General features: G+C 35.2%; 12 protein-coding genes and 2 long non-coding RNA genes across 32 annotated transcripts; 7 read left to right on the forward strand and 7 right to left on the reverse strand.

Annotated features, from left to right (window-relative positions):
* The first annotated feature begins 3,047 nt into the window (after positions 1–3,047).
* Positions 3,048–7,089, forward strand: LOC147408457 (S-adenosyl-L-methionine-dependent methyltransferases superfamily protein). The gene is made up of 6 exons (XM_086437480.1): positions 3,048–3,310; positions 3,877–4,574; positions 5,093–5,303; positions 5,405–5,702; positions 5,803–6,270; positions 6,372–7,089. Exons 2-6 carry the CDS (start codon positions 3,882–3,884, stop codon positions 6,598–6,600), a joined length of 1,899 nt encoding a protein of 632 aa, XP_086293606.1. The 5' UTR covers positions 3,048–3,310; positions 3,877–3,881; the 3' UTR covers positions 6,601–7,089.
* A 2,843-nt stretch (positions 7,090–9,932) lies between these two features.
* On the forward strand, positions 9,933–20,729 carry LCBK1 (long-chain base (LCB) kinase 1). 2 transcript variants are annotated; one of them, XM_086437481.1, is made up of 9 exons: positions 9,933–10,257; positions 13,252–13,785; positions 13,901–14,266; positions 14,982–15,075; positions 15,176–15,213; positions 16,296–16,442; positions 18,257–18,356; positions 18,637–19,589; positions 20,263–20,729. In XM_086437481.1, exons 2-9 carry the CDS (start codon positions 13,360–13,362, stop codon positions 20,398–20,400), a joined length of 2,262 nt encoding a protein of 753 aa, XP_086293607.1. In that variant the 5' UTR covers positions 9,933–10,257; positions 13,252–13,359; the 3' UTR covers positions 20,401–20,729. The 2 variants fall into 2 exon arrangements, with proteins under 2 accessions (XP_086293607.1, XP_086293608.1); XM_086437482.1 differs by lacking the exon at positions 16,296–16,442.
* Positions 20,730–40,788: 20,059 nt separating this feature from the next.
* Positions 40,789–45,324, reverse strand: GTL1 (GT-2-like 1). 3 transcript variants are annotated; one of them, XM_086437483.1, is made up of 3 exons: positions 44,207–45,323; positions 41,731–43,279; positions 40,789–41,622 (listed from the first exon to the last, which is right to left on the reverse strand). In XM_086437483.1, the coding sequence occupies exons 1-3, from the start codon at positions 44,623–44,625 to the stop codon at positions 41,353–41,355; spliced, it is 2,238 nt and encodes a 745-aa protein (XP_086293609.1). In that variant the 5' UTR covers positions 44,626–45,323; the 3' UTR covers positions 40,789–41,352. The 3 variants fall into 3 exon arrangements, with proteins under 3 accessions (XP_086293609.1, XP_086293610.1, XP_086293611.1); XM_086437484.1 differs by having other exon boundaries at positions 41,449–41,618; positions 44,207–45,324; XM_086437485.1 differs by having other exon boundaries at positions 41,449–41,651; positions 44,207–45,324.
* Positions 45,325–63,873: 18,549 nt separating this feature from the next.
* Positions 63,874–76,244, reverse strand: LOC147408460 (beta-1,3-n-acetylglucosaminyltransferase radical fringe protein, putative (DUF604)). 4 transcript variants are annotated; one of them, XR_015177105.1, is made up of 5 exons: positions 74,949–76,244; positions 74,301–74,852; positions 74,047–74,180; positions 73,832–73,904; positions 63,874–64,200 (listed from the first exon to the last, which is right to left on the reverse strand). XR_015177105.1 is itself a non-coding variant. In XM_086437487.1 (4 exons), the coding sequence occupies exons 1-3, from the start codon at positions 75,879–75,881 to the stop codon at positions 74,070–74,072; spliced, it is 1,596 nt and encodes a 531-aa protein (XP_086293613.1). In that variant the 5' UTR covers positions 75,882–76,244; the 3' UTR covers positions 73,720–73,904; positions 74,047–74,069. The 4 variants fall into 4 exon arrangements, 2 of the variants coding, with proteins under 2 accessions (XP_086293613.1, XP_086293612.1); XR_015177104.1 differs by having other exon boundaries at positions 63,877–64,200; positions 73,832–74,180; positions 74,949–76,243; XM_086437487.1 differs by lacking the exon at positions 63,874–64,200 and having other exon boundaries at positions 73,720–73,904.
* An 8,040-nt stretch (positions 76,245–84,284) lies between these two features.
* SAR1 (SUPPRESSOR OF AUXIN RESISTANCE1) lies at positions 84,285–110,700 on the reverse strand. Of its 3 annotated transcripts, none has more exons than XM_086437488.1 (27): positions 110,294–110,698; positions 110,033–110,165; positions 109,669–109,933; positions 109,403–109,463; positions 107,968–108,125; positions 107,650–107,732; positions 105,722–105,826; positions 105,258–105,355; positions 104,235–104,355; positions 103,252–103,434; positions 102,892–103,084; positions 102,225–102,799; positions 98,210–98,372; positions 97,548–97,837; positions 97,275–97,462; positions 96,857–96,930; positions 96,436–96,785; positions 95,980–96,045; positions 95,555–95,867; positions 95,244–95,375; positions 94,218–94,326; positions 94,044–94,115; positions 93,796–93,931; positions 89,696–89,803; positions 89,199–89,339; positions 84,937–85,110; positions 84,285–84,841 (listed from the first exon to the last, which is right to left on the reverse strand). In XM_086437488.1, the coding sequence occupies exons 1-27, from the start codon at positions 110,479–110,481 to the stop codon at positions 84,746–84,748; spliced, it is 4,575 nt and encodes a 1,524-aa protein (XP_086293614.1). In that variant the 5' UTR covers positions 110,482–110,698; the 3' UTR covers positions 84,285–84,745. The 3 variants fall into 3 exon arrangements, with proteins under 3 accessions (XP_086293614.1, XP_086293615.1, XP_086293616.1); XM_086437489.1 differs by having other exon boundaries at positions 97,548–97,825; positions 110,294–110,697; XM_086437490.1 differs by lacking the exons at positions 84,285–84,841; positions 84,937–85,110; positions 89,199–89,339 and adding an exon at positions 91,121–91,216 and having other exon boundaries at positions 110,294–110,700.
* Positions 110,701–118,221: 7,521 nt separating this feature from the next.
* Positions 118,222–138,415, reverse strand: LOC147408462 (uncharacterized). 3 transcript variants are annotated; one of them, XR_015177108.1, is made up of 3 exons: positions 137,670–138,116; positions 135,129–137,574; positions 118,222–119,434 (listed from the first exon to the last, which is right to left on the reverse strand). It is a non-coding gene; the product is annotated as an uncharacterized LOC147408462 (long non-coding RNA). The 3 variants fall into 3 exon arrangements; XR_015177109.1 differs by lacking the exon at positions 118,222–119,434 and adding an exon at positions 125,188–131,626 and having other exon boundaries at positions 137,670–138,117; XR_015177107.1 differs by lacking the exon at positions 118,222–119,434 and having other exon boundaries at positions 134,070–137,574; positions 137,670–138,415.
* LOC147408463 (salt tolerance receptor-like cytoplasmic kinase 1) lies at positions 119,451–121,413 on the forward strand. Its single transcript, XM_086437491.1, has 2 exons — positions 119,451–120,464; positions 120,579–121,413. The coding sequence occupies exons 1-2, from the start codon at positions 119,711–119,713 to the stop codon at positions 121,265–121,267; spliced, it is 1,443 nt and encodes a 480-aa protein (XP_086293617.1). The 5' UTR covers positions 119,451–119,710; the 3' UTR covers positions 121,268–121,413.
* A 5,291-nt stretch (positions 138,416–143,706) lies between the features above and the next one.
* On the reverse strand, positions 143,707–144,985 carry LOC147408464 (uncharacterized). Its single transcript, XM_086432908.1, has one exon. It carries the CDS (start codon positions 144,746–144,748, stop codon positions 143,864–143,866), a length of 885 nt encoding a protein of 294 aa, XP_086289034.1. The 5' UTR covers positions 144,749–144,985; the 3' UTR covers positions 143,707–143,863.
* Positions 144,986–158,482: 13,497 nt separating this feature from the next.
* On the forward strand, positions 158,483–176,732 carry LOC147408465 (TatD related DNase). 4 transcript variants are annotated; one of them, XR_015177111.1, is made up of 8 exons: positions 158,483–158,750; positions 158,823–158,899; positions 159,029–159,110; positions 160,306–160,356; positions 160,699–160,799; positions 163,130–163,283; positions 163,427–163,626; positions 175,591–176,440. XR_015177111.1 is itself a non-coding variant. In XM_086437496.1 (8 exons), the coding sequence occupies exons 1-8, from the start codon at positions 158,607–158,609 to the stop codon at positions 175,654–175,656; spliced, it is 906 nt and encodes a 301-aa protein (XP_086293622.1). In that variant the 5' UTR covers positions 158,486–158,606; the 3' UTR covers positions 175,657–176,440. The 4 variants fall into 4 exon arrangements, 2 of the variants coding, with proteins under 2 accessions (XP_086293622.1, XP_086293621.1); XR_015177110.1 differs by lacking the exon at positions 175,591–176,440 and adding an exon at positions 176,442–176,732 and having other exon boundaries at positions 158,485–158,750; XM_086437496.1 differs by having other exon boundaries at positions 158,486–158,750; positions 163,396–163,626.
* A 2,877-nt stretch (positions 176,733–179,609) lies between these two features.
* On the reverse strand, positions 179,610–196,033 carry DET1 (light-mediated development protein 1 / deetiolated1 (DET1)). 3 transcript variants are annotated; one of them, XM_086437492.1, is made up of 11 exons: positions 195,434–196,031; positions 186,793–187,220; positions 186,422–186,650; positions 185,088–185,261; positions 183,847–183,915; positions 183,606–183,662; positions 183,391–183,471; positions 183,134–183,298; positions 182,841–182,936; positions 180,232–180,331; positions 179,610–179,993 (listed from the first exon to the last, which is right to left on the reverse strand). In XM_086437492.1, the coding sequence occupies exons 1-11, from the start codon at positions 195,551–195,553 to the stop codon at positions 179,857–179,859; spliced, it is 1,656 nt and encodes a 551-aa protein (XP_086293618.1). In that variant the 5' UTR covers positions 195,554–196,031; the 3' UTR covers positions 179,610–179,856. The 3 variants fall into 3 exon arrangements, with proteins under 3 accessions (XP_086293618.1, XP_086293619.1, XP_086293620.1); XM_086437493.1 differs by lacking the exon at positions 183,606–183,662 and having other exon boundaries at positions 195,434–196,033; XM_086437494.1 differs by lacking the exons at positions 183,606–183,662; positions 183,847–183,915 and having other exon boundaries at positions 195,434–196,032.
* Positions 196,034–200,787: 4,754 nt separating this feature from the next.
* Positions 200,788–214,047, forward strand: LOC147408467 (uncharacterized). Of its 3 annotated transcripts, XM_086437498.1 has the most exons (9): positions 200,812–201,183; positions 201,352–201,404; positions 202,582–202,641; positions 202,765–202,842; positions 204,798–204,927; positions 205,105–205,157; positions 209,486–209,674; positions 213,291–213,455; positions 213,650–214,047. In XM_086437498.1, the coding sequence occupies exons 1-8, from the start codon at positions 200,892–200,894 to the stop codon at positions 213,453–213,455; spliced, it is 1,020 nt and encodes a 339-aa protein (XP_086293624.1). In that variant the 5' UTR covers positions 200,812–200,891; the 3' UTR covers positions 213,650–214,047. The 3 variants fall into 3 exon arrangements, with proteins under 3 accessions (XP_086293625.1, XP_086293624.1, XP_086293623.1); XM_086437497.1 differs by having other exon boundaries at positions 200,821–201,183; positions 213,291–214,047; XM_086437499.1 differs by lacking the exon at positions 209,486–209,674 and having other exon boundaries at positions 200,788–201,183; positions 213,291–214,047.
* A 3,755-nt stretch (positions 214,048–217,802) lies between these two features.
* LOC147408468 (pentatricopeptide repeat-containing protein CRR2, chloroplastic-like) lies at positions 217,803–221,320 on the reverse strand. Its single transcript, XM_086437500.1, has 2 exons — positions 219,683–221,320; positions 217,803–219,589 (listed from the first exon to the last, which is right to left on the reverse strand). The coding sequence occupies exons 1-2, from the start codon at positions 221,058–221,060 to the stop codon at positions 219,081–219,083; spliced, it is 1,887 nt and encodes a 628-aa protein (XP_086293626.1). The 5' UTR covers positions 221,061–221,320; the 3' UTR covers positions 217,803–219,080.
* Positions 221,321–225,031: 3,711 nt separating this feature from the next.
* Positions 225,032–242,706, forward strand: LOC147408469 (peroxisomal nicotinamide adenine dinucleotide carrier-like). 2 transcript variants are annotated; one of them, XM_086437501.1, is made up of 11 exons: positions 225,036–225,225; positions 225,314–225,406; positions 225,500–225,574; positions 229,031–229,161; positions 231,783–231,837; positions 235,665–235,820; positions 236,882–236,950; positions 237,122–237,229; positions 237,336–237,404; positions 241,473–241,527; positions 242,308–242,706. In XM_086437501.1, exons 1-11 carry the CDS (start codon positions 225,145–225,147, stop codon positions 242,496–242,498), a joined length of 1,083 nt encoding a protein of 360 aa, XP_086293627.1. In that variant the 5' UTR covers positions 225,036–225,144; the 3' UTR covers positions 242,499–242,706. The 2 variants fall into 2 exon arrangements, with proteins under 2 accessions (XP_086293628.1, XP_086293627.1); XM_086437502.1 differs by lacking the exon at positions 236,882–236,950 and having other exon boundaries at positions 225,032–225,225.
* Positions 242,707–249,064: 6,358 nt separating this feature from the next.
* LOC147408470 (uncharacterized) lies at positions 249,065–252,606 on the forward strand. The gene is made up of 3 exons (XR_015175834.1): positions 249,065–251,127; positions 251,226–251,317; positions 251,882–252,606. It is a non-coding gene; the product is annotated as an uncharacterized LOC147408470 (long non-coding RNA).
* The last annotated feature ends 935 nt before the right edge of the window (positions 252,607–253,541 follow it).

Below are 253,541 nucleotides of genomic sequence, written 5' to 3' on the forward strand. Positions count from 1 at the left end.
ACCACTATAACTAACAATTTGAAATTAAAAACCTCTAAACTTTTGCTTGTGCCATTGGAGAAGATGAAAATAAATCCTTTTAGTTCTTCTATTTTCTATTGATTTTAGGGTTCAAAAGTTTCTAAAAACTATTATTTTGATGGATTACAATAATAAAAGTTGGTTACTATTAAAATCTCATTCTATTTTTAGGTTTCTCATTGATTTATTTCATTTATTTGTACACATATGAATGATTCTCAAGAACTTGATTTAAGATGACCACAATTGTAATAAATATGATAATTCAAAAGTTGTAGATAAAACTCGTATATTTTCATGTATTTATCGATTTTCATTTTTGTCATTTTATGTAGTACAAAAAACCTCCGTGTTAACACGACTTGTCTAACGTGGCTTAAGCCATGTCAAATGTATCTTATCAACACGACTTAACACATGTTGGCCAGTCAAGATCTGACATAAGAAAAAATTGATTTTTTGTTTGTTTGTAGATTAATACACTATCAACAAGTTTTTGTTATCACTTATAATTTTAACCATAATCTAAATCAATTCCTACTATTTTCTATTAATTTAAGATGATAAATAAGTAGAAAAAGAAAAAGTAGAAAGAAGAATGAAGAGATGAAAGATAAAAGAAGAAGAAAAACGAATGAGAGAGAGAGAGAGAGAGAGAGGATGAAGAAGAAGAAGGATTTTTTTGTTTAGTAGGTGGGTATTTTGACTAAAACGTTATAATTTCGGAGGGTGCAGCTAAGTCTACACTCCAAATATTCTTTCCCATTCCCAAATGCGCAATAGAAACACGAACATTTTCATGTTGGATTCCGAATCCATAGGAATTAGGAAAAGGAGCATTTATATTCCCCAACTTGAGCAAACCCATTAAAACAGCACCTACTGCCAACTCTTAATAGAGTATAAACACTTGGGCCCACCATAACTTTCAATAGTTACATCTCGAGGAGATCCAATTGTAAGGGTTGATGTTCCAGCCCCAGCTGACAGACATTTAACTTTCCGGACGTGAAAGAGAAAATTAATTCTACAATAATACTAAAGTAACCACATGATTGGACCACACATCACACACCCCAACTTGAAAGTGTATGTAAACCATAGATGCTTTTCTTCGAGATACGAGGGAAAAAGCATCTATCGTTCTTATCGACTTTCACGTCAAGTAATTATATTTCACCACTACCACCTTCCCTACTCTCTTCCAACAACGGGAAAGAATATTTATCACCTATCTATATATAGGGTAGCGTTCAAGGGCAAACTTTTTGGCAAAACATTTTTCAAAACATGAGTTAGAGGTTTTGGAATGGGCTGATTTTGGTGAGGATGATCTCTGCGGTGAGTAGATCATCCTCACCAAAAATCAGCCCATTCCAAAACTTCTAACCCATGTTTACCAGTTGAAAAATCGTGGACCGTCCATTTTTTGTAAATTGTTTTTGATGGGGTTAGAAGTTTTGGAATGGGCTGATTTTTGGTGATGATGATCTCTTCACCATAGAGATCATCCTCACCAAAAATCAGCCCATTCCAAAACTTCTAACTCATGTTTTGAAAAATGTTTTGCCAAAAAATTTGCTAAAAGTTGGCCATTGAACGCCCCCCCCTATCTATATATCTATCCACAAAAGCAAAGGTTTTCGTCTTTAGCAAAAATCAATAAAAGTGTTGGTGTCGCTTTCCGCCCCATGACAACGTCCCTCTTAGCGTTGGATATTTATCGTGATTGGCCTCGCAAAAACCGTGATATATACCCAAAAATAAATAAAAAATAAAAAATAAAAAATAAAATTATATGTTATGGAACAAATGAGAGAGCTGCTATTGGCACCACAATTTTTATTTATTACATCTCAATTTCTTAAATTATCTACCACCTCCTCCCAATCAAAAGATTAAAACACTCTTCAAAGATTACAAGAGTCTGAGCGTTACTAAGTTAATAAGGATTTCACCCTTACTAATGGTCTTTAGGCTCAACTTGTGACATCCAAAAACATGATCCAATGTTTCAAGTTGTAGAGGATAAAATTTTATGAATATTAAAAAAATAAATCTCAAAATATAATTTTTTCACTGTTGAATTTCAATTTTAAGTTTGATTTTTTTTTTTTAGAAGTTCTCTAATCGTCCATATTCAAAACCTTGTCTAAGTTTAAAAAAATTATTTTTCAATATATATCTTGCATTTGAATTTTTTAAAGCAACTTAAACGATTGTGGTGTTGGATTGCTGAGGTGGTAATCCATTTGAGCAAAACAACTAACTCAAATCTTTACAAAATTATTTCAAAAAATATAGTTGAGATTACAAAGATTTGGTTCAAATTATAATCTCAGCACTACAAAACATTAAATACTCCATTAGACAATTTTTATACTTGTTTACAATTATAATTGCCCTCAGTAAGGATCTTAAACCTAAAAAGAGAAATTTAACAACAAAAATGAGAGAGTTTCTATTGACGCCCCAACTTTTACTTAGTCTCAACTTTTCATTTATTTTCTTGGGTGAATCTCCATTTTGTGCTTCGAAGACAACAAAACTCCCAATTTGAAATATTGTTCATTTTAATTCTCAAAACATGCATTCATCATTTTTATAACCTCCGAACTCCTGCATTCGTCACTATTTATATTTGAAATGCCTGTTTTAGGAATTAAAATGAACAATGTACCAAAACGAGAGTTTAGACAAAAATTGCGCACATTTAGGGAAAATTCCCTGTTTTCTTTATTTTCCTTAATTGAGGTGTAATGAGTAAAAGTTGGGATGCCAATAGCAGCTCTATAATAAAGCTGTCTAATAATAATAAGAAGAATGCAATTGCCCTAAGATAACCGGGTTCCTCTAATGCGATTATCGATGAACATCTAATGGTGTTAAGAGTTAGGAACGATGGCTTACAATGTGCTAACTCGTTGATGCTACCAAATGAATTGGTGTGCAACCAATAGTAAAAGTTGGTGTAGCAATGGAATCTCTGCTAATTAATTAAGGAAAAAAAAAAAAAAACTAATTCATAAAGCAGTGAGCTATTCAAGGCTAGTCCGTCTCCTGTAAAAACTCATCTATCGCCCTCTGTAAATTCTTACGGCCATGTTTTTTTAAGTCCGAAACAATCAGCAACCCAAGAATCATATGATGAAGAACAATTACTACTTTGTCTACATCTCTTCATTCCTTTTCTTGGAAGGTTAATGGGTTCTAAATGATATTAGGAAGCTGAGGACTTGCTTCATAATATTATTTTTAAGTGAGACAGAGAGTTTGGATTCAACTTCAGGTATGATTTTCTTACTTCTATTAAATTTATGATTTTATTTATTAGTTCGTTACTTTCTTGAGGTGTTTTTTGGTTTTTTAATCTTTTTTTGGGGTATTTTTTTTAATGGGCTTTTTAAGTGCTTATTGGAAGATGGGTACAGTGGGTTCTTTAGTTACTGGCTGTAAAGGAGGGACTTGATGGTGGTTTTGATTTTCTGATTTTTGGTTTCTTTGATCTACACTACTTATGGAGTTCTGAAGATTATTTTCCTTTTTTTTTTTTTTTTTTTTCCAAACTCATATCATATGCTTGATGCTTCCATATGTGTTTGATAAAAACATACTGTTGGAATATTTCTCTTCTTCTTCCTCTTCCATATGTTTTTAATTTTTCTTGTCTTTATCAGCGACTTGTGCCACAATGTGTGTACATTCAATTAATTCTTTGCATACCTTTTAGTTTACTCTGTTTTCTTGAATCTAACACTCTTTTCAAACTTCTTTATTCAACTTTATAATCAAAGCCTACACATTTTTTATTTTGTTAAGTTTTATATACATATCTCTTAAGGAAGTATCTTTCAGGTTTAATGGCCAAAGAGAATAGTGGATCTCCTAAGCATCATCAGCTGGAAGCAAAGAGAAAGCGTCTCACATGGATCTTAGGTGTTAGTGGACTCTGTATTCTATTCTATATTTTGGGAGCTTGGCAGAACACAAGCTCCACTCCCAACAATGGCTCAGAGGTTTACACTAAAGTTGGATGCCAAGTCGCCTCTCCAGCAGCAGAGAAAACCCATTCTACCGTTCTCCCATCACCTTTGTCGTCCCTCGACTTTGAAGCTCATCATATTGTGGGGATCAATGAGACTGGTGGGTCCCAGAAATTCCTCCCATGTGATATGTCCTACTTTGAGTATACTCCTTGTCAGCATCCGGCAAGGTCGAGGAAATTCGATAGGAAGATGTTGAAATACAGAGAGCGGCATTGTCCCACCAAGGATGAGCTCCTCCTTTGCCTTATACCTCCTCCACCAAAGTACAAGAACCCTTTCAAATGGCCTCAGAGTAGAGACTATGCCTGGTATGATAACATCCCTCATAAAGAGCTTAGCATCGAGAAGGCCATTCAGAATTGGATTCAAGTTGAGGGAGATCGATTCAGGTTTCCAGGAGGGGGTACCATGTTTCCTCGTGGAGCCGATGCTTATATAGATGATATAAACAATCTCATCTCTCTAACTAGTGGAACAATCAGGACTGCAATTGATACTGGCTGCGGAGTAAGAACACATTTTCTGTATTGTTTCTCCTATCTTATCTTTTTGTGTTTCAACCTAATAAGAAATTAGGAGCTGTAGAAAATAATTTTATTAACGACAATCCCCATTTCAAACCATGTTATTAATAACGGTAAAAGAAAATGACCATAGTAGAATTTACATGGTTCCGAGTGTGGACATGGCTACACCCACTAATGAGATGAGAGCAATTCCCTATCTTTTTTACTGCCTTGGATTTCTTCTTATACTTCTCTCAGACCTCTGGAACCCTTATGTTTATTTATTCCATTTCATTCATGTAACTCTGAAACGGGTTACAATTATATGTAGGTTACCCAAAACCTTGAGTTCCCTTGTTTGGGTATAAGTGTAAATTATATCCCTAATGGTCGATTACCACAGATTCAACACATCTATCACATTTTTTTTAATACCTTCTCAAATTTGGTTTAATTTTGGTCATAGTATGTTTGGCAGTGCTGAGATCTCTCTCTTGTTTTTTGATTGGGTTGTTGGAGGTTGCAAGTTGGGGTGCATTTTTGTTAAAGAGAGACATCCTAACAATGTCATTTGCACCAAGAGATACACACGAAGCACAAGTTCAATTTGCATTGGAGCGGGGTGTTCCAGCTATGATTGGTATTATGGCATCACAACGGATTCCCTACCCAGCAAGAGCTTTTGACATGGCCCATTGTTCACGTTGTTTGATTCCTTGGCAGAAATATGGTATGTGCATTTTATTCATTTATTCAAATTAAAGCCGGCTTTTGACCTTAATCAAGTGGGCTACATTTTGAATTGGTTTGAATGTTATTATTCTGAAACAGATGGAATGTATCTGATCGAAGTAGACAGAGTTCTAAGGCCTGGTGGTTATTGGATTCTTTCTGGCCCGCCGATCCATTGGAAGAAGTACTGGAGAGGTTGGGAAAGAACCCAAGAAGATCTGAAACAAGAGCAAGATGCAATTGAAGATGTTGCCAGGCACCTTTGCTGGAAGAAAGTGATTGAAAAGGATGATCTTGCAGTTTGGCAAAAGCCCATCAACCACATTGAGTGTGTAAAGAGCCGGAAGCTTTATCACGCACCACATATCTGCAAAGCCGACGATTCAGATGCTGCCTGGTATTCCATCAATAAATTTAAAGCTTAAATAAGTTGTTTTTACACACAAAGTAGACATTAATCCTTTGTGTATATGTTTGCGTGTGTGTGTTCCGAAAAGGTACAAAGAAATGGAAACTTGCATAACCCCACTACCAGAGGTAAGCAGCTTGGACGAAGTTGCAGGAGGGGCGTTGGAGAAGTGGCCGGAGCGTGCATTCGCAATTCCTCCTAGAATAAGTAGCGGATCAATCCCGGGCGTCACTGCTGAGAAATTCCAAGAAGATAATGACCTGTGGAAGGACAGGGTTACGCACTACAAAAGGATTATCAGCCCCCTCCCACGAGGACGATATCGGAACATAATGGACATGAACGCTTACTTGGGGGGATTTGCCGCTGCTTTGTTGAAATATCCTGTGTGGGTCATGAATGTGATCCCTGCCAATTCAGATCAAAATACGCTTGGTGTGATCTATGAGCGAGGATTCATTGGCACATATCAGGATTGGTGTGAGGCTTTCTCAACGTACCCAAGAACCTATGATCTTATCCATGCTAGCGGCATATTCAGTATTTATCAAGACAGGTAAATTATAGTTAAAAGAGAGCAGCATTTAAAATTAATGCTTCGCGAATTTGATTATGCTCCGATATCTGATGTTCTTATTTGTTTTCCCCACAAGGTAGGTGTGATATTACATACATTCTCCTGGAGATGGATAGGATACTGAGACCAGAAGGAACAGTGATATTTAGGGACACAGTGGAAGTGCTTGTTAAGATACAGAGTATAACAGAGAGAATGAGATGGAAGAGTCAGATTATGGACCATGAGAGTGGACCCTTTAACCCAGAGAAAATTCTTGTTGCTGTTAAGAGTTATTGGACAGGCGAAGCTTCTGAACAACAGCACTGAAGTTGCATTGCAATCCTAATTATTTTCTATAAGGATTTCATTTGAATGTTCTCTGTGTTATTTCTTTGTAGTTTTAAACTTATGGATCAATTTTTAAGTGCTTTTAATTCTTTAAGATGATGTAATAGTAAATGATGATCCGGGAGAGATTTCTTCCGTCTTTCCTCTCTCACTGCAATTTTGTGAATTGAGATCTGTCCAATCTTGTAATCAATGTATCATGTATTTTGAGATGATGGAGCAAAGGTTCCTTCTTTAAGTGAAGAAACAAAGTTGAGTGTTACCATTTGTTATTGTTCGGCATCCAGGCTGGAAATGAACTTTTGACATCGAAAAGAGGAGATTATCAGTCATGGATAGGTGGGTACCGGGTAGGGGTCCATCTCTCCAGCCATCTAAGACAATGTAAGGTATGTTTTTTCATATTTCTCTTACTATCTTCATCCAAATTACTTCTCAATAGTATTGTCATTGGTCATTGTTGCTATACGTTTATTTGAGAGCAATGAAATTTTACTTTCGCAAATGAGTACCGAACCGAAAGATTTAGAATCATCACCCAAATGTCAAGTTGGGAATTCAATGGCCGTAATTGCCTTCTTTTTCCCTGAAACTATATAATTTGAAAAGGTAACTAAAATCTATATATATATTTTTTCTGAAAAGGTACCAAATTTTAAAAAGTTAGCTAATATTTATTTGAAAAGTGACAATCTCGCTAAAAAGTAGTAAACTTGTGAGATTGTCATTTTTATAACCAATTAGATTGTCACTTTTCAAATAAATATCAGCAATTTCGCTACCTTTTTGCAACGAGATCTTCACTTTGACATACCTGTTTTGGAGAGTTGATCACATTTTTGGAAGTTTCTCCTCTTCTCTTATGTATTTTTGTATTGGGGGCAACCTGTGAATTGCATTCAGCAGTTAAATTGTAATGCTGTATTTCTGGTTCAAAGATAATCAGTAGCTGGAGCTATTAATTGCTTTTTGGTCTGTATTTCTGCCATGAATGAATCAAAAGTAGAGCTCTTGATTGCATTCAAGGGTTATCCGCTATAGTGTCTTGTAATCCTCGTAAGGATTCGTTGTCTTATACATAAGCGTGTCATTCTTTTAGAGCTCATTCTGTTAATGAAATTTCAACTGTGCTATTCCTTTGTTTATCATTTTATAATGACTAATGATAACCTAACTCGAGAAAAGCCACTTAAAATTCACTCGCTGATGTGGATGTGTGTATGGAATCATAGATCTTTTTTGTGTAATGATTTTGTAACTCAACCTAACAGGGTGACTCGAAAACTCAACTGACATGTACTTTTCAAGAACGGTAGATTTTTCTCTCGGGATACACAACTCCACATCCCCATAAACCATGTGATATGAGGGAAATTTTTTTATTATTCTTGCACCAGCCATGTCAGCGAGTTTTTTCAGTTACCCTGTCAGGTTGAGTTACAGAATTAGCCCTCATCTTTTTTCCTTGTGTATCGCCAATAAAAAAATCTAAGATTCTGTGCACATGCCACATCAGCAAGTGAATTTCATATGTATGTTTATAATGAATAGATTATTCTAGTATCTTGAATTCTAATATGAAATTATGAGAATTAGTGTTTTTTATCATTGGATTTGCTGGGTCTTGATCATGAAATCATTGATCCTTCTTGGATATGATAGTGAATTTTCTCTACTTTCACAATTGTCCTTAACCATGTTGCCAAGGTTGCTAAGATAGTAGCGATCTAGTACAAATTGAACTAGTTCGAAGTTTGGTTCGTCGGTTCCTACTTGGTTGGCTGGGTTTGTCAAAATAGCAAACCTAATGAATTCTCTTATTTTGGTGGATTTTAGATATGCCCCTTTGTCTCTAAGTTGATGATATGCTCCCTTGACCTGAGTCTTCTTCCACGAGATTAACATAAATGACTTAAATATCCACCATGAACTACCTCTACAAACCGGTTTGTTTAAGAGTGGCTATATATGAACCACGAACCCTAATTCGAACCGAATGAACCGGGTAAATAGGTCCTAAACAATTAAATTAAAGAACCAAAAGGAGGATTGGGGCTCACATAGGTTTGTGCACAAATTTTATGGTGTAGGAAAGAAAACTCTCCTATCATTGGCAAAATTTAAACTCTCACATAAAATCGATGAAGACAGGGGAACTCAATTCATTAGGATGTTTTCATATACGCGACTTTCTCTACAACTTCTTGGATCACAAAAGATATTTTTTCAAATAGAAAAAAAATGAAAGGAGGGAATGAACTTAGACATTATTTTTTTTAAGGTTTTGTAGATGCATTTTTTTGTTTCATTTCGAAATCTTCCCTTGAAAGCTCTTAGCTTGGTGGGCAGCTTGTTACAAGACCACTTCGACGAACAAGTTAGAATTAGTGTCGAGTTATTAAAGAGTTCTCAGAGAAGATTTTTTCTAATCTTTTACATGAGTTGCAATCTGGTATTTATAGGAGTCCTGATTGATGGATTTCTTAAAATATTTTAAGTGATTTATCTCAGAGTTGTTGCACCTACTCTCTGATCTAATAACTTGCTACAATTACCTTGACAGGTCTTGGGTAGTTATAATCTATCTGTCAGGCTGTGAGTTGTCACATTTATCCTATCAGTGATAGCACTGTCAAGCCTGTCATGTAAGCCTTAAGTGATCCGACCTATATTTTAAGCTAGGTACATTTTTCACATTACTTGGTGGGTCGGTAATTATTTTTGTTGGTTGCCACGTGTCAATAACTCCGAGAATTACCCTCCACAGGTTTATAATTAAAAATTTAAATCAGCATGGTCAAGTCCCACTAATTTTATATCACCATGTTTGATTTCTTAAAAACTATATCATCCCTTGTCTTCTTAAGAGCAACTAACACACTCTTCATCCCCTTGTAATTATTATTTTGGAGAGTTAAATCCAAAAAAATATGTCCCAAGCACATTTTTCAATTCACTCTCTATTTTGGAGAGAAATATTCATCATCCATATTAGAGAGAGTTTGGACTCTCTATCTCCCAATTACAATTTTAGAGAATTATTTTGGATTTTATGAATCTTCAATGCACTCTCCATCTTCATTTCATTTGAGATTGAATTAAAAAAATATTAAAATTAATTGATAGTTATTTTGGCTAACATAATTGGATTGCATTGTCCTCAAATATCCAAAAATGACTACTCATCATGGATTTTATCCTTTAGGAGCTACAAGAATAAGTTTAGATAAGATTGAAAGTGCTCTGTAGACATGCATGCGTACGTATAATCCACGTACGCACACAGCAATTTCCTTTTTTTTTTTTTTTTTTTCCCGGTTCGAAGTGATTGCCGATGTTTATGGCGCCAGCCACCCTAAGGCCTAAATTTGCCTTTGTCCCACTAACAGAAAATGAAAATAAAGGATAAAAATGAATTAAATGAGAAGAAAATAAAAATCAGAGAAAAGTGAAAAAGCTCGATCTCGACGATTCAAAGTCGAAATCTTCCGGTCTTATTCCTATTATAGGATAACTCTCTCTCTCTCTCTCATGGTGTTACTGCGAAGGAGTTCTTAGGGCTTTTCATGTAATTTCGAGGCGATCTGCAGTTTTGCTGTTGCTTTGGATTAGGCAGATCGAATTTTACGTTTTGAGGTTCGTGTTCTTTCTCATCGATTTAATTTGTCTGCTCCAGAAATTACTGATTTTGTTGTTTTTAGATAGAATTTGGTTTTATAGTGATTGGTTGGGGAATGGGGATTCCTCGACTGGTTTTCTCCTCAGGTGGTTGGCTCGATCGCCTCTGTATTTTCTGAATTAAATGATATTATCTATAAAAAAAAAAAAAAAACTTGGGATTTACCTGAATTTCACCCTCATTTATGATTGGTATGAGTCGTTGATCCGATCTCTGATCCCTCCCCCATCTCTCACCCTCTTCATGATGATGTTGCTTTCATCCAGCTTCGGCTGAGAAAGAGATCTGGATTGTATGCTTCAGAGAAATAGACCAATTACTTGAAATTGATTTCTTTGGTTACTTTTCAATTTTATTGTAAATTCGCACTCTCTCTCTCTCTCTCTGGGTACCTTGTTGTTGATGTGTTTCGTCCATTTTTATGTTCCTGAAGCGGTTTAAAATTATTGAAATTTAATCATGTTAAATATTTACCTAAACAGGGTATAGAACTAACCGCCTCTGAGGTTTAAACAACCAAACTGCATATCATTGAGCTTCTTGATTTAACTTTTTTTTTTTTTTAATAGATATATTATAGTTTATCAAAAAAAAAAAAAAAAAAAAAAAAGGAAAAAGACTACCAGCAAAATCCTGATGGCCTATCTAAATACAAGATCTTCAATGAACCAATAAAGCTTTTATGCTTAGAATGATGTTTCAAGGGCCCTCTTATTTTCCTTCAAAAGCCTTATCATTTATTTCCCTCTAAATAAATATTCCAATTAATAAAAAAATTCAAAAGGATATCTAAAGACTTTCTTAACTTAAAGTTAGCATAATGGACTCCTAAATATTAAGGCCTACTTCATACTCAAACAGAAGACAATTTTTTGAACTTTTTACCATACAAGGATGGAGAGGAAGAAAAGAGGAGAAGGCCTTCACTAACTACTAAAATGACTAAGAAGTACAAGGCCCAAAAGACTAGTTGATGTTACAATCTCTACCTTGAAAAAGATAAAATTACCCTGAGCTCATCAAGGATTGACAGCCAATGATACATCATGGAGTTAATCTTCAAGACAATTGATTCTAACATCCTGAACTTGTCCTCAAAGATTTGAAGATTCCTCTCAAACAATAAAGGAGATTTATGTTATAGAATGCGAACACGGGGGTGAATGCATCTCACATCCTTTGTGTTAAGGAGTTCATGTCTACACCCTTTTTGGCAAGATTCTCACTATATCAGTAACACCTCTCAAGATATGGAGAAAATAGTAGACCTTCCCTTGTGAGCTATTGAAGTTCTTGAAAGTGTATCTTCATCCTCACTAAGGCTATATACCTATTAGTTGAGAAGTCATTGAGACTTGTTCATGCTCCATCAGAACTGATGCTGATTGGGCAAGAACAACCAATGATCTTCATTCTACTTCTAGATAGTATGCATTTTTCGGAGGCAACTTAGTTTCATGGAAAATTAAGAAACAACCTGTTGTTTCTCACACTAGTGCTGAAGCTGAGTATGTGTATCGAACCACTATTCATAGCACGTGTGAGATTTCATGGCTTCGCTCCGTTTAGCTCTGTCATTTCTGAATTAGGATTTCCGAACAGCGGTTCTATACCTTTATATTGTGATAATGAGGCAGCATAGAAGATTGCATTTGATTCAGTTCTACATGAGAGGACCAAACATATTGAAGTCGATATCTACGTTGTTAGAGTGAAAGTTTGTGATGGATTTCTAGTTCTTCAACATGTTTCTTCTACTCAACAACTTATTGGTGTCTTCACCAAAGGTGTTGGGCCTACCATTTTGTATGATGTTTATGTCAAGCTGGGCGTATTGGATGCATATGCTCTAGCTTGAGGGGGAGTGTTGGTGTGTGTATGGTAAATATGGTGTTGTATGGTGAATGTAATAAGTATGTGCTAATTTGTAATCTCCTTCATGCATAAATATAAGATTAGTTTAGAGCCTTCCTCTGACTGATTCATTCCAGAAAATTCAAGTGACGTGACATGAGCGTGAAAGAGATTCAAGAATTTATATTCTTTTCTAAGGCTTAAATTGCTTATTTTGACTTTTTGACCTCCATATTACTTTCATCGAATACATCCACACAATTTTATGTATCTATGAGATTGAGTATGGGATTCTAAATTCTGATTAGTCACTTAAAATTGAGTATTTATTGGCCTCCTTGTCCCACTAGGATTGGAGATCTGTTTTAGAAATCTAGTTGGGGTTGGTTACTTTTCCTAATTTTACTTGGTATTATAAAGTTGTAAGTTAGTTGGTTTATTTTGATAAAACAAATTCTAGTTTTCGTTGTAGTTAGTTCCAGTGTTGGTCTCTCGGTTGCGTTGTAAACCACCACAGTTGGTGCCTAGTGTTCCAATATTTTCTTAATGTTCCACTAATCTATAAATAGTAGAAGTTTATAAGCCATCACAGTAGGTGCCTAGTGTACCTCCCTTGGCAGGGTTTCCTCAAGGAGGTACTCCTTTGTGTGCCCATTTTTTATTGTATAAGCAATGGAGTAGTTCTACATTTAAATTCTAGAAATGTGGTTTCATTTTCTATGTTAAGAGCACAATGTTTGTGGTTGTTTTGAATGATAAGTTACATTGTTATTGTATTATTTAGTCCATTTGTGTGTAGTGTGGTTAAGATATTCAACTTAATGAGCAGTTTTTCTGCTTATCCCTCTAAATCACTAATCTGTGGTTGTCAAAGCAGTTTCTTTTATGAGTTTATATTTAGTGGAACTTTCTTAATGATTTGAAGTTACTATTTTAATTTTTTTTTTCAAATCATGAAGTTATTTTATATAAGGATTTCATTGAAAATGTATGAAGTTTATGCTTTGCCCATACTTCCATTCCGTGTGGGTGTACATTTCCATTCTGTTTCTGTACACATTGATTATAATTATATTTTAAAAATTTTCATTTTGCAGGCTGAAGTATTATGCCAGATTTTAGTGGGCTCTGCTGGGCCGTCTACTCTCTAGCTTGTACGGGAATTATACTGTCATCTATTACCATGGTCTGTACTTTCTGTTGATATGCTGAAGAGTTGGAATCTTCCTCAGAATATTAGTTCCTTGAGGGTGATGCCGCAGCAGTCTCTTCGCCGTGTTGGAAGTAGGCGCTCTCAAATAGCAATTGGTCAACACACCTCCCCAACTGTCTTCCCAGAAAAACGTGGCAAAGTGAAATCTTTGAAGCAAAATGAAGTTCATGTTGGCAGTGATGATCCAGAAAGAGTAAAGTCCCAAGAGCTCAGGATTGACATAGGAGACGAACATTCTGATTTATTGGGATATGAAGTGTTTTCTGGGAAGCTGATTTTGAATAAACGATCAACCAGTACAGGTCTTGATGTGCAAGCATCAACGGAAACTTCCAACCAAGATGGAGTTGATGCCAAACTTACAAGCAAGGCATTAGTTTGGGGTTCTCATATGTTATGCCTGGAGGATGTGATTTCTGTAAGTTTTTGGTTGACAAACGGGTTCTCCAACCCTTTGTGCCTGACGATTTATGGTGTCTTCTGTCTTTGAACCATTCTTTCCCCATACTATTTTGTGCTATTGATTTTGGCAGGTATCATATAATGTGGGTCTCAGACATTTTACTGTACATTCGTACCCCATAACAAAGGGATCATGCCTTTCTTGCTTTGTCAAGCCTCGAAGAAGTCGAAAGGACTACCGCTTCTTGGCATCTAGTACAGATGAAGCTCTGCAATGGGTTAATGGTTTTGCAGAACTGCAATGTTTTGTGAACTGTTTACCGCATCCCTTGGTTTCTTCCAAGAAGCATTCTTCTAATATAGTTGCAACTGATTTTCCACCTGAACAACATGTCAAATGTAAAAGTCCACCAAAAATGCTTGTGATACTAAATCCACGTTCTGGACGTGGTCGTTCAAGTAAAGTTTTCCATGGCATGGTGGAACCAATTTTTAAGGTTTGTATATATTTCGTGATGTGTTTCAATCATCTCCATTTATTAACAATAGATCATGCCTTCTCTGAATCAGGATGTTTTTGCATTGGAATTGCAAATTCAATATTGCTAGGTACACAATCTGTTGAAATAAAAAACTTATGGATGAAGAAAATTTATTTATAAATTCAAGTGTGGATACATATTCTGATGAACTGTCGTTAGGATAGGCACTTCAATCTGGAAGAAAACATGCCATGCAAGATTTGGGATGAGTCCTGTACACCTGGTTTTTGCTGATTTGCTATCTACTAGCGTAAAAATAAAATAAATAAATAAGTAGAGGATAAGTTAATACCTGAAAGCTTTGGTCTTGGGCCCCCTTTGCTATTTGTTGGGGACTTGGGGCTTGTGGAAGAAGCGTGATAGCCACTTTTTCAAGCAAGGAGCTCAATCGTTATGAGATTATAATTAGAGTTGTTGGTCTGATGTTCTTCTGGTCAAACAATTTGAGGAGTTAAAGGGTGTATTTTTTGTAGCTTGTAAGTTCGGAAAGGGGATAATGTTGGGATAATGGCATGATTCATTTTCCCCAGATTATCCTCGGTGTTGTTTTCTTGACCTTAATAGGAAATTAGTTTATTTAACAGCATCACAGTTAGCAAAACAAGTTTTGTACAGAGTTTCTATTTGTAATCATACTTCGTAACCTATCAGTATTGCAAAATGGTTGCAGCTTGCAGGGTTTGAGATGGAAGTAGTCAAAACAACATCTGCTGGTCATGCTAGAAAGCTTGCTTCCAGGGTTGACTTTAGTACATGTCCAAATGGTAGGACTAATTCGTGGTTCTTCTGAGTGTATGTGTGTTATCTATTTATTCCTTTTTTCTGCTGCATTTGTCATTTCTGTGTTTCCTTGTTTTCATACAGGAATTATATGTGTTGGAGGTGATGGAATTGTTAACGAGGTTAGAAACTTGCCATTTTGGTGCACATTATTTTCACTCATTATTTGAATTTTACCGGTGTAATATGTTGCTGTGTTATTTATGTTTATAATATTGTTTTGCCTGCGCCTTTATTTGCAACTACAAACATGATAGCAACTCGTTATTTTCCATATTTAAAGTACTAAAGTATTACACTCTTTATCTTGTGTGTCGTTATGATGAAAAACATTGATTGACAACTAAAAGGAATTTAGGATGTGGATACAATAAAAAAAATAGTGCCAATTACCAGGGAATGTGCTTGTTCATTTTTAAATTGATCAAAATTTCCACTTTTGGATAAATTTTGGGCTCCAAATATGCTGTGACCATGCTTAGTTGTATTATAAAATTCTGTTGTTTAATGCTTTGAAGTGTACAGATCAGATTGAACCATTTTTTTTTAATAATAGGTGAAGGGTTAGTGGTTACAAGTTTGGAAGGTGAAGTTGGGTTCAAGGGAGTTTGAACCTAGGATGTGGGAATAACACTCCACGCATCTTACCAACTTAGTTAAGTTGCACTTCGGGTCAGATCAAACTGCATGGTTAGTCATATGATTCACTGGCTTGACTCACTAAGGAAGCAATGTTTGAGCTGTAAGCTTCTAAAGCGAATTAGGCAATTCACAATCTGAGTGATAAACATCGATTGCATTGTGGTACCACTTGTAGGTTCTGCTGCCTACAAGGAAGTCCTCTTTCTGTTCAAGAATTGTGATGAATGTGGGCATTGTCTATCCAAAGTTTTCACGAACTAGTTTCATTGTAATTTGTTGCGTGAAGCACAAAAGGCATATGAGACTAATGTTATGTTAATTTAAGCATATGGTTGACATGGCTGCATTAGTTGCAGTTAGTTTCAAAAGCTCCAGTGAGATGAAGATACATCATTGTAAAGTTTTTTTATTATTTGGTTAATGCCAAATAATTTTGTAGTATTTTATAGTCAGTGATGTGAATTATATAGTAGATTATCTGACTTAATTTATTTTTCCAATTTATTTATTTTTGTGTAAAATAGTGTGGATGTTCTATGTGGTCGTCTCCTTGATTATGTAGGTTTTGAATGGTCTACTTGGTCGAAACGACCAGAAAGAAGCAATTTCAATTCCAATTGGTATTATTCCTGCTGGTTCTGATAATTCACTGGTTTGGACTGTCCTTGGAGTTAGAGATCCTATTTCTGCTGCAATAGCTATTGTGAAGGTAACCTAAATTTATATGTGGACATGTATTTCATTCCATACCTGCTTGGTTAACTCCTATTCTATGATGAAGAAGTGGGGGTTTGCTGTGTGAGAACAATGAAATGAATTACATTTATTTGAACTTGCATAGTTAACTTGAGTATACTGGCTGTTAGTAAGTATAAAATTTTCATTGTTAATTTTACGTCACCTTGGATACAATCATTCCCCCTTTTTGTCCATTTAGAAATGAATTTCCAGTGGTAGAGAACACATGGTCTGTGAAGCTAATTAGGTGAGATCTAACTTTGTGTTGCAGCATTTGATCTAATTTTGGCCTTGTTTGATATGCTGTAGAAACTCGTATTTGTAGGTGCCTAGTGCCGCATTGCATGTCGTCTGGCTTTCTACATATATTCATGTGGCCGACTAAATACATACTCATGCGGGACGCAAATCAAGCCAACAGTCACGAGTTCCAATGGCAATTTTGTAATTTTTTAGGTTATTGCTTGTTTGGGTTTAGAATTATTTTTTATTAGTTTTATTTTGTTAGGATTGGTTTTAGATTAGTTATTCTTAGTTTTGAGTTGTCTTTTGGTTATTTTAGGAGTTTGATTTAAGTTAAAGTACTATTCATGTCATTTTCTTTAAGCCTTAATTTGAGGGGTGAAAACTGTAATTTTTTTGTCATTTTAAAGGTTATTCAGTTACCTATCCAACAAGCCTAAGATTTTCCGATTCTGATGAGTTTTGAAAACTCATCCACCAAGTTCTTATTCCATATGCAATGAGATCCCCCCAGACACCCCAGTAGAAGGAAGGGAACTCCATCTGACATTTCTGAAGGCCCATCAAGATCACCAGCTGAGGATTATTTTGACGAACCATTGGCTTCAGCACCATCTTTTAGATTTATCATTTAAATCTCGAACATTCTAGGAAAATACAATAATTGACGTTGGCAACCAATGCTCTTCTCCCTACCCTCCTTAGAGTTGACGATTAACAGAAACTCAATTACTGCCCTTGCTAAGTCCTGAACTTCCTTCTCTAGCCTGACTTTCTGCTTCTTAATCTTACTTTACTCAACATCCTTCAGAGGATCTCTTAGAGGTCTCATAATACGCAGCTTGGAAGCCTCACTGCTATCCCCACCCTGAGGAGGCCATCGCCTCACCACTTTCTGAATACAAAAGAGATATCATTCTGAAATCGTATGGCCACCTTGATAACCGACCTTTCTTCATTCCCTGCCTTCTCAACCGACATCACTACAATAAGCCCCACTTCGAGAATATGGTCTTGGATCCAGTCTGCCATTTCACGATAAGTTCCTTTCTCATCTCCTCTAATTCCTTACCCTTACCAAGAATTGTCAACCCACATTCCTTGTCATCCACTATCGCGCCTCCAGACTTCCCGTTTTAGGTTCTTCCACACTTCAAAATAATCTGAATAAGCTTTCAGCCTCAACCCTTGAAGGCGACAACCAGTAGCGATGGCATCAGCAGAAACTTTATGATGTGTCTTTTGAAGCCTAAATGTGAAAGGTGTGCAGGCTTATTGACCTGCTGCTCCACCACAAGCTTGCCTCACATCCCAAATTTGAAATTGTATAATATCCGTATCTAAAACTGAAGTTGTCTTCTTTATGAACTTTCCGAGTGCATATTACCTGTCTACATTTTTTCTTCAAAAAGTACAATTCAATTTAATAATTAATATTTGATTCAATTATAATCTTTATTTTCTGTTTTGTGAAGTTGGTTATCTGCATTTGCTTCCTGTTTGTTTCTTGTTACTAACAACTATTACTTTTGTTGGTTACAGGGTGGTCTTACAGCCACAGATGTTTTTGCTGTCGAGTGGATACAGACTGGTGTCATTCACTTTGGGATGACTGTTTCATACTTTGGTTTTGTTAGTGATGGTAATTTTTTATGCTAGGGATTAAATTATACATAATTACCGTTTTCATTCAATCATGTCTGGGATATTCTAACACTGGAAGCCTAAGGTTCCTTTGTTATAATATATATTTTTTTGATTAGTCCTTGGTGAACATAATTACTCGAGTTTGTTGAATGTTATGATAGTTTTGAGTTCAGATCTTCAACTTCGGTGCATTACAATTGATATGAACATCCATGTGATTAAGTCAAAGTTAACGATGTAAAATGTTAATCCCGAATGTTGTGTTCATGTTGCAGTATTGGAGCTCTCTGAGAAATATCAAAAGCGCTTTGGTCCGCTGCGTTATTTTGTGGCTGGTTTCCTAAAGTTCTTGTGCTTGCCCAAGTACAGCTACGAGGTGGAATACTGTCCAGCAGAAAAAGTGGCATCTGATCCCAAAGGAAAGGTCTCAACAGATTGTGAAACAGTTGATATTTCAGAACTGTACACAGACGTTATGAGGAGATCAAACAAAGATGGTATTCCCAGAGCTTCCAGTTTATCGAGTATCGATTCAATTATGACTCCTAGCCAAATGTCTGGAGACTTGGATACAACAAGCCGTACACATGCGAGCTCCGAGCCATCTGAGTATGTCCGTGGTCTTGATCCGAAATCAAAACGTCTGTCCTCTGGAAGAAACAATGTAACAGAAGAACCAGAAGTTCTTCATCCTCAGCTACCACTGTCAGCAACTCCAAGGACTAGGTCGAAGTTGAGGACGACATATAAAGGATGGACAGGATTGACGGTTATGCATGACCCCACTCGATGCTCTTGGGGAAATGCAGCGACAAATGACAAAGAAGATATTTCATCGACAATGTCTGATCCAGGTCCAGGTCCAATATGGGATGTGGAACCAAAGTGGGATACTGAGCCTAACTGGGACGTGGAAAAACCGATTGAGCTCCCAAGGCCAGTTGATGATGATGTTGAAGTTGGTGGGGTAAACAAGGAAGTTGTCCCCAAGTACGAAGAGAAATGGGTTCTTACAAAGGGAAAATTTCTTGGCATCTTAGTATGCAACCATGCATGCAAAACCGTTCAGAGTTTGAGTTCTCAGGTGGTTGCACCGAAAGCTGAGCATGATGACAACACATTAGACTTGCTGTTGGTTCATGGGAGTGGGCGATTGAGGTTATTGAGATTTTTCTTGCTTCTGCAGTTAGGTCGGCACCTTTCACTGCCTTATGTAGAATATGTCAAGGTATAAACTTGAACCATTTACCTTTTTTCTTCTCCTTTCCTTAATCCCCCTTTTCATACCTGCATGTTTGGTGGATTGTGGTTGCAAGATATCAATCATAATTATCAATAAGTTTCATGAACAGTGAAGAGAGATCTGAAAGATAAATTTAGAGAGATTCTAATTGCCATGCCAACTTTTGCTAACCACCTTCAATTCAATATGTAAATCACCAAGAATTAGGACACATCTTGGGGTGACATTAGCAAAAATTGGGGTGGCAATAAAATCTCTCTAAATTTATGTTATAAATATCTAGGGAAGGAGTTTTTGACCTAAAACCACCCTCCTCCCTACCCCCAAATCCAACTGCTGCAAATACATTCCACCCAAGCATGAAAAGCGCATGAGAAAAAAAAGAAAAATACTTGAATGGACTCCTTCTGATCCATATACACCAACTTACAAAACATTATCTCCAACTCAACACATGTAACACAAAAAACTTGAGGAAGTGCTACCAAAATAGTGTTATTAGTAATGATTGCAGTCATGAGTGTACTTAGAACAACTCTTGGACATCTTTAAAAGTATACACAAATGTTTGTGTTGACTTCCTTTCAGTCAATTGTAATATAATGGGAATTCTCCATTTTGCGGCGATAATTATATGAATCAGATTTGCGTTGTGCAGGTAAAGTCAGTGAAGATAAAGCCCGGAAAAAATACACGTAATGGGTGTGGCATCGACGGTGAACTACTTCCAGTCAATGGGCAAGTCATCTCTTCAATGCTTCCTGCTCAGTGCAGACTTATTGGTCGTCCCCACTAGCTGTCATATATAAGATTCCCACCCATTTTTTTCATTATTTTTTCAGGTTTCTGTGTTTTTAATGCTCTGTTTTCCTTCTAATAACTTTTAACAAGATGTGGTAGTGGAGCATTCACGCACTGAGACCCCATCTGTTTTTCAGGCCCATTTTGTGTTCTTATCCTTTGACACTCCTCTTACTGGTGTATCTGAGGTCCCTGTAAATTTATGAGCGATCCTGCAGTGTCATTATGAGTTATCTCTAATCTTTTCTGTACTCCTTGTTCTACTGTTTTCCAAATTTGTATCAAGATATCCTGGGAATCTTCCTTGGATCATCTTTGCCTCTATGATTTATTTCTTGGGATCTGTATTGTTAGTGTTTGATCTCTCAGTGTACGCCCTTCACGCTACTGCTAGGGCTTAAAGTGGGTTGGATTCAGGTCAGAACTGGGTATATCCATGTTCAAGTCAAGATTTAAAATATAAAAAAATCTAGATACAAAACCGTATGTAAATCCAACTCAGATCCTATTAGATAAAACCATATCCATATCATTTTGGTTTCACTTGAACCAGATCCAACCTGACCAGAAATGCTTGATTCCAGTCAGGTAATTTTGGATAAATTAACTTTTTTTCTAATTGCTATACTATTCTATTTTACCATTACAATTTTTTATCTTATAAGAATTCATGCTGTATTAAAGTAGTAGAAAAAAATATTTTGAAAAACTTAAAAAATATAATATATTATAATTCGGACTGGGCGAGATGGATTTGTATCCGGCCTCGATTTGACTTGGATCAAGCGGCATCAAACCACATTTGATCCATTTTTTTATTTGGACTACTCTACAAGGATCCAAACCTCCTAAATTTGGATTTTGGATAAGATCTAATCCATTTTATGTCCTAGCTACGTCCATGGTTTTTTCTGTTCCTTGCACATTTTTGTTCATCTTTACTCTAAAGAAAGTGCAACAAATAAATAAATAAACGGAGTGCACACCAGTCTGCTGAGACTGCCAATATGGTTGGGCCCTTGAAATTGGCTTTTAAGTATGGGAGCACTTCAGCGGCCTTAAAGTTTGCAAAAATATTCTGCCAAACATTTTTCAAAACATGGGTTAGAAGATTTGGAATGGGCTGATTTTTTGTGAGGATGATGTCTACGGTGAAGAGATCATCCTCACCAAAAATCAGCTCATTTTGAAATTTCGAACCTTAATTTACAAATTAAAGAATATTGGACCGTCCAATTTTTATAAATCACTTTTGATAGGATTAGAAATTTTGGAATATACTCCCTTTAAGCATTTGTTATCTTTATGGTAAGTCTCAATTTTGGTAACAATCATCAAGGTTTTACTGTTCCAGTTTTCTCACTGAGGGAAGAAATACTTCTGGGGAGTAATTGGATGTAAGATTTTGGAAAGCATGTAATAAAGTTGCAACATAACTTGGCAGACATTTCAGGGTCAAAAGGAAGATGAATATTATATTATTAGCTAGGGAAAAGGTGCGGGTTGTTGCTTTTTTTTTTTTGGGTCTAAAATAAGTTAAAAGAGATTTAAAAATGATAAGAGACTTTTGGGTTGAAAAATAACAATTTATTAAGAATTAGATCGTCACATAAAATAATTTTTTGAGTCATGATAATCTGACTTAAGGCCGTGGCATACTCAATCGACTTACTTGATGTGATAGGCTCGGAAAGCTAACTTACTTTGGGTTACAAAACTGCACCTTTTTATGGGAAAGGAACTATAGTTCTGTATCTCGATTCCAAACCCTTCATGTCAAGTAAGTCAATTGAGTTGCTACTTGCCTAAGTCAGATTATCAGCACTCTAATTTTTATTACTTTAAAAAAGTTATGTCAACCATGAAGTCAAGTTTTTATAGATGTTATAAGAACAATATAAATAATATTTTATTTTACTTAAAAATACCTAATGAATAGACAACACTACAAAATGTTGGTAAGAGCTTTCCAATGGGAGTATTATTTTTTTAATCCCCAATTAACTTATAGATTAAAAGTTATGACATTTAAAAAATCTGAATAAATTACATGTTAAGTCCCTGTGATTTGGCATAATTTCTCTTTGAACCCCTAACATTTTGACAATTGCACTTTTCAAATATTATTTTTACTATTTTACTCTTTTTAAAATAAATTAATTTTAAAATTATAAAAATGTACCTATGTAAGCATTCAGAAGTAAATCCATTTTTTCACAAGGATATTTTTATTTATAGAAAGGAATAACATTTTATACATGATAAAATAATCTTTATATAAAGTAAAATTCATTCTTTTTTACTATCAACAAGTAGATGAAAGTGGGTGAGTGAACCCATTAGATGACTATAGGGGAGGTAAGTTCAAATGTCGAAAAGTTAGGGGATTGACATGCCAAACCATAAGGGGGGTGAAAGTGTAATTTATCCCAAATTCTTTTATATGAATTATCTTAGAAAGTTAATGTAGGATCTTGTACATTTAGACGAGTTTTAAGGGATTGTTTGTGTTTTATTTTCAAAATAATAATCGAAGTAATATTATAAAATTGGTCACCATAAATTTGCAAAGCTAAATTCGAAGCAACTGAGCAAGAAAGACCCTTTGAATCACCCATTACATTGATTTATTCTATTTGCCAAATGACTTAATTTTTGAAAACTTGACTAAACTTATAGAATCTTGCCCCAAGTCAATTGGGTTGATGATTTTTTATGTTAAAATAATTAAATTTCATGATCTATAGATATATATATATAAGATAAGATTTTGTGATTGGCCTCTATAAGTCCACCTCATAATTAAATAATTTATATTAAGTTACATGGATCAAAAGATCATGTACAATCTCAGGTTCTCATTTAATTCACGTGGGCTAAGCAGTTGGCACAAATGGCATGTCAACCTTGTAATGTAGGGTTAATGATCTTGATTAGGTTTAGAACTTTTTTTATATATATTTTTTTTGTTATCGGAGCATCTTGCCACTTGTCATGCATGGACATTAGACAGTGATGGGCTTGATTTTAATCAATGTATCTTTGAATTTCATGAATCAATATGTGGTATTGTTGGAGAAGCAAGTCATATCTAGTGGACCCCTCCCATCCCAGCCCAGCCCAGCCCATCAAGGGTCGTAGTCGTAATGGATAAAACCAGTTCGCTACAAAATATTTATCCCTATAACTTAACTAAGATTGAACTGTTAACATCGTCCTTAATTATGTGGAGACCACCGATGGACCTTAGGACTGCATCATTTCTCTGTCTTTGTCCCGTCAAAACTCAAAAAGTTTGTTTCTTCAGCTATCTTACCTAAAACCATCATTCAATCATTCAACTATTTCCTTTTATTTTTGTTAATAATCATTTTCTCCTTCATTAATTTTTCATATTCTTCTCTAATAATCCTATTTTCTTAACCGACAACAACTTTATATCTAACCCATCGTTTCAACTTTAATTTCGTACCAAATGTCAATGTAAATAAAGTGTAAATTTTGATCTAGACTTTTGTTTGACATTATTTATTATATATGTTTATTGTGTCATTCATTAAGATCTATCTATATGCATTAACGAATCACTTTGTCCCAAATCTTAACTTAAAAATACACTATATTTCTGATTCAAAGATTCATTAGTGTGTATCTTTATCACGATTCTTCAAGTTTATAAATTAGTAGGGAGAGCATAGATCCATGTGCAAGAGATATGCTAAGCCATGAAAGCTAGAGAGAGTAGAGGGTATAAGGCTGAAAAAGAGGAGACATGGCTTAATTGGATTCGCCAACCAAACAAAGGTTTAAAAGTAGGCTTAGGAAATGTTAATTAAGGAAAAAAATTTGCCTAGCGGATCGAGGATCCACTAATCACACGAGCTTGCGTGTATTGAATGTCATCTCCAATTTACAAAACTGCCCTCGAGGCACACATTGAGAGTATTTGTGAAAAAAAATCTCTCTTAATTAAGCGTCTCTTTTTTTTAAAAAAAAATTGCTCATAGAATCCAGGATCCACCCGTGTGCATTGAATGTCATTCCCAATTACAGAATTACCCTAATTAGGCTTGTCAAGCACTAGAGACTCTGTGAGAAGAGCGACGAGAAATTCTGTGAGCAAAAAATCAATCCCCTCTCATACATACATACACACACACTCTCTCTCTCTCTCATATATTGTACATTCTTCTTTACTTAAAAACCAGAAAAGGTTAAATGTACAAGCACATGCATTATTAATAATATGTGAAGTCTTTAACCAACAAGTGTGCAATGCCCTCTTACCTGTAACTACTACTCCATGTGCTGCCACTATTATTTTGTGTCTTTTATAAAAGACCTACCTACATAAATGTACAAAGCTGACTCTTAGGATTATAAATGGGTCCGGATTGGGACGGTCCACCGACAACTCTATTATCTGGGATTTTCCCCTTCAAAATGTTGGGTAGCCAGAGCCTAACCATGGTGAAACTAAGGACAAGAGTTGTCACGGGTTGGACTGCAAATGGGCCACCCAAAGCGACTAGCTACCTTTTAAATTATCTACGGTTTAGTGGCTCAAGCACATGAAAATATTCTAAATTATCCTCACAATGTAACAACGTTTTTCTTTTGTTTTTTTTTTTCCCCCTAACCATATGAAAATGAAAAGTGAAAATGATTACAGTCAAATGACATGGATATTAACATATAAAAAAAAAAAAAAAAAAGAGAAGCACTTTCCTTACTAACTTAGTAAGATTGAATGGATTACCAAATGAGTTCGACGATTAGCCTTACTTAGTAAGATTTCAATTCTTACTAAGGATCGTAGAGCTCACCTAGTGGCATCCAAAAGCATGATCCGATGCCATAGGGTTGTAGAGGAAAAAATTCTATGAACTTTGAAAAAAAAAAAAAAAAAAATTAAATGTTGTTTTTTACCATTAAATTTTAATTTTAAATTTGAAAGTTCTGTGGAAGCCGTCCATTTTTAAAACCTTGGATCAAGCCTAATTTTTTTTTTTTTTTTTGTCAGAGTTTTTCCATGAAATCTAGAGTGTTGTGTAGGATTGCCAAATGTGGTAATCCGTTTGATGAAATGACCTTTGGTAAGAGTTAAAATCTTACGGTACTCATTTATTAGTGTGTCATACCATCAATCCTTTGTATACACCCTGGTAATGCATCATCATTTCATCTTTCAAACAATTTTTTTTTAAATCTTTTTTGCTATAAGCAAGCAAGAGGATGTGTAAGATACAGTTAAAATACAAAAACATGAAAAAATTATAGTCAAGTTACATAATCGTAGTAAATTTAGAGAGATTCTATTACCACAACTTCAAAAGTGATCTCTAAAACCTCCAAAATTTTGATTCTAACCAATTCAATATTTGGACTTTAAGAGGAGTGATTCTATTGGCACACCGACATTAACTTACAACTCACCTATCATTATGAAATAAAATCGTTATCGACTTATAGATTGTTGTATTATAAGTAAATGTTGATATATTAATATAAATTCTTTTTTAAAAATTCATCAAGTCAATGATATAATTAGAAAGTCACTCCCACCTTGGATTTAAAAATATCAAAGTTAGACCATGAAGAAAAAACCCTAAGTCATTTTCTTAGAAGAAAACTAATCTCCATCTTCTTAAAGGAAAAACCTAGCAACCCTCTTCAAGAAAAGAAACCAAGTTCTCCAATAATAATAATAGTTGGACTCAAGGCTTTAGAGAAAATAAGGTCTATAAAGTCTTTTTTCTAAAGCACAGCAAAACATTTTTCTTAGCCCATGAAGCACTATAGTTCGCAAAGAAGAAATCACCCGTAGTATACATTGCATAGATAAATGGATTCGTTACCTTAGTATTTATCTTTCTTGAATAACCACCCATATTATCTTTACAATGACAAAAGGATTTATTAACTTTCAACCCTCTTATTTTCTTGGTTAATCAACTATATTATCATTGTTGTGGTAAAGGGATCCATTAAATTGGCTCTTGACTTTACTTAGATAAACATGTATAAACTGTTATTTCGATTGACATAATAGATTTGTTAAATTGACCCTCAAGTTCTTACATAAATTTTGGATTGTTAATGAGGAGAGAATGCTCTTTTGAGTGAGTGTAACTGAGATTTGAATCACCATTATTTTTTTTATGAATCAAATCATGTATCATCCAAATTTTACACATGTCGGTACGAGAATTTGGTGTCAACAATGAGTTTCTTATAGTAGGGTTGAAACCTTGGTGGGTGGGTTGGTAGACCCAAACTTATTTTATTACATTACTCGGCTCAAGCTCGCCCATCCATTGGTTGAGCTCGGGTTAGCCCAACCATGTTGCAACCCTACCCCTTAGAGAAATAGGAAATAACCTTTCCCAAAAAAGTGCCTTCTTTGATGGGAAATGGGTTTCCAGGCAACAGTGCAATAACTCATTGCCTTTCATTTTGAATAATTTACTAAAACGGTACACTATTCAAAATATTTCTGAAAACGGTAATTTTACCGTTTTCGAAATTAATTTTTTTTACCAAAACGGTAAAAACAGTAAAATGTATTTTTTTATACCGAAAATACCCTTTTTTTGTTTTACATATTTATTTATAATTTTAACCTTAAAAAAATGAAAATCCAACTTAAAAGATTCACTCTCTTTTGGTAATCCAACAATCATATGTATTTACAATTTTTTTTTTTTACCAAAATCAATTTTATTTTTGTAATTTAAGTCAAAAAATAAAAAAGGGTATTTTCGGTAAAAAAAATTACATTTTACTGTTTTTACCGTTTTGGTAAAAAAATTAATTCCGAAAACGGTAAAATTACTGTTTTCAGAAATATTTTGAATAGTGTACCGTTTTGGTAAATAAACGAAAAGTTGTGCATGTTTTGGTAAATCTGCCATTGATTTTCATCAAACTGTGGTTAAATCCACCAAAAGTTCCCAAATTCCTCAGAGTTTTTCCAAAAATAAAGAACGTAAGAAAGAAAGAAAAAGAAAAGAGAAAGGAATTCCCCGTAGGAAGGAAGATTTCTTGTTGGATCATATAAATGAGGAGGAATATATGAAAGGATTAAGGGGCTATCTCATTCTCATTCTCATGTTCAATTAACAGGAAAAAATAAATAAAAATAAAAATAAAAAGAGAGAGTGGGGTGAGGCCCCATGGTGTAGTAAATTTAAGAAACATTTGAGTAGAGGAAGTGGGATAGTGGTGAGGAATCTTGTGGAGAGGAACACAGAAGTGCTGTAAAGGTCTTAGATGATCTTGCTTGCTGATGGTTTATACATTAGAATAGAGAACAAACCCACATCCCTTCCCTTTCCTTAATGAACAGAGCATGCTTTTAATCTATCTGTCTGGCATTTCACATTTGGACCACACCATAAAGAATCTTCAACTTCATTCCTATACACACACACACACCTCCTTTCCACTCTCTGAAATATAGAGAGCTTCTAGTGGTAGGTAATGAAGAGTAATCATTCCTGATCATCATCATTATAATGCCCTTTCTAAACACTGGATTTGGCATTATAATCGTATTTCCCAATTCAACTCTACTTACAATTATATCTTCCATCTCTTCAATCTTTTATTATTGGCTAAATTTCCAGTCTTTTATTATTATTATTATTATTTATAGAAGAATAATAATTACACCACACCCTAACAATGTCAAAATGTAAACACTAAGTAATGAAATGATCAATGTTGCCTTGACTAAACACATAAAATGGAATTAGGGTGGGACCGTCTAACCAAACTGTAATTATGAGACAAGGACTTGATCCAAGGACTTCATTTGCTTAACCAATCTCCATTTTTGACAATGTTATTGCTGCTCTTGTGTCTTTTAGTTGAACAACTTTTCCCCTATACCATAGTTGGAATGAAGAATGCAAATATTGTTGAGGATAAAAGTTGTAGTAGATCTAGATTGTACACGTGTCCAGATCTAGGCTAAGGTAAAATGCAAGGGAAAGAAGCAAGACTCTATGACGGTGGTACTTAGATTGGTCAAACTGTCCAATCCTGCTCCATTGCTCGACATAGTAAGGCCTGACTCTTACTCTAATGTCAGAGCAGATAAAACTAATAGGTCGAATCAGATCCCTGATCTACACCTTGACTCTGAAGCATAAGAGAAAATCCCAAGAATCCAATAACGTGAAGAAGAATAATTCTAATTCGATTGAGTTTCCTTTGATCATGGGATTCTCCATGATGAAATCTTGTATTGGAAGGAGTAGAAGGGAAAATTCCTATTCTAGGGGAAACCTTATAAAAAGGAGGGAGATCGAGAGCACATGGGCCTCTCCTCCTCCCCTCGAGTAAGTTAAGAGAGATCTATCAATCTTTTCTTCTGTAAATCTAACTTGATCATCAGAGGGTTTTTGGCAATTGTCACACCAGTGCCATCAGACAATGGGAGGAGGAAATAGCTGTTGTAGATCATTGAATGAGCTATCCAATGCATTAAACATCTTCACATTGGATCATTTGAATTAGAATTTAAACTTCTTAGTGGTTAAAATTTTTAATCCCTATCGGATTTGATAACTTGCACTTCTTTTTCTAGGGCCTATTATTTGTGCCTTCAAATAACTAATCTGGTCGTTGATGTTTGGCCATATAATTTAGCTAGAAGATTTAACTTTGGTATGCATCATCATTGATTATGGACTTTCTAGTTTTCATTTTTATTCCCTCCTATCTTTGAGCCATGTGGACATTCCAGATGGGCCAATGTAGTTAACGTTCTGACTTCGGATCATGCAGTATTTATATTGATCTTGATTAAACTATGAGGACCTTTTATTTTTCAAGTCTTCTCATAACTCTTGAATATAAAATAATAAAAAAAAAACACATATTTTTAGGCCTCAGACCTTAATTAAAGGTCATTTATTGCACCCACATCCACACATCTCACCCAAATTCAATCATATTGACTTATTGAAGGTCACAATTATGTTTACATGATAAGCAGTTGGGTGACAGATATATGTACCAACCTCTGAAATATTGCTTGTGCATAATATTTTTTTAGAAATAAAAATAGGAAGCTTTATGAGATACTGTTTATGCTCCTGAATAGAGTCCATAATTTCTAAGGAGAGTCCTGGTATGTATAAATAAATAAATATATATTTTTTCTCAATTCCGAAAAGCTTTATTGTTTTATAAAGTAAAGTCAGTAAAGTTTGAAAAACACTACTAAATTTGGAAACTTTTTGGCCAAGTTGAAAAGATTGGAGTAGTTAAAGACAGAAGGCCCATTGGTTATTGAAGTGTTGAAGGCACCTAAGGTGGATTGCCATCATTTTCTCATCCAATAGCCAAGTTATTGTATTATGGTCAAAGGTGTTGGTGTGTTGGAAAGGTGTGATTATAACGAGAGGACTAAGAAGTTGGTCATATAACTTTAAGCGTGCAATCCTAACCATAAGACTTTATCAAGAAGAAATTATTGGGCAACAGATTTAACAAGGGATTTGACTCACACCACTCATTCCTTCCCTCTCTCCCTCATAGGGTACAATAACTAAGCTCTTCGATTAGAGGAATCATGTCACTTTCACTTTCGTGATGTCACTTCTTATATCTCCAGCAGGTAAGGCGTCGTTTGGGACTGCACGCACAGAATTACTTTTGTCGGATGCACTTCTAATGGAATGAATGGAATGATTAACAATAATGTACTGTAGAGGCAATTTTTTCACTCTATCCCCAAGACGCCCTGCACCACAACCTCTTTGATGCCTAAATTAGAAATAATCGAATGAATGTAGGGAGAAGAATATATGCAGAGTGACTCATAGGAGTTTCTTGCTTCTTGGACTTAAATATATATACACTAGGGAGAGAAGTGGTTTCCTCAAAAGTGAGTAGCCAAAAGTGACTCATAGGAGTTTCTTGCTTCTTGGACTTATATATATATACATTAGGGAGAGAAGTGGTTTCCTCAAAAGTGACTCATAGGAGTTTTCTTGCTTCCATGGAAAGAGATTCCAAAGCTAGTAAGAAAATGATAAATTAATCAGTGCGAAAAGTACTTCTAAGCACAAGAAATGATATCCAAACACTACCTATATACGTGACCTACATGTAGAGTAAAAATATTATGCTTTGCTTTCTTATTTCCCTGCTCTCTATCATGAGGCCAAATTATTCAAAGGTGAGAAACCCTACAAGAAGAAGAAGAAGAAGAGCTTCAAATAAATTTAGCACTGAAAGAGTCTGGTGCCAGCCTGATTTGCATAGTGACAAAGTCGAGATTCAGGAAAATTCGACAAGGGAAAATTTTGAAAAAAAAAAAATCGGCAACATTGAGAAAAAATCAGGGAAAAAATCAGGAAAAAGTAAAAAATATATTTAACAACATTTCTTATAAAAATATCATATAAAATTGTATTTTTCAAAGTTTTGTGAATTAGTTGGGATTAATTCACGGACTGAAAGAAAGAATTGTAAATTAATAGCAACTTTTTCAAAAAAATTAGAAAATTTTTCCACTTGGTATCTAGTGGGGGCGATCCAAAATGTGTCTCATTTAAAAATTGTCCAGTGAGTGCAACACGGGGAGGGGTGATGTGAATAAAATTCTTGATGGGCTTTAAGTTCATTCAGACGGTAGAGCCCACTAAGGGAATGCCCTGTGTCAGGGAATAGGATTTGATGATAAGGGAATACTTTGGAAAGTGAAGTGGGTTCACTTGTGACCATTGGTTCAACCAACTCATTGAAATTGGACCCCATGAAAAATTCATTAGGGTAGATAAGGGTGGGACTTGGGTGTAATAAATTATAACAGAAAACTTAACATCCCCACCAATAAAATTAAATACATTTGAATTATGTGGAAGTAATTTTTTTTTTTTTCATCATAACGTACGGCCTATTTTCCCTCTCCAAGTATATAGGAGAAAAAGAAGTCACCATCCCCCCTAGGGATTTTCTTTAAAAGAGACACCCAAAGATTAAAGAAAGATATTGCAAAAATGAGAAAAAGTTGGTGTGGAAAAAGTTCTCTAGATAGACTATAAATATGGGACCTTGACCAGCGATACTTATTGGTATTTGATATGAAATTCAAAGAAGAAATATTCAGAAAAATTGGGTGGAATATTGCTATTTATTTATTTATTTATTTTGTGAGCTGAAAATTGTATAAAAGATCCAGATAAATTGGATTGGGAAAATCTCTATCAGGTAATCAACATTAAAACTCTAAACTAGCTTTGCCCTTTCCATCAACTTTAGTTAAGTTTCAATATCCCCAAGCTAGGGAAGTCTCTCATTGGGAATTCTGGAAAAAACTTCTTAATGGCTTCCCGCTTCAAAATTTCAGTAGAACCCTTTCTTTTGAATTACACGTGGCATTTTCAAAGATATATATATATATTCCAAATATTATTAAAAATGTAGGGATATGAAATAAATACAAAATCCACCTTCAAAATTTAATTACCTACCAAAAATGCCATCAAAAAGAAAATTTTCCTACCCAAAATATCCATAAATGTTTATTTTCAAGGCGTATTTAATGCATCTTAATCACCTGAAAATATAAGTTTTTAAAGGCATTTTTTCCAATAACTATATATCTTCAATACTTTTAATGACGGTCAAGGTGGAAGTCAATGTTTAAAAGTCAGACTAGTCAAATGACTTGGTTGATTGGTCGGGTTTGTCCAAAGCGCCTTGGCTACTGGGAATTTTGGATGGAAATGTAGTTTAAGAGAAGATTAAGGTGGTTTTGAGAAGAAAAAAGCAAGGCTTACAGATTGTAGATGAGAGAGAACATTTAAGTCATTTAGTCTATATATAATAGAAATCCTTTGGTCAAGGAGAATGTGATCAGTTTCAAAAAACACAAGGTTAGCTCGAATATCAACCAAAACAAATCGTCTTAAAATTAATTGAAGTTTAACAAGTTGGATTTAGCTAGGACTGACCTTCTCATTGACTAGACTATTGATCCAACCGCCAAAAGGTCAATTTTATTTTTAATATATTGAATTTGCGAGTCTAGTCCAACGTGGTCTAACTGGCTAGGTTTAGAACACTGATGAACGTCACCCAAACTACTGTCGATTATGTAAATATTTACCAGCAGTAAGGTTGAGTGAATTTTAACATTTTATCCACCAAGTTAATGTTTGCATGTCTGATTTCATGAAATTAAAGATGAGCGAAACAACACAAATAAATAAATAAATAATGCAGAATCTTTAAGGGAAATAATGAACATATATATATATATATATATATATATATATATATATATATATATATATATATATATATATATATTTGCATTGCAAAGAAAGATGTATTTATTTATTTTTACCTGTAAGTGTGGATGTAATTTCTTAGATCTTGAGATTGACTGGGATTCCCTTGAGATCTACTACTTCTCGACCGTTCCTGCACCACAGACCATCTGAATCTCAAGTCTCTGTACCAGAATAATATTTTGATGGGTTTTAGGGTTAGAAAACTCATACATTTTTTTTGGTGTTGATTTCCCTATTTACAGAGAACAAGGAGAATTGCCTCTCTATTGATCCAGTTTCCTGATTCGTTTTTTTTTTTTTATAATATACAAATTAGTAGGTTTCTTGATTTGGACTTTGGAGTTATCCATATATCCTGGGAATTGAATCTCATTTTCCTAATCGTATTCCCCAAATACTGTATGGGTGTGGGGATAGAAATTAAGAAATGAGTGTTATCAGAGTTTCCTCGTTCGCTCAGATTGTATGTATTGTCCTTATCCAAATCCCTAGATGCATGATATGTGTGGCTGTGGCGTCATTCTATGGGTTAGTCTCTAAGTTTCAATGCAATTATGTCAACCAACTTACCTATGGATCTAAGCCCCTTAAAGAAATGTTTAAAATATCAATTAGTGCTCTTAACAAAAATAATGAAACTCGAAAGCTTCAGATTACTTTTTAAGGGTCATTCCTGTCAAGTGACTTGAATCCAAAAGAGAGAGACAGACAGACAGACAGACAGACAAAGAGAAGTAATCTTTTGATTCTATAATCATTTACAATTATCCATAGTTGAGACTTTGAAATCTCATCTTCTAATTTGAATCAATATATGGTTCGTATTAGCAGATATACAGAAGTGGATATTCATTCTACTGCATTCAGAGTTTTAAGAGGTGGAATTTGATTCAATTTTATGAGGGAGAGATGGTCATGATTATGTAATAGAAGAGGAAGGTGTTGTGATAAATCTTTTTTTTTTTATGTGGGACAAGTTGCAGAAGATTTTATGAAATGCTTAGATCGGCAAAAGTTCTAAATGCACTACTAGAAATTATAGTCCAAAAATGGGGTTAGTTATTTTCTTGTTTGATTCGCGCCACACAAACTCAAATTTGATATCATCTTCATTTTGGACTAAATTCTGAATGTCTCGGATAATACCCAGATGCTTCCATTCACTGCGATCAAGGAATCAGAATTGATAATAATTTTGGACCACCCTCGTTGCTTAAGAGATTTCAGACCATGGTCTCAATAGAGGTGACATCCATTTGGGACTTCAAATGATAATATCTGTCACAATATGAATATATATACAGAGGTTGATAAAAGAATCTATCACTAAAGAATATTACACGGAGGAAAATTTAATTATCTAATGCTAAAATCTGACGTTGTAGTGTCTCATGCATTCAGGTTATAATTTGGCTGCTAATATTCATTTTCCAAGCACTAAACTTTCTAGTATGCTTTCCATTAGTTTGTGCATGGTATACAACATTTGCTTGGGCAATAAGAGAGTCTTCCAAGACTAATTCCAAGAAGAAAATAACCCTAGATTGGATCTCGGATGCATTGGCAATATATTTGGTGGGATAGTTTTTGAATAAGATCCAACCAGAAGAAGCAAAGGGTGTCAATGGCTTGGTTATGGGTCGGTTCCATGTATACCCATAACCAAAACTTAAATAGATTCTCAGTTCCAATTCTTATCGGTTTCGAATATAAGATCATTGGAACCAGAACTAACCTTATAAATAACCAATACCCAGCCCCTGGGGTACCCGTCAAGTACCCATAAGATAAATAATATTTTTTCAATGAGAAAAAAAAGACGTTTATCTAATAAAGTATACAATTATTTATATATGTAACAATTTAACTTGTAATCAATCAATTGAAAGTTACAATCAACACTAAATTGTTCAAGCAACTCAAACTCTTGAGAATATATTTGTGAGATATTATGGTTGGATTATTTATTGGTTGTCGAAATTATATAAAAATATGTAAAATGAATGGACATTCATGTAGAGAAAAGATAATTTTTTTTTTTAAAGAATTCACATTTTCTTTATATTTTAATTTAGTTCAAGTACATTTACTTCAAGATATCTCTTTATTACTATATATTTATAATACTAATTTTGTTACAAATTTTATAAATAAAACAAAAATTAGGTTGTTTAGTATCTATGGAATATCTATTGACTAGAGGCGGAGCTAGTAAAGAGCCTATGGGGGCAATTATACCGTCACAAAACTTTTTTTATGGTTAGATATCCTTTAATTTGATACATCCATGTATTTTCAACTAATTACATGCCCCATTTGCCCCACTCCCTCACCTCCCTCCAATTTTTGGAACCCCCCCCCCCCCCCCTTCTCTCTCTCTCTTTCAATGTTTTGAAGATAACATTGCCTCTTGACTTGAGCCTTTTCTCATAGACCAAATGGAAATGGCCTGAATATCATTTTCTTCAACTTTTAACTAAAATCCTCTAAATTTCTCCCCAAAACTAGTTATCTTCAAATTCTTCAATTGTATCATTAACCATAGTTTGCCCCCATTATAAGAAAATCCTGGCTCTGCCCCTACTGTAGATGTCGAGTACTTGAATGAAACCTGATTCTTACTGGGACCTTAAGATTTCTACCCATAATCAGATTGAAAATGATCTGTTCACAATAGTAGGCCCAAAATCGATTAATTGATTTTGGGTACATCAAATAATTGGGTACCTATTGGCACCCTTAGAAGTAGCATCCCATTATAGAATAATTGGGATTGCTCATGTTCTATTTCCATTTCGAAGTGGAAGTTCAAGCAGGTTTTCTAGAATTGCGCAAATGTGTGAATGACTAAGATGCACACTGTATATATGTGAGCTTCAAAACCTTTAGGGGTTTGAACTCATTTACATAGGTTTAGGAATCGCCACAATTCAATCAAGTTGTGAATGGGCACTATAAAAAGAAGTTTTAAAATCTATTTTTCTTTGGCCTGTAGTGACTCACATATCCGAAAGATAAACAAAGAAAGGTCTACCTAGAGAATCTAAGATAAGGAGGTTTGGTAAAGGGGCAAGGAAGGTGTTAGGCACCGTGTCCCTCCCATCCTAATATGATTACCATTGATTGCTTAAAGGTGAACTAAGAAATTCATTTTTTGGGTTTTTGAAAATAAAGAAAATTTAGGTAAAATCAACTATAATCTAGTTTTAGGAAATTGAGAAATCAAGTTAATATGCAAGCTAAACATGAAAGTAAGTATTGTTGAAAAAAATTTATGAGCCTAGGATTTTGGTGGAAATTCATTTAAATTCTACCATTTTGAATCCCAAAGCTTTTTTAAAAGCTTATATGCTCACTTAAAAACTTTTTTTTTGTTGGTTTAGCCCTTATGAGACATCCATGAATTGGACATCACTATTAGAGAACTAGGGACCTTTATGCATAAATTGTGTCTATTTTGAAATTATTTTTGTTGGCTAAAAGAGCCTATATATGGATTCAAAAGGATTTACACTTTAACTCATAGTTTTATTATTATTATTATTATTATTATTTTTATAGATAGTGGTGTGTGCAAATGTGTATGAATGTGATGGACTTATCAAGAGAAGATTACATTTTAAGAGGGTTTACTCTCTAGTTTTATTGCTATCAAAAAATAAGAAATAAAGTATTTACTCTATAAATTAAATTGCAAATAGTCTGGGAATTTAAATTGCATAAAAATAAATGAAATCAAATGCAATTTACTCTAATGCTCTTTAGGAGTTTATCGAGGGCTTATAGAGGTAGATTATTTCTAAGAGGTTTTACTCTCTACCCCAAATCCCAAACTAGCAAGTTTACAAATCTACATTTTATGAAAGTAGAAGAACATAAGGTAAAAGTTCTTGCAAGTAAAAAAAAAAGGATTAGATAGAAGTAGGAGAATGAGATGGGGATTACATTAAGCAAAATTGAAAAATAAGTCTTCTCCCTACCATGGTTTCTTATTCTTTCATCTTCTTCTTCTTGGGCGTTTGAGAAATGATTTGGATAGAGTTTAAGTAGGTTAGAGGATTTTGAGGAGAGAAAAAGATAAAATTTTAGATCACTTAAGCTTCTCTCTTTTGTTTTGAATGAGATCCTATTTATAGGATTTTGGGAGACCTTTGAGGGTAAATTTGTCCTAAAACCTTGATTACCCAAATATTCTAAGAAAAATCTTTATGAAAAATATTAATTTCACATTCTAAACTTAGCTTTAATGGCTTTTCACTCACCTATAGGTCTTACTAATCATGATAATAAATGTATAGATTAATAAAAGTCAATGATTTCTAGATAATTCCTTGAAGAGGGTAGAATGGTCTTAGACTTAAGACTTTGGGTCAATTGTGAAATAACCAAGCTAAATGACATGTAAATAAATGAAGGCTTTTTAGTCTCTTTGGTCATTTTTTTATATTATAGAATCTCCAACAAGTTAAGGGTGTAAGAGTTAATTGACACAAATTCTAAAGAATTCTCTAAGGATGACAAAGTAATTATAGACTTTGGAAGATAGTCAATTTACATTGAATGACATAGGAGCCATGTGAATTTTGAAGAAGATTAAAATGGTAGAAATGAGAATCCATTCTAATGAGTCTTAACAAACTTGTGTTAAGGAGGTAATTATCCTTGAGTGGAGATCAAACAAGATTAACAAATTTTGTTAGAAGATTTGAGAAATTATGAAAAGATCAAAGTGGTGAAATTTATTGAAGACATAAAGAAGGGAAAAAAAAGTAAAAAAAGAGGGATTTCTTGAGAAAAAAACTACTAAGAAGGGGATTAGGAGTTCATTTTTCCTAAAAAATTCGAGTACACATGGGTCTTAATTTTGCAACAAAATTAGTTGAACCTAAAGTTCGATCAAGCAAAAATTCACCAAAAATTTAAACTTAACTAAACTTGAAATTTGACAAAGTAAAATTTCAACATATATTAAGTCTAGAAGAACTTTAGGTTTGACCAAGCAAAATTTAGTAAAAAATTAAACCTATCTGAATCTAAGGTTTGGTCATAACAAAAATTGTTTTTGGAATAGGTGAGGTTATTCCAGGATTAAATATGGTCTGGTCGAAGGTAAGGTTCGACTAGACTTAAAATTCCCTCTGAAATGACCTTCGAGTCATGCTGCTACTTGACTGATGGGCTTTTAAAACTTTTGTGAAAAATACCTTAGGTCAAACCCATTTTCAAAAGGTTCTTGATATTCACGAACTTGGTCTAGGCAAAAATGGGGTGTCTATACACATTATTTTCAGAAGGTGCAGGCTTCGACAATCCTTCTCCATTAAATGCATTGAATGCTTGATCAGCCCCTCCTGGATATATAGTTTCTTATGAAAGATACGTCCAACATGTGTCTTCTTCGAGTTTTAATGGTGTGAAACCACCAAATCAAGGGATTACTACATTCAATTAGATTTCTCATGCAATGATTTCTTTACAATTGATAATGTTAAGTGTTAACCAACCAACTATTCCAAAAGACCTGCCTATTAGTGATAAGGTCCCATAAAGTCATTTTTGGGATCGTAATTACACAAGGTTTATCGATACTTAATTGTTATTTATCCCAAATAAATATGAATTGTATTAATTTGCCAAATTATCAAAACTATTGGATTTTCTTATTATTTACAAGTAAAAATGACAAAATTCGAAGGCAAATATTTTTGTAACAATTTTTGTTACAATATACGAGTTAAGAGGGAGCATCCAACCAAATCTCGGAGCAATTCGTCGCCACGTCACCATGCCACGACATCACCCTACTACTCCACGGTAATCTCGAGGAATTATGCCTCAAGATTCGAGCTGAACATTTTAGTTGCTTTGATTGTTGTAACAGAAGGCTTTTCTTAAAACAAATCAAGCAAAAAAAATTCGACCCAACAACCCGATTAAGAAAGCTATAAATTGAGGGGTTATCCCTAAGAGAAGGTGTCCCTTTTGGGCCCTCTTGGTCCCTTTTCTTCTTCTTCTAATTTCTCTGTATTTTCTCTTTTCTTCTTGTAATCCTAGTTTAGTTTTTAGTTTAATTGAAAATTTTGTAATGAAGGATGATCTAGTTAATGTTCATGCTCAAGATCAATAAAGAAAACCTTTCATCTTTCTCATCTTTATTTTATTTTCTTATTTGTTACTCCTTGCGATGACCGGTTAGATTCTCCTTAGAGAGATCAAAGATGCCGGAACAAGTTCATCTTAATATTGTTATTTTAATTTTATTACATCTACTTTAAATTGAGTTCTTGTGGAACCTCTTAAGATGAGATCATCCAACTTATATCTCTAATTCAAGCTTTAATGATTATTGTTTAGATAAGTTCAAGAATAATCATGCTCTGTGATGAATTGAGAAATAAGTTGGGTAATCTCATTTAAGTTAAGGATTTACATGAATATTCTTTGGTTACAATCAATTTTTAATCGATTTATCTTTCGATTCACAAGCAATGACTTGTTATGTGAATCGCGTTAAAATTAAAATTAAAATTATTCATCATTACGGATGATTAGCAATGGTTAAATTGAGTTTTTAAGCACATTTTACATAGTTTTCAATCTCTAATTTCTTACTTCAATTTCAGTTTATTTTTAGCTGCAATTTTCCGTGTTGTATTAAAAAATATATTTTCAAATTCTGTTTGATTATCAATTCAAAGTTTAAGTGAATCACGATTGTCCCTGTGGAACGAATCCTACTTACCCAAGTTTTATTCTAATATTTGTTGAATCTACATTTTGCAATCTCTACATCAGTTGCATACAATCAATTAGTATCAGAGAGAGGAGATAATTATGAATATAAGAGTGTGATGGGGCTTAACTTGGGTATGACACACCAGGGAGTGGAGGAAAATATACACTCAACAGCTAATGAATGCAAGGGATGTCCCTTTGAATCTACTTTTTCAAATAATATGCTTGATGATTTAGTTGTAACTATGTTCATTTGTAGTTCTTCATATTTAGAATTTAAGGCGAGTTTCCTACAATCCTAGAGACGTACATGATCTATCTAATCCCTTTGCACCTATAATGAAGCTAATTTCATGATATGTAAGAAAAAGACTTGTAGATGGTCAATTTGGTAAGGCATCTAGACCTTACATGTGTCCAGATATTATATTAGTAGGAGATCAAAACTAATTGATTTTCTCCTAAGTGGTACCTAGGACGCCCAGCTTGAATGTTAGCTTTGCCCAGTATATAAATCAAGCAGGATAGACTTCTGAAATGACTCCTGAATCAACTTAGATCCCTTGTTTTCAGGAAAGATCCCATGAATTAAGATAGTGGATAATGGAGTCCAAGTGAATCTTCCCCTTCTCAGTATCCTCTCATAAAGGTAAGAAATCTCTGCTGGATATCCTTAAAGATAAGGGACCTCGAGGAGATTCCTTATTCAAAGAGATTGCTCAGAAAGAGCTATAACTAGAGGAGGAGACTCATAAGGGGGGGGGGGGGGTCGAAAGATTAAAAAATTCATTACTGATTAATTAAGAAGTCGACTTTATCATTGGAGAGTTTTTAGCAAATACCATACTAGTATCACCATCGTTGATTGGAGGGAGCAAGGGACACAAGATGATCAGAGGGAGCTAAGTTGTAAGAGGTAACACGAAATCACCTCTGCAAAACTTATGAATAATAGTTTATCTATTGTGATCGGCTCTCTATCAAACATGGGGTTAGTATATATCTTCCATTAATTTGAGCAATTAGGCAGAAGATGGGATTTTTTTTCAATTATTGAAATAAAAATATAAAATACCCTTTAAAAAAGAAAGATAGTGAGAGGTTGCAAAGACAGACTAGTAGATTCTCAGCAAGAGACAGGAAGCACTAAAGCAACCCCAATGTATAAAGATTCCAAACTATCCAACCAAATTTGTAGAGAGTGAGAGAGCCCAATTTTCCTCTCTTTTCAATTTTTAGAAGGAAATTAAGATCAAGCCAGATAAGATCGAGGTAGTTGATTACTACTACTACTATCAAGTACCACCAAGTCTAGAACGATATTAACAGGGAAATTGGAAAAAAGAACAGTAAAACTAATTAAATAAAATTAATAGTTTAATACAACAGATTAAGGATAAATAAATAGAATCCCTTGTTTGTTTGTTTTTTTTTTTTTTTTCGTTGAGTTTAATTTCATTCATTCATGCAAACCACCAGCCAAATGACAGAAAATCCAAACCCAGAGCTTGTAAAGATCACCACCGCTGCTGCTGCTGATGAAATTGCTTTTGATGGTTGAGAGCATGCATGCAACCTCTTGGGTTTCTTTGTCCATTTTCTGCTACTGCTTTGCATTCTTATTTGGTCTCTCTCTCTCTCTCTCTCTCTCTCTCTCTCTCTCTCTCTCTCTCACTGTATCTCAAATTCTTCTCTCAATTCAGTCTGATCCATTTTAGCCTGAAATTGATCCTTATTCAACAACAACAACAACAAATTCAATAAATAAAGTAACAAAAGGGATCGAAGAGTCTCAACATTCTTAGATGTTGTTCATCTTCTTCTTTAGCTAGCTTCCGGTCTGAACACATAGGTACAATATGGTACATCGATGAGAGGAAGAGTCCAAGGAACTACTATTACTGAACCATGGCCAAGAAGGAGCCTCCTCCTGTGTTTCCTCCCCCATTAGAGGACCCAGCTGTATTCTGCCTCTGAAATTGTATCTTGTAATCCATCTTTCCATTTTCTTCTTCTTCTTCTTCTTCTTCTTCATCGTCTTCATCATCCTCATCTTGATCCAGATTAATATCGCTGCTTTGGGGTTCCTCCAATTTATCATAAGCATCCATCACAGACAGTTGTGGGTGATGGTGCTCCATCATCAGCTCCTTCATGATGTCTTCTGGCTTCAATACAAAAACAAGAATCAATCCACCTGCAATCATCCAATTAACCGAAGCATGAAAAAGGATATGCAATTTTTTGTCCATTAAAGGGTGAGAAAAAATGCTTACTTTCTTCATTAATCCTGTTGTTCCTCCCTCTTCAAACAAACCCTCATTACTACTGTTTTTCATTTCCATATTTCCACCGTTGTTGTTTTCAGCTTCACCAGTCTGTATCTGAGGAGGTGGTTGTGGCGTTATCACGATGGCTTGCAATTTTTCTGTTGAATTTGGATCTATCGTTGAAGAAGAATCCATTAATTGTTGTTCTTGTTGGCTCTGGTTTCCAATTAAATTGGTGCTGCTGCTGCTACTTGACATCTTCTTCCGATATAATGCGTCTAATTGGTGGAAATAAGGGCAAGTTTTGGCATCCTCAGGGCGCTTCTTGTTGCTTTCTTTTACTTTCTTGAAGTATTTGTTGATGTTTTCCCATTTCTCCTTGCATCTCTTTGCACTTCTGTTGTAACCCATCCGTTGCATCCCAGCAGAGATCTCTTCCCAGAGAGGACCCTTTGGTCCGGCCTCTTGGTACCTCGAATCAAGTCCACTTCTCAGCTTTATAAGAGCCAAAACTTCAACTTTTGGCCATCTAGAGGAGGTTGGATCGAAGCCACCACTTCCTCCTCCCATCTCTTGTGGTGGGTATTGCTGTTCTGGTACGGCAGCTACGACTACTTCTGAAGACGTCGGTTGGTGCCTGATAATTTCTGTATTTTGAGGTTGTTGATGATGTTGTTGCTGCTGCAGCTGATGTATTTGTGGTTGTGGAGGAGGTGGAGGTGGAGGTGGTGTAGATTTAGGGGGTGGAGCGGCAGGTATCACTATGGGTGGAGGCAATTGGATGGTTTGGCCAGTGATCTTCTGAAGGAAAGCGATAATGGCGGCATCCCTAGAAGCGGAGATGGCTCTCTCTTGAGCTATGATCTCATGTTCGTGAGTGAGCCTAGCCATCTCTTGACGCTTCCAAGCCTCTTCTCTAATCAACCTGTCTTGCTCTCTCTTATCTATGGTGTCCAAGAATCTCTGTTGCATGGCCTCCTGTTTCTCCATCACCTGTTTCATTAATCCCTCAAAGAAAGCCATCATCTTATTCTTACCACTGCTACTGCTTCCACCTCCTGATGATCCTCTTTTTCTCTTTCGGGTATTTGTGTTGGATGGGCCTTGTTCCAATTCGTCTTCAGAATCTGAAGAGGTATCCGAAGAGAAGCTGATCCCAGCAGTATTGGCTGTGGCAGTTGTGGCTGCGATGGGAGTAGTATGTGCTCCACCTCCACCTCCACCTCCACCGCTTAAATCAGGAGGAGGGCTGATTCGGGGAACTCCAACAACATGGGTGGTAGTGGTATTATTCGGATTTGATGAATCCGAATTAAGGGGTTGAATTCTTGCAGAGGATCCTACCATCCCCATAGTCATCGAGACAGAAGCGGTGGCAGACGATGGTAGGTTGGTGCCGCTGTGAAGTGCCTCAAGCTGAGAGAAAAACCTATAGGTCTTGCCGTCTTGACGCCCAGCTCGGCCTTCCTTAGTACGCTTGTAGTATTTGTGGACGTTTTCAAACTTCTCCTTGCATTTCCTTCCGCTCCTACTGTACCCCAGCTCCGCTAGCTTCCTGCCAATCAAAATTTTGTATTAGTCAAACAAAAATGATACTCCTCAACCTATAAATTCTATTCTTCTAAAAACACATATGTATCATCCTCCTATATCCCTACCCACCTCTTTAGCCCTAAGCCCCAAAGCTTACCTCTGATGATTACATCTATATCTATTTTTATTATATATAAATAACTAAAGTGAAAGGGGTTTGTAAAAAAGGGAAAGGGGGGTGGAAATCATTTTGTTTTTTTGATTTTTGTAAACCTAAAATTAATGTTGTTCTCTTTGATGCTGCTGTGGATCTGAGGCCGACTGTTCCCAAATTCAATAGAAAAAGAAAGATGCCACACTCGTGAATCGTGAGTCATGAAAGGAGAGAGAGAGAGAGAGAGATCAGATGGAAGAAGCCATAACTAAGCAACAACCACTAGTAGAACAACAACAATAACAGTGTCTGAGAATCCGTGGTACGAAGCTCAGATCGATAGCGAGAGGAGAGTGGACTCCTTTATTTTCCTTTTTCTTTGTTTGTTTTTATAATATAAGTGGAGCTGAAACCCAAGATATGTATCTCTACCCAACCACTACCCACTGAAATTCAGTTGCCTTGGATTCCGTTAATCTAATTGTACTACTGCCATCACCAACACCTCCTCCTCCTCCTCATCATCATCATAGATCTGTAAACTTCATTCTTTTTATAATAATAAAAAAAAAAATCAGAAGAAAGATGGTGACCCAACCCAACAAATTAAAACCCCCTTCCACCACATTTACAAAAAATTAGTCTCCTCTTATTTGAGAGCAAAAAAAAAAAACGAATGGTAGTGGCAAATGCAATTTGGAATTGAACAGAAGTGAAATTGAGTAACAAAGTTAAATTATTATTTTTGGGTGAATTATTATAGACATGCACCATTTTGATGAGGAATATTTTTACCTGGAGACATCCTCCCAAAGAGGGCCTTTGAGTGTGGCATCACGGAAAGCTGCATCCATATCAGACCTAATCTTCAAGAGAGCAATGGTTTCCTGACGTGGCCATCTATTCCCTCCACTAACACCTCCTCTATCTGCTTCTTCTCCACCAAGTCCATCATCATCTGGGTATCCACCTGATACTGATACTGATACTGGCACTAATTCATCAAAATTTCCAGATGAACGAGCAGCTGGTGGTCGACTACTAATTGGAGATGCTGCTTCAGCTACCACAGCTGTTGAATCCCCACCTGATTTCTGCTGCTGTAAGTGATCTGAGCTCGAAACACCTAGCATGTGGCTTCTAGTACTGGTTCCAGTTGCAGCAAAAGACGGCATCTCCGGTGATATCCCATATTGGGACCCTCTTTGCTGCATACTCTTCTTTTTTTTTTTTTTTTTTTTTTTTTTACTGGTAGTAGTAGTAGTAGTGGTAGAACTTTGTCTAATTAAACAGGCTCTTCTTGTTGTAATAATTCCTCTTTCATTTGATACACCTCTCTCTCCCTTACTATTGAGAAAGGGAGAGAGAAAGAGAAAGAGAAGGGGAGGAGGGAGGTTAGTGGATGTGTGGGGGAGGGAATTTGAAAGAGAAATCAGTACAAGTTGGGGGTGAAAAAGATGGTAGAGACAACTGGAAAGAAAGTCCTGTCCTCTGAGTGAGTGCTGGATGAAATTAATTTTATAGATGTTTAAATTAAGGATAAAAAAACAGTAAAGAAGAAGAGATAGAAAGATCGGAAGCACAGCTCCATCACCACCACCATAACTTAACAAGAGTTGGGAAAAGAAAGAAAAAAAATAATATAAAAAAAAAAAAAAAGAGATGGGGGCGGGGGGATGATGATGATGAGATGATGTTGATGATGAAGAGAGAGAGAGAGAGAGAGAGAGAGAAAGAAAGAGATAGTGTGACAGAGAGATAAAGAATGGGGGAAATGATAAAACAAAGTAGATGCTGCGTTGTCAGCGGCTTACTTTGCAGCTAATAATAGTTAAAACCGAAGGGAGGAGCGGCACCCAACTCAACTTCACGCATTCACGCCTCTCTCTCTCTCTCTCTTTGAATATCCACGGTTAACAAGACTTAAACCCCAGGTTTCTTAACCCAACCACACATTCCCTTTCGTAATTCTATTATTTCTTTAATCTATAGATTTTAATTTTAATTTTAATAAAATATGATTAAATAATAATTAATAATGGTGTGTGTGAACTGTGAAGTCTAAATAAATAATAAAAAGTTATTTTATCAAATTTAATTAGAGTAAAAATAAAGAGTAATTTAGATTTACGCTCCACTTTTGGGTGAATATTTGAGATACCCTCAAATTGATCACTTAGCCCCTTGACTGTGGTCTTTGATGATAGACTAACATTGAAGTACCCTTACCTTCACTTACTTCCTACCCCCATGATTCATGATTTTTTTTTTATTTTCCTTTTCCCATAAAAACCTTTCACCTTTAAACTAGGACTTTTATGATAAAACCATTAACTTGTTCGCTACATGATTTGATTAATCTACTTCCTTTATCCTTTTAATTTAAGAATGGAAAATAAAATGAAATTTTATGTTAGATACTTTTGCCAAATAAATCAAAGAGTGAAGAAGAAGGAATTTTTGGTTGAAAATTCAATATATATATATATATAAAGAATAAGGATTTATCAAAAAGAAATTGAAGAGAAAGATGACGAGATATTTTTGCTTTGGGAGGGAAAAATGAAGTGATTTGCCAAGAGGTTAAAAAGTCATTATAAATTAGTCTGTCATATAAGACTAGATTCAAGTGGTATACTGTGACTTTGAAAAGAGATAAGGTTATCTAAAATAATCACCAAATTTAGAAAGGGTATATCTAAATTACCAAAAATAAAAAGAAGAAGAAACGGTACCAGCAGACAAGAACACATTGCAACAGCTGTAATGTGGGGCCCGCGTATGAGAGGGGTGGAACGTGCGGGGCGATTATCGCGGATCCCACACAACCCCTCTCCCCATCGTCATTCACCCATGCCGGAATCACTAACACGTGGCAATTGATTCTCAACCCCCCCCCCCCCCCCATCTTTCTCTTTCTCTCTCTTAAATTGTATCAAAACCAAAACTAAACAAACCAAACCAAAATAATAATGTCCGAACCGAACAGTTTAATAATTAATCCAAATATTATTTACTCACCCAACTCAATTGTCCATCTGTTATTCTTCTTTTTTACGTTTCCTCTTATATATTATACGTAAGGGAAGGGGTGTATGTACATCTGTAATCTCAGTATTCGTTTCTTGATAGTTATGTAATCTTAGTATTATTGTAGACAGAAGACATGATCACCTACAAAGAAGAATATAAGTAACATGGTGCGCACATGGGTGGGTGGGTGCGCTCCCATGTCCTCCCGCAATAATCATTCAAAATTATCTTTAATTTATATACTTTAGACGTGATCAAATATAAATCTAAACTGGTTCTACTGACACACCAATTTTTTACTATAACACATATAAGATTAGTCCACATCCAAAACCCAAGCCCATATATATTACATGGAGGGATCTAAAGCCTCTATGTATAGTGCAAACTAGCTTAATCTACTTAACTCAATCCCAACGACTTGGCATCCAAAACAATGTACAAGTTAGAACATTTGCAAGAAGTAGCAAATTAGCCACGAAATGCCAATCAGATTTCACTTGCACTTGTCAAGAAAGTGGTCCCCTTTCTTGCATAAAAGCAATCACAATTCGAACACGTTGCATTTTATAAGGAAGGATTGAACCACGGGAATAATTATACAGCACTATCACCTTCTTTGGCTAGATCTTTCAATCTTTTCATAATTATAGTTCAAAATGCGTGTAGGCTTCGTTGCTATACAAAAATGCATGCATAATAGATTCATGATCAAAAGCAGACATGTACCATGGCATACAAAGAAGAAATCCCATGATCTAGCATAATACTTCACCCAAAGAGTGCCAAAGAGCTTTTAGGTAGTGCGCGATGACCAATGGATTGTTACATGGCTTGTCCCTAATGGACATACCAAAAAAAGTAATCAATTTTACAATTGTGGAACAAATAAAACACAACATGTGGCATGACTTTTCAGAGAAACAATAACTGTCTAGAAATTACGTCATCGTACATGATAATGATATCACCATGAACCATGCGTTTAGTTTAGGGCTTCTCGAAAATCCATAAATAGAATACCTTGGCATGTATAAAATCTTCGTCTCTTCTATCTTAGACTATGTCAAATTCAAAATTGACTTGATCATTAGAATATTTTTAAGGGATACCATCAAAGAATTTCAAGAGACGAAGCAATCCAAATCTAGATATTTGTGATTCTATATTTTTAGTTGCACAACATATAAATTTTAGAAATAAACGATTATCAATGGAATAGAGAATATCATTTTTCATCTCACTCCATTTACTACCAAGTATAACAATTTAGAGAGAAAGAGAGAATGAGAATCGGAGAAAGAGAAATAGAAAGGACTTTGCTTAAATGAAACCAAGGGTAGAGCTACATAGGGATGAGTGGGGCTATAGCCCCCACTCAAATTCTTGAAGAAAAAAAAAAAAACAGTATTTAACCCTTACATTTTGGTCGATATTAAAGATGCCTATTATATTTTAAAATTGACGACAAGTAGTTCCTAATAAACTTTGAAGTGTGAAAAAAAAATATTCACCTTGCATATCTATGAGAGATACTAGCCTTACCAACTTAGTAACATTTTAAAGCTTATTAAGTGTCGCGGAACTCACGTTGTAGCATAAAAAACAATGATAAGATGTTGTAGAGGAAAGATTTATATGAACTTTGAAAAAAAATTCAATTTTTATTTTTCATCATTTAATTTTAATTTTAAATTTGGGAGTTCCATGGAAGTTTGGAAGTCATCCATTTTCAAAAGCGTGGATCAAGTCTAGAAAAAATATTTTTTGAATTTTTTGGATCTTAGTTTTTTCATGAAATCTAGAGGGCTATGTTGTTGAATTGCTAATGTAGTATGCATTTGAGTTAAATGAGCTTTAGTAAGATTTAAAATCTTACTAATTAGTAAGGAAAATGTTTTCTATATCTATATATTGTAATTTTATATTACAAAACTCCCTTGGAATTTTGACAACTCCAAGGGAACCTTACATTATCAAGTTTGTAACTCTAAAAATCCTAGAGTGAGACCCACATTATTTCAAAAGATTAAATACATGTATTAGCAACTTTGATTTTTAATCAATACTTGTTATGTCTTCTTTCCTCCAAACATTTATTCTCTACAAAACATGTTGTAAGCAAAACAAACAAAAAAAAAAGTATATATATTTTTTTTAATTTTAAATCTAAGTTTCACCATGACAACTAGAGGGTTGTGGTGCCGCATTGCCAATGTGGCGATGTGGGCACAATGATGATTTTGTGAGAGAGAAACAATGTTGAGATGAGAAAGGATACACTGGATATTGACTTAAAGAATTGAGAGCATTACATGTAATTAATCTTTTGGAATAATGTGATTCCATTCCAAAGTTTGTAAAGTAACGAACTTGATAAAGTAAGGATCGCTTGGAGTTGTTAGAAGTCCATAGGAGTATTGCAATCAAACTACAATAGATGCAACTAAATCGTTCTTAAAAAAATAAAAACAGTGATATGCTATAATCTAACAAGATCTTAAGGGTCCTCACCTTCAACCTGTATTCAATTTTTTTGAAGAAAATGGTGATTCTTCCCCCCCCCCCCCCCCCTATCGATATTGGAGATACCCATATGTTTTTCAATCTAAAGTTTCACAAAAATGTTGAAAAATATAAAAATAATATTTTTTGAGTTTCTTGCATAAATCCGTCATCTTCAACTACAAAATATTTTCATATTGTTAGGATTTTAATGTTAAAGAAAATAAAATTTTGATAGAAAATGTAAAAATGTTACCATTACTACTACTACTACAAAAAAAAAAAAAAAAAAAAAAGACTTTAGACATCACTTTTTAAAAAATAAAGATTAAATTTTTAATCCAAAATGCATTTTTCGTGGATGGAGGGATCGCGCATAAAGGTGAGAAACTTTCGACATCATTTTATGTTTGATCATTAAACATCATTTTTTTTTTTAAATCAGTGTCTAAAAATCACCTTTTACACGCACTTTTTTCACTCAAAGAATAGACATCATTAAAAAGTGTTGTTTAAAGTCTTTTTTTAATAGTGCATATTTAGTGATTAAGTTGTCGTATACGGATTTAATCAACTAATCCCTTTATTTGGAGAGTTTTATATATATATATAATTTTGGAGAATTTTGTGATTAACTTTGTGATTAAGTCCGTAACTCCTATTTTTATCCCTCAAACCAGTCATTTCCAGCAATTGGGTAAGTATTTGCAAAATCAAGGATTTCTACTATACATTTAAGAGTATGGGTTTCACCTAACCTCATTTTTAACCTCTAGTCAAAAGCCCTTCATTATATCCTCAAAATCAATCATCTTCAACTTTATGGTAAGATTTTATACATTTATTTTTACCTTTGAATATCTTTCCTCTTTAACCTTAAAATAGAGAACTTGATGATTTTTTTTAGGTAGAGAGCTTTGAATGTCTTTACACTTGATTATACCCTCAAAATCAATTATCTTCAACTTTGGGGTAAGGTTTGGCACCATTGTTTTCAGTTTTGAATGTCTTTCCTCTTGAACCTTCAAACATCAAGAACAAAATTGAATTTTTAGAACTATACAAGTATTTTTTTGGGTCCAACCCTCGATGAAACAGTCATTTGTCTTTGCCATCAGCAATGAATCAAAATTCTATTTATTTAATTTATTTTAAATATTTCTTTTATGTATATATAAACTAAAATTTTCAATCATCATATGTGAAATAGTGATATAGTCATGGAATTGGCTATGGTTAGAGAAACCTAAAAGGTTGATATTAAGCTATGGAGGTATGTTGTAAGGAATCTGCAGAAGAGTTAAGGAAAAGAAAGAAAGATATAATTAAGTTGAGTGGTGTGATAATAAAAATTTGGTTTAACCATGTGATTGGCGTACGTGTTAGAAGAGGATGTTGAGATGGCAATAGAAGTTGTAACAAGCCACACCATTTACAGTATCCAGCGTACGTAGACAATAGATGATTAGAAGAGGCCTCGAACCATGGTAATCACGCGATCCCAGTAGGAATTTAATTTAATTTAATAAATAAATTAAAGGTTCATGTAATAATGTGTTGCCAGGTGGCGGTGAGCTGCATTATACTTGACGCAATATATATAGTATAACATTTTCTCGTACGATATATTCGGTATCGAAACGGAGACAACATTATTGGGGTGGTGATTTTGTGGGTGGCTATATCTATCTATCATTATCATGTATTGTTTCGTTTCGTTTCGTATCCACCGACTCCAACGGTAAACGGTAACAGATTACTGAGTTATTATGGTGGGGCCTACCTTTTAAGTCAATAATAGAGCCCCCCTGTCCATTCCCTGAGTAAATTTTACATGTCTAAACGATGGTTGAGATTCAATGAACGTCAGCCATCTCCATCCTTATAATATTATCCTAATAAATCACTTAGGCCCACTCTCGTCATTTTTAGTTATAGCTTGCTCATAACCCAACATAATTCACACACACACAATACTGTATTTTGTTTTTTCATTTTTAATCATATAAATGTACAATGAGATCATTATTTTGATGGAATTGGGGTTAGCTGATATAATTATAGTTAGAATAGTTATGCCACCATATGTACACATTTATTTTCTTCTTTCACCAGAGACTAAGAGCATCTGAGTCATTCATTTTATAAATAAGAATGACAAAAATTCTTCACTCCAGCATTCTCGACCCCAATAAACTCCATCTATTGTGGTGGATGGATTATTATTGTGTTGAAATTTTTTGGTGCAAAATAAAAAAATTAAAGATATTTACTGGTGGATAAAGGCATATATCCAATTAAGTTTCTTAATGTATTCCATTTCTTGTGATACAAATAGGTAAGTATCAGTTTTATTGTTTATTTATTTATTTATTTACATTTCAACCATCATTGAATAATAGTGTGAAGTTTGATCATATGGGGATACTAATAATTGCTAAGTGTTCAAATTATTAGGATTATTTCAATTTCATACATGATTTCATTTCTATGAAATTTTTCACACCAAAAAATACTCCGATGATCAAGTAAATTTTGAATTGATAAAATTTAGATTTTTTTTCGGCAAGACTCTGTACCCTACTCAGTATAGGTGCCTTATTTATTAGATTTTTGAGATTCTTAGTTCTATCTCTTACTTTCTTGGTTGTCTTGATTTTCTCAATCGCATGAAGTGCTCTGAAGTCATGACTAGCATTTGCTGCTCACATACATGTCATGACATGATGGTTATGAAGGTTAGTCCCCCTGAACCCATGTGTAAGTATCTGCTCTTCTCATTAACATTGGATAACTGTTTGTTGTACCTAAAACGTAGTTGTTACTTGCTACCCACCCTGGATTTGATTCTTGACTCTTAATACGTAGTCCAAGTCAGTTTTAAGGTCGAATCCATAAACAAATAGTCATAACAATTGGTAATGACTAATGAGGACCTCGATCGAGTTCATTCTCGATTCTAGTTAAAGGTGTTTCATAGCAATGACATAAGGTTTATCCAAACTGGGGATCATTTGGAACTCAATCAACAAATAAACAGTAGACCATCATGTAATATGATTCACTTGAATCAGAAACTAAATTTAAATATTGAAACTATATATTGTGGGAGTAACATACTTAATATTTTTCATCACAATCATACACCTTTTGTGCCAATTACAAGAAGTATATATGAGTAAAGCATGGGAAAGATGCCTAGATTTTTGTCGCTTCTACATAGTCAAAACTAATGTCAAAATCATCTAGATAGCATTCCCCCCGCTTGCAATTGATCGGTTTAACCAGTCCCTAAGCATTTTCCATCCTATATATATCATCGCCTGTAATTTGCAACGAGCTAGAACCATTTTCGTTGGTACCCAAACCCTGATTCTCCGTGTTGTTTCTCATCGAAATCATCTTGGAACTCTTTCCGCACTTTAGGCACTAAACACTCCAAGTGGAAGAAAATCTCGATAGCTGTTGTGCCCACAAAATTTAAATTATTGGCAAGGAAAATCTTCCATAATGTTGTCCCTGTCGGTTCCTTGAGAAAGAAGTGTGTGTGTGTGTGTGGGGTGGGGGGGTGGTTTGCATCAAAAGATGTATATGCTGCGAGGAACAAGAAGAATCGTTCTTTCAGATTTAAGATGGCAAGGGAGGTTTGGACGTTCTACATGTGTTTTTGGGATGGTGCTTCAAGCCTTTTTGCATTGGAATCGGAGTTTGAAATCTCAATTCAGTCAGATATATGAGCTTTGATTCCTTGGGTAGTTCTATGGTGCGTGCATCTGGATTGAAAGGAATAAAGCAATCTTTGATGAATCCAAACCTTGGGGAAGAGAGGTTATTAGCCATTCCTTAAAATGGCTTTTGGAGCTGGACAACATATCAATGCTGCGAGGAAGCTCTTCTCCTATGGAAATTCGATGCATTAAAGAGTTGGGATTTTCTTTGAAGACTTGTTTGCACCTTATCGGTAGGCTTACTCTCTGTTGGATTGGGTTAAATTGAATGTGGATACTTCGTTCCTTGGGAATCCCGGTTTGGTTGGCAGGGGGTGGTGGCATTGTGAGAGATGATTGAAGATAGTAGCTTCATTTCAGTTGCAAATTGGTTCTTTGGTCCGGCCACCAACAACATTGCTGAGTGTAGAGCCCTCTTCTATGCACTTGAGGACTTCAATATTCAAAACAAGAGAGTCATATATAATAGAGTCTGATTCTATTTTGATAGTAAAGGGGCTGCAAGGTCACACTACTTAGTCCTTGATCTATTCAAGAAAAACTTTCTACCATGATTTTGATTTGGAGAGTTTAGCATGTTTGGATTTGGAGGGAGAAGAATTCCTTATTAGCTAGGTTTGTTGTTGCCAATAGTAGTTCTGATTCATATGCGATAGTTAATATGTTTCCTTTAATTACGAAAAAGTGTGTGTCGCTGGTGACATGGCTTGCTCTTTCTCAATTTCGATTTGTAAATTAACTCATTTAGAAAAAAAAAAAAAAAGAGAATGTTTAAAGAAAGCTTGTTATTGGTGGATTATCACCTTAAACCTATTTATTAGTCAACCAAATCCTTGCACCCCTTATTTTAAATGGAAATTAAGGAAGAGAATGTTTAAAACCCATGTAAATATTTTGAAAAAGGGATGAATGGACGATTTTATCTTTCAAAAGCAAAAATAAAAAAATGATAGTTTATGTAATTAATCTTTTTGTCATATGTCACACAAAAAATATCAAGTGGGAAATGCTTAGATGAGACTTGATATATTTTATAAAATGCATATCCCTTCCCTAAATTACATCAACACCCCTTCTCCAAACCTTCTTCTCTACCATGTACTCCTAGTCTCCTACAACTCATTAAACCTTAACCCTTAAGATTGTTTAATCGAACGGTTGAGAGTCATACCTCGCAGAAAATTGTATTGGAAGAAGACGGTGGATGAAGGTTTATAGAAGATAAGGGTTTTGACAAAATAGGCCTTTGCCATTAATGGACAGCTTCGAATGCCTACACACATATTAAGGAGGAAGAAGAGAATGAGAAAGATAGATTAAGGAGAGAGAAAAGAATGAGAGAGAGATTAATTTGTACAGTTGGAGGAAATAATTTTAATATAAAATATAATCTCTTTAAACCATAGTTTTAAAACTCAGACGAATCGAGTCAAAACTCGGCCAAGTAAAAGGCATCGGGTTATTAAAAAATTGCATTTCCCCAAATTGTTATTTTTCTCCCAAAATTTCATCTAAAAATCCTTAATTTCCTCTCATATTCACCATCTTCAAGGTCTCTAATCCATTCAACTTCATTTTCAAATCATTGGTTTAATCTCTTCAAAAAAATCATTGATTCTTCTATTAAAAAATTCATCATCTTCAAGTTCTTTAACCTTGTTCAATAATCCATCACGCTCAACCTCTAGAATATAACCCTTGATTACACCAAGGAAAATATTCATCATCTTGAAGTTCTTCAATTCATTCAACTTCATTTTCAATCCATGGATTTAAACCTCCCGTAGAAAACCCTTTTGTACACCAAAAATCCAAATTCTTTTAGATCCCCTAAAATCCTATTTTGTTTGTGAGCTAATTTTAAGGGTTGCAATAATAGATCTTAAGGTTGAAAAGGAGAAATAGATCTTTGGATTGAGGAGTAAATTTTACAATGATAGTTTTTAGTGATAAAATGCAATGACATTTAACCAGAGGGTATTTTTTAGTCATTAAATATTTTAATTTGACTCAATTGAGTTGATTGTCGAGTTTTCAACTTGACTCGATCATATGGACATTCAAGTCGAGTTTTCAAGTTTTAAAACTATGCTTTAAACTATTCCCACTGCTAGATCTTCAAAAATCTAGTGGTTGTGCCCAATCAATTTGAATTTTTTGTTCGGATGGGTATTTATGATAGAGAATGTTTTTGTAATTGAGGATTTTTGTTTTATTCCTCGAGCTAGAAAAAATTATGCTTGATGATTTAACTTGTAATTATATTCGATACATAATTAATAAAAGGGTCGGGTCCCTTAAACCCTAGCTCACCGATCTAAAATGATATTGGTCTATCTTAACTTTTTTTTTTCGCAAATAACATTCTTATTCTTAGACAAGTCCCTCATTTATCCCTCTTTTTTCTTTCGGTATTTTTTTGTCCCATAGTTTCAGGGCATATTAGTTGATTAACAATTCTTTCAAAGGTTATTCCTAGGTCTAGGCCATCCGAGGTTTGTGTCAATTATCCACCTCACACCTATAAAAAAAAAAAAGTAAGTGCCTCCTCTTGACACCAATGATACATATTCATACTCAACTTATCATCATAAGTGGACCTTTTGTTTTTTTTAGATTATTTGGTGTCCCTTGATCTTAGGGTTGGAAATGGATCAATTTGGTATCGGATCAATATCACTTCAATACCGATCATAAAAATTTTAATCATGTCCCCAACTCAATCTGATCAAATTAATGAATATGCGATGCAATCCAATCTGCTTCATTTTATCCTTAATCCAAATCGATCCAATTCGAACATATGCCTTATTTTTAAATTGTCAATGTTCAAAATATTTAAAATATATAAAATGATATTAGTTTTTTTTTTTTTTTAAACTCCATTTTTCAACTATAAATTTAGGGGAAAACCTAAAAGACTAAAACATATCATATATATATATATGAGCCAGTTCTTGAGACATATGTAAAAACAATAGTTTTTCAAAATATAGGTTAGAGGCATATATATATATGGGGCAGTTCTTGAGACATGTAAAAATAATAATTTTTCAAAATATGGGTTATAGCTTTTTGATTAAGGTGAATTTTTGCGAGGATGGTCACTATGATGAAAAGATCATCCTCACAAAAAATCAGCTCAATCTGAAATTTCTAAATCCATCAAAAGTGATTTATAAATTATTGGCAAAAAATGACAAAATTTAACAGTCCACAATCTAAATCATTTTTAATGGGGTTAGAAGTTTCAAATTGGACTGATTTTTTTTTTTTTTTCAGATGATCTTCCCATCATAGAGATCATCCTCACAAAAAATCAGCTCAATCCTAAACTTTTAACCCATATTTTGAAAATTTATTAATATTACATTGTTTTTATATATATATGAAATTAAGAATAAAAAAAATATTAAATCAGATTTTTTTGAAGCGGATTAGGGTATATTTAAATCAGACCAATCCAAAATTTGATTTTTCATACTTTTTTTCGAATTGATTGAGACATTGGGTATACTTTGGATTATTGCCGTCCCTAGTTGATATGACTAGCAAATTGATTAAACAGATATGTGAGGGGGAGCACCTAAAGAGGGTAGGCAGTTGAGCCGTTGATTGGACTGCCAAGAGATAGACTTGAGATGCAATATGCGTGTGGTAGCGCATTAGGCAGATTGATTAAATACATGTACAGGCCTCTTAATATTAATATTAAGACATAAATACACATTAATCCTAACTCTCAATGACAAAGACATTATTCCTATTTTCAGCAAATATTGAATTGGGGGGTGGGGTTGACCACCCATCCACCCAACATCCATCTGAGATTTTGGTTTGGTTGTGTGATGGCTTATCTGGCGTCAGATATAAAGAGCCAGAACGTGTGCACGCATATGGGTTTGTTCTTGGACCACATCCACATGAACCTGCCCCATTAGCCCCCACTGGGACCTGGGAACTGGGAACAGTTAGTTTAAAGGTATTTAATTTAATTAATGGGCTGATCTTCGCCAAATTTGGCTTTGGGGCTTTTTTACTTTTTCAGTTTTAAAGAGCACCAAAATATATGGGATTTGGTTGTAATCCAGCCCAAATCAAATGAATACATGGTTTCTAATCTACAATATCGAGATATCTTGGAGCCTTGGGGGAGTCATCTCGATGCGTGAATCGATCATCATCACACAGTCTCATTTGACAATCAAAATGACTTGAGTGATATTTTAAAACTAATGGCCAAGGCAATAAAACTCATTCAATTACATGTTTGATTAAAATGATTATTTCTTTACATTTTAAATATTTATTAAATTCAATATTTTTCATAAAGATGTGTGATCCACTCTTAAAAGAAGAAATAGTAGCGATCCTAAAAGGTAGTCCCGTGATACCCATTGAAAAATCCTTGGGGAGAAAAGAACCAGAGAGAAGTTGGTACAGAAAATCAGCAAGCAACCGTCAGACCATCATTAGGAGCATGACCTGCGACAACGACACAAAATTGTATGATGATTAATAGTGTAGTATCTATGTTAGGGACATCAATCCCCTTAACTCATTTTGACACGTTTAGTTATTATATGATTAACATGTTGTTTTAAATCATAAAACTATGAGATATCTCAAATATCAATAATTATTTAAGAATTTTTAAAATTATCATTTTTTTTTATTTTTTTGCTAGAATTTCATAGAACTTTTTCAATATATACATTTTTTTTTCAAATTTTATAAAATATAGAGAGTTTTAATATATGTTTCTAATGATTTAAGATTAAGCTTTTAATTTGGGGAAGAAATATACTTTCCTTACAAAGTTAATGAGGAAAGTCGTTTCTTTATCATATTGCCTTGTGGCACTTAAAAATATGATCCTTTGGCAACAAGGAAGTAGAGGACAAAATTCTAAGAACTTTGTAAAAAAAAAATTCAAAAATAATTATTTTTCACCGTTGAATTTTAATTATAAATTTGAAGGTTTGATAGTTATTCATTTTCAATACCTTGATCAAGCTCAAAAAAGACTTTATTTATATTGGTAAATATTGGTTTATGGTTGTGTGACTTTTTTTAGTAATGATATTTATGTTTTGGTGGTGGAAATGAAACTTATTTTTTCCACTTAAGACTAGAATTTTATTAAAGAGGTTACATGGGTCGAATCAAGTTACCTATCTAATAAATGTGTCAAGTTCGGGTTTAAGTTTTTGATAATATTATGAAATGAGTCAGGTTTGGATTGGATAAATTTTCAAAATACTAGTACCTCAACATGACATGAACCCAACATGACTTGGCCATTACCACCCCTTACTAGGGACTCCTGAGGTAAAAAAAATGTCTTCCCTATAAAAGGTGAGGTTAGGATCCATAGTAAAACTTTACAATAAGACCTAAATCCCTAGAAAATGAAAGAAATCAAGAGATTGGTACTCATCTTATTAAAATAGAAGGAGATCGAATTAGAAACCAATAGGAAAATAGAAAAAGGTAAAACTAAAAAGAGATTAAATCAAAAGGAAAACTCTACAAACGTAAATATAAGGTAAAGTTATTTATTTTAGACTAATTGATTATGATTCAATTTTTGTTGTAAACATAACTTATGCATCAAAGTCTCTTTGACAGATATCACACATATACTTAAGTAGATTTTTCTTTCAGGTTAGATATGGCAATGCTGTTAATATTGAGGAGGTAGTGGAAAAAAAAAATCATAGTGCTTACCATCTCCTAATCCACCTTATTTTATAAAAAAGAAGTGTGAGGTTGATATATCACTAGGTGTACATAGTACATACATTATACTCATATACATATAACATATATATGCATACACATATATATAAATATGATATTTAATTTTTCTAAGCAAAAGGAAATGTGAGGTTGATGTGTTACAATGGTAGTACATTAAACTTATGGACATACATATATATAGATAAGGGTTGGGATCCATTGACTCCTAAAATTGACTCACGAAAAAAACACATGATCCCAATCTTTTAAACACAAAATTCAATGATTGAAATTTATGAATATCTTGATAACACAAATCTCGGAGATATTTATCTATGTATAAATCTCAACCATTGGATTTAGCATTGATCATGTATTTTATTCATGAGTCATTCAAAGGAGTCGAGGGATCCTGACCCTATAGATAAGTACATACATATGCTAAATCACTAATTGAGCTTGATAAGCTTTAATTAACTCTGTTTGATTGAGTGATAAGCTTTAATTGACCTTGATCATGTGTGATTGTGATTTGGAGGACCACCTGCTGATATTTTTGTGCCTAAAGTCCCAATATTTATTACCCCCTTTTTGTTTTCTCTTGATGTGTCCTTCCCAACTTCCTTTCAACTAATAATAATAATATATAGATTGGAGCTGCGCTTATATAAAATAAAATAAAAATATGGGTTCAGGACTTGAGGTTTTAGGTAATTCCCAAACTACTCATTTTATTCGATTGCATCGTCTACGTGGGAGAAAGTTGACCTTTGAATTTTGATAGAGACAACCTGGTCTCAAATGGAAATCACACGTGTGACCTTGTGTCAACGCCCCATCCGAGCAAGTTCATTATGATTTGATCCTTTGACGCTAGTGAACTTTTATAAGCGAGTGAGAGAGAGATGAAACTTGAGCGTCCGATTGCGCATCCAATTTTATTTTTTTTTCTTCTTCTGAAAATTGTGATTTTCATTAATATAATCGTGAATTTGCCGTACCATAGATTTCATTTTCCTGGAAAAAATAATTTTCACCCCAGGGTACGAAAATGTTTTCGTACCATACTCCAATTAAAATGATTTTACCACCACCTAATATTTTCTCCTACATTACCCCACCTGATAATTTAAAAAAGTAAAATAAAAATTATAGCTCCTATAAATGCAAACAAACAAGTGAATTGATTTTTCAACCATCATTTTTCTGAAGAATCTATATTCTCTTAAAAACCAATTTCTTGAAATCATTAGAATATATATTTGGTACATCCATACCTTGAATTTATATTCCCTTGAAAATGAATCCCTTACAATCATCATGTTTCAATAAAAGAATACTATGTGCATCTTGAGGTGATGTGTATCAGACACCATTTCCTAATTCCTACAATTATAATTAGGATGATATATCGAATGAAAATATATATATATATATATATATATATATATATATATATATATATATAGGGTAGCGATCAAGGGCAAACTTTTTAGCAAACTTTTTGGCAAAACATTTTTCAAAACATAGGTTAGAGGTTTTGGAATGGGTTGATTTTTGGTGAGGATGATCTCTACGGTGAGGAGATCATCCTCACAAAAAATCAGCCCATTCTAAAACTTCTAATCCCATCAAAAACAGTTTACAAAAAATGGACGGTCCACGATTTTTCAGCTTGTAAACATGGGTTAGAAGTTTTGGAATGGGCTGATTTTTGGTGAGGATGATCTCCCCTCCGTAGAGATCATCCTCACCAAAAATCAGCCCATTCCAAAACCTCTAACTCATGTTTTGAAAAATGTTTTGCCAAAAAGTTGGCCATTGAACGCCCCCCATATATATATATATAAAGCTAGGGAACCTTTCTATCAATAGTTATAAAACTCCCATAAAAGCTTTATATAGTAAATGAATCCTTATAAATATAATAAAAGTTTTATGGTATAAATGAATATATAAAATAACATAGTTCCTGAATAGGGATTTCCCAAGTAACTATTTGAATAGGAAAATGTTTGCATATATTAGATATATTGTTTATGTGTGCCATAAAGACATATATGAGTAATTCTATTTATTTTCTAATTTTATATATATACCATGGTTCATAGTAAAAGTCGAGTTCGACTCCCACTTTCTCCATTTTTTTTTTCTGTAAATCCTAATCTAACCTTTTATAGTTTTTAAGGTATCAAGGTATGGTGCACTCATCCCATCCCATCATGAAAGGAGTATAAAGGATGCATGTGTGATTAAGAGTAATTCCACATTTAACCCTATACAGTGATGATCATAACGAAAATAACTCCATAAGAATTTTCTAACTAAAAGTACATGTTTGAATTTTTATATAGGTAAAGGTCATCCATCTCCTGATTGATTTATTGGATCCCAACTAATATTACATTGTGATAGATGTAAGAAAATATCAAAGATGAACTATTTATGTCATAGATCTCCTGGTGTGTAGATTTTTAAAGTTCCCTCTCTATTATATATCTTGGGCAGTGTTCGAAGGCCCTAAAAAGAGTCAAACATTTTTCAAAATAGATGTTAGAAGTTTCGGAATTAACTGATTTTTGGTTAGAATGATCTTTACAGTAAAACTAAGGATAATCTCCTCATCATAAAAATCATCATCACAAAAAATCAGTCCATTCTGAAACTTCTAATTCATACATTGAAAAAATATGACTAGCAAAGTCATTAACTATTAGATGGTAGTGTCACCCTATAATTTGAAATATGGATTAAAGACTTTTTACTTTAATATTACATAGCAAAATTAAAAGGGACGTTGTGCAATTTTGGAAACTAAGTTATGTAATTATATGGACATAGGTTGTAATTTTCTTGATTTTTATTTAAATGACCCTGATTTTATTAAATTTAAATATAAAATTAGGAGTACTTCTGGCCAGTCAAATTTTGGTAGTGAACCATTTTTGCTTAGCCATCTCTCATTACATTATAGTAGAAACAATAATGCTGAAGTGACCTCAGCTTGAAATCTCATATTGCACTTTCTTGAAGTGAAAGTGTATGGATTCATAGATGCTTTTCTTCAAGATATAAATGAAAACGCATCTATGGTTCCTATTTGCTTTCATGTCAAAAAAGTGTGATATGAAGTTTCAAATTGAGGCCACTCTCACACGACTCTAATAGTAATAGTAATAGTAGTAGTAAAGATACAATATGATGCCTAGTGTAAAGGCGGGCCTAAAACACAGCATTTTAGGTTGTTTGGCACAAGAACGACCCATTCCCAAACCTCCCCTCCAATCAAATGAAACCACGACAACATTCCCAACTAAAGAAAACTCTTGCTATTAAAATTAAAAATAATCAAATAAGTTAGAATTCTAGCTATGATGGCAACATATAATATCCATCTATCTATCTATTTATCTATGAATCTCCGGCTTTTGAGCTCAGTGAAAAAAAAAAAAAAAAATCAAAGAAAAGAAAAGAATTAATACCCATTCAGGGTGGGATGGAGAATTTATTGCACAAGTGGTTGTAACTTGTAAACGTGGCTGGCCTCAATCCCACACATCATCAGCTATGACGTTAATTACCCGCCAATTACTACTACTATCATTAATTAACCTTTGGTTACCAACAAGACATTGACATTTTCATCCTCATATCATCCCTCCCTCGTTAAATATGTTTCCTTCATATTTTATCCTGACCTTAGTTTGGTTTTCCAAGATATTAACGGTTTACTTCATCTAATAAAATTAATAACTATTTTTCTTGTTTCTTTGTCATAAATTGCCTGGAAGAGTGGAGTCATGTAATGTAATGGAGTTATATTAACACCAGCACAGTTCCCACAGGCGTTATCTACCCTGATAACGATTAGGATGATACATTCATCGGTCATTCTTGAAAACCATCCTGATAATGCCAAGATATTCATCATTTTAAACCATTCATTCATCCTTTTGTTCCCATGTAGGTAAATCAAGCATCATATATTTTATTTACACTACACAGCTCAAAGTGTTACAGATCCAACCTATACCACACATCCCACACCTTATGGAATTAAGCATTAGAAATGAAAAAAATAAACGAGAGATCGTTTGGGGATCCAGTTTAGTAAACTTGACATCCTTTGATATATACACACACACATAGGAGAGATGGGGTTATATGGACCAAAAGACCTTCTATCTCTATGGACCAAATGTCACAACATGGCGTCCTAATACACCGTCGGGTGGCACATGTATGTAGATCATAAAATTTCACAAACACTCAAATAAATAGAAATGAAAAAAGAGATTTTTTCACTATTGGATTTAAATTTTAAATCTACCATCCATTTTTAAACTCAAGATCTAAAGCCAAAAAATGCTGCTTCTTTTATTTTTGTTTGGGGGCAAAAGGATAGTCCGCATGGCCCAAATGTGAGACCTCAGTCCATGCTTTACATGGTCCTTTGGTCCATGCAACCTTTTCCCTATGTATATAAAAGCATTCCTGCTGGCTTTTCCCGGTAATACTCTTCAAATGGGTGCATCAAACAAGTTGTTGGGTATTAAAGTTTCAACCATGATAAGGCCTTGTGATAAATGAGATGACTTCCATGAAACATTATACATTCCCTTGGTCCTAAAATGTCCTGAATCCCAACATTGCGCTTCTGTGATACAAAAAGCATCCTCGCTTGATCTGCAACTTTATACACGCAAAGTATAATCATATTCTCTAATATCAAGAACTTTGGAGGTAAGCCTTCTAATTTATTCACTTGTAAATTATCTCGATGAGGGAAGGAATGCCATTTAAATGGTTTATAATCTGGTTATCAAGGTGTACCTATCATTCAGTTAACCAAAACATCTTGCTTGAGTCATTGCAAGATGAAACGAAACTTTGAACCGTGGTCAATCCATTTTTTGCTTGAATCATAACCTGTTTTGTCCTCTCTCTCAAACCCTACTTTTCTGTATACATGCTCTGAGAAAACTGATCTAGTAATACATTTTATATTATGAAAGGGGGATTATGCCATTATCCTGAAATGCTAGGCCAGTAATAGATATGCCAATCCATTTGTTAATAATACAGAAAATTAGGGTATATGATTGAAGTTGGTTATTGTGGATAACATCATTCTCAAGCTTTGCAGGCCACCTTTCCACATATTTCTTGTGGAATAGTGCAGCACCCTATTTTCAAGTATCTAGTTTTATGTAAGCAAACTAATTAAATATATATCAAAGGAGAAGGATAAGTGAATTAAAACACACCGGGAGCTTCTACGCCGCAAACAATAAAATTACATCTCTACCTGAATTATCTTCGTACTTAAGAAAAAGATCAACCAAAGAGGTGCCGTAAAATTCCTTAGCCTCGACAGAGACCTATTTATCATAATGTTTCTTCTAACCTGCCAACCCAAAAACAAAACCAATGCGTGGCAATGCATGAGCAAGTGAACAGACAAGCTATATGTACTTACACTACTCTTATGCCTCCTACTAATTCAATGGTCAACAGTGAAGATTTTATCCAAGAAGGAAGTGTAACCAAGGAAGGATAAAAAGGAATTGGGGTCCAGACCACTTCAAATCTTTAAAGAATGACTTGACCGAGAATACTCCTTTTGCATCCCATTCCAACTTTTGTCAGCCACCTACCTGCCCACCTCCAAGTGGATCACCACTCCACCAAGTCATTCTGAGATGAAAGTTTGAACTTCCTCAAAGATTTCACCTTGGTGAGGTGGTAAAGTCTGTGTGGTAATACCGTAACACCACAGACCTGCAATCAAAACACCACCTTCAAACTTAAACCTTAAAACAAATAAATATCGACTTCAAAATCATTGAAAATCCTTCTAAAGCTTGGGACCCAAACAACATACCCATAGATCTCTGAAAACAATCTATAACCTTGGTGTTTTTACCTACTGACTTCATTATTGTCACATCTTAAATTTCTATAATCAAATCTCCTAGAAACCATTGACCTCCACAAACTGGTTGTTTTGTTTCTTCACCAAATCTCAAAAGCTGCTTGCCAAAAAAGCTTTTATTGACTTCATGAAAGGTTTTATGTGAAAGCCTCCAACCTCCACAGGCTTAACACAAGGATTTCCAGTCAATCATCATCTTGAAGGTGCCAACTTAGCTAAGTTGGTAAGGATTGTGGTGAGTTGATCCCAAAACTTGGGCATTAGGCTTCAGATTGTAGAACCCGATTTTCGATTCTGATTCTGAATTGTCAGAATCAGATTATAGAAACTGTTTTGCAAAATCTGAAATCTCATTTAGCCAAACAGATTCTGAAAACTGATTTTACAATCCATAATCAAAATCTCATTTGGTTTACACTCTCTAAAAAGTGATTGAAAAAAATTTGTCAAATTATACATTTTTTTCAAAACAATGGGAACAAGATATAAAAATTTCCTTATGCATCTATTTTGCCTACTTTGAGGTCCAAATGGTCTACAAATGTTCGTTTTCTTTTCCGACAGCTACCATATTTCATGGTTTTCTTTCTTCTCCTAATGTAATCAAGGGCTAGGAAATTAGGGCTGCTATAACCCTGGTATGAATATGTGTTATTATGGCCCGTTGTAGTAAGTTTTTCAGTGTTTTATCCAGAAATCATATTGCAAAGTCTTTTTTAGTTCTCTTTTGCACTTGAAACTCGTATATTATTGCTCCAACTTTGATCCTATTACTTTCTCTTAGCACTATTTTATGTCATTTTACTGCTGAAAATTCATTAAGTGAAACATTTGGCTGAAAACAGCAACTAACAACAATTTTTAACTTTTATGTTACATCAACGTGATTGAACTGCAGAACCACTCTTCCCTGCGTTCTTCCATGGAGGTCTTTGTTGTGTACAAAGTAAAGAAATTGAAGGTCAGATTAGCTAAGGAAATCCAAGATTTACAGAAGGCAGGGTGCAAGGTTCTGATGTATTTTTCTCTAGTGCTGAGGAGTGGGAGAAAGATTCATGTGCCAGATGACGATTAAGATCCTATCCTGGAATGTGCATGGTTTGAACAACAGATCCTGGAGAACGATTGTAAAATCTATAATTCAGTTGTATAAGCCTCATATTGTTACTCTTCAAGAAACAAAAGTGGACTGGGTGAACACTTTTCTCCTGAGAGACATTTGAGGAGCCAAGAACAAGGGTTGGTGTTACTTGGCTACCAATGGGACAACAGGAGGAGTGGGAGAGTAAGCAGTTTTGAGAGGAGCTAGATGATGTGGGGTGCTATTTGAGTCATCCTTGGTGCTTGGGTGGGGACTTCAACATCATCAGATTCTCCTTTGAGAAGCAAGGGGGCTCTAAGAATACATCCAGGATGAGAAGATTTGGGGAGTTTATAGGCAAGATCAATCTAGTGGACATCCCTCTACATGGAGGAAGCTTTACTTGGTCAAACCATCAAGAGGTGTTGGTCCTCAATCGTCTGGATAGATTCCTTGTTTCTTCGGATTTTGAAAGGATGTTTGGCCTTATCTCGCAGGTAGCAATTCCAAATTCGATATTCGATCACTGCCCTACTCTGTTAGAGGCGGGGTCCTTCAAGAGGGGGCCTATTCCATTCAGGTTCAAAGTTATGTGGCTAAAGCACCATAATTGCAAAGATCTGATGGCCAGGTGGCGGTTTGAGGGGAATGCAGGTAGTATGTTCCAGAGGAAGCTTAAGGAGCTAAAAGAAATGCTAATAAGGTGAAATAAGGAATTGTTTGAGAGAGTAGAGGTGGCATCGAGGAGCTGGACAGATTGAAAGAGGATGATCCTCTATCCCTGGATAATGGGGCCTTAAGGATTAACCTGAAGGCAAGGTATCAGAGTTTGGCAGTCTCCTCGCATGACTAATGAGCATAGCGGGATTAACCACATTTCCAAGATAAGGGTGAACAAAGATTGGCTAGAGGAGAGGAGGAGGTCACCAAGGGCATTGTAGCTTTCTATTCTTTATGCTGAGCAACATCATAGCAGACCAAGGCCAGATCTTTTGCATTTTGACATGATTCATGATGATCTGTGTGGGTGGTTAGAAAGACCATTCAAGGCGGACGAGATTTGGAACATTATTGCAGCAATGGGTAATGACAAAGCACCCAACCCAGATGGATTTCCAAATGAGTTCTTCAACGTGTGCTTGGAGATCATTAAGGACGACCTAATGTTGGTGTTTGAGGAGTTTCATAGAGAGTCTTTCTTGGACTATGGGTCCAACCATTCTTTTATTGCTTTTCTTAAGATTTTGGGGACAGAGGGATGTCAAGGATTTAAGGCCCATTAGCTTGGTGAACACAACATACAAGATTAACAGATTGAAAGATGTAATACATGGGTTGGTTAGGCCGAATCAAGAGGCATCAAATTTTGGATGAGGTACTTATAGCAAATGAATGTATTGATTCCAAAATGAAAGGTGGGAAGGCGAGTGTGATGTGTAAAGTGGATTTAGAGAAGGCATATGATCATGTTAGCGAAGACTTTCTAGAACACATGCTTGGGAAGATGGGCTTTGGCAAGAAATGGACCTCTTGCATCATGAATTGTATTTTCTCACATTTTTCTTCGGTTCTAGTTAATGAGTCACCACATGTTTTTTCAAGAGCTTTAGGGGGCTAAGATAGGGGAACCTTCTCTCCCCTTTCTTGTTCGTCATTCTAAAATACTAAAAAGTAACTTTCCTAATCTATCTATAATATATTACTAACTTTCTAAACCTATTATAACTCAATTTAGATACCAAAAAGCACTTCTAATTATAGCTTAAAAAATGAAAAAGAATTTAAAAAAAAAAATAGAAACCTAAAAACAAATTAAAGACCACACAAATTAGAAACTAGACAAAATAGAAACTTCCCAAAGTTGCAATAGAAATCCTATTATAATTAAAAAATTAAAATCCTATTAGAACTGGGAAATGGAAATAAATCTTATTAGAATTAGGAAACTACTTAAGATTGACTCCCTAACTAAAATTGTAGATATCCTACATTAGTGGCTTCCTTTGTTGCTTTGAAGCATTATTTGGCATCCTAGTGAACATGAGAAAGAGCAAGGTGTTTGTGATCGGTAAGGTCCCAATTGTGGCCTTACTAGCAGTTTCTTTGGGTTGCCAGGTGAGCAACCTCCACACTTCTTATTTAGGGCTTCCTTTGGGCGCTCCTAACAGGAAATTGACAATTTGGGATCTTCTTATCAAAAGTTGGAAGGAACTTAGTTTTTTGGCAGGTGAACTACGTATCAAAAGGGGGCAAGCTGGCTTTGATCAAAAGTGTGTTATCTAGTAGTTTCGTGTATTTTCTATCCAGGTTCTCAATACCAAGAAATGTGGAGTTGAGGCTAGACAAGTTGTTTCGGGACTTTCTTTGGCACGATAGAGTGGGGTTCCGGAAGCATCATCTTATTAGCTAGATTCCGAGAGTACCAAGTTTTTTACTCCAATTCATCAAAGAAGGGCTTACCGATTTCTAGTTTCAAAAGGATTTCGGGAGGAGTGTTCTTGGGACTATGGCTTCCATCATGCATTTAATGAATGGGAGTTGGAGGCAGTTGGGAAGCTGATCTCTGCACATACTCATTTGTCTCTGACCTAGAGAAGAAGGATGAACGGGTTTGGAGGGTGAGCAAGGATGGGTTGTTCTTTGTGAGATCCTTTTATCGCTCTCTAGGTAATGTTGTGGGTCATGCCTTTCTTGATGTTGTTATTTGGGGTCCGAGAGTTCCTTCTAAGGTCATGTTTTTCACTTGGATTGCAACGCTAGGGAGAATCCAGACGTTGGACTTCTTGATGCAAAAGGATTTTTCCTTGTTGTGCCTAAGAAATGGAGAATCGGCTGACCACATTCTATTACATTGTAGTTTTACTTTTGAGAATTGGTCGCTCTTCTTCAATTTGTTTGGTTTGTCGGGTTGCATGCCTACATCAATCTGGGATTTATTTGAATCGTGGTTCTTCCTTAGGCACTCCTTCTCAGGGGCAAAGAGCTTCACATCGCTTGCAATCTGTTGGGGAGTTTGGAAAGAGCATAACAGACTTACTTTCAAAGGCAAAGGACAGGACTGTAAAGATATGAGCCTTTCCATTTTAGGTATTCTATTTTTTTGGTCAAAAGTCTTTAGAGAATTTAAGGGTGTTTTCTATGAAGATTTTGTAGGTAATTGGGGGAGGGTTTGTTGTATTAAAAGTAAATAGTCCCTTTGCCCTTGTTTTCACCTTGACGGACACCTCGACCGACCTCGCTATTAAGTAATGAATCTTCACACCAAAAAACAAAAAAATAGGGGTGACAATTGAGTGTGGGTCGGATGAAGCATATATCCGTATCCTTATCCAATTCTATATCCGGATATCCATATCCAATTTGTTATCCACTTTTGCTAAGGATTTCCATATTGGATTATTTATCAAATTTTTTAAAGGATACATGTATCCGACTTGTACCCAAATTTCAAATGGATATCCCAGTTGAATATATATATATATATATCATTCAAAAGATGATTTAAGAACCTTAATTTTGGATTATACATATATCTTATTGAATTGACCATATTAAACTTGGATAAAAGGATATTTGAATTAGATAGAATGAATATCCACATCCGACCCTAAAAAAATCAGATAAAATAATTACAAACAATTTTATGTGAATTCTTAATTAGATTAAAAAATGGGTAAATTATACTTTGACCTCTGTAGTTTGGCATAATTCCATGTTGACCCCCTAACGTTTTGATAATTGCACTGACCTCCCTTATAGTTATCTAAGGGGCTGATTTACCCCCCCCCCCTTTCCATCTACTTACCGTCAACCAAGTATTTAAAATATGATTTTTATAAAGACCATTTTACCCTTTTTAAAATATTATTTTTCTTGATAAACAAAATATCCCTGTGAAAAATGGGTTCATATGTAGGAATGCGAATGTTTAGACGAGGGCATTTTTAATCATAGATTTAAAAAATAAAATAAAAGGGTAAAATAGTAAAATAACATCTGAATTTTAACAATGTTAATGAAAGGGGAGGTAAGTGCAATTATCAAAACATTAGCAGGTCAACATGAAATTATGCCAAACTACACAGGGTCAAAGTGTAATTTACCCACACAAAAATTGTACCCATACCCGAATAACTTGGGTCAGATGAGTTGATTTGACCCAATGCTAACCCTAGTGGTTGATGGAATGATTCTTAAAATTTGAATTTATCAAATTTGTACTACTTTGAAAATTAGCATGGGCATTGATTTCTTTAGGGCTTTTTTTCCATCAACCACTTTTGACAGTCGCCCACCTCAGTCGTCGACAACAATAAACATAACTCCAAACACTTTTTACCTTCTTATCAGAACAGGGAGTGCACCGAAAAGCTCATTGATTATCGTAGGTTGATCCACTTTGGCACACATCTCCACCCTTTACCCTCACCCCCCCCCCCCTTAATTATCACCTTGGAAACCATGTCTTCCATACCTAAGACTTGTATCCCTATTATATAGCAAGACAAACATGTCAACAACAAATTTCACGATCATGCAAAATGAGAAAATAAATTATTTTATTGATTTTGATGAAGAATAGTGATACAATCTCAGTACACTTGTTCAATAGAGTGTTTTCCTCTAACTAATAGTCAAATACCAACAAAAAAGAAAGATGACATGTAGCTTTCTTCTCTCCGAGCTTCGCACTTGATCAGTGGAGAAGGGTTTCTTAATTTCTTGATAATGACTTGTGATGCTTGATTTTTTATAGTATCTTTGTGTGGATTTTTTTCTCTCCAAGCTTCGCATTTGATCGGCAAGGAAAAGTTTCTTGGCTTCTAAAGGACTTTTAGTCTTGATCTTCTGTGGCACAATGCATACCAAGGCATAAAATAGATTCACTTATCAAGAACCTTAATACCTCGAATAGACTGAAAACATTCAAAGTTGATTCTCCTCTTCATAATGGAGATCCTTCTGTTAGGCCCTACCGAAACAAAAATAAGAATTGGGGGAAGTAGCCAACATGTTGATGGCCACAGAGATGTCTTCCCATATCACTTCTAAATTTGCACCCTTGCATAGAATTGTTAATTGCCATTTTTCATAATCCTCCTTCGAGATCATATTTTTCGCCTTTTTCTATAATTTGGAACCTTGCAACTCTTGAGTGGAACACTCCGATCAACGTGATCACCTTCAATTTGTGGAGAAACCTCGTTACTTATATAGAACTATTGTATTGTTTTTGCTAGATATTTCCATCCACATCTTTTGTTTCTAAAATCAACATAAGAAAAATCTAATCATTGGTAATAACTATGAGATCTGAGTTCTTAAAAAATACAATACTAAATTTCCTCGACTACCTTTCTCGAGAATATTGGTGCCATGACAATTTTTTACCTAGGACCTTTTGAGTTCTAGATCAACCTAGACCAACATTACTTCAACCTTCATATTCTGTTCCAACTCAAGTACTACTTCCACAATATCTTTCTACTCGGAGCAAATCCCACACCATTTTTTGAACAAATCTCTATCATCTCCTTTTTCGAAAAATAATGTTTCTACTTCATTTTACTAATTCCTCAATTTTATGTGGTAAATGTTTTTTTTCTTCCACCACATACTAGTAAACTTCCTTATGCTATACCAAAAAGCTAAACCCTAATAACCCTTCAACATTACAAGACTTCCACCACTCTTCAATCTTCTTCTAACACTCCGCTCCTTAAACCACATACCCTTGACTTAAAGTAGAAAACCATTTAGTGAAGGATGAGCACATGATTTAAAGCCATTATGGAAAAGGATGTACATATAATCCAAATCCAATCTAGGAAGAGATTTTGGACCATGTTAGGAAAACATCATAAGAAGCCCAACCAAATGGGGGAAAAAATGGATTTTCCTGATTATTGGTCTAGGTCAAACCCACCTCCATAGAGGAAGATCCACTAATGCAAACTATCAGAGCAGGTTCAACCCGAGTAATGAAGATTTAACAAATAAATATAAATGAAAATAACGACATAAAGGGAACTGAAAAAACAAGGCAAGATTCGTACAAGGTTCATCCCAAATTCACAAACTACGTTTTCAGGTTCATTGAGCCATTTGACTTTCTCTTTCCCTTACATCCCCAAGCCCCCATTACACATGGTTTGAAGTCCCCCTAGATACATGAGATGAACTCCCTTCTTCTAATACAATGAGTAGGTGGGGAAAGTAAAAAAAAATCATATAAAAATCCCTTTATATCAAATCACACATACTATTCCACGAACTCCAAATAAATTCCTCATGCATGAATTTTTTCTACACCTCTACAACCCATTTCTCAAACAAGAATTGAATCACCTCTACAATGCATCTAATCTTTATTGAGAAAAATAAAAAATATACCCCTCCTCTCCTCTCTCCTCTCTCCTCTCCTTTTTTCTCACTTCAAATTATAAAGCTTCAAAAGTCTCAAATGAACCATAAAACCTTCCAAGAGAAGCATTAAAGTTCCTTGAAATGATTGGAGTCCAAACACTTTTCACCCAAAATATGAATGCAATCTACTTTACATGCCCATTTTATGATCACCACTTTATAAAGAAAGGAAAACTCTAAACAAATAAGTCATGATTTCATCCAGAAAACTACCTCAGAGCCTTGCCCATCCATTTATGCATGTATCTACAAAAGTCATTAGAAGCCTTGTAAACGCCTTTACACACGCCCACACCATATAAGATGTTTGAAATCCCAATCATGATTATTGAGCCAAACATGCTAACAATCACTATGCCCGTAAGTTTTTTTTAATCAGTGAAGTTTGTTTTTTTCAATGAAATCAGTAACTTGGTGCTGGCAAGAATTGAAACCAGGTTTATGGGTACCCATAGATTTTACCAAACTAAGATAGTAACAAACCCCCATAAGTTGCATATCTATTTGCCAAACCACCAGAGCCAGTAACCAAAAAAGGGCCTCTTTATCATGCTTAAAGGACTAGACTCATCAGACCTTTGTTCTGCATACTAAATCCCAGGTAAAATGTATTACTTCTAAGAATCATTCATCATATTCAATAGGAAAATCCATCCATTCCACATGGTTAAACATCCCACCACCTTATTCCACATCAATTACTATCTACAAAATGCACTGAGCCCTCATTTTGATACCATTTTACTCTAATTCAAAATCATGGAGTCATGTGTACCCCTCCCCCCAATTCCAGTCATGGAGTAGATGAAATAAACCAAAAATTGGATTTTGGTTTGAGATTGAAATCTTATTAAAACTGTACATATCCAATTCATTCTTTGATACCATAGAAAATTCACAAGCTCTATTTGGTATAGAAATGAGCCAACCACAATTGATTGTCAACGAATCATGTCCTAAGAAGGATCAGTTTGAATTTAAAAATTGCAGATTTGGTTAAAAAATGGGTTGGCTAATCGCAAATTAGATTGTTCTTTGGGGAAAAAAAACTTGCACAAGAAAGAGAGGAAAGAGAATCGTTAAAGGATGGAGGAGAGAGAGAAATAGAGACAGATAGCATGAATCACTGAATCGGAGAGAGAAACAGATAGATAGAATGGGGAGGTGAACCTGTTGTTGCGCGTGTTTGGAAGAATGAGAAAGAAGAAAATGAGCGAAAATCTTAAGCCAGAAGTTGGAAGAGGACCTAAGACATGGCCTCAAACGCTTCCTCATTTTATTAAAGATCAAAGACCAATTATTCCAAATTTTTAAAAACAGGTGAATTGCTTCAAATCAAAAACTACCAGCAATGTACAAGGCTTAACATGGATTTTGACCTAATTATTCTCATGTTTGGGGCTCAATGAAGTCATTTCTTTGACACATTAAAGCCAATTGTTGATGATAGCAGTTTAGCACACGCATCTTGAGTCTATTTTGCACGGGAAGGATGAAGTTGAAATGACAATGAACACAAACAAAGAACGACAATTACACTCACAACATCGACTCCTACAAACAAAGAAGGGCGATTACACTCACTACATTGACTCCTCGCCTGCTACTTACACGATGAAGTTTAGAGTTGTTTAATATGCTAAACTACTAAATGAGCCTTGTTGAATATAGAGATCCCCAAATTCCCAATAAACCCAATCCTACGCCAAGCAGCATGCTGCTTGATATCACAGTAATAATTTCCTAATACTTGAACAGGAACTTTATGCTGATCTAGTTTATCATAGGTACTGTATAAAGGAAACCCAAGAGATTGATATTGTATGGAACTTGGAAACTACTAAAAAGAACACATAGGTACAAGAAAAACAGAACTAATTCTATCATCATCAATAATCAGTATTTACTACAACTGTAATTGAGTCCATTAGGAATTTCTGAATATCAGATCATAGATTATGATTAGATACCTTCTGAACAAAAAGTGAAGGCAAAAAGAATAATTCCCGAGCTTTGAAGCCTGCATGCCCGATGTCTTCAACTCTACAGTGTACAGTGAATCTCCCTCAGATACCCACAATCAATAAGCACGGCCTTTGAATTGTGAAGTTCAAACTTAAATTGAAGATTAAAGAGAAGGCCCATCTACAGAAAGAACTTCATAGCCATAGAAAAGTGGATAAACCTTGACAGCATCCCATCTGATGTTCACACAGAATCAGCAACAGAACCAAAAGCTCCTCTTTCACACTGCCTAACCGTCAATCTTAGAAATTCATCGTTTGTTTGGTTTACTTTGCAACATAGCCGTCGCGGCACCTGTTCGAGAGCATCCAAGATGAATTTTAAAATCATTTAGAGCTACAAATGTTGTCTAAATTAAAGGGAAGCCATAGCATAATAATATTAGAGGAAAAGAAATGTGAATGAGAAACACACCACATGCCAATTCTTGCTGAGTGGATACCCTGCCACCCGAATATTCTTCACATAACGCAACGGAATCGACCGTGGAAAGCAAAAGACTTTCCTTTTAAGATCATCTTTCCCTTTGGCTCGTCCATATGAACCCATAGTAGCATTTCTATCCTTCCACACGTCTTTCAAAAAGAAGAGAATTGGCTTTTTACACACCGACCTGTGAGTATCTCTTGTGTCAAAATCAAACTCGTTTCTGTGACTAATTTTGTTCCACGCTGAATATGTTTGCTCAGACCGCTCCAACTCCCGTGGGAGCACAATGTTTGGAAATACTTGAACAACATAACCCAGTGAGATAGAGAATGTTAACTTATGCATGCGATCATAACAAATTGACCGTTGTAAAAAACTTCTGGGATCAGTTTTCATTGCCCTCGTAAAAAGTTTCAGACCCTCAAGAGAGCTCAAGCCAGGATAAAAAGGATCAACAGACTCGACATGATGAATCGACACAAAAGGAGCTATCGGGTGAGCGGATAAAAGGCCATGAGCATTGCCCCTAATGTCCCACTGAAAAAAGAAGAACAAAAAAACTCTTGAATTTAATGTTTAAATCAATAACAACAGATTATATAGAGATGATAAGAATAAATAATAAAAAATTACCTGATGGAAGCCATGTTCTCTGGTTAAAGGTATGCCGAGTTCAGAAATGCAAGCATGGAGACGATCATCGCTGCCATAGAGCTTGGGATAGCGCTCTAGGCAGTCATCCTGAATCTTGGAAAGGGCCTCTGCAAGAGGATAGCTAATGGCGATGCCACCACCACCAAAAGCCATAGAATGACTGAAATAGGTATTGGCAGAGTGACTTTCAGAGGGACTACCAATGTAAACCATTTCGGATGAATCATACTTGTTTAGAATATCAACCAGATTATCAGGATTAAAGATAGTATCATCATCACCAAGAACAAACCATCGAACATCTGGTAGACGAAGGCGGAAGCATTCGGAAACGATACGAGAGATCCTAAGGCCAGAAGGGTGGCCTGTAGGGTTAGTGTAGCGGAATCTAGAGATGTCCTCGGAAACCATGATGGAAGGTAAGGAGTTATCATGTTGTTCTTCTTCTTCTTCATCAAAGGGAACTCTCTCTTCTAACCAGACGTGGCCTCGCATGTCGTTAGGACGCCACCAGAGCCTAACGAACTCCTTGCGGCGTTTCCAGAGTTGTGAGGAACCAGCGATGCCAAAGACAATGTGCTTCAGAGAGAGTTCATTGGTGGTGGTGGTAGTGGTGAGATTGATAGTTATGGGGGAAGGAGGAGGAGAGATGGAAAAAGAGAGATGATGATGAGGATGATGTTTGTGTTGCCAAGGGAAGGATTGAGGGCTTCCCTCCCAATCCTTGAAACGGTGCCAACATCGAGTTGTAGTGCCAGAGAAAACGAGAGACAGCCAAGCAGTGGTGGAGATGAGGAGAGCCAGAACCGCCACAACAGCGGTTCCTGTGCGGCTCTGACGCCATCTGATGCGGGCTCGGGAGCGGGTGATGGAGGATCGGTTGTTGTTATTGTTATGGTTAAGAAGCATCATCTTCTTCTTCTTCTTCACCACATCTAAGGTTCATTTCTATTCTACCGCTCGCCTCGCCTCGCCTCTTAATAATAAAACTTAAAAAGAGTTAGTGGGAGAGAGACGATACAGGACCAAAACAAATGAGAGAGAGTAAAGTTAGTTTTGCATAATATAAATATAAATTTATTCTTATTTATGGCGTGGTGCGTGAGAATTGAGATTGCAAAAGATAGATTAGGAAAGGTTATGCGTTGGATTTGGTTTTAACCTATTTTTGAATTTTGAACCGATTTTGCCGCAATCTCTCTCTTTCTGTCTCTCCACCAACGCACTTGCCCAGAGGAAGAATAACTGTGGGTGCGGGTGAGAGAGAGAGAGAGAGAGAGTGAAACGTCAAGGCTTCCTTTGTTTCGTTTCGGAAATACGACTACAATTTTTTAATTTTTATGCGACTTCCTTGCATAAAAGGCTACTCAAACCTCTTATATATTGACACGTGTATTTAAGAATACAAATTTGTTGTATTCATAAACATTATAAACTTGATACCCACCCCCCCACCCCTGAAATTCTTGAGTTGTATAAACTAACGTTCTTTGTAGGGTTGCAACTTGGACGGGTTGGAGGCTCAACCCAAGTTGTAGAATCCTCAACCCAACGATTGGATTAGAGTTCAATCCGAGATTGAACTTCTAAAATTGGGTTGATCTCGAATTAGTCCAAGTTAGGTAATTTTGAATGGGTTGGATGGGTTGGTCTCATTGAGCAAATCTAATTTCATTTCGATCTACACATAAATTTTATTTTATATGTTAAAAAATAAATACAATATAAAAAATTTAAATCACTAGTAAATAAATCTGCACACAACTTCCAAATCCATTAATTTTTATATTATAATTTTTTTTCATAATTTTATAAATATATTTAAAAAGAGAAAACTAATATTTTTAAAAATAATAATAATAATAAAATAAAAATATTTATATGTAAATATATAGCATCGGGTTCGGGTTGAGATTTTCTAGCCTAGGCTCAACTTATTTTCCATATAACCCAACCCATCAATCAGGTTGAGTTTGGGTTAACTCGCTCAAGTTGCAGCCATAGCTCTTTGTACGCTCCCTAATGTTGTAGTGCATAAAACCTTAGATCTTTTTTCTTGTGTATCTTGAAGAAAATGATTTATGGTTCTATACACTGTCATGTCAAGGACAGTATAAAGAGCGTCAGTTTATCATTACCCTTTTTTATAGGTCAACTAATTTGTGAAATAGTTTGAGACTTAATCATGACTTGTCAATGCTAAATTTGATAATTTTTCATGAGAAGTTCCTTTGTAATATTGGTGTATTGCAACTTATACTTACAACGCACTAATATTATGAATCAAATGATATAACTTTAAGTGGATGATCATTAACACCCAAAGATCAATGAAATGGCCAAAAACACATCTCACGAAGTAGAGATCTTGAGTTGGATTCCCCTAGGGACCACCCTCATGCATTTATCCCAAGGTGGGAATAGGGTGGGGTGGGAGGAGACTACATGTGCCTAGAAAATTAGTCGGATGCTCTAAAAGGTTCGGATACCTCGATTTTTCCCTGACAAAGGAACCAAAGTAAGAGATGTATGTCATCCAACAAAAGGGGCAACGCCAGTCAAGCCTTGACTAACTTACTGAATGAACAAACATTATTGAGCATCATGAGCGCTAACTAAAGTCGGTTTCCCCGAAAGGTGGTGTTGCTTGCAAGCGTAGGATCAATCTCTGATATTGGGACTAAGGGTCAATGTAATTGGGCTCGACCAATTAACTTCAAGAAGAGCGAGCTAAGACAACTCAAGACATTAAGTCAGGGCTTCTGTTTACGTATCAGTTTGTTGAACCTCTCTTGCTTTGTTTGAAACCTCTATTTGCACCTCTTTCATGGTCTTATAAACAATCATTCATGATTTGCAAAGTCGTCGATACGAATAATATCCAAATACCAAATATGTTCTCTATATAACCTCCACGAAACAAAAAAGACTCTTAAGAAGATCAACAAAAGAATTCATCTTCCTCCGTAAGAAATTCTTTAAATAATTCGGAACCTAATCTTTTCAAAAAGAAGATACATACTCTTGTGTTTAAGAGCCAAAGTTCTAGCACACAAAAGTCGTATACTTTATTCGATACAATCTCTTTTTTGTTAAGGATCTATTGTAATAATGAGAAATATTTATGCATATCCACCCAAATTGAGTGATAATATCATAATTAGATGAATCAACCCAAGCCGACTCACTAATGGGATGCTCTAATACATTACAGGGCATCTAGGCTTGGAGGCCCATTTTCTTTCATTCAGTTTCCATTCTCTCAGGTAAGCTGAAAAAATAAGTAGATAGTCATCTTTAAGGGCTTGCTTGATACCGTTTCTAAACGCGGATTTTGATGCGTTTGCGTCAAAAATCTGAGTTTCCGTTACAATTGCGTGTTTGATAACGCTTCCGAAATTCGTGTTTCAAGATTTTTAACGCGTATTTACAAATTTAGCCGCTGTTTTGAAAAGCGGATGAGAATAGCTTCGCATAACTGCGTTTAAAATTTTAAAGTGAAATGACGAATATACCCTTCGTCATTTATCATATTTCCAATGAATGTCCGCGATAAAATCTGTTGAGTATCGTTCATCCTCATCAATCTCTCTCTCTCATCAATTTCGACAGCAGCGGCGAGCCAACTCATTGACGACGACGAGCGTTTTTCCGATCGAACCCATTGAAGACGACGACGTTGTCTTCGTTCAATCGAAACCCATCGACGTCGTTGTCTTCTTCTCTTCAGGTACCCTCATCAACCACAACCACAACACCATCCTCACCCACACCAACAATCACACTCGCACTCGCAGTCTCACGCGTACCCAAACCCACATGCGCAATTGCAACAACAACAACAACAAACGCACACACATGTTCAACCGCAGAAAGCCGCAGATGTTTTTGCTCCAAATGTCGCAACGGCCACTACGGCCGAAATGCCTAAAGAAAGGTTTGAACTTGCACCCATTTTCTGGTTTTATTGAATTAGGTCAGGAAATGGAAGTTTTCTACATTTAGGGCTTTCGTTTGTTTGTTTGTTTGAATTCAAATTCAGGGCTTTTGTTGTTTCTTTACGTTTTGTATTACAATGGGTGATGCAGAAAGTTTGAAGAATTTAGTTGCAAAATTAATGTTAGACATTAATTGAATTTCTATTTTATTTTTAGGGCAGACATTTGGTAGTTAGTTTGAGAAGAGTGAAAATCTGGAATTGATTCTAATATTGCTTATATGTTGTTTGGTTATTTATATTTCACCTATTATTATTTGTTTTTCATGTATAAATCATCATTCTTTTCCGCTTGATTTGCAGAAAATGTTGAGTTTAGAGATTTATTTATCTCTGGTTCAAAGAGATTTATTTTAAGAAGATAGTTTTGCTGGTCTTAAATGTCTAGTCTTTTTGCTCTCTTTACATTGATCACTTTCTAAAATTATATGTTATCAATTCTATAAAAATTGTTCCTTAATTGAATGTTCAAAAAGCCATTCAAGTCGCCAAGTGAACTCGGTCTTCTTTAACTGGGTAATAAGTGAGTTGATTTTCAAGCATATGACCTATACCACTACCCATCCCCTTTCAATTGCAATTTTGGTTCGTGGGGTCCAAAATGTGAGTCTCCAACACACTACCTATCCAACAATATATTTTTAGGTCATTAAATTTTCAAGACCCAAAATAGGTAACTCCACTTAGTTTTACCCATCTTTTTTTAGGGAAAAAATTTAGACTATCAGTTGGAATGCATTCCTCATGGATACCCAAAGTGACGATCCATAAGCACTTGATGACCCATAAATGGGTATGGGTGTGGATATCTCTCTTGGAGTTGCTCTTAAGAATCCCTAACATCCCAACGGTCATGTTGATGTTAATGATTGAGGCTAGCATTTTGATGATAAGACTTTGAGATTGTGTTATGTACAATGTGAATTATGCAGGTATTTTGTTTATCAGGAAAATTTCATATGTCCATTTTTAAGAGGAGATGTTGTCGAAATTTCTATAGAATTATAAATTTTTCTATAATTTTTATAGATATTTTAAAATTAAAATAATAATTATTTTAATTTTTATATAATTTTATTATATTTATATATATTTAGTGTAATTATATAATTATAGGGGTATTCTGATAATTTTTAATGTATTATGGGTGCATTATCAACCTTAAGGGTATTTTGGTCATTTTACCCTAAAACAGCAAATTTTTGAAGTTGTATCAAGCAGTAATTACCAGATTCTGACAGCAGATTCTGACAGCACAGCACTTTTAAAAAACTCTATCAAGCAAGCTTTTCAGTGTCTCAGATTCTGACAGAAGATTCTAACAGCAGATTCTGACAGCAGAAGCTGACAGCAGATTCTGGCAGCTGAATCAATCAGGTCCTAAATGTTTACTATAGCACTTCAATTTTCTATTTTTCCCTAATTCCTTTATCTTCAAAAGAGATAGTCCGTCAGATCCCAAATCATTGGGATAGAGCCTTGTTGCGCTTGTCTTTAACAAAGAGAGAAAGATGAACGAAATCTTGTATTTGATAAAATTAGAAAATAGGGAAATAGAGAAAATTGTATCCTTGTAAAGTATACAATTTTTTAATTGTAACACACCAAAACTCATAATCAGATAATTTATTTAATGCATTAGTAATTTTTGTTTTTTACCATCGTGTAATGTACAGTTATACACAAATCACCTGTAAAGAATGAAAAAGGGAAGAGAGGTGGTGGTGGGGGTGGGGATGCTCAAAAGTGCTCGTTAGCAATGAAAGAGTACTTGCTATGTAAATCCTTTAAACAATGGAAAGCGAGAAGTTTAAGAAATCCAAGTAAGCATTTAAATTTTTATTTTCTTTTTGAGCCACACATTTGTACGATCACCATTCCCTTAAAAGGACACTTGTCGCTTTTCTACCTTTCTAGTGATCACTCCTCTCCTTTTCTTTCTTTCTTTTTCTCTCTCTCTCTCTTTTTCCTAAAAAGCAATAGAAGAAGTTTTTTCCTAATTGGTGGCCATGTGTTCGCACATGTTATGTGTCGAATATATTTGAAGAGGCGTTCATGTTCATGTGCATGGGGAGAACATCAGAAGTAGGGAATTGAGAGGCAGCGAAGACAAGCCTCTTATGATGTGTTGGATTTTGTTTGCTTTTGCATACTTTTATTATACGAGGACGAGGACGAGGACGAGGAGTAAGCATCAAAGTCGTCTACGATGTGTCACTAACGAACAAAGGAACTGATGTCACTAGACTAGACTCATTTAAAATTCAAACAGTCCATATCCCACAGAATGTGGCATGGAACCTTTTAGGGGCCCACTGACTCTTATTTTAAACGTTGAATGGATTTAATATTATATTATATTAAGATGCGTGCCAAAAAGCCATGCGGCGAAGCGATGTGAGGTGGCAAAAAAGTGGAGATGTACTTTCATTTCAAAGATAGAAAGTAGAAGAATTTGAGGAGTTCTAATGCTTAATTATCATCATTATTGGGGCAGTGATATTACCACACCATATGTTATGAATAGACACCACCATCATCCTAAGCCTCAGTTTTCCGATTATAGAATCCAGTTCTCCCTTATAATCGGATTCATCGTTTGATTCAGATTTTTCAACTGATTCTTTTATAATCAATACTATTAATCTTGAAAAAAATCAGAAAATGAAGGCCTTGCTGTTTCTCACGTTTCTCCAAGAATAGCGGTTTCTCGTGTTTATGCAAGAAAAGACGTAGCTAACCCATTTACCTCTTCTCTTGTAAAAAAAAAATATATTAAATTTTTTTAAAAAAATTCTTTTATATATATATATATATGAAAGTCGTCCGCAAACTACTATTTGCCCTGTGTTTTGTCCTACATGGGTTAGAAGTTTTGGAATGGGATGATTTTTTTTGTGAGGGTGATTTCTATGATGAGAAGATCATCCTCACCAAAAATCAGTCATTTCCGAAACTTTAACCCCATAATTACAAGTTGAAGAATCATGGACCATCCATTTTTTGTAAACCATTTTTTACGGGATTAAAATTTTTGGAATGAGCTAATTTTTGGTGAAGATGATCTCCTCATCATAAAGATCATCCTCATCAAAAATCAGTCCATTCCAAAACTTCTAACCCATGTAGGACAAAACACATTGGGAAAAATGTATGATAAATAGTAGGGAGCCGAACATGCCCCGTAGATATATATACGGGGTCAAGATCCATGGGCAACATTTTATCCTATATGGCAAAACAATTTCTGATTGAGCTGATTTTTGTGAGGATGATCTCTACGGTGAGCAGATCATCCTCACAAAAAATCAATTGATTCTAAAACTTACAACCCTATGAAAAGTGATTACAAACTAATGGTTGAAAGGAATGATCCATGTTTCTTTAACTTGTAAATTGGGGCTAGCAATTTAAGAATGGGCTTATTTTTTTTACAAGGATGGTCCCATCACAAGAAATCAGTCATTATGAATCTTTTTGCCCATATAAGACAAAAAATATTTTCTAGAACGTTGTTGGGAATGTTGTCTACGGATCCATAATCAGAATCAGGAATCAGATTTTATAATCCAAATCAAACACCCTCCTCATTTTAGATAACGTGATTTTAAATGTGGTAATATCACAGCCCTTATTGTATATCATATAAGACAAAAAATATTTTCTAGAACGTTGTTGGGAATGTTGTCTACGGATCCATAATCAGAATCAGGAATCAGATTTTATAATCCAAATCAAACACCCTCCTCATTTTAGATAACGTGATTTTAAATGTGGTAATATCACAGCCCTTATTGTATATTATATTTGCACTTTTCGCTCTTCCTCAAGATCCTCTTTGAGAATTCTTAGCTCGGTGGGTGACTTGCAATAAAATCACTCCGATGATCAAGTTAAACTTTTTAATACCGAGCTAATAAAGTGGTCTCTAAGAATATTTTTTCTAACCTTTTATGCGAGTTGATGCCTGGTATTTATAGAGTTCTTATGATTTCCTCAATGGTTGTTTGCCGGAGTAGTTGTTCTTGTTCCTTGACCTGTCAGTCGCAGGAATTATCATACCTGACCTTTTGGTGCTAGAGTTGTTACCCCTGATCTATCAGGTCTCTCTGAGTACACCTGACCAACATAGAGTGTTTGGGAAGGTAGGTTTTAATGTTACTCGGTGAATTCGTCACTTCACTCGGCAAGCCGGTTATGACTCTCCAAGATTACCACGTGTCAGTTATAGGTATTCCTCAATATTTGGTCCATGTTGGAGATACTCCAATGCTACCAAACTGTAGCCTATTTACACTAACCAGAAATCATAAGTACAAGTTTTTTTTACTTACAACTGAAGACAACACAGGCTTTTGAGGGAAAAGGAAAAGACCGATGCTAGCCCCACGCGACGCAACAAGAGTAAGGGAAAAGAAAAAGACTGATGCTAGCCCACGCAACGCAACAAGAGTAAGGAGCGTGGAGGTTACTATACACTCTCCAACATGTGTCCAAGTCACCTCAGAGAAAAAAAAAGGTTATGGTTGACAATTGGTGACACGTTCTTTCATATTTTTCAAAATAATGATAGCCCCTTCACCTCCTGTATTCACTATAATAGATAAATGAAAAATAACTTAAATCCTTATTGTCTCTTCTCCAAACTAGTCATTTTCAAGTTCTTCAATATGATCATCATCATCATCATGTCCATATTTTCGTAAATATTATTGATACCCTTTAGACATGCTCCTATACATTTTTTTCTTCAATATTATTATTAAGATACCTCCTAATGTATTCAAACTGATAACATGATTCCCTTAACAAATCCGAAAAGAGTAGGATACATTCATCCTTTATTCATTTATTTATTATTTCATTGAAATATATTTTTAATTTCTTTCTTAGAAATGGATTTTTTTTTTCTTTAATAGATTTGTCACATGAGTTGTTGAGATTCGAGAATGACAAATGGTTTTTGCACTGAAGAGATTCATCAGCTCAATTTAACATACAAAATGGCCCCATGGCCGTTTATGTTGACTTTAATAAAGGGATCCATAAAGTAGGAAAACCAACTTTCCTGATAATCATGATCAGGACCATCATCATCAACACCATATCATCTTGCTCCACTAAAAATTCCAAGAGACGTTGGGTTATTTTTAGCCATTTTCCTATTATGTTTTCAGGAGTTGCATTCATTAATTAACATTCTCCACAATTATGAGGTTGCATGTTTTACTTGTAACGCAATAATCATTTAATTTCAAAAGAATTAATGTGTTGTTAGTAAAAGTTGGTGTGCCAATAGAATCTCTTGAAGAAGGGAATAAAAAAAAGGACAAGAAAAGAACTATCTTAGGTTCTGGAAAACCGTATAATGTCACAAAAGTGTTGAACATAACAGCAGACTGAGCCATACTACAAAATAATTAGGTCTACAAGTCAAGGAACTATACATACAAGTTTACATGTATCGGCCAAGGGCACACAGCTCATGGGTATGTATAAAAACACCACTATATATATATATATATATATATATATATATATATATATATATATATATATATCCTTCCATAGTGTATCACCAACATCAAAGGGCAGGACGCTTCCCAGATACTTCACTGTCAGCCAGAAAGAAAATAAAAAAACAGTTGCCTTCCATAAACACCATTAGTGAATTACGCCGATACCTTTCGTTACTGTACAATAAAACAACTCAGATTAAGCTCAATTAAAACAACTCATGTTAGGCCCAAAGAGAATTATGAGATTCATGCTTCTTGAATCATGAATCTTGAGATGGTGTACTCAAGAATGCTTTAGTCATTGAGTTTTCTTCACACATTGCAGAAGATAATGCATCATCTGAGTCCACCTTTATCTGTAATAATAATAAAAAAAGAGGTCTTACAATCAAACAATTGCAAAAGTTAAAATTTAACAATCCAACAGCTTTGAGCAATGGATGAAGCATACTAGTGTTAGATGTTTTAGCAAAGCTCCATGTAGTAGCCTTTTGAGTTTATCACTTTGATCAATCATGTGACCTGAGCCTCTCAAATCCTCGAGTTGGCACCACAAGCGCTCAATAGTTGTGTATGAGAACCAAACGGCAGACATCTTTTTCCTGTGAGTTATGTCAGCAGGCCTCTGCAAAAAGTCAAAAGACAAAGCTTTCTTCAGTAGCCTAGGGCATGGAACAAAGTAGATGACAAAAACACATATAAGAGCAAAGATAAATATATTGCAGGATCAGGAGTGGGAAACAAGAATTTTTAAGCCCACCACATTGCTTAGAACTTATTAGAAGTAATCACGAGTCCAATTTTCAGTTTTCATAGTAATTGTCTCTCTGATTTGCATTGGCCCAAAGCCAACATAGGAAGGGTTTGAAAGAACTGAATTACATCATCATCATCATTGTCATCATCAATGTGGGAACCAATTTTATCATTTGTAGGGATTAGCAAAACAAACTTAGAGATGGGGAGAATATCACCTTGAGATTCAAAATGATCCAACCCAAATACAATCCGACCCAAACCCGATCGTGAGTGGCATAGCATAAGAGGCTGACCCCCTATCCATGTGATAGGTGTCCCAGCCACAAGCACAGTGACCAACCCCCCTATGCAAGGGAAAGGTGGCCCGGGCCTAAGTAGTGGCCGACTTCCTCCCTCCCTCTCTCTTATAGAGATGAGGAAGGGCATAGCAAGAGACGAAATGCTTTGGGGAGTTGAAAATAAACATAAGATCTGGAGATTCCCGAATAGGTCGACCTTTCGAACTGCTGCTGAATCCATGGGAAGGCAAGAGACAACCTGGCTAACTGAAACATCTTAGTAGCCAGAGGAAAAGAAAGCAAAAGCGATTCCCGTAGTAGCGGCGAGCGAAATGGGAGCAGCCTAAACCGTGAAAACGGGGTTGTGGGAAAGCAATACAAGCGTCGTACTAAATAGTCCAATTTTTCCTCCACAGCAAGCAGCTAAAAGATCCACTACTTTAATCCATGTTTCAAAAATAAATAATTTTGTATCTACTTGTATAAAGGAAGGCGCAGATCTATGAATAGGAGATATTGTGCGAGTATCTATAGGACTTAAATTATCAATAGGCCCTCCAAGAATGTTGAAAATATGTCCGAGAGTCACTCCACCGACCAGAACACTTGGTGGAGCTCCTGTATCAATCTCTCTCTCATTAAAACATGGGTTACGACTTCTCCATCTAAACACTATCTTTCACGAACAAGGTTGTTAAAAACGCTAGGTGGGGCCTAAGTGGTGCACCTCCTAAGCGACAAAAAAAAAAATTAATGTCTAAATTTTGTATATATATTTCATGTAACTTATTATTATCAAGGTCATCCTTGTCAAAATGAATAAAATTACAATCCCATGACCCTATAACCACGCTAGTTTGGTTTTAGTTTCCTAAAATAAAATAAATATCTTATCATGTCATCTTCAAAATAGCCTTAGTTAATATTTAAATTACAAAAAGACCTTTAGAATCTATTAAATAATAAAATACGAAAATATAAGATTATCTACTTAAAAATTAATTTTTTGAAGTAATTTTAATTGTACATGAATCCTAAATTGTTTCATACATGAGCATTTGCAAATGCCACCTACTAGTTTTTTGAAAAATATTAACTAAGGCTATTTTGAAGATGACATGATAAATACTTGAGAAATCCCTTATGTTCTAAAATTGATTAAATTTCCTTTAAAACACAATTTATACAAATTATTATTTCATAAAGTATCATTTTAACCCCAGTTTTTGAAACCCCGCTTAAAGTGGGTAATGCCTTGGTGCTTGGATGGCCGAAGCGGGAAAAGCAGGGCTATGCGGGGTCTAGGTGGGGCTTTTGACAACAGAGCTTATGAACTAATCAACGAATGTTAAAGTGCATCGGAACAAGATCACACAAGGAGTAATACCACTCAAGTCAACTCAAAAGAAAAGGCTACTTTAAGGAAGACCACCCAGGTGGCAATCTCCAATAAAGTAAAGATGAGTTCATCTAATTATTATGGACTCGTGAACTATCAACTAAACCCACCCCAAAGGAACAACCCGAGCATAACGTGATTGAGTCAACCCGGGAAACTGAATCATTCCTGAGTTAGGACAGTTATAAAATTAAGACCACTCCTTACATCAATTACAAGTGTCATGGGTAATGCTCCTCATTTAATGCCATGGGCTCAACTCTTTAAAAGAGAAGAGCCCCCTCCATTTGGAGGGCCAAGACTCAAACCCTAAGACTTAGCATTCTTCTTTCTTCTTCTCTATACTCTACAACACTCAAGTTTACTTACTTAATCGTTGGATGCCCTTTGGTCGACACCACACCGGTATCATTTCAAGTTAAGCTGTCAGAAAAGACAATCGAAGATAAAACTGCACATTCGAGCCGGTGACTGGATAATGACATTAATTGCTACTAAAATCTCAAGGAGTGTGCAATCCGAAATATTGCCCGCAATCGTCATAAAAATTTGGGGGGTTAGCGAATCTTTTTTCTCAATTCGAATATGTATAAAGCTATATCTTTTATTAAATCAAGTTTGTCCATATCCAATCTCATTATATCACACCCCTTTTGGTTTTCCTCCAACTCTTTTAGAATCTTCACCTGGCACCTTCTTTCCAACTAAGGGTGTGATTGAAAAGTGAGTTCATTGTGAGAGCAGGACTTTCAAGTGTCGAACTTTTGAAGGTTGACGGTGAATGTTAATTATAATGTGAATGTCTAATTGTCTATTTGAATCACCTAAAAATGTCAATTTTATTAGAACTACCGGAAAAAAAAATAACGACAAATTTGAAGATTTCTCTTCATGAACTCTATGGGTTATTCCCAATCCAACAAAAATCAATAGGACACATAAATTTCACTAGTCACATTAACTAATATCACATTATCAACAAATAACTTACATGAAGAGACTTACTCCTGAATAGGAGCAATTCCTTCACATATAGCTAGTAACAACTCTTATACATATTCTTAAATATGTCAATCTATCCACTTGGATTCCTTACTTTCTCAATAGACCTATCAAACTAACTCCTTAGATTTTTCATATTTGTCTAATAATACAAATTACCCCCACCTTTACCTCAATGACAAAAAAATCAAATTAGTCAGCTAATTACTTTTCCTTTCTTTTTTTTTCATCTTTTTTCGCCACTATTTCCCATAACTTCATAATGTGGCAAATTTGATTCCCTGATAATGTTGCAAGTTTGTGTGTTTCTTTGTTCTTATATATGGGTACCACCATGGCATTAAATTAAACTTTGGTGTCTATTTAGGTTAGCCTGGAAATGAATTTTTTTATCAGTGTGGAAATTAATACTATTTTCATGGAAATGTCAAAAACAGAAATATTCAGAAAATTATCATTGAAACTATAAAAAATGACAAAACGCTCATTAAAACACACGCAAAAGGTATCAACATACAATAAACAATCATATGTAATGTGGAAATTAAGATAAAAAGCATTCCACTACACGCATGTGCAAGTATTTGAGTCCAACAGTGAAAAACAACAACATCCTATATCCTATGAGAGAAGCTTGGGTGCTCTTTTTTAGACTTTTTAGAATTTTGGGCTGCTTACCAAGGACAGTAAAGGATTTCTTCGGCTCTAGGATGCATTTTGGTTCATCTTTCAGATTGGCTAAGAGAATTCTTTGGTCTCTATTACCCTTTGCAGCTTGTTGGGGCCTTTGGAAAGAAAGAAACCAGCAGATTTTTGGAGCAAGAGCAGCAAATTTTGAAAATTTTATTGTGTCTATTAATGGTTTTCTGTTTTGAAGGCAAGTTTTTTTATGATTTCGTAGGAAGATGGGATTGGGTTTGTAAGCTCTGGTTTTTTTTTTTGGCTTTTTTCCTCGTATTTTGCTTGGTCACCTCAACCGCTATCAATACAATTTGCTATTACCGATAATAAAAAAAGTAATACATTCATGGATTATTATATTTTGTTTTAAAATATGTATAAATAAATTACAATGATGGTCCAAAAATATCTCGAAACAATCAATTTCATTATCTCGGGCCTGTAATACATAAGGATGTGGAGATTGAGGAAAGATAGTTTTATGAAGATTCTAGAGAAAGCTAAGTGGCAAGCAACAATCCATATTTACCAAGATGCTATCAAAGGAGGAAAAAAAAAAAAGAGAAAGGAAAGAGGAAAGAAGATAATAATTACCAGAGATGCAAAGGATTCTATGTACTCAAGCAACAGATTTGTAGCTTCTGTATAACGACCATAATCAACATATAGTCGAAATAAAGATGCAGGGTCTGATTCTTGGCCAGCCATCCCCCAAGTAGATGCTCTTTGACCACACTGTTACATTCCATGAGCATGCAAGTTAGATAATAGAGCATCCCCGGATATCATGATATTACTGACCAAAGAAAGACAAACATGTCATTGATCTGAACAACAGGTTGTTCATGATATCAACACTATTTTGAAAAAGTGAGAAAGAACGATCTGCGCTTCAAATTGGACTCAAATCTACTTGAATGTCCAGCAGCACAAAAACAAATAGTAAACTACAGAAATGAACCATCGAAATAGATATTTTCTTTTGAGTTTCATGGGCCCTTGTTCGATTTTACAATACCAATGTGGCTTTAATCATGGAACTGAAAATTTAAATTTAAAGTTGTTAGCAAAATACTAAAATGAGAAGTTACCTTGAACATATGAACCAGCCAGAGAGGCAATTCAATCTGAGAATCGGTTTGCAGAAGTTTTTCAGCAACAATTACTGGTAATCTTGGATGAAATTTCTTATACTTCTCCTGCAATTATATTCAGAAAATAGAGATTATCAGGTTCAAGAAACAAAGTATATCAGTATTTCCCTTAAGAAGTGGCTATTAGTAAGTATATCAGTATTCCCCCCAACGAGCATGCGGCAGAGAGTGATAAACCTGTACGACCCTTCTGAGCGAGCGGAGTGGGAATTCAGGTAAAATTCTCAGTACTCATCTAAAAATTGTTAATAGGCAATTTTCAGAGAACCTTACAATTTATTTTTATTTTTTAAAAAAGAGTAAATTTCCAATGCATTCATTTATGTGGGTATGTTTGGCATGGTACAATATTATCTATTATAATTTGCTTCTCAAGCTTTTCCTCAATTCTGTACCCCATGTAAAGAATCCTGGCAGTTGAGATGACCAGCCGAAGGCAAAACAAGGTAAAAAGAATACAACAAAAAGAGAAATGAAACAATACAAATCGGCCCAACTATTCCATGCTAATAATTGAATGAAGACTAGATCCTCATACATCCTCTACATTCCGAAAACACCTCAAAGGCCTTGCAGTTTCGCTCTTTTGAAATTTCCCACCATATTGCAAATCGTAAAAGCCCCCATAGAATTTCCCCTCGCTGAGAATGTGATGCAAACCTTTGCACATGTCAGTAACCAACCTAGGTAAGACCCAAGGAACACCAAACTGAAGGAAGATTAAAGGAAATAATAATCCAAGACAATCAATCTCCTAGATCTAAAATTATTGATTGTCAAATTTTGATGAGGGAAGCAATCTATAAAAAAAATTACCTCCGATGGAATCCTCGTCCCCAAACAAAAGAAGCATTTTTTTTTTTGCCACAAGTCACCTCCTTAGATCCTATGAATTTCCTCCACAATGTTTTTTGCTCTTCCCCAAACCTCTAGAACCATTTTCCCATGAAGTTCCAATTTGTCTCTTTAATCCTCCTAATTCTCATGCCTCCCCTAACCATGGTGGCGAATACATGGTCCTAATTCATCAAGTGAAACTTAAAATTACAATCCTTACCATGCCACAAGGAATTCTTAAGCATCAGACCTCATACTGCTTTCGTCTTACACGTAGCACCAAGGGAAGACCAAATTAGATTAATTGAAAAGAATCAACTGAACAACCCAAAGTGGTAACCAAATAACTAATATTGATAACCTTCCCCAAGGAAAAAATCTTGTTCTTCTCCATATTTATGCTGAGCCAAAAATTGATCCAACGAAGCAAAGAAGACTTCTAAGATTTATCATGGATTAAAGATACGGTTCATAAAAAATAATTTGTCATCCACAAAATGTAAAAGGGACATCAATAACCCATACCTCCAAATAGGCAAACCTTCAAGCATATTTAATTCCATGTCTTTGGACATCATTTCCAAGGCATTGGACATCATTCTCCCCAAACATTTCACTGCACTATAAAGAAAGGGGTATAACATAAGTCTCATTGTCTAAGACCTCTGAAAACTTTGAAAAATACAGTTGAGAACCCTCTTACTAATATCGAAAAGGATGAGGAAGAAACTTTGTTGTCCACCCTCCAAATCGATCAAAATCTCATTTTTTTATAGTACATGATTAAGAAACCTCCAACTAACATGATCGTACAACATTTCCATGTCGATCTGACAGACCCACTCTAGGCAAACATAATCTAAATCACGAATCGGTCATTACGTTTGCAATCAACAATTCCATTCAAAAACCAGTGTAGCCCATTGCTCTTAGGAGATATTGGGATCACAAAGCAATGATCTTAGTCATGAACTTGCAAATACTACTCACCAGACTATTGGTCTCAAATATGAGATGTCTTCAACTCCGTCCTTCACTGGAATTAGAGCAATGGAAGTGCGATTGGAGCTAATAATGCAAAAGAGACATCTCATAAAAGTCCCTCAATACCTTCATAAAATCACCAACAACAATCCCCCAAAACCTTTTGAAAAAATATATGGTGATCCCATTTGTGCCAAGACCTTATAACTTCCTCCTCTATTCCTCCCTCCAAGTCTCCAACCACTCAATTTTATCCTAATATATGATTCCCAATTAAAAAAAATTTATGACACCATTACATAAAATAGTCTTCATTATGTGTACTAGTATAGAATACCAAATTAACAGCTAATATATGAAGAGAGGAAAAAATTCACCTAATTTATTGCAAACCAAATTAGTTTGAAGAAAGCACAATCCACGGGGTGGGCTCGATAAACAATCTCCACATGCTCGCATGGTCTTTTGGTTTTTAAGTGGGATTATTACCATCGTCTTATTTGGGCCTCCCTTTGCGATATACAAAAGCCAAAATATATGGGACCTTGTTTTAAAAAAAGGTAAGGAGGTTGGACTTGTTGAAAGCTATTTACCTCTCAAAAAGAGGTAATTTGATTTTGATAAAGAACTCATTAGCAACTACTCTGATTAACTTTTTATCCCTATTCTCTATTCTAAGAAGTGTGGAAGCAAGGTTGGAAAAACTAATTAGAGACTTTCTTTAGAATGATAGGGAAGAAAACTGAAAGTATCATATTTTTTTAGGACTTTGTGCACTCATTGGGTTTTCCTTAAGTCTGTATAGTCAGTATTCCAAAGTTGGCAAGTCATTTTCACATAGAGAGATGATCTTGTGGGACTTCACACCTTTTTCAATTTGTAGGGAAACTCGAAAGGAAAGGAATAGAAGAATAATTGAAGGGAAAGAACAATCACTGCAGGAAACTATCATTAACATATTCGGATGGTGGTTCTTTTGTGCAAGTTATTTGATGAATTCAAAGGTATATTTTTTTAGGACTTAGCGTTTAAGTGAGACCTCAATTTCAAGTTTTTTTTTGTTAACCAAGCAGGTCTGAAAAGACTCTTTTACCAAAAAACACACATCTTTTTCCATTATTATATTAGTCTTAGATATCTATCAACTCCTCAAAAGATTAAACTTATACTAGAGTACTGTAGATTTTTATTTTTTTTGGTTAGGTAGGTCTCCTTGACCTCCCCTCCCCTATCTAACTTACCCCACCCCCCACCCAAAAAAAAAAAACACTCAATGAATGTGTTCACAATTTCACTTATATCTCAACTAGGTTGTATGAAGGTCTAGGAAATGCATATGCATATGAAAAGATATCCTAGAGTCTTACTTTCACTATTCTAATAGGGAGAAACTAGTAATGTTAAAACTAACTATATGCATATGCATATTCTTTAAAATAATTTGTTCTCTTGTATAATTGTATGCATCTAAATATATAGTACAAACCGACCCCACACGCTCCAGACCATAGCGCTCCAGACCCTAGGTATTCTTTAGAACACCCGTTCCCCTGCTCTATTTTACTGCAACTACAGTCTTGCAAAGAATAGAGAAGGATAATCCTCCTCCAGTATCAAATCCATAAAATCCCTCACCTTCCTATTCCTAACCATCAAGACATCTCCTGCAGATCCTTTGGCCAAAAAAGCATCTCACTCATATTCTCTAATTCCAAAACTCTCCCATATAATCTGGTCATTAACCATTCCAAGCTTTTTCTTCCTCAATCGGTTCCTTTCAAGCTTGGTTTCTCAATGAATCATATTGATTTCTTCCATTTCCTGGCCAAGGTGTAAGGCATCTCCTATCTTCCATTCCTAAGCCCCTGACATTCATGACATCATACAATAATCTTATAAACTCTACATAGTTGTCCAGCTTTTTTTGCATATAAAAATCAGATGTCATATGTTGTCTCAATTTTAAGATGTTGGTATATATTTTCAGTCAGATTTCTCACCATGGTAGCATCATTACCAGCCAAGATCAAAAAAATTCCATAAAAGAAAATTAAGATTCATCATAATGTGCATTCTCAAGACAAAGATAAATTCTAAAGGTAAGTCCATCCTATAAGCAGTTAAGCAAGCTTTTAGAAATGAAGAAAAGCAGAAAGTTTTTTTTTTTTTTTTGATAGATAAGAAAAGCATGTTAACAAACTGCAGTAGATACGCACAAGACACAGCTCAAGTGTTTCCCATTGGCTAACTCCCTTTGATAGATGAATTGAAGGACTTGTGTCAATCGCACCGTTGATAAATGATTCATTCCCTGATGATGTCAACAGCACACCATGCGTTCTGAAATCATTCCTGAATAACATGCCAATTAGACACTTTACATTTATTGGTCATTGAGCAATACATGCATTAAATGCAAAAGAGAGGAAAAAAAATTAGAACAAGAGGAAAACATTTATTGTACCCCATAGATGAGGATCCTACTCTATTTGGACAACATTTCAGTGATATAGCAACGAAGACTCGTTCAAGTTCCCTGCAAAAGGATCATATTATATCTTTCAAACATGACACATAGAAATACAGAAATAGATTAATATGTGAACAAATTATACAGAGCTCTAATATTAAGTGACACCTCTTCAATCCTGAACCCTTCCAAAACTGCAGAAGAACTGTAAATGCCATTTCGTATAAGTTTGCGTGGACCAATAGATCAACTAAATCTGATGGGGGCATTTGATTTTCTGAAAAGAAAAAAAATATAAAAATAAGGAAATGAAGACACTTTTAGGGTATGTTTGATTGCACATGGAAAATAGGGTGGAATATCAATTTCCATGGAAAATGACATTTTTCAAGTAAATTCATTTTCCACCTTAATCAAAAAGTCCACCAAAACATGGATTTCACTTTCCCACCCATATGGGTGGGAAAGTGAAATCCACCCAAATTTTCCATCCCCAATTCTTCCCCACTCATATCTTCTTCTTCCCTACCACACCACCGCCACCACCATCACACTAATCTCGCCGTCGTCACCATCTCCAGTCACCCTCTCTCTCTTCTTCTCCTTCTCCATCCCTCACCTCCTCCACCGCCACCACCACCACCACCACATTCTCCCTTCATCTTCATCATCATCTTCTTCCTCACTTACCTCCATCGCCGTCACCGTCACCATCGCCACCACCACCACCTCCGCATTCTCCCCTTTTCTTCCTCACTTACCTCCGTTGCCACCACCACCACCACCACATCCTCCCCCCTCCCTCTTCCTCCTCATCTTCTTCTTCCTCTCCCCCTCCTCTCATCTTCTTTCTCCTCCTACTCCTCTCCTTCTTCTTCTTCTTCTTTTTCCTCATAATTTTCCCATGATTTTATCCAAGTACAATCAAACAATAGAATTTGATTTTCCAACCCTACCTATTTTCCACCACTATTTTTCCATGGATTTCAAATTCCATGGAAAGTCACTTTCCATGCAATCAAACATATCTAAGCAATTGTCTACTTCAAAGCAAGTTGTGAATTGAGAGTTGGCAATGCTTGAAAAAGGTAAAGTACGGTGTCTTTTTGGTAATAATTGATTGAAGTTCTACTCCAAAGAAATGAAAATATATACAACCCACAAGAAGAAAAAAATTCGAAGTAACAAATTTACCTGTAAATTTCAATTTAACATTTGTTAGTGAAAGTAAATAATGTGCTGATGTTAGCACAAATTCATTTTCAAGCTTTTCGATATCAATACAATACTGCAACCTTGAAGATGGAACATCATTGCTAGCCAAAGCTGCAAAATAGACACCACATTATTAACTCCTGCAAACTACAAAAACATCCAAGACAAGAAAATATAGAATCACGCATTCAGCTAGTAGCTCGTATTTATGCTGATGCAAAGTAAGTCCTTGCAAATGAAAAGAACAATAAAAGAAGTATATCTTAGTCATCAAAACATGAAACACTTACAGTTCTCAATTTTTCGGGCCTTCTTATTTGGATAATGCTCATCCAGACCAGAGTAACCATCAGGCTGATGGTCTATCCAAGCATAAGCAGGATGAACAAGATTCAGAGCATTGATAGCAGCAGAGAGCCCATTGAGTCTCTCCTGCAGTGCCATGGAAAGATACTGGTGTTCTTTAAAGGCCACTTCACTTCTCAGACGAGCTGAATATTGATATATGTAACTCGCTGCTCTTCGCCAGTTGTGCCTATGCATTTCAAAAGCATAAAGCAATTTGTACGGATTCGGCTTTGCTGCAATATCTGAGCGCTCCGCCTGTTGGGTTCAGTGTATAGATGTAAATTAACTCCGAAGAAATTTAAAATAATCTAGGCAAGAGCAGTAGTACATCAAGTATATGTTAGAATAATTAGTAACTAGGATTTACCTTCCAAGCAAGCTCTTGCTCCACCTTTTCCATTAACCCGACAAAGGGTAGACCATCACAAAGAGTCTGCATCATAAAAAAAAGAGAAAAATTCTAGTTTTTTCGTAACCATGACAAACCAAAGGAAATTATTTGCACGCCGTCAAATTCCTACCATGAACCTATCCAAAAGAATTATCATATAAAATGGCACTGATAACAAAGCAGTGACGAAAAAGCATTGGGCCGAATGAAACATGTGTAAAATATTTGATGTTTATAGAAGAAAGCAATGAGTTGTCAGTATCATTCTATGGTCCTATTAGAACACCATCTGGCATGTATTAAATCTTTGTTACATTCACTCCTATTTAGCTCCAAAAGAAAACAAACTCCTAAGATGATAACTCCATGGGGAAAAGACTGAATACAATAGAAGGTGGTCAAAGAAGAACAGAGAAATGTTTAATCGATAACCTTAGTGGCACCACGCTCAGAAAGAACAATAATAAAGCGCCTCAGGCAGATGTATTTGCTGTCCTCATCTGGATTCGATATTATAGCACAATATGCATCATAATAGTGGTTAAGATCTAAAGTAAACTTGAAGACATTTGCCCATAGTCGTCCTCTAATAGTAGTTGCCGATTCATTAAGAGGATCTCCACCACTGTCATCATCTTTTGAACCACCGAGAACTTCATCAACCTGCTCAAGAGCAGCAAGTGCAAATTGGCAAGCACCTTCACTCATATTATATTGCTCAAAAGTTTGCATTGCCCATTGATAATAATAAAGCTTCCATGCTGATGTAGGGGCACAACCAGCTGAAAAAATAACTTTGAGTTAAAATGCTTGTGTATTGCAAACAATAACAATTGTTTGTAGCTGTACTCACCATAAACAGGATGCGGCAGGCTTAGGAAGGATAAACCCTGCAATGCCTGGGATGCTCCAAGTACAGATGAAGCTCTGAGTAGTACAAAATAGTAGTTTAGAATAGGAAATAGAAACCATGTAATACATACATTACATGCAAATGTATGCTTATGTAGACACCAACACAAATCAGGTCCTCTAGCACGATATCATTGTAAGGTTACATGCAAATGTGTGTTTATGCGGATACCCAGAGCAAAAGTCTCAGGGTCTGTTTGATTGCCGGCAAATGTTCTCTTGAGCAATTCATTTTGTCAAAAATTCCAGTGTCTGAGAAAAAAAAATTTCTCTGAAAAATGGAATAACAGCACCTGGATAAATGTGGGAATATGTATCGAAGAAGAATAGGATGCCAAAAAGAAAGCAAGAGATGATACCTGAAGAAACAGCGAACAGCTTCTTGAACTTTCCTTTCTTTTGGAATCCCTGGCAATCCACGTTGTGCCCGTGCAAGAAGGCAAAATCCAAGAATATGAAGGTGTGCACACCATTCCCCTTTAGTATTCTGAATACTCTGAGATGTCTTCTCTTTGCGTGAGTGCGCATCAATTATAGCAAATAGGTTCTTACAGCAGAAATGAAACCCAAATTCAGAAGTTGCAGAAAATGTAAATGTTAGTGTGTTAAAAAAGATAGAAGAAGAAATAAACCTCAACAGCTTCATATTGGCCATGTCTAAGTAGGATCATTGCAAGTTCTGTTGAGTGACTAAAGAAAGCAGAAGATTCTTCTCCAGTCCCACCCCAAATAATCCAACTGCTGAAGTTCCTTACTGAGCTAATAAAGTTGTTTGGACTAGGAAAAGATCTTGAAGAAAGGTGGGTCTGGTCTTCAGAGGAACTTCGGAAATTATGAATAAGTATACAGGCCAACGTGAAATCACAAGTGCCAATCTTTTCATTCCGTGATCTCATACCAGTGTTGCTATCTGGAAAGAATACTGAACACAATCAGAATCAAAACCAACCCAACGTGTAATAAATAAGAAGTGCTTCTTTGTATGTATGATATGGTACAAGAACAGGAATAACACCTTATACCAAGGATAAGATAACCAAGGCTAGAACCATATAAAACATAGTTTTTTTTTATAGGTATGGGGTTAGTGGTTAGCAAATGAAGTTGGGTTCAAAGGGGTTGGAACCTAGGACATGGGAACAGCACTTCACACGTCTTACCACTTAACTAAGTTGGCACTTCAAAACATAGTGATGCATCTTTCATTCATCATCATTACCAAAAGGGTAATTAGTAGAACAGTTCTCTATCCAAAATATATATATATATAGATATATATTCAGCATGAACTCACCAATGTGCAAAGATGAGAGTTGAGAACTGAAATCATCCAAGGCCGGTGACTCAGATGGTGTAGTTCCCAAGAAATGGAGGATAAGCCACTCTGTAAGAATTTCTTGAATCATCGGAACCAACTCAAGTTGTATCCTAGAGATATCATCATGCAACATATGGACCTGCAGACAATACACAAAAGAACTTTCAAAAGCACACTTTAGATTGCTAAAAAAAAAAAAGCTGAAATTATCACCCAAACTTAATAAAACAACAATGATGAATGAAAATTGAGAAAAGTCAAGCACCATAAAATAAAATAGCAAACAAGTACTAGAAATTCTACGTGTTGTTACATTAATGACATAATCATCCTCAAGTAGGAAGTACATAGATATGACTATTTATACAATAAAAATATCTAAAATTTCTACACTCAAGATCCAAACACATATGTGAGGTGAATGCATAAAAAGTCATATTAAGGTCACGATATATGTAACAGTCCCGAAACATTCCATGTTTCAAGATTGATGTTTAGTTCCGTCTCGGTCGAAATAGGAATGTCTTGTGAAATGGTACGTAATATGGGTGTCAATGGATAGTCGAAAATTTGAATCCAGATTCAAATTAATATTTTAATGAATGGTCAATTTCCGATATTCAAACACTTTTGGATACATATTCAAACATTTATATATTTTCTCTGATGATATCTAATTCATTATATAATAGAATTTTTTTTAATATATCATTCAAATAGTTTTTGAATACGGATTCAGTCAGTGAATCTTGAATCTTGCTACTTGAGCTTGGTGCAAGTGAGTTAAAGAGTAAAACATGTAGATAATGTAGCTAGATTGCAACAAAAAAAAAACCCTTCAAAGGGAGCTCAAATGAGAGTGGGGGTGATCTATGAAAACAGAAATAGATTCGTGTGTTATAGGTGATAATGAGTATTTATAAAAAGAAAAAAAAAATCAATTTTTTTGCTTAACGGTCAAAATTTGGACCATTGGGCAAATATCCCAACACATATGTATTTTTTTTTACAAGTTCAATTTTATTTGAAAAAATAGGAGGACGAGATGACCCCTTAAGTAGAGAGCAGAGGTTAAAGAAGAAAGAAACAACCGAAAAACAAAGGGAATACAACTGGCTAGGAACTATAAGAACATAAAGCATCCCATCTGAAGATACAGTCCTTAAAGAACATCCCTTTGAAATCTTATTTAATTTACACCAACAAAAAATCTTCCCCAAAATATCCGTGATCACGTCATTAGTTGGTTTTTTACTTCCTTGAAAGTCTTCTATTCCTCTCCTTCCAAAGACGTTAGCATATCGCAAAAGGCAGAATGGACCAAAGTAATTGTTTTTCTTTTAAAAAACACATTGAAACTTCACCCATGAAAGATAAGCAAACAAGATTGAGGAAAAATCCAATTCATTTGGAAAAGGACCAGGAAATATGTCCAAATCGTTGAAGAAAAGGAATAATGGATCAAAATATCACCCCCTCCCCTCCCTCCCCCTCCCCCTCCCCCTCCCCCTTTGTCTCACAAAGAGAACAGTAATTAGGACTAGGAATGCCTTGATTAATGACATTGTCCAAGGTTAGGATTCTCTTTAAAGAAATCAACCAAATGAGAAAGATACCTTGGACAAGACAAGGGAAGACCAAACGGATGACACCGGAAAATCAAAATCAAAACCATAAAGGGGCAATAATGTTGTATAACAAACACACTGACAAGCTTCTCTCCCTATGTCCACTTCGCTCCCTTCAACCATCCTTTGATGGTACAATTCGAATAGGGGTGAGATGGTCTAGGAGAGATGCTACCTCTTGAATCTTCCAATCATTAAAATCCATCCTAAAACACAGGTCCCAAGAGAATCCACTACCACTATGAATCAAATGATTCTCCACAACGCTATTATTTTTTTAAAGATACTGCATACAATTTGATGGAAACCGTGATGATAGTGGTGAGTCTCCACACCGACTATCTTCCCAAAATCAAGCATTATTTCCTCTCTCCACTATAAACTCGATCGCACTTTGGAACTAGGGCAACACTTTTAGAAAGCCCTTCCACAAGCTACAACCAAAAGATAATTTCGCCTTCTCATTTTTCCAATCGAATTTCTTCTCCCCATACTTTGCTTTGATAATATGTCTCTACAAACTCACTTCTTCCTCCCTAAAATGCCACAACTACTTGCCTAATAAAGCCCTATTTTTTCTTCTCAAGCCCCATTCCTCTTTGGAGAACAAATGAGCTTTCATTTTACCATATGATATTTTTGATTTCCATCCTTGCCGTTCCACAAAAAAGTCCCTCATGAATTTCTCGATGTTGGCCTCCACTCACCTAGGCATGGAGAATAGCAATAGAAAATAGAATGGAATACTAGGGTGCTTTCGAGCAAGATTAGCTTCCCCCCTTTGGACAAATATCTAACCTAAGCTTTCGCATATTTCATCACATCCTTACGTATGCGATGGCATAATGATATAATTGCATATGCCATGATGGCATATGAGATTATGTTATTCAAGTTGGCATATGCCATCTCTAATGACTTTCCCTTTGTCTCCCATATTTCTTCAAATTTGTTCATTTTTTTTATTTTATTTTTTGTAGTGTTACCACTCATCAATCTATGTCATGCTCATTCTATAAACTCGGTATTTTGACAGACAAATATTCAACTCTATAAAGTATGGTTCATCTTATTGTTGTCTAGACTTGTAAAATTTCCTTTTTAGTTCGAAGGGTACACATCAACTACATCACATTATATAAGTGCCCCTCCACTTTATCCACCCAACAATGATTTTATGGGGCACATCCTTGCCACTTTCTCCACCATTATTTATAATTAAAAATAAATAATAGAGGTGGTCTCTCAATATTTGCTCAACTACAATCTATAGTCAATTTATAGTTTCTTCATCTTGTACTTAGAATCCAACCATATCAATCTGTTTAACTGAAACCAGAGAAAAAAATATAACAGTCCCTTCATCATATCTAGTTGGAAAAATAATTGCAATCCATGAATTGAAAACTATTGCAGAAGAATCTTGATATACAAAATCAGAGTAATTAGACCTTGTCCAGCAGTGATGAGCAGTAAAAACTAGCGTCACACTACAAGTTATAATTTGAAAGCTCAAAAGTAGATAGAAAGGATTCACAATAGTCCCAATATCGGTTTTAAATCTTCACCAAGAACAAGTTGACTGGCACAAGATTGGTTTTATCCATGACACGCTTGTGTAACCTGAGCAAACTCAGACGAGTCAAACTAAATTTCGTTCTACTTGTTATTCTCCCCCTTGCCTTCGTGATTCAGGCCTAGATAATCAAAATTACCCAAGTCAACTCATTCTCATTCTCATTCCTTGCATGATTGAGCCCAGCGACCCAAAACTTCAAGCCATGGTCATGACAGCTCAATTGCAAAAAAGAGAAGCAATTGGATTGATACAGAGAAAAAATCGGCACTTCACCTTCATCAATATCTAATTGAATCAAGCAATGAACAACCTTAGCAATCGTAGATTTAAATTGGTGGGACGTTAGCGTTTCCTCAGAATCAGCTAGTTTTTCCCCTTTCCCATTACTAGATATATGTTTTTACGAATGAAAAAGGGTGTTGACAAATGCAAACTTATTCAAGTAAGAATGATTCCCTCACAGAAGTTTACACAAAAAGGATTTATGTCTACAGGACCAGAACTTCAAATTCTTAAGAAAGATTTTCCACAAAGATGGCTACTTATGTTCTCAGCAAACTCAAAATTAATGGGCTTAGAGAGCAGTGCCCCACTTGAATTGTAAAGGGAGAAAAGAAGCAGCTAAAAAATATCAATTCACGTGATGCAATCATATGCGCTTGCTACCAGTTGACAACTAGAAAAGTATCCATGCTCATTAAAACAAAATGATAATCGACATGGATGGTCAGACACACAGGTATTACTTGATGATTATATTATATCCGGCAAAACAAAATAATACCTGCCCACTGACATTCACCAGATAGCCTAGTAGCAGAAGTATGTCCAAGGCAGACTCAAACATAACTCTTGCAACTTGAGAAGTAGACTGAACCAATATGGAAGTATTGATACTAAAGCCTGCTTCTGAATCCAATCTTTGTATGCTTTTACGAGGGACAAGAAACTTCAGATAGTTCTCTATTACGTTCACAACTCTGCCCCATGTAGCAGCTTTATTGAACAAAGCATGAAGAGACCAGAGCATCTCAATTGAAAATTTTCTCTGATTTTTGTGCTCTGTTAGTTCTTTCTTCCAAGCAGTATCAGCTCCAAGTTGTGATATGTGCAGTGCTGCTACTGAAGAACTATATCCAGTTTCCAGAATTTTCAGCAAACAAGGGACAATTTCTTCAGATGAGATCATCATCGGTGCACAGACAAGAGATTCATAGAATAAAGCAGCAGCAGCTTTACCCAGTTGTTGGTTGATACTACTAATGCATCTTAACATCTCAAAAAGAATTTCACGATCAAGATCATTGTCAGGTAAATCCAAACCAGAGCTTACAAAATCACCAAATTCATCGAAAGAACCTGAAAATGAGTATGAAGGTATAAGTTAAACATATGCACAATGCCAAGTAGCAATATAAGGATCCACTCAAAACCAAGAACCTCAAGCCTACCATAGATAAGCAGCTCAATATCCTCCAAACAACGGAACAAAGATATCGAGTTTTTTCTGATTAAACCAACTGCGCCTGTTGAATTATCAACCAGCAAACCGTACGGCATATTGTTTTTACACCAATAATGGAAATAACGAGTGCAAAAGTTCTTCCAGCAATGAATCGCTGAAATTGGATTTTCAGCAACTCCCTGGAAAAAAATAAGCATCCAGTTCAAAGAGTAGTAGAGACCAACACCCAAATGGTGATGGTAATAACAAATAGCAGTAAAATTACCAATAACAGCATCAAAGTAATAAATGAATAATAAAGAAAGGTGGAGGGAGAAAGGGAAGAAGTTCCAACATAAAACCATACCTCACCCTCAATAAGCGAAACAATTTCCTTCTTTAGACCATCAATAGTTAAGGATTGGAATTCAGAATCAGTCCAGTGCTTGTTGTAATCTTGTATAGTTGCGCGCAAAGTAACATTTTGATGAACCCCAGGATGAAGCAACCTACGTAAGAAAATTGCAGATAAAAAAGGGACAACCTGATCCTGCAAAGCAATGAAATTGCTTCAAAAGTAAGCTACATGCCTCCAACATAAGAGATCCACTTGAATGACAAAAGAATGTACGATATGGTGACACATGCAAAGCAAAAAAAAAAACTATCTAGAAAAATAAACAATGTTAAGAGCAGATTATAATGATATCAAATCACAATTCTCAAAAAGGCCAATCTCCACTTTTTCTCAAATAAAATCACAATTGAAACCAAAACGAGAATGATGCCAAGGGAAACTTTGTCCTTTCAATAGGCCAACCCTAAGGTAGGTACTTTCCAAAATGTTCTCTCCTTTGACAACATCTATAATTAATTAAATACATTGGGGATGGGTGGGGGGAATAATCATTCATTTTTTCCACCATCCATCCATGTCTTCTTCTTCTTCAAACCCAAACCAATTTAAGGGGAGAGCTAGAGGCAATGGGAGAGAATTAACTTGAAATAGACAGGTGATGAAGACGATGAACTCCTCAACTGCTAAAGTTATCAATATAGACCCTCAAATGAGACTCGATTGAATATCATGGCTGGACTCTTCAATGATTAACAATTACTCCAATAAACCCAAAGAATGTGTATTAGGCATTGTTGTGCATTGGAAATAGCCTTTACCTTCCCTTTTCTGTTATGATAAAACTTCCTACCCAATCCTTACCAGTTACCACCTTCCCCCCACCCACACAGACAAATAAAAAAGGAAAGAGAGACAGAGAAGTAATGACAACCAATATAACTATGAAAAACGTCAGTGGCCAAAAGGAAATATAATAAAAATAATCCAACTACCTTCACTGAAGAAAATAATGAAAGGCTGGTCCAGATCAGATCATCCGAAGAATGTTCATAACCTTGAAATAGCTGATCAGCAACAAAGGACTCTTGCAAACCATAACTGTGTACTTCTTTCCTGACAATGAAGTTTCAGATGGATAAGTAAGCTAGAACAATCAGCTCTTTTGAAAACATCTCTATTACGAGCAACAGAAAGTTGAGAAAAGCAAATGGAACCTTAAGTGTGGATTTAATTAATAGGACTAGAACCTACAGATCAAAGATAACCAACACCCTAACTCCAAGTAAACCAGATGTGTTCAACTTGAGCACAGTGCTAAAACAAGATGGTGAGAAAAAGAAAAGTTGAGAGTACCATGTCAAAAGCACCAGTGTCAAAACAAAATGGTAAGAAAATTAGAACAAATGGTATTTCATATTTTTTCTATTTTAATAAGCAACCAAATTTTTTTGAAGTGCCATAGAAATTAGCAATTGAATCCCACACAAATAGCATTGCTCTTAATAAAAAGAGATTATTTTTCGGTCCAGATTCTATTTCAGGTTGTACACAAGGTTCCTGAAGGCTACTGGATGAGAGTGAGACACAGATTTCAATGCAAACAAATCTAACTATAAAGAGCGTCCAAGAAGAAATCAGATTCCACAGTTGGTAACGAGGACAGGGAACCATGAAAGCATGAACAGAAGCATAAATTAGTATGACTAAACGAAGGTTATTGCTCTAAGGACCAGTTTTCACAGCAAATAGTTTTGATTTGACTTAATAGAGTTGTACATATGCTATGTCTGCACACAAAACAACAATGAACACTAAAACTGGCCACTTTCATGAAGTTCCATGCAAGACTAATTGTTTTTATGTTCTCCTTCACAATTAAAAACATGACATAAGAAGAAAAGTGTAATTAAGATCATTGCAACTATTTTAAACTTGAACACTACTAAGAAATATGGTAAACTTGATATCTTCAAGAAATATGGTCACTGCATTACCAATCAAGTTGCCATACTTACACATTAACATCGTTATGGGAAATGTCGTACAACACTAGCCCATCTTCTTTAAGTATCCAAAGCTTTTTTGAAGTAATTTTTAGGTCAATAAATCCCCCCTGTTTGCAAACCAAGTACTGCCATGTTAGTAAATTAACTGAAATAAAGAGTTAACCTTATTCTCCAATTAGGGATGTTAATAGATCAGCTTCACGCTGGGCTGAGCTATGCCCAAGCCTGGCCCAGGATGATTTCAGCTAAGCCCAAGGCCAGTCCAGCATGCTTAAATGCAAGACATTTCAAGCCCATCCTGGACCATTTACAAGTGGGCCTTAAAAATAAGACCTTTCCCAACCCATCTGGCATATAAATACATACCAGCCCAGGACCATACCAGTCAGGCCTATTTGCCCATCAGGTCATCCTGGCCCATTAACTCTCCTACTTATAGAAAAATGGTATCCAGAGTATGGATAATCGCTTACCTCCTCCAAAGGGATATTTTGCATTGAAAGACCCGGCACCAAACTGATCCTGTCCCCCACATTGAAACGGAAGCTACAAATTGTAATTATCTCCATATCAACCTCCTTCAAAATTGCACCAAGAAATTAGCTATTATCACCATAAACCATGTGAGCATAATAAGTTCAAGAATAGCTTAGATAACTACACTAGAGTCAAATTATCAGGGTTCTACTTGTTTGCCATTTGTTAGTAAATAAACTCCTTTAAGCCAACTAAAAATAAAAAAGCAACCCAAGTAAATGGTTCCTTTCTAAACCAATTCGTGACATAGTTTCCTTCGTAAAGAAGATCTTACTTGATTTCAACATAAATGGAGCATTTACACACAATGTGAGATACCTACACTTGTATCAGATTATTAGGTTTCTACATATCTGCCCTTGTAAATGAATAAACTCCTTCAGCTTACAATTGATGACAGTTCAACAGTTTCACTCGGTAAGAAGTGGATCAAGACATAAGAACACCCACCTTTGAGCATCTGTCACAGTACTAATTAGTATTAACTGTAGACATGGACACAAGCATCGTGTGTTGAAATGGATAAGGTATCTCGTACATGGAAACTCCCAAAATCTAGAAAGGTGTATGTATCTATGTATTTACAAGGAGAATTCCACAATATAACACATTCCTATAAGTTCAGAGAGAGTTTCACCCATGGTTTAAAGTTCCATACCATCTCGGAATCTCTCAGCCGAGACCATAATGAAATATTAACAAATTCTCTAAAATCCAATGGGAATAAACAATGAAAGGAAATATTTTTCATCATAAGCCAGTTTAAATTGAAGTTTCATAAGATTCTAAAACAAGTAAAAAAGCCACCTTCTTTATAACTTACCTTCAACCTTAACCACAAAATTATCAAAGATGCACATTTGGGATTAAAATAATCACCTTCCACAACCTCTCTAATCCCCTCCTCTTTGTGTCTCCACTTTTTCCAAAAGGAAAATGGACTCATCTCATGGTGGTTCATTACACATCGTCATCTCTTGTCCACCAATATAAAGGTGAAGACAATGAAGGATCAAAGGGATTTTTATAAATTAAAAAAAACGTTTCTCAATATCCTACAGCTGACATGTTCAATTTCCTGATGTTGTATTGGAAACAAGGATCTTTTAACTTACTGGTTTCCATTTTTTGTCATGAATAGTTTCTCACATCACATGGATAAGGGAAGATGAGGATATTCTTGTCCACAAAAATGCAAGTACTGATATAAATTATCCTAGTTAAATCATGTAAAGTTGGCCCTAAATTGATAATAGGGCCCATTATCACGAATGAAAATGCAATAAAGACAACAAGAAAATCAGGATGCTACAGAATATTGTTCACAAAGTGATGTAGGATATCTACAACTCTAAGTAATTTTCTAATTCTATTAGGTTTTATTTCTATTTCTATTTCTAGTAGGATTTGTATTTCATAGTTATGTTAGGAGTACAATTCCTTATTAGTTTTTAATTTGTTTTTATTATTTAGACTATAATTAGAAGGGCTTAGAAGTCTCCAATTTGAGTTATAATAGGATTAAAGAGTTAGTATTATATTATAGATAGGTTAGGAATATTAATTTTTAGTATTTTAGTGGGATTACAAATTGTTATGATGGAGTTATTTATATAAGGAGCTCCAAATCCGAAAATCAATCAATCCAATTATCTTTTCTCTTTTAATTACTTTTTAGCTATATACTTTATTTTCTTTCAAGTTATTGTTTATTGATTAATTGAATCTATTGATTCAAATTGATTTTGAGTGTTCTATTGAACATAACTTATCGAATCTATTGATTCACATGCTTCCGCTACATCACAAAGGAAGAAGTAATATTGAGAAATGAGGAATAGTTGCAGTCTCTGGAGAAGCATACCGGACTGCTGTATAAGATTGCTAGAGAAATTAGACATGTATCATGATTAGCATCACCCACCCATAGCTTTGATATTGTACCTCCTGAAAGTAAAAAATTAGAGCAAAATTCAAAAAAGTATTATCCTGCAAACATTTATTTCAAACAATAAAAGGTCTCAACCAATAACATCACTAGAAATTAAAATCGATTTAATGAGCTTGAAAGAAAGTCCACTTGGGATTTGACAATAAAGAGATCAATCTATTTGGGACTAGAGATAAAGGAGATCAAACTATAAAAAAAATTGCATACAGATATAAGGATGATGGAAATTGCCTGTCGATGTTGGAATGCCAATGGTATGATTGAGAACCCTAGTATGACCTAGAAGATCCCATACTTGTAAGCTCCCATCAAGATGAACCGCAAAAAGCAATTTCCTTGCGTGTACCTCTGATATTACCAAATCTTGTATTGGACTGATTGTCCTACCCCTACATGACATGTTACAGGGCAATTGTGTAGATAGAAAGGAGAAATAAGGCACCACAAGAAAAATATGGTTCATAATTAGATAATAGCATTGTAAATGACAATAAGAGCTTATTAGCAAATCAACGCATTGCAAAACGAAAAACATAACAACAAGAAACAACATATAGGGTTGTTAGCTACCTTCCAAAAAAAATATACGGTTGTTACTTAGCAGGTCAGGTCAACCCGTTAGCTTAATGTATAATTTTTTTTATTTTTTATTTTTTTTTATACCTTGGGTATCTAGGCCTCTTAGAGCACCCGACTGATCCCATGGGGTACACATGTCATCCCTTCCACATGTACTAGGATAAATCCCAAAGGGGTGACCTCGAGTTAGCTTATCGTATAATACCCAATCTAGCTCAAGTTTGGGTATGCATCTTGAGTATCTAGTGCAAAGTCTACAAGGAATTTTCTTTGAAGACTTCCTAAAAAAGTACAATAGTAGAAGTATGATTCAATAGGGTATTGAAGGCTTCAATCAACTAGGCTCAACATGTTAAATTTTGGTGTCGATGTGTACTTCAAACAATCTGGAAATGAAAACATTCCATATAAATATTTCAATAAGTGTGGAAATTGATACAACATTCGTGGATATTAAAAAAATTATTAAGAAGTTTTCATTAAAGTTATAGAAATGGTAAAATAGACATGAAAACACTCTAATAATTCATTAAAGTATGATAAGCAACCGTATGGAATACGGACATGAAGAAAAATGATTTTCTTCTACACATCAATGCAAGTATCCAAGAACCCAATAGCCAAAATCAACTATGTTCTACACGAAAATGAGAATAATAACGTCATGCTTGACTTCATGCACCTTAATTGTAATTACTTTCTTAAAAAATCAATTATAATTACAATATTTATGATTTTTCTCGTAAAGTTTAGGAGATATAACATTTCTATTTCTTTTCCATATATATTGTGTTTTCCTAGTTTTGTGCTTAAGTTGCTCCATGACGGGCATTCCAATGGCATGATTGATAGCAAAAGAATTTTGTGGAAGCTTACTTCCTTCAGTGTGTGTTTGGGGCCTCTAGAAGCAGAAGAATTACAACGTCTAATTACAATTACCTGGATACCCGAACAACAACCAATCTGTTTTGATACCCATATTTGTTGTCCTAAAATTTCTACAACAATAACTTTAAGGAAGAGAAACAATGCAATAGGAAGCTAAAATATACTCAAATACAAATTAGATAATTCTACCAAAAAATACCTTTCCATGAGTCTCCAGAAGCGACCGATTCCAACATCACCTCGCAGCTCATGCAAGAAACCTTTTCATTACAATAGAAAATGGAAAAATATCATATACAACACACAATCACAGCAAGAACAGAAAAAATGTTCAAGTTCCTAATTAAAATAGTACTAATAAACACACATACTATATAATGTCGCCTTAATACATGCATATCACAACTAATATGCACACACACACACGCACACAACTAATGAACATTGAAGCATAGCATAGCATACCTGGTTCACTTTTATCAAGTACACCAAGTTGGAAACAAGTAATGGATCCATCATGTCGCCCAACAACTAAACATCCCATTGTTGCTGCCACACTTGTTATTGTTACAGGTTGTGTTAAAGTTTGCAAATTGAACTCTATAAGCTCATTTTGTGGGAAGATGGAGCAAGATGCATAATCACAAACATGTTTCAAGCGGAAAAGATAAGCAACTCCCGAAAGCGTAAATGCGTAAAGCAGATATGGGTTCCCAACACTAGTTGGAATCTGAAAAAGAAAATTGAACACACTTGAGTTGAACAACCAGCAAGAGAGTTTCAACAATACAATTCAAGGTTTAAACAATTATATTATATTGTAACGAACCTCATCTTTGCAAAGAAAAGCAAATGGAGAGAGTTCATCCTGGAATATGAGACGTAATCCGATCCTAGGAAATTCTTGACAAGCAGAGAGTTCCAATAATTCAAGTACATTAGGTAGATTCTTGTGGATTCTCCTGTGTCATGGGAACGAATTAAATTCCAAGAAATAGTAGAACCAAAAATCTGATAAATTAACACAACTGTAAATGTACCCTAATTTCAAAGTGCTTAATTAATCGAAGTGACAGAAAGTTAAAAGTACCAGATGAGATAGGTGGGAGGATCTCCGATTATATGGCAAAAGGAGGCATCCTTTGTGAGGGGAGCGAAGGGATACTGCTGCAGAGATGAATCTGAAGAAGAAGAAGAAGGGACGGATACTTGAATCCACTTCACTGTGTCGCTGCCAGTGACGGGAACCTCCATCCCAGCCATTGATCGACTCCCCATTTCTGTCTTGCTTGTTTGTTTGTTGGTTGCTTGTTAGGGCGTGAGGAGAGAGACACACAATCAGTCTCAACTCACAAAGAGGAAATCTCTCTCGTCTTATGTTTTCTTTTCGCTGTTGTTTTGAACCTTAAAAAGTTTGAGCAAAGAGCGGTGTCCGCTTCTTTTTGAACTGGAAGGGCAACCTCTTCACCCTCTACTTCTAGTTATTGTGAGCCCATTATTTGATATGGTGCTAACCTAGGTATAATTCTTATAACATTTTGGCGGTATTTAAATATTTAGAATATTCTCAAATATTTAATTTTAATTATTAGATTTTAATTTTATTAATAAATGAAAATTAATAATTAAACTCCTCGTCTAACCATTACCAAGTACAAATAAATAACTTAGACTCTCCATCTTCCTTCTTTTGTTCTCTCTCTTTTCCTGTTTTTCCTAACGACAAGGTGTCCAGATCCTTGTTAGCAATTTAGAATTCGGCAAAAATTTGTTTCGTGAAAAATTCAAGTTCTATTCGATTTTGTATTGTAAAACTTCAGTCAAAAATTCGATAAATGAAAAATATGCAACATATGCTTCATACATGTATTATCCATTTCATTTCAAAATTTTGAAAACAAAAAATTCGGACATATGATAATGATGATGATGATGAAATTAGTAATGTTAATGGTGATGGTAATAATGATGGTGGTGACAAGGAGAACATTGAGGTTATTGTTTCATTGATTTTTAAAATAAAATCAAAGTCAAGGACAAATCTTCAATTTGAAAAATTAAGGTGTAATCTCAAATAAATGTAAAGGGTCATGTCATTATTTTTTTTAAAGATAAAAGGGACATTTGTCACGTAAATATATGGATTCCTCAAAAATTTTGAAGCATGGTCCCTTCAAAGTTTACTTGTGTTACAAGTCACAACTTACAAGCTTATACTATGCAACATATAATAAGTTATAGTAACATTTTTATTAAAAAAACAAATCGTAAAATTTGTAAAAACACAGATTTTATTCTTTTCGAACTTTAAAGCTGTGAATTATTCAGAATAGTTAAATAATCCAAAGAATAATACTTTTCTTGGAAAAAAAAATGGAAAATTAATGAATTTTTCAAGAATTAAACGGGAGGAACGCTAACAAGAGTCCAAATCCTCTTGGTAAATGCAATATCCTACAAACCACACATATTAGGTAAGCCAGGATAAATCCCTGTGGATGACTAACGAGGGGGCTTGAATTCACGACTCTCCATTTTTTAAAGGAAGCCGTAACAACTACGCCCTTCATCGCAATGTTACATATAGATTTACTAGAGGATGCTCGTGCCGACACCATGAGTCATTTTGTGCATTTGTTCCTTACACGTTAAAAATTTTATACTCGTTGAAAATCCTTATTCATTGAATATCTATACTCATTGAAAACCAAATGAAACGTATGCTTAACTTATAGAACTACTATTGGCACCCCAAATTTTACTTATTACACCTTAATTAAAAATTAAAACACTCTTCAAACATTACATAGATTTGGTTCAAATTATTATCTCAACTTTACTAAACATTATATCACACGTTCAAACAATTTCAGTAGTTGTTTATAAGTATGATTAGGCTTGTATAAAACCCTAAACCCAAAAATTAGAAATTTGGTGAAAAAACCATATCCCTCTATTTTTCATGTAAAACTAATATTTAAAAATAAATAAATAAATAAGTAAAAATATATATATATATACAATTTGGGCTTGATCCAAGTTTTTGGAACACTTCTTCTTACACTACACAGCCTTCTTTCACAAAACTTTCAGCTCTTCTTTTCCAATAGATTCTGACTTGAATTGTCTCTTCCATACATGAAGATGAAGAATAAGAATCAAAACAAATACTTTCTCAGATCGATTCAAATCAAGAGTTAAAAAATTAACGAAGAAAAATGTAAAAGATTTAGGAAGTGTTGGATAATTATAACAAATAAATCATAACTTTAATGGGTTTCAAAGCCTCTAAATATTTGCAAAATCATTTAGGTCTAACACAAACCTTTAACAATCTACAAAAATTTTATAGAGAGAGAGGGAGGTTGGGTGGTTTCTAGGTAGTTGAGGTAGTTATTAGTAAGGATTGCTTCCAACTCTTGGATCTTCCCAACTAGACAAGTAAATAACAAATTTATCTAGAGAGAGAGAGAGAGAGAGAGGGGTTTTTAGGATTTGAAATATGAAAAAAATGGGTGGTTTCTAGGAAGTTGAGATGATTATTAGTAGAGATTGCTCCCAACTCTTGAATCTTCCCAAGTAGATCTTAAATTGGTAAATATGTTTATTGGGGGGGGGGGGGGGGGGGGGAGGGATAAAGATGTGTTTTATATAATAGACTAGCGGATGCCCGTGCCTACGCCATGAATCATTTCATGTATTTGTTCCTTACACATTGAAAAATTAATTATTTGTAAAAGATCAAAATCTAATTGAATCATATGATTTGATTGAGTGAATTATTAAAGGTAAATCTAAGATTAAAGAATATTTCCAATGCAAATTTAAGATTATAGGTAAATTTAATATTAAAGATGTGTTTTATATAATAGACTAGCGGATGCCCGTGCCTACGTCATGAATCATTTCATGTATTTGTTCCTTACACATTGAAAAATTAATTATTTGTAAAAGATCAAAATCTAATTGAATCATATGATTTGATTGAGTGAATTATTAAAGGTAAATTTAAGATTAAAGAATATTTCCAATGCAAATTTGAATTTAATTTGGTCCAAATTCCTGGTAAGAGGATGAAGATATATACTTGTTTTTTTTTAGTATTACTATTATTATTAATTTCATAGACATAATAACTTTATAAAAATTAGCTTTTGATTATTTAAACTTAAAGAATATTGTCAAACCTAGAGAGTGAGAGTTTCTATTGGTACCCCAACTTCTATTTATTTTTAACCATTCACTTGTTTTATTCATTTCTAATTGGGGTGTAATATTCTCTTTTTAAAATACAATCAAATTACAATCTCATGCCTTTAGAATCACGTTGTGTAGGTCCGAAAATACAATAAAATTGCAATTCATACCCCTATATTCATGGTGGTTAGTTTTCAAGTAATCATGTTGGGTAGCTTTCATAACTGAATCAATTGCAATCCACACCCCTATCCTCATGTTATTATATTTTATATATGAGAAGGAAAAGGATTGCCTGGTTCTAATGAATGAAAATGTAACATGTGGCTTTTGATTAATTTAAGGTTAATCATGGTTAACAAAATAAATCATGAGAGTCAACGCGTTATTATTCTATAACTAATTACCGTCATTAAGATTTGAAATCTTACTAAGTAAGGAAAGTGTTCTTAAAATCTCTAAAATGAGATATGCACATAGTAAGATTTTAAACCTTACCGAGGATCTATTTGCTCAAATGGATTACCACATCAGCAATCTGACAAGGTATCCCTCTAAATTTCATTTAAAAACTTTGATTCATAAAAATAAGATAAAAAATCGTTTGATGGATGGCTACCGAACTTCCAATTAACTCTCATACTTAAAATTAAAGTTCAACAATGAAAAATAATTTTATTTTTCAAAGTTCATAGAAAATTTTCCACTACAACCCTAAAGTGTCAGATCATGTATTTAGATACCATAAAGTGAGACCAAGAACCCTTACTAGCTTAGTAAGGTTAGTGGAACTCTTATATATATTTTTTTCTCCTGGAATCCGGGATCCACCAATCACATGTGGGGAGTGGATCCTCTGTAGCCCATTTCTCGTGTAGCTCTTGTTCTATAGTGCATAGAACACCAGATTAAAGGAAAATACCAACACAACACTATTTGATTCATGGGTTAGATCAATTTGAAAAACAAAAGTACTAAAAAAAAAAAAAAACCTTTTTTTTTTTGGCGTTGATCAAGTATTTGAAAAAGTACAATCATTGTACTCCTATATTTAAACGATCGGATGCAATCATCTTGATGACTTGGCACACCCTCAAACGTTGATATGGGCTACAAAGGGCCACATGAGATTAGTGCTACAAAGGATCTGCTCCCTCACATGTGCCCTCGTGTATTGAACAACATTCTCAATTTACATTATTGCCCTCGTTAGGCTTGATGTGGAATGATGCTAGAGAATACTGTGATGTGATATTCCGTTAGAAAAAAGAATATTTTGATTTTTAAAAACCAAGTGATGATTTCAAACTTGAGAAGTTAAGTTAAAGAAAAATGGAATCAACATACAGAAAATTCTGATTTTTTTTTAGTTGATGATATGATTGGGTGAGAAACATGATTCTTTGTTGGCTATCACGACACATTCTATGGAAAAAATAAGTGATGCTATGACGTATGCAATGACAGGGTTGTTGCTCGTTAAAGACGGAAAACCAAACACATCTAAATTAATTTAAGCCATATAAGAACCTTAGAAACACCAATTTCTCTATCCCTACAATTACAATATCAAACTAAATCCAACAAACACAAATAATCCTAGATAATAATTGATAAAAAAATAAAAAAAAGATGTTTAAAACATGGTACCATCAAACTATTAGAATTTTATCTGTATCTTAGTCTAAGTAACAACAGATATTATATCTACAATTGCAATTTGAGATGGAGGATATAGAAGAAATTTGTATTTACCTGAATAAGAGAAGCAATATGAGTGAGTGAGAAAGAGAGAGAGGCTTTGAAACAGAGAGTGGGGTGATTTTAGGAGGTTTAGGTCATTTTTAGGTAGTTAAGGTGGTTATTTGTAGGGATTGCTCTCAACCCTTAATTCTTTCCCAACTCAATGTTAGTCTAGTAAATATGTTTTTTTTTTTTTTTTTTTTTGGGGGGGGGGGGTGTAATAAAGATGTATTTTATATAATATATTAATTAATTAATATTAGTACCATCTAGTCTTTATTTGGTTAAAAATCTTACGCACCAATCAAAAGGAGTTCATCAAATTTGCCACAATATTACTTGTTTAGTTCATTATTAGTTAGGGTAAAAAGAAATCTTTCTTCTTGAATTTTCATACAGGAGAACTACGTATCATTTCAATCATTAGCTCTCTCTTAAGAAACAAAACCATGTGTATTGGTTAAAAATCTAAATCGTAAGTACCATACACATGGAGTTTCTCTATGTTGCCCCAACATTGCTTGTCTAATCGAACACTAGTTATGAAAAAAAATAAAAAAATCACTTCTTGAATCCTCATATTTGGAGAAACTACGTATTGTTTCAACCATTAAGAAACAAAACCCATTTGTTGCCTCTTACATATTCTATAACAGTGATTTATGGGTGTATTGGGTTCAAAGTACTACAATTGCACCCACCAAGGTGGGGGCTCAACGGTAAGACGTAGCAACAGGGGTTTACTTCTTTCGGTCTTGAGTTCAAAACTGAGTAATTAAAAACTCCCCTGATTAAAATGGAATGTATGTGGGCCCTCAGATAGTTATAGTCTCACCAATGTGAGGATTCTCCCTGAGTCAAAAAAAAAAAGGTACAACAATTGCCAATTCATGAATGAGGTCTTTGGTCCACTGTATCTTAATGGCCTTATTTATTGATAAAAACAACGCGTGGCTTCTCCCTTGCCTTCCATACAAGGGAGGGTGGACCACCATATCTAGGTTATCCTCTTGATGGTCTAATTGCCTACATCCTACCATTTTGGGACACCTTGGGCGTATGCCCTCTTCACATAGGGCCGTCCTTCAAATTTTCCTCAATGCGGTTTGCTCGGTGACGCTTCACGTGTGCCACTTGTTGATGACATGCCCTACCATGTCATTATGCAAAATGGAGCCGTCCATAATGGGGAATACCATGTATGATCCTAAAGCACACCTACAACCCTGTAGCCCAGTCTTAGGTTCGCTTTTGAGTAGTGAATTTGTTACCAAACCTTGTCTCAAACACTAGTAGAACCATAAAACTTAATCAGTAAATCTCTCAAAATTTTGTTGATTTCACTTGAGTTTTCATACCAGAAACAACAAACTTAGGCTAAGAAAAGTGATTGCAACAATTCTACATTTTTTTCCTAGGTGAAACTACAACTTTCTTAAGCGGCTTCAACATAAAAAATATTTTAACTACCTGGCAATGGTTAGAGAAACATCAATCCAACTATTTATTGATGGATATGCCTAAGACATCATGTGATTTGCAAGATGCACATTATCTTTAAAATTGCATTCATGATTCTGGCAACTAATTCTATTCAATCTATCACTTTTACTTTTTTAGACGGCCATGTTTGCTATTATCATCGTCCTTGACTTTAGTTAGATACTCTACTAATAATAATAATAATAAGCTGGAAGCAAAAAATTATAATCATTGCTTTCAAAGTTTTGGGTGCAAATTGATAATATAAAAAAAAAAATTATCACCAAATTCTCCATCTCCAATCTTTGGATGATAGGGTTTACAATTCTAAAAAATGAATCTCGGATTTTCATCAAAACCACATTCAAAACTCTTCTAATAGCTATGCCTTTTTATCTCTCAAAAGGAAAAACAAAAGCATATGACTCGAGAAATAACGTCCCCAAGGGTCAAATTGGCAACCCCATCATCTATGTCGCATCATTGTATAACTATTCTATTTCCACATGCTCAAATAAGGATTTACGCTACAATAGTTCGACAAAGGTTTTTTTTTTCTTTTCTTAATGAAGATTATATAATGGAAGTACTTTTATTTATTCGGTGAGTTATAAGTAGAAGATCTAGGAGTGTCATCACTATTGACTATTGTATCAAATGTCCTTTTCCTCCCGAGCATGGGAGGGAGATGACATATTATGCATATCAAGTATTCTTTTCTTTTGAGGTGCAAGAGGCAGATCAAACTTATCGTGATAGGTATTATCTTCCTTTCAAGTGTGGGAAAGGGATCAAACACACTAGTTCGTGTATCCGAGATTCTGAGTGACAGATTTTCTCAAAATAGTGCAAATTTTGAGGAAATATACAGTTGTATTAAAACTGGGCTCTGTTGTATCCTAAAGACAAGTTCGCCAGCAACCCATTTGCATCTTCGTGTTCAATCGGAGTGGGGGCGTCTGTTGTCTATAAGACAACGTAGATTACTACGTGCCTCAGAGCAATTTAAGTTCAAGTTATATTTTCTAACAGTATCGAATGTTCTATTTTTTCTCAATTAAATGGGGGATTGAATATACTCCGTTAAAATTTATCTTTTTCTCAGATGGAAGAATAGAACATATTCACACCAAATGTTCTCTTACTTTCGACTAAACTTTGAAAGAAAAACTGAAGACATTACCCCCACCATGGTTTCAAATCTCGTTCGAGACCGAGATGACTTGCTTGCATCATTACGGTATCGTTGAGTTATGAGACGAACATCCAACATGAATCATACCATGCATTGTCTTGCATGATATCTAAGTTGAATAAGGTGATATTTTGAAAATCTAAGCCGAATTAAAATTTGATCGAGTTAATTGAGAATTTGTATATATATATATGGACAGCGTTTGATTGACAAAATTGTAGACTACGTTCTAGATAAAGTTTTGTCTTATATGACTAAAAAATTTCAGAATGAATTGATTTTTTGTGAGGATGATCTCTATGGTGAGGAGATCATCCTTATAAAATATCATCTTCTTATAAAACTTTTAAACCAATGAAAATTGGTTACAAACTAATGGTAAAAAATTGACTGTCCAAGATTCTTCAACTTATAAATTAGGTTTAGAAATTTCAGAATGGGCTAATTTTTTTGTAAGGATGATTTCCTCATCATAGAGATCATCCCCACAAAAAAATCAGGTCATTCCAAAACTTTTAGCCCATTTAGAATAAAACACTTTGTCTAGGGAACCTGACCCTATATATATATATGACAACGTTCTTTTGTCAAAATCCTAGTCAAAGTGTTCTGTCCTATATGAGCTAAAAGTTTCAGACTGATCTAAATTTGTAATCTTGTGTCTAAATGTGTTCAACTCTACTCTATTTAAAAAAAAAAATTATAATTATTTGCATATAAATATTATATTATTGGATAATAGTCATGTTGTAGTGACTTTAAAATTCACACTTTGCTCATATAGAGGTGCACATGAAACCACAAATACTTTTCACTCGTTTCTCGATGAAAAGCATCTATGGCTCCGTACACATGTCTACGTTAGTGACATGACGTGTGAAATCGATGTAAATTTTAAAGCCACTCCAATATTTTCCATTAGATAATTGACTTAAATAAATCATTTGCATACAAGACTAGACATGAAACCAAGATTTGAAACCATATATCCCACTAAATGCATGACCACTAATAACCTCCAAAGTGGGAAAAAAAAGGATGAGGATCACATTCCTTTAAAATAGATAGAGTGTCTACTTGGTATGTTTTGATTGGAGTTTATAAAACTTCGTTTAACTTCAATTACGGGCTTCGAATTGGCATTTCCTTCATTTTGAACACTTGGAACCATTTTTGAACTCCAATTGGTCTTACCTTTAAATCACTAATCCTTTCATCTAAAACATTATCTTTGAAGGGACACGATAAGTATTTAAATTATGATACACGAAAAGAGAAAGTTAAAAACTAACATTTACAGAAAAAATGAATACCTATACAATATGTATTCTGGAAGAGATGAATAATGATAGAGATCAGCCTTCAAATCTTTTATCTCCCCTCTATATTTGAAGATATGAACAGTTATGTAGAGGAGTTGTCTTTCATTGTGAAGGAGGGTTGGAGTTTGGTTGGGAGGCCTTCATCTATATGTATTTTAAATGCAATCAAATCGTGCCATGTAGACACAATAAGTTGGTCTAGGAACGGGACACCGTTCTGGATCATGAGTCAAAAATAAAATGTGACTCGTTTGGTAGGAGGATCCACACGCGATTCATCTTCACCTACTGCCTGGGAAAAAAGAAAGACTATATATGAATATTAAAAAGAAACAATAAACAAATGTGGTCATTATTTTTGTGCCTGCTGCCTGCTGGTTGAATTTGAACAGGGCGTTTGGTAACAAGAAGAAGAAGAAAGGGGGTAAAATTGTAGGAAAATAGAAAGAGATGGGGAGATCCATGTATGTGTGGTGGTGGCGGGGACAACATTTTCTCTAAAGAATTATAAAAGTTTCTCTTACATCTCTCAAACGAATTTCCTAGGCATTTTCCGCGTGTCCGTTTAATGGCGGCCTCCTCCTCACCCTCTTTTACAAATAAATCTTCAAAAATATTCGGGTCTAGATCTGCTGCTGGAATCACTGTCTGTGGGTGGTGGCGGTGCAGCTATTCTTTTTGTTATTATTATTTGGTCTCCTCCAATTTCACTTTCTCTGCAGCTTCCGACACCGTACCCACCGCACGTACGAACCCACCACCCCCTTTATATTATTTAACAGCGCCCACCCCCACCCCCACGAGTGGTGGAGAAGTAACAAGCACCAACGCCCATTCGAGAACAATAATAATAATAATAATAATCATAGTTCTCAGCATCTCCGCTCTGTTCCTCATGGCCTTGTTCAAGTTTCTTAGATTCAAGATCAGACGAAGATCCAAACGAGTCGAGGATGTTGTTGATCAGGAGTCTGGGGGTGGTTTGCCCTTGCCCAAGATCACCCACCTTCCTGATCGTCCTGATATTCGGGATGATCTTCTTTCCACAACAACAACAAAGAATAAGACCAATCCTCAATGTCTGCCCAAGAGATTCTCTTGGGAAGAAATTGAAATGCTCACAAAGAATTTCTCTAGTGTGATTGGGGAAGGAGGGTTCAGCACAGTTTATCTTGCTTATTTCTCTGATTCGAGTCTAGGAGCAGTCAAGATCCATAGGAACAGTGAGCGTCTCAATAGACTCTTCAAGCAGGAACTCCAAATCTTGCTCCAAGTCCGACATCACAACATTGTCAACCTTCTTGGCTACTGCGATGAACTTGGTGCGTGTATATTTTCTTGGTGTTTGTTTACAATGTTCTTTCTTTCCTTTGTTCTAAAATTTTCAATTTGTTTAAGAATAATCTATTAATTAATTAATTAATGTTCTGTTGCAGATGAAGGTGCCTTAGTGTTCGATTACATCCCCAATGGAAGTTTACACGAGAAACTCCACCATGGAAATGAAAATGAAAATGGAGGAGGCGGAGACTTGGTGGTGCTTCCATGGAAGAACCGCATGTCAATTGCGTTTCAATTGGCAGTAGCCATCGATTACCTTCACGAGAACTGTGTGCTTCAAATAGTTCACGGTGATATTAAAACTTCAAATGTCCTCCTGGACCAGAATCTCAACTGTAAGCTCTGCGATTTCGGGTTTGCAAAGATGGGTTTTTCTTCAATGGTGATGCCATCATCGATGCTAATGGGGTCTCCAGGTTACATGGATCCTCACTATCTGAGATCGGGAATTGCTTCAAAAAAGAATGACGTTTACAGCTTTGGGGTCATTGTTCTTGAACTCTTAATGGGAATGGAAGCATTCTGCTCAGAAAAAGAGCAGCTTTTGATTACAATAGCGGGGCCAATTCTAAGAGACAGGAACAAGGTGTTGGACATGGTGGATCCTCGACTGAAAGGAGATTTCGATGTCGAGGAAGTTGTAACCATGGCTTCCTTATCCGCACAATGTCTTCAGCGACAGCCCAATCTAAGGCCTTCAATGTCTGATGTGGTGCGGACAATTAGAGCCTTCGTTGATACTGCTCCTCCTGATCCGGTGAAGGATCACCATCGTGTGTTGTAAAATTATTTGTAAATTTCACTCATAAATTTGTTTCATCCGAAAAAGAATACTAACGGAAGGAGGTGTGGGTTGTGAATTGTTATTCTCAAAACAGTGACAGGGGCATACAGAAATTAAAGAGACAAGTAAAGTCAAAACTTTCTTCATTTGTTGAATTTTTAGAGGATTGATGAATGCAGATTGCAGTGTCTAATTATATTAGTTTTGGAGATCTCTCTCCTTCACTGTTTTCCAAAGGGCATCACGGCAGCTTGACTACAGCTAAGACTGTTAATTGAGCCGGCCTGCCTTAAAAAAACAAATTAAAATAAGGGTTCATGGGCGGAGCCAGGATTTTCTTGTAGTGAGGGTAAAGTATGATTCGTTGTATAGTTGAAGAACTTGAATGGTGAGAAAATTATTTGTACTGCAAATGAGGAGGGAGATGAGAGAGTGGGGACAAATGGGACACGTAATTAGTTAAAAATAGAGGGGTGTCTCAAAGTTCTGTGGGGGCAATTGCCCCCCACCAACTCCTTAATAGCTCCACCCCTGCAAGGGTTAATACATTCTTATTGAACCCTTCAGTCGGATTAAAAATAAAAATTCAGCATCAAGGCTGGGTTAGGTTTTAACCATGGCCCTCTTTGGATCTGACCCAACTTGTTACAATGTGTGCATAGTATAGGAAAATGCTGGAGTGAATGTCTTTCAAATTGGGGTGACATGTACTTTTCCTAAGATATGAATGAGAAGCATCCATGATTCCATCCTCACCTCCACATCAGCACAGTGAATAAGAAGTCACTCCAACAGGACTCATACATATATCATGTATTAAATAATATTTCGTTTTAACCATGGATTTTAGCGTTCATCTAGACAAATATTGTTGGATGTTCTTAGAAAAATGTGTAAAGTATTTAAAAGTTTATTTCTTTGGTCTAATTTTGTGAGACATTTTTTTTTTCCAAGGAAAAAGTAGCAAGATTTGTTTTGTTAAATTAATTAATCATATAGACCCTTTGTTCTAAATTTTGGGGTAGAGGTAACCGTGGAATAATAATAATAATAATAATTGGGGGTGTCCATGATAGCATATGAAAAATGAGTAGGAGAACTGCTTTCCTTGGAATAAGCTTTCGTTGAAATTGAATTCACAGCCCAATGATTTATTCACTCCAATAAAATAAGCTTTTTGATAGGTGGGTTTTTTTTCAACAAACATGGGAAAAGTAATAATTTCACAATTATTCATCTAGAAGTCGTATAATTTTCTTTTTAGGTATCATATTTTCATGAGAAATCCATTAATCTATCTACTACCTGTTTTTGTACGCCATAATTATCATAGAGACCCTTAACAAGAAAGCAAAAGAGGGACATCTTGTGTTGTCCATCCTCCACGGCACATGATTTCCTTTATACCCAGCTGTCAAGAAGCATAAAAGTGGTAAGCCATCCCCAAAGTCTAAACGCCAAAGTCTCTCTCTCTTTTCTCCTTTGTAGTCAGTCAGTCAGTCAGTCGGCTTGTCATATATCATTAAATAGGTGAAAGAAAATTGATTAGTGGAGGGATCGACTGCGGCTTTGTGTGGGGACAGAGAATAGGTTTTAAGATTGGTTACAACATGCCATTCCATTAAAATTGAATTAAGTTAAAGGAGGAATGAACACATTTTTTTTTTTATAGGAATCAAAGTGAATGCTTTGGAGAGACTTTATTTAGTTTAGGTGATAAATGTTGGATTTGACCCTCCAGCTTTTGTTCATTGGCAGGCCTTAATCTTCTGACATCATATTCATACTATATCCCTTACTCACACGCCAACTTCTTTTTCTTTTTTTCTTTTTTTTTTTTAATTTCCACTTATAACAAAGGAGCTATACTTTGATACATTTCGTCTCTTCAAAGGTTAGATGCGTCCGTCCCACTTCCTTTTAGCATGTTTTTATTCATAGCTCCTTAGTATATTTTTATTATATTCCAGTTACATTCCGTTCCACTCTCTTTCCTTTTTTGTTTAGATATCTATTTGTTAGATATTACATTTAGGATTTAATATCAGCCTAATTAAATAATTCTTGAAGTTGTTTGAATGTGTTATGATGTTCTGTAATGTTGAGGTAATAACTCGAATCAAAACTTAGAAGGGTTGGCTCAATAGCAATTTCAGACCGATAATCAATTAATGTTTGTAGGTTGTGAGTTCAATATTTAGTATGAGCATAAATTTCTCAGGGGCCACCTCACTTACTTGGTGCAGGTGATGTGTGAGCATTGCATGTGCCCCGAGACTAGTCGTTGGACAAGACAATGGTCTATGGACTGGGCAAAACCCATATATGGGACTGATTTGTTGTCTACAGGGATACCCAGTTATCAAAAACTAAAAGATTGAACCAAGTTTTTATAGTGTTTGAATGGTATGATTTAATCTTTAATTAGGATGTGATGAATAATTGAAGAAATTGGGGTTTAATTAGTAAAAGTGGGGTGCCAATAGCAACTCCATTGGAAAAACCAAGCCAAATTTAGATGTAGGTCCACTAAAAATCCATGGTGTTGTCCATCTTACATAAAATAAGACAAAAAATTTAATATTTTCATTCAAGAATCCCCAACAATGATGAGTGGCCTCTTGATTTACCCTGTTGCGAGTTGAGAACTTTTTGTGGGTCAAGGCATGCAATTGTAGGAATTAGTCCAATGGAATACTCTACATTATTTAAAAAAAAAAAAAAAAAAAACATTTCCCTTGATGCCTAATTGGTGATTTCTATTATCCATGGGAAATAATAGGTTCAGAGGCCTCGTCACAAACTTTTTTGTAAACTGAATTCAGAAAGAAATTGGTTGACTAGGTGGAGAAACCACTCACAATAATAAATCGTGCCCACTCGGCGATTTCTATCATCCATAGGAGAGAATAGGTTCCTATTTCCCAACTTATCATTAAAACTAGTTAAGGCAGTACATGCCCAATTGAGATTAAGCTTTTATTGATGTAAATATTTTCTAAAACTTAAGAGGTTTTACTTTGTCTTACTACTTATATGAGTCAAGTTAAACATGTCTTTTGGAATTGGTCAATTGTTATGAATCACATGCTATATAGAAAATAACAGGATTGGTCGGGAGCTCACGTCATTGGACAATCTATAGCATTCTTAAATTTTTCTAAAAATAGATTTTTCTAGTTATTTATATTTTTGTGCCTATGATATTGAAAGATTCAACAACAAGTGTAAGAACCTTAAGCGTTTGGCTCAGGGTGGATGAGAGCTTATTTTGTGGAAGAAAGATCATAGAATTCAAAAAATATTAAGAACAAACAATAAATGGAAGGTTTCTTAAAATCTACAGGATCCTAATTAGAACGAGCCTGTTAAACCAATCTAGAAGGAGATTAACTTAAGAAAGAATTAAGATTAACAATGGAATCATCAAGATAAAGATGGAAAAATCTTAATCTAATTGGGAGACATGCTCAAGATTTTCAAAAAAGGAAGTTACAAATGTGAGAAGAACTCTGTATATCTATAAATGCTTGTATCAACTAGGGGTGTCAATGGATAGCCGAAATCCGAATTTGAATTCGAAAAATCGGATATTATCCGAAATTTTCAGATATCGGATTCGGATTCGGATGTCATTTTAACATTCGAATGAGTTTCGGATACGAATTCGGATATCGCAATATCCGAATCGATAATATCCGCTCCGATAATAATACATATATTATATATTTATGTTTTACAACAAAACCTTATATATGTAAATATATAGTCTATGTATTCGTGTTATACAACAAAACGTGTTTCAAATCTTTATCTTCTCAAAACGACATTCATCTCTAAACACCAGACGACGTTAATGGTGGTGGGTTTCCATTTGATTGAACTCCGTTAGCACCATTTTCTCCGGCCGGTGAGCATTAGGTACCTACTCTCTCTCTCTCTCCCCGATTTGAACCAATCGGAGTGGTTTTTTGAAGGAAATATGTGGGTTTCAAGTTCAACTGTGCGAACTCCGACACGTCTACTCCGTCCGGCGAGCATTCAGGTACATACTCTCTCTCTCTCTACGATCTAAACCCGCCGGAGTGATTTTTCAGATGAAATCCGTGGGTTTTGACTGTGCGAATTTCGATCGGTTGGATATTATCGGATATCCGATATATATTTTCGGATTCGAATTCGAATGTTTGATAGAGATATCCGATCGGATTCGAATTCGAATTCGGATAGTATTTTTTTTTCGGATATAGCAGTATCCGATCGGATACCTATCCGTTGACAGCCCTAGTATCAACACCAAGGTAAATGACTATTTTTTCGCGTTCTAATTCACCCCCCCCCCCCTCTTTTTTTATACTGACTTGATTGTTGGACAATCTTAATTTGGGAAACCTTCTTAGATTGGAGACATGTGGTTGAGAACAAGAGGGAGATTGTCCTCAAGAATCAAGAAAAAGGTCTAGGGGTGGGGTAATATCTCTTTACCTACAGTACTTGACCAAGTCATTGATGATTTTGCAAACGACAAACATTCTGACATGGGATCAAAGAGACAATACCAGAATACATTGTATCCACCATACCAGGTCATGAGGTCCCAAGTCTCGATATCCAATACAAGTCAAATACCCAAAAAAATAAAAAAAAATAAAACCAAGATCCTACGAATAAAAAGACCCATTAACTAAAAAATCGTGGCATAGACATCCTCCAACATGTGCCTTAAGACATGCTTCGGACCATCCCGAGGGATGAGGTCATACGCCATGAGTGATTGAAGAAAATTGTTATCGGGAAACACACGGTCCAAAATGATATAAATTTGATGCATATTAGAACATGAAGGAAAATAATCTAAAGATTCGACGCCATAATCCACAATGAAGTGCCAATGAGTTGCGAGATAAGAACAAGAACCAAGAGAGTCACCTAGTGACTAGAGTTAATTGTGCATAATTACATGGGTTCACCTTTATAATTGACAAACAAACAAAATTCAACATGTATCTAGACATGCAAAGAGGTAATCTCGAGACGAAATGTCACGTCATTGATTTAGGATCTAGATTTTCCTAAATCTCAAATGTGAAGCGAAAAATGAAAAAAAATCAAAATCAAAATCTTCAAAGCTTAAATACGATGTTGATTTCTTTCAAATAATTCCGATAGAATTTTCTAAAAAAATTGGACGCATGAAAAATTTTCATCAATAGAAATATACTTGTATGATCAAAATCCATATATTCACTGTATTCTAACCACCATATCATAACGAATATATGTTATTTAAAAAAAACATAACTATAATTACAACCCAAAAGTGTACATACATCAATTACACATCTCATATCGATCAACAATTGTTCACGTCATAACCATTAACTCTCATACTCTAGACATATACATACAAGAATACACAACACACATGGTACTAATAAATATAAGGAAGTCAAAAAATATACACAACTAATTTCATTAAATTCCAATCTTAACTCATATATAATAGAAATAATATTCATCATCCTGATCTTATAATCCTTTTATATAATATTCTCAATGATAAAAAGGCATTTTGATAGTTGAGACATCTATAATATTTTATTGGTAGGGTGAGTAACAGGGAAGTTACTATATAGTAAACTCACAATTTAAATTAATAGTCCTAATATGAATAGATAAACAAGCTAATCTATTATTAAATATATATTTTTAAATAAATAAATAAGACGAATAACACTCGAAACAGACTAATCTTTAATAAAACAATAACAAAATATTTTTATCTCATAATAAAATAAAATAAAATAAACATAAACATGTCATAAGAATATCAATTCTCGTGATGTATTTAATAAGAATGACGAGGTACACGACTGATACAAAAGTATCGATCTATATATCAATGCTTCAATACTTAACTAACGTGGAACTCATCGTTAATTTTTAATTTTATGATAATCTAACAATTTACTATAATTGGTTGACCGTATTTCCGATTCAGGTTAGTCGCTGATCCCTAATGCAGATCAATCATTTGACTACTATAGACTGTAAATAATCATTTGACAAGCCAATTTCATCGTACCTCTGTAGTATGCATGTGTTCTCAATCAATCTAGTCATCTACAAACTATCTTTACAGTACAATTTATTATTTTTCAATAAAAATAAAATAATAATTTCTCAAATAATAGATATAATAATATTCTCAAGAGGTATCTTATACTACTATAAAGAATATCAAACTCCTATTATTCTAAATTAATTAGTTGCTTCCGAAAAAAATTACCGATTAATCTTATAGGCATTCATTACCCCTTTAATAGATAGCAAAATAATAATTATATTTTTTAAAATTCATTTAAAATAAATTAAAATAAATTTGCAAGTGTGATAACATTCATAGATATTCTAGAATTATAAACATGTAATACTATATCGAAAGTAATATATTATAAAGTAGTAAATATGCAGGTACACCGTCCCACAGTTACCATTCTAATGACATCTCATGCTCTATTACATAGTAATAAAAATACTATAAACTTGAAAATTCCTTAACACAAGTACATGCAATCAAAAATCTCATTTTTGATTCCAACCAATTGAGAATCCCATTCTCGATTCTAAACAATCGACACATCCATTATCAATTTCAAATTAAACTTTAACATTTCATTTTTTTAAAATAAATTATCACCCAATGAAAATATACTTTCAAAATAGAACATCTTAACAATTTTTAAAATGAACACTCTACGAAAATTACTATGAAAATCAATTTGTTTTAAATTGATTTTCTAGTTATACTAATTCAAATTCATTTATTTTTATTTCATGATATTAAAATATCTAAGAAAAGATATAAAACAAATTATTCTATAATTCGTTATATGAATTTTAAATTTAAATCATAATAAATTTGAAACTAATTATCAAAATTGAAATAAAATATATTTAATTGAAAACTATACTATGAATTTGAAATTATAAGTTTCCTACCTTCGAAACTAGATTTTACGCGTCCCTACGACATTAAAATAATTTTTCTAGTTAATTCCCTCGACCATTCGATAAAATAATCTAATGACTAAGTAAATCTCGACATCGTGAATATTTTGTTCATCAATATCAAATCTTAATTTACATCCGAAATACGTTTAAATCTCGATCGAAGATAACGTACACAAATCTACTATTAAAATCCACTCGTCTTTGTTTCTCTTTCGCAATATGAATGAACATCAACTTATATTATAATGTATAATAATATAATATATTATATTATAATATATAAAAAGAATACACCTGGGTATCTAATATGTTAACATATTTATAACTTATAATATATTATAATATTATATAATAATATTTATATTTATATTAATTACACCTTACCCTTTAACACTTCAATAATTTCAAATGTATCCCTCTTATATAAATAATTATAATTAAACCTAATTTATAAAAATATTTATTTTAATATTTTAATAAAAAAAAATGATTAAATAATATATATTTTTTCTATATATTTTTCTTCTCTCCGTTATGTCCGTTACATTAGATGAATTCGAACTGTGTATCTCAAATTTTTAAAATTTCCTATCGATTATTTTCTATTAATCAAAATACTCCTTATGTCCTAAGTTCTTTTGATAAAGTTAATATTTTCGTAACTTATCTTATTAAATTCGGATTTAAACGTACTTACAATCTAAACTATATTTTTCGATACTTTTGAACTCAACGATAACATTCGTTTTACCAAAAGAACTTATAAAATTTTGAATTTTATCTAGTTTGATTAAATATTCTAATTCTTCAATCATAATCATAATAAGACTCCTCGAATTGTACATTTCATTTTTCAAATTCTTTTCCTAAAAAATTCATATTTTAGATCGACAATATCATAATTTATTTTTAATATATATATATTTTTAAATTAAATAAAAAACAGGTCAATATAATTACCTCAATTCCTTGATATACATAATAATTTAGTAACATTACACGTAACATCCGAGCACGTGTACAAGACAAGATGTATGATGTAGTATTTTTAAAATCGAATCTATGAATGTAATTATTTTATTTAACATTTTTGAGTTGAATCAATAGTTATTGATTTGACTCGACAGTCAATGGACATCCCAATCTAATTGAGTTTTAAAACTATGGTTTTAGTATTTTGGGTTGGATAAATCCTATTTTTATGCTTATATTTAACATCTTAAATAAAACACATGGGGTTGTCTCATCTGTTTGGGTGATGCTGCACAATTGAAAGACCTACAATTGAAAATTCCAAATCACAGACCATGTGACGACAGCCTAGATCTGTGACTATATATGACTGACTGAAAGTCACCATCACGTTCACATATGAACACGTAACATTCTGCTTTCTCACTTTTCCTAATTCTTTTAGGAGGGATTTACCTGCCAGACCTATCTATTGTAATTTTATTACATAAACTCCCTTGCTTTTTAAGTTTGTTATTGAACAAACCCTACTTCTATAAATCAGGTTAGCATGATTAACTTTGTAAGATTTTAAATCTTATCAAGGGTCTGTGGTGCCATAGGGGTTTAAAATGAATGACTATTGAACTTCCAAATTTAAAACTAGAATTAATAGTGAAAATTAACTCTTTTTTTTTTCTCTCAAATTTTTTTTATTTAAAAATTCTTAGAATTTTGTCCTTTGTAATCTTATGGCATGAGATCATGTTTTTAATGATACAAATTGATGTTGTTAGCCCCATTCCAAGGTTTGTTAAAAAACAAATTAATGGCATCATTTTGAATTTTATGACTTGGATTTCCCTTGCGGATAACAAATGGGAGCAACAAACTACAAAAAGTGATGTTTGACTTTTTGAAATAAGTTAGGTCTGGCTAGTTCTTTTAATTTAACTTAAGCGCAATCAATTGCCTTGTAGTTCTAAAAGGCCCACCTCCCCTAACCCATCCTTTATTATCTTGCTTCCCATACTAGGCTTTATTGAAAGTAATCAATTTCCTCCTCTTGAATCCACCAGTCACAGCTATCCAATCTTCATCATTGAATAATGAATAATGATGTTTCTTAAATGAGGTCTTCAGTTTTGATATTATATATATATACACTTGAAGGTTTTCCTCTATATTTGGGATACCCTTATATTTTTTAAATTGATGAAATAAGTCCTTGACCTTGGTCTTTATGTGAAGAATCATGGTCCATTTAATTAGAGTTTAAAACACATCCGATTGCTAACCAATAGATAGGGCATCTACCCAAACCGTTCCTTTCTTTGGTTAGTAGCCCAATGTTTTTTAAACTTCAATTAGACTGTGTCACACAAACGTAAGGGTGCACATTGGATTGGGTAAATCCGATAACCGAAGCAATCTGAAACCTTTTGGATGGGATTGGTTCGGATTGAACATGGTTTGATTTTGGTGCGGATTGTAAAAAAAAAAATCTGATTATTTTGGTTCGATTCCAGATTAGGGGTATGATAGAATCAAACCAATCCAAGAATAGAACTAATCCGAAATATCTATTAATATATATATATATATATATAAAATCCTTTCTTAGTTTCATTATTCTACTATCTATTTCTCTCTTCTTTAAGTTTGAAGAAAACCTAAGCATCGTTCGTCTCTCTCACCTCGCACTCGCCACCTTGCCACCTCATTAGAAAACGAAGAGATAACCCATCTCTCTCTCTCAACTATTTTAGTAAGTTACGAAAAGGTAAATCATCAAAGTCTTCAACTTTATCTCATCTGTTTTTTTCTAACAAAAAACTCATAAATAAATATAAAAAAATGTATACAAATCTCTCTCTCAACTATCAAATGGATTTACCCATTTATGGAAAAAATTTCTCAAAAAGTTTGATTCCTTATTTTTTTACGAGAATCTTTATGTCGTGTTTGTTAGATGAAATATACTATACAAACCTAGACTTGGATTGTTAATCTACCATTTATGGATTAGTTTCCTCATTAATCCATCAAAAATACCAATTTTAAAATTATAATTTTTTTTTAGTTTCATATGCCTTCTTCTAATTTTCAATTTATACAAATTTTAGTCAAAATTTAATCATAAAATCATTTTCATTTTAAAAATAGGCATTATTTATGATCTGATCCAAAGGATTCATCTTTTGAAAGAAAAAATATTAATTTTTCTATTTTGAAAGTATGGGAACCGAAAACCGATCTGAACCAAGGTTGGTTTGGATTGGTTCGGTTCTATAGGGTAATTGGATTGGTTCGGTTCCAAATTTGTAAAACAGATTATGTTTGGTTCGGTTCCAATTTTGCCAAATTTCGAACCAATCCGAACCATGTGCACCCCTACATAGACGTATACACGATATGAGTCATGCTGGGTTAACATTGGGATTTACTACAATTCTCACATTTTTGACATGGGGTGTGCACATAACCATAGATGTGTTCCTTGAGATACGAGTAAAAAGCATTTACAGTTATTTGTGCACATTCACGTCAAAAATGTGACATATACACGATATGAATCATGTTGGGTTAACATTGGGATTTACTACGATTCTCACATTTTTGACATAGGATGTGCGCATAACCATAGATGTGTTCCATGAGATACGAGTAAAAAGCATTTACGGTAATTTGTACACCTTCACGTCAAAAATGTGAGAATCGTAGTAAATCCAATGTCACCCTAGCATTAGTGATTAGATATATTGTTCCTATCTATAGGAACCAATGACTGGTGGTATTGCAACTCTTGTAAGAAATAAATATAAGATTATTATTTTTAAATAACTTTCAACATCTTATTATGTACGAGTTTTTGAGCATCAAAGTCTTGGGTAACCTCTTATTATGTGTTTGTTTCACACTTTTAAGATTGAGAACCGGCTTGGTGTTGAGAAGAACTGATGGTGGATATTTTTAGACTTTTAACACTAATGAGCATCTCTGGATTTTGAAATTAAAGCAAACTAATTTCTTATTTTACATATATATATATATATATATATATATATATATATATATATATATGGGGGGCGTTCAATGGCAAACTTTTTAGCAAACTTTTTGGCAAAACATTTTTCAAAACATGAGTTAGAAGCTTTGGAATGGGCTGATTTTTGGTGAGGATGATCTCTACGGTGAGGAGATCATCCTCACCAAAAATCAGCTCATTCCAAAACTTCTAACACCATCAAAAATAGTTTACAAAAAATGGACGGTCCACGATTTTTCAACTGGTAAACATGGGTTAGAAGTTTTGGAATGGGCTGATTTTTGGTGAGGATGATCTACTCACCGTAGAGATCATCCTCACCAAAAATCAGCCCAATCCAAAACCTCTAACCCATGTTTTGAAAAATGTTTTGCCAAAAAGTTTGCTAAAAAGTTTGCCCTTGAACGCTACCTTATATATATATATATATATATACTTCATGGGGACGTTGGAATTCTCCAATACTTTTTTTTTTTTCCTAATAATACACTTCTTTGTTTTGCCTTTTAGTGAAAAAGACAAAGGTTTATTGATCTTTTATATAATAAATGCTTGTTTACATAATAAATGTTAAGCATTTAAGTATTTTGAATTAAATATAATTTTTTGTAGTAAATGATTGGGCAATCAATGCCAACATAATAAATGCATTTATTAATGACACAATAAATATATTATTATTTAAAAGACTAATATGCCCTTGTCTTTTTTACTAAAAGACAAAACGAGGAAAGGTATTGTTGAACAAATAAGTGTTGGTCATATCTAATATTTGTTTTCCTAATTTTGATAATTTAATCTTAGATAAGTTCAAGTTAAACTATGTCTTGTTATGAATATTATATTTAATCTTTTTTCATATGGGTGCAGTGTTTGGAAAGGGGTTCTTAAAGGGAGTGAAGATTTCGAAGGAGGGATTAGATTCAAAGCGGGTTCGGGAGATAGAATTAGATTTTGGTAGGATAGTTGGTGCGATACATCGCCTCTGCCAACTCAATTTCCGTCTCTCTACACTTGTTCTATTAAGAAGAACCGCTCTATTCAGCAGTGTTTGGTTCGCAACGAGTCTGGCCCTACTTGGGACTTGGGATTCAGGAGAAACTTTAATGACTGGGAGTTAACTCAGGTGACATCTCTCCTTGATCTTCTACATACGTCTAACCTCAACGACAACAAACAGGATAACTGGGAATGGACAAGGGCTAAGGATTTGAGATTTTCTGTCAGGTCTTTCTTTAAATGGCTTTCTTTCGAAGCTGAGCAACCCTTATTGGGCTCAATCACTTGGTCCAGGTTAGTTCCGTCTAAAATATCTTTTTTTGTTTGGTTGGCCGCCCTTGGTAAGATTCTTACGTTGGATAATTTGATTGTGCGGGGTTGGATCATTCCCAATGGCTGTCCATTATGCTTGAGTGATGGAGAATCTGTTGATCATACTTTAGTCCATTGTTCTTTTTCTTATAATATTTGGTCAATCTTCCTTGGTATGTTCGGTATGAACTGGGTCCTCCCTCGTAAGTTTTCTTCGGTGTTAGTTGAATGGACCAATAACGCTTTCCACATTAGAAAAAGGATCCTATGGGCTATGCTTCCCTCGGCTATTGCTTGGGGAGTCTGGAACGAGAGAAACAACAGAGTGTTCAACAACAAGAGCAGTACCACTCTAACAAGATTCTTGGAAATTTTTGGTCTGTTATACATTTGGTCGAAGCAGAATATAGAGTTCGCGGGGACTACCTTCGACGATTTTGTTTTTAGATGGGACTTTTTATGTAATCAGTGATGTTGTTTTTGTTTTTTCTTTGATTTGCTGCTTTTTGCTTGTTGTTTGTTCTTGAGGCTCTCTCGGCCTCTCTCTTTGTAGTTCTCCTTCTTTTGCTCAATACATTATACTTTTCAAAAAAAAATATTATATTTAATCTTTTGATTTCGTCTTATTAAATCTAATCACAAAATTCAAATTTAATATTTGGATTTAATAGATTTCGTCTTCTGATCCAACAACATTAAATTGGTGATTGGATCGAGATAACAAAAAGATAAATAAACTAATGAGATGAATTGTTCTTGGTGGAATCGACCGATCTAATCATTTGCATTGTGATTTTATATCTTGTTTATATTTGCTAATTTAAAGTTAGTTTAGTTTTCTTAGTTACTTATAAATTTTCATTGTTTTAAGTTGTAAACTGTGGACCAACGTTGTCTCTGTGGATCAATTCTTGCTTGCCAAGGCTTATTATTTTGTTCTTTATTTTTATTGATAATCTGCAATGAACAAATTGACGCCGTTGCCGGTAGGGGCGGAGCTAGTAAGGAGCTGGTGGGGGCAATTGCCCTCACAAAACTTTGAGACACCCCTATATTTTCAACTAATTACATGCCCCATTTGTTCTCAGTCCCTCACCTCTCTCCCCATTTGCCCCCACATCCTCACCTCCCTCCAATTTTTGCCCCCTCCCTTCAATTTTTTGTTGATGACATTGCCTCTTGACCGGGCCTTCTCATATACTAATTGGAAATGACCTAAAGATCATTTTCTTCAACTTTTAACCAAAAACCTCTGAATTTCTCCATAAAACCATTCATCTTCTAGTTCTTCAACTATACAACTAACTATAATTTGCCCCCACTACAAGAATATCCTGCCACTGCCCCTGGTTGCTGGGGATAACGGTTTGATCCAATTTTTTTTTTTACAAAATTTGATTAGGATTTTTCGACAAATCCGTATTTTATTTTTTCAAAAATATTTAAATATTTTTTATTTTGATTCTCAATCTGCCAGGAGAAATAAACAATAAAAATAAAAATAAAAATAAAAATTCGAATCTAGCAAAATTTTACCATAGTGCCTTGGTCTTCGGGTGACAGAGTGAAACCTCGAGATCCGCACTCGTGTCTTTTTTAGAAATCTCCTGCACTGTTAAGAATCGAATACAATACATTATTTTTAATTTTCTAACTTCGGATTTGTCTATTGTTTTCAAGAGGAGGATTTGACATGGGAAAACACGACAAATTTTATTCGATCATTAAGATCTGATTCTTCAACAAAAAAACACCATTCTCTTTTATCTTCTTTTCTTTTCTTTTCTTAGATCAAACTTATAGTAGATTTTCTTTTAATTGTAAATAAATTTTAAACTTTTGAACTTATCAAAGAACACTCAAAGTGTAATAGCTTTAGGGAATGACGACAATGGGGCGTAACTGTCTCGACTCCTCAAATTTATACACCGAAATTGGTGTCGGTGGTTCAAATTGACTCAACTAGTTCATCTCCCATCTAGAACGGGAGGTAAGACTCGAACACCCACGAAACTACTGTCAGTGGGTTTCTGTACTGCTTTTGTTTGAGTAGTCCTGCACAATTGGATTTGCACCTAGTAAGGAGAACACCTTACAAGGATGATACCATAAGATAAAAATCGAATTTTATCACCGATCTCTTGCCCTGTTAGGTTAATTGAATCCACATAATAGTCCAAAATAATTAAAAGTAGATAAACTTAACTTTAGGTCCCATCGAGTTCAATAGGCAAAACTAGTCTAAGTTACACCAATTGCACTTCTTGATTAAGGTCAATGCCTAAGCAAAATCTTGCTTCGCTGTGCCTTTTTGTATGAGAGGAATATATTACATCTATTCGAGACGAGAAAGTGATTTAAAAGTACCCTTACTCAGCATTGTGCACCACCCCCATTTGGGGATTGAATTGTTTGACTTTGATTTCAGATAACTGGATTGGAGGCTTAGATTATTTTTTTAAAACAGTTAGGAATTGTCTAAAGTTAGGCACCCGACCTTGGTCCAGTCTTTTCTTTGTGTGATTTTTGGTTTGCTTATGTGTGCGAATGTTTGATAGGTAAAAGTAGAGATAGAAACTCTTGTTTTCAAGGATGAATTGGTGGCCTGCATGCCACGGAATAGATCAAGTCTCAGCAGTGCTTCAGATGAGAAGGCCAGGTTAGAGTAGGTGATATTTCCACTGTTTTCTAGTTTCCTTAGAGCAACACTGGTTGTTCTTTGTGCAAGTTTATGATCCATTTTGAACTTTAAATTAGGCGATTAAGAAGCAGCGGGAGATGGCTGCCGCAGCCCGCAACCAAAGAGGAAGAGAAGAAGCAGCTAAAGCTGCTGCCGTTGTTCATGTGCAGGCGAAATGGAATGCTAACAAAAGTCAGGGAAAGGGCAAAGTAAAATAAGGGTCTCTGACACCCTCTAACAAAGGATCTTTGAAGTAAACAGAAACAATAGATACTTCTTTTATTTCATGTGGGTCATGTAGTTAACCGAATCTTCCAAGATCATAAATATTTTAGTTGCAGATTAATAGTGAGATCTGAGTGGAATTTGCACCACCAACCGATCAATTAAATGATTGTTGATTCCTTTTGGTGCTTACTGATCAATTTCTTGATAAAAGAGTACGAAAAGGAACAACATTAAGTCCTAGACAAAGCAATACTCAGCACTTGGAGAATATAGATAACTTTCCTTCACAATTATGAGTGATAATGTAAGACCAGAAGAGAGTGAAGCTTAACAGAGATAATACAAATAATTTGAAACTAAAATATTTGAAGCAAAAATTAACTAAAAGAAAGTTCTGTCTTCTAACTTAGGAAAATGATGAAATCCTCATAACCAAATAATAAATAAAATATTTAAACTTTAAAGCTATTCATGAAAATCACCTTCAATCAATAAGATTAAAAGAAAAAAAAATCATCAAAATCAGCTTTATAGGAAAAAAAAAGGCAAATGCCTTTGCTAGAAATTATGTGTACTACTGTTACCAGGTCGTAAGAAAGAAAGAATTCAAAAATGATTTCTCCAAATAAACTAACAAAGAAATGTTTATATGGGATTATCAAAAAGAAACTCTCTTCAATGTCTACATGGAATTGATTCCCAATGGAAGCAAACGAACTTAATGGAAATCAATGGTCAGAACAACCTCCAAACAACATTTTTCAAATTACAGATATAAAAACTATATTTGTTGTTCAAACAATTTCAAAGTGAGCTAAATTATAGATAAACCCTAATTTCAGATTCTACAGTAATTGAAGACTACAGAACCAAAAGCCTTACAAATACTAAGAAATATGGATTCAAAATCACACAAAAAACACAGAAACGATAGATCCGTGAAGAATCTCTAGAGATAAAACAGAGATTACTACATATGGGAAAACATCTCTAACCTTAAGAAGAAGTTTGAGGTAGAATTCGTCCGATTTGCTTTGTTTTCTTGCTATTGCCTCCAGCGACTAGATCTATACCCTGCAAGTGCAATACTACAAATAAAAACTTTCTGACATCAAAAACCCTAATTGAAGATGAAGAAAAGAAGATTAGAGACTTTTCACTGATAAAACCTTGAAGAACTCGAAATAGTCTTGAAGCTGGAATTACCAGATCTTATTGTCTAGAAACCACAAAGCTGGAATTATCAGGTCGAAATCGAGATGAAGATGAGAACCAAAGATCACAATGGGGCTTCGTTAGGGTTTGAGAACCAAATATCAGAAGCCAGCTTTGAAATCGAAGATGAGACGCTAGTGGGATTTTGAAATCCCCAACTTACTTAAAAAAGAAGATAAAAAGAAGGCTACTATTGGCACCCCAACTTAAAATCCCCAATTACTTAAATTATTAAGCACACTCTAATTAATGATTGAAACACACCATTTAAGCATTACAAAAGTACGGTTCGGATTATTAAAAAGCACTATAAAACATTCAAACAACTTCAACGTTTGTTTACTATTACGATTAGGCCCATAAATCTAACAAATAGAAATCTAGAAGAAGAGAGTTTCTATTGGCACGCCAACTTTTACTTATTTTCATCCATTGACATTTTTTATTCTAATCAGGTGTGGTAAGTAAATGTTGGGGTCTCAATAGTAGTTCTCAAAAACCACTCTTGGAAAGATGAAAAACCAGAAAAAAGAAAGAAAAACAAAAAAACCAACTCTCTAGACTCGCACCATTAGGATCCAAAAATTTAACAAACCCATCATCAATAACTTATTTTACTACAGTATCCTTAACATTTTAAGAACACTGGTGACTTCTTTGCAGATTGTATCACCAAGCAAACTTGATACGATCTCCTATCTCCTTCACTTGTATTTTCTCTCATATTTGTGTATTATTTAATTCAGCCTAGCCCATTGTTTAGGTCCTAGATCATGAAGAAGTCAGTTCTTGACTTCTTAATTTCTTTTGTTTGTGTAACAACAAGAAGAAAAAATGTGAAAAGTTTTCACTACAATTGCTTATGGCTTTGACTCCATGCTAAAGCCCAACAGAGGCCGTTGCAAATAATTGAGCCCGTAACGAAGTTGTCATTGGCCCTTTTTGTTGGTTCATTATGGGCCATTGGCTATTGTATCAGTACTCTAGATTAAAATCCATTAGATTTTGGTGTAGCCTAAATCGTTCGTAGCCCAATCAAAGTCTATCTGAGTTGAGTGTATTGCTTCTCATTTTCTACACCATCATTCTAAGAATCAGAAACATATTTTCCGTCATCTCTCTCAAACAACAATCAAGTTTAATCAACGACATGCAATTGCATCCATATTCGGTAATAAACAAGTAGTGATATCTAGTAAGCATGGTTGGACACTTTCAATCAATCCATCAACAATCAAAAACAGATTTACCTAGTTGCAACACCAAAAGAATTTGTTATTAAAATAATAATGTAATCACTGATACCAAGGAATTAAATGTAACCAATTGAATATTCCTCATTCAAAAGAACATGTGATTGTGAGACGATATTGGAGTATTAATCTTTATTGCATTGTATTGAGATGTATGGAGATATATCGAATCAGTTATGAAACACATCTACATATCACTTATCTATTTAATGGAATCTCGTCAAAGATTAACATGATCTAGTTATTCACATTATTTCAAATTCTATTAATTTTTTATTTTCTCTACACACTAAGTGCTAGGCATGTCAAGAACTCATACATTAGGCTCATAGCAAAGCTTCTATTTGATTTTTTTTTTCTTTCCTTTTTATCATGTGTATACCTACCCTTTGGGTGAGACAAATCCCATGGTCACACGCATCGCCCCTTTGGAAAGTCCTACGTGCAATTGGTTGAGTCGAGGGTCAATTGAGCGTTAGAGGGTGGCCATAAGGAATTCAATGCTTCATGGGGTTTCGAACACTTGACATACCCTTCTTGAGGAGCTTATCAAGGTTCGGCTTCCCACTAGGCCAATCCCTTGGGGTTAATTAACTTCTATTTGATCCCAACTGATTCAATTTAAGCAATTTTAAAATAGTAATTAAATCACATCTAGCATCTATATATAGAATCTTGTGAGATAAATTAGTAGACTCAGACGATATGTTGAAAATTTCAGCCAAGTTAGTAAATGTCATTTGAGTCAACCGGGATTTTGTATATTTTAAGGAGAGAAATTAATTTTGTTTGGAATTTAAACATTTATTATTTATATAAAATATGATTTTATAATAAAACATCTTCTAATCATTCTTGTTATTTTCTTTTAAAAAAATATATATTATTTTCATATAAATATGTATGAATATATAAGTATAAACCAACTTAAATGGTTTATCTCATACCAGATGAGTTGACTCACCCGAGACAACTCGATCTTCTCTATGGAGGATACGAGCCGACAAACTGAGATTTGAAACCATGGCGCTGCTATGCAAAGATGAAATAGCTTTGTCGAAGAAATGATCACTTCTAACACTATAATTTGCTTTGACAAAGGAAAAATTTGTTGGATTAATGTCGAATTTATCCTAATGTTTGAATAGAAGTAAAAGCAAAAGTAAAAGCAAAATTAAAAATTAAAGTAAGAGTTAAGTGGTTTGTTTGTAAGTTGTAGTGTAAAATTTTAGTCCTACATTGAATAGAAACATCTAAAGAGTGTAACTCTTATATAGAAGTTCTCCCATAGTGTAGCAAGTGTGAGAAATATATAGGTCGAGCCCACACACACATGAGGGCCCATGGGTTCTAAAAGGGATTTGGACCCACATGGGTGCGCGTGAAAGACCCATTTCTGCTTAAACTTTGTTGGATCGAGTTGCACACTTTCCAATTCTAATTCTATAAATTCTCATTTGCATTTATTCAATTTTTGAGTTATTACTTGTAAAGTGTCTTTCTATTTTCAAAAGATTTTTTCGTATGTCCTTCAAAGTACAAGTTCATTTTTACGTGTACACTAGGAGTGATACCTTGTACACATGTGAAACGTTGTATCTTGAAAGACATATATCCAAGGATTGTTAGCACATCACAATGGTGAAATCTGTCTTAAGGTTATTGTGTCTAATACAAGTCTCACTCATTTCAATATGAAGATACTATTTTACGGTATTTATAATTTATTTTATTATTTTATTTCAAATCATTTTTTTTTTCTCTAATCTTACATCACATAAGTAACAATATTGTGTCCATAGGGAACACTCGTTTCTAAATATTTGAGTGACTTCTTTTTTAATGTACAATTTTAGATATGCTTGTCTATAAATTAGGCAATAGATGTCTATATAAATTCTAATGCTACTAAATAGATTCTAACACTACATATTCTACAGATTCTAAAGCTACTCAATTGATTCAACACTACGATACAAAACCATTTATTACAACACCCAATCCTTGATACTGATATACTTATCCATTGTGCAAGCTACTATATTACTGATCAATAAATTAGTGCAGCTTCCCCTTTTATCCTATTGGTGCTACACAGATCTTATGATAATCAAACGTAGAAAAACAAAACCATTACAAGAAGACATATAGTCGAGTGTATCCTAGCCATATTTAAACTCCACTCCTTGAAGGTTAATCGATCAAGATCGATGGAAATTCCTCACAAATTATGTTTGATTGTAAATCACCAATTTTGCAAGATTTTCTTGTTTATAATGTTTTGTGATGTTGAGATTATAATTTGAGACAGACCTTTGTAATTCACCGAGAGTGTTAATTTTTAATTGGGGTGTGATAAATAATTCGATGTAACATGACATGAATGGTGTAACTCATTTAATAAACAGGTTGGGTTTTGTCATGTTCAGGTTGACATGCATAACCCATGAAAACAACACAACATGACACACTAATAATAATAGGTGTAAACCTCTTAAAAGGGCTAATTTTTAAAAATGCTTTAATAGTTGTTAATATCTAAGATACTTGCATCTTTCATGATTTAAATGAGTTATATGTCATTACAAGGAGACAAAACCATTACAAGAAGACATATAGTCGAGTGTATCCTAGCCAAATTTAAACTCCACTCCTTGAAGGTTAATTGATCAAGATCGATGGAAATTCCTCACAAATTATGTTTGATAGTAGATCACCAATTTTGCAAGATTTTTTTTGTTTATAATGTTTTGTAATGTTGAGATTATAATTTGAGACAAACTTTTGTAATGTTCACAAAGAGTGTTAATTTTTAATTAGGGTGTGATCAATAATTTGATGTAACATGACACGAACAGTGTAACTCATTTAATAAACAAGTTGGGTTTTGTCATGTTCAGGTTGACATGCATAACCTATGAAAACAACACAACATGACACAGTAATAATAATAGGGGTAAACCTCTTAAAAGGGCTAATTTTTAAGAACGCTGTTTAATAATTGTTAATATCTAAGATACTTGTATCTTTCATGATTTAAATGAGTTATATACGAGTTGGGTTGTACGCGGGTTAACATGACAAGTTAATAATAAGATAAATACCTAACCTAGACACGACCTGTTTCATAACCAAGTTTGATGGGTTGACACGATTACGACTTGAACATGATTAGGCTCGCCACAAAACAGTTAACCTCATGACATTTTCAAGCCGTGTTCATGGGGTTGTGTTAAGAATTAACACCCTTAGACAGGAGATAATATTATTGCATCTTATCTTTCCTTCTGTTTGTTTGAAGGCACCACAATATTTAAGAATTGGTATCAGAATTTGGGTGCATGAGGGAGATTTTGGGCTACTTTCTTGAATTATTTGGTGTAGAATGAAGGTGCCTGTTTAACTTTCACTCAACATTTTTCACCGTATTGGTGCTCTGTTTAACACCCGAAGGGATACCTCTGTGGATTCTTTTATTGTCTCATTCCATATGATAGTTATGTTCTTGTAGTGAGAACATAAACGAACCTTGGGGGTTTGCCCCCAAGCAATTTTCGTGATCGAATTTTCTAAGTTCAACCTGATCGGAAAATTCACTGGTCTGTTTAATCTTTTGCTTTAAGGCGCCAAAATTTTGAGCACTGAGAAGTAGAAAGAGGTAAAGAGGATCTGAGCACTGAGCAATTCTCCTTAATCAAATATTATTACCGAACGGAGAAAAACTATCAAATCATTCTTTTTTCCGCGGTAACCAGCCACGAAAAGGCAGTAGGGGACAACATATCTGAGATTTGACTCCTCAAGATGGTAGATTTTGTTTCTTTTCTCCTTTTTAGGTTTGTGTTTTTAGCCTTTAGGGAGAGGGAGATGAGATACTCACTTCTTTAACGAATAAACGATTGACTATATTACATATTTACATGGGAAATTAATTTAAGAGAAATTAACCGGACAGACCTAGTTGTTTCATTTTTCTTATAAAAACTCTCAAAGGGAAACTTAGTTTATGAAGTTGGTTATCCACCAAACTTTACTTTATCAAGTTTGTTACATTGGTGATCTACGTCATAAAATTCAAATTAATGTAATTAATTTGTTACTTAACATATCTTAGAGTGGATTGTAATCACATAAATTTGTGGCATCTAAAATCATGATTTGATATTATAATATTATATAGGACAAAATTCTAAGAATTTTGAAAAAATTAAATAAAAATCAAGAGTAAATTTTCAACATTGAATTTTAATTTTTAAATTTGGGAGTTTGGTGACCATCTATTTCAGAGACCTTCAATCAAGTTCAAAAAAGATTTTTTCTTTTTTAAAACACATTTCTTTGAATTTTAGTTTTTTCATGAAACCTAGAAGGCTGTAGTTGCCAATTTGATAATCCATGCGGCTCACAACCCTCAGTAAGATTTGAAATATTATTAAATTAATCATCCAGGTCTGATTGATAAAGTAAGGTTTGGTTAACTTGACAAAGTAAGGCAACAGATAGGTCTCGCAGTAAATCTCTCTTATTAATTTAAATCTTCCATTTTCCTTTCCCCAAACGTGAAAACGTCTGTAACAGCTGCTAGCCGCATATCGAAATCGTTACCCATCCAGCATTTTGCACTCGTTTTCCCTGTCCCCTTGAAGATTTATTTGAGACTTGAAAGAGAGAGAGAGAGAGATTGAACCAAGTAACAGAAAAACCAAGACAAGAAGTAATTATCAACAGAAGAAAAGAATCAAAACTAAAATAAATTACCAAATCAAATCACCACTTGCATTATTATGCAATAATGGTATTACTATTACAATATTCCTGTGTTCTGCTCTGTTGTCATGTCAAGTGTCAACCACACACACACATACACAATGACTAGCTAGCTAGGTACTCCAAATTCATCCATCTATTGCGATTGTAGTAGATTCTGAAGAAGAATCTAAACATAGAGGAGAAGAAGATTTACTGCTACTTTTGTTGAAGTTGAAGTCGGTCTCTGCTAGTGCTTCCACAGCTATCAGGTTGATGAGCAAATCAACAAACGCCACGATTATGGTGTCGTGAACGCTACTATCGTTAAGTCTTAGATAGCAATGGAGCAGCTCCTGAAGACTTGACCAATCCTGCTTCACCCCATGAGCTTCTACCATCTCCTCCATTGACTCCCTAAAATCTTCATATGGATTCTCTGATGTCATCTCCATCGTCACGCTTTCCCATCTCCACACACTCACACTCACACTCTTCTCTTCCTCCTCTAATAGCAGCGTAGAACAAGAAGAGCTTCCTTCTTCTTCTTCAAGAGATACGGTTTCCTCTCCCAATGGATCCATGACTTCTTCCATTATAGATTTGGTCGTGCAAGGTGAGAAGAAGAACCTCTTCGAGCTTATCGAATCTTTCGAAATTAACTCGTTTGGGCTTGAATCGCCGGACCTGTCAATTGACAAAGATGAGGAGGAGGTGAAGGAGCTGCAAGAGATCGATTCTGCCTCTGGAAGCCTTATGTTGGGGATATCTAGTCCTGCTTCTGTTTGCGTTTCTTCTTCATTGTCATTGAGATTACTACTACTACTACTACTACAACATACTTCTGAAGAAATCGAATTAGACGAAGAAGAGTAATACAAGGAATTGAAGTTATTGCAAATATCTCTAAAGGAGTGAGTTTTGGTCGGTTGGATGCACACCCATGTCATGGTCTTGGGCCCTTGTGGTCTAAAGTTTATGAGAGCTTGGTGCAGAGCTTTAATGGAAGGTCGTCTAAGCTTTGGCTTACCCATTTCTTCTCGTACTCAGCAGACTCGCTAGTAATAAGAGTAAAAAAGAAGTAAAGAAACAGGGACGAAGGCAGGAGGGACAGATGTCAATTATGTAGAGAAAAACCTAGTGTTAAAATTTTGCAGAAATTTATAGGCAACGAAAACGTGTACTAATCTTAAAAAACCTGTTTTTTTTTTTACATTTTCCTCTCATCTGAGCCGTACGTTTGATAATTGATGCTCCTCTATCTTCAAACCAGCCAGAATTGTGAGTTACTGACTTTATTATAAGAGAACACTAATGAGGGCCAACTTAATGTCTCACGAGTCGATTCCAACACATAAATATATGATAAAATAATTTATCAAAACCGTACAATTTTCAAAATTAATTATCAAAACAGTAAATTGTAGTAATTAATTCTAAAAACGGTAATTTTACCATTTTCGGAATTAATATTTTTTTTATCAAAATGATAAAAATAGTAAAATATAAATTTTTATTACCGAAAATACCCTTCTTTGTTTTACATACGTATTTACCATTTTAACTTTATAAATAAATTAAAATCCAACTAAATCTTTCACTTCTTTTTAATCTTCCTAACACTATATAGAAATATAAAAGAAAAGAGGATTTTTTTTGTAATTTTAGTAAAAAAAAGATAAAAAAAGATATTTTCGGTAAAAAAAATTACATTTTACTATTTTTACCGTTTTGATAAAAAATATTAATTCCGAAAACGATAAAATTACTGTTTTCAGAATTAATTACTACAATTTACCATTTTGGTAAATAATCAAAATGTGGTGCATGTTTTGGTAAATTTACCAATAGAATATTATACTTTTGTTAACATGTGTGCAAATTCTTGTGATTGACACAGGAATTGAGTTGGTGTTAGCAAAATTTGAGTGGCAATAGAATCTCTATATAAATAAAATATCTAAAATATTAGGGGAGAGACTTAAAAAAATGATTTTTTTTTAAATGAAAACAATCTTATAAATTTTCAAAAAAATAAAAATAAAAAAAGTTTACGAGAGTCAGTCTAGTCAAATCTTTGAGTGGGCCGAGTTTTGTAGAGGACGTTGACTCCATCTACCGGGTCGAGTTGAGGTGTAACTGTAGCAGCAGGTGGAAGTTGAAGAGAAAAAAAAAAAAAAGGTGTACTACAAAAGATTTTAGTTGTAGGTGTGATCTCATAAATGCACATGCCTTGAGCTGGACGAATTGACGGACACAAAGGACCACTTACCCCCACCTGCTTGTATGAACCTTACCCATCAATTATTACCATTAGAGTTCCTTTTCTTTCTTTGTGGATGTCATGTGCTTTGGTTGTCCAAAACGATCTGAGACTCATTCCAAAACCAAAATCACTCATCTTGTTCATGGATGCGTGCACTCGAAGTTCTTCATTGTACATGTTATTAATGAATGATCATCTCATGAATCTACTTTCTTAATTTCATCAAATCTCTGTCTCGAATTTATTTTTACTTGTTTCCACATGTTGTCATATAACTTTTCCTTTCTTTCTTATCCTGTGCCAAGAACACTCTCAAATTGAGTAGCTCTTTAAAGTGGTAAGGACCGCAACCATGCATGGCAAGTAGTTTATATGGTAAATTCATACAACATTTCATTGATTAATTAATGATGATTTTAGGAATCAAAAATATCTCCTTCCTAGGGATTGGCAAAGTTATCAACTTGAAATAACCAAATATTACTAAGTCAAATTTGACCCTAAGGATCCGATAAAAAAAATGCAAGTAGAGGTTCTATCAATTTCGCCGAACCCCCTATCTAGTACACCAAAAGGTTTGGCCTCTTAGTCCGTCCTACGTACCTTACAACGAGTACAATTCCAAAAAGTTCGACCACCTAGTCCGACCCCATGCTATATTCATCTGGAGGAGGTTTGACCACCTCAAAGAACCGACCCTTTACTATTTTCATCTAAAGGAGACCCCTTGTTATTTTCATCCAAAAGAAGTTCAACCTTCTTAAGGAGTCGACCCCCTTGCCATTTGGCATCATTAAGGAATTGACTTTTGCTATATTAATCCAAAGGAGTTTCAGCCTCCTCAAACTGTCGATCCCTTATTGTTTTTATATGAAGGAGGTTCGGGCTCTCAAGGAACCGATCCCTTATTTTTTTCATCCGAAGAAGGTTCGGCCTCCTCAAGGAGCCGACCCCTTGTTATTTAATCTGAAGAAGGTTTGAACTTCTCAAAGAGTTGACCCGCTTGCTATTTCATCCAAAAAAAAGTTCGACCTCTTCAAGGAGCTAACCCCTTGTTATTTCAACCAAAGGAGGTTCAACCTCTCCAAGGGGACAACCTTTTTCCACGTCATCTAATCCATCTCTTGTTCCCTTTAGGTAGTTCAACCAACTTGGTCGACCTGTGTCGTACTCCCTCTAGAGGGTTCGACCTACTTGGTTGACCCCTCTATTGTTTCTTCTAAGAGGTTTGATCAACATGGTCAACCCCTCTTTGATGGTTCAATCCCTAAAGTAGACCCCCTCTACTCATTCCCTCAAGAAGGTTAGACTCCAAAGGTCAACCCCTTAATGTATTCCCTTAGTGAGGTTCAAACCCCAAGGCCGACCCCTCTATGTGTACCCTCAAGAAAATTTGTCCCTTTTGACCGATCCTTCTCCTTCATGTGCTCCATGAAAGGTGGTTCGCCCAACCATGTTGCCCATTCCTCTTAACATTTCCATGATACATAGATCTTGAGGAATGAGAGACTTGAAAAATCTCCTACAAGCGATATGAGATGCAGTTTGCAATTTGCACTTCCCATATACGCATTGTCGCAAAGTGTACCCACCAAGGTATGATTGTGAGTCAAACATAGTTAACTATGGGTCAAAGAGGTTTTTGCAACTGGTGCATGTTGGTGTCCATTCGAGAAAAGTGCGGACATCTAAGAGTAATCATTTATTGTTAAAGCTACTATAATGATGCTTGTCCAAAGAAATACATTCACTCTATAAAATCAAACTTTCAGAACCCATTTTCACACACAGAAAATTACATATTTTCAAATCTTTTTCTTCTTCTTCGTCATATATTCTTGGTATTCAAATCTATTCCTAACAGTACAAAAACAATGAGAGTTAACAAAGAGATTAAGCTTCATTGTATCCTGGGAACGTTGCTAAAACTAATTTGTATTCTTAGTTTAATATCGGAATGTCGTAAATAACGTTTAAAGCAAACGTCGTTTCAACATGTCACGAAGAACAATCAATCTTTCTTCATATTCTTCTTAATTAATTGTTTCCGCACAACTTTTCCAACAGTACTAAAATTGCATTCCATAAAAATTAGAGAGGAGGAAGAAGATGAATCTAAAGAAAGCTTGGAATCATTGGAAGCTTCACGTTCAATTTTTGCTCAAGAAAAGGATCAAGCACGTTGAATTTGAATGACGAAAGGCATGCATTTTGAAGTTGATAATTCGATGTTGATGGCATATTGTGTGAATTCAAGATCAATAGGCTTGTAAGTTTCAAATCAAATTACAAGGTGCATTAACTCTAGATTAAGTGTTCACCTCCAATATTTAGGCCAATGAGTATGCATGGAATGTAAGATATTTTTTTTGTTAATGTAATGTTCATTTAAAAGATCTTATAATATCAATTTATTATAACTTCTGCCAAAATGATAGGGGAGCATAAGACTCACGGTTCACATTTTTCATGTTCACAACACCTTGTTTCACATTCATGTTTTAAAACAATGCACCACATAATATGGTCAACCATAGACAACTTGCTCTATTCATTAAGGTAAATTAACCCAACCTTAATTAATTTCATAACTAATGATAAATCAATGACGCAAAACATAAGCAATCTGTGCATGGTTGGCGTGGCAAGGGTATAATAACATTGATCTCTTCCTTGTGTATCCCGAAGAAAAAGATCTATGGTTCTATGCCCTTGCCACGTCAGCCACGTATCTTTTGCCGCGTCAATTTACCACAACTCTAATTTCCTTCTATGATTTCTTTTCTTTTGTCAAGGCGTTATAATGTGCTAATCAATGCTCCCTTGCCATGTTGACGCGGCAGAAGGCCATGGACGGTGGATGGTAAACTACACGTTTCCTCAGTTGAAAATTTGCGAATGGAAAATCTCACTTTGGTGCCACCAAGAGCAATGATAAAAAGGAATCCTTTATTTATTTATTTTTCCTTATCTTCATTCTATTGATTTCATATACATCATAGGGTCTTGTTAACATGTGCCCTATCGTTAAAGTGCAATAAATACGCTTGGAAAATTGTATTTTGTATCGAAATGCCCATAAAAAAGTCTTTTTCACCAAAATGCCCTCGGTTGCTTATTCCCAAAGGGTATTTATTGCACTTTAACGTGAGCCCTTATGACACACATTAAGAAAATCCTATATCATATTATTATGAAAAATTTAGTATCTAACATAATGTGGAGAGGGGAAGATATTCCCTAGGGGTTTCTTTGGGAAAGTACTTCTTAGAAAACCCATAGTGGTCCCTAGCTAGATAAGATAAGTCGTGATAATATGACTCGCTAGGTGGCATACTCAATTCACCCCCTGATGTGACAAGTTCGAGAATCGTAGATCTAATGTCTCAAGATACATGATTGCACTTCCCCATAAAAGGTGTATCCTGTGGGGGGCCATGTATCCCAAGGCGTACAAATCTAGGGTTTCCAAATTTGTACGTCGAGGAGTGGATTGAGTATGCCACCTGATGAGTCATATTATCACGACTCAGATAATATAGAGTGCTGATTTTGTAACTAAACTTGACACGGTAACTAAAAAACTCACTGACATGACAGGAGGCAAGAGTTGTAGATTTTTTCCTCGGGATACACAATTGCACATGTTTTATGGGGATGTGCAGTTGTGTATCCCGAGAGAAAAATCTACAGTTCTTGGAGGGTACAGGTCATTTGAGTTTTTGAGTTACCCTATAAGGTTGGGTTACAAAATCATTACAAAGATAAGAAAACATGTATCTTTTCTTCTAAGTCATTTATTGAATACTTTGATTCCAACATGTTTGGACCTTAGAAAAGTCCTATCATTATCATCTTCATTACTTACATTAGTGATAAATATGTATAAAAGCATTACCCTGTGGAACATCTCTTTTTCTGTGAAATTGCTCTTAAGTTGAATTATTTGATTGAGAAGTTTTAGATAATTTTCTAGGATAGAGGTCGTTTGGAGGAGTCATAGTAATCAAAGGGCACCGTATGGTTTCCATGTATTTTCTGCACCACTAAATTAAAATTTAAAGGAAGATATATAGAGATCGTTTCCTTTCAAATTTCAATATTCTAGTAACCATATTCCTTCGGTAACAATTTTACTAACAGATACAGATACTTCCAAATGCGTTGTCTCTCTCTCTCTCTCTCCATCAAAGTATATAAGGTTTTACATGAAAATAAAGAGAAATTTATGAAAGTAGCCCTCCTATAATCCAAGGGCATATGGCATAGGGGAGGGCATTTGTGTAATAATTTTGTATCTGTTGATTCGAAATTTAAATTTTGAAACGGGCCGGCAAGTAGTAGATTATGTTGGGTCCCCATCCCAATCCCTGCAACATAGCAAGCTAGCCTGCCACAAGGGAGGGGCCTCTTTTTCATTCAACCTCAGCCCTTCAACTCCTTAACACCAGACTGTCTTATTTTGGCCTCACGTGACAGACTAATCATACACATATCGATACACACAACTGGGGTGCGGACCATGAACTCTTAGCGAGCACTTGAAGAAGAAGAAGAAGATGCCAACCGATTTCTCAGACTGAGGAATTCTTTCGAAACCCATCAACCACCAAGTGACAAATTAAGTTTAGAATCATCAGCAGCTTCATTAATTCTTGATGTTAATCAATCCAATCAATCGAAAAGCGGACACTGTCAAGACTTATTGATGAATAACACGTGGCATGTTGTGCATATATATGATCATAGGACCAATGTAAAGGCAATGTTCATGTTGTATAATAAACAACAAGAACAAGGCAAGGGGATCCCAGCTCAAATTTTAAAAGATACTCCATCTCCCACACCACAATTTACAAATAAGAATACAAACAACCAAACACATACCTCTAGTTTTCAAATAAAGATCCAAACGATGAACTGGTGATCTAATGGGAATGAGATAAAATGACATGTATATGAGATGGGGCCAGGCGGCTACCACTCTTTATATAATATAAAGATTTCAATTAATTTATGCTTTGTTTCCAATGATACCCTTATGTATTGACTAATGATAATTTAACGCTCTTTTTTCAGATGCCCCCCTATATGCTCCCTGACTTGACAGTTACAGTACCATAAATCTTTTTCCTGTGTATCCCGAAAAAAGGATCTACAGTTCTGCGATGGGGGTGTACAAGGGGCATTAGAAAAAAGAGCGTCAGATTATCACAACTCTTATGTATTTTATGCCACCAATCAACCTAAATAAGCACATGTGCAGGGCCAAGAAAATTAAAGAGGTTTTCATTTAAATTTAGAAGATAAAATTAGTGGGGATGGATCCCACGATTTTTAGAAAACATCCAACAAGTTGAGTTGTCACCGGGTCAGCTCCTAAGGTACCTTGAATCGGGAACCAAATCAATTCTAGTTCTTATATTGAATTCGAGATTTGATTCTAATTGGATATAGAAAAAGGGGAAAAAATGGGATTTGGAACTGGGAATTTCGATTCTGATTCAGATTCAGATTCCGATTCCAATTGATGGATACCCATTGGAACTGGGAACATCTACCAACAGGGGAAATCATTTGCACACTGGATCTCCTCTCTCAACTACCAAATCCATTTAATTGAACCATGTGAAGTTGGAAAGGTGTACAATGAGTATCGGTCATAAATTAGTCTGACTGGTGATTCTTAGGCATTGGATATGCTCAAATCTTGCAATTAGAAATCACTTAAGAAAAATTCTTCAATCCAATTAATGGCTAGAATTCACCAAGAAGGCTGAATTTTGTTGTGACATATATGTGTGGATCCATATCAAGAGGCTAGGTTCATGGGGTCGATAGGCGTGAAGATGATTGTGGAGCAAGCTAGCACCTGCTGTTTGGTGGATGGGTCCACTTTCATCTCAAATTCACTCTTTCATAGAGACTAGAGGGAGAATGTGAGTGAGGATATCCAATATGAGGTAGGATAAAGCAAAGAGAATGTTCAGTAACTCTGGCATTACCCAAAGAGGATAAGATAGGAAAATGGACCACCGCATGCAGAGCCAGCACTATATCTATGCATGAATAAATATCATCAATTAAGGGAGGGAGGGATTTAATTTGGTGCATGGATGGACAGGGGGATGGCATTTCCACATCATGAAGACTACATCAACTGTTTGATCTCCAGCAGAGCATGGGGACGAGCCCATGAGTGTGTGATGTTGGGTTGTTGTCTGGTTCCCTCCATCAACATCCCATCCACCACCACCACCACATTGCACAAGACAAGACAAGACAACAACTTCTTTCCTGGGTCCCTCTCTCACGAGGGAGGAAGTGATCTGATTTCTGCATGCGGACCTACCTCCCAATACCATTGATGCTCTTCTCTACATCTTAATATCTCATCCCTGTGGCTAAAATTACATACAAGCAATGAAGCAAATATGAGGAAGCCATAAAAGCTTCTTACTCTAGTTCAAGTTTAGTAAGCTTCTTACTCTAATTGATTCTTAAATAACAATTTTCTTTTTGTGAAAAAAATTATGCAGCAAAGAGATCGCACACAAAATACAAGGATTTACGTGATTTGGCAGTGTGCCTATGACCACTGATCAGATCAAAATCTTTTGAGTTTGTACAGCCCTAGAGATCTCTAGCAAAAATAGGAGTAGAGAAAAACATGTCTATCGCCTAAAAATCTTTAAGAAAATATTACATAATTGTCCTTTCCAAAATCCTAAATTTTTTTGGTCAAAAGGCTCGGTCTTTGAGTCCTTGGGCAAGGATGCGATGTCCCTGCACCCCCATAGCTAAGCGTACCTCTAACAAAATACAAGACATTTACACAACACCTTTGAAAGATTGCATACGCATATATAACATTTCCTTATGGTCCACTATCTATTAACAAAGTACTTCTAGGTACATATTGAACTATTGGTCCAGTTCATGACATCACTTGGTATCACCTTCAGCCTCATTTCATGGGTTTCAAATCTTGGGAGAAGCGACCTGAGAAAAGACTATCAATAGGAGTGGCAATCTTAACATGACACGAAATTAGTGGGTTTGGGTCATATTAGTGTCAACCCATCTAATACGATTATTAAATGGGTTGGGTCTGGGTTAGAGGCGTCAACTCGCTTAACCCGTTTGGACACATTTAGTTATTATGTCATTAACATGTAGTTTTAAATATACCAACACTTATTTATATTATTTTAATTTAATTTTTTCATTGAAATCTAAAGGCATGTAGTGTTTAATTCCTAATATGGTGATCCATGTGAGCAAATGACTCTTAGTAAGTTTTAAGATCTTACTAAACACGGCTAGTATGTCTCACGTGATAATGAAATACACTTTGCTTAGTTAATACCAATAATAATCATAATGAAAAACACTTTCCTGAAAATATGGTTAGATGTCGCATGGACCTGGTTGTTAAGGATAAAATTCTATTAACTAGAAAAAATAATTCAAAAGAAAGTTATTTTTCACCATTGAACTTAGTTTACAGTTGTGTGACTTTATTTTTAGAAATGGTATTTTATTTTTGGTAATAGAAATGAAATTTATTTTTTTCCAATAAAGATTAGAATTCTATTAAGCAAGTTGTATATGGGTTGGACCAGGTATTCCTATTTATAAATGGGGTGAGTTTGAGTTTAAGTTTTTTACACGATTATTAAATGGATCGGATTTGGGTTTGGTAAATTTTCATAATACCTCAACACGACACAACCCGACTCATTGCCACCCCTAACCATCAAGAGCCCAAAAAGAGGCTTGGTTACCTTTGACCAACGTGCAGATTTACTTTTATGATCCTGAACAAGTTTCCATTGTCAATAATGATTAGTGTGAGACACAATAAATGTTCCTTTTGCTCATTTGAATCTCTTGAAATTCAAAAAAAAAAAAAAATTGGACCGCAAAGAGTGTAGGTTCATGAGTTTATCTTCTCCTTCAAAAACCTTACATACTTTCAAGAAACTCAAAGAATACTTAATTTACTAGGACTTGTTGGACAATAAAGGGGCCAAGTTGCTGGTGCATGAGTTCCAAGAAAAATATAATTAGGAATTTCTCTAAGGGCTACAATTCGAGCGGGTTGTGGACCAACCCATACTTCACAAACACTGATCTGTACATTCCCCAACTTGACCTCGAACATGAAATGCTCAAACCTGAGCCCAACCCACTTGATGTTGGTTCATTCCTCATTAATACTATATACTTTATTAATGATAACGACTTATATAAAGATGAATGGTATATAAATAAAAAAAAGGGTCGGGAACCGTATACTCATGAAATGTGAAATCATATGTTCACATACAATCCCTATTGGAAATTTACGATGTAGGAAGAAAATTAACTTCTAGGCTCGAAAAGATTCGATTTCTTTTAGACAAATATTCTCCCTTACTAGTTGAACCAAAGTACACAAAGGATCGATGAACAAATGCCTTCAGGATACAAAGAAGCCTTACACTCAATGTACTAAATCAGATTATGTATGACCTAATTTAGCCTAAAACACTCGAAAATTTTTAGAACTGATGATGTCTAGATCTTAAGCTTAGAGAAAGAAGAATACATAATTTTTCAGTGAAGAAATCTAAATTCTGGTTGGTTTTTTATAGTCATTTTTGTGTTTGTTGACCTAGAGTCATGATTTAATGTCTCTTGGTCTAATAGTCGTTAGATTGTGCCTTATCTGAGATCTAACGATCCAAATTGCACCCTATCGAACGAATGTGTCTCATGTCCTTTAACTAATACCTTTTAGTTGAATCTGTCTGATCTAGTGGCTCTGATCGCTTCCGATCAGTTGCCATTTGATCTAACGGATCCGATCGTTCCTGATTGGATACCAAATATGAACCAACACACCTGATCGATTCTGATTAGGTACAATCATGAATCAACGCATCTGATCAGGTACTATATCGATCCATCGCACCTGATCATTCTGATCAGGTACTACTATGATCCAACGCATCAGATCGTTCTCGATCCGGTATTATTTCGATCCATCATATCCGATCGGTTCTCGATTGGATACTAACTTGATCGTGCAGTGCTGATTGCACCCGATCCATCACACGTGACAGATCAACTATAACCGTTCGATGATTTCATATCTCAAAAACTTTAAAGCTCTCCAGCTCCTCGCAACAATGCGAAGTGCAAAGTGCGTCTCAAAGCGCCCTAAACGTCCAATCGCCCTTTCGCACGTCACACGTGCACGGTTCGCACCACCTTGAAGCACTGGATCAAAGCCTAAAGGTGTGACACAAATACAACTAACTATATTGACTATTACTTATAAGGTACACCACTTTCTTACTTGTGAGCGATGTGGGACTAAACCTTATATACACAAAAATCTCAATAACTAAGTTAAGATAAAACAAACCAATAAATCTTATTTTATTTTGAAAATATTCAACAATCCCAACAGTGTATATGTGAGATCCAACACTAGGGATAAGGATGTATCCCGAGAATACAGTACAGATCTCCAAAATAAATCTCAACTGTTGGATCTCATATATACACGGTCGAGATTGTGTGTGAACATATGAATTCACTTTTCATTAGTCTACGGATCCTAACTCATATAAAATATAAAATTTGCAATTATTTGCCTTAAAAATATATTTCAGAGTTCACATACACGAAATTATAAGCAAAATGTTAAGAATAGATGATAATAATTAACTAAAGTTTGAAACGTGAATTGTGAATGAGAAATAAACAAAGATATTTATAAAAAAAATATTACAATCATATTAGGTTCGGGTTCAAGCAAATTAAGGAACTCGATGCCTATGCCTGAACCCAATCAGATTTGATTCAGTCAAAAATAAAAATTTGCCCATACCCATGCTCAAAACATAGCTAATTGTGCCCAAACCTGACCCAAGGTCAGACATAACCCATCGTGTTAGGGTTTGGCCTACCCAAGTTGCAACCCTAATTTCTATTGTAAGTGAACAAAACATCTTTTTATCCATTCAATTTTTAAGAGCAATTTCAACGGGACTTTAAAAATCTTATTTTGGGGTTCATTTTAAAGCCTTCCAGCTCTAAATCACTATTCACAGATCTATATATAGGCTTCATAGATTTTTGAAACCTCGAGCTCCATCATTATTCACCTTTTATCAAAATACCAATTGCATCCTTTTTTATAAATGTTAGTTTTACGCTTACTCTTTCATGTAATATATTTTACATTCCATTTGTATCCTTTACTAATTTAAATTTATTTCCTTCATTATTTTAAAAATCAAACCAAATCGATTAATCGATCAAACTTGATGGAAATTTTGTACTAAACTATATTTGACTGTGAACCACCAATTTAAAAAAAAAAATCTTTCTAATTGAAATAAATGAAGGTAATTTAGAACTCTCTTTTTATTTAAATTGGACTGTAATAAGTAAAAGTAGGGGTGCCAATGACAAGTTCTTTATATATATATATATATTTTAACACACAAGACATTTACACAACAATCTCAACCTTGGTTTGAATTTTGTCACCTTAAAGAAAATATGAGATAATAACCTGTCACACATGCTTAAAACTCAACCTTGGCTATAAATACCATAACCATCGTGGAGAGAAATCACAGTTCTTGCATTGCTTTTTATTTTTTATTTTTGTAGAAAGCTCGACCAACAAGAAAAAAGTATTTGGCCGAAGCCAAAAAGGGGTTGACCCATGTAGGTCTTCTAGGTGCTATCATCATATTATTCATATCTCTCCCTCACGCATATCTCGATCGAGACTCACAAATTGAATTTTGCGTCACTTATACCTTGGATGCAACTCTAGCTCCAACTTGGCTTAGGCACCTATCTGTTAATACCACAAACAACCATTGACCTTTAAGAATCACCAGTTACACACACTATCGAATCATTTTGATCCACCCAGACTTGATCACATAGGTAATGCACATATGTAGTTGCCTTAAGCCAATTGTTTAGTCAACTCCAGTGAGGTACTTTGATTCATCTTCTCGAATCGTAAGAACTTTCTCATAATAATATACATCTTGGAAACACAAATCTATTCCTGCCCCATCCAGGAAAGAGACTTTGTAAACTTCTATTATTTTGTATACCACGTTTCCAACCTTTCATTGAGGTCTTGGAAAATTCAAGCATCACTATATTTCTTACCAAACCATACAAGTCATCATATTTTTCTCCCCTCATTAAGACCATGCACGCACATATGATTTTCATAACTCCACCTCTAGCTAAATACCTACAACTCATAGAGTCCAACGTACAAAATGATATTAGATTCTTTCACATATTTAGGGCAAAATGTTACACCACCCAACATACGTATCATTTCACCAAACATTTACCGTACAAAGTAGGGCTGCAACTTAGGTGGGCTGGCTCAAACTCAACCCGATAAAGGGGTGAGCCTGGTTCGAGATATGTAGAAAATGAGTTGAGCCTATGTTAGAATATCTCAACCCGATTCCAATTCAGCAACCTGAACCCAATGCTATATACTGATATATATATATCAATTATAGATTTTTTTTCCAGCTTATTATTATGACTTGGACAATTAGTTAATATTAATGTCAACTTTGGTTTAGTATGGTTTGTCATGCCCCGATTTTTGGACCCACAACCCGATACATGACTCATGACTCACAACCCACGGCCCAAAATTGGGGGTGAGGTCTAATACGCTCGAGGGACAAATCATGAGTCTATGTATATTGACTTAGTTGAACATTTAAACCACTACAACATCCCCAACATATAGGCTTTAGAACCGAATGTATTTCGGAACAAAAATTTCTATAAAATTCAAAATATTTTGAATGAAAGAGAGACCAATTTTCGTTTGAGGTTATTTTTTGAGATTTTCAACGATCGGTCTTTTCTAAGTGAACTAGAAAGTGTTTTTTTATAGTTATCTTAATAATGGGTCTAAGAGAGATAATCACTACTACAAACACAACCACCCCATCATCCAATCGTACAAAGGCCCAAACAAAATGAGGGGGATCTGCACCTTTACTGCTCCCTTGAGCTTGACACCTAGGCGGCCACACTGGGCCTACTGGTGAGTGGTTCCGGCCCATGTCAGATTGACCAAGCCTCAAAACTTTCTAGTTTTTCACATTAACTGATTTTATGTCTACTAAGGAGTAAATTAAGCAGAAAGACCATTAAGATATCAGATCGACAGAAATTTTCTTTTTGACTCTCTAACTTTGGAAAAATGTAACAAATTATTGAAAATGAATTTTCATACAAGAAAAAGCCTGTAGAAAGGTATTTGTTGAGAAAAATATGTCTTTCTGTGAATTTTTTTGGAGTAATCTATGTTTAAACACAGACTGACTCAGCGTTATAGCAGCAGAAAATATGTTTGATAACACACTTTAAAATTCCAAGAAAAATATGAAATTGTAGGTGCAAATAACTATCACTTTTAAAGCTCACTGCACCCACTTTCTTCTTTACATCCCACCTCGTAATATGCTTTAGGCGGGGGCAGTGAGCATAACATAGCGTGGCCACAAAATTGTGCTGGTGACTAGGTGTGGGCGCCTTGGAACCTGGAAGCCAACGAAGAAGAGATGAACGGCAGCAGCAGAATGAAGAAGCTGTTCGATTCACACTGCCACCTTCAGGACCCTAGAATCTTCCACGTTGCTCCTCAACTCATCCGAACCGCTCTCGACTCCGGCGTCCTGCGGTTCGCCGTCAATGGAGTCTCTGAGGTATTAAAGATTATCTTCTTCTATATTTTGAAACAGAGAAATTGTTTATTTATTTTTAATTTTTTTTTGCAGAACGATTGGCATTTGGTGAAGAAGATGGGTGAGGAGTATCCTTCTTGCATAATCCCGTGTTTCGGCCTCCATCCCTGGTCAGATTATTAGATACCTCTCTCTCTTCCAAGTTCCAACTATTTCTTCTGATTTTTATAATTTACTGATATTACTTTGGTAATAATTGAGGGATATATTTGGATTGACTCTGTTGTTTGCATTTACAGGTTCATTGCTGAGAGGACACCCAACTGGTTTAACACTTTGAGGGACTTGTTCGATTCCACACCTTCTGCCGCTGTTGGCGAGGTCTTTTTCTCTTCCCTATCTTCCCACCCAACGCAATTCTCCCTTGTTGTCTTTGTTTTCGTTTTCAGCATGTCACATAGCCCATGAGTTTAAAATTTCATGACTTTTTAGAAGCAGTTTTATATGTGTTAAGTATATCACCAAAGTTTATTGGAGGCATTGTGCCAAACTACTAAAAATCGACTCCAAATTGAAGTCTTAGAATTTTGTTCACTCAATACATTTGAAGAGAAGCTATTAGATTAGAATAGATGATCACATCACATCAAAATATTATAGTTGTTTTAATGATATGGAAGGAAAGGAATAAGAGAATCTTTCAAGGGAAAGAAGGAGCAGTCTCTGCAGGAAATTGTTATATGTATTTTGGGTTTTGTTTTCTTTGTGTGTAAACAGGTTAGGTGTCTCTTCTTTTATATGGGCTTTGGTTTGCAAATTACATATCAATATATGATATGATTTTGAATGCCAATAGGCCTCCCAAAGATCTCTTTGGTAACATTGGCCATGATACTAAGGCTTGTATCTCATTTAGATTGAAAATTTTCATTTAGTAATTTCAGGTGCCCATTTCCAACATACCAAAAAGGGTTCCCTCCTTCCATAAAAAATGATAAATAAACATAAAATTTTCCTTGTAGAGCAGCCACCCTTAACCTATTGGTCATACAAACTGGTGTAATTGTTTCATGTATCAAATTTTTTTAAGGGTCTATGCCCCTATGTGATACACCTTTTATAATTGGTGTTTCTGAGGAAATTTGCTCCAAATTTTTGCTTGTGTTGGTTGCTTTTTAACAGGAATTCTCAATAGTGAGGAAAAACCCCATTTCAGCCTCTTTTTTTTGTTTGTAAAAAATTAAGTATGACTTTGTTTTCTCTCATTATCTAAGAGTAAGGTTGTAAGTTTCGAGTAATGAGCTTTCAGAAATATGCATCAAAACAGGCCCCAAGCTGTATTCATCTTTTCTTGAGTTGGTTAAATGATATTCTCCTCATTACCACCAGCATTATGTAGATTCACTTTACTACAGTAAATTTCGTACACCAGGTATGGTTTAATTAACCCAATTTGCAACCACGTCTTATTTATTGCTATATACTTTTACTAAACTAACTGCAAGCAATTTACTATGATTATTTTACTTTTGAAAGGAAGCATCTAATATCAACAGGCACCTGCGAATATTTTCAGATTGGCTTGGACAAAGGCTCGCATGGAAAGGAAATCAGTTTCATAGACCAGGTTTGGTTTAACTAACCAAACTTTCAAACATATTGCTATATGCTTTTACTGGTGGATTCATTGGGATTGATAATCATATCGGCATCCTTACTACTTGGGAACTAAGCATGAACCACATCTAGGGTTAGCTGGTTTTGTTGGATGCTTACTTATGACTTCAATGTCATTAGACCAATCGATTTTTCGCCGTATTTGTTATGGATCTTATTCTATTGATAAGTGTACTTACTAGAATGATTCTTGCCCTACAACCTCATTTTTCATTTTATCTTCCCTTGTGCTGTCATTTCTTGCACTTGTCAAAGATGTTTTACATTATACATTTTTTTTTTTCATTTTCAGCTCCAAGTTTTCCGACAACAACTTGAACTTGCCAAAGTGTTGCATAGACCAGTTTCCATTCATTGTGTTCGTGCTTTTGGTGACCTTTTAGAAATAATGCAGTAAGGTTTTTCATATTATTTGCTTGGTATATTTACTCGAAAATGTTATCCTAAAATATAGTTATCAAAAAAGAAATCATAGTGTTGTTTCTTCATGCTGTCATTAAATTAGGGTTATTGGTAAAGGATATCAGGTGTTCTCTTCATGGTAGGTAGTAATAGTTGCAAACGTGCAGCTTGTGACTTGCAAACTAGGACTGGTGTCTTGGTTTTCTCATGTCGATTTTTTATGGGCTAAGACTCGGCCATCATAGTATTTTAATATGACTTGCAGTACTAAGACTGGTGTCTTGGTTTTCTCATGTTGATTTTTTATGGACTAAGACTCGGCCATCATAGTATTTTAATATGACTTACATACTAAGACCGGTGTCTTGGTTTTCTCATGTTGATTTTTTATGGGCTAAGACTCGGCCATCATAGTATTTTAATATGACTTACATACTAAGACTGGTGTCTTGGTTTTCTCATGTTGATTTTTTATGGACTAAGACTCGGCCATCATAGTATTTTAATATGACTTACATACTAAGACCGGTGTCTTGGTTTTCTCATGTTGATTTTTTATGGGCTAAGACTCGGCCATCATAGTATTTTAATATGACTTACATACTAAGACTGGTGTCTTGGTTTTCTCATGTTGATTTTTTATGGGCCAAGACTCGGCCATCATAGTATTTTAATATTGTAGATTTGCACTAAAAATCCTAATTCCTAATTACCATGTCATAGGGGAATTCAAGCATTCAATATAGTTGGAATTCTTATTAAATCAAGAAAATATATAGTCATGAAATTTAATCCAAAATAAGAATAATTTACTTACAAGAAAATAGTTATTGTATTAAAATTATATTGACGATCAAAAGTTCAACTAACATAATAGTCGAGTTTCCTCCTGCCATAACTAGGTGTTTAGCCAACCATCTTCATAGAAAATCTATTAAAATTATTGAGTAAACAAACTAGAGAAATAAATCTAGAAGAAGAGGAGTAGAAGAAGTTCTAGGAGAAATGAAGATCACCGTTGCCCTAGAGAAATTGTTGGAAGCAATTAATTAGGGAGGGCTAAAAAAGAAAGAATAAAATTAGAGAGCAAAAATAGAGAAAGAGGAGAAAAAATGGGAAGATGTAAAAATAAAAGGATGAGAGAGAGGTTGTGTCGCTGTGGAGAGAGAGAGAGAGAGGATTTAAAAGTCCTCCTTGGGCTTTGAACACCTACAAAATACTAAATTAAGTCAATTAGGCCCAATTAACCACATTAATAATAAATAATAAGCTCATATTAGGGGAAATGATCATCATTTTATGCATTTATCAGCTTATAATCAGGAAGATGATTGAAAATTGGTGATGATGGTGATACACGTTAGATACATTGTAAAATCCCAACATTGGTCATCTACAAGAAATTAGACCGCTTTGTTGGGGTTGCAACCTAATTGAGAACTAGGTAGCTTGGTTAGTAGTTGCATTCAAATTTTCAACTCAATAGTAATTTAGTTTTTCAGAATTTTTGAAACTGGACACTATATTAGTTCCTCTTTATTGGAGAGACTGGGGCATGATAAGAGGGTGTGGACTTACACGAAGGAGAGGAACTTTTCGGTTAGCTCATTTCGGGAGGTGTTATCACATCAAGGAGTATCATCCTTCCCAGTGGGTCCTATTTGGTGTCACAGTGTTCCCTCAAAGGTATCTTTTTTCATTTGGTTGGCGGCATCTAGTAAAATCATGTCTTTTGATAATCTTATTAGTAGGGTTTTTTGGGGGTTGAATGTTTGTTCCTTGTGTATTAGAAGCAGAGAATCAATATCTTATATTTTGATCCATTGTCCTTTGGTGCGTAGAATTTGGTTTCATTTCTTATATTTTTTCAATTGTTCTTGGGTGTTTCCTTCTTCGGTCTTGTCACTATTCCAACTTTGGAACCATAATGTGTTCATGGGTAAGAAGAGGTACCTATGGTCCATTGCTCCTTTTACCTTGTGCTGGGTACTTTGGCGAGAAAGAAATAGAAGAGTTTTCAATGACAAGATTTTGGACTTTCAAGACATCATTTTGGAGGTGCTAAGTTGCATGTGTTTTTTTGGAGTAAATTGGAGCCGGGTTTCGAAGGGGTGTTCTTTGATGATTTTATATTTTGATGGGATTCCTTGTGCGATAACTAATTGTGATGCCTGTATTTTGATGTATTGTGGCTGGTTATCTCAACCAGTCTTTTCTTATTAACAAAATTGATCTACTTATCAAAAATAAATAAAATTACTTTTGTAATTAGGATTCTGTTACAGCACTGTTTTGATAACATCGTATCTTTTCATGACAAGATGTACTGGGCCTTTCCCCTATGGTATTATTCTTCACTCTTATCTAGGATCTGCTGAGATGGTTCCTGGTTTTGCAAAGCTTGGTGCTTATTTTTCCTTTTCTGGGTATCTTACATCCATGAAACCACAGAAGGCAAAGAGAATGCTGAAGTCGGTTAGTTGACCTATCCCATTGTTAATATGAATGTAGTCTTATGTAAAATTGTTCAAAATTCTTATATCAGATCGAAGACTGTTTAAAGTGCCACAAATCCCTTTTCTTACAGGTACCTACTGACAGGATTTTATTGGAATCAGATTCACCTGATGCAATGCCAATGTCGAAATTGGATTCTCTGCTATGGGTTGAAGGAGATCCTTCTATCTCACAAGAGCTTCACAGCCAAGGAAGAGATGCACCAAATGTTTGCAACTCCTCAGACCATCAATTCCATACTTTAAAAGATGCATCAACCCCGTCAAAGGAAACACTTAATCATCCAGCTAACATTCACATTGTGCGTTTTCTGTTCTTCACTTCTTTTGGTTCATACTTTTATTTTTTGCTACAGTTTGGATACCATGAAACATCAGTATTGGTCAGCTGAAAAACTCTTACATAAAGTACAATATGCGTTGATACACTGGAAAAACCTTGATATCCTGCAAATGCAAATATACTCATTAATAATAATCTTAAATTGAGTTTGATGTGTAAATAGCAAAAAGAAAATGAAGTTTAATGTTATGGCACCCCTGCAGTCGTGTAACTTAAAATGACGTTTAAAGCAATTAAGACTGATGGTCATGTCAACTGGGGATTTCTAGAATAGCCTATTTGGGAGAACAGGCTGTGGTTTGAAATGAATTAAGTTGATTAACAGATCCATTTCTTCTAATTCTTTTTATATTTTAGTGACTGGTCCGTCAGCTGGGTATCTTGGAAATTCTAGGAGTTTGAGGCAAGTGACTGCCTTTTCTCCCGTTCTTTTCATCACTGTAGTGGACGCTTTAGGAATATTCGTTGCTAGGACAGTTGATAGAGTTGCTTTTGGATGTCTTTGCAGTAGATCTAGAAGGGCCTAGCTGCACTCCTTGTGCTTGACATTGAAGACAATTTAAGATTCTTCAGCTGCTTGTATGTTGTTTTTGGTTTATAATACTTTACCTGGTTTTGAAAACTGGAACAGCCACCTGGAATTTTCAACGTGTGGCCTTCACATGGGTGGTAAAAAAATTGTAATGACTTTTGGACTGCAGCACATGGCTATATTGCCCGATTCATATTGGGTATACAATATTTTTGCTTATCCGGTATTGGAAACATGGTACTGCGCCAAATTCAAAAATAAACTTATTCGAGAATTGACTCTTTCATAACTAAAGTTCATTAAATTTAACTGGAAAACCATGCTTGGGATGAGTAAGATCCCATCCTACCAATGGGAAAGGGGGGAAATCCCTTGAGGAAGCTTTATGGAATTTTCCTTAAAGATAATAGGTTTTACTCAATTACCCTTATATTTTCTCTAGGGAATGGCTGTAAATAGCCAACCCATTCTCAGGTTTTGAGGTTAAAAAAAGAGAGTAGAGAAGCTCTGCTTAAATTCTTGCTCACACATACACCCCTTCCCCTGAGAGAAACCTGTGCTTGAGAGAAATCTTCTCTTGAATAAACTTCTGCATGAAGAGTCACCACTCTTTTACTAGGAGAGTACACACCATAGGAACCCGCTCTCTTACTTGAAAGAGACCAATCCCTTGCCCTCCCGAAGTCTTGGAAAGGAAAACCCTCTATGAAAAGTGCACATATATTTAATTTTACCTTGTCAAGATACTTGTTATAGTAGCTTCTCCTCCCCTCCCCTTATTATTTTGTTTATGATGTAAGCTTCTGTGTTTCTACACCTGGGATGCAAATAAAGCAGGCAAGGCTGGCCTTTATTAGACCTAAACATTAATGGATCGGGCTATGGGCCAAGCCCAAGCCTAACCTGTGACCTGCCCATCCAATAGACTTCGGGTTGGACCAACTTGCAGGCTAGCATGCTTGGTTCAAGCTTGGATTTTTTTTTTTTTTAAATAAAGAAAAATCTGCATAAGAAAAAAACAATTAAATTCATGGATAACATTCCATTTTTTATTTAAATTAAAAGTCCATCAATACAAGAGTACGCTAATAAATTGAATAATAACTAATAACTTGAATACACCAGATTTTTTTATTAGGGGTCAAGAATGGAGCTGCTTAACAATACTGTACATCTCAACTAGGTTGGATTCACTCACCTGTCTATCATTTGCATAACCCTACTCCCAAAAAGTATAATCTAAATGTAAAAAAATATAAAAATATTAATAAATTTTTTCCTTCATTCTATATAGTTGTAGTATTTAAATCTATTGTTCAATTTCCTCTTCAAGAGCTTTTCCATCAATCAAACTCTGGGCCATCTTTTTTGTATGGTATGAATATTTCAAACATATGCATGACTACAATACTTTTGGCATCATCTGGCTTGGGCTCATCTAGCACACGTTTCCTTATGCTAAAAGCTTATTTTGATGCTATAACAAACACATGAATGGCTTGTAAATTATGGGCCATGCCTTCCCGTCTTTCCACCTTGCCAAAATATCCAAACTACCATCTTATTATATACTTGGTTGGTCTGCATGACGTTTTAGTTCAGATGAACTACCGCTTACTACTAATTGATTTAATTGTCCCCCTAAGTATCCATATTCCTTCACGGGATGGCATAAGCTAGGATCGCCTTCACTAATGGATCCTACACTATTACCCTTATTTTATTTTTTTGAAATGTATAATATATTATTGAAAAAAAGGGGGGAAAACAAAGTACAAGGAGGCCGAGGAAGCCTCACAAATAACAACAAATCCAAAGAAAACTAAAAAAAATCAAAGATTACACAAAGAGTTCCATCTAAAAACAAAGTCATCAAAAGTAAACCCTACGAACTCTATGTACTGTTTCGACCAAAGATACATTGAGCCCAAGATCTCCAAGAAACCTGCATGAGTACTTCTAATCTTACTATTGAACACCTTGTTATTTCTCTCGTTCCAAATCCCCCAAGCAACAGCCGAAGGTAACATAGCCGACAAGAGTTTTTTTCTAGACTGGAAAACAGTACTAGCCCACTCAACTAACAATGAGGAAAACTTACGAGGGAAGACCCAATTAATATGGAATATACCGAGGAAAGTTGACCAAATAATGTGAGTAAAGGAGCAATGAATCAAAATGTGATCCACCGATTCCTCATCCCTCAAGCAAAGGGGACAACAATTAGAAGTGATCCAACCCCAAACAATCAAATTATCTAACGTAAGTAACCTAGGCCAACCAGAGAAAGAAGGAAATTTTAGAGGGAACATACTTGGACCATATGATGGACCCAGAGAGGGATCGTTCTGCAAAGGAAATAAGGCTCTCGTAGAAAGACTTGACAGAGAATCTCGAATCCTTTCCCCTTTTTCACTCCCACCTATCCTGTTCGTTATCGTTGAGATGTACCGAATGCAGGAGATCAAGGAAAGATGTCACCTTATTTAGCTCCCAATCGTTAAAGTTTCTTCTGAACCCCAAATCTCACGTAGGATTGGACTCGGTGCTAATCAAACATTGCTTGATAGAACAATTCTTCTTAATAGAACAGGTATACAAGGACGAAAATTGAGTTGCCAGAGACGATGCACCGCACCACCAATCCTCCCAGAATCTGATGCTATCCCCCAAACCCGCTTTGAACTTAACACCTCTTTCGAAATCCTCACTTTAAGAACCCCTTTCCAAATGCTATACCCATATGGATCATTCGCCTCACCACTATACCAACCTAATCTCTTCTCCCCATATTTAGCCCTGATAACCTTCCTCCAAAGACTACCCCTCTCCTCTTCGAATCGCCACAGCCATTTTCCTAAAAGTGCTCTATTGGCTAATTTAATCCCCCTAATCCCCAGTCCCCCATTCTTCTTGGGCATGCAAATCAACTTCCATTTGACCAGGTGATACTTCCTCCTACCACTTGTATCGTTCCACAAGAAATTCCTCATGAGCCTTTCCAGTCTAATCTCTATGGATCTCGGGAGTGTGAACAAAGAGAGAAAGTAAACCGGTATACTTGTTAAAGTGTTTTTGATCAAAGTTAATTTTCCTCCTTTTGACAAATACCTGGCTTTCCACATGCTCAACCTTTTTTTCACCCTTTCAACCACTCATTCCCAAATTTTGATGCTATTGTAGGGTGCTCCCAACGGGAGGCCCAAATATGATGTGGGTAAGGTATTATACCCACAACCCAAAGTTGCAGCCATCAGATGAATATCATCCACCTCTCCAACCTCGAAAAACTTACTCTTATGCAAATTGATGTGTAATCCAGACATAGCCTCAAAACAGCACAATAAAACATGGAGAACTCTCACCTAATCCCTCGAATGATCTAAAAAGACTAATGTGTCGTCCGCAAATTGAAGGTAAGAGATTAGAGGTCCATCATTCACCCTAACCTCGACAACTTATCTAACTCGATGGCTTTTCTAAACAATCTACCCAAGGCTTCAGTTACAATAAGAAAGAAGAATGGAGATAAAGGGTCCCCTTGCCTCAGCCCTCTCGAACCCCTAAAGAAGTCCACTGGACTCCCGTTGACAAGGATCGAATAAGACACTGTCGTAACACACTTCATAATCCAACTAATCCACACTGCTCCAAAACCCATTCTTCTAATCATATATTCTAGAAAGTCTCAACTCACATGATCATAAGCCTTTTGCAAATCTATTTTCCCTACCATCCCCTCCTTCTTGTTCCTAATCCTGGAATCTAGACATTCATTGGCAATCAAAACTCCATCAAGAATTTGTCTATCCCTAATGAAAGTACCTTGTTCATCAATAAGGCTAAGGAGAACATTTTTCAACTAGAAGCTAGCACTTTGGATATAATTTTTTACACTGTGCTCACGAGGCTAAGGGGTCTGAAGTCTCTTATCTTATCCGCCCCATTTTTCTTAGGGATCAAGGCCACAAATGTACTGTTGAGGCTAGAGTCTAGACACTTCTTATCTTGCAACTCTTGATAATTTTCATGAAATCCTGCAACACGATTTCCCAACAATGTTTGAAGAATTCCATAGTGAAGCCATCCGGCCTTAGCGCCTTATCCCCACTTATCGAAAAAATGACTGATCTAACCTCTTCCTCCCCTATTTCTTGTTCTAACCACTCCCTCTCCTCTTGGTTCAAGTACTTGAAGTCTAGATTATCTGGTCGCGGTCTTGAGGGTTCCTTTTCCTTGTACAAATCCTTATAGAATTCGACCACACCTTCCCTAATTTCCTCCTCTCCGTCCACCATAATATCTTTGATGTAGAGTTTGTCCATCTGATTACTTCTTTTATGGAAGTTTGCTACTTTGTAAAAAATTTTGTTTTATTATCCCCTTCCTTCAACCATTTGACCCTCAATTTTTGTCTCCAACTTATTTCCTCCATAAGCGCAACTCTTTGGAATTCCGATTTCAATTCCATTCTTTTGTCTCTGTCGTCCAATGTCAAATTCCTTTCTTCCTCCTTTTTGCCAAAATTTCAATAACTAACAAAATCTCCTTTTTTACATTGATTTTCCCCAGAACCTCTTTACTCCACACTTTCAACTTATCTTTCACAAATCTAAGCTTCCTTTTGAACACACAACCCGAATTTCCTATAGTAGGGCCTTCCATCCACCACTCTTTGACTAGATCTAAGAAGTTGGGTTGAGCTAGCCGCATGTTTTCAAATCTGAACGGAGTTGAAAATTGTCTAGGGTGTCCAGCTTCCAAAAAGATAGGGTTATGATTAGAGATCGGACTAGGGTTGGCCGAATGAATCACATTATGAAACTTCTCCTCCCACTCATTATCTACCAAAAATCTGTCTAGTCTAGACATCCTTGGGTTACTTTGTTGTTTAACCACGTGAACCTTCTACCCAGAAGAGGAAAGTCCATAAGACAATGTCTACCTATAAAGTCACTGAAGTCTCTCATACCCTTAGTTATATTCGAGTCCTTGTTCTTCTCTTGGGTAAATCTGGTAACATTAAAATCCCCACCTAGAACCCAAGGTTTCTCCCAATAACCTGCCACATCTTCCAGTTTTTCCGAAAATTGCTTTCTTTTCCTATTGATGGTTGGCCCATAAATCCCGAAGAACACCCACTGAAAGTCCTCATCACTTTTCCTGCATAAGATAGAAACCGAGAAGGCCCCAACTAAGCTATTTATCACTTGGATCCAATCTTTTTTCCACATCATAAGAATCCCTCCAACTGACCCTATAGCCGGGAGGGCTATCCAATCGATGTTTCTTCCCTAAATATCCATAATGGTCCTGTCATCACACTGAGCTAGTTTCGTTTCTTGAAGCGAAACAATAAGGGGATTTTTGCTTTTAATGAAAGCTTTCACCGTTGCCCTTTTTCTCCTTTCGCCTAACCCTCTAACATTCTACGATAACACTTCGAGCAACATTGGAACTAAATGAAAACCCGAGAGCACCAGAGCCAACCTACCTCTTCTCCATCCTGACCAATTCCTTGTCCACTTTTGATCTAATTAAACTCCTTGTCATCTCCAAGGGGGCAACTACCACCAACTCATTATTTTCGCCATCCCTGTAGCTTCGAATTTCCTGACTATTCTCGTGGTCTAAATGTTCATTTTTCTCCTCAATTCCATGTGTTTCGTTGATACTCTTAAGTTCCTCTTCTAGAATAGTTCTATCTCTCAAATCCCCGATAGCCACCCTGATTTGCTATCCCAATCTCTGGGACTAAGCCAAAGTCCTCCGCCAAATTCAGCGCTTCACTAACTAACCATTCCCTACAGCTCCAAGAGCTTCCATTGTCGAGGCCCCTGTCCTGTACCAATCTAAATCCCCACTATCTGTTTGTGATCCGATTCTGAACTGCTCACCACGAGCACCTCGTCATCTTCCATAGCATCTTGGATAGTTAAACTTGTAGGTAACAAACGTGAGGCACATACCGCCCTTTGACTGGATTTGACGCTGCTATATTCTAAACGAATGTCGTCTCGAATTGGGTCTCTGCCTCTCTCTGATTGATCCTCCATTACCGCTTCCCCTACACCACGCGGGTTCAACCCAGTCTCTCTGTTCTCCTTACCATTAGCCCCATCTGCTTTACCCACAGGATTTAGAGAGCCATCAACGTCGAAACCCAACCAATTTTCAGAGTTATTCTGAGCTTCCCCAACATTTACAGTCGACTGAATTGTCTCTTTCGCGATGACAGCCTGCGAAGAAGATTAAGGAATCGGGTTCAACTTGTTACTCACTTCAACAGATAAGTTAGACGGACCGCAGGCTTTTTTCCTTTTCAGCCCATCCCAATTAAGTTTCGTTGATGGGCCAGCCCAAATCGTAACCTTCCTCTTCTGATATTTATGTTTTCTAACGGGGCCTCGGTCTGAAACTTCCAAGCCCATGTTCTCTCCTAATGGGACAGCTTTATTCGGTCCATTTATAATTGATGAACGGGCCTGTATCTCCGCGGGCCAAACCTCTTCACTTTAGGCCTCTTTACTCAATTGTCCTAGTCCAACTGCTTTGGGCTTTTTTGATTCGACCAACCCACTTCTACGCAGCCAACTCATGTATTCTAGGTTTCTAGCTGATTTAGCTAGCCATTTCACTGTACCAGCGCGCTTCGTACCCCATCTACGTGTCTTCAACTTATTGCTACGCCTGACGCGTGTTCCTAAAATGGAACGAAATTTGAATTTCTGAGTACTGGGTTGCTTGACTTGCACATAACCTCCACCCGGTTTTGATATTTCCCGTCTCAATCCGCTAACTCCAGGTATCTTCTTCTCCAACTATCTCGTTCCCTCCTCCTGCTGAACTTCCCCTTCATCTACCTGAATACCAATTTCTGCTGAGAGAACGACTTCCTTGGTTTCTCCTTTCCTTGACTCTTCTTTGAGTCTCTGACCTTCATGATCTTCGTCTACCACCTCCACACCTAGGCTGTAATGAAAACCATTTACCCAAACATGTAATCCTCGTGGCAGCTTTCATGGACATCCACCAACCCTAAGCTTCGCTAAATCCAATCTTGCACGTTTTAGAGTGATCGAATCCACTTCTAAGAAACCACTAGCTGGTCACCAATCTTATGGAAAACGTGGTTTATCCATAAATGGAATGGTAAACCCCTGATATTCACCCAGGTTCTCCCTTCCTTCCAAGTTGGTTTGAAGATGTTGCAATCCACGAACCATGGTCTCAAGTTGAACGAAATGTTTCCCTTTGAGACTACCCTCTTTGAGTTCACTTTCAGAAATTCTGATTTACTACCCAACATCAATATCCGAGTAAGGGGCTCCCAATTTAACAATTTAATCGACATGGGATGAGCTAGGTCTTTCTTCATTTCCGACAAAAAGTCTTCCCAATCTGCCTCCAGTGAGCTCGATTTGCAGATTAAAGCCCATCTCCATCTTCCAAATACTAGACCATTGTTATGAGCTTGTTTGATCATAAGACTGGGGCCCGTCTTCTCACTTGTAACAGCAGGAAGTAATGTCTTTGAAACGGGAGGATTAACAAGAACTTGCGCCCACGAATTTGCTGTCACACCCTCCTCCAAGATTGCCTTTATCTTCTCATCTAGGCTTAACAAAACTGAAAGAGCAATGCTTACTTCCCCCCACCTTTTTCCCCCTATACCTTCTGGAAATACAACACCTCACGAGCAAAAACTTTCCGAAAACTGCTGAAGCTTCAAAAATCTGCCATAACTATTTTGATCTCCCTGGATTAGGAAGATCCTGCTTTGTTTAGAAAACTTCGCCCTCAAGATTTTCGACGAAGATCTCGCCAGATCGAGTTGTTTAGAAACCCAGATTGCTTCCTCAACTAGCAGTTGGATTATCGAATCCAATTTTCGTCCCTTTTCCTTGATCTCGATCCCTTTATTGCGTTGAACCCAAACTTCCTGTAGCTCGAAGACCTTTCGCTCCACTGTGACCTCTCTTCTCCGATTCATCGCTCCAGGAGGCGACCGGATCCCCCTTACCACATTTCGCATGTTTTTGTAATTATTTTGTTGTGAAACTCTAGCTTACATCATTGTGTTTTTTTTTTTCCTCCTATTAGATACAAAAATCTATAAGACCACTATTATGCCTCTTCAATTCATATATACTATTACCCTTATTACTAAAATATTCTTTTCATAAATTAAATTTTGATACAAAAGTATTGCATCTAATATTAAATAAGTTGAATTTCATTGATGTTTAACATCAACTGAAAATTTTCTATATTTTACATCGAACACTTTACAAGGCGACTGGAATTGTTGATACCTAGCTAGGGAAGTAAAAAATATATTGCGACATTTGTACTTACTTTTAAAGATGGTTTAATTGATTGTAAAACAACTTGTACAATTAAATTTACCATATAGCTACAACAATCTATATGGAAGAGGGGAAAAATATTATTTTGTGCTCTTCAACTTCTAAGTTGTTAAATTGATGTTGTATCCATAACATATCTGAATTGGGCGGGCGTGGGGGTGGGGGTGGGGGTGAGTGTGGTTCAAGTAAAGAAAAACAAATTGTTCTTTTTTGTAAGATACAATTGGAATCTATAAAATGGGTGGTTACTCACATGTAATATAAATCTTAATTAGATGACCCTAAATTTGAAGTAAAAACAATTTTTTTTTCTGAAATATTTTCAAATAAATAAATTAGATTTTGTTTTTATTCTTTTTAACAATTTTACTACATCGTTTCTAGATATTGTATGTCAAAATGGTTGAAATTGTGAGTTGAATACTTTATGTATCATTCTATAAAATATGAACTTTGTATTGTAGAAAATGATTTTTCTACTTTAACTATTTATTTTACATTTTCTCGTCGAGCTATGACTTGGTGAAAACTAAATGTTGACAGGCTCCCCATGAATGACATGCTTATTTAAGTTTGCCTTATATTATGTTTTTTAGGAGTACATTGTTTAGTATGTCTGTAAGGTGATTAGTGCCACTTAAAGATGCTACACTTGAGAACATTCCAAACTAGCTACAATGTGTTTAAACTACAATTTGTCCTTCTAAGGATCAGTAACTTCATCTCTATCAAAGTGGGTCCAAATCCTTGAGATTTTCTTATGTTTTTTTACTAGAACTTCCTTCTTCAAGGAAGTTTAGATGGATTGATTTGGGTAGCGAAATATTTAAATTGAAAATGTTCCCTAGGGTCCATTGTGCATTTGTTTTATAAATTAAAAGAGTTGAGTTTGAGAGTTGAGAAGTAATTAACAAATGAAACTATTTAAGAAATGAAATTAATTATAAAGTTAAATTTAAATTTAAATGATATTTATTATTAAATTTAAATTTAAATGATATTTATTATTAAAATTACTAATTTTTAAGTAACTAAACTATATTTTAAGCAATTAAATTTAAATTTTAAAATGTCAAAATTTAAAGTAATTAATTTTTATTTAAATTTAAAAAGTAAACTTAAATGAACTAAAGTAATTAAACTAATTAATTAAGACCGAAAGTGAATAAACTAAATTTAAATGAAAGTTGTACCAACCTAAACCTTTGGAAGAATTGAGAGTAGAGATTGAGACTTCAGAATTGAGTTGTGACCTCCTATATGAGGTCATTCCCCTGGTTCTCATTCCGAAAGATTTACCTCCTTGTGAGGGAAAGAATTATGGTGTTTTGACACATTTTATCTACTTTTACGCTCTTTGCACACAGAACCCAAATATATAAAATCATGCGATAAGAGGACTTTCTGTTTGGTGTGACAACAATCATACATGATTATATCTCCTAGTTCTGAAGGAATCTTCACACGACTCTAGGTTCCATGGAACCATGAGAAAGTCCTCTAACTCTCCTAAAAATTTCATAGCAATCAGACTTTGTTAGGTAAGGTTTTGAGGTTGAAAAAAAAGACGACCTCCTCCCGTGGGATAGAACAGGCTCCGAGACGAGTTTGCAGTCCTCGTAAATTTGCTTAAAGAAAACCTTTTGGGGTAATTCCGATTTCTGTGCAAGTAATGGAGACGTCAAACCAGAATTTAATTTACTTTTTTTTTCAAGATTGGAATGTGAACGGTGATTGTCCATCTCGAATATGCTAATCTCAATCACAACCTCATAAATAACCAAAAGGTCTCATATGTGCTAGTTTTTTTTTATTTATTTTTTTGCAAACTTTCGAAAGAGGACAAATACCTAAGATCACCATCGATGGAAAGAGGAGGGTGCTTAACACCTCCCCTCCCCTTTAGCCGAGCCTCCATACCGAAATCTTTGGTTTAGACCAAAATTGGAGTCACTTTCTTATATCAAATCCTATTGAGAAGGAAAACTCTTTCAGGTGATCTTTCACACCATTTAATTCAATGAATGGTGGCAGCTCCATAAAATAGTAGTTCGGATTGGATTCGCACGGGAACCAAGAAAATGCACTTGATACAATCTTCAATGGTACTTGGCGAGCTAGTTGGAAGGAGGTGAAAGCTTGGGAAGGCATTGACAGGCGATGACTTTCAAAATCAAAGAGAATCTCTTGGACTTTTTTAAAGTCAACTTTCATGATCAACATCAGCATGTTGATTAACTCTGAACACTTTGCTGCTTTTTATTCTTGGACAATCTAATTTGCTTATTCATATTTTATCTAGTGAAGCATGATAAATTTCATTTATGTATTTTACTTATTTTAAATAGAATTGTGTCACAAGTATGTTCTACTTGCATTTACAATTATAATCATCATTATCATTATGACAATGCCTTGGCTCAATTTTTGGGGTTAGCAACTTGAATTCTGTTCCTCTTTTCAGTTTTGATAAGTTTCACACCACCTATTAAAGCATGTGTCTTGAAATCAGTTTTTTATACCTCTTCCATGTCTTTTCGAGTTTTGAGCCATTCTTTTGCTCTTCTAGAGCCTTCAACCTGCACCAAGGTTGTCCATCTCACTAGTCATTGATCTTTCTAGTACATATTAAGATCAACTCAATTGACTGTTTTACTCATTCCTTGCTAGGGCATCTCCTAGATTCTCTCCGATGTGTTCATGTTTTATCTTATTTTTTTAATTCTTTCCACTAAATCCATTGTCAACATCTTGATCTTTTCTACTGAGACTGTGAATACGTTGTTTCATGATTGCCCAACATTTGCTTGATAAAGAATAGTTTTGTTAAAATGTGCTCTAAGGGCACACGTTAAGGTGCATTAAATACACTTTGGGATCTGATTTTTGTACCAAAACTGCCCTAAAAAAAAATTGCCCAAAAATACCCCTAGGTGCTTGTTCCCAAGGTGTATTTAGGGCACATGTTAACAAGATCTGGTAAAGAATAATGGTCTTATTCTTGTCTTGTAAAATTTTCCAGGCATATTGTGCGACGCTCTCTAGTGTGGTCTGCTTGTTCCCATCAGTGACTACTGTTGGGTCATGAGTAGAGGCATATGTTAGGTTCTTGAATGTTACTATTTTGTCGATGTTCTTCTATAGATGGTATAGTAGTGTGACTTGAGGAGAGTTGCGTGTATTCTGAAACAAGGAAGGGCCGAAGGTGTGGGAAAAGGGGTGTTACTTGGGGTTTTGGAAAATATAAAAAAGTGGGGCTACTGTTAGGGGGAGTGGATAACTGTAATGGGAATTAGGGAAGAAAGTTCTGTATGGAAAGTTAATATTGAATTTCACCACCATGGTCAGCCCCATGGATCGAAGGCTTGAAGTCATGAAGCACATTCTGGTCTCATGTGAGGAGGCGGAGAGGCAAATGATCTTCCTAAAGTAGTCGTCTATCCAGGGACCTTGTGTGATTATCTATGGAGGAAAAAATTTCCTGTAAAGAAAGATATGCAGTAGGAGTATATGTACAAGGAGAGGAAGATGAAGAATGCATGATTGCGAGAATCAACATGTCTAGCAAAGCTACAATAACTGAGATATGGAATTTGTTGCCACAATTCTCACCATGTCTACTAGATTCTCTCATGTTTGCACATTCCTAGTTATCATAACTTGGAATAGAGTCAACTTAATTGTATCTTGGTGGGTTCCTTGCCGCATCATGTATCATCATATCCTGAAATTAGGGATGCCAGAAAATTTGACTGGCGAGAAAGAACAAAAGTTAAATCTATCTGTATCAGATACCTTAATGTTGCTCTTAGTTTACATTATCTGGTTGATGGTTATCTATATGAAATGTTAACATGTGAAGACTTGTTTCAGGTACTGAGTTATGTTGCATCTATGCTTGAGATGGCAGAAGAAGAACTTGCAGAAATTAGCTACAGAAATGCATTACGCTTGTTTTCTTATCCGGGTTCAAATGTTAATGTAGAAAATTAGTTTGTGCACAATGTGGGCATCAAACGTTGTTTCTTGTTTCTTACTGGAGTTGTAAATATTTCACAATAGAGAAGGACATCAAACGTTATTTTGCAATACTGTGTTATGGACTTGCACACAAGGTTTTAAGTGATTCATACCCTCTCCTCTAGCAAATTATTCAATGCGGAAGGTGGCAAGCTTTCTTATGTTTTAAAGTCGGCAATAACACGGGCATGGTTTCAATGTCAGATACCTTAATGTTGCTCTTACTGGAGTTGTAAATATTTCTAAAGGCTTGTTATATGTATATCTTTATCTCTACTATTATAATGAGAGAAGACGGAGAAGTGGTTTTTGATAGGGGTGCAACTTAATTCGGTTCAAACTAAGAACCGAACCAAACTGTGAAATTTGAATTGGTTTGGTTCGGTTTAGATTAGTATAAAAAACCGATGAATTCGATTCAATTCTCGGTTCAAGTAATATAAAAAATTGAATTATTATTAATTTAAAATAAAATAAAATATTTAATTTATTTTTAATTTTTAATTTTTATAAAAACCAACCTAACCCTCATCTCTCTCTCTCTCTCTCTCTCTGGTTGCGACTGCGGCTGTGGTTGCGATTTACGATCAAAGCGTAAATCTCTTGGCAACCCATGAAATCGAACCGAACCAAACAGAATAAAGGTCGGTTTGGGTTTGTTCGATTCAAGAACAATTCGGTTCAGTTCTAGTTCTCATGTGATGGAACTGATCTTAATCGGTTCGATTCTGATTTTGCTCTAATCTAAACCAACCCAAACCAAGTTGCACCCCTAGTTTTTGACACAGAAATTTGAGTGGTCAATGGCCCCACATTTATATTTAAATTTAATCTAATATAAAAGTGGAGGCATTTATATTGAAGTTTAATCTAATCTTCAAAATATTTTAATCAATATTTTAAATTACAAATAAGTCCCTTTTAATAATCATGTTGCCTAGGTTTTTTTTTTTTTTCATAACAATTTTATTAATAAGAAAAGAGGGGGGAAAAAAAAAGAGAAGGTTGTGATAAGCCCCCGTACAAGTCAAGAAAAACAAGCCCAAAAACCAAGAATTACAAATAGTTTCCTATCTAAAAACAAAATCTTGGAAGGTGTTACCGTCAAAATTCTTACCTAAGTTGGACCAAAATTTTCAAAAACACAATTTTGAAAGTACTTTCCTTATGATAGAAGGCCCAAGTTGTTCCTTTCTTTCCAAAGACTCCAAGCACTGGCAAAAGGGAGGATAACCAAAGATGCATTCTAAGAGAAAAGATATTGAAAGCCCAACCTTCCAAAAGAAAAAAAAGAAAAAGAAAAAAAAGGAGATAAAATCCAATCCACACAAAACAGTAAACCTTGGACCGATCAAGGGCATGCCAAATAATAGAGGTTGAAAAAGAACTTCATAAAAGGGAAGCAAACACTTGTAAGTGCCGAAAATCTCTTGTCCTTAACATCGAACCATCCCCTCTTGTCATGGATGTTCTCTCTGAAGTGTCAATAATTTAGAAGAACAAGAAGAGATGAATTCTCTGTTATCTCCCAATCATTGACATTTCTCCTAAAGCCTAGATTGCAAGAAAGAGTACTTATGTTTCTAATAATGCTGGTAATAGATCGATTCGGTATCGTATCACTACCACTCCAATACCAATCCAAATTTTTTTACACATGTATCTGATCCAAATGGTTTAATGAATATGTGAATCGAATCCAATCCATTTCATTTCATCCTTAATTTGAAATTGATCCAATCTGAACACGCCTTATTTTCAAATGATCAATGTTCAAAAAAATTTAAAAATATATATAAAATCATATAAAATTTAAAAAAAATCTAATTTCCAACTACAAATAGAGAGAAACCAAAAAGACTATAATGTTTTCTTATATATATTTATATGAAATTATGAATACTCAAAAAAATTATTAACATATGTTCAGATCGAGATTTTTTCAAAACAAATTGGGGTAGATTCGAATCTAAGATTCCAATCTGATTTTCATTTTTTTTCGGATCAAATCAATTCAGACATCAGGTATATTTCAGATCATTGCTAACCCTACTTTCTAAAAATACAATCCGTCACTGAGAAGTTCTTTTTCATAGAACAAGCGTACAAAGTAGGGTATTGTATAGATAGAGACGACTCACCACACCACCTGTCCTCTCAAAACTTTACCTTATCCCCCCAAACCCACACTATATCTAATCCCCCTTTCAAAATGATCGACGCCCTTTAAAACACTTTTCCACACGCTACAACCATACTTAGCTTGGACAACCCTTCTCCACAAACTCCCTCTTTCTTCCCCAAACCTCCAAAGCCACCTTCTCAAAAGAGCTTTGTTTATTAACCTTAAGCCTCTAATCCCCTACCTTTTCGATAAATGTGTATTTGCACATGCCACCTTCTAGTATATAAAAACATCTAAAATCTCGTTTCTAAAACTTTTATATTAAAAAAACTACATGCTACAAGTCATGCAGGATCTTAACAGAATGCATCCTCACTTCATAGCTGAATCCTCTAATAACTAGAGCTCCCTCTGGTTATTGAATTGACATCTCCCCAAGGATTTTCTCATCCTCTTGGTGGAGTCAAAAGATCCGACCTTAGGATAGTTGAATGTGAGCAATAAACATTGCTGGCTGGGCTGTGCTTGTAGTTTGTATGCTCGGTTCCCACTTCATAATATATATAAGAAAGAAAAAAAAAATTGAGTGCTACACTTTTGACTTGTGTTATGGTGGTGCTCAGCAGTTAGTGTGTTGGAAATCACATTTTCTCCGATATAAGTAACTCCAGAGTTTAGAGCCAATCCACAAAAGAAAATAACCTTTTATCTAAACTAGTTTTTATTAATATTAACCTAAGCAAACCCATATTAACCCACAATTGAAGGTGCCAGCTTTCTACATTGAAGTCTGTGAGAGGTAGTACAACAGATCAGCTTCAATATACGCCTATGCAATTAAAGTTTCCATATGCTACGCAAGTTTACAGCCACAGAAAAAGTATGACCCAATGACGGATTAAAAATCTCGAATGCAGCTCATAAGATATATATATCTCATTGCAAGTTTACAAAGAAGTTGCAGAACTAGTAAACTCTGCATGGGATGAGTTACACAGGAAATATTGTTCATGTGTACACTAAATACTAAATGACAAACCCCGGTGAAAAAATATGCAGCAAGGATTGAGGTTTGTATAAATTCTCTTTCTTAAAAGAAGAGGTTACAAACATGAGTAGCACAAACTGCAATGCAAGTATTTACTATCTACGAAAGTGAATATTCACAACAGTTGGTTGCAGAAGTGTGTGCTGGATGGAAAGAGCAAGGGGCAATATAGGGTGGAATAGAAATGAAGAGATCTTCTTTGCCTGACCATCAGCAGCACCAGCTTCTGGACCTATTTGAAAAACCATCATATCATTCAGTCAGTTAAATTTCAAAACCAGCTGGTAAACTCACTCAACCAAAGGATTTAAGTGATCCAAGTCATGAAAGTCTTAAAAAGGGCAGGAAAGTAACCAGAATAACAAAAAGTAAATCATATGAATTCCTTATTACTCCCCACAACTGGCTAATTAGCAATGATTCAGAATGCAAGTCTGCTATTTATTTATTTGTCTTGTAAGGATAAACACCTGGTTTTATCTTGAACTTGAGGGTATTTGGGTTCCTCCTTGAAATGAACTTGATGGGATGCTCCGTGGATTGTCTATGTCGGTCAGTTGCAGAAATCAGCTACAATAGCAGGACAATTCCAATATTATTAACAGGGTCTTCTCATCCAATCTGTTACAACTAAGAGGATGTAATAGAAAAAGAAATTGCTTGAACTATACACCAAGTATACACAAGTTATGACCAATGTTGAATAAGCAAGACAAATTAATCAAACAATAACCATTCAATCCACGATGAATGGTTGAAGTAGACACAACAATAGTCTTCCATCCTAATGCAACAGGAAACCTAAATTGGCTTTGTCTCTCACAAGAATACACGTCCCCCAAGCCAGAAAAAAAAACAAGGATAATAAGGTTTGCAGAAATTAACAGGTTTACTCTCTAAGAGAAACCTAATCCTATCCTTGATACTAGCGCAATTTATCTTCAAGTAAATACTTCAACTTAATCAACTTATCAAAGGTGAAACAAAATTGTGAAATTTAGTAGTGGCAGAAATTCTATTTGAAAATATGATGTAGGACACAGAACTAGCTCTGGTACCAAAATTGATGGTTTACAACTAGTGTTGCTGGAGTATATGTGACAGAAGCGTACCAATCAAATTAAAAGGAAAATTTTATAAGACGGGGTAGTAAGACCAGTTATGCTTCATAGAGTTGAATTTGGATGGTCAAGAAGCATCATATTAAATAAATTGAGTATAACAGAGATGAGGATGTTGAGATAGATGATTGGAAAGAGAAGGAAAGATAAAATTAGAAATAAACACATTTGGAAAAATGTAAGAGTTGCTCCAACAGGCAACAAGCTAGAAGAAGTCAGCAGAGATGGTTTGGACATTTTCAACGAAGGCCGATAACTACCCCAGTAAAAAGAAATGTTTTCTTTTTTATAAGTAAAACAAAACATTTTATTAACAATAAGATGGCAAGATAGCAGCAATAGTATAGCAACAGATGTAGATGTTGAACAAGACACGACAGGACAACCAGTCCCTCCATAAGAAGCTGGAGGAATCACCGAGGAATGATGCCACAAGGGACAAGATCATGAGGAACACAAGGCGGAAGCTGTCCTAAGATGGAATAAGAAGTCCTGGCAGTTGTGGGCTCATGGCCACTACGATTCCAGTCAAGAAGGGGGCAACAAGGCAAGAGACCAAGGTTATGAATCAGTAGGAGAGAGAGCTAATAGACACCCCAAGGTCTGGGAAAGCTGTAGACAGATTGTTTTTTTAGCAGTACAGGAGGCTAGAAGGTCTCCTTCACTCTGGAGGTTCAACAGGTAAAACCTTCGAATAAGTTTGTTCCACCCAAGTTCGTACCATTCAATGGTACTCGGGATCTGGTTGAGCATATCATCAAGTTTTGCCAGCTGCTGGGATAGATAAATTTCTGACATGGTTATTTGTAACAATGTGATATGGTCCATCTAACCTTCAATCCATGTATATCATTATCCTTACCTAAGGATAGAAGAGAAATTAACACAATTAGAATCAATAAACAGATGTACAAAAGAAAAGGGTGGTACTTCATTATTGGAGCATCAGATGGGTGAGGTGATATGAAAAGGTTGCTAGGAAGAAAAAGTTTGCTCAATGAATAGTTAAAAAAAATGTCCTCGTAACGTCTCCTACTAGGTGATTCATCTTGTGTTCGTTGACATTTATTGCATATCTTTTGCAACTTTGTCAAATAGAAGTAACAACTGGATGACAAATTCTTAGACCAAAAACTTGAATGTTCTATTAATAATGCTTTGGTTCATATATAAGGTCGAGTTTCTCATATCCTTGGCGCTGCACAAGTCGTTTCACATTTTTTTTTTTAACAAACCAAATAAAAATAAAAACTAGAAAAACTCAGTTAACCCTTTCTAGTTGATCCACATCTTCAATCCTAAAATAGCTGCTTAATGGCATTTGAACTAATGGTTTACAATCCTCCACAACAAAGTATGTGAAGAATATCACACTAGTTCTTAACCAGATGTCAAAATATTTAGGCTGCATCACCTAGTTTGGAATCTATAGAGGCATAACATTTTTTATGCGACAATGCATCCCCACCCCCTTTGAAAGTGGGACTAATTCCTGCAGATACACCATGCCACCACAAACAGGCATATCAGGTAAAGTTGCAGGTAGGGAGACTCGATCTCATGACCTTGAGGAGTACACTCAAGTCACTGAACCACTTCCCTGCCACTCAGGTGGTCGAGGCATAATAAATTTGAACCCTGCTAACCAGTCAAGACAACAATTTCAACTGATTTTGTAACCAACAAATAATTTCTATGAAATCTTTGAATTAGAGTCAGGTGTTGCCTACATCTGAACAGAGAAAAAAGTAGTTCACTGTATGTAGTAGAAAATCCGCATGATACATTGATTATCCTGTGATATTAACCAAGATTAAATGAAGTTTAAGTTCTAACTTCAAGGATAAGGTAAAAGATTATGCTTCCAAATTCCAATTACAATATGAACAATAAAAAAATAATAATCATATAATAATTTATTTTAAGCATGAAAACAAAAGAATGATTTTACATCAGACCTTTTCATCAAACCGAAAGAGTGACTGGTCAAAATAGGGAGAAGGACTCTGGGATTGGCAATTGAAAGGCAATGAAGCCATCATCTTCTTCACAAACTGCAGAATATAACAGATAGCTATTATGAGATTTCTAAGATGTAGGGCTAAATATATTGCATGGCAAAGTGGATATAGGCACATATGCATGGTAATGTGCTTCACCGTCAATTTCTCCAGTAAACTTGTCATCAAGAAATAGATGTCACAAAAAGAGAAAAGTTGGCATTCACACTTCTCTGATGATGAGATTTTACCTGTGAAAAGCTACTAGCTTTATTTTTAATGCTTCTAAGTTGCTCAAGAGCATGGATGTTATTGGAGTGAGATGATATAAAGTTCATGTACAACGCGTTCTTCGAAGTTGCATGAAAGTGGTCACAGAACTGCTCAAAGAAGTGATAAAGCTCATCTGCTGAATTCTGCAGAAATACCATATACATTTGCGAGATATTTTATGAGAATTAACTTGAATAATATCAAGCAGTAAGAACTATGGAACACAAATAGATACCTGATAAAATGCAATAATTTCAGTTGTCTCCATGTTGTATACCGCAAGGAATGCAGGATGGTGATCAGTATTTCGTGATACCTGAAGTTGCAACAATATACAACAATCATCACTCAAAATAATCATGTAAAGGGTACAAAAATTTTCCCCAAAAGGAAAAGAATAAAAATGTTAATTGTCTGAAGAATCCAAAGACGGAAAACCAATAACCATACCCCTCCATCTACACTACCAAACTTGATTAGCAGGTGATATCGATCTAAGAATTGTACCTGTCCATAGTAGTGTACATAAAAAAAAATTGTAATGTGTCGTCTTCCAAGGAGGTGATAAAATTTAATTGAAGGGTATGAAGAAAGCCATTACAAGTTAAGTTATCCTAAATCACACACATATATGTATGTATATAAATATATATATAATGAAAGAGAGACAGAACAAAAGTCAAAAGCCTACCTTCCACATAATCAAATCAACGTAATCTTGAAAGTGGAAATAGAACTTCTTCTTCAGACATTGAACCCTCTGATGAAACAAGGTTGTACGTAAGTTATGCTCAAGAAACCTTTTGAAAAGTCATAAGATCTTATTGAATTGGGCCATAAAACTGCATAATAAATTCAGTGATATCTCCATGATACACAGATATATGGGCAATGTTCCGCAGCCAACATTAGAGATCAATGTTGGGAGTCAAAATTTGTCCTATATGGGTTAGAAGTTTTAGAATGGGCTGATTTTTTGTGAGGATGATCTCTATGTTGAGGAGATCATCCTCACAAAAAGTAGCCCATCCAAAAGTTTTGACCCATATGGGACAAATTTTTGACCCCTAATGTTGGCTACCGAACGGGACCATATATATATATATATATATATATGAGAAATGTTCGGCACCCTACTATTTGCCCTGCGTTTTGCCCTACGAGTTTTGTCCTACACGGGTTAGAAGTTTTGGAATGGGCTGATTTTTGGTGAGGATGATCTCCTCGCCATAGAGATCATCCTCACCAAAAATCAGCCCATTCCAAAACTTCTAACCCATATAGGACAAAACACATAGGGCAAAATGTTGGGCAAATAGTAGGGTGCCGAACATGACCCCATATATATACAAAATTGAGGATGGCATGATATGCTCAAATCAACCATACAACATCATTCACATCAAGTGGAGGGTGAAAGAAACATTCCATGACTTCAACATATAATGAATCACGTAGAGCGTCTAAGTTCCTAAGCAATCAATGGAATGAAGAAAGACTTAAATGTGAGCTAAAAGCAATTTAATTCCTTATAATTCTTATGGCCCCCACCTATGACAACTCTTTCAAAAGTGAGTAATCCAAATAATTTGAAGTTATTAAAAGCTTCTTATTGATGCTCATATCAACATCTACAAAACCTTGATCAATAAGAAGATAAAATTCTTGTGGCAACTAGAACTTCAAGGACATTCAACAATCCACTCCTAGGAGTGGAAGCAATCCCAACTATGAATATGATATCAAATTCAGTAACATGTAATCTAGCATGTGTGATAGAGGAGAAGATTCTTAGCTTTTCTTTTGCATTCGCTACTAAATGAAGTACAAATAACTCGATTGAGCTAAGTTGACAATGATATCAGTCCATGACACCACTTTCAAGACCTAACACTCTGAAAGTAAATTGCATAATAGATATCAATAACCAACCAGGGTATGATCCCTTTCCTCATTCCATATTCCGCGGAAAATAAAAGATAGCAACCGTTGCTTGATACCACTCAAAAAAGAACTATCTGGGGAATGTTGGTGATTCTGCAGACCATTTTCACCTTGATTTATGGGTAACTCTGGCTGTTTACTTTTGTCCACGATAACCATGTACTGCAAGATAATAGATAAACTGTCAATTGATAGAGCGAATCTCATTTATTGGAACAGTTCTAACTAGAGAAACTGCACAAAGATTGGAAATTCGACTATTAAGCATACATGTACAAGTGTCAACACATGCCATACGTAACAGCCATTTGATAAAGGCATCTGTACTATATACGGGGAATGCTAACGTCCAAGAGCTCATGGGGACGTTAGCATTCTCCTCCACATTGTTTTTCCAATAATATCATTGCCCATTTTGTTTTTCAGTGAAAAAGACAAGGGTATGTTAGTCTTTTACATAATAAATGTGTCTTTTACATTTTAAATGCCTTGTTTGTGGTAAATGCTATGGCAATCAATGCCAACATAATAAATTGAAGGCATAATAAATGTATTCACTTATACCTCATAGGTAAAAGACTAATATACCTTTGTCTTTTTCACTAAAAGATAAAATGGGAAAGGTTATTAATGGAAAAAGAATGTGGTGGAGAATGTTAAGATCCCCATGAGGTATTGGACATTAGCATTCCCATATATATAGTCTAATCAAACAGATTAATGTTTCTCTAATAAACATTTTTTTTTTTTTTTTGTTATGCAAATGGGTGATGGTTAGCATTGAGAAAAACATTTTTGTTGTTATTTATTTTTCCAAAATCTTTCATTTTCACATGTCAAACCTGGGATGGTAATGTATATGTCAATGGGTCAACTTTGCCATTAGTAAGCATTACATTACCTGATTTTCGGGGGGAGGGGGGGAGTAACTATTTATGATTTTTTGTTTTTGCTAAGAAAGCAAATAAATTAAATAAATATAAACAGGAAATACAGATGGATGGGGAATACCCCCAATGAAACACGACAAAGTCTCAAGGAGAAAAAACAAACAATCTAAAAGGATCATCCTATGCTAGAAGTAACAATATATGATGTACATATAACAGATCCAAGACCTTATCAAGAGTGATATCAAAGAAAATCCATGATGGTATGATCCCAATCATCAACAACAAGAAGCTAGGAACCGCAGAGATTGTAACCAAATAAGGAAAAAAAAAACCAATATAATGTTTGGCTTTAGATCAACCAAGGCCCATGACCTTGAATATATTCCTATCACAATCTTTAAATCATTATCACCAGATTCCTTTACTTGCCTGAGCATGGGAATTGCGAAAAAGTTCATCATCTTCTCGGCAAAAAGATCCAATAGCTCGCACATCAACAAGGTTCCCAGAGTCCCGAATTTGGAGAATGTGTATTGTTTGATAACGAAGAGACATGATAGCCAATAAATCATCGTACAAAAAAACACCCATGCTATGGGCCAAATTGACAAAATCATTGCAGAACACCTTCTCATCCATTGTAACTCCATCGTCCAACCTAGTTTTTACAGAACAAATCAAAGATAAAAGCAGTCCATAAGGGCGTCAGGGAGATCCTTAAAGAAAAATAAGAAGAATACAATTGGAAGGCTGTCAACAAGATCATGCAAAACGGATGCAATGCATCCATCACAACAAACCTCACAAGGTGAAACGTTATCTTTTCGATTGAGGGCACTCCCTGGATAGCTCCTCCAATAGCAGGTGCATCATAAATTTGGGCAGTTTGAGTTGCAAACAGTCCGAACTGGTTACTCTCCAAATACAAAAAGAAGTCTTTGCAAATAAACTCATTGCTTGATGCAAGTGAGACACAGTACAGCTGCGTGAAGAAGCTCTCAAACCTCTGTGCTTTGGGAGGCAAATCATGAGAATCACAGTCTTCTTCCTTGCATGAATATGACAGCCAGGTTGGTCTATAGACAATCAGATCCTGATGATTCCTGCTGAAACTTATGAGGTACTGACCATCATCAGTGAACTTGCGGAAAGAATGATCAGGACATTCAACGTTGTATATGGTACAGCTTGGAACCAAATTCTCATAGAATCTCCTAGCGTAATTAACCTGTCAGCATCGAAGTTAATATATTCAGGTTAGATATGAATCCTCCTGCAGCTTGGGTTTTTAGGTGTATGTGTTCTTACTTCTTATACCTATGAGGTGCATCAGGAGGCATTGCAGAAGAAAACTCGAAGATTTCTGACAAACAATGTCCTTAAATCTCTAAAAGGAATGAATCTGTGAATGATCGTTCCAATTTCTAAATTATGATCCATAAAAATGACCAAACCGTGTTGAAGATATGGGAAAGCTATATTTTGAAATTCTCTTTTCTCGGTCAATCTACAATTATATGCAAAGAAAGATATTGAGTAAGTTATTCCCTAGGTACCTTCCCAAAAAAAATATATATGTATATATTCCCTAGGATTATTTTTGTGAAACCCTAGATTTATCCATAATGTTGACAATTTTTCTATTTGCATACTCCTCAATATACGTGTCAAAGTTGATGAGAACGACCCTTCTTCTCCAATGAAACTGGTTGATTTTGGTCTTCTTCTCCGATGAGGCAGATGAATTCCGATCTTCTTCTTAGGTGAGCTAAATAGGACTCCGGTCTTCTTCTCCAGCAACTTGGACTTTGCTTGGACACCAATTGATGCCTGCCTAAGAGACTCCCATGGTGAAGTTAGACAGACCAACAAAGTTAATGAAACTAAGTAGTAGAGAGAAGTTAGTATAGAGTGCTTGAGAGACAGAGAGCTCCGAATTCAGTCCCTTGAGATTTGAGAGGAGATGTCTGCCCCTTTTTATAGATTTGTTGGATAGGCAGTTATTTATCTGAGCCATAAATATCAGATTCGTACCTGCATCCCACTAACACCACTTATGGATTGGTCTGAAACTACTTCTCCGTTAATATCAATAATGGCTTGTAACTTCCATTCATCTCAGATTATTTTTGCACAACTCAAGCATTTTCTTCAAGTGGAATTGGTATGAGGAGCGGTGGTGAAGCCGAACACTTGTTTTTTTTTTGTACACACAAGGGATGGGGGGGGGGGGGGGGGTTGTGAATAACTGGCCCAAGCCCTCTACAAGTGAGTGTAGGTTGCTTGTCTCCCATGGCCTAAGCACTCTACACTCATGGGTGGCTCACCTTTAGTTTTTGCATGGATCTTGAGGTCTTTTAGATGGAGTTTTAATGCGGATCCCGAGTTTAGTTAAGGGGAAATTATTCCCTACAATTGCCCCCATTTAGAGCATAAAATCTCTAGGGATTTGATGTCCTAAGAAGTATAAATATATTAATAGGTAAAAGGTTAGTGGTTAGCAAGCAACGTTGAGTTCAAAGTGTGGGTGGGTGGGTGGGGGTTGCTTCAACCTAGGACGTGGGAATAATACCACACAAGTCCTACCAACTTGGCTAAGAAGTATCCATATTCATATTCTTGGAGCATCTTTGGGGCCACACTTGAGATCTTATTAGAGTAATTTGAGAGCAAGGGAAACCCCTTTTATTATAAGTACTTGGAATAACAACTGGTTCAAGCTGAGCCAATTGTTTGAGGGTCAACCTCCCTAAGCAAGTGGAATAACAGCTGGTTCAGGCTGGGCCAATTGTTTGATATGAGTTTTGGCCACTATAATATATGATTTTTGTGTATCTTGGGAAGATCTATCTAATTAGATTGTCTGTCAAGCTGTTTGATATTGGAATTAGTCTTTTTTTTTTAAGTATAATTTTATTACAAACAAAAACAAGAGATGTTGGAATTGGGTTTGGCCGAGCTCTTTGTAGGTGGTCGACCTCCTTGGTCTGGTAAAGTGTTACCTTGGCATCTTTTTATTTGAGTGCTTGTTCAACTACGATAATATCTCTTTGCTCTTAGGTGGGGAGAATTTGATCGGGAGCTTGGACGATCCCTTTGCTTTTAGGTGAGGGGGCTTGGCTAGGAGCCTAGCCAACCCCTTTTCTATTGAAAGAGGAGGCTCAAACAGATGAGGTCGAACTTAGCTAAATTGCTTTTTGAGGTGACTCTTTGCCTTAGAAAAGGTTGAGGATTCTTCTTTGGCAAGATTACATGGTCCACTCTTCGTCTGAGGTGGGTGCTCCCTAGGCTGAGCTTGTCATTCATTTGGCAAACTAGAGGACGCCCCTTGGTAGGAGTCATTTCAATTTAATAGCATTTTGGCAAGCAAGCAGTGCACCATGTAGGATTACAAGGTTAATGCCTCTAAGGTTTACAATCTAAGCTACGAATAGCGTTTTGGTAGGCAAGGGTACACCATGTAGGTTTTCAAGGTTATTGCCTATAAGGTTTACGATCTAAGCTACCTCTTTTTGAGGTGATCTTACCACATTAGATCCAAGGTGCTACTTGTTATTATATTTCTTTCCTAGCACTTTATCATTTAGATTCCCCCAAGGGAGGGATGAGATACGATAGCTTGGTCTAACATCATGGCCAATAGATTAGATTCATATTGGCCAATATCATTTCAAGGCATTTTCTCTACCCCTTCTTACCCTAAACTAGGTCACATTGCATCCTTGAACCAATAACCATTTTTCGGCTAACCTAGCCTCATTTGTCCCTCGGGAAGAACAAGGGGTAGTACAAAAATATTCACTTCTTGTCCATTGACTGCGCCTTTTGACCTAATTTTAGACCGTGACTCACTCTCCCTAGACGAACCCTGCAAAGGAAGCCTTAGGTTTTGAAGAATTCAAAGTTCCCCATATTAACTTGTTGGGGAGTGCATAAATTTAGTTTCTAGACCAAAGAAGACTTGAGATATCACCTTTTCAAGGAGCTTAGTAAAGGGGATCAAATCTCATATGGACTTCTTATAGGAAATAACAAACGGACTCCATGATTTAGGAAGGAAAGTTTGGGATTCCATTCTAATGAATGTGGAGGTGTATAATCACATTAATGGGAGCTTTTTTTTTTTTTTTTTTTCCTTTTTGAGTATAACAATTTTAATGATAAGAAAGAGGAACAAGAGGAGGTTGAGATGGTCCCCCCAACAGATAATGAAAGAAAAAACAAACAAACAAACCCGAGGGCAAAAACAAGACCAAGAACTAAGAATTACAAATAGCATCCCATCTAAAAACAAAATCTTCGAAGGAGAAGCCCTCGAAATCCTTGCTTAGCTTAGACCAAAGGTAAAGGAAACCCACAATCTCCAACAATACCGCATGGGAAGAACTTTCCTTACTCTGGAAGACCCTATAGTTTCTCTCCTTCCAAAGACCCCAAGCTATGACAAAAGGGAGGATAGCCCAACGATGACTTCTTCTAAGAGAAAAGATATTGAAGGTCCAACCTTCCAAAAGAGAAAAAAATGAGTGAGGCAAAACCCAATCCATCTGGAACCGAGAAAAGGACATCCAAATATTCCGAGAAAAGGACATCCAAATATTCCGAGAAAAAGGGTAATGAATTAAGATATGATTCACCATTCCCCATTACACATGAAGGGGCAAAATTTTGGAGTAATCCATCCCCGGGAAATAAGATTACCTAATGTTAGGATTCTACCTCAAGAAGCAAGCCACGCAAAGAAGAAAACCTTAAATGGAACAAGGGCATGCCAAATAATGGAAGTAGAGAAAGTAACTTCAAAAAAGGGAAGCAAGCACTTGTAAAAAGAGCAAACCGAAAAAGTCTTGCCTTTAATATATCAAATTTTGAGCTGATCAAAAAGTACATTGTCACAGAAAAACAATGCATGATAGGTGTCCATTGTAGATGGTCCAAACTACAAAGTTCTAGAAAGGTAGGAAATACTAACACGTCATACATTGGTCCTAGAAATCGGGATAAATTGTATAAAAGTGGGCTCTCAATCAGTCCCAATACGAAAAGGACTCAATCTAATGAATCACAAAGACAAGCAGACTAAGGAGGGAATTTGTTACAAGATAAAGAATGAAGAAGTCTATTAATAAGGATAAAAGATCGAAGTTAAGCATTGAATTCAAGATAGAGAAATATTATTATTTAGCTATTTAACTTGAGTATCGAAATGGAATTGGAAAGTAACCCAGACTAATAGATCTAGGATACAAAGAAGATGACCCGAAAAACAAGCAGCTAGTGGAAAAAACAGTTCTTCAAGTGTATGGATCCCAAAAATCCACCCAATGTAAGTGTTCCACATTGAATTGGTCCGCATATGCACCACCTAACTCGCCATGCATGAGTTGGAAAGCATAGTTAGAAGATGGGATAAAGAATATGAGGGTTTGGATGACTAGAGATGAATCCTAATCCACATGGTGATGCATAAATGGTGTTGAAACAGGTCTACACCCTGTATATCATACACGAATAGGTTGTTAGGGTGGGGGTTTTTCATATATTTTTTTCCCTCCTTGCTCATCAAGCCTATCTCACGCACACATTCTTTGGTTCATCATCCAACCTTTGGCACCCCTCTTTCTCTGCTACTTGATAGTGCAATGATTTTTTGTATGTTGATAATGCTAAGATGGCAGTGGTATCTCATTTTTCAGACAATCTCCGCGTCATTGTATAACATCATTCTTTCTACCCAAATGAATAAGTGATGGGTTTCTTTAACAGAAGCGTAAATTTAGAAGCACTAAAACAACCAAAGGCAGCATGTGTTCTTCAATCATTGCCCACAAACTGTTCGGAATAACTATTGAAAGGGGTAGATCTGATGTGGTCAAGCTGCTGGAGCAAGCTCTCCTAAAGGGGTAGGGCCCAATAATCGATTTCAACTGATGGTCGCCAATGGAGACAAACTTGCCAGCCAGGGGAGGTGCCAAGGGTTAATTGTCACAGTCCAAGGCGTTATTTAAAGGCTGATTTATTCCTCTTGCCATTGGGAGGTTGTGATGTTGTCTTAGGAACCCACTGGTTGCGAACTTTGGGTCCGATCCTTTGGGACTTCACCAAACTATGGATGTGATTCACCGCCAATGGGAAGGAGTACACTCTTAATGGCTTACCAGCACCAAACATGGAAGTAGTTGGATGCGAGCAAATGGAGAAAGCATCCGAAAGCGTGGGAAAGGATTAGTCTTACAGCTATACAGTCTTAGTGGCCAGAATGTATCTTCACCCGGAAATACAACACTCCAAAGCTTACTAAAAGAATATGAGGACATCTTTGCTGAATCAAGAGGGCTACCACCTCCAAGAGCTCAAGATCACCGAATATTGTTGTCCGAAGGAAGTTAGCCAGTCAGTGTTAGACCCTACCATTACCAATATTTTCAAAAAAATGAAATTGAGAAGATTGTCCGAGAAATGCTATAAGCCGGCATCATACGACCAAGTGTGAGTCCCTATTCCTCACCTGTATTGTTGGTTCAAAAACATGATGGTAGTTGGTGCCTCTGCATTGATTACCGAGCACTCAATGAGGAGACAACCAAAGATAAGTTCCCTATCCCTGTTATAGATGAACTACTTGATGAACCTTGTGGGTCTTTATATTATTCTAAGCTGGACCTCCAATCCAGGTATCATCAAATCCACGTACATGAACAGGACATTCCGAAAATGGCCTTTAGGACCCTTGAAGGCCATTATGAGATTCTGGTCATGCCATTTGGCCTCACTACTGCCCCTTCCACTTTTCAAAGCCTCATGAATGAAATATTCAAACCATACTTACAAAAGTTTGTGTTGGTATTTTTTGATGATACACCCGTCTACAGTAAGACTAAGGAAGATTATTTGATCCATTTAAGGATTACTTTGAAAGTGTAGGTTTGGACAAAGGGAAGTTGATTATCTTGGCCTCATTATTTCATACCAAGGAGTAGCCATGGAATCCAGCCAAAATTTCAAGCATATTGGAATGGCCACGTCCGCACACACCCAAGTCCTTGCGTGGATTCCTTAGACTCACCAGGTATTACCATAAAAAAGAACTCTTTTGGATGGTCTGAAGCCGCTGAACAAGCTTTCCAGAATCTTAAGAAAGCTATGACGTGTGCACCGGTTCTTGCTCTTCCAGACTTCACGAAACAATTTATTATAGAATGTGATGCATCCAGAAATGGAGTTGGCAGCGTTTTGATGCAAGAAGGTAGACCTATTGCCTTTCTCAATCAAGCTCTACAAGAACAAAAGTTGAATCTATCTACATATGAGAAGGAGTTGCTTGCTCTCATCGTCGTTGTGCGGAAATGGCGACCATATCTGTTAGGTCGGTGATTTAAGATCCGGACCGATCAAAGGAGTTTGAAGTACCTTTTGGAGCAACGAATCGCCAACAATGCTCAACAGAAATGGCTAACCAAATTACTTGGGTACGAGCATGAAATCAAGTATAAGAAAGGAAGGGAAAATAAAGCTGCAAATACCCTCTCAAGGGTGTTCAATGATGGAGTAGACCAAGTCATTTCAGCACCTATACCTTGTTGGCCCAACGAAGTAAGAGGCAAGTATGCAACAGATCCAAACATACTTGATAAGCTCCAATAGTGGAAGGAAGGGCGGTTGGACTTGTCATGTTATTCAATGGTTGATGGGATTCTTTATCATAAAGGGAAACTCATGTTGAGCACCACATCAACTATGAGAACGTGGTTCTTAAAGGAGCTCCATGAAAGCCCTATTGGTGGACATTCATGTAATCACAAAACACTTAAACATGTAGCCAATAATTTCTATTGGCATGGGATGAGAAGGCATGTAAAGGAATTTGTTCGTGAGTGTGAAACTTGCCCACATAAAACAGAAAATTTAGCTTCTCCAGGTCTCCTCCAACCATTACCAATTCCTGAAAAATGTGGACTGACATCTCTCTCGATTTCATTTAGGGACTGCTGGTCTCACAAGGGAAGAGTGTTACCTTGACTGTGGTTGACATCTCTCCAAGTATGCTCACTTTGTGGCTGTGTCACATCCTTACACAACAGCATCCATAGCCCAACTATTCATAGATCACATCTTCAAATTACAAGGGATGCCAAAATCAATAGTGAGTGCATTCCCTGGTCTTTTTTGGCAGGAATTGTTTTGTTTTCAAGGGACTCAGCTGAAGATGAGCTCTGCTTACCATCCCCAAACCAATCGATGTTTGGAGGGTTATTTATGTTGCTTTGCAAGTGGCAGACCAAAAGAATAGGCCAAGTGGCTGCCATGGGCAGAATGGTGGTGCAACACCACCGTCCATTCGTCTACCAAACTCACGCCATATGCAACAGTTTATGGAGTGCTACCACCCCAGCTAACTGCATATGTACCGGGTACTACCAAGGTTCAGGCGATAGAAGCTGAATTAAGAAGTTGGGATTCAATACTATAACTTTTGAAGGAAAACCTATTAGCAGCTCAAGAAAGAATGAAGTGCTTGGCAGATTGACATCGAGCAGAACAAAAGTTTGAGGAGGTGATTGGGTTTATCTCAGATTGCAGCCTTATCGACAGACAACTGTGGCCTTTAGAAAATCAATGAAGCTGTCCCCAAGGTATTTTGGACCTTATAAGATCGTTTAACGAATTGGCAAGGTAGCCTACAAGCTAGAGATGCCACCCAGCTCAAAGATACATCTGGTGTTTCACGTTTCCTTTCTTAAAAGAAAGCTAGGCCAACATATTCATGTTCAAGAAGATTTTCCACCACTCACAGAAGATGGAGTGATTCAGCCATTGCCACAAGCAATTCTTGAGAGGCGAATGGTGAAGTGTGGGAACAGGTCTGTCACTGAAATCTTGATCCAATGGCAAGGGGTTTTACTGGAGGATGCAACATGGGAGTGTTACTATTCCCTATTGGAGAGGTTTCCCAACGTCAACCTTGAGGATAAGGTTACTGCAACGGGGGAGGATTGATGCGGTCAAAAGCTGCTGGTGCAAGCTCTCTTGCACGTCAGTAGTGGGATAATCAGTTAGGAGTCCATGTACTCTGGCGTTAGTGGGTTGTAGTTGAGTCTTTAGAAGTTATTGGGAGTCTGTTATGTGCAGTTAAGAGTCTAGTGGAAGTAGCGGTTGGTTGGCTGTAGTTGTATTTATTTCAGATTAACGAAATACAGAGACATCTGTTTTGCTCAACAAATTCCTTGTTATAGGATTGGAGGAACGGATTCCCCTCGAAGAGAATCCAACATCTACAGATAATCTTCCTTCTCTTCCAACATTCCACCCAAGAACAAATACCCGCTTCAGTTCAGACCAATTGGTCTCTCCGATTTTAAGCAATTAACAGAGGTTCCTATCAGGATCATTCATTCATGATGTACAAATCGATTGTAAAAACAATAGTGAGAGAGTACATACGCTGGTACCGGGAGCGGTCGTGCGAACCTGACGCTCGAAAATCCTGGCGACGATATTGTTGCTATTGAACATCAGTAAAAAAGAATTTCCCCACAACAGAAGCAGAAGCAGCAGCAGCATCAAAAGAAGAAGAAACTTTTGGCTCTTCCTGTTGTTGCCTGGGTGATGATGAAGAAAGAAATGGTATAATTATTGGGGCTAAAATGCGCATGCCTCTTCAACATCACTTCACTTGCTACCATCAAAAAAATCAAAAATCAAAATTTGGGTGTACATCTAATTTTCCTTTTTGATTCTAGAAAGATAGATAGATTGAAGAATGGCGTGTCAGTTCCTTCGTATAATATGATAAGACGCGACGAAGCACAAAAGAAGACTCGGAGTCTTTGTGTCGTGTACTTAAGGCAAACGAGCAGGTTTCTCGCTGAACCTGAAGAGATTGGGAGTTATTTCGTTATTTTTGGTTGGCTGTTATCTATCCTTTTTTTTTTCTTTTTTTAACTCCCTTCCCTCTCCTCCCCTTCAGTTCTTCACTGCTTCTAAAAGAGCTTTCGATTTCTTTCTTGTCAGAGACACCCACCAACCCTTTTATCCTTCCATTCGTTTTTCATCATTTGGATAAAGAATGCTATTTTGGGCAAATACCCCAACTTGACCTAGGTCTTCTATTATTAAGAACGAATAAAAACACGATTGGTGGTTTTCTAACGCCCCCCCTCACACACGCACCCCGCCTACGTGGCATATGTTAGAATCATAAATTCTTTACTCGGTATACACAACTACACATATATTATGAAGATGTACAGATGTGTATCCCAAGGGAAAAAAATCTATGGTTCTAACCCATGTCACGTCAAAAGGGCATTAGAAAATCACAACTCACTAAAAACTTGAAGGGAAATTTTATATAATAGCCTTAATATCAAGCTTCTCTCTAAATATCTCTAATTTTCTAGGAGTACTTTAGTTAATAAGGGTTTATTCGTTACATATTCTAATTTTTGCTTCAAACTTTTGTGTTTGGAATAAACAAAAGCCTAAAGTTTGGGAAGCTATGTATCTGAAAATCTTGTTTATTACAGACCTTGTAAAAGTACTGTGTTTGACAACTTTTAGTTGTTGGATTCTGAAAAAAGAAATTTATTAGAATGCACTTGCATGTAAAAAATAGTGAAATGACATAATAATTTTAATAATTGTCCATACTAATATATAAAAATATATAACATAAACATGTCATCAACATGTTTTAGTCTATTACATGTTTTAAATCGACATTGAAGTAAAAATACTACTATTAACACGATAATTAAAATTAAAATAAATATTATAAGTAAAATATTGCATCATATTAATGCATATCTAATATTCTTCTCATTCTCTAGGGCCCACGTAAAGTTTTTGACCAACGGATTATCATACTCATTGTCTTGTACTTCATCTACCCATAAAAATGAATCTTCGTGTCATTGAAAATAAATAATTCATCAATATTAATGAACTTAATTGCTACTTTAAAATAAGTAATATAACTTAACTTGCATTCAATCATATCCGACATTATTTCTAGTGATGGGCGTCTAAAAGATATCATTCCATTATTTTCCTTCGTACGAACGATAAATTATTTCATAACAAGACCATATGGGCAACGAGAATATGCATGATATGCTATCAACATTACAAGCACGTCACGATTTATCTAATAAAATTTCTCAAAAATATAATGCGACGTATAAAATATATCATCAAAAATATACATCAATATATATGACGATATCATATCAATAACAACAAATAAAAGACCATTTAATTTTTTAAGGTCATTTTCGATCTCATCACGTACAACATCTTTTTCTTCTATCATTTCTCCAACATCTTTGAACTCAGCATCAGCAATTGCATATTTTTTTATGTAGTTGTAAAGTGTCATGCAAGCCATAACAATGTCTTGTTGTGGAGAAAAATTGTAACGAAACATTTATTTCAACATTGCTCATTTTGCTTTTAAAACTCTAAAATTTCGTTTAATAACAGTCTAGAGTGATGAATGTATATAGTTGTACAATTTTTTCTTTATTCTCAATCACGATTCTCTCCGAAAATCTTGAATGTGATATATCATACTCCGGTAATGTACAAGGAACCCATCTATCAAAGGATATCTGGAGTCAATCAAATAGTACTTACTTAGAAAAAAAAAATGACAATCAATTAAGTTATAATCTTTTATTCAAAAAATTATCATTAATATTTAAATTCTAAACTATAGGAGGACGTGAAAATCGTAGCTCTAGCCTACAAATTATATCGAGTAACAAATGAAAGTCATTAGTTATTCCTTCTCAATCAATTACAACATGTGTAAATAATATATTAAGTGATCAAGTGGTCATAATATTTTGTATTATGTCTTGATGTCGTCAAAAACGATTTTATTCCTCAAACTGGATATGTGTACTGATATGCGTCCCATCGATCACGCAAACACAATCCTTAATAAATTTTTATATTTTAAACATTAATTACTATTTATAAAATTATATATGAAAAATTACTTAAAAGACGATGTTGGAGGGATTTATTTCTAAATAGCCCATAAGTTTTGCACAGTAACTGGATAGGACATTTAGTAAACTTTTTATTTCTTAATGGTCTCTCATTATTGGTGAACTCACCACTTTTTTTTTATTATTGTCGAACTAGACATTGGTGAAACCCATGCATTTCAATTTTCAAGTTTTTCAACTAAAATACATGGAAAGATCGACTAAAAATTTGAAATAACGATTTATTTAGATGGTTTCAACCCAAAAATACCCATTATTGATTGACTTTCATAAAGATAAAAAAATAAAAAACAGAGGAAAAATCATAGTTTTTTAACATCCATCTTCAAATGTTAGAAAAAAAAACCCTTCAAATGGCTTCTTCTTTTTTAAATATTTTATGATGGAATTGAGTCTCTGGAACTCGATTTAGATGCCTAAAATTCAATTTGTTGGATGAAAACGATGACTTTGAATGGTTAGAGCATTCAATCGTGAGAAATGTGGGAGATGAGGTCCAAAAATTATTAAGAAATAAAAAGTTTACTAAATGAACTATTAAGATACCGCCTAAAATGTAGGGACTATTTAGAAAGAAGTCCCTTCATCAGGGTCATTTAAGTAATTTTTTCAATTTTATAACTAATTGAATAAATAGATTATTGATGAAATACCTTGAAATGTGGCTAATAACATTAGTTTGTTTGGATGTGTATTGAGACCTCGTTGAGATTAAGTAAGACAATTAATGAGTGTGACATTTCAAACATTCCTTTTAAGTATTAGATGAAAATACTTGTTAATACATCAATAAATGTCTGAAACTACTTCTCAAGACTTTGTATTAGGGATGACAATTTTTCCCCATCCTGCCGGTGTCCCACCCCAACCCACCCCTATAAGGTCAGGTTTTTACAATTTCAAACGGGTTCAGTATTAAAAATGAAAAACCGTATCAAATAGGCTAATTTTCTATTTTTTTTTCTTATATCAATTGATGTATAAATAAAAAATAAATAGATATATCACTTGAATCTTCATCCCTTCTATTGATTTCTTTGTGAGAGTTTGGTAGTATTGGAGATTAATGTTGATAAACTTGTCTCGACTCTCCCAAATAAAATAATCTATTTATTCAATTAGTTATAAAATTGGAAAAAGTACTTAAATGACCCTGACGAAGGGACGTCTTCCTAGATAGTCCCTACGTTTTAGGCGGTATCTTAATAGTCCAATAAGTAAATTTTCATTTTTTCATTCTAAAAGTTTAAGATTCAAATAAGTGTCCCATTCCAAACACTCTATTTTTGTTTTATATACAGTTGATGTTGGGTTGTAATTTAATGTTATACATATTACATATGGGGGCGGTTCATAGGACGTCTTTGAAAACGTTTTAGAAAACTATGCATGTCAGCCGTTAGATCTAGCATCATTAAAAGGTTAGATCTTATTTTAGGGAGAAAATGCGGGCTAGCTGGATCTCAATGTTGATTTTAAAAATTTTGAGGTATTTTCAAATACCTCTCTCTATTTTTTTATATTAAAATTAAAACCCTTTTTCTTCTCTATCAATTCTAACAAACTATTTTTTCTCTCGCAAGAGTCATAGAAATCACAGATTCAATAACTTGCCAAGAATTCATTAAATTTATTTATATAACTATAAAAGAAAAAGAGCAATAGAGATAGAGAAGAAGTTTTTTATTGCAAATATTAGGATACCAGACAGTTTAACTTGTGCTTATCGTATACAAGCCCAAGCATATAATAATGTAAACCTGTATATTCATGAATAGGGAATAAAACAGAATCATTGTGAACTCGTTTCAGTGAGTTCTAGAAACTTATCTTAATTTACAAACATTTCAAGTTTTACCAAGTAAGACCTTCTCATTAATCCCCCATCAATCACCCAAGGTTTAAAATCTCCTTTCATTCCCCTATGTTTCGATTACAAAGATACAAAACCTATTATTGTTCCTACTTTTTCCACTAACATTTCATAGTATAAGAACTGAAAAATTAGCCACCCATTTTCAGTCTCATAATCCTTAAAATTTCATCAAAATCCCAAAAATATTCACACTATTATGTCTAAATTACAGTCCGAAAAACCCTTCAACTAATTTTTTTTTTTTCAATCAAATTTGGCGTCTGGAAAATCAATCAAAGGAGTCTCAAGACTTGTCTGTCTTTTCATAGTAAGAAATTTCATTAAAAGCATTCAAAAATTACTATTGAGAGAAGACTTTTGAATCTATGATTTCTATTTGAGAACAGACTGTTGAGAGAGAAAACAAAGAGTGTTAGATTTGACAGAGAAACGAGAGGATTTTAATTTTAATAAAAGCAATGGAAGGAGGTATTTGAAAATACCTCAAAATTTTTAAAACCAACATCGGGATCCAGTTGGCCCGCAAAGAGATTCCAAAACTTCTAACCCCATCAAAAATAGGAGATCAAAAAGTTTGCCATTGAACGGGACCCATATATATATATATATATAATATATATATATATATATATATATATATATATATATATATAAAATACTGAATGAGAAGTAAATGGTGCTGAAGGGGCCTTCCACAGTTTTGGCATCATTACCTTTGATTTATACCTAATAAGATTTTTTATCATACTACTCGTTCGCCCCATGCAAATGAAACTTTCTGGGTCCGACCCGGTATGTGAACAAAAATCATTACAAGCGAAAAAAATGATTTATCTGATCCGAGACGAGTTTACTCTTACACGACAACTCGATCTCGTCCATGACTGAGACGAGACGACAAACCGAGTTTTGAAACCATGGGTCGGATGATGGAACAATTGACTCGGTTGGCAAGACGCAAAATCACATCCTGATAAGTGATACTTGTAGCGAGGAATAGCAAAGAGCAATGGCGGGCTTGTATGCACCACTACAAGTACAAACACCTATCTTCAATCGAGAAAATGTCAGCTGTTCTAAACCAATGTCTCTTTGTCTTTCTCCTCATCGACTCTCTAATAAAATCAAAGCGAGAAGTGGAAGAAGAGAAAGGTTTCCAAAAACAAAAGCTCTTCTGGGAGATGGACAGAGCATGGGTAAGAAAGAGGAATTTCAAGTGCTGACGGCTTTGAGAAGTCAATGCAACGATATAGTAATCGTTGACACCCCCAAAACCAGGATGCTGCTTCTCGACTCTACTCGTAAGCTCACTTCACAATTCACATTCACAAACAAACTTAGCTGAATCAATGAGTTGTTTGTTTGTTTGAAATTATTTGAGAATATGCCATCTATTCCCTTTATTATTCTACACATGATTAATTCTTTATGATTTGTCTTCCTCAAAATCATAATATTATTGGTGACAGATAATGTTCACAGCATTTTTAACAAGGAGCAGAAATGGACTGGTTCATATTGGGTATGGGAACTTTCATCTATTCTTTCTTGTTTCAAAACAACAGAAAACCCACAATACTAATTACAGCTTATTACTAATTTCTTTCCAAAGGTCCTAACACTATGCAAAGGTGGTTATTAACTAGAGAATAATTTATTTATGACTTATTTCATTAGATTTCCAACTTTGAAAGAACGGCGTAACAAAATTGGACAAACACTAGTCAACATGAAAAAGAGACAAGAAATGTATCCATATATCTTTTGCAAAATTACAACGCATAAATATATGATTCATTGATTTGCCACTCGCTTTACATAGGTACCAAAATGATACCTCTTTCCATAATGTGATCAGTGTTTTGGACATCATTCAGGGAAATTCCCAGAGAGAAAAATATACCTTCATAATACTTACCAGGAAGATAAAAGAAGATGATGGCTTAAGGGATTCATAATACTTAATTGTGAAATTATCTTTCTGATTCACCATACACACCCTTTGGTCCTCCTTATCAAGAGACATGGGGATGAGAGATTGAATTGATGAGAGTTACCACCGATTGAAACTCCCAGCGTTGAAATTCCTTCTGGAACCAAAATCCAAATAAAACTCCCACCCGGTTTGAACCCTGACCTCTGAAATAGTAAATTCCTTTCTAGAAGATATTGCAAAGGGAAGAGGATATTGATCTTTGAGAGGTGATAGTCCACACCATTTGCTCGTACAAAACCTTACTCTATTCCCTTTCCCAACCTCGAAGCTACCTTATTGCAGTAGTGAGGGATAATTTTGGTGATCCCTTTCCAAACTCTACATCCAACATCTAGCTTGATATCCATGGAAAATTGCCCCAGTTTTCGCAGCCTCTGAAGCAGACAAAAGTCTTGTTATTTCTTATCTTGATGATTATGGATATAATCCTCGATCCTGTTTTGGCTTATTCCAATGCTATGATTATTCTTGGATTATTTCCATGAACAAATGATCTGCAAGAAACTGAAATTAACAACTTTTTCTTCTGCTTCCAAATCACCATACATTTGTTTTACTTAAGGTGCTTTTATGTCAACTTGTATAGAACTACTACATACTTTATGCTTGGTGTTCTCCCTTCTCTTTGGCTAGAGCTAGTATGTAATGATCAAGATTGAAGATATTGTATTTTGCAGCCTTCTAAATCTAATTAATTCCACAGGATGAATTTGCGTGTCTCCCAGCTATTGTTCCACAAGGTCCTATTGCGATCTTAGGTTTGGTAATCCACTTGTTCTCACCATTTTGTGGGCCTTTCCTTGTTGCACTTTTAAGCTTTTTACCTAATTGGACTAAAGTAATAATTTAATGGTGATTTAAAATTGCTAAATATATACTTGTTTAGGGTGGTGGAACTTCTGCTCGTTTAATACTTGATTTATGGCCTTCACTGAGACTCGAAGGCTGGGAGATTGACGAGATTGTAAGAGATATCTCACATCGTTTGCTATTAGATTTCTTATTCGTTGTATTTGTTTAGAAACTTTCATTGTAGTTTGTATTTTACCATGTGAATCAACAGTTGGATTTTATGTGGTTAAGTGGAAATCAATGTCCTAATTGTATAATTCTTATGTTTAATTAATTTGAAGGGAATGATTTTGCATTAGTCTGCCAAATCATGATGTGCAGAAGATGGTGTCTAAATGGACAAATGCGGCGCCAGACTCTTCGAAGTTCATGAATGACATAGAAAGTTGAAAGCAACTGAAGTCCCTCTTGAGGGAAAAAGTGATAAGAAATTACTACAAATCCACCCAAACATGTAATTTTATTGTTTATGGAATTTGTCTCAACTATCAATCTTACTGGGACATTTTTCAAATAAATCTTAATTTATTCAAATATTTGTATTCAACCATTATTTTATTTTTTTTGATAAATAAAGCAATTTCATTAAAAGGCGGTCGAGGAGACCAACCAAAAAAACAAGAGAGTATAATAAGCGAAAACAACTTTACACATTACAAAGGGCATCCCATCTAAACACGAAATCCTAAATAAAAAAAAACCCTCTAAAGGCTCTGTCCAACTTGGACCAATGGAAAAGAAGACCAAGAATTGACAACAATACATTGTAATCTGGACTTTCGACCCTAGAGAAAATTCTCCTATTTCTTTCCTTCCACACACCCCAACAAATAGCAAAGGGAAGCAAGGCCCAAAGACTCTTCTTTTTGCCCAAGAAAAGATTGCGATTCCAACTTTGGAAAATAACTAAGGTTGAAGAAAGCATAACCCAAGTACAATTGAACAACCTCAAGAAGTGCGACCAAATTTTAAAGTAAGAGGACAGTGTAAGAAGATGTGGTCAACCGATTCCCCATTAGCGTAACACAAAGCACAAAAGTTCAGCGAGATGAAACCCCTCCTAATTAATTGATCCAAAGTAAGAATCCTACCGTAAACCGCCAACCAAGCGAAAAATGAAATTTAGAAACGTACCTTAGCCCCCCAAATGGGGTAAGAGGAAAAGTATCCGGACCTTGTATTCAACCATTATTTATATATTGGTTATTTAGTTTTAACATGTACTATCCTATTCAAATACTTTCTTTTCATACTATATATTTAATATGCACCATCCTATTTAGTTCTACTATGCATGATCCTCATTAGCATTAGTATCTATGTGACTATACCTCATCCCAAATATTAAGTTGACAACATAAATCCTATTTCTCCATATTTTCAGTAATGGCATGAGTCTACATATCCTTTTTTTTTGTGTGGATATATTACTACTTCCATCCACATCTTCAGCTCCCATCTTGCCTTTTGAAGCCTTTGACTTGCACTATAATACTGCTTAGTGTCCAATTGATGTTATTTATTGTACATGCCCAAACCATCTGCATCATCTTTAACTACTACGCTTGTTTTAACTACTATGCATGTGGAGGTAAAGGGGTTTGCCACCTTCAAAGATTCGTTCCAGTCCCATTTGGCAGAATGTTATGACTTGACAACAGGGTGATCATAGATGCGAGATGGGTTCCTTTCCAAGGTTTAAATAATTAAAAATTATAATTATTTAAACATAGATACATACTATAAATAATTTTACAATGATTCAAATGGTTTGACTTGTTCGAGACAAGATGATTTAGATTAGTCAACTCGGTATTGGTTGGGGGTGAGATGAGATGAGAAATCAGGTTTTAAAACCGTGAATATGATATATGATACAAAATGAACCAGATTCCATTAGTTTGAAGTCCCTTTCTTCCCGAAATCTTATATTTTTAATTTAACTGGATCCATCTTTGCAACCCCTGTAGTTTAAATACTCTGCCATACAGTTGGATGACAATTGCATGTCTACCAATGTAGTTACTTTATGTTTATGTGAGATTTGCTTTTCATACCACATTGCAGTTGATTGATAAAGCAAGGGAATATTTTGGGCTGTCTGATCTCGAAAAGTGTACTCGAACTGGTGGTGTTCTTTGTGTTCATGTTGGCGATGCCCTTTCTCCATCAGCTACTGTTCCTGGAGGATTTGCGGGTAAACATTTTAGTGGTTCTAGACTCTAGATATGCACAACTTTGCGATTTTTCTTAATTCCTCTCTAGACATTACCAATAATCCTTTAAAGCTCATTTTTTATACGTATGAAGATTTCTTTCAATCTATTTGCTCCTGCTGCAGTGTGTTAATCTATGACTTGCATCTATCATTCAGGCATTGTGGTGGACTTATTTTCTGGTGGAAAGATTTTACCGCAGTTGCAAGAGGTATGCCTAGCATTTTTCGAGAAAGCAAAGGGTCCTATGGTACTGAAGTAGTCTTGCTGTCTACTTTTGATATTTCTCTATCTCATTGAAACAAAATTCTATCAACAATACTTCATGATTAGGTTATCAGGATTTTCATAGTTTGGAGTAGGGATTAGAGACATTTAAAAAGTATGGTATATTTGAAATATTAATGAATGAAAGTGAGGGAACAACCTGATGTGACTAAAATCTCAGATTCACCCTGTTATTGTTTACGCTATTTTTTCTGATCACTTTGTCGCTTACACAATCAAAATTTATCTTGACCAGTTAAATCAAGATTCATATACTTAACCTGTTATGATTTATGAAGATACCTTATCATTGTTTTTCACCGTAATGTAGATACGTACCACTTAACCGGTTAAGCTAGAAGTATGTTATTAGGTTGGGGCACAGACTGAGTCGCTTACACCTTCGAGTGAAATCCTGATGCTACATGTACATGGATGCTATCAGGATAGAACCACCCAATATGTACAATGTGATTTTTTGTTTTCTGCACAAGAAAAAGAGCAAGAACCTTCTTCCAACTCTTGTAGAAAGTATAGAAAGTAGAAAGAAAGAGAGAGTTGGGGAATGTCATGTGTCAAACCTAATGGGGATGACCCATATTTCTAGATACTAAAGAGGTGCCTAACTGCCTATGTAAGGTGATATCTCTGATCAAAGATGCCTATTGGATGGTGATACGTCCATTTGGAGTGATGAAACTTTCAAAGGCAATTCGTTGATCAATATGTTTAGAGATGTCTTCAAACCCCATTTTTTTTGTGACATATTCCTGCTAAAGAGTGATGTCCATTGGGAAGAAACAAATATATAATAATTGTTCAATTTTTTATTATATAAAATGATGTGTCACAAAAATACCTGAATTCTCCACTTTCATGAACTATGAGAAATCATTAAATGATTTGGGTACAGAACAAAGCACTATTCTTAGGTGAAAGTGTCCAAATCCAATTATTTGAACTTTCATATAGTGTTCTTGCATTTGTCTTAAAAATCAATAATGGCCAAGTCATGAAGTAAGATTCTTGACCATGGTTTAAAATCTCATCTCAAGGCAATGTTTCGGTCAAGAGAAAAATGATGGTCTCGACCAAAACATTCCGAGATAATTTGAAACATTCAATGTTTTGTTCTGGTCTCGGTTGAAATCGAAATATCTGGGATGAAACACTCCGAAAGGGTACGAAAGTTAAAACCAACTTCTTGACTATAAAGTAAATACAATACATAAAAAAGCTTTTACAAGTGCATATGTTTCAAATCTAGCACATCGAGGCCATATGCTTTATCTCAATATTAACAAGTGCGCTAGAGAATATGCTATTTTCTCATAGGAAGTGGCTTCACTTCCACACATGTATAGGTGAACCTAGAAGGTGACCCTGCAACTATACACCCAACTCAAATCGCGGTACAGCCTGTTGGAATTTTGCGGCCATTGAGTCCTTGTATTATGTAATCATGAATGTTTATTTGAGGAGGGGCACACTTATCTTAGTTCCCAATGGACACTTGGTATGGCTTGCGATCTAGGTCAATACCACAAGTCCTAAAATCCAAGTTAATCTGGTCCATAAGGCATGAGGCCTAAAACGCCGCATTTTGGGGTTTATGGGTTAGCCCTTATTGAGGTTTATAATGGCCCGATGATTTAGGCATGAGGCATGTGGCCTCTTGTGTGAAGGTTCAAAGTCTTGAGAGGACAAGAGTTTAAAACCGCAAAGATAGTGACCTTCACCACATGCATGATGATAGCCGCAATTTGAGATCGAAAGGATAGATCTTTTCATGCGTGTGCTATGAGAGAAATCCCCTTACACTCATATAGAGTGTACATGCGATGGATGCATGTCTATACTTGTCCTTAGGGGACTCCTGGAACCCATTTGATGAGTGATTGGTTCATTTGATCTTTCCTAAGTTTTGATTGGTCAAACATGGACTCCTACAAAAGACAGATTAGCCATGGATCAATTGGACTGAGTGAGGATTAGATTGTAATCAATTGCAAAAGACTCACATGGGATGCCTTCTTATGTTATTAGCCATAATATAAGTGCACACATGCTTGCATTTTTACGAAAGTTTTCAAAGTCTAATTTTTGTATATATAGTAAGTCCTTGATGGCCACAAAGACTTACTTGTTTTTATCTTATTAAATATTTTTCACTTAATATATTTTCTTATTAATTTTGCAAGCATGAAAATTATGGCAAAGAATGGATAAAGGTGTATGGCCAAGATTTAGAGATGATGGCGTATCTAGATCTAAGGGCCGAGAATAATTCTCACTTCTCTCGTCCCATGGATCCTTCAATTATGGAGAATAAATGTGATGCTTCAACCATGAGAGACTTTTCATTTTTCTATTATTATTGAGAGTAAATGTGTAACCTCAATCCATTATTATTTGTAAATGTGAAACCCCAATCATGTGAGTTTTCATTTTTCCATTATTAGGGAGCGTAAGACCTCAACCATGAAATAGTTTTCATTTTGATAAGTCTTTTCAAATACCCATGATAAGCTATCACATTATAAGCCTTTCCATATCTCCATGATAAGTTATCATTGATAAGACTTTTGGCCTTCTCTCTTAATGCTCTCAATAACTTTCATTCTACCCTCAAAACTCTATAAATAGCCTCCATTGGTTCCACTCTAGAGCATTCTTCTAAGTGTGTTGCAGAGTTTGTTTAAGTATTCTCCAATATTGAAGCAGTGTGCCATCAATCCGAAGGATAACATGGGGTGTACTAAGTCCTATTGGGGTGACCTTTAGGCATTAACAAATCTATCCTTTCTCATGTTTCTATCTTAGTTACTAACATATCTTGATCTTATGATTTATTGTTTTTCTTTTGTGGCAGCACCTTGTTGATCCTGTTTATTTTTTTGTGTGTAAGAAGTCGTGGTATCGCTGTTGTAAATGGCGCGAGTCAGTGAATAGAATTGGCAAAATTACAAAAAAATTTATCTTTATTTTTACCATACCTGCCATCAAATACTACGCACACAGACCCCATTAAGAGTTTTAATATTTCAACCTTGTAAACTCCATAGTATACCATGTGTGGGTGCTAAAAATATGCCATCAAACTCTGTGTCCACGTTTAGCCTCCCTTTGGGATCTTACCTTCAGGACCAACACTCAAAATCGGTTTTGACCCTTAGGAGCTGATTTTAAACCTTGATAATATCAAATATTCACGCTTTTATACTTATCCTTGACAGAATCTTATTGTCCATTTTTCAGTTCTGATACTTATCCTTGACAGAATCTTGAGACTCGCAAATAGTGATTTTTTTTTGGGCTCATCCTAAGATGGGAAAATCATAATTGAGATATACCAAAATTACGTTGATCTAAGAATTGGGAGCTGGGAAGTTTGAGTGGCTAAACCCAAGTGTCTTTGCATGACTAAACCATATATAACTGAAAGAAACAATGTAACAAAGATCTTTGCATGCACTCATCTGCTTATTTGGTCTTTAATCTGGTCTGGAGGTAATTTTCCATAGTATAATATAGTGCTTGAAAGAGTCCTATAATAAGATACACTCTAGAGGGATAGCAGGTGCATCATTGAACCCCTCCTTTGTGTCTAGCTCAACATGCAAGTTGCTTCCCATTTGACCAAAAATACCTCAGGCTACAGAACTAGCCATTCTTGTCCTAGAAGATAGAGGTATTACTTCATCTATACCAATGGAATCAACCCACGTTTATCCCATCTGGTTCACTATATCCACAGGCCCAGTCATCTTTGGGCAGATGGTCAGACTACATATCCATATTAGTAATATCCTACTGTTATAATATCATACCTAAGGACAGACCAAGGATGTCACTATCCTATCCATCATGAGCAGGGTATACAAGTATTTTATGCAAAACCCTTATATTCTTACACCAAAATACGAAAAACAATTGTTCGTGTTTATTTATATATTTGAATAATTATTTATTTATTTATTTGAATAACTGATGACCCATTAAGTGCACAGCCTATGCAGCCTGTTGAAACATGCATGCTCATCTTTTCTGGTCATAACAGTGGCAAGATCTCCTTGTTAGGCGTTGGGTGAAGTTGCCAACTGGATAGTGTTTCATTTATCCCTGCTTTGATATATGAGTTTGCAAGTTGCAGATTCGCTTTATAAAGGAGCCTTTGTCATATCAGTTTTAACCATTGGTGGCTATTCATGTATTTGTTTAGACAGCTTTGTAGGCTATGCTCTTAATGTGCTTTGTGGAAGTGTATGGCAGGTTTCGACATGGTTGGAACTGAGTAATAAGTTGATGTGTCATGGTCGTATGATGGTGAATTGTGGTGAGGCTCCTGTTGAAACAACCGATTGTAGAGATGAAATGACCAATCCGAAGTTACCCTTGAATGATGCTTTGTGGGTGCAAAATTCTACTATCAAGGCATTGTGCAAAGCATTTCCTGGAACCGTATGCTACTGACTTCCAATGTTCTATTTCTATGAAATTATCTTATTCCCTCTAATTGCAGTTTTTAATGACTGAGCTAAAACAGAAAGTAGCCTACTTAAAAAGCAAATTATTGAACCTCTCTGTTAAACCTACTACACCCTGATGAAATCCAAGTAAGAATAGAAAATAAACTTATAACATAAAAATAACTAACACAATTGAAATTAAAACTCGGAAGTGTGTCAGCCCATTTTTTAGCCTTTGAGGCGTCATAATGACATCATAGACCTCTAAAGAGAATCTTAATTTCACCCCTTTTTTTTTTTTTTTCCTTCTTTTACTTTGGTGGTCTGAGGTGTGTTTTCCTCCGTATCAACACCAATCTTCTAGCATACTTGTCTACCAAAATCCAAAATCAATACTAATAAAAAAATAAATCCTTAGCAATTACTTTTCCATGTTCACTTCCAGGTTTTAGGTTTATCTTATAGAAATCTCCTTGACCCATTTTCCACTAAATAATGAATAGGGGTTTGATTGGTAAATTGGGGATTTTCTAAAAAACTGGGAGTAGCCACCTAGTTTAGGTCTAGGAATCATAGATAACTCCAAAATGGATCGGGTTGGTCCACGAGTAAGAAAAATGGGTAAGGGGTTAGATTACGGGTTTTGGAAGGTGTTAGGCACCGAACCCGTCCGATCAAGATGATCGGTCTCTACTACAATCTAAAACTATCCTATGGTCAACAGGCAGAGAGTAAAGTCAAGCTGGGGTCCCATCATCATCAATTGATATCGAATGTGCTAAACGAATCTTACGTCCAATATTTTCTCAAATGACACAATTTCTTGAATTCCGTACAAAAATTGAAATATTTGAAAGAGCCTTCTATAACCCATGATCTAAAACTAATTGTAAATCCTCATGCAAATATTTTTCAAATCAATAACAACGGAAGTTTGCGAAAATTTTCTAAATTGAAAAAGATTAGAAATGTAAAATTTCTAAATTGGTAACTTATGAGATTTCTAAATTAGGAATATGAAACTTCCCAAATTAGAAATTTACAAAAATAATGAATTCCCAAATTAGATTATGAAAATAATTTTTCAAAATAGAAAATTACTAAAAAACATGAGATTTTCCAATTAGCAAATCATAAATCAACATGGAATTTCTAGACAGGAGAGTGCAAAACTACTGAATTGGATAATTACCAAAAACGTGAAATTTCTAAATGTGGACTTCCTTACAGTAGAAAAATATGAAATTTCTGCATTTAGAAAGCACCAAATATTAATCTCCCAATATAGAAACTTGTGATCATGAACTTTCCGAAATAGAAAATATGAACGTGGAATTTTCACGATAGAATATTACAAATTTGAATAGAAAATTCCAACACACGTGCAATTTATGAATTTTCAGATTATTGAAATTTCTACATCAACAAATTACTCACATAGGCGGAATTCCAAAATCAACAAGAAAGATATATATGCCAATTTTTGGATTTACAAAACGTTCGCTTGGAATATTCATCAACTTCACGAACAACTCATTGCATGGCATCATTCATCACAATTCATCAATTTAAATAATTATCCATACCTAAGCATGAAAACTATCAAAAGAATTCGAATCACCCTAATTGCCAAAAGAATTCAAATAAGCACAATTTCATCATATAAAAATCAACTTAGTCGCGGTGATCATGAATTTCAAAAAAAAAATATAATTCCTAATCCTATTAATATGAGAAAAACTAATAAGAGAACAACAACTTCTTATACCCTAAGCTTCATAATGATCATTATTCTAAAACAATAGGAAACTCTAATACGATATAAAATAAAAAATAAATGACGAAAAGTGAAGCATGAGGAGAAGGAGATGAAAAAGAAAAAATTGAAATTACATCAGGCTTACCTCAATGGTGGAGTGGTGGCTGGCTATGGTTCTTTCAAGCAAAAGTCAGAGTAGTGTAGAAATGCTGAAGAAGGCAGTGGCCGCGTTTTGAAACACTCACGAGAAGAGAAGAAGAGGGAGGAAGAGGGTTGTGTTGTGGGTCGTTCAAGAAGAGAGAAGGATGAGGGGGCTAGGTTGTTGGGTCGTTTAAGAGGAGGAAGACAAGGCTATTGCAAGGTTGCTATGAGGGTTGCTGGAAGGAGGCATTCTGAGGGAGATGAAGACAGAGAGAGGTGCAATGGGGACATTGGGGAGGGTCGTGATGGCTTGAATGAGAAGAGGGTGGTTCAGTGAGTCTGCAGTGGAATGGTTGAGATGAAAAGAAGATGACGGTATAGGTGTTGTAGGGGTGGCTGAAACAAGAAAAAAAAGAAGAGAGCTGCTATGCATTCATGGCTAAGAGGATAAGAAATAGGAAGAAGATGATGGTGAGGTACATTAATGGCTAAGAGAGAGTCAGAGGCGTTTATGCAAGAAACAACCTCCTAATGGAGAGGGATGAAGGTGAGTTTAGTTTCTTTCCTTTTTCTTCTTATTTCCTTCTTCTTTTTTGTTTCTCTCCCTTTTTTATCTTTTCCTCTGTGGCCCGATGAGAGAGTTTGAGAGGAAGTTGTAAGAAGTAAAACCGTGATTGAGGTAGTGAGGCAGTGGGGTGTGGGGATGCTTTACCCAAAGAGAGAAACTGTGGGGGTGATCGAACTGAAAGAGGGATGTTATGGAGGGTAATTGAACATGGATAAGGGGTAGAGTAGGTGTATTGTTGCTGCTGTGGGATGTAATGGTGAGAGAGTTTTGGAGGATGAGGGTGGCTGTACATGATGAAGAAAGAGGAGAAGAATGTGATCTATAGGCTGGGCTGAACACCTCTCTCTTCAATCCTCCCTTCTTTTTTGCCTTATTGTATTGAAGGTTTTTCTTTTCTTCTTAGTAATGTTAATTGGAGCTTGAGTTGCCAAGATACAGATGTGGATAAGTAGAAGGGTACGAGACACGAGGTTAGAATTTTCATTTCCCAAAATCTACAATATCTCGGTGAACATATTGATAGCATACTTCAGGTTTCATTTTATTTACAGTAAGTGTAAAAATATGCTATGTATCTATGATACCCAGATATGGATACTAATACAAACACTGGTATAGGAAATTGGGATACTAATTGTCATTTTTCAAAATCTAGGGCATGGAGACTGATACGGGTATATATATGCTATTTATTTATTTTTGTTTACAAAACAAACAAACAAAAAAAGATATTGTTGTACTATAAGAAAATAAGAACATTATTTTGTATAAGTTTATCCCCTTCTAATAAAGATATTGTCACAGGCACTTTGGGCATATCAAAATATCTGGATATTATTTTAATAATGAAAATTCCTGGACAGGGGAGTGACATAAAAAAAGCAAAAACATTATGTGATGTAATTTTTTTTTTGCTCCTACAAAAAAATTGGTATGTTGAAATCCAATTCATGCAAACCTGTTCTGAGAAATGCCATAATAGTTAGCATCCACAAACATAATTCATTAAGAATGAATACAATGTTCAGTTTGTTTGTGCTCGTTTGTGGGTGCCAAGTCCAGCTCGGTCATGTGATTGTCTTGTGCTCCATAATTCTGAATTGACCTTCCAGTTCATGGTCTGAAATCTGTTGATTGCAGTTAAGCTGGAAGAGAATGGGAGGAAATTCTGAAAACTATCTGGCACTCACAGGACCTTTACCTGACTTGGATGTGTGGTCTGCTGGCGTCCCAGAGCCACTAAACTTGAACGTCAAACAATGGAGGCCTTGTCAATATTCTACATTAAAGATGGTTTCCTCTTAGGTTAGTGATTTCCTTGTGACCATGCAATCTCTTTTGATCATAAACAAGGCACCATTGCTTCTCATAAAAATATAAAAATTATATAAGGTGACTTTTAGAGTAGGCAGCAGCAAATTCCAGTGCACAAGACAATGTTGGCATTTGTTATTTCTTCTGCAACTATCTTGTGTTCCTAGCCGTTGAAATTCATTCAGGTTGGCAGCCAGTTATGGTAGTTGGGTGGTGCAACCAAGTGACAGGGGGAATATTCGATGAAGGTTAATCATGGTGTGTAGGCTTACGCCATCAGATGCTATAATCCCATTCAGATGCTACAACACAGGTGATGGTAGTTTACATTGTGTTCCCCGGACGTTGAAATTTTGAACTGAACTGAACAGTAGTGTCTCTATTTCAAGAAAAAAAACACCTTGGAGACTATAATGATCTGTTACAAATTATTCCTTTCAACTTCAATTTCTGAAAAATTCTTGGCAAGTAGGCTCTAACCTCATCAGTATAGACGTATGTCCCATTCAAATGCTTTAACTAAGTGGTTGATGTTTTGCATTTTATTCTATCAAAATTAGGATTGGCAAACATCTCTATAGCCCAGTCTGCTGAATAATTATTATTATTATTATTTCAAAAATACAAAGTGATCTTCATCACAGTTAGTAAGTAGTGGAACAAATCATTTAGTATAAGATTCATCACCTGGGCAATTGCAGATACCATGGATCAGGTTTCAGTATCTGGGCAATTGCAGACATCATGTGAGACAGGAAGGGAGCACGTAATCCATTCCTGCAGCTCTTCTAAAGTGTTTGCCTGTGACCCGAAAGTCATACCATTTCTTAATTTAGAAGACTCCATGCACTTTGGTACTCGAAGTATGGTCAAATGTGTAATAATGTCTAAAAGACTCCATACATCTTTATACCTGCATGCATGGGAACATGTAAAGAGAGTAACACCCACCATTTAACAAAATCTTAAAAAACAAAATTTCAACCTGATTCAATTGACTGTAACAAGCCCGTTGGAGACCATCTACTTTTTTTTTTTCTTTTTCTGGATCAGTTTTTATATTTTTTTTTCTTGGCAAAGCAGAAGAACGCAATGATCAAATGGCTACCAGCCACAAAGGCTAAAAATGGTGTGAGAACAGGGCATGAAAGCCCTTATGGGATGTGTTACAGTTTCCAAGGATCCCGGGATCAAACAATTGTTTTGGCTCTAAACACGAAGAACAAGAACTTGGCTCCTTTGGCCACTTAAAAAAAAAAAAAAAAAAAAAAAAAGAGGAAAGAAAGATAGAAAGCAATAATAGTTGATTGAAATTTTGGAGGCAAGTGATGCTTTGCAGATTTGATCTCAATAACCAGAAAAACCAAAAATTGGAGTGGCAATCATGGTTTTAAAACTCGTTTTGATGTCTCATCTAGTCCATGAACGAGACCAAGTTGTCTCGGATGAGATATCTGATATATTTGAGTCATCTTGAACAAGATTTTAAAAAAAGTCGTAGTATTAGAATAAATCATCTCTTTGAGACGACTTGTCCGCTTATCTCATTGGTGGACGATACCGAGACAACTCAGATGAGATTTAAAACCATGGTGGCAATATGACAGCATAAGTTAATTTGTGCAGATGCATAGAGGAGAAGAATCTTTGTGGGTGTACAATATAATTTGGTTTTCATACGTTTTGCATTTGAATTTTAGATATTGAATTTGGAATGTGGAATTCTGACTTGCCATGATCTTGTGTCTGGATTGGGAGAAATGGAGAGAAGAGAAGAGAAAATAAATGAGTTTCTCTCCATTTCTCTTGTTTGGATTGTTGAGTGGGAGAGAGAAGAGAAAAAATTGAAGAGAAGAGAAGAAAAAAAAGTAAATTTTCTCTCTCTAGAAGTGGAGAGAAATCCTTTTAAAATATTTTATAATTTTAACTCGTTTAGAACATTTTGAAATTTCAAAACTATCCCAATTTCTCTCCTATCAATCTAAACATGGTGGAGAGAAATTGAGTTTCTCTTCTCTCCACTTCTCTCAATAGATGGACATGTACCATAAACATTCCATAGGTTTATGTCAATGGCGAAAAGGGCCACTTTTTTTTTTTTTTAATACTCAAATTAGGGCTATTTGTTACAGTAATTAACATTTTTTGACAAAAATACCCTTAACTATAATTTCTCTAATAAAATCTTGAAAAATAAACTTCTAAATTGTAACTTACTTCCTCTCAACATCTTTTACCATTAAGAGATAAAGAGAGAGATCCATTCTCTATCAAAACTTATTAAAAAGGCTCTAGATTTGAGAAACAATAGTAAACCTTGTAGATTTATGCACTCATGTTCGATTCTTGAATCTATTGGAGATTGCCACCCAAGATTATCAATCTCTCCTCTATTCATATCATTTTTTAAATCATTTATATATTCTTATAATTTTGATACATTTCTCATCCGTAGTTCTATAAATGAAAAATTGTAGCAATTTTTTTTTTATCTCATGAAAATTTTAAAGTTTTATTCATAAAATTTACCCAGTGTCGAACTTCAAAGCTAGAATATACATGTTATAGAGTTGAGGCTCAACAATACCAATTGTTGAAATTCGACGCTGTGAACATTTTTTACATACAAATACTTCTATTGGACAATTTGGTCAAGGTTTGACAATAAGTATCATTAAACCTTGACTCTATAATACGTACATTCCAACGTCGAGGTTCGACATTGGGTAAATTTTATAAACAAAAACTTATAAATTTCCTAAAATCAATTTTTTTTTTACTACCATTTTCCATTTATATAACTATGGAAAAAAAATATTTGTAGATTATAATAAAGTTACAAGGTTCCTATTATTCCTCAAATCTATAGGCTTTTTGGTGAACTCCAATGGCTTTTTTTTTTTTTAAGGTTTTGATAGAGAGAACAGGTCTCTCTATTTTAATGGTATAAATTGAGATGGAGGAAGTTACAATTTAACATATTACTTTTGGTAGAACTTTTGCTTTTTATTTATTTGTATTTTTAATTATTTATTATAAAGAAATGCTTGATCTTGAGGCTCACTGCTCATGCCTTCAGGCTTGAGCTAGTAAAATGGCTCGCCTCATAGACACATTCAAACACTTAAAAACAATGCTCCTACCTTTCAAAAAAATAAATAAAAATAATGCTCCAAAATTATTATTATTTTTTTGATCGATACAATGCTCTAAATTAACTCGTTCAAATGCACTAAGGTGTTGTTTGTTAAACTGAAAAAAATAAGTATTGAATAGCATTAAGCACTGAAACTTATAAGCACTGAATTTAAGTGCTGAAAAAATTGTTGTTTAGATGTTGAATCATGTTTATTACACATTGTTGAAGCTGGTAAATTGTCTTTGTTTCCCTTACAATCATATTATACATTGTTTGCATGTTTCAAATGCCTATTTCTTATCAAGCACAATAAAATATATTATTTCTTATAAAATTAAAATACAATTCATTTTTAAATAATAAATAATACTCAAATCTTCAATTTATAAATAATAATTTCTATTTATAAAAGCCCACAAATTTTAAATTAAAAATAATAATGTCATACAAGTCACCAAAATTTGAAATTAACATTAAAATAACTTAATTTTGGATGAATAATTTTCGATGGAAATGAAAGATGTGTAATTATAAAAGCACCCTATGAATTACTAAAGACAACTCACACCATAGCCAATTTTTTTGTTATTTTATATGGGTTAAAGTTTTTGGAATTAGCAAATTTTTAGTGAGGATAGTCTATATGATCTAGAGATCATCCTCACAAAAAATCAGTCCATTTTGAAACTTCTAACTCGTCAAAACTAGTTTTCAAAAAAAAAAAAAGGAATGATTTACGGTTCTTAAACTTGTTTTGATAGGGTTAGAAGTTTCAGGATGTGTTGATTTTTGGTGAGGATGATCTCCTCATTGTCGAGATCATCCTCATAAAAAATCAACTTATTCCAAAACTTTTAACCCATATAAAACAAAATAATTTAGCCATGGTGTGAGTTTATTAATTTGTGGGGTGCTTATATACTAATGAGGAGATTATCCTCATAAAAAATCAACTCATTCCAAAACTTTTAACCCATATAAGACAAAATAATTTAGCCATGGTGTGGGTTTATTAATTTGTGGGGTGCTTATATACTTATCCATGGGATATAAAAGGTAATATCCTTTTAAGAATAAGGGAATACTTGTCCATGCTTAAAAAAACAAAGAGCATACTTGTCCATGTTGAAAAAAACGAAGTGCTTACCACTTCAGCACTTTTTTCAACATCAAAATAGTATTGAATTTTTTTTATTTTTTTTCAGCAATAAGCGTTGAAAATATAGAGTAAACAAACGCGCTATTTTGACAAAAAGTGCTGAATTTAATTTTTTTTAGTAATAAGTGCTGAGAAATAACGTAAACAAACACTGCCTAAATGATTGTTGAACCGAAGATAATGGGTGGGCTTGCATGGAGTCTTTGCACATAAAATATCACACATGAGTGTTCATGGATTTCACGTTGAGTCTCACTAATTTGTTGGACATTACATCCAACATTGTGCTAATATAACAGTGCACAGATAATCATAAATTTATTTCCTCGAGATACAACTAAAAAAATATATGGCTCTCTATGCACTGCCACATCCGCAAAGTGGTGAAGGCAGTGTCCAACAAAGTCAATCTTCCTTCCAAGGACAAAGTAAATTCTAGAGCTTATCATCCAATATAACAAAATTTATTAAATGAAATTGACAAAAGATGGCTTACAAAATCTTCATGAGCTCCACCCTCAATGTAAATCTCTCCCTCTTTCTCCTAAATTTTAATTGGTTATGTGTATTTTTATGCATTTTATATCAAATTATCAAGCGTTGGATCCTTCCATGGTGAGATGGTCAAAACCACTTCTTAGGAAGAAGAGTTCTTGAGTTCAAATCCCCCCCTTAAGGGCCACCCTCGTAGATTTTATCCCAGAAATTACCTAGTGTGCATGGGGGAGAAGACTCCACATGCCCCAAGAATTACTTGTGTGCTCTAAGAGTCCCGAATACCTTTTCATAAAAATAAAAAAAAATAAAAAAAAAATACTCACCATTGCTTATTTATTTATTTATTTATTTATGGCAGGTGTCCAAACTCATTGGCTTGAGTGCATGCAATACACCCAACAAACCCCACATACTGGGTAAATCGGGATAAATCCTTGTGGGTAACCAACGTTAGGGCTTGATCTCAAGATCTCTCCCTTTTTTATGAGAAAAACACCCACTCTCTTTGTTGGAAAAAACGTTGAAGCAGGCTGCCCGCTTCAAAATTTTGAAGGAACCCTCTCTATTGAATTACGCATGGCATTTCCAAACACTGTTTCAAATTTTGGGGAAAATGTAGGGACATCAAATAAATTCAAAATGCCATGTGTCTTGTAACAAGGAGGGTTCCGTCAAAATTTGAAACGGGCTGTCAGCTTCAAAGTCGGACTCCTCTTGGTTGTAGCCCTTCATAGTCTTCTCATATCCTTGGTGAACACCATGAATTGGACGTTCCATTTTGCTTGACAGTTCATCAGAGCAGAAGATATCTTTCTTATGATCACCAATAATCTCCACACGAACAAGTTCCATCTTTAAAGTGATGGTATCGATTGACATCTCTGACGACGATTTCCCTCTCTGTGATTTTTGAAATGAACTTGATTGCCATGTGGCAATCATCGCAGACCCTGAGGTTCTTTGTCACTAGGAGCCTTGTCCTACAGGGTGTACTGATAAGGCCAAATGCAATTGCAAGCTTTTCGCTATGACTGCAAACCATACTCCTCTTCTCATCATCTTCGATGTCATGGAAAACTGACCCGGTATCTGGCACATACCCAGCTTCTTTCATTAATCCTCCCAACCTCTCCAATTCTGCATATATCTTGTCTGATTGAGGATGAGAAACATCTCCAGCAAGAAATGCGTGGACTTTGTTCTTTACTTCGATCCAACTACACGCTATGGTCTTCTTCAATCCCCTCTCCTTCATCAATTTCCTCACTTTGGCAACTCCTTCCCACTTCCCTGCTTGGGCATAGATGTTTGACAGAAGCACATAATTGCCTGCATCATTGGGTTCAAGATCAATCAGCCTCTCTAATGCTCGTTCACCTAACTCTACATTCCTATGGAGTTTGCATGAGTTTAGTAAAGCACCCCAGACACCAGAGTCTGGCCTAACTGACATTTGCCTGATAAGGTCATAAGCCTCGTCCAACCGACCAGAATGGCCAAGGAGATCAACCATGCATGTGTAATGCTGAACTGTGGGCTCAATCAAGTGATCTCTCACCATCGATTCAAAAAACCTCCAGCCTTCATCCATCAAACCCCCGTGGCTGCAAGCTGAAAGAACACCAACAAAAGTTATGTGATCAGGCAGAGCTTCTTCCTCCACCATCATATACTCAAACAAGGTGAGGGCTTCAGTCGTGTGGCCATGCATCGCATACCCAGCAATCATGGCATTCCAGGAGACAAGTCTCTTCTCTGTCAGCCGGTCAAATAACCTCCGGGCAACCCTTACTGAACCACTCTTGGCATACATATCAATGAGAGCAGTCTTGACTTTGTCTTGGGATTCAAACCCGAGCCTCCAACTGAATCCGTGGACTTCCCTGCCTTGGGGGAGGGCCACAATGTCGGATGAAGCTGAAATCACAGTTACGAGAGTAGCAACGGTGGGACGTAAGCCTGATGACAAAGCCAACTCCCTGCATAGAGAGAGGGCCTCGTCTGGGTGCCCATTCTGAGAGTAAGCAGCGAGCATGGAGTTCCAAAGAACTACGTCTCTTACTAAAATCTTATCAAAGACATGGCGAGCGCTGCTGACACATCCGCACTTGGCATACATGTCAATAAGAGCAGCACCAACAAAGACGTCAGATTCCCATCCCGTACGTATCACATCTTCATGAATGTGTCGACCCTGATTCAGAGCAGAGAGAGCTGAGCAGGCCTTGAGGACGAATGGGAATGTGAAATTATCTGGGTGGAGACCATAAGCGAGCATTTGGTAGTAAAGGGAGAGAGCAATCTCGTGGGGTCCGTTCCAAGCGTAGCCCCGAATGAGGACATTCCAAAGGAAGATATTGTTGATGTTGGGAATTCTATCGAACATCATGTGGGCATTGGATAAAGAGTTGCAAACACAATATAAACTGACGAGTTTGGTAGCAATTGGCGTATTCAAAAGGGAGGCAGTAAGGAGGTGGGCATGAAGCTGTTTTCCAGGTTCGATCGCCTTACGATCTATGCAAGATTGGATGAGAGATGTATAGTGAGAAGACGACGATGGGTGGTAAGAAGAGATAATTCCCTCGATTTTGGGTCTGCAAGGCGGTTGAGGAGTTGAAGTTGTTGTTGCGTAAGAGTGGAATGTGGGGGTTTGAGTGGGAGAAGATGAAGTGATGAGAAAAAAGGAGTTGAAGTAAGGATAGAAGGAAGAAGAAGAAGAGATTCTTTCTCTCTTTAATATTGCACTCGAGTGAAGCATCGAAGGCTGGCTTGTGGAGAAGAACATACGCCAAATCATCAGCGAGTTTTTTTTTTTTCTTTTCTTGCTCACAATGCTTCCAGCAAATTTGGTCACAGCCCACCTTGACGCAGATGACGAAAGAACAAGTGAGAAAATTTCTCGTTCCTGCGAAAAAACGAAATTTCTTGATTAGATCTGTCATTCAATGCCATGAACATGCCAAGTATCGTAGAGGACGAAATTCAATGAATTGTGAAAAAAAAAAGAAGGTTCTTTTTCGTTGAATTTTAATTTTAAATTAGGGTGGTTATCCATTTTCAACGCCTTAAATAAAAATAAAGTCACCTCGACAGGCCTAGTGCTGCTGTTATTGAATGAAATATTACTTAAAAAAATAATAATAAATAAAAAAAAAATAGTGATTTTTTTTTTCTTTTTCTCACAGCAAATACCTGTTTGACATATGGTGAATAAATAAGACGTAAGTAACGAAGAAAAATTTCTCTCTCAGACCAACAGAACCTCCGCACACAAATTTTTGTTTTACGATTTCAAATCTTAAAAAGGGCTGTGGAGACCAAATGAATTATCATGTCGACATCACAAATTTCTAAATTTTATTAAAAAATCTTATGATGAAAAAATAATAAATTTTTTCAAGTTTGATCCAAGGTGTGGAAAATGGATGATTACCAAACACCTAAATTTAAAATTAAAATTTAATTATAAAAAATAATTTCTTTTTTTTAATTCATAAAATTTTGTCATTTAGAAATTTCATTTTTTCAACATGGCAAGAGAGAAATTTCCTTTCTTATTGTGAATGTTATTTGCACCATTAGCCGAACGAGAATTGGGCTTTGAGCAAGTTTGCTTATAGCACTATGAGAAAAAAAAATCACTCTACGTCCTTTACTCACAAATTTGCATTTAAGATTTAAAATATTAAATTGGGTTATTGAGATCACACGATTCTTCACATTGTCAATTTGACACAACAACCTTCTAATTTTATTAAAAAAACTCATATAAAAAAATTATTTTTCGAGAGTGACCTATGGAATTGAAAATGGACGACTATCAAGTAACCAAACTCAAAATTAAAATTTAACGGTGAAAAATAATATTTTTTTTTCTTCAATTTGTAGAACTTAGTCCTCTACAACCCAATGGCATTGGATCAAGTTTTTGACCGTCACAAGGTAATCCGATGAGAAAATTTTCGTTTTCCATTGTGGGTAGGAGAAAGAAATTTTCTTTCTTATTGTTGATGTCATTTGTGTCACATGTCAAATGATTGTTGGACTGTGAGAAAAAAAAACACTCTTTCATAAAAATTGTCCATGAACATGCCAAGTATCGTAGAGGACGAAATTCAATGAATTGTGAAAAAAAAAAGAAGGTTCTTTTTCGTTGAATTTTAATTTTAAATTAGGGTGGTTATCCATTTTCAACGCCTTAAATAAAAATAAAGTCACCTCGACAGGCCTAGTGCTGTTGCTATTGAATGAAATATTACTTAAAAAATAATAATAATAATAAAAATAAAAAAAATAAAGTGAATAGGAAAAAGAAATTTTCTTTCTTATTGTTGATGTCATTTGTGTCACATGTCAAATGATTGTTGGACTGTGAGAAAAAAAAACATTCTTTCATAAAAAGTCATAGATGCTTTTCATTTTGCACTTACCTGACGTGGAGGTATGCACAGAACCATAGATGCTTTTCACACGTATCTCAATGAAAAGATTTATGGTTCATACTATTGAAATAAAGTAAATAGGAAAGGGAAGAAGATTGCTTGGAGGCATGTAGTAATCTATTTTATCTTATAGACAACAAACGCCCCCACTCCTGTTGAACACGGAGATGCAGATGGATTGCCAACGAACTTATCTTTAAGATACAACAGAACCCCATTTTACTACAACTATATATTTCCTCAAAATTTGCACTATTTTTTAGAAAATTTGTTGCAAATAATCTCTAATACACAAATGCCATTTTGTAAAAACTAAAAAAAGAGTTTATTAAGGAGAAAATAAGAAATATAGATAGATTATATTTTCTGATTAATTTTCTTGACACAATCGATCTCTCTCTATATATAGAGATAACAATTTTAAAAGTCACATCCATTCGAAAATGAACAAAAGAACTCAATATGTATGAAACCCATTGGAACCACTAGGCATCTATTCGGATTTAAAAACCAGTTAGGCACCCCGTGGGCCCATTCGACACCCTTTGGGCTGGTTTGGAGCCTATCGAAAGTTGAACGACACCCTCTCTTTGTTTTTCTCTCTGTCTATTTCTTTCTTTCTTTTATGTGTATAACCCAAAAATTATTTAATTTATCCACATTGCTAAAACCATTAAGAGCTCTCAATGAGAGAGTCTTTGGAATGAAGAAAAAACTAAGAAGAAGTTCTCATATATGGATTTCAAAAATCTGTCCAAGAATTTTAGAAAGTAACATTGAATTTACAAATTAATTGAAAAAAAGAACCAAAACCACTTTTTACAAGCTTCAATCCATATGAAATGATGTCAACCAATAGGATTGTTCCAAATCAAAATACCTACTATTTTACTTTAACAAAAAAACACACTAATCATAAAATAACTTTCAAATATCTTTTTAAAATAAAATAAATTAATTTTATTTGAATCACGCACACCTTCATGTCAGAATCTTTGAGTTCACTTAAACATCATTTGAGAAATGTTGACCTGACTCACTACAAACACACGTGGCAATGTGCATAAAACCATTGATTTTTTTTCTTTCTTGTATTTTGAGAAAAAAAAAAAAAAAAAAAAGCTATGGTTCTATGCATACCACCATGTCAGTTGAGTGTCGAGTACAATGTAGTAGGGAGTCAAAACGTCATAAAATGAAACTATTGAACTGACTTCTTTCAGCACTGTGCTATGTGGCAAGGTGAACCTTATGCCACATCAATTCAAGAGATCCATTGACTCCTAATTTTAATTTAAAAATTCATTTACATCCAATCACATTCATATGAGGAGAACGAGGTACAAGATTCCATGTTTCATTTTGTAATAAAGCATTGAAGTTCCAAGTGGCATGCTTGTTGGCATAATCAATGGTGCACATTGTTTCAAAATTCGTCCAAGATGTATTGCATGAGTCGTCTTGATTTCACCTAGCAACGAGATGGACAAGTCAATGTATCATATGAGATCTAAAATCCAGATTCATTTTCTCATTTTTGTACGAGACGTCCCGAATGTATTGAAAAACTCGTTCGAGATGACTCAATCTTATTCACGGGAGAGACGAGACGTCAAAATGAGTTTTAAAATCATGACGGTGCATGATTATGACTTCTAAAACAAAAGTTGTTAATAAAACAAAAATTACTAAAAATAATAAAAATGCCTAAAAAACAAGATAAACGAATGAATCAGGTCTAAAAATAAAAATTTAATTGTGCAATTGATCTTGACAATCTTGACGTTTCCAATCAAATATGGGTCTTCGTGGACGATTCTAAATTTGTTGGCCCTCCTAGTCCGTGGGCCTAGGTCTTATGCTTAGACGTTTGGTGATCCAAACGTTCCATGAATTCTTCTACTCTAATCTCTACATCAATTTGGGAGCTTAGAAGCCATTCATTTTCAACAATTATGATCAAGCTCATTTTTATTTTTATTTTTTTCTTTACTTTTTTTCTTTCAAATATGAGTGTTTCCATGAAATATAAAAGAACTAATTTGATGATTAATGCGAGCCTGATGGCCCTTAATAAGATTTGAAATCTTACTATGTTGATCATGGTAGTCTGATTCATAAAATAAGATTTGTTTAAGTATCAAACGTGATAAAGTAAGGGAGTTTTTATAATAGAATTACAAGAGATAGGTGTGCCGGTAAATCTCCCTAAAACTTATAAAGTATATCAGAGATAGAAAATAAAAAGAAAAAAGAAAAAAGAAAAGAAAAAGTAGGGGACGTTTAGCAAAAAAAAAAAAAAAATTCTCACTTCCCCCTTTAATTATTAGGCAAGAAATTCCTCCTTAAATAATGGTTAAGATAAGCAGAAGAGTGAGAGCGTGGCCAACTGCCAAGATTACGTGGATGTGAGTGAGTGTGTGAGTAGAGGAGAAAAACATGTCGAGTGCCGTAGCTAATGGACTGGCGGGTGCTGGAGGAGGAATCATAGCTCAGATCATCACGTATCCCCTCCAATCGGTATCTTTCTCTTCCATTCTTTCTTTATTTGTTAATTTTTCTTCTAAAACGAAAATAATAATATATTTCGGTTGAGAAATTCTTATAGGTAAATACCCGGCAGCAGACAGAGAGGGTGGCCAAGAAATGTTCCGGTAAGAGCCCATCACCTGCAGGGAGCACTCTTGTGCAAATCCTCCAGGTTCTCAAATTCTCTCCGTTTTTTTGTTTTTTTATTTGTTTATCTTTGTGTAGTCGAATAACGGATCTTCTTCTCCCCTGCTCTACTGCTCAGGTTATAAGAACCGAAGGTTGGGGAGGATTGTACAGCGGGCTTAGCCCTTCTCTGTTTGGCACCGCCGCATCTCAGGTTCGTGCTTCCCTCCCGCTTTCTCCACATAACTAAATTGTGTTTTGTTAACCTTAGCTAAATCCGAAAATGTCAAAAGAATAAAAATAAAATTGGTTGACCATGAAATGAATTCCTTTATAATGTAAACTCTCAAGTGACACTATTTATAGATATTGGGAATGCATGTATTCCATGTAAAACTGTTGGTGTTGGAGAGGGAAGGAAGGAAATCATGGATCTCTTGGTTATATTTTTGGAAATCCTTGCTGTATTGTGGTTGTATTAGGAAACGAGGTTAATACCAACATGAAGCTTTCCTCGCTTCTTTTGAATACATCCCTTGGTTTAGGGTAGTTTTTTTTATTGAAAGGTTTGCCAAGGATCTATAGGAAGCTTTGAAGGAAATGTATGTCCACTGAAGAGGATAATAATGGTATGTTATCTAGAACGAACACGTGTCCTAGTTGATTAAGTAGTACTTGGAGCTAGTCAATAAATTCAATCCTATCAAGCAGTAGGGCAGACCAAGTTAGTAGCGTCTGGTCTGACTGATGGGGCAGGACATCAGTAGTAGAGACCTGGCCTGCTTAGTAGGGCAGGCCTGATCCGAATGTCTACATAATTCTGGATTACGCTTGTCAAGTCTGGAGATCTCGGAAGAGATTTCCGAAGAATTTTGGACTAGAGATTCAAATTCTGTTTAGGATCCTTGCAATCAGGGGATTTACCGTAATCAAATCCCGATTAAAGGGGAAACCTTGATTTGAAGGAAGAACCTATAAATAGAGGAATTAAGGGAGGAGAAAGGATCTTTTGGCCGAGAGAATAAGTGCTGATACTGCTTTTCTTAAATACGGATATTTCTACATCTCTAACTTAGGCGTCAGAGGATTATTGGCAGGTACTATCGGTACTTACAAGAGGGACCGAGGAGCTACTTCGGATCAATAGGGCAGGGTCGATCAAGGTAAAACTCGATACTGCCTCTACAAATTTGGCGCCATTCATAGGAATGCTAAAACAAATTGATTTAAGTTGAAACAATGGTGAGAATTACCAGATCAACAGAGGGAAACGCTCCTCCTCCGCCTGTTGCGCCCACCATGGAGACTATTATCTTGAATCAACTATAAGCCATGAGAAGGCAATAAGAGGAGATGTAGAAAAGAATAGATGACTTAACTGAACAAAACCAAGTACTAAGTCAGTGCATAGAGAACCAGCAGAAAGAAATACATGACCTCCCATCTCCTGATGGAGATGATCACGATTCAAACGCAAAGGGAGTTCTCGATCGTGAGACCCAAGTAGGAGGGAAGACACTGAAGCTGCAACTGCCACAACAATTCGAGTTGAGCCCACGATGGGTTTGATGCGAGAGGAGGTCAAATATATGATTCAGAAGGAAAATGAAGTGGTAAAGAGCACATATATTAGCTTGGTGGTTGCACATGCTGTTAAGGGAATTCAAAAATCACCCTTCATGGTTGAAATCTTGTTTGAGGAGATCTCAAAGAAGTTTGTACCACCATGTTTCACCCCAAATTCAAGAACAAAGGATTTGATTGAGCATTTGTTTCACTTTTGACAGATGCCGACTCTGTGGGAGGGGAACGAAGGCTTGGTGTGTAGGCTATTTCCTTTTAGTCTATAGGGAAATGCTCTGACTTGGTTCCACAAGTTGCCAAGTGAATTAATAGCTTTTTTTGAGGAATTCTGCACTGCCTTTGTGGCACGATACATAGGCAACATGAAAGTTTCCGGAGATGTGGATGTTCTACTCAGCATGTAGAGGCAACAAGTAAAAAATCTTAGGAAATTTACGAGGAGATTCAGAGAAGAGGCCATGACCTTGGAGAGTTGTGACGAGAGAACTGTAGTAGTGGCGTATAAGAACTCTTTGTCATCTGGCTTAGGGTTATATAGGTCACTGGTGAAGAAGAGGCCTAAAACGCTAAGTAAATTGTTTGAAAGAACTAAAAAATATATCCGACTAGAGGATGATCCTCGAAATTTGGTCGGAAAGAGTAAGGTAATACACACAGTAGCCGCAGTTGAAGAAAAGGAGAGTGCAGCCTGAGCAGGGCAAGAGACAGAAGAAAGAGGGGATGTATTTCCCCATGTCCCCCTTGTGAGATTCTGTCCCTTATCGTAAACGAGTCTTATTTCGAATGGCCAGGGCTGCTTCCACGAGATCAAGTAAAGCAGGATGAGAGATATTACGCGTTCCACAAGGTTCGAGTTCATTTTCAACAATTATGATCAAGCTCTGAGAAGTTTGTTACAGAGGTTGATATATCATGACTTGCTGAGAGACCTGACGAGAAGAGAAAGGTCAGACCATCATCGAGAAGGGAATCAGAAGCTAGAACAACCTCTTGCGGAAGGTCAGGATGGAAGGAATACAATGATTCATGTAATCTTAAAACAGGAGCCTAAGAAGTCAGGGTAGAACAAAAACAACAGAAAAGTAAAGATGCGGCGGGCATAACATTTCATGCACGTTTACATGATTAGGAGTGGACTCACAGAGCAGATTGAGACATACGGTGAGCAGACAGTGGTCTTCACAGAGAAGGAATTGGAAGGCGTGGTTAGGCCACACTATGACGCTCTGGTGGTAAGCCTTCAGGTCGGCACCTTTACTCTTGGGAGAGTATTGATCGATAGCGGCAACTCAGTCGATATCTTATATGCCTCGATTTTCCAGAATATGGGGTTCAACAGGAGTGCATTGACTCAAGCGAGAGTCCCTTTGATTGGATTTGATGGAAGAGCGAACCAGTCCTGGGGGGAGATAGTTCTGCCTGTGCAGGCAGGACCTGTGATCATAATGACCAGGTTTATGGTTGTTGAAGTTAGCTCACCATATAACACCATTCTTGGGAGATAGTGGACGCATGAGATGTGGGCTGTCCCATCGACGTACTATCAGGTCTTGAGGTTCTCAACATCGCAGGGGATGTGGGACATCAAGGGAGCCAAATAGCAGCTCAGGTGTACACTTTGGGTTAGGAAGAGTGTGCTGAAGGAGAAGGCCAACAATAGCAATTACAGTGGGGGGCAGGTGAGCAAAATGGACCCCCATGCTTGAAGAACGTAAGAATTGTGAATATAGGAGAAGAAAAGCAGATCTGAGTAAGGGCGGAGTTAGGTCCAAAAGAGTTAGAGGATCTGATAGACTGTTTGAAGAGAAACAAGGATGTCTTTGCTTGGTCGATAGAGGAGATGTTAGGAATCAGTCCTGAAGTGATCTGCCATTACTTAAATGTTGAGTCAGGCATAAGACCAGTAAAGCAAAAGCCGAGGTCCTAGTTTAGAAGCCTTTTTATTCCTTCCTTCCCTTTCCAACAAAAACCTCCTAAACTCACACTCTTAATTGCCTTGGGCTTTCATTATCTCATCTCTCTAGGCTTTTTTATTAAGCGTCTGATTTGTTATCACGATTTAATCATCTTTTTTTGTTACTGTCAGGGCATCTACTACTATTTTTACCAGGTTTTTAAAAACAAAGCAGGGGCCATTGCACAAGCCCGCAAAAAGAAAGGACTTGGTGATGGTACTGTTGGCATGTTTTCTTGGCTTGTCGTAGCTGCTATTGCAGGGTACACAATCCAATCACAAAAATATTTCTCTCTCTCTCTTTCTTGATTATTTTTTGTCTTCATTACAAGTTGACAAATCAGGTGTTCGTCTGTAAGCTATACCAATATATGGTTGAAGACGCACCAACTTTGAAGCTAGGACATTCCAAATCATATTTGCTAGCTGCACTATCCACTATTGTTTTAGTTTTTAGTGTTTATATTGTATTATTTGCGTGCATATTTGGATCACTAATTTAACATGATCATGTGAGATAAAACGAGTGTCACACCTTGAATTTCGGATCCAAGGACTCGACCCAATTTCTTGATCCACATCATGGACCCAAAATCCGAGTGTGATAAAAAAGAAAATTAATTCAAATTAATAACATCAATTAGATGAAAGTCAAATTGAAAAGGAACATGTTATTTTATAACAACTATAACTAGTTTCAATATATTTATGATTTTGAAAACCATAACTTAGTGTAGAAAATTCGTATCGATACCTATTATACCAATTCGGAAACCTTAAGAAACCTATTATTACTTAAAAATATGTTCATAACTTATGAAAATACTAAGCAATTCCAAAAATTAAAGAATTCAATTTTTTTTTCTAATCTGCCGACATTCAATAGAATCAGAAACTCTAATTTGTGTGATTTAAACACAATTCTTTCAACATCTAAACCAAGTGATCTTATAGTCTATATTCAATTTCAAAAATTAAGGTTTTTGAAAAAAATAATTAAATATAAATATTTTTAACTAAAATTTTCTAGAATGAAAATTTTAACTCAAAATTTCTGTGCAATGTGATTGTAGACGTGTACCGTGTAAAAATCATATAAATTTCATCTTATTGAATTTTTGAATAAGACGAAAATGACATTAAAATAGACAGAAAACCCACAACTTTTATGTTGTACACTTTTCCAAAATGTGACTAAAAATAGGTGTGATTTTCATTTGAAATCAGCAATACAGCATTTCAACACGGAAAACATCCAGACTTTTTCAACAATGATAAATACTTTTAAAATACCAAGCAAACGGGATAATTCCTAGAAAAATTCTTACAACTTTAAAGACATATAAAAACCCTATGATAAAAATTTCAAGTAAAAATATTATTAATATAGATCACTAAAATTTCAGAAATACATAAGGGTCGGATGAATCCAACAAAATCTTATTTAATTATCGAATCAAATTCTTCTTAAGAATACCGTCAATGCATAAATTTCCACTCCAATTAAAAAAAAAAAAACGTCTTTAAATAAATAAACAACTAAAAGATTATAAATTCCTAAAATTTATTCTCCATTCCCGTTACACTAATCTCCCAGGTAAATATAACCTGTAAAATGTTAATTGCAAGGGTGAGTTTGATAAATCTAATACATTTCATACATATAAATTAGTCTAGGTATATTTTTTTTACAAGACTATCAACGATGCTAATAATGTGAATGCATGAAGTTTACTCACTCAAACTGATTATTACCCGGGTCAGTCAACCATTAAGTATGACCCGATCAATTACTTGGCTTGGCCAACCGTTAGGTTATCTCTATACACGAAATCTTCTGTACAAGATTTTATCACTTTTTTATTTTTCACAAGTACAAGTTGGTCTCATCATTATATGCAATGCATGATTATAATACAATTCATCACATTTAATGCACAATATGATCATTCAAGAATTAAATCACAAATCTTTATTAACATTCACAAGCATAATTATTTAAAATAATTCATCTATAGAATACAAAAAAATTCTATTAATCCCATAATCATATTTTTCGTAGATCTAAAATTCAATTTTATACTGAAAGGGAAAGAAATTTCAATAAAATACTTAGTTAATTTATTTATACAAATTGTAAGAGATCCAATAAAACTCCCCTTGCCTAGAGTTGAAATATTCCTCAAGGGGTTTTCTTTATGGTAAGAAAGTGAGATTTGCCTGTTTGTTTCCTATGTTGCCCGGTTTGTTTTCTACGAAGCCCAAATCGATTCCCTTTTATTTTACTCTCTTAGATCTTGATAAAACTTTTGTAAAAGATGGGATTTTCGATGAAGAAGCTGGATGACTGTTAGTGATAAAGAAAACTTAAGAAAGTAGAGAATTACAATGAGATTAGGGTTTTTAATGTGTCTTTTTCATGAGGTTTTGAAGGCACATGTCTCTCTCTCAAGAAAGAGGAGTTTTGAAATAATAAACTCTTGCTACATGGGATAACAACCCTCCTCTTTTGTTGCCTACGTAGCTACAAAAATAGGATTCTCAAGCTCTACAACTAAATACCCTACAACTCTATTTAATTACAACTCAATACCATGCTCACATTTAATTCAACCAAGTTGACAAAACTACCCTTTTTGGTTTTTATTCAATAAGTCGCACTAGATTTAATTATTTAAAACCATTGAATTAATTAAAAATTATCAATCTACCCTTTAAAAAAATTATTTAATATTGGGATATTACAATTAGTACCTTCAATAAAAAAGATAAAAGTGAGGTTGGACCTCGTGAGAATGAGCTCAACTAGTTTTACCATCTAATAGGTACTAGAAACTAGCTTTTGCTTCAATTACCTCCTCACTTTTGATTCCTTATGTTGCAGGTCCTTGAATGTCTTGCTAACAATTCCGATATGGGTTCTTGTGACTCGTATGCAGGTGCGTTAGGAACCTTACAGATGCTTCATTTTATTTTCTATATATGAGGAAAATGAAGCAATTCAGCTTTATATTAGACTTGCTTTTATATTTTTGAAATCTGTTTTTTTTTTCAAATCGTGGCTCTTACAGAATTTCCAACAAAAAGGGCCTTTGCAGTCATTTGTAAAAGTTCATTGCCAGTGATCTTTGTAGCCATGTTGATTTTGGAATCCGGATTACTTGGTTTTGGAGTTGCTACCATTCATTAAAATCAATGATTACCAAACTAACTTCTCATCACAAAACAGTTTTACCATAAAAATGACTTCAAAACTGATCTAAATAAGAGATTCGGGTAGGTAGATTTTTTTAAAGAAGGGGGAAGGTGTTAGGCACCCTCATTTTTGCACCTTTCAATTATTAGCTTGAACTATGCCAGTTTTAGAAGATTTCGAGAATAGAAAAAAAGAAGCATGCAAGTGTAGACTTGTGCCTGGTCTTTGTTGTTTTTGGACTTATGAATATAGTTAACCCAATGGTGATGTGCAACCTTCATTAGTGTCCATCTTCATGGAAAACAAAGTAAATGATGCATGGATTTTTGTTCGAGGACCATTTAAGGGATGAGTGTGACTAAACATCTGTTTGCTGTCTTCATGACAGCAGTCAGAAAATCTTATTCGAAACCCACTTGGAGAGCCTGGATCGAGCTGAAAATTTAAGTGCAGAACTAAACTTATTGAGGAATCTACTAAAATTGGAATTGATTGAATCAATCTTTTGTAACCATAGTTATGTGGTTAGAAAGTTGTTGCTGCAACCATTTTTTCCTACAGTGACAAACTATGCCTTCTGATGCCGCAATTCAGTTTATCGAATTCTGATTAATCTGAAATTTGGTGGGTTATAAATAGATTCCTTGGGATGTGGAATCATAGGAAAATTCTTCTGGATCTGAGAGAACCATGCTTTGAAAGACTGCAATTATGCAAGCAAAAGATGTTGTCATCCCTCACATGATCCCAAAATGTGAAGTGACTGTGTGCAAAGGGTGAGAGTAATGCTTATGCAATGTTCCTCATTGAGAGGCTAGAATATCGGCGAAGAAACCAAGAGTGATCTCATGTAAGAGATACTCCTTTAGGTTATGCTTTTTGGATGTTGCGAGGAATATGCTAAATAATCAAAATGGGTTCTAGAAGCCTAGTTGGCATCCCTCACCTTTTCTTCCAAACCCCCACTCATACGCAGTGGTTGAGGAAGGTTACCAGGTTACTTAGGTGAGGTAGTTGTATCAAAGTTTGGATGGCTCACATCATTATCCTATACTTAAATAAAGCAAATTAAAGGTGGGGGGTGGGTGGCAGATAGAAAGGGGAAGGGGGAGTACAAGTATTGAAAATGGGGGGCAAGAGAATGAGTACTCCAGTACTCTACTCAGAATTAGTACTGGACAAGTGACAGACCTGGTCAAAGCTTCCCAAACCTGTTTGAAACAGAGGTTTGCTGGAGGGAAGGAGAGAGCAGGTGTTGAGGGACTCTGCGTGTGTGGACCTTGCCCTCCCGAAGTGAACCAGTTGCTAAACCGTGTATTCACTATGTCCTCTACTTCGAGTTAGGCTAGTGGTTAGGCCCATACCTGATTCCCTCCTGTATGGAGCCACCGTGCGATGAAGAAAAAAGGTCTTTTATGGCATAGACCTCAGATCCAAGTTATATTCACTGATTCTCTCCTAAAGTTGAAACAACTATCTCCTTACCTTTTTCAACCTAGTTTCAAATTCTCTCTTTACAAAAGCATTTATTTTTAAATGACAAGATTACCCTTGTTTGTAAGGATTGAGTATACATTTTAAAGTATAAATATTAAAAGAAAAATACCCCTCATTTACTGAAAGTTGAGGTTCTTTTTTTTGGTAATATAAATCTAAATTTATGGCTGATTTTTTTTCACAATTAGGGATGTGGTAACACAAACAAAAATACAAATAATGACAAATTTTTTTTTTTGTTGACATTTTTAACAATATATTTTGAAAAAATATTTCTCAATGGTAAAAAAAGTAAAATTGGATAATATATATATAGATATATCGAATAGGGAAATGCTTGATTGGTGGTTAGTGACAGGTAATATGGGTAGTAGTTAGCATAAGAAGTATGGGTTCAACGGAGTTTGAACTTAGGATGTGGGAACAACTCTCCACATGTCTTACCACTTAGCTAAGTGGTACTTCTTAAAATGGGATAATTATCCATTTATAATTTATAATCAATAGTTGCAAAATGAGGGTAAATCTTGTCATTTAGAATATATTTTTTTGTCAAGGGAGAATGTAAGGTCTTGAGAAGGGACCACTGAATGGAGGCAAACTCTTAGGATTTTAGGGGTAGAGTTGGGGTTCAAAGTTCAGACCCTTAAACTTGATAATTCATGAGTCTATTTATAGCCTTCTCAAGGACAATTATGTGGGCAAATTGGTAAAATGATTCCATTTTTAGGGAAAATAGCACTGATTTGATTTAAGATTTGGGTGAAATTCTTTTTAGGTGGGGTTAAAATAGGAAATTACTTATCGATAAAATATATATAGGAAATTACTTCCCCCTAAGCATGGTTTTTTACATTTTATAAAAAATAGGAGGTAGAATTAATACATGGTATTATGGTAAAATCCATTGCCTTAGGTTATGGGAAGGTAATTTTCCCTAAGAAGATATTTTCCTGATTTTCGAGATGTGTTCATAGTTATAGTACGGACAAGCTAAATTTGTAAATTCTCTGTGCTATGAATGCTCTTATGAAGGTGCCAACTTAGCTAAGTGGGTAAGGCTTGTGGAGTGTTGGTACCACTACTTGGGTTCAATACCTGTCGAACCCACATTCACCTCTGCTGACCACAAAACCTTGATTGCGTGCCAAAGGAAAAAAGATAAGGAAAATGAAAAATATGAGCACTCTTCCAATAACAAAAGACATGGCTCTAGACTGAGTGGAATGGAAGAAGATGATTTGTTTAGCCGACCTCAAATCTTTGCAATGAGGCTTTGAGGATCATGATGAGTTTACTGTGTTTAAAATTTGAAATGTTGAATGTTTCGTTGAAGTTGAAATCAGGCTGGTTTCAAAGATCACCAATCCTTTTGGTGAATGAATCACTATAACAATTATGGGTAGCAATGGATTGAATCCATCCACAACTCGGTAAATAATGAACACCATAGATTGAGATATGTGAACCCAGACACAACCAAAACTTTCAACTGGATCCTGACTGGACTCAAGCACCTTATCTCATTGTGCTTGCGGAACATAACAGTGTTCCTTTTCCAGCTTTCTCTCTAGGTACTTGTGCTTCCTGATCATAACAGTGTTCCCTTTTCAGAAGAAAGAAAATCCTCAACAACATAAAAGCCAATACTTAAGAGATCATATGAAAAAGTAAAAAGGAATCTTGAATGGTTCTATAAACTAATAAATTCAATTCAACATACAATAGCATTCAAGCCAAAGGCCACCTAAAAACCGGACAAGTTCTCCAAATCTTTGTCCATTTGCTCCCTTAATGAGAAGATTTATTGATTTGGCTAGAGATTTGAGATCTTCAACCATCTTCGATTGCAAAGGAGCTACTAAATAAAAAAACTGTAACCTTGCTTCTCTTCTTGTTCCTTGTTCCATATTTGAGTTGAATCAAAATCTAGAATTTTTTTCCAGATTTTGATGAGAGGGAAGTCAAAGGACCTGCCACCTCTAAGAGCAAGCTCTATTACTTTTATTTTATTATTTAGGGGTTTACTAATGTATGGGAATTCAATGGATGACACTCTTTATTTCTTATCAGACGCATACTCAAGCAGAGAAAAAAATTATGGAAGGAAAGAGGGAAGCTATTCTGAGGGTAGCTTCTGAAAGCAATTCATTAGATCTTTCAGCTGTGCAAGACAAGTTGGCCGAAATTGATTCGATCAAACTTCGCCCATATGGTACACTGCACGCGGTTAGTATTTGTTCCCATTGCCTCTACTAATAAAATATGCTTGGATCGAAGTTTGTTATTATTCTTGCGTTCTTTCTGCCATGGATGTACTGATCCTTTGAAACAATTTTTTTCTTTTAGGTCCTTTGTAATTCCAAAGAGCTCTAACAGTATAACTGTCTGTATGGTGATTAGAACTACATTTAATCATATTGTTTACTTAGTAACCTAGAAATAGATGCTTGTATCATTATCTGAAACAGATACAAGGTGCTTGATGTTGAGGTTTTAAGTTCCTCATAATGTAGACATGTCCATTCATATATTAAAATCAATGTTCAAAAATTTTGTTTCGAGGGATTGTTATGGCACTCAAGCTTTTGTGCAGCCCAATAGGTATCTGAAAATCAAATGGAATTGCATGCAAGGGTATTTCCTAAAGTGCTATTTATAAGTATGTGTCCAAAAATATAATTCTCTGCCTGATGTGGAAGGTGATTTGAAGAATGCTTTAGCAGGGTACCATTGCTTTTGGAGGAACATGGAAGGTCACCAATATTCTGGATAACACCCTGGGTTTTGTTTAAATAGAGATAGAGAGATTCTGTTTGGAAGAATAGTTACACACTTACAGGAGTTCCAATGATGATGCTAACTCATTTGTAAAAGAGAGTGTATTGTGGCAATCTTCGTCCATTTGAGGCTCCTGTTAGCTTCTGTTGGCTCGTATTGTTATTAAACACAAAAAGGAGAAACATGGAGGAAAAAAAATGGTATCATTTTATTTATGAGTATATGCATGCTCATGTTAGTCCTATCAATTCAGAGATCCTTGGAATGGTACAATTTTATATTTCTTTCACTTTATATTTTTGTTTTGTGTCTGTTATTTCTTCTGTGAAAAACTGAAGTGGTATCACTTTATGCTTGTTGGTACTGTTTTATGCACATCCATGTTAGTGATATTGATTCAGAGATCATTGGGATGATACAATCTTTTATTTATTTCAGTTTATGTTTCTTGCTTTTATGAATGTCCTTTCTTCTGCTTGTTACGTTATGTCACTCTACTTTATTGATAGGCACGTGAGGTTTATCATGAAGCAGGCATTACAGGATTTTGGAAAGGCATCATCCCCACACTCATCATGGTTAGCATATTTTGTTGGTTGGATTGAATTTAGATGTAATTTGATAGTGTCACTGGGTATTATGTTCAGGCTTTAGATAGAGTTGCATGGTGAAATAGGTTTTGTGTTGTCGTCCCAATCTTTGGGATAAGGCATAGATGGTGATGATCTTCCGGATTGCTGCATGGCCAGGTATGCAATCCATCAATCCAGTTTATGATTTATGAGAGCTCATTAAAGCGTTTAAGGGCAAAACGTGCCACTAACAAGCAAGGATCAAAGGATGCAACTGCATTGGAGGTAAGTGTTCTCCTTAGTTATGGATTCAGGGAGCACTTTTAGTGATAATGAATTTGATTTTTGTAAAACTATGTTGTGATTATTTTTCCATTTATTGAATGTTCAGGTTTTCTTACTGGGAGCCTTGGCAAAACTTGGAGCAACTATCTCAACGTACCCTTTGTTAGTTGTCAAGGTAATGCTAGACCCAACTTACTTCATAAAAGTTGCCTTTGACCTATCTAATGAGTGAAATGGCTGTGTGACACTCTTTGACACAATTATTGATGTAGGTCTAAATGAAACAAGTTGATATTTTTATTGTATCATTTTTCTCAAAATGTTAGGAGTTGTATCATCTATATTGGTGAGACATAAACCATGGACATTCAGGAAGGAAAAAATAAATTGTTCAACCTATACAAAAATGCATTCAAATCCAATGGCTTGTTATCACTGCATGAGAATGATCAAATTTAATGGCTAGAAATGACCACTAACTCAGGTTTTTGGTATTTAGTTCAACCAAGAAGTGGGTTATACATTCTATGGTCATTATTCCCAAAAGAGTGTCACATGGCTTTTAATTGGGGATCATCAAATCTCTGGAGTTCAAGAGGGTACCAAATTTTCTATTCGAACACATGGTAGATCTAATTGTATTGTAATTAAAATACCCTGGCCCTGTACTAGATGCTACGTGGAAAACTCTTTTGGGTCCACTCTTTAACATAAAACTTCAATTTTTTTGAAAACAATAGCTAAATAAACATACCTAGTTTGAGTTGAACCCAGAATAATCTGATTAAAGGTCATTAACTTACCAGCATTGTGTAGCATATCTAAGCATTAACTTATTTTAATGCTACTTAACTTAGTGTATTCTTATTGTGTCTGTGTTATAGTGTGCATCAATATGAAAATATGTTTTCTTATCAAATAAATGGTTCTAAAGGGAATTAATTACTTCGAATTTTAAAGTTCATTTATGCATCAATTGCATTATTTTGGGTCTGTCTTGGAGTGTTTCACTTTGTCTTGCCATTTACCCATTATCTCGTGAATGTTTAGTTTTGTTTTTTTAAGTTTGTCTCTTTTTTCACTTGATTGGGACAAACTTTTGAGGCGTCATTTTAATCCTTGCCTATACCAATTAAAAGTTTAGTGTGTAAACGTATTGCATTTTTCTTTATAAAGAAATATGTGAATGCGTGTATACACCTGCATTTATAAAGTAAGTGGTATAAGGTATAATTATGAAGGGATCAATCCGAAGAATAATCATCAGCGTCATCATTGTGAAAGTCTTATTCCAAAGATTTAGGTTGGTTGAAGGAATCCTATTCCTGTATTCAAGTCTATCTAAAACTATGTATTTTTTTCGTATCTGCTCTCACTACCTCAATTTGCATTTTTTGGTCCTCTTCTTACTCTTTTAGAATGTTCAACATGCACATTCCTTTTGACTAGGGTTGTTATTGATCTTCGTTGCATTGTTGCACATGACCAAACCATCTCAATCGATTTTCCCATAGTTTATCACTTATCAGGGATTTTTCCTACATTTTCAAGCATTCACTCATTTATAATTTTACCTTTCTTGACCTTTCCACTCATCCATCTTACTATCGTCATCTCTTACATTCAATCCATGAATGTGTTATTTCTTTATTGCCCAACTTTTAGCTCCGTAAAGAGATTCAATTGTTCTAAAAAGAAAATCACACTTTTGTGTGCCGATAAGCTAAATTACATTACACTAAACAAAATGTCATGCTTAGATAAGCCAAAGGGTTGGTTTTTTAATACAATAATACCAATTTTAATAAGACATTTATCATTGTTATAAGAGCCTTGTCTAAACTATTTGGGGTTGGCGAAATGAATTCTTTTTCTTCACTCATTCCTTCATAAATCCATGTGATTCTTTTCATTGAATTAGGGTCTTCATATGTGATCTCAATACCTTAGTTCACTTCCTTTTTATCAGTCTTGTTCTTTTAAAACCTTCAACCTGCATTTCCTTTTCACTGGTGTTGTCATTGACCTTCATTGAACATGACCAAACCATCTCAACCAACTCACATTTATTTTATCACCTATTGTGACAATCTCTACAGCTTTATGATGCCTTCTTGTTTAACTTTTTTCTTAGTCTTGCCACTCATATATCAACATCCCCATCTTGACGTCGCTCATTACGTAAACATTTTTATCGATTGCCCAACATTTTGACCCATAGAACATTGCCGGCCTTTTTGCTGTCTTAATTTTTTTTTTTTTTCATTTAGTTCGATTGGTATGTGTTAGTCATAGAAATTTGGAAGTACATCTTCAATATAGCCTTTAGCTCTCATTTGATCAACAACATCCTCAATATCTCCATCATTATGGATAATAGAACCAAGATAGTGAAATGGTGCTTTTGAGGGATTTCTTGACCACCAAAGCAGCCCTCTGATTTTTAGCCCTTGGACTTCAAAGCAGACTTGTCATTTATCTCGTCCCTGGTCTCATCAACTAACTTTATGTCATTTGCAAAGAATCCTTCTGAATATAAGCTGGTACTTTTTATTCCATCTATAAATGCAACAAAAACATATGATAACATGAAAAAGAAATTGTATTGTACGAGATGATAAGATATTTTAAACCTTGCATGAGAGTGGAGACTTGTCAAGACTACTAACCATAGTAGGGATTCGTCCTGGGGTTTGTACATTTTTTATGGGAAAGTAGAGAAATCTGTCAAAGAGGTTCCTTTGGCATGTTTTGCATAAAAAAGTTGATAATCCTTGATTATCTCAATCTTCATTAACAAAAAATAATTTTCAACGTAGACCAATGGTAGAGAATTTTATAGAAAAGAATGAAAGAATCTCCATGTGGTTTTTATATACTTAGAGAGCATATGGGAAAGAAAGGAGTCCCAAATGGATATACCAACTGAATTAAGGACATATATAAGAGGGCTATGAGTAGAGTGAGCAACAAATGGAGAGGAGACAATGAGTTCCTAGTTATGATTTATCTACATCAGGGTTCGACTTTATTTGTGTGCTTTAGTTATAGATGAAGTAACTACTCTTATTCAAGAGAACGACGTACCTTGGTCTATGGTATTTGTAGATAATGTAGTATTAGTTGATGAGACTAAAGAGGGAGTCAACTCAAAACTAGAGTTATGGACATAGGTATTTGGAGCCTGAGGGCTTTAGAATAAGCAGAACTAAAATCATGTGGAGTGTAACTTTAGCATTGACACCCATGAAGAGGAATGTCCAGTAAAAATTGATGGTCCGTAAATACCTAAAGTAACCATTTTCTTCATCTCGGGTCTATTATACATAAGAGTGGGAAATTGAGGAAGATGTTGATCATATAATCAGAGCTTGATGTTTAAAGTGGGTGTGCGCTTCTAGGGTGTTGTTCAACCTACGCATACCAATCAAATTAAATGAAAATTTTATAAGATGGTAGTAAGACTAGCTATGTTTCATGGAGTTGGATGTTGGGTGGTCAAGAAGTATTATGCCAATAGATTGAGTGTAGCTGAGAAGAATGAGTGTAAATGACTAGGAAAGATAAAATTTGAAATGAACACAATATGAAGTAGCTCCAATTGGAGATAAATAAAGAGAAAGTGGATTGAGATGATTTGGGCACATTTAGATGGAATATGCAAGGTGAAGGTTCTAAAAGAGTCAGGAAAAACCAAAAGAATGTGAAGCTGATATGAACACTCTTTCAAAAGCAAAAGACATGAATTTGGATATAATTTAATGGAGGAACAATATTCATTTAGTTGATGCAAATTTTTTGCGATAAGGCCTCTTTTTAGTTCATCATGAAAGCCTTATTAAAAAAAAATTGGGGTCTGATGAGGTCTTTTTTAGTTGGAAACTGAATATTTACAGGATAGGTTCAATATAATTTTTTTTACTTAACGCCATGCAAGGTATTTTAACTATTAAAGCATCTGCAGCAGATTTTGAAACCTGTAATATGTGACGTATGGCTTCAATGAAGAACTTTCTAAGAATGGAACCATGGATTGTGCAATATGCTGGAAATCTTTTCGCTGGGTCATTTGTTCATGTAATTCTCACATTTCTTTAGGGATGGATTAATGCTAGGAGCAGATTCTTTATATAAATTTCAAAAAACTTTAGTGTATGTGGACTTTTTGTGTTGCTTTGCATAGCTTGCTTTTACTCTATTGATTCTCTAGTTGAGTGGTCCATGCCCTAAAATAACAATGCAGTCAAGGCTTCAAGCAAAGCAGGAGATTGGTGGGAATGCTGCATTAAGATATACAGGTTTCTTTTCTGTTCTTTTCCATTTAGTTCCTACTATCGTTGTACTATCATTATGATTGTTGTTGTTCTGTTTTTTTTTTCAAGGCATATCATTGTCACAATGCTCTTCATGTCCCTTTTTTGTTTTTTTACAATGGTAATGTTACCATCATAAGTTTTGGTCTAGTTGGTCTGGCTGACCATATAAGAGTTAACTGTTGCATGCAACTTGATATAGTGTAGCTTCTAACACACAAACACTCAACATATGAAATACAAATTGCTCCAATAGATAATTTTCAACCAGTTTGGAGTTATAGCTATCAAGTTTTCAAACCCTATCTAAGAGAACATTCCTTCTTTTTTATTTTAAGCAGAATTGTGTACTAACTAAAACAAAAATCTCTATTTCTGGTCTGTTTATAGGAGAGGGGTAGTTTGTGCAACACAGAAAGAGTCCTTTCACCCCTTCCCTCCCCCTTTCCTCTTTTTTTGGTTTTTGTGGAGGAATTGTTCTTGTACAGTAAAGAAATAGTTCCTCCATACACATCATTTTTTTCCCTTATAAGAGGGGCTATATCGGTGAAACACAAAAACCTCCTTTCAATCTACCGTTTCTTTCACTTTTTTGATTGTTAACTTTTCTTTTGTTTGACTCAATGGAGTGCAAGACCTGAACATTTTTGGTTGATTCAACACTGCACGCCACACCATTTTATTTTCTGGACTCTTTCCATTTTAGGAAAGATATGCACTTGTCTCTTTTTGTGTGGTGCCATAATTGAGCTCCATGTAACACAGGTACTCTGGATGCGATAGTTAAGATGATCCGTTATGAAGGATTGCGCGGTTTTTACAAGGGAATGAGCACAAAGATATTACAGAGTGTTTTTGCTGCTTCAGTCCTTTTCATGGTTAAGGAGGAGCTGATCAAGGCATATTTGATTCTCGCAGATAAGAGCCAAAAAGTGGCATTTGGAATATTGAAATGATGTCTTAAGCAGATTCCATTTAATACCTGTTGAAAAATGCCCTTGTACTCTTCTTTGTTTGATAATCTGTAATCCAGAAAAAAGGGATTCGAACATGAAAGTAAATCATGCCTGCTGCTAGGCTTAAGATAAGATATGATTGTTATTATCCTCTCAGTTAGGATCTCCTCTACTTCTATATAGAGAAATGTTTTCGTTACTTAGTTCAGATTTAAGCGTTACTAATGGTTGTTTTGCTCAAATGGATTACCACATTAGCAACCCAACACCACAACACTCTAAATTTTACCTATCCTCAAGTCCACTTTTTTCCATTTGACGAAAAAGGTTTCCACCTGTTATATCATCTTCCCCTCACTAACAAAGGACAAAAAGTTATATTCACTAAAAAAAGTTATATTCACTAATGACACTTGATTGCAAGAAATCATCTTATTCATAAGAGGGAATCAGTGCAAGCACCAAAGTATTTAACTCCATAAGAAATACAATGTCATGGTCGGGCACAAAGTCTATATCGCACCAAATGAAAATGGTCAGAGCCAAACGGTTTATACTCCAAAATTTTGTGTTGCATCTTTGACCACAAAAGCCTTGTAACTTGGGCATGGATATGCAAATAGAGATCGATCATTTTTGTACCTACCCAATAGAAGGTCAGAGAGATGTGTTAGTTAACAGTTACATAAGCAAAATATCTTCTGTTCTCTTTGTATATTTATATTAACTTAGATGAACATGATCAATAGCTAACAACATAAAAGCATCTCACTCGTATCTCAATGAAAAGTTTCTATCTTTTCACTTGTATCTCAATGAAAAGCATCTATGGTTCTGTGCACACATCCACGTCAGCAATGTGTGAAATGATGTCAATTTCAAGATACTTTATCATTTTCATAAAGGAAATCAATCAAATTAATATTGGCCAATTGCTATATGTACAATCGTTTAGATATCATGGACAAAAATACACCTTATTCTTTAAATTCATCATTAATAATAGTCTTTTACCAGGCAGACCCCAAACACAATATACAGATTCTCCCTTAAAAACAACTCTCTCCAAACCTTGTTTTTTGAACTTTGTTACAAACTCTCCCTTCGCCCCATTATCTTTTAATGGCAAGAGTACCCCCTCTTTACAACAAGTGAAAAGAAATATTAACGATAATTAGTTGGTTGCAATGATCAATATATTATTTATTTTACTTTTCATCTGTTAAACTATCATTACAGTAAAGATAGGCATCTTTGCCTTTGTTTATTTATCACCATTTCATTCCAAAATAACACAAAAGAGACTATCAAGGTTACATTCTACCTTTTTTTTAATATATATATTATTATTATTATTTAAAAATGTGAGAGATCCATTCTCTTTACCAAAACTTACCAAAAAGTCATTGCAGTTCACCAAAGAAACTCTAGATTTAAGGAACTATAGTGAATCTTATAAATCTACATACTCTTGTGTTCAATCCACGATTTATTAAAAATTTTCACTAATAGTTATCAATCTCTCCTTTATTTCTTTCATTTTTTTAAATCATTTATATATTCTTATTAATTTGATAAATTTCTTTTCTATTATTATATAAATGAAAAATAATAGGAAAATTTTATTTAAGAAATTTTTGCAGTTTTGTTCCTAAAATTTACCCAATGTCAAACCTCAACGCTATAATGTATTATAACGTTGAGGCTCAGCGATACCTGTTTTCTAACCTCGACAAGATTATCTAATAGAAACTTCTATAAGTGAAAAATGTCCATAGCGTCAAATCTCTACGATAGGTACCATTGAGCCTCGATGCTATAATACGATAATTCAACATCGAGGTTCGACACTGGGTAATTTGATTAACAAAACCACAAATTTTTTGTAAAATGAATTTTTTTTCCTACCATTTCCCATTTACATAATTATGGAAGAGAAATGCATAAAGATTATACATAAACATAAATGATTTAAAAAAATGAAAGAAATAGAGGAGACATTGATAACTTTTGGTGAAAATCTTCAATCGATGGTGAATCGAACATGAGAGTGCATAGATGGTGTACACCAATGACTTTTTGGTAGGTTTTTGTAGAGAGAATGAATCTCTTTCTTTTTATTTTGATGTTATAAAATATTGGGAGGGAGGAAGTTACAATTTAGAAGATTATCTATTAACGGCTCCTTAGAGAAATTATAGGTGAGGTCATTTTTGTCCAAAAAAATGAGTTACTGTTGCAAGTAGCCCTATTTTGACAAAAGAGACAATCAAGGTTACATTCTACCTTTTTTTGTATTATTATTTAAAAACGCGAGAGATCCATTCTCTTTACCAAAACTTGCCAAAAAGTCATTGCAGTTCACCAAAAAAACTCTAGATTTAAGGAACTATAGTGAATCTTATAAATCTACGCACTCTCGTGTTCGATCCACAATTTATTGAAAATTTTCACAAATAGTTATCAACTCAAGCCTGCCTTTAACACAACATTTTCCGTTTTTCAAGTCCCTAAGAACATGCTTCAACTCAAGCCAAAATGAGGTACCTCTTAAGCATCTTGGCACGGCATAATAATAATAATCACCAGCAAGATAACACTACTACTACTACTACTGTTCTGAAAGAGGATGATGAGGAAGTAGTCATAGAACCAGCAGAGGAAGCTGCAGTAGAACCTAATTGCATGAATACAGAGGAAGCTGCTGTAGAACCGGCTGGTTGGTCTTGGGTTGAAATCTGTCTTGGTCCATCGACCACTAACTTAAAGAAATATGTACTTACAAAAAATCGGGGGGTAAGAATCAGGGACCATGTCAATGGCATATGGTGCTTGTTCGTGCCGTACATCAGCTGCTTTGTGTCGACCTTATGGGTACTTATAAAAGAAAAATATCGTAAAAAAATGATTGTATACCCAGGTTTGTGAGATGCCAAGAGAGTTGTAATATTAAAGGAACACTCGAGGTAAGTAGGTATGCTTGGGATAAGATGTAAACATCATGATCATAGATAAGGCAAATGGGGTGCAATTTTTCATAATCACACACACACAGTTCTACAAATATATACTTTCAATCTAAGTTATACCCACTGAATTAAACGAGTTAATTTCACAAGTTAAAATTCGTTACCATGCATGCATTTGATGAATAAATCCAACTCTGAGAAGTAGAGATTTCTTTCTCATAGCATGTCAGTTGGTTCTGACCAGCTATGGTCAATCCATGATCCCAAGCTGAATTTAGAACTTGGAGAAGACAATTAAGAGATTTTGAACTCAATCCATGGATCCATGTATCCAACCATATCTTGGTGCATGCATACACACCCAAATAACTTTGGCAATAAATAAAGAGAGAATCTATTGCCACACCAACTTTGCTAAATTGGGGTGGCGTTAGCAAAAGTTGGTGTGTCAATAGAAGCTCTCTAAATAAAGTTGGAAAGAAACCAAATGGAAATCACCTGCCAGCTCAAACCTTTTGGATTAGCTAAAGCTTCATCATTTTCTTGAGCAGAGAACCCGAGCAGACAAACTTCAGTGTTACAGAGTGTGGATTGAGGTAGTGCGAGCAGATATGAACATATTTGGGCTAATAGAAGATGTGACTTTAGACATATTTGAAAGGAAGAACAAGATTCGGTCAGGTTTTGCTTGTTCGGTAAGGCTTTGATGACAAACTAACATTTATGCCAAATTCAATCATCTTAAAGCTGGTAAAAGATAGCAGAATTTACCTCTTCGACACAAGTGCTATGGTCCATGATAAAGCTGAAGAGCGGCTAAGTTGGGTAATATGTCAAAATTGTGCAATGTTTCCTCATTGATACATTCCAAGTCTTGATAGGCCTTCCCAAGCAAAAGATCAGGTTCTGCTTTCTGAGCTATGATTGCTCGACTATCACCCACATCCAGCAAGTAAACATCCTCACCCTTCATCAGCATAACCATAACACAGAACCCTTAATAAAAATGACAATGATAGCACTAACAAACATTAAAGCATGTTGGCATCCCTTCTAGAAGAAACACTATTATTGATCCAATCCATCATTTTTCACTTTATATGGATGCTTAACTATTACGTATGCGGGGAATCCCACCACTATTATTTGTTCTTCCATTTTAGTCATGTTTATGTAACAGTTTCCCCCGCCACCATCCGCTGTTCTCACACATGTTTACATTCTACAGTTCTTATTACCACACAAGGGTTGATGACTTTGGCTCTCTTTTGTGGTCCTATCCTAGATCAAGTTATAGTTTCCCCTCTCTCTTAGGATTGGACTACTTAATGTTTTTTTTGTTGAAAGGCCAACCCATATGGACTACTTAATCATCCTGCTAGCAGTTTCGTCTGTAATAACCAGATCCTTGCCCCCACATAGAACCTATGCGCCAAAGAATCAATTTCCGACAAATAATAATTAAAAATAAATAAAAAGGAAAAAGGATAGTAAAGTGACATAATAAAAATGTCTGCAACCTGCCCAATTAGAATGATTAATCAAGATGGGAGTACAATATGAAACACAAAATAAGAATTTACCTCAGCAAAGACAACAACAACTTTAGGAAGATGTTGATTATTAGGCCCCAAAACCTCTCTATCTGACCTGCAAATAAATGAAAAGATGAAATTTGACTTTCAACATGTTTTAAGATATACTCGAGAAGAAACAAATCGTATAAAAAGTAGAACGAGAAAAAAAGAAATAATTAGGTCAACAATACTTCGTCATGTGCATCGAATTAACAGGCCCACTCCTCACCTTCCATCATTGAACACAGCTGCTCGTGCACAACTTTAGCCTCAATTAAATCATTTTTTATTGGCAAGCAGCCTAACCAGGCGGGAACAACCTGCCAACAGATACTGCAAATGTTTAAACATTGACAGTCCTATTGGCAACGAGCTTGAAATGAGTTTAGAAATACTGGTTTCATTACCAGCTTAGGAGTTAAACCACAGAATCTAAGCATTCTGATTTTGAATAAATTATATTTCCCAAGTTGGATTTTTTGAGCATATCTATTCATAAAAATATAAGATATCTAAGTGGTTTTATTTCCTACAATGCTAGTATTGACATTCAAATCATGTTATCATTAACAACGTTGTGCAAATGCTTTGTACTTTACAGATGCAGGACTCTTGGAAGCTCTACTATTTGTTGTTTTGGTCTGGGGTATGGGTAATCTCCACAAAGCTCTGAAGTGTAACCAAAGGTTACTTGGCCCAGACCATATTCATGTTCCTTCCTTTCCATTTTAGCTAGCCTTTCCAATATTATTTTGGAGCATGCACGTATAGTTTTTGTTAGAGGTAGTGATGGGAAAATACTTGAGTAAAATACTCATCACATCGTAGGAACTCTTATGTGCTGTCATGAGATTTGGACCAATCAAACCAATAACCCAACCTTTGTGGTGAGGATACTAACTTTAAACAAAATTTATTAATTGAAACTCCATGTTATGCATTTCTCACATTCACTTTTAGTCATAAGTGTAATGTCTTCTATGATTTTGTACTTCTAGATTTGTCAAAAACAATAAAGTAACCTTATTATTTAAAAAACAATCCGTATTGAAAGTCTTTCTTCTGGGAAAACGTAGGTATTTTGTGTGATGAGATATGACTATTTGAATGCATTGGTGTTCTGCCTCAGAAAAGGGATACCTTCACGGAAATCGTGTTTTTTAGGAAGGTTATCGGTCTTAGAAAGAAAAATCGGAAACATGGAGACGTAGCTAGCGTCTGTACATACAAGTGGATGTATGCTATGAATTGATTAGATGAACGGGCAATGTGATATGAGCGTTTAGAAAAATGTAATTTTTTTTCAAGTGTTTGATGAGAATGAATGTTTGCGGGGGGTATCATGTTGTTTGTTGTTTTTGAGAATGAAGGTAAATCCATATCGAAAATCTTTCTTCTCGAAAAATAGAAGCATTTTCAATACGAACAGTGGACATAAGTTACGATTAAATCCTATAAACAGATGACGAGAAACCTTAAACCCTATACTCTTGAATTTTAACCCTCATAGTTAACTCTTGAAGTTCAACCCTCACACTGATCTCTCCCTTTACAAACACACCTTAGATATTTTGATCTTCTTTGATACCAGTTGACTTGGAGTTGTCAATGAGTTTTCGCTACAAATGTAGAAGAAGAAGAAGCATAACCTTCTCGGTACATTCTTTTGATGGATGGAGCTACATTCATCTGTCTTGCTTAGCATAAATTCAAAAGAAATTGTTGAGTGCATTAATTTGTGCCACGTTTCACACTTTTAAGACTGGTTGGATCAACTTATGCCACGTCATTTATCTGGTGAGATTCTTCAAATGTGATATGCCATGTCTATTCATCTTGATCTCAAATGAGATTTAAAACCATGAGTCGAGGTGACATTAAGAAATAAATTAGGATTGAAGATGAATTTATCTAAACAAATAAAAAAATCAATTTTTTTTTTTTTTCAAAATGACATTCCCGCCCAAGCGGGTGTGGATTTCCCACGTGCGCACACAACACGTACAGTCTTGCACGATCTCTCTCTTCCTCATTGTCTAGGGATAAAATTTCTTGGGAATCCTGACATCCCAACGGTCATGTTGACGGAGGGCCTCCAGCATTTTAATAAAAATTTATTTTCCACATCCAAATTTAAAATCCAAGTCTCCTTTCGCTTAAAATCCAAGGGTTTCAGCGAGTTGCGAATCGAACCCAATCGTTATCCGACGATCTTCTTGGCTTCCTAGGCAATCTTCTCCAATCAACCATTAGGTAAGTTTCTCTCTACCTTATATCTCTGTGTGTGCGTCCGAGTCACTGAAGGTTCGATCCGAAAGAACGTCAGCATGAGCAATCTCTCTCAGTACGACCAATATCAAGATTCCAAGCTCGATCTCACTACCAGCTACGATTTCGATGATGTCGTACAAGCTTCCGTCGGAAATCCCGAACGCAAGAGAGGTGTGTTTCAGATTTCCAATCTCTCTATCTAAAAATGTATATTTAAAAGAATTTTTGTTGTTGTTGTTTTTTGTTGATAATTAGGGATTCCATTGAAAGAAGAAGAACATAGGCTTTTTCTTGCTAGGATTACAGAAAATCGGAAAAGGAGATTGAAGAGGAATTTCTAGAAACTTAGTGAAGACTCGAACACCTACACAAGTCGCAAGCCACGCACAGAAATACTTTCTCCGCAAAAATAATTTCAATAGGAGACGTCGTAGATCTAGTCTCTTCGATATCACAACTGAAGAAGAAAATTTTCAATCTCAATCTCACTTTCAATTCAATTTAGGATTCTCAGTTCCAGGTTTTGGATTAACGATCGGTTCTAGTTCTAGTTCTGTAAATCGATCTGAAAATATAGGAGATCAAACAATGAATTTCTCTTCAAAGATCGTAGGACCGATTCTTGAATTTCCGGTTCCACCAGCTTTGAGGATGGCAAATCTAAACTTGAATCAGAAATCTACGGTTACAGATCAATCGATTTTGTCTTTGAAGCTCTCTACTTCATCTGATCAACAACAACAACAACAACAGACATCGAGGCACTCTGATTTTGAGGTGATTTCGAGTTTTAGTAGTAATGGAGATGTGGATTCAAATGGAAGAAGTATAATTAGTGTTTTTGAAGAAGATCTGATTAATTAATAGTTATTATTAACTATCTTGTAAATTTGGAAGGTTAATATTCTATTTAACAAATAAGATACTCATTTTTATATTTTCCATAATTAATAATATATGATTTTTATTTTTCAATATACCCAATTTTTTTTTCCGGATTCACCAAATTTTGTCAGTTTTTTTCTTTTGAATATTTCCCTTGCCTAATTATTCTGAGCCCTTGACTTTGTCACTAAGCTTCGAGGAAGGTATCTACTAGCAAAGTTATGCACCATTTTAACTTAGCTGGGCTTTTCATTGAAAAAAAGAGAACCAGATTAGTGAGTTTTACCCAAGTTTAAAACTTGCACCCGAATTGGTTGGCTAACTAACATTGCAGGTTATTCAATTTTTTTTAGCTTTATGAGATTGATGTTATGCATGGCTTCTTAGTTTCTTAACTTGTGCTGAGTAATCATCATCAAAGACTTGACCCAAAAATCTGGGTTTCACCCGTTCAATGGTTTATAAAGCCATGTTGAAAGCCTTATTCTCTTTTTCTATGCCCTAGATACACCATCATCAATGTCATCATAGTTTTCATCATTAATAGTGGCTTATATATGTGAATAATCTGGACCAAAGAACTTCTTATCATTTATCTACAGCCAAACCATCTCAATACGGATTTTTTAATGCCAAGTTGTGCCTTATAGAAACATCTATGACATTATGATTGCATAACTAACATTCTTCCTTGCAAAGCATAATTGAACATGTGTATATTTTTTTAAATTTTTTGTGTTTGTATAAATTGATGTCCTTTCTTTGTTGTGGGGGCCTCTTGATTAGTGTTCATGACTCAAAATCATAAATCCACTTGTTTTAGATGGCGAAGCAAAATGGGAGTCTCTATTCTATGCTCACATTTTCTTTGCTTGTTTTGGTTATCTTCTGAATATTAGCCATTGACTGCCTTTGTGAGAACACATCGTAAGTATTGCATCTTTGATTGTGGTTCAGAGAACATTAGAAAGCCATAATTCTATGTTATTTAATGCTAACACATATTTTTTGCTTCCTTGATTCAGCTGTTGTGACATACTTTCCCATGTCTAAAATGGATAAAAGTAAAAACTTGTTGCTGGATTCCAAAGACTCTAAAGGGCGTGAAGTGTCTTAGGTATGTCTTCATCTTGGCATATGTATAATATTCATCATCAAACTGTTTTTTATAGAACTTTGTCTTCTGTTATTGAAATTATGCTCATTTTCGCTCTTACTTCCTCAATCCACATTTTCTTTTTAATACTTTTGAGAGAATTTCTCTGTTGTATTCTTCATATTGGGAACCAAATATTACTATTAATATGGTTGATGACTTTTACAAGATATGTTTGCGTTCAAATGTATATATAGGGTTGGGATCCGTAGACTCATGAAAGCGAACTCATATGTGAAATCCACGTATAAATGGTTTAGATTATGTGTTCACTTTTCACATGTATACTAATCCTGACTTATATATATAGATATCCTCTACCTCCTAAAAGAAAATTAATTTTCTTACAGTTAAAAACAAATTATTTTAAAAAATAGTTTTTAACCATTATATTAATAATCCAAAAAATAAATGCTCTTGGATCCCTCTTTAACTATATAGATTGTAATGGGTGAGAATTACATTTTATCTATTGTAGTGAAATAGATCTTACTAGTATGTCATTTTGTTGGGATTTTTTTGCAGGAGTTACAATAGATTTCAATCATATGACCAATGATTTTCTTGAAGCCGTGCATGTACACAAAACAACATTTTGTTTACAATTCGTCGAGAACCCAGGTCAATTCATTTATTTTCTTCTACAATTAGACGTTTGTTTTTTTTTTATTTAGACGAGATGCCTTGTTATTAGTGTGTTGAATTGATGAGCTACTTGATTTTGAAACCTTGGTGGCTAGTGGCTTATGGATGGCGTGTGAATAATGAGGGGTTCATGGTTTGTGGGTTGTGGTTTATGTTATAGGGATTTTGGATTTTGGATTTTGGACAAGTTATTAGATGTTGGATTCTTTTTTAGAAGAGATGACTAGGAATAGTGAACTTGGTATCAATGCCTAATGAAATGAGACGAGATACTTGATTTTTGAAACCTTGGTGGCTAGTGGTTCATGGGTGGTGTATAGACAATGAGTTTATAAATAGGTTTTGGTTAGATTTTTAAAGTTTTGTCCATGCCATCGTTATTGAGATTTTCAAAATTTGTGAGGGATTTTGAAGTTAGGTACTAGAAATCGGGTTAAAAAAATGTACGGGATTTGTGGTTTGGTAATAATTTTTGCTTTGATATTTGATATTTCATAGTTATTTATTAACCACCATTATTAACTATACGATATGAATTTAATCGTTAATTTATAGCCTATGATTTTTGGTTAAATGTTAGTAGTTTTTGGTTATTGCCAAGTGTTTAATAGTAAATTGATAATAATTTATTGTTAGTTAGTAGTTATGTCTTTTCATTCTTGATTAGTTATTAGTGTGTTATGCTTAGGTCTCTTCTCGCGATGCGGTGAAGTTAAAATTTTAACATTAAATACCTTTTCTGAATTTTTTTTTGGGTCAGATTAGATTGCTATAGTTTGATTATTTCACTGATTATTTCTAGTGATTTGTGTTCTGACAAATCGGGTTTATAGGTTTGGATTTTTGATGGTGGAGGATGAGGAAGCATTGGAAGAGCAAAGTTTTTTCCAGATTGGTTATGATTTCTTTTTTAGAATTTCTATAAGGATTACTTGTCAACTTTTATTTTTATTATTTAAATTTTTATTTGGGAAGGCCCAGATTGTAATAGATTTAAAGAAGGAGGATAGTGGGACGTAACTGTTTCGACTCCTCGGGTTTGTACACCGAAATTGGTGTTGGTGACTTGAGTCGACTCAACTAAGTCATCCCTCATTTTAAATGGGAGGCATGTTGTTCTATCACTCACGAATCTATTGCACGTGATTTTTTTTTGGTTGTTTGTTTGTATTTCAAGTTTTCACACATTGGACGCACTGTTTTTAGTTAAAAAGGGCATTCCTATTGGGAGGATATGCGATAAGATAAGGATTAGATTTCATCACTAATTTCTTGTTCTTTTTAGGATTAAAAATTAACCCACTTAGAAAGTCTAATATCATTGATGTCATCACTGATTTAGGGTTTAGAGTTTAGGGTTTTTGGTTTAGGGTTTAGTGTTTTTTAGGGTTTAGGGTTTTGTTTTAGGGTTTTAGGGTTTGGGGTTTGGGGTTTGGGGTTTGGGGTTTGGGGTTTAGGGTTTTAGGGTTTAGGGTTTAGGGTTTAGGGTTTTTTTAGGGTTTAGGGTTTAGGGTTTAGGGTTTAGGGTTTAGGGTTTAGG

The sequence above is a fragment of the Akebia trifoliata genome, chromosome 3, assembly GCF_017979445.1.
Source record: "Akebia trifoliata isolate Shusen 1 chromosome 3, ASM1797944v1, whole genome shotgun sequence".
Lineage (NCBI taxonomy): Eukaryota > Viridiplantae > Streptophyta > Magnoliopsida > Ranunculales > Lardizabalaceae > Akebia > Akebia trifoliata.

Excerpts from the sequence above, each read along its gene's own strand:
- LOC147408457 (XM_086437480.1), top strand. The coding sequence starts at position 3,882 with ATGGCCAAAGAGAATAGTGGATCTCCTAAGCATCATCAGCTGGAAGCA. Across the intron at positions 5,304-5,404 it reads GATTCCTTGGCAGAAATATG|ATGGAATGTATCTGATCGAA; the intron begins GTATGTGCATTT and ends ATTCTGAAACAG. Across the intron at positions 5,703-5,802 it reads GACGATTCAGATGCTGCCTG|GTACAAAGAAATGGAAACTT; the intron begins GTATTCCATCAA and ends TGTTCCGAAAAG.
- LOC147408468 (XM_086437500.1), bottom strand. The coding sequence starts at position 221,060 with ATGATTTGGCGTATGTTCTTCTCCACAAGCCAGCCTTCGATGCTTCAC. Across the intron at positions 219,590-219,682 it reads GCCAGACTCTGGTGTCTGGG|GCAATTATGTGCTTCTGTCA; the intron begins GTGCTTTACTAA and ends CCAATGATGCAG.
- GTL1 (XM_086437483.1), bottom strand. The coding sequence starts at position 44,625 with ATGCAGCAAAGAGGGTCCCAATATGGGATATCACCGGAGATGCCGTCT. Across the intron at positions 43,280-44,206 it reads CTTTGGGAGGATGTCTCCAG|GAAGCTAGCGGAGCTGGGGT; the intron begins GTAAAAATATTC and ends TTTGATTGGCAG. Across the intron at positions 41,623-41,730 it reads CAACAGGATTAATGAAGAAA|CCAGAAGACATCATGAAGGA; the intron begins GTAAGCATTTTT and ends TTTGTATTGAAG.
- SAR1 (XM_086437488.1), bottom strand. The coding sequence starts at position 110,481 with ATGGGGAGTCGATCAATGGCTGGGATGGAGGTTCCCGTCACTGGCAGC. Across the intron at positions 105,356-105,721 it reads AAAATATCCCTTTGGAGGAG|GGGGGATTTATTGACCTAAA; the intron begins GTAAGCGATTAT and ends GTTTGCAAACAG. Across the intron at positions 94,116-94,217 it reads AAGGGTTCAGGATTGAAGAG|GGAACTTGAACGAGTCTTCG; the intron begins GTGTCACTTAAT and ends ATCCTTTTGCAG.
- LOC147408465 (XM_086437495.1), top strand. The coding sequence starts at position 158,607 with ATGAACGGCAGCAGCAGAATGAAGAAGCTGTTCGATTCACACTGCCAC. Across the intron at positions 158,751-158,822 it reads CCGTCAATGGAGTCTCTGAG|AACGATTGGCATTTGGTGAA; the intron begins GTATTAAAGATT and ends TTTTTTTTGCAG. Across the intron at positions 163,284-163,395 it reads CAAAGAGAATGCTGAAGTCG|GTACCTACTGACAGGATTTT; the intron begins GTTAGTTGACCT and ends CTTTTCTTACAG.
- DET1 (XM_086437492.1), bottom strand. The coding sequence starts at position 195,553 with ATGCTGCTGCTGCTTCTGCTTCTGTTGTGGGGAAATTCTTTTTTACTG. Across the intron at positions 187,221-195,433 it reads CGACCGCTCCCGGTACCAGC|GTTAATTACGCTAGGAGATT; the intron begins GTATGTACTCTC and ends CGATGCTGACAG. Across the intron at positions 180,332-182,840 it reads TCTTTCGGTTTGATGAAAAG|CTGATTTCTGCAACTGACCG; the intron begins GTCTGATGTAAA and ends CTGCTATTGTAG.
- LCBK1 (XM_086437481.1), top strand. The coding sequence starts at position 13,360 with ATGCTGAAGAGTTGGAATCTTCCTCAGAATATTAGTTCCTTGAGGGTG. Across the intron at positions 15,214-16,295 it reads GTGATGGAATTGTTAACGAG|GTTTTGAATGGTCTACTTGG; the intron begins GTTAGAAACTTG and ends TTGATTATGTAG. Across the intron at positions 19,590-20,262 it reads CTTATGTAGAATATGTCAAG|GTAAAGTCAGTGAAGATAAA; the intron begins GTATAAACTTGA and ends TGCGTTGTGCAG.
- LOC147408463 (XM_086437491.1), top strand. The coding sequence starts at position 119,711 with ATGGCGGCCTCCTCCTCACCCTCTTTTACAAATAAATCTTCAAAAATA. Across the intron at positions 120,465-120,578 it reads TGGCTACTGCGATGAACTTG|ATGAAGGTGCCTTAGTGTTC; the intron begins GTGCGTGTATAT and ends GTTCTGTTGCAG.
- LOC147408464 (XM_086432908.1), bottom strand. The coding sequence starts at position 144,748 with ATGGGTAAGCCAAAGCTTAGACGACCTTCCATTAAAGCTCTGCACCAA.
- LOC147408467 (XM_086437498.1), top strand. The coding sequence starts at position 200,892 with ATGGCGGGCTTGTATGCACCACTACAAGTACAAACACCTATCTTCAAT. Across the intron at positions 202,642-202,764 it reads CTATTGCGATCTTAGGTTTG|GGTGGTGGAACTTCTGCTCG; the intron begins GTAATCCACTTG and ends ATACTTGTTTAG. Across the intron at positions 209,675-213,290 it reads GCAAAGCATTTCCTGGAACC|TTAAGCTGGAAGAGAATGGG; the intron begins GTATGCTACTGA and ends TGTTGATTGCAG.
- LOC147408460 (XM_086437487.1), bottom strand. The coding sequence starts at position 75,881 with ATGATGCTTCTTAACCATAACAATAACAACAACCGATCCTCCATCACC. Across the intron at positions 74,853-74,948 it reads GAGAACATGGCTTCCATCAG|TGGGACATTAGGGGCAATGC; the intron begins GTAATTTTTTAT and ends TTCTTTTTTCAG. Across the intron at positions 74,181-74,300 it reads TCAGCAAGAATTGGCATGTG|GTGCCGCGACGGCTATGTTG; the intron begins GTGTGTTTCTCA and ends GCTCTCGAACAG.
- LOC147408469 (XM_086437501.1), top strand. The coding sequence starts at position 225,145 with ATGTCGAGTGCCGTAGCTAATGGACTGGCGGGTGCTGGAGGAGGAATC. Across the intron at positions 229,162-231,782 it reads GTCGTAGCTGCTATTGCAGG|GTCCTTGAATGTCTTGCTAA; the intron begins GTACACAATCCA and ends CTTATGTTGCAG. Across the intron at positions 235,821-236,881 it reads CATATGGTACACTGCACGCG|GCACGTGAGGTTTATCATGA; the intron begins GTTAGTATTTGT and ends CTTTATTGATAG.